Source organism: Aotus nancymaae, unplaced genomic scaffold (genome assembly GCF_030222135.1).
Source record: "Aotus nancymaae isolate 86718 unplaced genomic scaffold, 86718_ANA_hifiasm-v0.15.2.pri h1tg000062l, whole genome shotgun sequence".
Taxonomy (NCBI): Eukaryota; Metazoa; Chordata; class Mammalia; order Primates; family Aotidae; genus Aotus; species Aotus nancymaae.
Window position 1 is genome coordinate 41,208,885 of NW_026988476.1, and position 241,388 is coordinate 41,450,272.

The 241,388-nt window shown below is 43.9% G+C and overlaps 4 protein-coding genes across 7 annotated transcripts; 1 reads left to right on the forward strand and 3 right to left on the reverse strand.

Annotated features, from left to right (window-relative positions):
* Positions 1–2,666: 2,666 nt before the first annotated feature.
* LOC105710036 (RNA polymerase-associated protein LEO1) lies at positions 2,667–35,580 on the reverse strand. Its single transcript, XM_021673158.2, has 12 exons — positions 35,486–35,580; positions 30,812–31,567; positions 28,105–28,209; positions 26,394–26,488; positions 25,649–25,794; positions 24,524–24,608; positions 20,735–20,829; positions 19,402–19,536; positions 18,105–18,240; positions 15,775–15,961; positions 13,107–13,204; positions 2,667–2,910 (listed from the first exon to the last, which is right to left on the reverse strand). The coding sequence occupies exons 1-12, from the start codon at positions 35,541–35,543 to the stop codon at positions 2,806–2,808; spliced, it is 2,001 nt and encodes a 666-aa protein (XP_021528833.2). The 5' UTR covers positions 35,544–35,580; the 3' UTR covers positions 2,667–2,805.
* Positions 35,581–36,511: 931 nt separating this feature from the next.
* Positions 36,512–121,842, forward strand: MAPK6 (mitogen-activated protein kinase 6). 4 transcript variants are annotated; one of them, XM_064365685.1, is made up of 6 exons: positions 36,512–36,530; positions 102,861–104,046; positions 106,917–107,061; positions 115,344–115,508; positions 116,644–116,845; positions 119,598–121,842. In XM_064365685.1, the coding sequence occupies exons 2-6, from the start codon at positions 103,492–103,494 to the stop codon at positions 120,694–120,696; spliced, it is 2,166 nt and encodes a 721-aa protein (XP_064221755.1). In that variant the 5' UTR covers positions 36,512–36,530; positions 102,861–103,491; the 3' UTR covers positions 120,697–121,842. The 4 variants fall into 4 exon arrangements, with proteins under 4 accessions (XP_064221755.1, XP_064221756.1, XP_012297779.1 ...); XM_012442356.2 differs by lacking the exon at positions 36,512–36,530 and adding an exon at positions 79,640–79,761; XM_012442357.2 differs by lacking the exon at positions 36,512–36,530 and adding an exon at positions 80,386–80,404.
* Positions 121,843–164,680: 42,838 nt separating this feature from the next.
* On the reverse strand, positions 164,681–167,991 carry BCL2L10 (BCL2 like 10). Its single transcript, XM_012442410.2, has 2 exons — positions 167,533–167,991; positions 164,681–165,264 (listed from the first exon to the last, which is right to left on the reverse strand). The coding sequence occupies exons 1-2, from the start codon at positions 167,989–167,991 to the stop codon at positions 165,145–165,147; spliced, it is 579 nt and encodes a 192-aa protein (XP_012297833.2). The 3' UTR covers positions 164,681–165,144.
* A 9,316-nt stretch (positions 167,992–177,307) lies between these two features.
* On the reverse strand, positions 177,308–240,812 carry GNB5 (G protein subunit beta 5). Its single transcript, XM_012442197.3, has 13 exons — positions 240,732–240,812; positions 233,103–233,246; positions 227,381–227,492; positions 206,044–206,180; positions 201,673–201,714; positions 198,894–198,970; positions 192,769–192,901; positions 188,342–188,485; positions 186,125–186,216; positions 184,181–184,229; positions 181,095–181,191; positions 179,625–179,791; positions 177,308–177,965 (listed from the first exon to the last, which is right to left on the reverse strand). Exons 2-13 carry the CDS (start codon positions 233,226–233,228, stop codon positions 177,954–177,956), a joined length of 1,188 nt encoding a protein of 395 aa, XP_012297620.1. The 5' UTR covers positions 233,229–233,246; positions 240,732–240,812; the 3' UTR covers positions 177,308–177,953.
* Between the last annotated feature and the right edge of the window lie 576 nt (positions 240,813–241,388).

Here is a 241,388-nt window from a genome sequence, read left to right on the forward strand (position 1 = left end):
GGACTCCACAGCTGCAGAAAGGCTCTGCCTCTGCTGAGGTGAAGCAGTGTTGGTGGGTGCCCTCACAGAAGATGCAAGTCAACAGGAAGCCCCCAGAAAGTTCCATAAGCAAACAGGAAGGAGCAATCCCTTCTTAGTTCTCCAGGCTTCCAGTCTTCCTTTGGCGCCCCCTAACAGTGGGCAGTTGGCGAAGCTCAAATCTGGTTTGTGAACTCCTGGTCCCAGCACCACCGTGCCAGGTACAGAAGATTAGGTTGGAAAGGAGACAAGAGTTTAATTGACACAAGTGTCTTCTGGTAAAATGTTTAAAACAAACACACAAAACTATGTTTCCTTGGAGAGACTGGAGTCAGAATGAAGGCTCTTAAAAACCAGGCAGAAGAGTTTCCATTTGATAAGCCAGGAAATAGCTGGCACTGAAGATTTCTGAGTTAGGAAAGTGACATGATGATGACTTACACCCTCCTTCTCTTGATGTCACTTTTCTTTCTCTATAACCAGGCTTCAGGATACTCCCCACAACTACCACTCCCAGGTTGGACTAACAGCACCAGGAAGAAAGGAGAGTAGAAGTAGAGGCTGTCAGTAAGGACAAGATTAGTGTATGTAGAAGACCTCCACAGAGAAGGCAAGTATGTGTGTGGTGGATTTCAAACATACCTGCAAATTCTTTGCCTTTCTTCCCATCAAGAGGAATCAAATTCCCCTCCCTTTGTATTTTTTGTTTGTTTGTTTGTTTGTTTGTTTGAGACGGAGTCTTGCTCTGTTGCCAGGCTGGAGTGCAGTGGCGCAATCTCAGCTCACTGCAACCTCCACCTCCTGGAGGCGATTCTTCCGCCTCAGCCTCCCAAGTAGCTGGGACTACAGGCGCGTGCCACCACACCCAGCTAATTTTTGTATTTTTAGTAGAGACAGGGTTTCATCATGGCGAGGATGGTCTCAATCTGTCAACCTCGTGATCCGCCCGCCTCGGCCTCCCAAAGTGCTGGGATTACAGCTGTGAGCCACCGCGCCTGGCTGTTTGTTTGTTTTTTAAGACAGAGTCTCACTCCTGTTGCCCAGGCTGGAGTGCAGGGGCACGATCTCGGCTTACCACAACCTCTGACTCCGATATTCAAACAATTCTCCTGCCTCCAGCCTCCTGAGTAGCTGGGATTACAGGCATGCGCCACCATGCCCGGCTAATTTTGTATTTTTAGTAGAAATGGAGTTTCACCATGTTGGCCAGGCTGGTCTTGAACTCCTGATCTCAGGTGATGCCTGCCTCAGCCTCCTAAAGCACTGGGATTACAGGTATGAGCCACCACGCTGAGCCTCCTCCCTTTGAATATGGGCTCACATCAATGATTCACTTCTAACAAAATGTGGTAGAAGTGAGCCTGTATGGCTTTCAATGCTAGGTTATACAAGGTAATACAAAGACCAGGTAATACAAAGACCAGGTAATACATCTTTTGCCTGCCACTTTCTGATGCTCATCTTTGGAACCCAGCCACCACGCTCTGAGAAAGCAAGACCATGCCTGGGTTGAGACAATGAGACGCTCATTTTGCTTACACGCGAATACAAGGGGCACCAAAATCTCAGTAATCAAGATAAATAACATTGTAATGCAGTACTTTTAAAAAGTCCAAATTAATGCAGAAAATTCACAATAAACAAAATTTAAAATAAAGACAATCTGGCTGGGCATGGTGGTTCACACCTGTAATCCCAACACTTCAGGAGGTTGAGGCAGTGGATCGCTTGAGCCCAGGGGTTAGAAACCAGCCTAAGCAAAATGGCAAAACCTCATCTCTATAAAAAATACAAAAATTAGTAGGACATGGCAGTGCACACCAGTAGTCCCAGCTACTTGGGAGGCTGAGGTAAGACACAGCTAAGCCCAGCAGGGAGAGATTTCAGTGAGTTTTTATCATGCTACTGCAGTCCAGCCTGGATTTGCTTTGACAAGCCCTATCTCAAAAAATAAAAAACAAAAACAAACAAAAAAGACAGAATCCAATTCTGCCCTTGTATATCATCTCTTCTCATCCTAGTCCTAGACCTGTTAGATCCTGTAGTTATTTAAAATTTTAACATTTTGTTCATCATGGATTTTTTGACATTAATTTTGAATTAATACAATATTTAAAAAATTATGTTACAACAGTATTTATCATGTTTATCACAGTGAATAGTGCCCTCCCCCACCCCCCCACCAAATTAATGTCTACCCAGAATTCAGTACATGCCCTTATTTGGAAATAGAAAAATTTGCACATGTAATTAGTTAAGATAATGTCACACCGAATTAGAGTTGGCCCTAAATCCAATGAATGGTGTCCTTATGAAAAGAGGGAGCTCTGGAGATAGTGAGACCCAGAACAGAGACACAAGGAAGGTCATGTGAAGACAGAGGCAGACACTGAAGTCATATTATCACAAGCCACAGACTGCCAGGAATTCCCAACAGAAACTGAGAGGAGGCAAGGAAGGATCCCTGCTCAGAGTCTCTGGAGGGAGCATGGCCCTCTAACACCTTGATTTTAATCTCAGCCTGGCCAGAAGGCTTCTTTTTGAAGGATCAGAGGAAGTGGGGTTGAGAGAGCAGCAGGAATTCACTGAGACCTAAGCCTTTGTGTAACAAAATCAGTTTGCTTTGGGAAAAGTAGATTTCTTGAACATAGCCTTGCTTTTAGATTTTTTATTACAATTAAAATTACACAAAAGCAAATCAATTCATTTCAATCAAAATAACTCATGTTTACATATTTATAATAATCTGTACAATAAAATATATAAAACGTTTTCACATTTCATACATCAATCATCTTCTTCTTCCTCTTCATCACTGATCACGTACTTCTTATGTTTTTTATTTGCTTTATCATCATCTTCTGCTTTTCTCTTTCCAGAAGGTTCACCTTCCTAAACAGATAAAATTTTTACAAATCTACAAGTCAATAAAGAACATTTTTAGGATGGTTTATCAAAAGTAGCTCTGAGCTGAATGACCCTCTGACAACTCAAAGTAACTGTTGCTGAGGATTGTGAGGGAGATTGTGAGGTGTTAGCAACTGTGAGCTAATTTCTCATGGAGTAACCTTTGAACACAGACCAGTGTGTGCAGAAAACTGCAGACAGGATTTGCCACAGAAGCGGGGGCCCTCCCAAGGAAGTTCTGCTTGTCTAACCACTTGTCCTGTTGGTATATTTTTACCATGATCAGGTAATTTCTCAAACTTTTTTTCTCTGCCTCTTCCGCATTTCACTTTTTATTATCTAAAATTCAGTATTTTAAAGACTGTTGATCTGGGTTTTTTTTAGAACAATTTGTTTCAATGCATTAAAAACTCACATCAGGCTGGGCGCGGTGGCTTAAGCCTGTAATCCCAGCACTTTGGGAGGCCGAGGAGGGTGGATCACGAGGTCAAGAAATTGAGACCATCCTTGTCAACATGGTGAAACCCCGTCTCTACTAAAAATACAAAAAATTAGCTGGGCATGGTGGCGCGTGCCTGTAATCCCAGTTACTCAGGAGGCTGAGGCAGGAGAATTGCCTGAACCCAGGAGGCGGAGGTTGCAGTGAGCCGAGATCGCGCCATTGCACTCCAGCCTGGGTAACAAGAGCGAAACTCTGTCTCAAAAAAAAAAAAAACAAAAAAAAAACTCACATCATAAAGCTTTTTAAGAAAATATCTGAAGGCATTAAAGGGCATCCATACACAAGTGTCCTCTGTTTAAAATCATTCTGTACAGTGTTCTAATAGAAACAAATAAATTAGGTAGTTATCTAAAATATATATATATATATATATATATATATATTATATTTTTTTTTTTGAGACGGAGTTTCGCTCTTGTTACCCAGGCTGGAGTGCAATGGCGTGATCTCGGCTCACTGCAACCTCCGCCTCCTGAGTTCAGGCAATTCTCCTGCCTCAGCCTCCTGAGTAGCTGGGATTACAGGCACACGCCACCATGCCCAGCTAATTTTTTGTATTTTTAGTAGAGACGGGGTTTCACCATGTTGACCAGGATGGTCTCGATCTCTGACCTCGTGATCCACCCGCCTCGGCCTCCCAAAGTGCTGGGATTCCAGGCGTGAGCCACCGCGCCTGGCCAAAATATTTTTTATAGATAGAATTTAAACATGTCAATATCTAAATATCAAATACTTATTAAAATAGACTGACACTAAATGTGACACTCCAGAATACCATTAACTGGCTTCTCCACCAAAAATTAAATGAGATGGGCCAGGCGCAGTGGCTCATGCCTGTAATCCCAGGACTTTGGGAGGTCAAGGCGGGTGGATAACCTGAGGTCAGGAGTTTGAGACCAGCATGGCTAACATAGTTAAACTCTTTCTCTACTAAAAATACAAAAATTAGCCAGGCATGCTGGTGGGCGCCTGTAATCCCAGCTACTCAGGAGGCTGAGGCAGGAGAATTGCTTGAACCTGGGAGGCAGAGGTTGCAGTGAGCCGGACTGCACCATTGCACTCCAGCCTGGGTGACAGAGCAAGAAAGACTCCGTCTCAAACAAACAAAAAAAAATTAAATGGGATGAACAAACAGTTTGAAGGTTGAAGTTGGGGAAAGCCAGACATCTTGCTGCTGTGACCACAAGCTGCCAGATGTGGAATGCAAGGTGGTATGCCCACTTTTTTCTGATGGCTCCCATGGCTGGCCCTCTGAGAGACAATATAGCATCTGACACTTGTTGCCTCCCAAATACACTCCCACAGACCTGAAAGGCCAGAGGAGAATTCATAGGGGGAAAGTTATGAATCCACAGTAGGGGATTTAGAGAAGTCCTCCTCCTCCTTCATTTACTTCCCAGCTGGCAGCAGTGAAATTACCTAAACAGCAATACTGAAAGATGGATCCTGCCCCACAAGAAGTGACAAGAGCCCCTCCTTTCTATTCTGCAGGCTAGAGCAAACCCAAATACTTCTCTTCCGGCCCCACAGGCAAAGAGCACATTCAATCACACTACTTGTCTTTTAATTTTCAATAGAAAAATCTTATCTTAAATATTTTACATGCAATCACTATTTTTTGGTAACCTTCTAAAAGTGGGCCCTGGTGTGTCTTTTCAGCTCTAAAATCCTTTAATGAGATGAAATTTGAATCACTAAAAGAACTAGCATGGTACTTCTAAAAGATGGTACAGCCTGTCCTAAAGGCCCCTGGATAGCAGCAGCCAGGAAAGAGCCAGGGCTCTCCCAAAGAAGTCTCACTGGCACCAGTCCTAATCCATCCTCTGGAGTAAGAAGCTGTGAAATTCTGCTTTAGAAAGCTGCCAAGGACTGACCTCCCTGGCAGCTACACATAAGCACAGACAAACACAGCAAAAGGAATGGGTGCAGTGGCTCACGCCTCTAATCCCAGGGCTTTGGGAGGCCAAAGTGGGAGGATCACTTGAGGCCAGTTTAAGTGAGACCAATCTGGGCAACATGGTAAGACATCTGTCTCTACCAAAAATAATAATAATTAATTAACTGCTACAAAAAAATTTAAAAATAAATAGTAAGACTGCACATGGTGGCTCATGCTTATAATCCTAGCACTTTGAGAGGCTGAGGTGGGCAGATCACTTGAGGTCAAGAGTTAGAGACCAGCCTGGCTGGCAAGCAAGCAAGCAATAAATAAATATATAAATAAATAAGCCACACAGAGGAAAGGTGTATAGTTCCTCAGACTCCCAGGACTTAATAAGGTGACAGAATCCTTCAGGATGACTTCATTTTGTGAAATTACACATGTGGGATGCTGCTTTACTGAGCATAACTGTAATGGCTCCCTGTGTCATATATAAATGCAGTAAATGACAAAAATATTTTTATTAAGTCTAAAAGAAAGCTTGCTAACAGTCATGAATGCAGGTCCCTGTAGATACAGAAACAGACAGTCCACAGTTATGAAGATAAGGCTGTGTTGTCAAAGGTGAAATGGAGTCTCAAGAGGGTGAGCTGGAGAGGAAAGAGATACAGAGAGGAGGCTGCCCGGCACCACACTCTGACTAATCCTTCACAGCAGGGAGCTCTTTTGTCTAAGAAAGCCAAGGGTTGGTCTTGATACCTTTCCTTTCCATTTTCTCCATGTTTCTTTCAGCTTGGGTCTTTCCCTTTTTCCCAGACTCCTGGGGAACAGAAGAGCAGTACACAGTTTCTCCCCCTACCTATTTCCCTAAATCTTTGAGGTACTTTAGATTTTGTAAAGTTTTAACTACTTAAAAAAATGACGGCTAATAGAAGGCTCTCCTTTTCATTTTTCTTCTTTTTGGTAATTTAGACTGTTGGAGAAGGGAAAACGTTTTCTGTTCGGCTACTACATATCATTGCATTACTTTCAAATCTGTTATTTATTAATACTGTGTAATGCAGTAACTTTACAAGACAGCAAGTATAAACTCCAATGATCAGATGAAGAAACAGACTCAGAAATAGGAGATGACTGGCCCAAGGCCACACAAGTAGGAAATGGTAGCACCAAAATCAATGATGCAGTTCACTCTAATATAGACTGGCGCTTGTCCCCAATTATAGACTGGCGTGCTATGGTGATAATGGTGTTCTCTGGACTGGGAACCTGGGGTCTGAAAACTTCCCTTAATCTCAGAGGCGTACCCAGGCTGCTGGTGTTTGGGTGGGCTTTAGTGTACAAAGCACAGAGAGGGACTTAGAACAGGAATGCTCCTATTCTTTCTTGTTGTAACCCATAACCAGGACTCAAACTAGGGTAACATAAAGAGGCAGTGGCAGGGGTTGAGAGGTCCAGGTGGAAGTAAAATCTCTGTTGTCAGGGAAGGAAAGGGAAGAGTGCAGGAAGACCTGAGAGTATTTGGGTAAGGGAGGTAGAGGGCAGTTCCTGTAATAGCTAGGAGGCCATTCCCAAGAGGCACTTTTAAGTCAGGCAGTATAGGTTTGCAACTGCCCAGCCTAGAAGAAGGTTATCTGATAAATCACTTTAAAAAAATCTCATTTCTGAGAATACTAGGAATAAACAGAAGTCCCATGACACTTCTCAATTTTCATTCCGTTTCTACTTGCCAAGAATAAATAGCATCTGCTTAGATGAGGACTCATGCTTGCCAACAGTTCAGCACTGTAAATGCATCATTAAGATGTTGCCTCATCTAATTTAAAACAACTATGTTGCAGAACAATGAAACAAATTTTGGCCAGGCTCAGTGGCTCACACCTGTAATCCCAGCATTTTGGGAGGCCAAGGCGGGCCAATCACCTGATGTAAGGAGTTCAAAACCAGCCTGGCCAACGTGGCGAAACTCCGTCTCTACTAAAAATACAAAATTTAGCTGGGCATGATGGCAGGTGCCTGTAATCCCAGCTATTTGGAAGGCTGAGGCAGGAGAATCGCTTGAACCCAGGAGGTGGAGGTTGCAGTGAGCCAAGATGGTGCCACTCTACTCCAGCCTGGGTGACAGAATGAGACTCTGTCTCAAAAAAAAAAAAAAAAAAATTTTGTCTAGTGCCAGGTACACTGGCTCACGCCTATAATCGCAGCACTTTGGGTGGTTGAGATGGAAGGATCCCTTGAGCCCAGGAGTTTGAGACCAGCTTGAGCAACAAAATGAGACCCCTGTGTATAAAAAATAAAAAAAGAGCTGGGTGTGGTGGTGCACACCTGTAGTCCCAGCTACACAGGAGATGAGGCAGGAGGACTGCTTAAGTCCAGGGGGTCAAGGCTGCAGTGAGCTGTGGTCACGAGCACCACTGCATTCCAGGCTGGGTGACAGAGTGAGATCGTCTCAAAAAAAAGAAAAAATGTTTTTTGGTTTTTTTTTTTTTTTGGTCTGGTCATCTTCCACAGCATGTCACTTCCAAGAATGATTGGGAAATATTAAATGTTGTGACTAAAAATAGTCTAATAATAGAATTTTTCTTCACACGAGAAAAGAAAGGGCTCATGGAAGCTTAAAATGATCAAAATATTTTAAAATTATAGATAACAGGAACACAATATCCACTTCCTGCAATATGGATGTTTTGAACAAACATCCCACTGAAAATAACGATGGGTAAAATATAAACAAATCAATGTGAGAGCAAGAAAACAAGATACGATCCCAAGTGCAAATAGCAATTGAAGAAACATTTATTCAAGAAAACCTACTAAAAGCCGGGCGTGGTGGCTCATGCCTATAATCCAAGCACTTTGGAGGCCAAGATGGGCGGATCACCTGAGGTCGGGAGTTCAAGAGCAGCCTGACCAACATGGTGAAACCCCATCTTTAAAGAAGAAAAAAAAGTTAAAAAAAAAAAAAAAGAAAATCTACTAAAACCCCGTAAAAACAGTGAGAACCAGTGGCATTTAAGCCACCTCTCTCTGTGCCCCAGCTCAGCTTGAAGGAGGCTCCACTGTGAGTGGAAGTGGCCAAGGAGACAGGCCCCCCTGCTCCCCCAAGCTCCCAATCAAGGCATTGGTATCTTGCTGGGAGGGGCAGGTTGCCAGCATTTCTCATCCTAACTCCAAATCAAATGACTATGTTCCTAGACAATGAGACTGAGAGGGTGGGAACTCTCTTCTTGCTACCTCCTCCACTCACAGAATGGAGGCTCTCCCAGGCTCGACAGGCCAAGAATACTGGCGTCCTAGTCACTCTCATCCCAGCTCACCCAAGTAAGGCAAAGGTTCTATGCTGGGAGACCTACCTAGCACTCAAGAGTAAAGGCTCAGCGATTTTTTACCTAAAAGAGGCAGTCTATACAAAGAGACCTCCAGAAATCTCCCCAAAGTAACAGACTTTATTTGAAACAGAATGTGGGAAAGGTCAAGTTTAAAGGTGCTCTAAAAAATATATAGCTCCTCTTAATAAAGAAAACAAGCACAATCATAGACCAGCTAGTTCACCACAGAGAACCATGGAAAGAGCCTGAAGAAAAGCCTCCTGAGGTCAGAACAAACCTCAAAAACTGGCCTCAAAAACTACCCCAGCAAAAATTTAATTTGATAGACTATAGAGCAATTTATGCTCCAGGGCATTATTGAAAACAACAGAGTAATGAACTCGTAAGTAGTGAAGCCCAACAGCTAGATGTGATACCAGATTAAGCAGAGAGAGAGATCAGGGATAGTCAGTCAGTCAAGAGCCCTGCTAAAAACCACTGTCACCCATGGGTTACTGTGCACACCCAAGGCCGTACCATCTGAGGAACAAACACCACCAAAGGCTTCCCACCATGGGGAAAAAAGCATAGCTAAGTTACAAAACAAATCAACAAGCAAATCAGTATCTTCAAACAAACAAAACAGTAACAAAAAGGCCCAGAGAGGAGAGAGAGGAATCAATGTGCAGAGTTGCTACAACATATTAACTAAAATGTCCAGTTATCAAAAACACTACCAGACAGCAGTGCAACAGGAAAGTATGGCTCATACACAGGGAAAAGAGCCTGTTCCCAAAACTGCCTATGAGAGCAACCACATGTCAAATTTAACAGAGAAAAGCAATAAAGCAGCCATAACAAATAGGTTCTAAGAACTACAGAAAATTATGCTGAAAGAAATAAAGGATGGCATGATAACAATGTATTATCAAGAAAGAATATCAATAAAGTGATAGAAATGATCAAAAAGGATCAAATGGGAGTTCTTACACTGAAACGTTAACTGAAATGAAACGTGACCAGAGGGGCACAACAGTAGATTTGAACTAGAATCAGCGGACTTGATGACGGATTGACAGAGACTAGGCAATCTGAAGAACGGAGAAAACAGAATTAAGAAAAATGAATAGAGTCTCAGAGAAATGCAAGACACCACTAAACACACCAACATACACATAATGAGAATAACAGGAGAGGAGGGAAAACAGCAGAAAAAATATTCAATGAAACAATGACTGAAAACTTCCCAGATTTGTTGAAAAACATTAACCTATATACCCAAGAAGCTCAACAAATTGCAAGTAGAATAAATGCAAAGAGAAACACATGCAGACACATCACAGTAAAAACGATGACAGAAAAATTCCTGAAAGCAGCTACAGAAAAATGACTTGTCACATACAAAGGAATCTCAAGATGATAAAGAGCTGTCTTCTCATCAGAACAATGGAGGGCAGAAGGCAGAAGATGGCATATTCAAAGTACCAAAAGAAATGACCATTAGAAAGCTCATTTTTCTTTTCTTCTTCTTCTTTTTTTTTTTTTTTTTGGAGACAGAGTCTTCTCAGGCTGGAGTGCAGTTGTGCGTTCTCAGCTCACTGCAACCTCCACCTCTTGGGTTCAAGCAATTCTTCTGCCTCAGCCTCCCGAGCAGCTGGGACTACAGGCACCCCCCGCCACCACACCCAGCTACTTTTTGTATTTTTAGTAGAGACGAGGTTTCACCATTTTGGCTGGGCTGGTCTTGAACTCCTGACCTTGTGATCTGCCCGCCTCAGCCTCCCAAAGTCCTGGGATTACAGGTGTGAGCCACCACACCCAGCCAAAAGCTCATTTTTCAATAATAATGGAAGCCAGAAATCTTGTGAAAGAAAATTGCTCTAAAATTGCATAACCGTTGAAAACATGTTTCAAGAGGGTAAAATATATTTCAGGTAAAGATACTGAAGAAGAAAATAGGAATTTTAGCTACATAGCTTCACAAAGGTACCAGTTAGGGTGAAGGATAGAAATAAGAATTTTTTTAAAACTTAGTTATAATTTTTAATTGCTAATAATCATGCTGTTTGGTACATTACTGATTTACTCCTGAATGATAATTAAGGAAAGACCTTATCTTACAGAGTTTAGGCATGCTTGTCAGAGAACAAACACTGAAATGGTCAACAATCTGTTTCCATGTACCTTTTAAAAATTCCAATTTCATCACGCTTTGAAATATTGATGTCTTCATATCATCATAATATAAATATATATTCATATTATATACTTTCATATACACTATGTGTAATAAAACTCTATCAATTTATACACGATATAAAATTTTAATTTGATAGCAACATTAAGAGAGTTCAGAAAAGCCAGACATTTAAGAAAAGATTTCAGTGGCAGAAGCAGAATTCAAACCTAGGTAGTCTTTTAAGACAGCAAAGCTGCTCCTCTCTCAGCTCTGCTATGCTACCTTGATCTATATATACCTGGGAAACAGGTAAGACCATTATTTCACAGGCACAATCAACATCTCAACAAAGCAGTCAGTGATCCTACTGAGAGTTAAATTATATCATCTCTCCTCTGCTCAAAACCTCCAGTGGCTTCCTATACCACTCAGAATGAAAATCCAAAAAAAGAGGCCATCGAAGTGGCTTATGTAATCCCAACACTTTGGGAGGCTGAGGCAGGCACACTGCTTGAGCCCAGGAATTCAGGACCAGTGTGGGTAACATGCTGAAACCCTTTTCTCTACAAAAGATACAAAAAAAAAAAAAAAGCCTTACAATGGTGTGAGGCCCTAGGTGATCTGGCCTCATCACGTTTCTGACCTCTGACTCTCACTCACGAGGCTCCAGCTTCAGCCCCTGTGCTTTCTTTACACATGCCAGGCAGGTTTCCACCTCAAGCCTGTACACTTCCTAATTCTGCATGGAATACTCTTCAGAGAGCTGAACAGTTCACTGTCACTACCTTCAGAGTTTATTCACAGATCACCATTTCCAGTGAGAGCTTCCCTGAACAGCATCTCTAAAAGTACAACATCCTCCCAAGACCCCGCAGAGCATTCTCTATATCCCTTTCCTGCATAATTTGTCTCCTTATCACTTTTCACCATCTGCTATTCCATATAGTATTTTACTTTATACAGTATTTCACTGGTATGATTAAGACTTAAAATTTCTCAGTATCTCTACATCACTCAGTGGGGTGTTAAACACTCACTAGGGTGTTAAAAAAAAGAAAAAGAAAAAGTTCTCAGGACCTAGTCTTTTATAATATGGAAAGGATATTGTAAAAAATAATTTTTTTTTTGAGATGGAGTCTCACTCTGTTGCCCAGGCTGGAGTGCAGTGGCATGATCTCAGCTCACTGCAACCTCTGTCGCCTGGGTTCAAGCAATTCTCCTGCTTCACCCTCCCACGTAGCTGGGACTACTGGCACCTGCCTCCACGCCTGGCTAATTTTTGTAGTTTTAGTAGGGATGGGTTCACCATCTTGGCCAGGCTGGTCTTGAAACTCCTGACCTTGTGATCCACCCACCTCAGCCTCCCAAAGTGCCAGGATTACAGGGGTGAGCCACCACACCTGGCCTAGATAAAATATTTTAAAATTATCTTAATTTATTATGTCAATAATAAATGAAAAATTGTTTCAATTTATTAAATTATTCAATATGATTTCAAATAGTATTTCATCTAAATAAAAAGAAAATAGGTTTTCCCAACATAAGAATGAATTACTCTTTTTTTTTTTGAGACAGGGTCTCATTCTGTTGCCCAAGCTGGAGTGCAGTAGTGCAACTATGTCTCACTACAGCATCAGCCTCAACCTCCCAGGCTCAAGCAATCCTCCCACCTTCAAGACTCTGGAGTAGCTGGGACTACAGGCATGCACCACGATACCCAGCTAATTTTTGTATTTTTTTTTTTGTAGAGATGGGGTCTCCCTATGTTGCCCAGTCTAGTCTCAAACTCCTGAGCTCAAGCGATCTGCCTGCCTAGGCCTCCCAAAATACTGGGAGTACAGGCATGAGCGACCACACCCAGCCAAGAACAAATTATTTTCATAATTAAAAAAAAAATACTGAGAATTTTTACAAAAAGGACATACACCCTCCGGTCTACGACACGGAATGATCTGTCATTCTCTCTTAGATGAACCTTAATATGTCAGGAACCTGCACCTTTTCTTCCAGGCCTTTCCCTCTATCTGGAGTGACCTACCAGAGACAGGACTTTGCCCAGCAAGTTTCTGCTCACTCTTCAACACCTAGCAAGAAGTCTCATTCTCCATGCAGCCTTCTAGAACCTCTCTAAGCACAGGTAACAGACCCTCCTCTGGGTCACTGTGTCTTGTTACTGCGTTTATCTCACTAGATTTCAGTGAAATGTGTAGACAATTAATTTGTGCTTGCCTGATCTCTGAGCTCTTCATTCAAAGCAGTTGGCTCCTGAATACAGGACAAACCCCTAGAATTGAATAAATTTGGTCTTACCTCATCACTCGTAAGTTTCTTTGCTTTGAGTAATCTTTGAGCCTTATCTTCTTCTGATCCCTCATCACTGTCTGATGAATAGATTCTGGCTCGTTCCTCTGAAAGCAAAAGCATAGAAGCATAGATTGTGAGTGATCTTTTTTTTTTTTTTTTCTGAGACAGGGGCTTGCTCTGTGGCACAGGCTGGAGTACAGTGGTGCAACCATGGATCACTGCAGCCTTGACCTCCTGGGCTCAGGTGATCCTCCTGCCTCAGCTGCCCAAGTAGCTGGGACAACAGGTGTGGGCTACTGTGCCCAGCTAATTTTTTTTTCCTTTTAGTGGAGACAAAGTCTTGCTATGTTGCCCAGGCTGGCCTGAACTCCTGGAATCAAGCAATCCTCCTTCTTCAGCCCCCTAAAGTGCTGGGATTATAGGCATGAGCCACTGTCCCCAGCTGTGAGTGACTTTCAAAGACAGTGATCTATTCATTCTTAAATGTTTTCTTCTGATAAATATCTTTAGTTCCCTCTGTATATTTCCTCCCAGAGGAACCAAATAATTTTAAAGTTTTTGATTTAAAGGTAAATATAAATTTAAATTTATACTGAAATGAAGCAGGCTTACCCTCTCAAAATACAAAAACCTAACCACTTTTAAAGATCAAAAAGGCTTGTTTGCAAGGTGTCAAGAGGCAGATACCATACTCTTCCGAAGTCAACTATTTTTGTTTTTTTAGAGACAGGGTTTTACCATGTTCAGGCTGGTCTCAAACTCCTGACCTCTGGTGATCCACCTGCCTTGGCCTCCCAAAGTGTTGGGACTACAGGCATGAGCCATCACACCCAGCCCGAAGTCAACTGTTAAATAAGCCTGAGACATTCTTCCACCAGTTAACAGTTAATTCCAAAATCAGCTTGAAGATAAAGCAAGAAAGTGGTTTCCTGGTCCTGTAAAGATCATTTGTTGCCCAGCAGACCTTTCAAACAGAGACACAGAGGTGCGTCCATCTGCTCTGCTGCCCAAACCCAGGTGAACCTCCGGGTGGAATAAGAGCAGAGGACTTTAGACCAAGCCCCACCCCTCGAAACCCAAAGCCTTCCCTTTGTTCCCACTCCTTGCCTATCTGATTACTGTATGGAACTGAGCACTACTGGACTCATGTGCTAGACTTTTAATCTCTGGCGACCTGAATGTTACATAACTCTCTCCCTTAAAGCATCCTGATTTTTAAAATTTTAATTTAAATTTTGGGGGGCTTATTTCCACACAATTGAATCTTTTTCTATGGGAAATCGGCATTGACAAAAAAGAAAGGGTCTCTGTACTGTGGTCCCCAAATAAATAATAGGCAGGTAATATATAACAGGTCAGCAGACCAAATGCAGTCACTACAAGAAAAGGAGGAATGAGTTTCATGCAACAGTCAGAGAAAAAGAAATTTGGGTGTTTTAAAAAGTTACTTGTTATGTGCCAGGCTCTGGGCTAAGTACTTTAAATGTATTATATCATGTAATCTTCAAAACAACCTTATGTTCTAACTACCATTATTAATAGGTTGTTTTTGTCACGATGAGATAACAGAAGTTAAGGAAGCCCATGTAACTTTTCAAAACTTTTTTTCCCCCTCCCCACTGTCCCTCACTTTTCAAAACTTATACAACGAAAAAGTGACAGGGCAGAGATAGAGCAGGCAGGGTTGGGAGACCAGCCAGATCTTCTTAGTTTGCTTTTCAGCATGTTGTCTTGCTAGTGGCTTGGGGGAACCCCTAGGTGAGAACCAGATGGATAGAGTCATGGCTGAGACATGTCTCAGAAGTCAGATGACCTTGGTTTAAGAAATGGCCACTTAGCAATTACGTGCCTTTGGGAAAGTTATTCAACCTCTCAAAGTCTCAGTTTCTTCAATAAGAACAAGGATATAAGAGCAACTAGATCATAATGTTAGAGGATCAAATAGGATGCACATCAAGTGTTGAGCATTTGCCTCAAATTCAGTATGTGTGGAAAAACATCAACCATTAGAAATCATTGATACTTGTGAAAGGAGGAAATACGCAAAAGAATATTTAAGAGAACTGTAGAAGAATGAAAGAAAATATCACATAATTTCTAAATAGTTTAATTTCTTGATTCACAATTACATAATAAAAAAAGTTGACAGAAGTTCCAATATAATTTTTCAACTCAGAAAGCAAAAGCTCAAGAGATAAAATTCAAAGTGGTAACAACAGCAGTTCCTACTTTTCAAGCTCACCTGAATGACCTAGGCCTTGAAATGGATCACTCATTACAAATGGTTCTTCAAAAATAAAATGTCCTGGCCAGGCACAGTGGCTCACACCTGTAATCCCACTTTGGGAGGCCAAGGTGGACAGCTCATTTGAGGTTAGGAGTTCCAGACAAGCCTGGCCAACATGGCGAAACGCCATCTCTACTAAAAATACAAAAAAGATAGCAGGCATCATGGCAGGTACCTGTGATCCCAGCTACTTGGGAGGCTGAGGCAGGAGAATTGCTTTAACCCGGGAGGAGGCTGCCATGAGCCAAGATCATGCCACTGCACTCCAGCCTGGGCGACAGAGTGAGACACTGTCTCAAAAAAAAAAAAAAAAAAAAGCCATGTCCAATGCCAAGACGAAGTCCAGAACCCTGAAATGATGAAATGTAATTTCCACACCCGACTCACCTCGAATGCCCCCTTTATATCGGTTTTTAATGGCAGCCAAGCTGATGGACTCCTCGCCTTCCTCCTCCTCATCGTATCGATCAGGTTCCAGGTAACTGGCGCTCAGCCCCCTCTGGTGCTGTTTCTCTCTCATTCGGCGCTGCTGAGATTCCCTACGTATGGAAGCCCTCAAACGTTCTTCTTCTTTCTGTAAAGAAGCAAATCACCTCTTTAACCTAAAAAGAAACTACTTTTGTGCCCACTTGAACCCACTTTTATCACAAAGAGCATGTAATTTCTGGTCCAGGACAATAGCTGTCCCATCTGTGTTCCCATCACACCTCTGTGGCTCCATGTGGGCCCTGTGGTTTGGTTTGGAGGCGCGAAGGCAATGCAAGGGTAAAGCAGCAGAAGGGAGCTCTGACACTAACCAGCCCAACTGGCATTGGCACAGGTGTGTCCTTGGGAGCCGTCCTGGTGTTCTGTGCTGCCACTCAGCCCAAAGAAAAGCAACACACCTGAGAGACCCCATCCATGCCCAGCACCTAAACTGGCTCCCTGGAGCAGCAGAGGCTGTTCCTGTTCATCTCTGAACCACAGACACCTGATCTGCCCCAGCTCTACCAAACTCCCATAGTTCCCAGATATTCTGGTCCCAGCCCCTCAGCCCCTCAACCCAGAGAGCTCCTCAAGGATCCTTACGACAGACTGGGGAGTGTCCTAGAGCCACAAGGTAGAGCTTTCATTTCCTTTGCACTGCCTGGCATTTTGCACCTTGATGTTAAACCAGTTTAGGGGTGGGAGTGGTGTTGGGTAGGTTTCAGGGATATTCTGGCATTTCTTTGAAGGTCTTCCTCATCCAATTGCTCTGTATTATCATATAGAACTCCAATTCTATTGCTAGAAATTCTGTGAAACAGACTATTTTAAGTACTATGTGGCTGCACTGAGGTTAGAGTAAAAATCACTGTCAGTGGTACAGGAACTAAGAACGAACAAACTGACTCCCTGTCTACATTTCTATGGGAGCTGGGGATATGGAAAAGGTTGTAGGGTGATGCTAAAAGTGGTCAAGAGCTTCTCCAATAATGCTGAGACTGGAATCTGCAGGTTTCTCCAGCTCCCTTAGCCTGCACAGAAAAGGTGGGAAACGGAACAAGCCCAGCTCCAAAGCAAATGCCCCTATATACCACTGGGTTACGTACTGCTATTGGATCTGGTTTAATCTGTCTCCACAAACAAATACAGGATGAGAGAAAAAGCAAGGGCTCAGGGCCAAACCTTCAGGAGAGCCTGACTGTAGATTAGTAAGAAAGGCCCTGAGGCAACTGAACTGTCTTAGCCTCACCATGCCCTGCTGCACTGAACAACGTAATCACAAGAGGCAGGTTGGGCAAAGGTCAAAATCTAGTAGGGTTTAGGGAAGATGGAAAGGAGAAATGATAAGCCTGTACCTCTGCATATGGCTTCTCAAATCAAGTGCTGCATGAAAGGCCAATGGCCAGTACAAGTATATGCTCTATCGTTTAGGTGCAATGCCCCAAATAAACTTATGCCTAATTAACAGCTGGATCAAATCTGAAATATACCAGGTAGAATGTTACAAATTGACATTAAAAACCCACAAGCTTGTCTTATTCTTCCTTTTTTTTTTTTTTTGAGACAGAGGCTTTGTCACCCAGGCTGGAGTGCAACGGCATGATCTCAGCTCACTGCAACCTCTGGCTCCCAGGTTCGAGCGACTGTCCCTGACTCAGCCTCCCGAGTAGCTGGGATTACAGGCACCCACCACCACACCCGCCTAATTTTTGTATTTTTAGTAGAGACGGGGTTTCACCATGTTAGCCAGGCTGGTCTCAAACTCCTGAACTCAGGTAATCCGCCCACCTCAGCCTCCCAAAGTGCTGGACTTACAAACATGAGCCACTGCACCCGGCCACTTGTCTTATTCTTTACCAGAGTCTACTTTAGGCACTCTCTCATTCAAACTCCTGGTCTATTCTCTATTTTACACTACTCTCTAGTATCTCCACTGACTTCTGACATGGATTCTAAAGCATAGATGACTTAATGATCTTTGAACTTATACTTGCAAATTCAGATATTTCAATCACCAGTTTGCTGCTGAACTCTCAGGGCCTGGTGAAGAGAGAACCTGAGCGCTGTGTCTATTTTACTACCATTGCCACATCACCCATTGTTTGGCAAATGCTGAGGAAATGAAACCAGCTCCCTATTCATGTCAGCTGGAAAGAGGAAAAGGTGGGCCAATAAGAGATGATGAACAAGCATTTTGGGAAATGCTTTCCTAATATACCAAACAATCCCAGGGTAACACTTAGCAAACATACCTTAATCATTTCTGTGCGTTGGCATTCAGGATCACGACCAGCCATTGGCAAGATTCTAATCTTCTGTGTCTTTGAACATCTATCTGCAAGTGACAGAGTCATCTTTCTATGTGTGGCGCTGTCTGTAGAGTGGGGTCTGCCAGGAAAGAAATGCAGAGAGTCTCACTATTTACCAAATACATTTGTGAGCCACTGATACCCACATCACAGAAGAGCCCAGTGACTATTTCCTAGTCACCTGAAAAAATAGGCAGGGACACCTGACTGAATATACCAGGTGGAAGATTGTGAGTTTTCTTCATTCTGTGGCTCACTGAGATATTCTTATTCCACAAATGAAAAACAGAAGGTTGAAGTAAAAAAGACTGTATAGTATGATCACCTTCTAGAAGCAATAAATAGATATGTTCAAGCAGCATTCATTGGATACTATGGGTTGGTGCAAAAGTAACTGTGGTTCTTACCATTACTTTTAATTAATACTAATACATTAATTTTGTTAATATAACTATCCTATTTTATAGATTTAGGAAACTGAGGCAAAAAGAGGTTAAGAAAGTGGCACAAGGTCATACAAGTGGAAATGGAATTCATATATGAGTCTAACTGATTCCAAAGCCTGTATGTTGACCTTTACAATCTCAAAAAGCTAAATCATAACCAATATTATTGTGCCCCCTCTAAAGATAAGCATTACCCAAAGAGGATGGTCTGCTTATAACCAAGAAACAAGAAACATGAACATCTCAGTGTAGCACCTAACCTACTCAGTCTAGAGAAGGAAAGTGCCCTCACCGGCTGAGTATTCAGGTCTGCTTGGAGGACACAACTCTGTAGTGGTATTAGATGCCAAGGCCTAGGGCACTGGGATGGCCCATCTCACGCTGACCAGCTCAATGCCTTTCTTTCAGTTGCATGCACAACAACCACCTCTAGTTATCATTAGTTTCCCAGGTCAATTTCACTAAAAACAAAGGACACACTGGCTAACAGACCACATGTATTTGAGGCCTCTTGGCAGTTATGATAATCAATGGAATTAAATACATTGACATTCTGGTTTACCTAACAGTCTCTTGTTAAGTCTGGTTAGCATTACCTGGTTCCCTTAGAAATAGCAACTTTTAGTGTATTTGACAAAATAACCTTTGAACCTTCAGAACGATGCACCAGATCTTGGTTCTTCTTGAATTATACTGTGGGGTTACATCAATCAGGAGGCAAGCAAAATTATGGAATCATCTATGTTTCACTGCTTTTACCATAAGAAATAATACATAATAATAACAACAGTTACCTGAAGGTGAGTTTCGTTTTAAAGACGGCTTGTCCCTGTAGACCAGTACCTTGTCTTATAAAAAGATGATTGTGGTCGCCCTGCAGTGGGGCTTTGTACACATCAAACACTTCATTGCCTAAATGCAGGGACATGCTGGAAAGAAGAATCATTTCATATACTAAAGTCATAAAGCTTTCACTCTACCATCTTACTTCACTTAAAAGGTAATTCAGGCTGGCATGGTGGCTCACACTTGTAATCCCAGCACTTTGGAAGGCTGAGGCAGGTGGATCACGAGGTCAAGAGCTTGAGACCACCCTGGCAAACATAGTAAAACACCACCTCTACTAAAAATACAAAAATCAGCTGGCATGGTGGCAAGCGCCTATAGTCCCAGCTACTTGGGAGGCTGAGGCAGGAGAACTGCTTGAACCTAGGAGGCGGAGGTTGCAGTGAGCCAAGATCGTGCCACTGCACTTGAGCCTGGGTGACAGAGAAAGACTTCATCTCAAAAAAAAAAAGTAATTCAACTGCTGTCTTCTCTCTTTACATAGAATTCAGAAGGAAAGAAAATAAGAAAGAAGTCATGATGAGAAAAAGTGACTATTAAGAAGTCACACATGCTGGGACATTTACCAGGCTGTACTACATTTCCAGTGAAGGGAAATTTTTCTAAAATGTCAATTTGTGGCTGGGTGCAGTAGTTGACGCCTGTAATCCCAGCACTCTGGGAGGTGAGAGGACTGCCTGAACCCAGGAGTTCAGGACCAGCCTAAGCAACATATCTTGCGTCCATGGAATTTTTTTTTGAGACAGAGTCTCACTCTGTCACCCAGGCTGGCATTCAGTGGCACGATCTCAACTCACTGCAACCTCCACCTCTTGAGTTCAAGTAATTCTCTGCCTCAGCCTCCCAAGTAGATGGGATTACAGGTGCCCCCTACCATGTCTAACTGATTTTTTTGTATTTTTAGTAGAGACGGGGTTTCCCCATCTTGGCCAGGCTGGTCTTCAACTCCTGACCTTGTGATCCACCAGCCTCGGCCTCCCAAAGTGCTGGGATTACAGGTATGAACCATTGTACCTGGCCTTTTTTTTTTTTTAAATAAGCCACACAGGGTGGTGCATGCCAAATAGTCCCAGCCACTTGGGAGGTGGGAAGATCACTTGGGAGTAGGAATTTGAGGCTCCAATGAGCTATTATCGTGTCACTGCACTCCAACATGGGCAACAGAGTGAGACCCCATTTCCAAAAACAATAATAATAAATTTATAGTAAAAAGTATTTCAAAACTTGATCTCTCTTGCCCATTCTGGGTATGTCAATACCCTTCAGGCATTTTGTGCTCACCTTCCATCTGACCACTTGACTATCCGAGCATTGCTTTCTTTAATTTCATTTCCTTCTTCATCCCGGCGTATCCTCCATCTTATAGTATTTTCTACCTGTTTACAACACAAGTACTTTAGAAAATTATAGTTTAAATGACTCTATGCATCTTTTTTTCCTCAAGAGACACATAATCACAGAATAAGCATACAGAGATGACAGACGTATATGTGGCAGGATAATGAATAACACTGAAACCCTCTTAATCACCTAGATATGCTGGATAAATTAAAAGGAGGGGAAAAATATGCTTAAGTGAATTTCTGAGCTCCTAGTATCAGAAATAGAGAAAACTTAGAGCATTTGAGCAGATAGCAGATACTAAATGTACAGTAACCCCGAGATGTGTTAACATACAGTTAGAATTACAAGGGACAGACAATAAAACCTGAGCCCATTGGAGGCAGAAATTTTGAATTGAAACCCCTAATTAAAGCAGGTTCTCTCGCAGAGCTAAAAACTCTATAAAAATGAGACCCAAAACTCTGCCTACTGGCACAAAGAGATAAACTCCCATATATGGTTAAAGATAAATAAGTGCCCTCTGAAAATTAAAACCCTAGGTTTCAATAGGTTTAGAGCCTATCTTATCAGCATGATGGAAAAACACCAGAGTTGGCAAATGAAAACCACTGTTACTGAAATTAAAGTCAGTGGGACTTCCAGGAAAACATGGCATGCCAAACACATGCAATTTATCACTGCTGCCTCCTGGAAACCCACTAAAATAACAATGAAGAGTAAAAACAGGACATTCAAGGATAGAAAGAATGAGAATGAAGCTGGCTACAGACAAAGAGAAGCCAACAAGGTGAAAACTGCCAAGACCATGCTTCCCTCTGCCTATTCCCCCAGTGTCAGTCCTAAACACAGCTGTTCCCAGTCCCACAGAGACTGCCTGGATCTCCACTCGGTGAGACGCAAATGTCCGTGCAACTGGGTCCTAATGATTCCCCCTTCCAGTTTTTCCCCTTTCCTTATTTATTCCTCCAAATAAATATGAAGTCTGCTGACTGAACAACTCAGTAATATTCATGAATTAAATAGGATGTCATATCTGAAATTTGTTTCAAAACAGTCTGGGGAAGCTGGGGTGGGGAATATACAGATGATAAAAGATTGTTCAACTTGAGAACTGTTGAAGTGGGTCACAGGCACATGAGACAGTTCATTATACTATTCTTAATACATTAACATATGTTTGAAATTTTCCTTAGGAATTGAAACAAAACAATCTGTCACTATTCCTGCCTTCCCTCTCATACAATAGGTGGGCCACACATAAAAACACAAATAGGCCATTATTAATTGAAAAGCCATTCTGAAGAATGATTTCTATTATATAAAGTGATTCAAATAGTAACGATGCTATAATAAGACACACTGCTAGGTCTTACCCTATCGGGATGAAGGACACATAAAAGTACTTCTAAAGACAGGACCTCAGAGAGGTACGTAAGCTGGTTCCCTGGTTCCCTGTTCCTTAAAGAATTAACTACACCATACTTTAAGACTGGTCAGCCTAGTCTCAAACATCACTCAAGAAAATAAAGGCCCAGGGTTATTTCCTATCACACACCAAGGTTTTAAGGCAACAGTTTATGTTAAACACCAACATTTTGTAGTCTGATGCACTGAAATTTTAGGGTAAAATATTTATTGATAAACCTTTTTTTTTTTTTTTGAAACAGAGTCTCACTGTGCTGCACAAGCTGGAGTGCAATGGCACAGTCAGAGCTCCCTGCAGCCTCACCTGGGCTCAAGCAATCCTCCCGCCTCAGCCTCCCAGAGTAGCTGTGACTACAGGCATGCTCCATCTCTGCTGGCTAATTTTTTTTATTTTTAGTAGAGACAAGGTCTTGCTAGGTTGCTCAGGCTGGTCTCAAACTCCTGGCCTGTCTTCTCACCTCAGCCTCCCAAGATACTGGGATTACAGGTATGATGCACCATGACCAGCCTTATTTACAAACGTTAATACCCATGTTAGAATCTGGTATCACTTGGTCTAAAAATATAATAGATATATTGACACTAGCTGTGGCATCATGATAGAAGGTAAGAAAAAGGAAAAATTAAATAAATTGATAAAAAGTAAGTAAATAAGGAACTACTCTATTAGTTTATACATATATATGACAGAAAACGATGAAAAGCAGGAGAATTAAAGCCAAAGGCACTAAAACAACCATGAAAACTTCTGACTGCTAAGCCTAAATATCAATACCTCCACATGTCCCAAGGAAATAATATTAACAGATGGGCTAATAAACTGATGAGTAGATGGGTGGTGGAAGGAGGACAGGAAAAAAAAACAGTAAGCACTATATCTTTTGACTATATATGATCTTGAACTAATTATTGACATCTGTTTATCTTGATTTTCTCATTTGATTTGCATTTCCATTAAGAGGAATAGTGAAGTCTCACTGAAAAGCTTTTGGATAGAAACCATCTTATATCAAGGTTACTGAGGTAGTTGTGAATCCACCAAATTGAAGAGATGGTACTATTAGAAATATAAAAATTTAGTCCCTAAAAAATGCCAGACTATTCCTTTCTACCCTTCCTAACAATCTAATACTATTTAAGATACCCACTGGAGGCTGGGCACCGTGGTTCACGCCTGTAATCCCAGCACTTTGGGGGGCCGAGGTGGGTGGATCACCTGAGGTCAGGAGTTCGAGATCAACCTGGCCAACATTGTGAAACCCTGTCTCTAATAAAAATACAATAATTAGCTGGGCGTGGTGGCATGTGCCTGTAATTCCAACTACTTACAGGGGCAGAGACGAGAGAATTGCTTGAACCAAGAGGCAGAGGTTGCAGTGAGCTGACATCGCGCCACTATACTCCAGCCTAGGCAACAGAGCAAGACTCCATCTCAAAAAAAAAAGATACCCATTGGAAAATAAGAAATTTACAGAAAATCCTTCAGATTTAAGAATTGAAAATACAAGGCTGGGCACGGTGGCTCACGCCTGTAATCCCAGCACTTTGGGAGGCTGAGGCAGGTGGATCACGAGGTCAGGAGTTTGAGACCAGTCTGACCAACATGGTGAAACCTCGTCTCTATTAAAAAAAAAAAAAAAATTGAAAATACGTAACTCCAGTTTCAGTATCAGGCATTCAACCACCTCTTATTCCCTTGTACAACTCAACTCTAAAATGTCTACTTGGCCAAGTGCAGTAGCAATCACACCTGTAATCTCAACAATTTGGGAGGCCAAGGCAGGAGGATCACTTGAGCTCAGAAGTTCGAGATCAACCTGAGCAACACAGCAAGACCTCATCTCTACGGGAAAAAAAAAAAAAAAGCTGGGTGTGGTGGCATGTTTTCTGCAATCCCAGCTACTCAGGAGGCTGAGATGGGAAGATCACTTGAACCCAGGAGATCGAGGCTGCCATGAGCTGTTTGCGCCACTGTACTCCAGCCTGAATGACAGAGAAAGACCATGTTTCAAAATAAAAAGATGAAACTTCTATTTAACCTACATCCTCCTTACTTAAAAGATTAGAGGGCGTCCTTGGATAGTGGGACCAGATGGTATAAGGTATCAAAGAGAAGCATTAAGGGGAGTTTATTACAATAAAATTATCTCCTAATAGTCAACAAAAGCGATCAAAAGAACACAAGACAGCCATATGGTGAAGTGTTAGGCAAAAACATCACTTTCAAAAGCTCAAGTTTCAAATTAGTATCTCCAGGTTTTACTTTAAAAGGAAAAAAAAGGAAAAAGCATGGAATGGTACCTTTAATTTTAACCTGGTTCTACCTTCTTCATCCAGCATTTCTTCATCTTCAAATTCATCTTCATAATACTGAGGATCAAAAGGTCTACAAATTGTTTCCCAAATAAACTATTAATCATATTTTATAAAATATATTACTGCTATGTAATAACATCTCTATTAATAAACACCATTATATCAAAAAAATCATAATATAATTTTAAAAATAATAATGATCAAATATCTTCATGCTTAACTTCAAAGAAGTAGTAATTTTACTTAATTTTTTTTTTTTGAGATGGAGTTTTGCTGTTGGTTGTCCAGGCTGTAGTGCAATGGTGTGATATCAGCTCACCGCAACCTCCACCTCCCAGGTTCAAGCGATTCTCCTGCCTCAGCCTCCTGAGTACTGGGATTACAGGCATGCGTCACCATGCCCAGCTAATTTTGTATTTTTAGGAGAGATGGGGTTTCTCCATGATGGTCAGGCTGGTCTCAAACTTTCAACCTCATGTGATCTGCCTGCCTCAGCTTCCCAAAGTGCTGGGATTACAGATGTGAGCCACCTCGCCCGGCCAGAAATTATACTTCTTAAAATTTGCTGTTAATACATATTGCTTGAAATAAAGTATAAGCAAGGGTAAATATTCACTCTGCCAAAGAATAGGCTACATATGCTCTAGCTGCCCACATCATTGTGCCTGGGAAAAAAATTTTTTTAAAGCACAAGAGCTTGAGTAAACTTAGTAAATAATACCCATCAACACTGTTTAGTTGTCCAAAACCATTACCTTTTCTAGACCAGCAACAGCTGCTACAGTGGACATGAGCATTTCTCTAGCAAATTTCATCACTTTCAATTTCAGCCTTTTCAGGGTTGTACTGATTTTTAAAATATCTTGAAAACTTGCAGTGTCTGTTAATTCATAAGAAAGTATCAAACTGCTAAAAACAATCATAGCATTAAAAGCCTCCCTTGCCAATATATACTTTTTCTATCTTAGGATGTGCTTGACTAATTTTTTTCAGAGATACACGATCAACTTTCCATTATTGTGATGTGTCAACTCAGTGCGAAATAAGAAAAATAAACATTCTATGTATTTCTATTCAACATCCTGAAAAAATTTTAATTGATTTCCTTACCTGGGCTCTACACTGAGAAAGTTGGGCAGTTTAACAAAATATAAGTCATTTCCTAAATCAGTGTTTACTTTGGGTATTTCTACTTCTATTCTGGTCTCCGGAATTGGCTCCTCTTCCTGTTGATCCTGAGGCAATCCATTTTCATCCTAGTGAAAGAAACAGAAGTTTAGAGCTTCATGGGACCTTAGAAATGGCCTCCTTCAACTTTCACACTTTAATTACTCTGGGGTGCAAGAAACATAACTAGATATCACTTTAGGACTAAAGAAGCTCCCAATCCCCATCCCAACCCACCCACACGCAAAATGAGAAACAAGATCAATTTGGATACCTCAGTACAAGAAACTATCTCCTTTATGATAAATCTCTATTCCAAATGCTCATCAACAAAAGTGTGAAATTAATACTTCAATATGAAGTCACTCTATCAGTTAAAGCCAAAGAAGATTATCAACACAGCAGACACTTCTTGGCATGAGCAAGAAAAACATTCAAGTCAATGGTTCTCAAATCACAAGTCCTCACAGTTCAGTGCCCCAAGGCATGAGACCAACTTCATGTTTGGCAGTTATTTCCACTCCCCCTTATAATCAAAAGTTCCCTACATAATGAAGAAAGCCATCTGTCCATTGTATTTTCGGACTAGAATTCAGTTATCAACTTCCTTTCCTGGAATAGGGGAGACCCTTCACCTCTGAAACTTTGTACTTGGCCTTGAATAAGTTCACGTTAGTAATTTACTTACAACAGGCTGTCCTGGAGTAGGTGGCTTGTCTTCTCCATCACTCCCTGAAGAGATATCATCTGCACCTCCAAACAGATCCATGGTTTCACCATTATCTTCAATGCAGAAGGAAAAAGGCCTTAGTGTTACTATCTGTAACTAAGGTTCTTCACAGTTGATCACTTCAGCACATTCCCAAGGTTTCTGGACCAGCACCAGAAAACCACCCAAAACATAATGCTCAGCCTGGCTCAGCCTGGCTGAGTGTGGGGAGAGGGAAGGGAGCAAATCTAGTAAAAGGCAAGCTGCACAGGCGGCACTTCTTTCTCCTTTCATTTTCAGGATCCTTGTTCTTCCACTTTCCTTTATTCTCCAGGATTCCAAATGTTTCCTACAGTCTAGATGCTCAAAGTTGGGGCTCAAGCACTCCACAGACACCTATTTTCCATAAGTCTATCCAGATTCAAAATTACAGGCCAGGCACGGTGGTTCATGCCTGTAATCCCAGTGCTCTAGGAGGCCAAGGTGGGTGGACCACTTGAGGTCAGAAGTTTGAGACTAGCCTGACCGACATGGTGAAACCCCATCTTTACTAAAAATACAAAAATTACCTGGGTGTGGTAGCGGGTACCTGTAATCCCAGCTACTTGGGAGGCTGAGGCATGAGAAAGGGAGCTACCACACCCAGCTAGTAGAACTCCTTTCATCCTTCCAACTTATAATATCAGGTGGTTGTTGTTGTTGTATTGAGACAGTTTCACTCTGTTGCTCAGGCTTGAGTGCAGTGGTGTGATCTTGACTCACTGCAACCTCCACTCTGCCTCCCGAGTACAAGCAATTCTCATGCCTCAGCCTCCTAAGTAGCTGGGACTACAGACGCACAACACCATGCCTCGCTAATGTTTTGTATTTTTGGTACAGATGAGGTTTCACCATGTTGGCCAGGGTGGTCTCGAACTCCAGGCCTCAAGTGATCCACCACCTTGGCCTCCCAAAGTGCTGGGATTACAGGCATGAGCCACCATGCCTGGCCAACATTGAGTTTTTATGAGCTCTTCGTCTAACCCACAGTTCAAAGTATCAGTTTCTTTGTCTGTTAAGAACTTAGGAACAAAACACCGAGACTGTCATTATTCAAACTGAAGAATGGACATTGTGACCTCCATCCCAACCAGAAGGTCAGCCTCCTAATAATGAATTCACTCTAACTATAAACAGACTGGGGTCAGTGGCTCATGCCTGTAATCCCAGCATTTGGGAGGCTGAGTTCGGTGGATCACTTGATGTCAGGAGTTCAAGACCAGCCTGGCCAACATAGTGAAATCCCATCTCTACCAAAAAAGCAAAAAATTTGGCCAGGCATGTTGGTGCATTTCTGTAATTCCAGCTACTCGGGAGGCTGCGGAAGAACTGATTGAACCCAGGAGGCGGAGGTTGCAGTAAGGTGAGCTCACACCACTCACTCCAGCTTGGGTGACAGAGTGAGACTCCATCTCATAAAATAAACAACAAAAAAACTACAAACAAAGTGGCAGGTTCTTCTTCAACTAATTAAGCATAAGCAGCTTCTCATAACTGTATAACTTCTCCAAATACACTGAGTGTATCCACACTCTTTTCTGTGGGTCTTACAATCTGGGATAAACACATTCAAGGTTAGAAAGGCACTACATTAAATGCAGAAAGAGGTATGGAAATATACACAAATATATAAAAGAAATAATAGGGGTACCTTTTGGCACCTCAGTGTCGCTATCTGCTTCTGAATCAGATGCAATTGCATTCTTGCGTTTCATTCGTAAAACTTCATCTTCACTATCACTGCCTCTTGCAGATTCTATAAGGGTAAAATTACAAGTTTTGCCTAATCACTCACATTATTTGAATTTTATGTTTTAAAAGCAATACTGGAGATAAACAAATTGTGATACACCCATACAATGGACTACTACTCAGCAATAAACAGGAATGAACTACTGATACAGGTAACCAATTAGATGAATCAAAAATTCTCTATGCTAAGTTAAAGAAGGCAATCTGAAAAACCACATACTTACTGTACGACCCTATTTATATGACATTTTCAAAAAAGCCAAAAGCATAGTGACAGAAGAGACCAGTAGATGCCAGGGTTTAGGAGTGGCAGAAGGCTATGACGACAAACAGGATAGGGTAAGGGAATTTTAGCTGTTCTGTATCCTCACTGTGGTGGTGGTTATACAAATCTATAGATATGTTAACATGAATAGAGCTGTATACACAGAACCCCTCCCCCCAGAAAAAATCAACTCTAGTGTGTAATTTTAAAAATTGAATTTTAAACATAAATACTGGCGCCAGGCGTGGTGGCTCACCCTCGTAATCCCAGCACTTTGGAAGGCCAAAGTGGGCAGATCACTTGAGGTCAGGAATTGGAGACCAACTTGACCAATATCGTGAAACCCCATCTCTACTAAAAATAGGAAAATTAGCTGGATGTAGTGGTGTGTGCCTGTAGTTCCAGCTACTCGGGAGGCTGAGGAAGGAGAATCGCTTCAACCTGGGAAATGGACATTGCAGTGAGCCAAGATCACACCACTGCACTCCAGCCTGGGTGACAGAGTGAGACTCTGTCTTAAATACATACATACATACATACTGGCTTCTGCAAGTAGAAAAACTTGGTAGAAATGAGAAGAGTAGTATTGAAACTTACCACATTTACATAACACAAATTTCAGAAAAAAAGGTAAAAAATATTAGAAAGGAACTGACAAATATACCATTATCTCTAGATGGTACAATTGTTTATGTAAAAACTTCTTAAAAACCAATGGAACCACTGTTGAACTAGTAAGAGATAAACAGGATTACCAGCTATAAGGTTCCCTACTATGACCCTGTCCTTGACTTTGTCTGCTAGTATTTGGGAGGTAGTACATGAGCCTTAAAGATTCTTTCTGATAACAATAAAAACAACCCTACTCTCAGCTGGGCACAGTGGCTCTTGCCTGTAATCCCAGCACTTTGGGAGGCCAACCAGGGCAGGCGGGTCACCTGAGGTTAGGAGTTCAAGACCAGCCTGGTCAACATGGTGAAACCTCCCCTCTACTAAAAATACAAAAATTAGCTGAGTGTGGTGGTGTGTACCTGTAATCCCAGCTACTCAGGAGACTGAGGCAGAAGAATTGCTTGAACCTGGGAGGTGGAGATTGCAGTGAGCCAAAATCGTGCCACTGCATTCCAGCCTGGGTGACAGAGACTCTGTCTCAAAAAAAAACCAAAACCAAAAACAGAAACAAAAAAGAAAATAAATCCTACTCTAACAATAGTTCTTGAAAACTTACTGCAGTCGCATAGTCTACACAGATCTATATTCATTTCTGGAAATATGTTGCCCTCCTCTTCTAATAGCACCAAAATGTGGTTTTTCAATGCTATCCTGTGAGGTATGTGTTAGATTCCCTCATATTTAAGCTAAGAAGATAGGATCAAAATAGAATTAATACACGATGGAAGTGAAACAATCCAGGTATTAGTTCAGGAAGACTTCAACCCAATTAAGATAAATTTATATACAAAGAAATATGATCTCTAATTTTTTATACACAAGAATGTGTTAACTTGAGCAGAATAGTCTAAATGGTAAATACAAAAGCAGGGTCTAGAAACCAAAGTTCAGGCGTATGCCTCTTATAGTCCTTAGGGAATGAGTGCTCTAACCCAAGCTGTAGGGTGAGGATACACAGATCAATCTGTCCTGGCTCAGTAACACTGTCCATTGAGACCACTCAGCCATGTTTGCACTTTCTACATATTATACTCCCCAGGCAACTTCCTGATTATTATAATTTGGCATCCACTGTAGATTTGCCCCCGGGGAAACATATGATAAGAAATAACTGATCCTCTTGAAACAATTTTGCAATTCAATTTTATACATTAATATCGTGTAATTTTGACTAGTTTGAGTAAATTCCTTAGAGCTTGACCATCTCTGGATGATCAAATTTTGAATCTCAAAAAGCTGAGCTGTATCAATAGTGCCCACATCCCAGTACAGTGCTCTGTGGGGAGATTTCAATGGTACTGTTTTTTCCACAGGCAAATCTATTCTCTCACGAGGCATGCTCTTCAGTTATCCACAGAAACGGAACCAACTTAACTAGCTCTTCTTACACCATATCCCGCTCTCTAAGACTCAATTTTAAGTCTTCTTTAAATTGTTTTTCCCCCGGACCTATCAATTAACAAATGGAAGGGAAAGCAGTAAGAAAGAATAAGTAGATTAGAAAGATTTAACAGAAGCAAAATGTATTCTAGAGTTAGTAAAGTTTGAAAGGGAGGGACAGAAGAGAAAAAACAGCGTAATAAAGATGGAAATGAAAGAAGAATAAATGGATTCCTGCTGTATCTGAATGCTTCTTACTGAGCCATTTTGGTTCTCATAAATGTATTACCTGATTTATGGTCCTGTTCCTCTTCATCATCTGAATGCCTGTGTTCTTCATCTGAGACCTGTGGCCTTTCATCATCAGAATTTTGCATTTTCTCCTCATCAGACAGCTGTGGTTGCTCTTCATCATCGGAATTCTGTTTGTCATCATCATTATCAGAAGCTACCTGCTGTTCATCATCAGAATTAGCCTTTTCCTCCTCAGATAGCTGTTGTCTCTCATCATCGGAAAGCTGAGGCCTCTCCTCGTCATCTGTGTTCTGCATTTTCTCATCATCGTCAGAATTCTGCAGCTTATCTTCATCAGATCCTTGTGCTCTCTCCTCATCATCAGAATTTTGTATCTTTTCATCATCTGACTGGTCACTTTTATCTTCTCTGCCCCATTTTTCATCATCTGAATGTGCTTTTTCAGAACCTTCTGCTTCTGAGTGATGGCTCCCTCCATCAGATCTGTGACCTTCATCTTCATCATCATTAGGGGCTTCTGATCCACTGTGCTGATCTACATCTGAGGGGTCATTGTCCTCATGGTCAGATCGCTCAGAAGCTTCTGATCTATTGTCTGATCTTTCAGAATGATTATCACTGCCACTATGATGAGAAGCTCCCTCATCCTCACTGTCATCTCCAAACAGTTCCTTATTACTTGGTTGTCCTGAATCACCTCTTTCATCCTGATCACTTTCACTGCCAGAGGCATTACTGCCAGAGGCAGCATTCTCTTGATCAGAATCTGAGTCAGATCCAGAATCAGAATCTAAGGGATCACAAAAACAAAGGATAATATCAGCAAAAAATGGCAGAGTAAGGCAGTCCAAAAGTCCATCCCAACATAAAAGCAATGAAGAAACTGGAAAAATCTATTAGAATTAACATTGTAAACATTTAAGGAAATCTCTGATCGACCATTAGCTGACCACTAAGGTACAGAACTGAGCCTTCAATGGACACACTCAATGAAGTTTACAGACTTTACCAATTAATTCAGAAAAGTCACTAAACAAATAAACAGGCCAAGTGTGATGGCTCACACCTGTAATCCCAGCACTTTAGGAGGCCAAGACAAGAGGAAATCTTTTTTTTTTTTTTTTTTTTTTGAGACGGAGTTTCGCTCTTGTTACCCAGGCTGGAGTGCAATGGCGCGATCTCGGCTCACCGCAACCTCCGCCTCCTGGGTTCAGGCAATTCTCCTGCCTCAGCCTCCTGAGTAGCTGGGATTACAGGCACGCACCACCGTGCCCAGCTTATTTTTTGTATTTTTAGTAGAGAGGGGGTTTCACCATGTTGACCATGATGGTCTCGATCTCTTGACCTCGTGATCCACCCGCCTTGGCCTCCCAAAGTGCTGGGATTACAGGCTTGAGCCACCGCGCCTGGCCAAGGAAATCTTTTTTTTTGGAACAGAGTCTCGCCCTGTTGCCCAGGCTGGAATGCAATCTTGGCTCACTGCAACCACCGCCTCCCAGGTTCAAGTGATTCTCCTACCTCAGCCTCCAGAGTAGCTGGGATTACAGAGCGCACTACCATGCCCAGTGAATTTTGTGTATCTTTAGTAGAGACGGGGTTTCACCATGTTTGCCAGGCTGGTCTCGAACTCCTGACCACCACACCCAGCCGACAAGAGGAAATCTTGAGTCCAAGAGTTCAATACCAGCCTGGGCTGGTCCATCTCTACAAAAATAAAAAAAGCAAACTTAGCCAGGAATGGTGGCATGTGCCTGCAGTCCCAGCTATGCGAGAGGCCGAGGCAAGAGGATCTCTTGAGTCCGAGGAATTTGAGGTTACAATGAGCTATGATTCCATCACTGTACCCCGGCTTGGGCAACATAAGACCCTGACTCAAAACAAAACAAACAACTGCTGCTACAATAAACAGCAACAAAAATTCCTGGGGAGGAGAAAGAATGTGATATCCTCAGTTGCAACATTATAATATTCAGAATGCCCATTTATCAATGCTAAATTATTAGGTATGCAAAGAAACAACAAAGTGTGGCCCATACAGAAGGAAAATGGCTAGAAATTGTTCCCAAAGACCAGACATAAAAATGATCTATTACTAAATAAATGGTATCAATAAAAAGAACCACATTACTTAGAAAAAGAACCAAATAGAAACTATGGGCCGGACATGGTGGCTCCTGCCTATGATCCCGGAGGCCGAGGCAGGCAGATCACTTGAGGTCAGGAGTTCAAGACCAGCCTGGCCAACATGGTGAAACCCCATCTCTACTAAAAATACAAAAATCAGCTGGGTATGATGGTGCATGCCTGTAGTCCTAGCTACTCAGAAGGCTGAGGCAGGAGAATCGCTTGAACCCAGGAGGCAGAGATTGCACTGAGCCAAGATCAACCACTGCACTCCAGCCTGAGCAACAGAACAAGACTCCATTCCCCATGCCCCCCAAAAAAAAGAAAAGAAAGAAATTATGGAGTTGAGGCTGGGCATGGTGGTTCATGCCTGTGATCCTAGCACTTTGTGAGGCCGAGGTAGTTGGATCACTTGAGGCCTCTCAGAGTGCTGCACCCAGCCAACGTGATCTTATATGTAGAAAATCCTAAAGAATCCACCAAAAAAAATGATTACAGCTAATACAGTCAGCAAGGTTGCAGAATACAAGTGAAAATCAGTTGTATTTCTACTGATTTTCAATAAATAATTCAAAATGAAATTAAGAAAATAATTCCACTTGCAATCGTATCCAGTAGAATAAAATATTAATAATAAATTTAACCTAAGAAGTACAGGACTTATACAATGAAAACTACAAAACACTGTTGAAAGAAATTAAGAACTGGCATATTTATACATGAAAGCAGCATGCTAGTCCTAGGTAGAGGTTCTAGTCATTTTTATAATAAGAAAGTCATAGGATATAGTTATTTTCCACAACTCTCACAGACCAGGGAGATAATGAAATATGCTAGGCCTAACAGGAATCATATCCATACTATCTTCAGAACCAACAGAAATTTTCAAGGATAGCATACCAGATTTGGAAGTAAATCCTAGAAGAAAATTTCAGTAGACTTACAAGAAGGTAAAACATGAAGCCCAGAGAAGCAACCATCTCCACTCCTCACCACCCTATACACTGAGTTTGCAATGCAAAAGCACTGCAGGGTACACCTTATGAAACTATTGCTTCTACCTATCCAATTAATCAACTATGCATTAAGCAATGATATAAGCTGGGAGGTAAGGGGATCAGCTTTTCATCATTGTATCGTCAAAATCTAGCAAAACAGCTGAAACATAATAGGGGATCAATAAATACTTAACAAATTCATGAATAACTTCATAAATAAGCCAGGGAGGGTTCACAATGAACTGTGCCTTGAAGGGCGAATGGGATATACACAAGTAAAAATGAGGAAAAAATGAAAACATGAGCAAAGGTAGTGGAACAAGAGTTAGTATACAGAGGCCGGGCGTCGTGGCTGACGCCTGTAATACAAACACTTTGGAGGCCAAGGCGGGCAGATCACCTGAGGTCGGGAGTTCAAGACCAGCCTGACCAACATGGTGAAACCCTGTCTTAAAAAAAAAAAAAAAAAAGTTAGTATACAGAGCTCTATACTTCCACACTTATCCTGACTAGCACCTCCTGGATAGCCATCCCAGAATGGCATTCACAATAGAATTTAGTTCTTTGTACCTCCACCTACTGCTACCTTCACTACACTATAGAAATTATGAATAAATTGGAGCTGGTGAAAATAAAGGAGAAAAAAGAAAGAACCACCCAACAATGCATTTTACTAAGGGAAAAATATACACAGATACACTACTTGGAGCCTAGAGGGTTGCAAGAATTGTGAACTTGGTCTTGGGTTCTTTCTCACTTCAAATAACTCCTATTCATATTTCAACAGCCTGTAGTCTCAGCTACTTGGAGGCTGAGGCAGAAGGATGGCTTTAGCCTGGAAGTTCAAGGCCAACCTGAGCAATAAAGCAAGACCTTGTCTCTTTCAAAACAAAAACAAAAACAAAAAACAAACCACAATCCTATGCCAGAAATACTTCCATGTACCATGCATATACACTAATTCATTCATTTCATCAACAAATCCTTCATTCCTCCTCTTCGAACACAGACCACATGTACTCCCCATTCTAACATCACAGACTCCAGAAATTCTGGAGTTTCTGCACAAGCTCTTAGAGAACACAGTCTCTCCAATGTGAAACATCTATCTGTAACCCCATCCCATTATCCGTCCCATACTCCTCATCCAGACATCTCAAGCTCCCTATCACACCATGATCTGGCCTTCTGAGGCCCTCTGTAAATTGGCCCACCCCATCCCATATTGCTGCATTCATTTCCATTCATTCACAAACCACACAGGGCGGAACAGGACTCCAAGGTTCCTCTCCAGGCTGCGCAGGCTCGTCTGCATCTCCACCCCTGTCCCGCGCTCCCTTCATTCCACAAGCTCTCAGGCACCGTGTGTCCCACCGACACCCAGAGCCTCGAGGAGCAGACTCTGTGTCCGTCTCCCCATCCCGCCCGCCTGGAGAGGGTGGCACCTCCGGGAGTGCAGGGGACGCTGAGACAGGAATGGAGGAAACACCTCCTCCTGCCCGCGGCGCCGGAGCCTCCACGGTTGTCTGGCTCCCATAGCGGAAGGCCTGCCACGCATCCGTCTTCCGAAACCCGGCCAAGCCCACCTTTACGCTCAGGTTCGCTGTCGGCGTCGCTCCCGAAGAGATCTTCCATATCCGCCATTGTCGTTCACGTCTGCCAGGGCCTCGGCTAGGGCGCAGCTCCGGGCCTCTCTTTACGGCACGGAACCGACGGAACACGACAGTGTCGCAAAGATTCGTCGAAGACACTCCTTTCCTTCTGTGATCCAGTTTTCGCTTGCCCTGTGAACCTATCCTCTCCTGGGTCTGCATGGTTGACAAGCCCGGATATTTCATCAATATCTGTTCTTTGCCGGGATTCTTACTGGAGGCAGGCGTCCTGAGTTCGGGTGCGGGTGCGGATGGAGTGGGCGGTGACTAGAGCTCCCGGGAGAAGGGCCTCCGGCTGGATGAAATCTGTCGCGATTCAGGCCTGAAGCCCTTTTTCTTACTGAGCAACTGTTCTCCAGTTGTTTCATCCCAAACCCCTTTACACTCTTAAAAATTGTTGAGGACTCCAAAGCTTTTGTTTACGTGGGGTACAGCTGTTGATATTTACTGTATTCTTACTAATACAGTAATAAAGAAATTTTTTTTTTTTTTTTTTTTGAGACAGAGTTTCGCTCTTGTTACCCAGGCTGGAGTGCAATGGCGCGATCTCAGCTCACCGCGACCTCCGCCTCCTGGGTTCAGGCAATTGTCCTGCCTTAGCCTCCTGAGTAGCTGGGATTACAGGCACGCACCACCATGCCCAGCTAATTTTTTGTATTTTCAGTAGAGACGAGGTTTCACCATGTTGGCCAAGCTGGTCTCAAACTCCTGACTTCAGGTAATCCATCCGTCCCAGCCTTTCAAAGTGCTGGGATTATAGGCATGAGCCACTGCATCAGGCCTCAGTCTCATTTTCACTTAGAGTACTATACTATCCTTGAAAAGTATGTTGATTAAATTTATTTCATTTTGATACAGTGCCTCCTCACTTTGTTGCCCAGGCTGGAGTGCAGTGGTCCCATCATACCTCACTGCAGCCTCAAACTTCTGTCCTCAAGAGATCCTCCTGCCTCGGCCTCCTAACACGTTTGGATTACAGGTATGAGCTACAGTGCCTGGCTAAGTCTTAATAAATTGAATTACATCTTGGTCTGCTGAATCACCATGTCCACGTTCCTGGCTAGCAGAATGAATGTGTTTTTCCCACATTAATAGTATAGAACAAATAACTTCTGGCTCTTGGAGAGATTTTTTTTGTTTATGTTTTGGCTATACTTTTTTTTTTTTTTTTTTTTGAAACAGAGTTTCACTGTGGTTGCCCAGGCTGCAGTGCAATGGCGTGATCTTGGCTCACTGCAATCTCCGCCTCCTGGGTTCAAGTGATTCTCCTGCCTCAGCCTTCCCAGAGTAGCTGGGATTACAGGCATGCTCCACCCTGCCCGGCTAATTTTGTATTTTTAGTAGAGATAGGATTTCACTGTGTTAGTCAGGCTGGTCTCAAACTCCTAACCTCAGGTGATCCTTGAGCCTCAGCCTCCCACAATGGTGGAATTACAGGCATGAACCACTGTTCCCAGCCTTATTTACACTTTACACTTTACACTGACCATTTCACCTCCACTCATTGCCTTTCTTCATACAGGATATAATACATGAGATTGGACTTAAGCTAAATCAGTCACAATCATTTTGCAGTATTTCTTGCCTGAGGTTATCACTTTGATTGAAGTTTATTTTATTTTTAATACTTTTTTAAAAACTTTTTTAAAAAATTGAAACAATGTCTCACTTTGTTGCCTAGCTTGGTCTTGAATTCCTGGCCTCTAGTGATCCTTGTCTTGGCCTCCCAAAGTATTGCAATTACAGGTGTGAGCCATACACCCCACTTGATTGAAGTTTAGAGTGCTAAATAACTTCATTTACTCCTATAGATGGAGAATTTCATCCTATTTGGTTTGTGTTTAACTGATTTAACTTTGAAAGATGATCTTGCAATTTGTTTCCAGGAATGGAGAATTTTTTTTTTTTTCCCCAAGACAGAGTCTTGCTCTGTTACTCAGGCTGGAGTGCAGTGACATGACCATGGCTCACTGCCACCTCCACCTCCTGGGTTCAAGCGATTCTCCTGCCTCAGCCTCCTGAGTAGCTGGGATTACAGGTGTGCACCACCATGCTCAGCTAATTTTTGTATTTTTAGTAAAGACAGGTTTCACCATGTTGGCCAGGCTGGTCTCGAGCTCCTGACCTCAAGTGATCCACCTGCCACGGCCTCTCAAAGTGCTGGGATTACAGGCGTGAGCTACCGTGCCAGGGCCAAGAATTTCATCTATTCACTGTGTGATTAAATAAAACAACTCCAGAGTGGCTTTACCTTCTTTGTTTTTTCAGTTTTTGAAAGGTCGTCTCTTTTGCCTCAGGCTCTGCCTTTATAAGGTAGAGATGGATCCTCAGAATAATATTTTTTGAGACACCACAGAACCCAAAGAACAAAGATTCAATGAGGTTTAGTATATAACACAATACAATTAATGTATCATCCCAAAGATTTTTACAAGGTAATTAAAAAAAATAACAATGTAGCCGGGCATGGTGGCTCACCCCTGTAATCCCAGCACTTTGGGAGGCTGAGGCAGGCAGATCATGAGATCAGGAGATGGAGACCATCCTGGCCAAAATCGTGAAATCCCTTCTACTAAAAATACAATAATAAGCTGGGTATGGGGGTGCATGCCTATAATCCCAGCTACTCGGGAAGCTGAGGCAGAAGAATCAGATCAATCTGTTACCTTCTAAAGACCAACTAGGATTATGCAGGAATTGCAGGCATGAGCCTCTGCACCTGGCCGTGTTTAAATATTTTAAAATATTATGTTTCCGTAGTTGGATATATAAAAAATTTGTAATTGACACATTAAAACTAAGCAAACAGAAAACCAAGACATTAACTCCAAGAAAAACAAAATGATATACAATACATTATGTGGCTCAGCTGATAATAATGATAGATAACAAATAAAATAGCTTGTGCCAGGTACTATGTTGTGGTTTTGGTTTGAAGTTGTGTGTGTGTGTTTGAAACAGGGTCTCACTTTGTTGTCCAGGCTGGAGTGTGCAATCACAGCTCACTGCAACCTTGACATCTCGGGCTCAGGCAACCCTCCTGCCTCAGCCTCCCAAGTAGCTAGGGCCACAGATCCATGCCACCACACCTGGCCAATTTTTTTTATTTAGTGTTTTTGTTTTTTGAGATGGAGTCCTGCTCTGTTGCCAGGCTGGAGTGCAGTGGTGCAATCTCGGCTCACTGCAACCTCTGCCTCCTGGGTTCAAGTGATTCTCCTGCTTTCAGCCTCCCGAGTAGCTGGGACTACAGGCGTGTGCCACCATGCCCAGCTAATTTTTGTATTTTTAGTAGAGGCCGGGATGGTCTCAATCTCTTGACCCGCCCACCTTGGCCTTACAAAGTCCTTAGGTTACAGGTGTAAACCACTATACCTGGCCTTTTTAAAAAATTATTTGTAGAGAGGTTTCTCTATGTTGCTCAGGCTGGTCTCAAACTCCTGGGCTCAAGCTATCCTCCCACCTTGGCCTTACAAAGTTCTTGGGTTACAGGTGTAAACCACTATACCTGGCCTTTTTAAAAAATTATTTGTAGGTCGGGCACGGTGGCTCACGCCTGTAATCCCAGCACTTTGGGAGGCCGAGGCGGGTGGATCACAAGGTCAAGAGATCGAGGCCATCATGGTCAACATGGTGAAACCCCGTCTCTACTAAAAATACAAAAAATCAGCTGGGCACGGTGGCAGGTGCCTGTAATCCCAGCTACTCAGGAGGCTGAGGCAGGAGAATTGCCTGAACCCAGGAGGCGGAGGTTGCGGTGAGCCGAGATCGCGCCATTGCACTCCAGCCTGGGTAACAAGCGAAACTCCGTCTCAAAAAAAAAATTTATTTGTAGAGAGGAGGTTTCTCTATGTTGCTCAGGCTGGTCTCAAACTCCTGGGCTCAAGCTATCCTCCCACCTTGGCCTCCTTAGTGGCATGAGCCACTGCACCTGGCCCAAGCACTATTTTCTTTTTCTTTCTTTCTTTCTTTTTTTTTTTTTTTTTTTTGCGATGGAGTTTCGCTATTGTTGCCCAGGCTAGAGTGCAATGGTGCGATCTCAGCTCACTGCAACCTCCGCCTCCTGGGTTCAAGCGATTCTCCTGCCTCAGCCTCCCAAGTAACTGGGATTGCAGGCATGCTCCACCATGTCCAGCTAATTTTATATTTTTAGTAGAGACGAGGTTTCTGCATGTTGGTCAGGCTGCTCTCAGACTCCTGACCTTGTGATCTGCCTGCCTTGGCATCCCAAAGTGCTGGGATTACAGGCGTGAGCCACTGCACCCAGCCGCACTATTTTCATATAAAAGAGTTTGGGGGCCGGGCGCGGTGGCTCAAGCCTGTAATCCCAGCACTTTGGGAGGCCGAGGCGGGTGGATCACGAGGTCGAGAGATCGAGACCATCCTGGTCAACATTGTGAAACCCCGTCTCTACTAATACAAAAAAATTAGCTGGGCACGGTGGCGCGTACCTGTAATCCCAGCTACTCAGGAGGCTGAGGCAGGAGAATTGCCTGAACCCAGGAGGCGGAGGTTGCGGTGAGCCGAGATCGCGCCATTGCACTCCAGCCTGGGTAACAAGAGCGAGACTCCGTCTCAAAAAAAAAAAAAAAAAAAAGAGTTTGGGAAAAATGAAACAAATATTCTAAAACATCTAAAGAATTTTAATTTTAGAAGTTAATTATGGCGGGGAGTGGTGGCTCATGCCTGTAATCCCAGCACTTGGGAGGCTGAGGCGGGTGGATCACCTGAGGTCGGTGGATCACCTGAGGTCAGGAGTTCAAGAACAGCCTGGACAACATGGTGAAACCCCATCTCTACTAAAAATAAAAAATTTGCGAGGTGTAGTGGCATGTGCCTGTAGTCCCAGCTACCCAGGAGGCTGAGGCAGGAGAATTGCTTGAACCCAGGAGGCAGAGGTTGCAGGGAGCTGAGAGCATACCACTGCACTCCAGCCTGGGCGACAGAGAGGAAGACTCCATTTAAAAATAAAAATAAAAAAAGAAGTTAATTATAAACTATGTAGAGGTGCTAAAAACTGAAAGCCAAAAAATGATCAATGTAGATGGAGGCTAGTCAGCAAAAATTTCTTTCCTGAGTAGCTGGAAATGTAGGTGTGCACCGTCACTTCTGGCTAATTTACTTTTTAGTTTTTTGTAGAAACAGAGTCTCCCATCTTTGAGAGGCTGAGGCAAGCAGATTACTTGAGGTCAGGAGTTCAAGACCAGCTTGGCCAACATGGTGAAACCCCGTCTTTACTAAACAAATTAAAAAAAATAGGCAGGCATGGTGGCACACCCCTGTAGTGCCAGCTACTTGGGTGGGCGAGGCTAGAGAATGGTTTGAACCCATTTTTTTTTTTTTGAGACGGAGTCTCACTCTGTCACCCAGGCTGGAGTGCAGTGGTGTGATCTCACCTCACTGCAACCTCTCCCTACTGGGTTCAAGCAATTCTCTTCCTCAGCCTCCCAAGTAGCTAGGATTACAAGCGCCCACCACCACACCTGGCTAATTTTTTTGTATTTTTGGTAGAGACGGGGTTTTACCATCTTGGCCAGGTGGGTCTTGAACTCCTGACCTCGTGATCCACCTGCCTCGGCCTTCCAAAGTGCTGGGATTACAGGCATGAGCCACCACACCCGGCCCCAAGTGGCTTTTTATATACACGTCCATAGCCCTTTACCCAAAACCCCTGGAGCCATAAGTGTTTTAAAATTCAAATTTTTTTCCAGATTTCAGAAAGGTAATACAGTATCTAAACTCTATTACTTACCACACCCAGCAGAGTCTGACCAGCATCCTATAAGGAAAATAAAATTTCTATGGTAAAATGTATGAAAATTCAAACTAAGAGTGATAAACTTTAAATAGGTTTAGATCAGTTTGGATCAGCATTTGCCACCAAAATGAGTTATGAAAGAACTCTCAATTTCAGAGTTTTTTGGGGGGAGATACCTTTTAATCTCATTAAAAAAATAAAAAGAAAAACATTTTTTAAAAGAAAACAGTTTCAGAGATTTTTGGATTTCAGCATCTTGGAAAAGGAATTATGGACTAGAGCTAACTTATTCAATTTTCACAACAACCCTGTAACATAGATTCAATTACATTCCTCCCATTTTACTTGTCAAGAATTTGAAGGGGCCAGGCACAGTGGCTCATACCTGTAATCTCAACACTTTGGGAGGCCAAGGTGGGCAGATCATTTTAGTCCTGGAGTTTGAGACCAGCCTGAGCAACATAGTGAAACCTGGTCTCTGCAAAAAACAGAAAAATTAGCAGAGCATGGTGGCTCACCCCTGTAGTCCCAGCTAGTCCCAGCTACTTGGGAGGCTGAGGCATGAGGATCATTTGAGCCTGGGAAGTCAAGGCTGCAGTAAGCCATGATCATGCCACTGGACTCCAGCCTGGGTGATAGAGTGAGACCTTCTTAAGGAAAAAAAAAAAAAAAAAGGCCAGGCGCTGGTGGCTCTCGCCTGTAATCCCAGTACTTTGGGAGGCAGAGGCGGGCGGACCACGGATCACAAGGTCAAGAGGTTGAGATATCCTGGGCAACACGGCAAAACCTCGTCTCTACTAAAAATACAAAAATTAGCCGGGCATGGTGGAAGGCACCTGTAATCCCAGCTACTTGGGAGGCTGAGGCGGGAGAATCTCTTGAACCCGGGAGGCGGAGGTTTCAGTGAGCTGAGATCACACCACTGCACTCCAGCCTGGGCGACAGAGTGAGACTCCATCTCAGCATAAAAAAAGAAAGAGGAAAGAAGGAAGGAAGGGAAGAAGAGAGGGAGGGAGGAAGGGAAGGAAGGAGGGAAGGTAGGGAGGGAGGGAAAGAAGGGAAGGGAGGAAGGAAAAAAGGAAAGAAAGCAAAGAAGGGAGGATGGAAGAAAGGAGAGAAAGAAAGGAAAGGGAAAGGAGGAAAGAAAAAGAAGGAAAGAAAGAGAGGAAGGAAGGAATTTAAAAGAAGAACAGGGAAGCTAAGAGACTTTGCCCTAAGCTACACAGCTAAGAAGACTTACTCAGGCATAATAACATAAACATATTTTCAGTTTAGTAGTATTATTTGACTTTTAAAACATAACACCACACACTAATAATTTTAGTAAAGAATATTTTATTTCCAAGATACATGGGTAAGGAGGGGGAAAACCATTCTGAGTAATATGTATATAAAGCTACCATTAAAATTTAAATACAGGCCGGGTATGGTAGCTCATGCCTGTAATCCCAGCACTTTGGGAGGCCAAGTTGGGAAGATAACTTGAGCTCAGGAGTTTGAGACCAACTTGGGAAACGTGGTGAAACCCCCCGAAGCTACAAAAAATAAAAAAATTAGCTGGGTGTGGTGACGCCCGCCTGTAGTCCAGCTACGTGGGAGACTGAGGTGGGAGGATCGCTTGAGCCCGGGAGGTCAAGGCTGTAGTGAGGGAGGGATTGTACCACTGTACTCCAGCCTGGGTGACAAAGTGAGACCCTGTCTCCAAAAAAAATAAAAAGTAAAAAAATTCAAATGTGTGTGTGTCTGGCATGTAAACAAAGAGACTACCTCTGGAAGACTGCATCAGAAGCTAGACCCAGCACTTGCCTCCAAGAGGAGGAGCTAGGGAACTGGAGGAGAGATGAAGGAGAAAAACTCACTTTTCACGCAGTACCTTTTGAATTTTGTACCAAACAAGTATATTCAAAATTAAAATCAGAAGTAGAAATAGAAGGACCGGGCATGGTGGCTTATGCCTATAATCCCAAAACTTTGGGAGGCCGAGGCAGGTGGATCACCCGATGTCAGGAGTTCAAGACCAGCCTGGCCAACATAGTGAAACCCCATGTCTACTAAAAATACAAAAATTAGCTGGATGTGGTGGTGGGCACCTGTAATCCCAGTTACTTGGGAGGCTGAGGCAGGAGAATTACTTGAACCTGGGAAATGGAGTTTGCAGTGAGCTAAGACTGTGCCGTTGCACTCCAGCCTGGGCAGCAAGAACAAAACTCTGTCTTAAAAAAAAAAAAAGAAAGAAAATGGGGATACTAAAATGTCAGTAGTGTTTAGTTAACTCTGGATGCTGATATTTTATTTTTTTTGTTGTTCATTTTAATATTTTCTAGAATCTCCACAATGAACATGTATTCATTTTAGAATAAACAGAAAAAAACCTTTGTTTAGGTAGTATATCATTTGTTCAACTACATTTTTCTTACTAGTTTGGTATCTAGGATTGTATGACAATAGAGGTCTTCCGAGCCTGAAGAATGAGTAAGTCTGGGGTTCTTGGGCTAATAAACAATAGCTCATAATATTTTCATCATCCATGATGGGAAATGCATAATACATAATAAACTGGGAATCACATTACTTGCCTCAAGTATTTTGGAGCTGTTTACCCAGTTGGAATTACAAAAGCTGTTGTTTTTTTTTGGATGGAGTCTCACTCTGTTGCCCATGCTGGAGTGCAGTGTTGCGATCTTGGCTCACTGCAACCTCCACCTCCCGGGTTCAAGTGACTCTCCTGCCTCAGCCTCCCGAGTAGCTGGGACTACAGACACACACCACCATGTCCAGCTAATTTTTATGTTTTTAGTAGAGATGGGGTTTCACCATGTTGGCCAGGTTAGCCTTGAACTGACCTTGGTGATCTGCCCACCTCGGCCTCCCAGAGTGTTGAGATTTCAGGTGTGAGGCACCATGCCTGGCCACAAAAGCTGTTTGAATATAGAGCTGATTACCTCATGGGAGCATTTGCAGGGCATCCAGAAAAAGACAGAAAACATACTTCCCATAATTAAATTTAAGCTGTTTTCTGAAATGATAGCAAACCTCCTTCCTGAACCTCTTTCTTCCACCATCATTAATCTAACTTGCTTTTATAAGATTCAAGTGTCATCTCCAAAGCACTAGTATATAAATTACTCCCTATGCAAGTGAGAGTTTAGACATGTAAATATAATCTTCGAAAAGGTTCCAGTATACTTCCTATGAAAACTCAGACTGACATGAGGAAAAAAGAACAGAATAAAGGCAATGAGTCAGAAATTATTTCTTAGGACAGAAGCAAAGTTTGTCCTTTTGAAGCCTTTGCTCTTAAATATAGGGTTGGGTTTAGGAACCCGCTTCCTGGAATAGGTAGTCTTTAGGCTCCTTCCTGAAGCTTGAGGGTTACCAGAGAGCTATGTCCTGAAAAGACCTTTGCAGCAGGCAGGATGAGGTTAGTGTACTCAGCGCCAGAGCAGGAACAACTACTGGGGAGAAGAATCAGAAGGAACAAAGAAAGGAGGATGGGGTAGGGAGGGTGCTGGGGGTGTTAGTAGAGGAAGCTGAGTAAGAAAAATGATATGCAGCAAAGATACCAAAGAAACTGAAAATGAGAAGTATAAGGAAGGAGAGAAATGACAAAAAAAAAATAGATTAAGAAGACCAAGGGAAGGGAGGAAACATCCAGTGAGAGAAGGGGATGGAAAAATAATTTTTTAAAGCACATAATAAAATAGTACCGAGGTGGGGAAATACTGGAACAAAAATGTGAAAACATCCCAACAGCACAAAAAGACAGAGAGAAACATCAGGAAATGTAGACTTCCCTGCCAACCAAAATTTTGCAAATAGAAAGGAACCACTAAGACAGATCCGGCTCAAACACAAAGCAAAACTGAAAATTTCACTCTACAGCAAAACTGCTCTGATTAGATCTCTTCACTGGATTTCCTTATTCAACTGGATTTTTTAGAATCCTGTGAGAACACAGCGTGAGTACAGAGATATTGTCTCATCGGCGGGTGGGGACTGCTGGCATGCAGGCTGTATCTGGCCCTCAGTATATTTCTTCTCACCCACAGAGGACTACCAAGAGGAGGTAATGATGAATTTCATGCTTGCAATGGCAAAAAAGCATTGCAGTATGAAAATCCTTAACAGTAATATGGCAAAAGGCCACAAGATGGTGATGGTATACTCTGAAGAGATCTCAATCATACGTCCAATGAGGTTTACACACACACACACACACACACACTCTCACACACCCACACCATACACTTAACTAATTTTTCTTTAGCAAGACATTGTCATGTATGTGGTGGTGGTGAAGGAGGTCTTAAGGAAAGAAGAGAAGATTAGAAGAATACTATCTTTAGATAGTAATCAAAACACTTCTTATGATAAAATGAGGCAGTGTTTATTCATTTGTTTTCACATTTTTCCCAAGGGAAAAAAAAAAAAGCCAAAGCAGTATTTTTAAGACTAGAAAACACTAACGAAATATTTTCAACTATAGGCACTCTGATTTGTATGTGTCTGCTGATAAAGTAACTCATTTATGTAAAGCAACTGTTACCTTTTAAGGAAATTTTTTAAAGTTTCCTTGGGCTCCATAAGAAGAAATTTCCCTAAAGAGTCCAGTGAAGATTTTACTTCCTTGACTGTAATTTATTTCCTTGCTCACTGAGGGAATGACAGGCAGGATTAATTCCTTTATTTAAATGGGTGTGACATTTTAGGTTAATGATGATTCATAGTGATGTATGGATAAGTTTAACATTCAGATGTGCAAAAACACTTGGACACTTTATCTGCTACTTAACACAGAATCAAAACGTGGTTAGGGAAATAGGGTAGACTCCTGGGCCTAAGATGTCAAGAGGAAGTAACTAATAGGAAAAAAGCCTAAAAATATCCCAGGGTTATAAATCTCTATTGGCAAAAACAATTATTAACCTTTAGAAATTTTTTTTTGGTTAACATCAAGTAAATTCTTAAAAACAACTCTAACTTCTAAATATTGACCTGAAGTTGATAGTATCTATGAAAATATCATAAAAAAATCTTACCTTTGACTCTGTAATTGCATATGGAAGAATTTTTCTCAGGAAAACAAATCCACATGAAGATAACAAGGGTGTTTATTATAGTACTATTTATAGTAATAAAAAATACTGGAAACAACACAGGAGGGAATTGCTCAAATAAACTATCAGACATCTATAAACTGGAATCCTATATGATCATTTAAATCTTATTGTCAGGGCATTTTCATATACTAGTGATAAGAGTATAAAAATAGGACAACAGGCTGGGCGTGGTGGCTCATGCCTGTAATCTCAGCACTTTGGGAGGCCGAGGCAGGTAGATCATGAGGTCAGGAGTTTGAGACCAGCCTGGCCAACATGGTGAAACCCTGTCTCTACTAATAATACAAAAATTAGCCGGGTGCAGTGGCAGGCACCTGTAATCCCAGCTACTCGGGAGGCTGAGGCAGGAGAATTGCTTGAACCCTGGGAGGTGGAGGTTGCCTTAAGCCGAGATCATGCCACTGCACTCTAGCCTGGGTGATAGAGCAAGACTTCGTGTTGAAAAAAAATAATAATAATAAATTAGCTGGCATGGCCCGTTCCTGTAGTCTCAGCTACTCTGGAGGCTGAGGTGGGAGGATCACTTGAACCTGGGAGGTTGAGGATGCAGTGAGCTGTGATCATACTACTGCATTCCAGCCTGGGTGACAGAGCAAGATTTTAGATTTTAATAATTCTTTTTTTTTTTTGAGACGGAGTTTTGCTCTTGTTACCCAGGCTGGAGTGCAATGGTGCGATCTTGGCTCACCGCAACCTCCGCCTCCTGGGTTCAGGCAATTCTCATGCCTCAGCCTCCTGAGTAGCTGGGATTACAGGCTCGCGCCACCATGCCCAGCTAATTTTTTGTATTTTTAGTAGAGACGGGGTTTCACCATGTTGACCAGGATGGTCTCGATCTCTTGACCTCGTGATCCACCCGCCTCGGCCTCCCAAAGTGCTGGGATTACAGGCTTGAGCCACTGCGCCCGGCAATAATTCTTATTATTAATAATAATAAGACAGCCTTTTGAAAGGGCAATTTGGTATTATCTATCTAAACTATAAATAGCTTACTCTTTGAATAAATATTTCCATGTCTAAGTTTGAGACTGCAGTGAGCTGTGATTATGCTACCTCACTCCAGTGTGGGTGAAAGAGCAAGATACCATCTTTAAAAAAAATTCATGTCTAGAAATTTATCTTAAGAAAATAATTTGATGGATATGCAAATATATGAAAATAATTCACTAAAACTTTGTTTATAATAGTCAGAAATTGAAACCAATCAAAACACTCATCAACAGAGAATTGTCTACATAAATTATAATGATGCAGTTACACAGTGGAATACTAAGTAGCAATTAAAAAGAATTAGTTTGATGAACATGTATTGAAGAAAGGAGCATCATATATTGTTGAATTACCAAAGCCAGTTAGGAAACTGGATATTTTCTATGTTTTCAGAAACAAGTATTTAAATATGAAGAAAATGTCTAGGGAGATGTGTACAGTGATGTGCTGGTAAAAGCTAAACAACCAGTTTTCCAGGGAAAAAAAGAAAAGCCCTGATACATGGTGTTTCCCAATTTCATTGGTGTAAATATTCCTGCCATGGCTGATTTTAAGCTGTCAATGTATAGTTATTGTACACGCTTGGGAAGAGATGTACACAATCAGCTTAGATGCGCCAGTGCAGGCAGGCTGCAGCACAGCTCTGCGCCTCTGGGAGGTGAGATTATGGGAAGACTGCCATGTTCCATTTTATATACTTCTGTGAGTTTGTTTTCTTTTTTGTTTTGCATTTTGCAATGAAATTGTATCACTATTATAATCAATAAGAAGAATGAAATACCCACTGAAAAAAACAAAGATTTTTAAAAGACTAGGTAAAGTCATGGGAAGATGCTTATAACCTATTGCTAGGCAAAAGTTGTTAGCTGGGTGTGGTGGCTCACACTTTAGAAGGATGAAGTGGGAGGATCACTTGAGCCCAGAAGTTCTAGACCACACTGGGCAACATAGTGAGACCCCATATCTACGATTTTTTTTTTAATTAGCTGGGCATAGTGGCATGCACCTGTAGTTCCAACTACTCAGGAGGCTGAGGCAGCAGGAGTGCTTTAGCCCAGGAGTTCCAGGCTACCATGAGCCATGATCACACAAATGCACTCCAGCCTGGGTGACAGAGGCAGACCCCATCTCTAATAAATAAAATAAAATATTGTATGTCATGGCCAGGCATGGTGGCTCACCCCTGCAATCCCAACACTTTGGGAGGCCAAGGTGGGCAATTCACTCGAGGTCAGAAGTTTGAGACCAGCCTGGCCTAGATGGCAAAACCCCATCTCTACTAAAAATACAAAAATTGGCCGGGCGCGGTGGCTCAAGCCTGTAATCCCAGCACTTTGGGAGGCCAAGGCGGGTGGATCACGAAGTCAAGAGATCGAGACCATCCTGGTCAACATGGTGAAACCCCGTCTCTACTAATACAAAAAATTAGCTGGGCACGGTGGTGCGTGCCTGTAGTCCCAGCTACTCAGGAGGCTGAGGCAGGAGAATTGCCTGAACCCAGGAGGCGGAGGTTGCGGTGAGCCGAGATCGCGCCATTGCACTCCAGCCTGGGTAACAAGAGTGAAACTCCGCCTCAAAAAAAAAAAAAAAAAAAAAAAAAAAAAAAAAAAAAAAAAAAAATACAAAAATTAGTTGGGTATCGTTGGGTATGTTGGGGCATGCCTGTAATACCAGCTACTCAGGAGGCTGAGGCAGGAGAATTGCTTGAACCTGGGAGGTGGATGTTGCAGTGAGCCGAGATCACACCACTGTACTCCAGGCTGGGTGACAGAGCGAGACTCTGTCTCAAAAAAAAAAAGTATGTCACTGTTTTAGTCTGTTCTTACACTATTATAAAGAACTACCTGAGACTGGGTAATTTATGAAGAAAAGAGGTTTTATTGACTCACAGTTCTGCAGGGTGTACAGGAAGCATGGCTGGGAGGCCTCAGGAAACTCATGATCATGGTGGAAAAGGAGAAGAGTGAAGGGGGAAGTGTACATACTTTTAAACAACTAGATTTGGTGAGAACTTACTCATTGTCAAGAGCACAGCAAGAAGAAAATCCTCCCCCATGATCCAGTCACCTCCTATCAGGTCCCCACCAACACTGGGGATTACAATTCAACATGAGCTTTGGGTGGGACACAGAGAACCAAACCATGTTAGTCACAAAGCTGTATTTTGGATTTTCCCAATTTCTTTGTTTTTTTTTTTTTAATCCAATCCAGTATCAGAGTCATTTCTTTTTTTTTTTTTTTTTTTTTTTTTTGAGACGGGGTCTCGCTCTGTCTCCAGGCTGGAGTGCAGTGGTGCAGTCTTGGCTCACTGCAACCTCTGACTCCCTGGTTCAATTGATTCTCCTGCCTCAGCCTCCAGATTACAGACACGTGCCACCACACCCAGCTAACTTTTGTATTTTTAGTAGAGACGAGGTTTCACCATGATGGCCAAGATGTTCCCACTCTCCTAACCTCGTGATCCACCTGCCTTGGCCTCCCAAAGTGCTGGGATTACAGGGGTGAGCTGCTGCTCGCTGCCTCATTTTTTTTTTTTTTTTTTTGAGACTGAGTTTTGCTCTTGTTGCCCAGGCTGGAGTGCAATGGTGCGATCTCTGCTCATGGCAACCTCTACCTCCCGGGTTCAAGCGATTCTCTTGCCTCAGCCTCCAAGTAGCTGGGATTACAGGCATGGAACACCACGCCCGGCTAATTTTTTGTATTTTTAGTAGAGATGGGGTTTCACCATGTTGGTCAGACTGGTCTGGAACTCCTGACCTCGTGATCCTCCCACCTTGGCCTCCCAAAGTGCTGGGATTACAGGCGTGAACAACCCACCGCACCCAGCCCCCGCCTCATTTTTTAAAAGTATATGTACGTTCATACAGTTGCACAAGAAAATGTCTGAAAGGAAATAAGCCAAAATGTACCTGGTGTTCGCAGCTGAATGACAGAATTTTGGGTGATTAATTAATTAATTAATTTATTTATTTAGAGACGGAGTCTCACTCAGCCACCCAGGCTAGAGTACAATGGCTTGATCTTGGCTCACAGCAACGACTGTCTCCCAGGTTCAAGTGTTTCTTCTGTCTCAGGCTATTGAGTAGCTAGGATTACAGGTACCCACCATCATGCCTGGCTAAGTTTTGTATTTTAATAGAGACGGGGTTTCACCATGTTGGCCAGGCCAGTCTTGAACTCCTGACCTCAGGTGATCCGCCCCTCCTTGGCCTCCCAAAGTGCTAGGATTTCAGGCGTGAGCCACCAGGCCTGGCCTGTTTTCCATGTTTTCTACAAATCTTTTTATAATTATGTAATGCTTTTGTAATCAAAAAAGACATCATTCTATACAAAATACTGTCTTAGCCCTGCTGTCAGTGCTTAGGAAGCAATTTCTTCCGTTTTTGACTGCTAGTACCACAATTAGAGTATATGACTATCTTAAAATATGGATGAGTGGAATCTTTTACATTTTCCCCTCTCGAAAGTAAAAGAGGGAATTCTGTTTTTATTTATGTGGCCCAAGATCTTGGAATAATAGTAAAAATTTCTCAGTCCCCAACTCCATCAGCTGCTGTTATAGCCCCTACTCTTATTTTTGCCCAGACTATGTTTTTTGTTTTTTTTTATTTTTCAGCCCCCCGTCCCTGCCCAGACTATTAAGGCAGCCCTTACTCTCTCTGTTGCCATTTCTCTTCTCAATACAGCTCATAATGTAATTAGAAAGGATTAGGGACATCTATGTGCATGTTGCCAAAAGATAATCATCTTAAAATACGGCTTATCTTTTCATTTTGCTCAAAGTCTTTAATGGCAGGTTGCAAAAGAGTATTTACCAGCATGATTCCACTGCTGTAATATTTATAAAAATGTATTACCATATGCACAGAAAAATCTGGAATATTTCAAATTGTTAGCAAAGCTTTTCTCTGGGAGTAGTATTGGGGATTATGGGGGGATTTTGCATTCTAATTTTTATGTTTCTGAAATGTTTTAAGAAAAGTCTAGATGACTTTTATAATGGAAAAAGAAATCGGGCCAGGTGCCGTGGCTCTTGCCTGTAATCCCAGCACTCTGGGAGACCAGGCGGGTGGATCACCTGGAGTTCGGGAGTTCGAGACCAGCCTGACCAATATGGAGAAACCCCGTCTTTACTCAAAGTACAAAAATTAGCTGAGCATGGTGGCGCATGCCTGTAATCCCAGCTACTTGGGAGGCTGAAGCAGGATAATTGCTTGAACCCGGGAGGCAGAGGTTTTGGTGAGCCAAGGTTGTACCATTGCATGTCAGCCTGGGCAACAAGAGCAAAACGCTGTCTCAAAAAAAAAAAAAAGAAAGAACTGAAGAGGGAATTCTTAACCAAATTTCCACTGGCCCAAGAATAAAATCTAAACTCCTCTCCTTTGTTCAGATGCCTACCTTTAAAATCTACCTATTCAGGCCAGGCACCGTGGCTCATGCCTGTAATCCCAGTACTTTGGGAGGCCAAGGCAGGTGGATCACTTGAGGTCAGGAGTTCAAGACCAGCCTGACCAACATGGTGAAACCTTGTCTCTACTAAAAATACAAAAAATCAGTCCAGGCAAGGTGGCTCACGCCTGTAATCCCAGCACTTTGGGAGGCCAAGGGAGGTGGATCACCTGAGGTCGGGAGTTAGAGTCCAGCTGATCAACATGGAGAAACCCCGTCTTTACTAAAAATACAACAAAATTAGCTGGGTGTGCTGCCACATGCCTGTAATCTCAGCTATTTAGGAGGCTGAGGCAGAAGAATCCCTTGAACCCAGGAGGTGGAGGTTTCGGTGAGCTAAGATCGCACCATTGCACTCCAGCCTGGGCAACATTAGCGAAATTCCATCTCAAAACAAAACAAACAAACAAAAAGAAACCCAAAATCAAAAGTCCATTGTTTTGGCTACTAAATACAGCAAGATTAATAGGAACAACGTAAACAAGTGAAGCACTCTAAAACTAATTTGGTGAAATCATTCATTGTACATCTATGATGTGCTACAGACTTGTGAGAAAGATACAAAGAAGTTAGAAGATTCTTCCGAGTCATTGTTTACTGTCTAATGATTCCTTTTGCACTAAAGAGTTAATAGGGAAAAAAATACAGCAAAGTAGCCTAGATTTTTGATAATGCCCAACTTTGGAACGGATTATGCAAATCCATGCTAAAACCAACACAAAAGAAGAATGTTGGTCTCCTACTGTAGTTACATAATTGCTATGGGCAGTGAGAAATTAGGGCCATATCTCTGTAGATTAAAATATAATTGCATTGAATATGCAAAGTAATGCATATATTGTAGTGAAAATGTCAATATTTCATAACTTTAAAAGTTCGATTGGTGTATGATTTGGGCAGGATAAAAATATAGGCTTACATAGGCAAATAGGAATTTATGTTGAGAGTAGATTGTATCTCTTGGTACTAACATAACCCATGGCATCATGTTGGAAAAAAGACATCTTCACTTTCCTGTCCTTTAGATAAGAAAAGTAAACACCTTTCTCTTCTATGATGTAGAAAATTTAGGTCTCATGCCAGAAAGAACTACTGGGAAGCTGAATTGTTCTGGAAAGTGTATAACATAAAGAGAAATTAATACAAAATATATAAACCTTTATTACATAACTCCACAAATGTATTTAGAGCCTCTGCTATGTGCAAGGCCTCCGAGGAGTGAAGAGGTGAAAAAGAAATTGTACCAGTCTCCAGGGAATTAGTTTCTATTTTCCTAGGGATGGTAATTAGAATATAAATCAGAAAAGACTGTGTCATAGATACATACACTGTTCTCTGAGGGTCCAGGGTTGCTGACATCAGCAGAGGCTTTAGGGAGAACACAGTGTCTGAAATGTGACTTGAACAATATGTAGGTCAAAGGACCTTTGGAGAGGTAATGGGAGGATGGGCCAAGTAGGAGACTCTGGCACAGAGGTAGAACAGCTTGGAGCACATTTGAGGAAAAATGAATAATCTATTCTTACTGAGATCTGGGTTTACTGGCTTTAGGACATTTGAAGTATCTTTGTATAGGAAAAAGGCTGGGAGAAAATTAGAGGCAACTGTTTTTTTTTTTTTTTTTGAGACGGAGTTTCGCTCTTGTTACCCAGGCTGGAGTGCAATGGCGCGATCTCGGCTCACCGCAACCTCCGCCTCCTGGGTTCAGGCAATTCTCCTGCCTCAGCCTCCTGAGTAGCTGGGATTACAGGCACGCGCCACCATGCCCAGCTAATTTTTTTGTATTAGTAGAGACGGGGTTTCACCATGTTGACCAGGATGGTCTCGATCTTTTGACCTCGTGATCCACCCGCCTCGGCCTCCCAAAGTGCTGGGATTATAGGCTTGAGCCACCGCGCCCGGCCTGAGGCAACTGTTTTTATTGATTGATTGATTGAGACAGGGTCTTACTCTGTCACCTAGGCTAGAGTGCAGTGGTGCGATCATAGCTGACTGCAGCCTCAACATCCTGGGCTCAAGTGATCCTCCCACCTCAGACTCCTGAGTAGCTGGGACTATAGGTGCACACTACCGTGCTTGGCTAGTTTTTGGTATTTTTTGTAGAGATAGGGTTTTGCCATGTTGCCCAGGCTGGTCTTGAACTCCTGGGCTCAAGTGATCTACCTACCTCAACCTCCCAAAGTGGTGGGATTATAGGCGTGAGCCACCGCGCCTGGTTTTCTCCCATTTTAGATGCCAATAACAAGTCCCAGGTTCTGACCTGTACTTTTGACCCACCAGTGGGGTTCCCATGACACCCTCCTTGGGTTCAAATAGTTTGCTAGAGTGGCTCAAAGACACAGGGAAATGCTTTTTACTTATGTTTACCCATCTATCATAAAGAATATTACAAAGAATACAGATGAACAGTCAGATGGAGGAGGTGCATAGGGCGAGGTGTGGAAGAAGAGGTATAGGACGTCCATGCCACCTCTGGGAGCGCCTCCCTCCAGGAACCTCCACATGTTTAGTTATCTGGAGGCTCTCCAAACCCTGTCCCTTTGGGTTTTTATGGGGGCTCCATTATGTAGGCATGCATGACTGATTTGATCATTGGTCTTTGGTGGTCAGCTCAACCTTCAGCCTCTCTCCCCTCCCTGGAGGTCCATAGTTGGTGAGGGGAAAGGGGGTAAAATTTCTAAGCGTCCAATCACGTGGTTGGTTCCCCTGGCAACCAACCCCCATTCTGAGGCTATTCAGGAACGTGCCAAGAATTACCTCATTAGAAAAAAGATGTGCCAATCACAGGAAATTCCAAGGGATTGAGGAGCTCTATATCATATGCACCTATCACTCAGGAAATTACACAAATGTTGGGAGCGCTGAGTCAGGAACCAAGGTCAAAGACCAAATATTAGAATAAAAGATTATGCTAGCACCACTATTGTTCAGGAAATTAGAAGGGTTTTAGGAGCTCTACATCAGGAATTGCAAATGAAGATCAAAATATATACCTTACAATGTTACAGACACAGGAGATTGTTTACATGTGGAAGGACTGATTAAATAAGTCATCATAATAAGAGTAATAGGAATCAAGTTTCTCACTAGTAGAAATGGAGTTACATATATGGAAAGTGAAAAAACTAGAAGAACTATTTGGTGTTGGATTAGAAAGGTATTAGTATAAACTCATCATTTTAAATATGTATAGCTAGATGTAGAAATATAGATGTAAATGTGTGTATGTGTAAAAGTTTAGATATACAAATGCTTACACATAAGTGTACACATACATATATTTCATATATTCCCTAGCTCTGTCTATAAAAAGGGCCTGAGAACAATGACTCCTAATAGCAATGAGCACATGTAATGCCCAGATCTTGGTTTTTCTTCTCTTTTTCTTTTTTTGAGATGAGGTCTCACTATGTTGGCCAGGCTGGTCTCAAACTGCTGGCCCGAAGGAATCCTCTGCCTCTGTTTCCCAAGTAGCTGGGATTACAGGAACACGCCGCCATGCCCAGCTTAGCTCTTGATTTCTTTATTTTTATTTTTATTTTTTTCGAGACAGAGTTTTGCTCTTGTTGCCTAGGCCGGAGTACAATGGCGCAATCTTGGCTCACTGCAACCTCTGCCTTCTGGGTTCAAGCGATTCTCCTGCCTCAGCCTCCCGAGTAGCTGGGATTATAGGCATGTGACACCATATCCAGGTAATTTTGTATGTTTAGTAGAGATGGGGTTTCTCCATGTTGGTCAGGCTGGTCTCGAACTCCTGACCTCAGCCTCCCAAAGTGCTGGGATTACAGGCATGAGCCAACATACCCAGCCAGCACTTGGTTTCTAAATACCATTCTCTGCCAAAAGGAACCAGGGCCCCTTGGAGAATGGCTGATTCCAGGGCTAAGGCAGATGCCGGACATGGTGGCTCTCGTACCAGAGTCTGAGATAGAGGATTGCTTGAACCCAGGAGTTTGAGAGTAGATTACAGGTCATTTATTTTTATATAATGTCTTTCACTTTAGGTTTGTCTAAGGTTTCATCATGATTATCACTGCAGTGAGCAATGATCATGCTACTGTACTCCGGTCTGGGCAACAGATACCCTGTATCTAAAAAAGATTTTTTTTAACTGAGAAGTTTGGTGAGAAATAGAATATTTACATAACTTCAAGATATTCCTCACAAAATGCTTAATTATAAAGAGAAAAAGAGTAACTTTACGGTAGAAAAGTCTAGAAGATACCATCTTATTCAAGTGATCAAAATTAGCCACACCAGTGATGAGACAAATTGACATCATGCTATTGGAAGAACACAGCATCACTTCTCTGATTGTTCCACCACAGATGCATGAATCTAATCATAATGAAACCTCAGACAAGCCTACGTAGAAAGACATTCTATAGAAATAAATGGCCTGGGCCGGCGCGGTGGCTCACACCTGTAATCCCAGGACTTTGGGAGGCCGAGGTGGTGGATCATGAGGTCAGGAGTTCAAGACCAGCCTGGCCACCATAGTGAAACGCTGTCTCTACTAAAAATACAAAAAATTAGCTGGGTGTGATGGCACATGCCTGTAATCCCAGCTTCTTGGGAAGCTGAGGCAGGAGAATCACTTGGACCTGGGAGGCAGAGGTTGCGGTGAGCTGAGATCACACCACTGCACTCCAGCCTGGGCAACAGTGCGAGAATCTGTCTAAAAAAAATAAAAATAAATATAGAAAAGTATCAAAGTCCTGGAAGTAAAAGAGTCTAAGGAACCATTCAAGATTAAAGAAGACTGAAGAGCCATAAAAACTAAATATAACCATCATTTCTGAACATTGCTGCTTGTGATGATTGTGCTAGAAGAATATTCTTATTAGTAAGAAAAACTAAAGTATTGGGGCATGATGGGGCATTTTCAAAGTTTAAGCTTTGCAAGAAGTCTCTGAGTCAGAGTTTAGTGTCCAGGATGTTTGTTAGGGAGTGTCTTTGAGATTGACACTTGTGCCAGGGCAGAGGAGGAAGCAGGCTTAGACAGAAGGAAAAGTAAACTGTAGGTAAGGAAGGCCCAGCAGCCTCAACTGACCTCATGAGGAGCCCTGGAGCTACAGTGACCCTTGGGCACTGTCCCAAACCAGCCTGAAAGGGCTAGACTTGATCGGCCACTGGATATGGACTGTCTCTGAAAGGGCATGAGCTTGGGTGAGGTTGCTTTTTGCAGCTGTAGGAGTTGATGACTGATTGCTGTCTGCTGACAGTACTCCAAGTAGAGGGGACAAGAAGTCCTTCCATAAAGGGAAGCTCAGTGGCTTCATCTTCGTGTTCATTCTTGTGCTGCCTTCACATCCACTTCTTCACATATGTTTGAGTAGTAACTCCAGCAAGATTTCTGATAGGCCTCTCTGCCTGGGGAAACGTAGAAAAGGAAGATTTGTAGGACAAACTATAGCTGCCTCTGCTATAGCTGGTCCTGGGGCCACAATAAAAACTTGCAGGCTGTCTAGGCTGGGTGCAGTGGCTTATGCCTGTAATCCCAGCACTGCGGGAGGCCGAGGTGAGCAGATCGCTTGAGGTCAGGAATTCGAGACCAGCTTGGCCTACATAGGTGAAATCCCATCTATACTAAAAATATTAAAATTAGCCAGGCATGGTGGCGCATGCCTGTAGTCCCAGCTACTCAAAAGGCTGAGGCAAGAGGATCGCTGGAACCCAGGAGGCAGAGGTGGCAGTGAGCTGAGATCACACCACTACATTTCGGTCTGGGCAACAGAGTGAGACTCCGTCTCAATTAAAAAAAAAAAAATTACAGGCTTTCTAAATTCCTCTCATCCTCAGCTACCACCTCTCTCAACCTTGGTAATTTATCTGGGGAGATGATTTAGATTCCCATCTCAGAAAGGTCACCAGGCCTTTCTAAGACCAGAATTGCTGTGTTATTCGTTTACCTTCATAACAAGGCAAGGGCAGATTCTCAGAGTATTGAAACATTCTTCCTTATTGTATAACAGAAGAAGACCTAACTCCTTCTGATGACCAGGGTCAGTACCCCTATCAACATTGTTGGTCTACTTCTAGCCTGCTTGTGGCTGGATTGCTAGAGTTCTCAGTGCCCAGATGGCAGCTTTTGCTAGTAATTCAAGACTTTGGCTGTTTCCCCGGTAGAAATATTCCCCTTTTATTTTTTATTTTATTTTTAATTATTTTTTGAGACAGAGACTTATTCTGTTGCCCAGGCTGGAGTGCCTGTAGTGCTGGGACTACAGGCAGGAGCCACTGTGCCCAGCCTCCTTCTCCTTCTCCTTGACAAAGTGTCACTCTATTTCTCAGGCTGGAGTGCAGTGGCATGAGCATAGCTCACTGCAGCCTGGAACTCCTGGGCTCAAATGATCTTCCTGCCTCAGCCTCCCAAGTAGCTAGGAGTATAGAGGTATGTGTCAGTGCACCTGACTAAGTTGTTTAGTTTTTTATAGTGACACAGTCTCCCTGCGTTGCCCAGGCTGATCTGGAACTCCTAACCTCAAGTGATCCTCCTGCCTGAGCCTCCCAGAGTGCTGGGATTACAGGTGTGAGCAACCATGCCGGACAATTTGTTTTTTTTTTTTTTTGAGACAGAGTCTTGCTTTGTCACCCGGGATGGAGTGCAGTGGCATGATCTTGGCTAACTGTAACCTCTGCCTCCTGGGTTCAAGTGATTCTCTTGCCTCAGCTTCCCGAGTAGCTAGGATTACAGGCATGCCACACCACACCCAGCTAATTTTTATATTTTTAGTAGAGACAGGATTTCACCATGTTGACCAGGCTGGTCTCCAACTCCTGACCTCAAGTGATCTACCCGCCTTGGCCTCCCAGAGTGCTGGGATTACAGGTGTAAGCCACTGTGCCTAACCCAGGCAAACTTTTAAAGTTATTTCCTTTTTTTCCCTTTCCTCTTTCTTTCTTTCTTTTCTTTTCTTTTTTTGAGACGGATTCGGTCTTGTTGCACAGGCTGGAGTACAATGGCACGATCTCGGCTCATTGCAACCTCCACTTCCTGGGTTCAAGCCATTCTCCTGTCTCAGCCTTTGAAGTAGCTAGTATTAACGCACCTGCCACTGCACCAGGCCAATTTTTTATATTTCTAGTACAGATGTGGTTTCACCATGTTGCTGAGGCTGGTCTCAAACACCTACTTCGGCCTCCCAAAGTGCTGGGATTATAGGCATGAGCCTATAAGGCGTGTCCCCGGCCTTTAAAGTTATTTTCTTAGTGGTGGCTTGATCTCGGCTCACTGTAACCTCCACCTCCCGAGTTCACATGATTCTTGTGCCTCAGCCTCCCAAGTAGCTGGGATTGCAGACACTGGCCACCACACCTGCCACCAGCCTGGCCAACATGGTGAAAACCCGTCTCTACTAATAATACAAAGAAATACAATTTTTCACTGCTCCTGGCCAAATTTTTTTTGTATTTTTAGTAGAGACGGGGGTTTCACCATGTTGGCCAGGCTGGTCTCAAACTCCTCACCTCAGGCGATCCACCCACCTTAGCCTCCCAAAGTGCTGGGATTACAGGCATGAGCCACAGCACCTGGCCTACAATTAACATCTTAATTTATAACAATCTAGTTCAGATTAATACCAACTTAATTTCAATAGTATACAAAAATATTGCTTGCAAATAGTTTCATTCCCTCCATCCTTCTTTTCTTTTGTGAGTTCAGATTGAGTAGTACCCTTGATATCTGCCCATCTATTTTTCAGCAAGAGACACCAAGTTTTATTAACCATTTCCATCACCCTCTGCAGGTCAGGTGCCCCTGGGTGCCACTTTGACCTTGCTGCTAGGTTTACAGGCGTGCACCACCACACCCAGTTAATATTTTTTTTTTTGTAGTGACAGGGGTCTCTGTTGCCCAGGCCAGTCTCAAACTCCTGCCCTCAAAAGATTCTCCCACCTCAGTTTCTCAAAGTGTTGGGTTTACAGGCATGAGCCACCACACGTAGTTTGTTTTATTGTTTGATTGATTGATTGATTGAGACAGTTTCACTCTTGTTGTCCAGGCTGAAGTGCAATGGTGCGATCTTGGTTCACTGCAACTTCGCTTCCCAGGTTCAAGCAATTCTCCTGCCTCAGCCTCCCAAGTAGCTGGGATTACAGGCACCCACTACCATGCCAGGCTAATTTTTGTATTTTTAGTAGAGACAGGGTTTCACCTTGTTTGCCAGGCTAGTCTTGAACTCCTGATCTCAGGTGATCCACCCACCTTGGCCTTCAAAAGTGCTGGGATCACAAGGATCTTGCCTGGGATTATAGGCATGAGCCACCACACCTGGCCCAGACCTAGTTTTATTACAGTATCTCCTACCTCAGTCTGGCCTGAAAAGGGAACCTCTACCAACTTAGTAATTCTGGTGCTTTTTCACCAATATATTCTTTTGTTTTGTTTTTTGTTTGTTTGGGTATTTTTTGAGACGGAGTCTTGCTCTATCGCCCAGGCTAGAGTGCAGTGGCGCAGTCTCAGCTCACTGCAACCTCTCCCCCCAGGTTCAAGCCATTCTCCTACCTCAGCCTCCCGAGTAGCTGGGATTATAGGCATGCGCCACCACACCTGGCTAATTTTTGTGTGTTTGTGTGTGTGTGTGAATTTTCAGTAGAGACAGGGTTTCACCATGTTGGCCAGGCTGGTCTTGAATTCGTGACCTCAAGTGACACACCTGTCTTGTCCTCCCAGTCAGATGTTCACTGCAACCTCTGCCTCCCAGGTTCAAGCCGTTCTCTTACCTCAGCCTCCCAGCAAAAATTTTAAAAATGGAGGCTGGGTATGGTGGCTCACACCTATAATCCCTTCACTTTTGGAGGCCAAGGTGGGCAGATCACTTGAGATCAGGAGTTGGAGACCAGCCTGGCCAACAAATTGTGAAACCCCATGGCTACTAAAAATACAAAAATTAGGAGCTGGGCATGGTGGCTCACATCTGTAATCCCAGCACTTTGGGAGGCTGAGGCAAGTATATTATTTGAGGTCAGCTGTTCGAGACAAGCCTGGCCGACATGGTGAAACCCCATCTCTACCAAAAACAAAAAAAATTAGCCAGGCTAGTGGTGCGCACTTGTAGTCCCAGCTACACCAGAGGCTGAGGCAGGAGAATTGCTTGAACCTGGGAGATGGAGGCTGCAGTGAGCTCAGCTTGTGCCACTGAACTCCAGCCTGGGTGACAAAGTAAGACTCCGTCTTAAATAAAAAAATCAAGCAGGCTTGGTGGTGCACACCTGTAATCCCAGCTTCTTTGGAGGCCAACACAAGAGAATCTCTTGAACCAGGAGCCAGAGGTTGCAGTGAGCTGAGATCACGCCACTACATTCCAGCCTGGGCAATAGGGCGAGACTCTGTCTCAACGAAAAAACAAAACAAGTCAGGTGCGGGGGCTCGTGCCTGTAATCATGGCTGCAGTGAGCCGTGATTGCGCCACTGCACTCCAGCCTGGCAACAGAGTGAGACTCGTTTCAAAAAAATATATATATAAAGTGGTATCTCATTGTGGGTTTGATTTGCATTTCCTCAATGACCAGTTATGGTGATCATCTTTTCATGTGCTTGTTTTCCATTTGTATATCCTCTTTGGAGAAATGCCTATCAAATCCTTTGCCTATTATAAAAACGAGTTATTTATTTTATTATTATTGAGTGAAGAGTTTTTAAAAATATATTCTGGCTAGTAGACTCTTACCAGATACATTATTTACAAATATTTTCTCCCATGCTTTGGGTTGTCTTTTTTTTTGAGATGGAGTCTCTTTCTGTCGCCAGGCTGGAGTGCAGTGGCGCTTTCTCGAATCACTGTAACCTCCACCTCCTGGGTTCAAGCGATTCTCCTGCCTCAGCCTCTCGAGTAGCTGGGACTACAGGCATGCACCACTATGCCCAACTAATTTTTGTATTTTTAGTAGAGACAAGGTTTCACCATGTTGGCCAGGATGGTCTCTATCTCTTGACCTCATGATCCACCCATCTCGACCTCCCAAAGTGCTGGGATTACAGGCGTGAGCCACAGTGCCTGACCTATATTTATTTATTGAGATGGGGTTGGGGGGGGTAGGGGGGGCTTACCGTGTTGCACAGGTGGAGTGCAATGCTGCAATCATGACTCACTGCAGCCCTGACTTCCCAGCTCAAGTGATCCTCCTGCTTTCATCTTTCCTGTAAGTGGGACCACAGTGGTGTGCCCCCATGCTGGCTAATTTTTTTTTTTTTTTTGAGATGGAGTCTTGCTCTGTTGCCCAGGCTGGAGTGCAGTGGTGCAATCTCAGGTCACTGCAACCTCTGCCTCCCTGGTTTAAGCAATTCTTTGCCTCAGCCTTCCAAGTAGCTGTGATTACAGGCACATGCCACCACACCCGGCTAATTTTTGTTTTTTTAGCAGAGACGGGGTTTCACCATGTTGGCCAGTCTGGTCTTGAACTCTTGACCTTGTGAGCCACCCACTTTGGCCTCCCAAAATGCTGGGATTACAGGTGAACCACCACGCCCGGCCAGTATTTTTTTTTTTTTAGTATCCCTGTGTTGCCGAGGGATGTCTCAAACTCTGGGGCTCGAGCTATCCTCCTGCCTTGGCCTCCCAAATTATTGGGATTGCAGGCATGTGCCACTGTACCTGGCCTCATTTTCACTTTCTTGATGGGGTCTTTTGAAGCGCAAACGTTTTTCATTTATATGAAGTCCAGGTTACCTGTTTCTCTGTGGTTGCCTGTGCTGTTGGTGTCATATCTAAGAACCCATTGCTTAATCTAAGTTTTCTTCTAGGAGTTTTGCAGTATTAGCTCTTGCATTGACCTGTTTGGTGTCAAATTTTAGTGTACTATATGAGATACAGGTCCAATATCATTTTATTGCATGTAGCTATTCTTTTCTCACATAATTGTTTTGGCACTTTATCTTTTCTTATTTTCTTTTTCTTTTTTTTTAAATTTTTTGACTGTTTTGAGAAAATGTTTTGGCCCACTTTAAAAACTTTTCAATAGCTTTAGGGGTACAGCTGCTTTTTGGTTATATGGATGAAGAGCTTTAGGAGTACAGCTGCTTGTTGGTTATGTGGTTATATGGATATATTTTTGGTATAGTAGTGAAGTTTGGGCTTTTAGTGTACCCATGACATTAGTAGCATACATTGTCCACAGTGGGTGATGTTTTATCCCTCACCCCCCTCCCACCCTCCCTGTTTTAGCACTCTTGTTGAAAATCCATTGCCCATTGCTATGACTTGAATGTGTCTCCTCCAAAATTCAGGTGTTGCCAATGTGATAGCATTAAGAAGTGGGGACTGTAAGAGGTGATTGAGGCCATGCGGGCTCCTTTCTTGTGAATGGGATTAAGGCCCTTATAAAAGAGGTTTCACGCAGTGTTCAGTCTCTTGCCTTCCACCTTCTGCCATGTGAAGACACAGCATTTCTCCTCTCCAGAGGATGCAGCCCTCACCAAACACCCAAACCTACCAGCACCTTGATCTTGGACTTTTCAGCCTCCAGAACTGCAAGAAATAAGTTTCTTTTCTTTTTAAATGACCCAGTCTCAAGTGTTTTGTTATAGCACACAAGCAAATTAAGACACCCATAGATATACGTGTTTATTTCTAGACTCTCAATTCTATTCCATTGGTCTGTATGTCCATTGGTATATCCTTTTGCTAATACTTCACTTTTGATTATCATAGTTTGTAGTATAACTTTGTTCTATTTATTTATTTATTTATTTTGAGATGGAGTCTTGCTCTGTTACCTAGCCTGGAGTGCAGTGGCGCGACCTCAGCTCACTGTAACCTCTGTCTCCTGCATTCAAGCGATTCTCCCGCCTCAGCCTCCTGAGTAGCTGGGACTACAGGCACAAGCCACCACACCCGGCTAACTTTTGTATTTTTAGTAGAGACAGGTTTCACTATGTTGGCCAGGCTGGTCTTAAACTCCTGGCCTCAAATGATCCACCCACCTCAGCCTCCCAAAGTGTTGGGATTACATATGTGCGCCATTGCTCCCTGTCGCATGTAGCCCCTAATAGGAAAGAATGACTCACTTCTGTTGGTTCAGAGGGTCAAGAGGAATCTGGGAATTTAAGATTTTGGGGTCCCTCAACCCAGCTGTCCCCATCCCTTGGGTCAAAGTCTCACTCTTTCCCAACCAGAGCCCTGACCTAATTTGGTTGGTAGTTTAATCTTTGGAGTTTGGCTACACTGATGATTTAGTCCGGGCCTCGTCCTCTCTGCCTTCCCACCATAGGTCATGAAAGTTTCTTTACATGCTACCAGAGACCCTGTGACGAAAGCTTTCATTTGGCCTTCACTTGCCTGCTGGTTACGCTCTCCACCTTTTGGTTTCTTTTCCTAGAGCTTCAACAGAAATAAGCAATAACCATATAATCCCATTGTTTTTACAGTTACTAATTCTGCCATATATTGCTTGAGCTAATACATTCTCTTTCATTGGTATACCATCCCAGTTCACCACGGGTGAAAGTTTTAATATATGACCACCACCTTGGGCCAGGGGTTATCTGTATTCCATCTATCACCAGTGACGGGGTCCTCCCTCCCAGCTAGGTGGATGAGTGACCCAGTTCCAAAACGCCATCTGTGCTTTCTCAGACCTCTCCTGGCTCTGACTGTGGTAGTTTGAGTTTTCCAGGAAGCAGATCCTGAGATGGACTTCAGTGTTCAGGATATTTATTAGGGAGGGCCCTTGGGCTCAACATCTGTGAATGGGAGGGAAAGGAAATAAGATTGGGCGGAGGGTGAAGTCAATCTGAGATGCAGGCTGATAGCCTCAGTTAACCCCACACAGGGAACTCTCCAGTGGAAACGGCTCATCAGAGTTGTTCTGCACAGGACAAAATAGCCAGGCCTTTTATATTAGTCTGTTTTCACACTGCTATAAAAAAATACCTGAGGGCCGGGAATTGTGGCTCATGCCTGTAATCCTAGCACTTTGGGAGGCTGAGGCGTGAAGATCATGAGGTCAGGAGTTCGAGACCAGTCTGACCAACATGGTGAAACCCCACCTCTACTAAAAATACAAAAATTAGGCTTGGTGGCATGTGCCTGTAATCCCAGCTACTCAGGAGGCTGAGACAGGTGAGTTGCTTGAACCCCAGAGGCAGAGGTTGTAGTGAGCTGAGATCACACCATTGCACTCCAGCCTGGGCAATGGAGTGAGACTCCATCTCAGAAAAAAAAAAAAAGAAAGAAAGAAATACCTGAGACTGGGTAATTTATTAAAAAAAAAAAAAAGAGGTTTAATTGACTCATAGTTCCACATGGCAGGGGAGGCCTCAGGAGACTTACAATCATGGCGGAAGAGAAGCCGGCACATCTTAGATGGCAGCAGGTGAGACAAAGAGAGTGGGTGAAGGAGGAACTATCAAACATTTGTAAAACCATCAGATCTCGTGAGAACTCATTCACTGCCATGAGAACAGCACGGGGGAAACCCACCCCCATGATCCAGTCACCTCCCACCAGGTCCCTCCCTCGACACATGGGGATTATGGGGATTACAGTTTGAGACGAGATTTGGATGGGGACCATATGACCTTTCTATTTCTGCCTTGATCAGTCATCACATTTGGGCAACCCAGAAAAGGCACATCTTCTTGGGCAAGGTAGCTCTCTGCACATGAGGCAAACCCAGAAAGAAATGGTAGCTGACAGCTGTGTGCGGAGCACAGTCCCCACAGCAGGGCAGCAAGTCTTTCCTTGAAGGGAGATCTGGTCAAAGCATCTCAACATCCACCATAGGTGTCATGTCAGCAATTTACTCTCGGATCGTTCAAGTAAAAACTCATTATGCTATGTGAGCAACTTTTCTGTCAGTTTGAAATACTTTAAAAATAAAATGCTTTTAAAACAAATAAACAGACTTACACAAATTAAATGTGACTTAAAAACTTTCTGAAAAAGAGCCTCCTGTTGGTGACACAAAGAAAGAAACACGATGTTGAAAAGATGAAAATTCATTTGAATGAGTAAAATGTGGATGGGCAGAAGAATTATTCGTGAAAGATAAGAGTGAAACAGTAAATTGAAGCTTCATCTTTGCTGATGCAATGTAATTTACAAGCCTTCAGAATAGGGCAAGAATGCAAAATGCTATTGCCTCATACTTACACTGGTCTCTAATTTCACCTCGCCTCTTCTGAGTAGGCGAAGTCTCTTCTAGATTACCTTTAGTAGTTCCTCTTCCCTATTTGTTCCTTCCTCCCCAAGACCATCATGAAAATTGGTCTGTGGAGATGTAGTCTTTCCTAAGCTTCTCATACTGGGATGAAGATTATTTTTAGGATTAATCTGAGTCACAGAGGGAGGAGGGAAAGAACCATTTTAATCCTTTCCTTTTCACTCCTTCATAACCTGCTGTGCAGCTAAATCATTTTACAAATACGTCTTTCCCCCTTTTCCCCAAGAATGCTTTGCCTTTTATTTTTCCTTTGGAAACAGTATCCATAAGCTTTCATCAGAAGCTTCTAAAAGTGGAAGGAATTTTTCTTTGCTAGAATGGACCACAGGCTAAATTAAAGGAGATTGCTATAAGCTGCTTTCATGTAAGTAAATCCATTTATTATTATAGCAGTTGTTGGGATCCGAAGGGTTATATAGTTGTCCCTGTTTCCCTTTCTCACTGGCCCCCTCAGCTATACCGCATCTTAGTCTGTTTTGTGCTTTTTATAACAGAATACCTGAAATTAATAATTTATAAAAGAAAAAAAATTATTTGGCTCACAGTTGTGGAGGCTGGGAAGTCTGAGGGGACAGCATCTAATAAGGGCCTTCTTGCTGCATCATCTTGTGGCAGAAGGTGGAAGGGCAAGAGAGATCTCAAGAGGGCAAGACGTTCAACTCGAAGCTTCCAGCTTTACTATAATCAGCATTAATTAATTCATGAGAGTGGAGCCCCCATGTCCTAATCACCTCCCATTAGGCCCCACCTCCCAACACTGCTGCATTGGGGATTCAGTTTCCAACATACGCTTTTTGGGGAACATGTTCAAACCATAGCAGCCTCACTCTGGATTTTCCCTTCTGTCCCTCCGAGGCTGAGCATGGAAGGCACTCCTGCTTTCTGTGGAGAGATGCAGGCGGAGACTGTGTTTGACCTTCTTCCTTTGCAGCAACACGCTTGAGCATGCCTCATGTTTCACTGTTGGACCACATTTCTTTCCTTTTTTTTTGTTTTTGAGATGGAGTCTCTCTCTGTCTCCCAGGTTGGAGTGCAGTGGTGCGATCTCAGCTCACTGCAACCTCCGCCTCCCGGGTTCAAGCGATTCTCCTGCCTCAGCCTCCTTAGTAGCTGTGATTACAGGCGCGTGCTACCAGGCCCTGCTAATTTTTGTATTTTTAGTGGAGACAGGGTTTCACCCTGTTGGTCAGGCTGGTCTTGAACTCCTGATCTCGTGATCCGCCCGCCTCAACCTCTCAAATGGATGACATTTCTTTGATGGATTAATAAGCATATGAATGCTATACTTTAAAAAAGATCTCTACTAATTTACACATTAAACAGTGAGAAAAAAAGAAAAGAACAAACAAAACTCCCCAACTAAGTTAAACAAAAGGCGAGGAGAAAGTTCTATCTAGGATAAAATAGGCACTCGAAGACTATCTGTTGAATGAATTGAATGAATGAAGAGAGATCTGGCATAACTTAGATAAACAATAGTTTAAACAGGCAAGGTTCTGGCTGGAGTTACTAACAGCACCCTTTATTTAGACAGTAGGTTAGCATTTTCAGAGTGCTTCCACACGCTTTAGCTCATGTACTCCTTGGATAGACCCTGCTCTGCAAGGGAGGGCAGGCAGGTGCTATTTATACCATTTTAAAGTTGAGATTAAATGACTTGCCTGGAATCAAACAACTAAGTGGCAGAACTGGGCCAACACCTAGTTCTGCTGACTACCGCTGGTGCCCAGACACCAGAGAGACTCTTCTGGTTTCAGAGTGGAGCCCCCAAGGGTTACTGCTGGGAGACTTGTCTTACTTAAAACAGTCATAATCTATGGGGAAGCAGGCTCATGTAGGAAACATCACGTGGCCGAAATGGCCTTAAGCTCTCCAGAGTAGTAAACACCAAGTAGATGGCTCTATATTGAAAAGATAAACTTCACATAGCTTATGTGAATGGACAAAAATATGGCAAATGAGTTTCATTCCGTACTGAATTAGAATAATGCATTTAGGACTGTTAAAGTCACTTAAAAGAAGATGAGTTTGGAGCTATGTTTTATTCTAAGAAAGAGATCTATGAGCTTTTGTTGACTGTTTGTTAAAGTCATATAACAATAAGCTAGGCCTCTTTGCTAAGAACAAAGAGGGTGGAAAACAGAACTGAAAGCATTCTTACGTTTGATAAAATGATAATGAAGTTATACCTGAAATCATGCATTTAGTTCTCTGTGGAAACCATAAAAAAGAGTCTAGTATTTAATAGATGTACCAGGTCACAGAAAGAAGTAACTAAAATGACCAAATAGATTTCCTAAGAAGAAAGTGGCTTTAAAAGTAGAATTAAATAAGGGGAAATTTGAAGGAAACCCCTATTCACCTTTCGTTTTCAACAAACATTTTTTTGAGAAACAACTACATTCAGACACTGCTCAACACTAGAGTTCACGATGACTAAAACACAGAAGTTCACAATCATTGTGTGAGAATACCAGCCGGGATGAATCATGAGTCCAGGTCAGCACAGCTATTCTTACATGCTTAATGGGTTGGCAGCTGGTTTAGGGTGCAGTCTCTTGAACTTGGTTGGTACATGTTGGCTGCCAGGGGCCAATCAACCCTGGTAAACCTGCAGTCAGGTTCTTCAAGCAGCAAAAGGACTGCTGGTATGAAGGACTGGACCCTTCATACCAGTCAGAGCATAAAGTGAAGTTATGACTTATTAATAGCATCGTTAACATTTACTTGTTTACCTGGGTCTAATAGATACCATCCTTCGCTGTGGTCTCAGCACTTCTGAGCCAGGAAGGTACAGACAGTCCCTGCTTGTGACTGAGCTATGATCCCAAAAGTTGATTTCTAACTTGGTTGTTTGAAACTGAAAATGCATTTTCCGCAGAGGATCAATGTTATAAATACTGGTTCTGTTCTCAGGCCAGCTCTTAGAAGGCCATTTAGCCCATATGCAGCTTGACTGTAAGACTATAGAACTGTGACTTACAACATTGTTTCTACGGGAAAATGTGCCCCAGCAGGAACAAGGTCTTCCTTCCTCCCCCACTTCCTACCTCCCTGTGTAATGAAGCCTGTGTGTTTACTACAGGAAGTGCTGCTCCCGAGTGTGGGCAGCTGGGTTTTGAGGCAGCCTTGGACACTTATCCCCAAGGGCAGAGATATTCTCACTTTTCCGGCCCCAGCTGTGGCAGGGAGGGGATTGGGAGCAGGTGGGGAGTCTGTCCCTGACCCACCTTCTTCAGGGCTGTCCAGAAGATAGCTCCTGGGCGAGTGGATGGTTCTAGCAAGACTGGCTACATAATTTCTGGGCCCTTTGTTCAAAAGGCAGAAAAATAAAAATGCTGCTAAGGTAGTGAAGTATAAAACATTTTTCCTTTCTTGTGCTGTCTCTCTCTTGACTGGTTACGGTGTTTTAAGTTTGTGATCTAATGTTATTCTACATAAGAAAAAAAATTTAAATGATAGCATGAATGTTATAATTCATTTTTACACTGTGCAAGCCCAGTTTTAAATACAAATATAAGATAATTTAACTCCTGAAGAGGGAGGATTGCTTGAGCCCAGGAGGCCAAGGCTGTAGTGAGCTGTGTTTGCGCCAGTGTATTCCAGCCTGGGCAGCAGAGCTAGAGCTCTGTCTCAAAAAAGAAAAAAAGAACATTTAACTCCTTTGAGAACTCACCAAAATGACATAATTTCTATTTTTTAGCTCTCACCTTTTACATACATATATAGTTTGTTATTACCAGAATAGTAGAAAAACTACACAAAACTACCTCAATTGTTATTTCACTTGTTTTTTTGAGACTGAGTCTCACTCTGTCACCCAGGCTGGAGTGCAATGGCGTGATCTTGGCTCACTGCAACCTCCACCTCCTGGGGTCAAGTGATTCTCCTGCCTGAGCCTGCCGATTACAGTCGCCTGTCACACACCCAGCTAATTATTGTATTTTTATTACAGACAGGGTTTCACCATGTTGGGCAAGCTAGTCTTGAACTGCCGACTCAGGTGATCCACCTGCCTTGGCCTTCCAAAGTGCTGGGATTACAGGCATGAGCCACCATGCCCAGCCCTTATTTTACTTCTTGATGCACACACATTGTACTAACACTCCACCTTTGACTTACTGAGGAGTAAGAAAGTAGTATAAGGCAAAGGAAATGTCCTGAGCACAGGCAGTCAGCTAACACAGGGAAGTGACACAAGTAAGAAAAGATATGATAGGGTACCTTGGTCTTTTGTGTCTTAGAATGCCATTGCCTGGCTGGGTGCGGTGGTTCACGCTTCTAATCCCAGCACTTTGGGAGGCTGAGGTGGGTGGATCACTTGAGGTTGGGAGTTTGAGACCAGACTGACCAATATGGAGAAACCCCATCTCTACTGAAAATACAAAATTAGCCGGGCATGGTGGCGCATGCCTGTAATCCCAGCTACTCGTGAGGCTGAGGCAGGAGAATTCCTTGAACCCGGGAGGTGGAGTTTGCAGTGAGCCAAGATCGCGCCATTGCACTCCAGCCTGGGCGATGAGCGAAACTCTAGCTCAAAAAAAAAAAAAAAAAAAGAATGCCATTGCCTTCTTTCTGTTTAAAGTTCTGGTTCTAGTGGAAAACATGGCTTCTTAGAACTATCAGGACCTCCACTTACTCAGCTGTAGCCTAAACACGCTTACCTTGTATCAATAATACCTACTTGCTTTATCTTCTGAATTCTCACGCATGATGGGCCCAACAGAATCCTGTGCACATGAGTCCTGGAAAATGCTTGCTATATGTGAATGGGGTGGCAAGAAATAGTGAACATACTTATTGCATCTGTTTTCTTTGCTCACCTGCGTGCTCCACCACCACATCTGACTTCACTACACAACATGAGTTTAAAGGTAAAGTCATCAGGAATGTCAAAACGGTAATAGCAGAGCATTAAACCAAGCGTGGGGTCCTTTTGTATTCAGGGTCCTGTGTAATGCCCTGGGTGTGGGAGGGAAGGGAGAGAAGCACGGCAATCTGGGATGGGCATTCATAGGTTTAGAGTGAGGCCAGGATGGGCAAATGAATCTTAGGCCTCTTGAGCCCCTGGTCATTTTTCTTCCAGGACACCACACCTAGGGGTCTGCTAGAGGCAATGATGAGTGCAGACAAAGATACCAGAGGGGGTTATCAGTTTCTGAGGTTGATGATATCTTCTGGTAGTAATCATCAAGTGGCAAATGGAGGGTGAGAGGTGGGATTCTGGAAGGCAGACCTACTAAGCCTACCATACTATATACTAATCGATAAATGGAGCACTCAGAATGACCAGTGAAAACAAATGTTGGGTACAGGTTTAGTTAGAGGTAGTGATTACCTTCTTCCCCAAAGGACAGGATAGCTTGACTACTCAAGTGCAAAGGGAAGGGGCATGACCTTTTGTGGTGAAAGCTGCTTTGTCGCCACTGTTCAAGATATTTATCACTCCCTGCGCATGGGCTGAGGAACATATGTCTATTCTTTCCTTTTATTTCCTGGTTATGTGGCAGAGGCCCAGGTTGTTCTCAAAAACCGAGACTAGTTATAGAAGGCTTTGTGGTCCCGAGAGGTTCAAGCTGGACACTGTCTCCGGACATCAGGAGTCTCTGTGCTCCTCAAGCTATTGGGCCTCTCAAGATAGAAGGAAGGATAGAGTACAAATAAGAAAACCTTTGGACTAAATTTCCCTAAAGCAGAAATTGTTATTCTCTCTATGCTTCTCTTAAAATGTGTGTGTTGGAAGAGGCTGTAACTTTGCATTACTAGTTTAATTCTACCATTTCTACAAATTTGTCCTGCTGACAGAAAATACTGACTCCCAAAGCAGATAAATTAGAGATCTTTGGATCGTTTATTTGGTTTTATAAAATTATCCCAACAAGTATTTCCCAGTGCATTTAAATGTTTATATAACCATTATTCAAAGAGTAAATATATAGTTTTTGTCTCAGAAATTGATTTTATTACAAGGAAAGCTAGGTTTTGTCTAAAATATTTAAGTAATTTTTTACAGCTTTTCTATGAAATCCCATTTGTCATAGTCTGAGAAAATGATGTCACATTTGTAAAGTGTTTACCTGAAACAGGCTACTTGGTAGGAACTTGATAAATGATTGCTATTACCATGCTCCTGCTGAAGGATAGCTTTTTTTTCCTTTTTTGAGACAGAGTTTCTCTTTTGTTGCCCAGGCTGGAGTGCAATGGCAGGATCTCAGCTCACTGCAACCTCTGCCTTCCAGGTTTAAGTGATTCTCCTGCCTCAGTCTCCTGAGTAGCTGAAATTAGAGGCATGTGCCACCACACCCGGCTAATTTTTGTATTTTTAATAGAGACGGGGTTTCACCATGTTGGTCAGGCTGATCTTGAACTCCTGACCTCAGGTAATCCACACGTCTCAGCCACCCAAAATGCTGGGATTACTGTGTGAGCCACCGCACCCATCTCCTGGGTTGAAGTGATTCTCCTGCCTCAGCCTCTGGAGTAGCTGGGACTACAGGCACATGTCACCATGCCCGGCTAATTTTTGTATTTTTAGTAGAGATGGCATTTCCCCATGTTGGCCAGGCTGGTCTCGCACTCCTTACCTCAAGTGATCCACCCACCTTGGCCTCCCAAAATGCTGGGAGCATGAGCCACGGTGCCTGGCACAGAGGATAAACTCTGTTGCCCCATCCAGTTAAATACGGGATCCTAGTTTTGTTTGCAGGTAGTCTCCCATTTCCAAAAAGCATTCGTGTGATCTGCCTCTCATCAAACTTTGTGTACAATTTTGATGAGTTTTGACTGAAAATATTCTCTTCATAATCTTTTTTTGTTTTGTTTTGAGCTTGAGTCTTACTCTTGTCGACAGGCTGGAGTACAGTGGCGCAATCTCGGCTCACTGCAACCTCCGCCTCCTGGGTGCAAGCAATTCTCCTGCCTCAGCCTCCTAAGCAGCTGGGCTACAGGCTAATTTTTTTGTATTTTAGCAGAGACGCGTTTCACCACGTTGGCCAGGATAGTCTTGATCTCCTGACCTTGTGATCCACCCGCCTCAGCCTCCCAAAGTACTGGGATTACAGGTGTAAGCCACCGTGCCCAACCCATAATCTTTAACTATAGCCAGTCCTCATTATTCACAGATTCTGTTTGCAGATTTGCCTATTGCTAAAACTTATTTATTTATTTTTTAATGGTTTGGTTCCAATGCAGCTAAAACTTATTTATAACCCTGAAATAAAGAGTCAGAGCACCTTTGCAGTCACTTTTGAACATGCACAGTAACAAAATATTTGAGTCACCCTATGTGAACATTGCCAGCTAAGGTCGAACAAGACGAAGATTCTGCCTTCTTGTTTCAACTCTCATACTGTAAATAAGTGTCCTTTCCATGGTCTATTTGGTGCGATGATTTTTTTGTTTGTTTTTAGAGACAGGATCTCTCTATGTTGCCCAGGCTGGACTCAAAACTGCTGGGCTCCACTGACCCTCCTGTCTCAGCCTCCTGAGTAGCTGGAACTATAGGCACATGCCATTGTGTCCAGCTATCACATATTTTGCTTTTTGTTGGTGATTTAGCAGTTTAAAGTGGCCCCCAAATGTACTGCTGAAGTGCTGTATAGAGTTCCCATGCACAGAAGGCTGTGAAGTGCCCTACAGAGAAAATACGTGTTAGATTAGTTTTATTCTCATTATTCTCATGCCTGAATAAAGCTTATCTTTTTTGGGGGCGGGGGGCAACAGAAAAAAAAACAGTGCGTTTGGCAGTGAGTTCAGTGTTAATTAATCAACAATAAGTATTTTAAAAAGGTGTCTTTAAACAGTAATACACATGAAACAAGATTATATATTCACTGGCTGATGAGAATGTTGTGCCAGAGGTTTGCAGGAACCTAACCTTGTATTTCCCCTAGGAGCAAGGGTTCAGTTTTCACTAATTTACTGTTCATGTTGACTTTACAGAACGTAAGTACCACAAATAATGACATGAGAATCCACTGTGAGGATGAACTGTACTTGGCAATGAATTTCTTCAGTGGAAGGCTGTTTTGTTTATTTACCAATCAAATTATAGTGTGTTCTTCTGTAAACCATGTCTAAGAGAGCAGTCATTTTCAATTAAGAGTATAAACAGACACAGAGAAGCTTCAAGTTGGAGATCGTGGAAGTTATCAGCTGGCTATAGGCCCCTCGTCTCTTCTGCAGTTCCTTTTAGAGCCTCCTTGACAGGTGGCCATTGTTTTCTGATTGAATGCTTCCAGTGATGCAGCACTCACTTCAGCAGGGAAGTCCTGTCCACTGTGGCTCAGGTCCAATATCCAAAACAGTCCTTTCTTATGCTAAGCCAAAATCGTCCTTTTGGTAATAGCCCTCTCAGTGGTTTTAGATCTGAACTCCAGAGCAACCATTCCCTCCTCTGCACACAGCAACCCTTCAGCAAATCCCTGCTGCAGGTTAATCAGACCCAATTCTCACATCTTTTCTTCAGAGAACGTGGTTTCCACACCCTGCCTGAATGTCTCCTAATGAATTACTCTAATTTGCTATGTGTGGTAGCTTTTGTAAATGTGGAGTCTATATTTGAACACATAAGTTCAGAAATCTTGAGCTGAATAGCCTAAGTGTGGCACCCCCTGGGACTTGGACACTGTTTCCTATTAACACATTTTGTTCTATTTTGTTACTTTGGCATCTGCTCACACTGCATGAATATCCTTTATTGTCACATTACCAGGTTAAGCCAAGTCTCCCACATCCTGGCCCTTTTTAAATGATTTTTCTGAAGAAAGATATTGTACTTTATTACAGTCAAATGTCATCTTTTAAACAGATTCTTTGCAACCTATGTATATGATTTTGAGTAATTATACTGTCATCTATCATACTCTTTTATATCTCCCTTAAATTTCATAAGTATCTTACAACACTGATAAAAATATTACTCAAGACTGAATAAAGAGGGGAAAGGGGGGAAAATCTGTATTTTTTTCTAGAGAACTCTCAAGATTCTTTGTCATGACATGAATTATACTCTTTGAATAAACCTTTCTCCACTATAATCTAAACCCACATCACTCTATGTTATCCACAAAAGTGTCTTGCCTTCCTGAAATGATCAACCTCTTGGTTAAGTAATGTAACAATCCTATCAAGAAAGGAAGTGGTATTTCTTAGTAATGAATTACTTGAAGAGAAGTCATGATGACCTGTTATATTTTCCCTAACATACTGTCTTTAATGATTTATATCAGACATTTTCCAGATATTGCCATCAAACATAGTCTGTATTGCTAAACGCTATTTTCCCTCCATTTTGAAAATCAAGGTATTTGGCAGTTTATCTTCATAGGGTAACCTAACTGGAAGAAGATAAAACAAGAAGCCTAAAGAGGGAACTTAAAGAGGAAATGTGGGAGCAACTGGGTGACTTAAGACACATCTGTGACTCGCCTACACTTTCACCAAGTCCACTTTACCCAAGAATCTTTCTTGTATTATCATCTCCGTTGCCCGGTAAAGATACAATAACCATCTAAATACATTCTGTCTCTCTCCTGAGATACAGTTTGGTTTGGCTTCTCCGTCACTTGCAACAGAAACAACTTTTACTTACACAGGAAAGGGAGGCTCCTTAGAGGACATTGGAGTATTGTAACCAGAACATGGTACATTGGATACAGGGTAGAAAAAACAATGGATTCTTCTGCCTGCTCCAGGTCTCCAATCTTTGGCTCAAACAATCTACACTTCTTATTAATGCCAGTGTTATATTCTAAAATACTAGCTGTATCCTAGTTGTATCCTCTAAATTCCTCTCCTACTCTCTTTAGCATAAAATCCAAAAGTTTTGGCCTTATAATCAAGGCCTTCTCTTTCTTTCTTTCTTTCTTTTTTTTTTTTTTTTTTGAGACCAAGTTTGGCTCTGTTGCCAGGCTGGAATGTGCCATGGCACAATCTCAGCTCACTGCAACTTCCAACTCCCTGGTTCAAGCAATTCTCCTGCCTCAGCCTCCCAAGTAGCTGCGACTATAGGCGTGTGTCACCATGCCCAGCTAATTTTTGTATTTTTAGTAGAGATGGAATTTCACCATGTTGGCCAGAATGGTCTTGATCTCTTAACCTCATGATCTGCCTGCCTCAGCCTCTCAAAGTGCTGGAATTACAGGCGTGAGCCACCATGCCTGGCCAATCAAGGCCTTCTCAATCTGGTGCTAATTTGTCTTCATTCTCCCAGGCCTGTCAGACTTCTCCCATTTTCCAAAGTATGCCCTGCATACTCATGTCTTTGTACATTTCTGTTCTTTCATCCGGGATTTTTTTTATAGATACTACCGGATAGAATCAAGCCCAGTTCAAATACTCTATCTTCCTGATGTCCCTGGTTCTTATCAATTGTTTCTTCCATTATAGTCCAACAAGAGCAAGTAATTTGCATCTCTGCTCAGGAAGCACTCAACTGTCTCATGTTGTACTTATTTCTCTCCTGCATTCCTCCACTATGGCAGTGGCTTTCAAACTTTTAGCAATAGCGTAGCTCATAGCAACAATGTATTTATTATAGAAATACATTTTACATTATGACCCAATAGACACATTTATATAAACTATATATTTTATCAATTTTAAGAAGTACTTCCTCTTTTTCATGCCTGAAATCAGGATTTAGGCTAGGTGCAGTGGCTCATCCCTGTAATCCCAGCACTTTGGGAGGCCTGAGGCAGGAGGATCACTTGCGTTTAGGAGTTGGAGACCAGCCTGGGCAACTTAGTGAGACCTCATCTCTACAAAAAAAAAAAAAAAAAAAAAATAGCCAGGTGTAGTGGTGCATGCCTGTAGTCGCAAATACTCAGGAGCCTGAGGCAGGAGGATTGCTTGAGCCTGCGTGATTGAGGCTACAGTGAGCCACGGAGTGCACCACTGCACTCCAGCCTGGGCAACAAAGTGAGAGTCTCTCTCTCAAAAAAAAAAAGAAAGAAAGAAAAAAATCATGATGTAGCAATGAGATACCATATTTTGATAGAATTTTCACTTTCTTGTTTTTCTTTTTCTTTCTTTTTTTTTTTTTGAGACAGAATCTTGCTTTGTCACCCAGACTGGAGTGTAGTGGTGTGATCTTAGCTCACTGCAGCCTCCATCTCGTGGGTTCAAGTGAGTCTCCTGCTTCAAACTCCCGAGCAGCTGTGATTACAGGCACCCGCCAATACGCCTGGCTAATTTTTTTTGTATTTTTTAGTAGAGACGGGATTTTACCCTGTTGGCCAGGCTAGTCTCAAACTCCAGACCTCAGGTGGTCCGCCCGCCTCGGCCTCCCAACATGCTGGGTAAGCGGATTGAGACCCAATTATCTCAGTAAGTTACTGACAGAATTTGCCTTCATCAGAGTAAATAGTCCCCTCCTCTACTGGTTTAACAACTATTTATCCCTTTAGGCTGGTTTCAAAACTCTCCTGGTCCTCTGTCCACCCATCCTAAACTATTGTATCACAAATTTGTCCCAGTCCCAGTCAGGACCCCTCACTGAAAAAAATCAGTCTTAAATCAGATGCCCCAAATCTGATAATCATTCCATCCTTGATCTCCCCTTTTGAAATGCTACAAAGATTCTGTCAATTCAGTGGTCTCCCTGACTGTTGTAAACCATCAACTTGGCTTTGCATGATCCACAGGTTATTTACTGGAAGTCAGCAGTGACACTTACACTTTCCTTGAGGGAAGGCACAGTGCTTGGTATTTATTCTCCCACCTTCTCTGGGTGATCAAACATTGATGGAAGAGGAAGGTAAACGAGTTCTCAAACAGTGGGAGGAAAAACGTCCTGAGAATCAAAGGAGACCCTAGAGCAGGGGCAGTGGGGCTGAAGGTAAGAGCTCTCCTCGCAGAAGTTGGAAATTCTGCGGTTGGAACAAGTCTCCCCTTTCTCTTGGTTTTATCCACTCGTCACCGCTTCTTCTCTTCACACCTGGTACTCAGCTGATGTTGTTTTTTTTTTTTTTTTTTTTTTTTTTTTTTTTTTTTTTTTTGAGACGGAGTTTCGCTCTTGTTACCCAGGCTGGAGTGCAATGGCGCGATCTCGGCTCACCGCAACCTCCGCCTCCTGGGTTCAGGCAATTCTCCTGCCTCAGCCTCCTGAGTAGCTGGGATTACAGGCACGTGCCACCATGCCCAGCTAATTTTTTGTATTTTTAGTAGAGACGGGGTTTCACCATGTTGACCGGGATGGTCTCGATCTCATGACCTCGTGATCCACCCGCCTCGGCCTCCCAAAGTGATGTTGTTTTAAATATTAAAAAATATAAAGCATTCAAGCTCACCCCAAGCACTTCGTTACTCTGTACTTTTTTTTTTTTTTTTTTTTTCCTGAGATGGAGCCTCGCTCTGTCGCCAGGCTGGAGCGCAGTGGAGCAAGGTCTGGGCTCACTGCAGTCTCTGCCCCCCGCCCCCCCAGGGGTTCAAGCGATTCTCTCGCCTCAGCCTCCCGAGTAGCTGGGATTACAGGCGCCCGGCAACACGCCCGGCTAATTTTTGTATTTTTAGTAGAAACGGGGTTTCACCATGTTGGCCGGATTGGTCCCGAACTGTTTGGTTTTTTTATTTTTTTGGTCCCAAACTCTTGACCTCAGGTGATCCACCCGCCTCGGCCTCCCAAAGTGTTAGGATTAGCGGCGTGAGCCACCGCACCCGGCCCTCTGTGATCTTTTTGAAGTGGTCTTTGCCTCACTCTTGAAGATGCCCATAATAATGGCTAAGGGGCTGTTGTATGTCTGGTTCTCATCGAGATGGTGATGAAGTCATTCAAAAAATATGCTGACCTGCGTCTCTAATTTCATAAATACTTAAATTTCACATAAACACTGGAAAGGGTCCTTGCACTCAATACTCCATAAGTAATGTAAGTTTGCTTTTAGGCAAGAAATGGGACCAAGAAGGTACTCATCCACTTTTCTACGTTTCACAGTGCATCCCTTCCCAAATTCAAATTGGCCTATCCCAGTTCCTGCAACAAGCTAGGTATTCTGGACTCCCAGTCTTTGCTCACACTGTTCCTTTGGCAGAAACACCCTCCCCCTCACCTCCTGGATATACTGGCTCCTGCAGGATGCAGCCGAAAGGCCACCCGTGGTGACCTCTCCTAAAAGCCTTCCTCTGTACTCTCTGGCAGAATGAATGACCTTAGTATGTGGCCTCTAACGCGTCTGCCTTGTGCTCGAACTGTCGCCTTCCAGCCAATCATCTTGAGGTCCAGCCATCCTGGAGACTGAGGCCTATTCCTCTCGGATTGCCCAGTGCCTTGCACGTAGTAGGTGCTTAGTAAACGCTCGCACCGAGTTTGGTCACTTTGTTCTTTTAACGATGGGACAGGTAGTAGAGCTGAGATGGCCCGCTGTCCTCCTCCCTGCCCACCCGCAGGCAAAGTCCCCGGGAGACGCAGGACAAGCCGCGTGCCTCTCCCACCGCCCCCGCGGCGCGCGCAGCCCAGTCACGGGCGTTGGAAATTCCGGCGCGTGCGGGCGCGCTGGGCAGGGCGGGGGCGGGGGAACCCGTGGAGTGAGCCTGTGACGCGAGGGGGCGTGGCTCGGTGAGGTCCCGCCCCCTCTCCCTCGCCCTCTCTCGCGGGTCGGGGTTACATGGCGGCGACTGCGGCAAAGCGAGAGCCTCGGAGACGCCGCTGCCGCCAGCACAGCCGGAGACCTGAGCCGACACTGGGGGCTGTCCGCGGGCTCCGCACTCTCTCGATGAATCGGAGAAGTCCCGTGAGTGTGTGTGTGTACGTGTGCGGGGCGCGCCGGCTGGGCGGCTCGGGAGGGCGCCGCGGCGGGCCCGGCGGCGGTGGAGCCGGCTCCCTCCTCCATTGTGTGTGACCCTCCGGCGGCTGCCGCTCAACAAAGGCGCTTTTGTTCGGTCTCCTGCCCGCCCCCTGCTCGGCCGCCGGCCCGCCCGCTCGGGCCTGGCCGGCGCGTCCCCGCGCGGGCCGGCAGACGGCGGGCCCGGGTCCCCGCGTGGGGCCGGCGAGGTGGCCGGCGTGCCCCTCCCACCCGGCACGCCCCTCGCCCGTCGCCTGGCCCGGCATTGCCGCGCCGCGCCCGCTGCCGGGCCACGCATGCCGGCTGCCGCCCCGCCGCCCGCTCCCGGCTCCGCGGGTTCGAAACCCAGCCTGACTGGAGGGCGGGCGAGCGAGGGGCGGCGGCCCGGAGAGCATGAGGTGGCGCGGAGACTCGCCTTCCTGGCACGCTGCCTTTCGAAATGCTCCCACGTCTCCTCCCCCATCCCACCCGGTGACTCGGCCTCAGCTGACTCCGGCTGGGCAAAGTCTCCAGTGGCGTAGCGCGCAGCGCTCACCCGGCTTGTCTCAGAGCCCTGAAGTCCGCCCAAGTTTTGAGTCTAGCCATGAATGAGGTACTGAGAACTCCGAGACGAAATTCCTAATTTCCTCCCCCGGCCCTACAGTCTTTCCTTAGCTTATTTCGGGACCTTAAGTGGTGGTCTGTAAAAGTGCCCCCGTGAAATTTTGTTTTGTCGGTTCACCAACAAGGGCCTCGTTACTTTGCTGTGCATTTTAATCCGCCTTGTGAGTTGTGTTGAAAAGTAAAGGTGTTTTGGCAGCCTTTTGTTTCTTGGCGAGTGTAGGACCCAACCGGTTCAGGTGTTACGGGGAGCTCTGTGCAGGAGGAGCTTCTTGATTTCTTTACTGTTTTATTTTTTCTCTTGCTTATTCATTGGAAAAGATCCAGTGAAAGGGACTGGTGAGTTGGAATTAGAAGCCTACTGTATTAACAGCAGAATTCATGTTCATTGCTAAAGATGCAGTCTCGGTAATGCCTTTTTTTTTTTTTTTTAAACGCATACAGATGATTTGTCAAGGGGAAAAATTAACGCGCCGTACAATGAAGAGCAGGCAGCCTCGGAGTAATTTTCTGATACTGATTCTTCTAGCCTGTATCTTACAGTTCCGACTGGGCATGTTTTCTCTCTTTAACGCTGGGAAACCAAGATGGAAAGAATGATCTGACCAGAAGAATGTAGGGTCCAACCAGGGCCTGGCCCTGAAGTCAGGAATTTGTTCATAAAAATGTCAGATTTTAATGTTGGAAAAATAATTTTGAATTGGGTGGAAAGAAACTTTGTCTTTAGATGGTAGTAGTTCAAACATGTTTATGAAGTGTTTGCTATATGCCAAGGAGTGTAGTCTTTTCACATATATGTTACGTCATTTAATAAGAATTGCCTTGTTAAGCTTGTAAAATTATTTATTAATGTCCTGAATTCAGTAATTGCAGTTATCTAGAAAATATGCCAGATTTGAGCAGAACATATTAGATCATCTAGGTATTACTGTTCAGAAGAAAACACTGGAAAATGGATAATTGTTTTAGAAAAAGCTTCGTGTATAGGGATATTTTGGAGTTATTTGCAAGTGGTTTAGAAGTAGTCGTTGGCTACTTTCTGTGATTAAAAAATCCAGAGAAGAGTGATTTGAAGTCAGTTAATTTTGCAATAAAAAATGCACACATTCTAAAGGGAAATGTTAGCACTAAAAATGTTGCAGTGCTTTACATAAATTCATTTAAAGTATCGTGAGAATCATAACTGACAAAATAGTAAGGTTTGCTGACTCAGGGTACTTTGGTGAAGGGGATGGGGTCGGGTAGGAGGAAGCTTACAAGCGCTGCTTCAAGTTTTGAGTTGGGTGATGACTCATGCTGCCCACGGACTGCTACGTGGCTTTTTTTTTTTTTTTAAATACACTGTATTTTTTTTTTTTTTTAATGATAGGCTAAAATGTTCCTGTCCACATTGATATTCTCTCTTTTTTTCTGAAGAGGAACAGCAGTTTCTCTAAAAATGTAATGGCTTCTTAAATTGCATTTTAAAAGGATATCATATACCCTACAGGTGGAATTGTGTAACATTTGCTGAGAGGAAAGGTAAAACCAATTGCTGGTCAGGTGGTGAAATTAAATGTTTGATACTAGCAGGTTTTTGGCTACTGCTGAGAGAGATTTGTTACAGGTTATTTATAAAGGTCAGCTAGTACTTTTATGGTGTTGGTAGAAATTGACCTTATGTCTCTATTGGTTATGTAAGTTATCTTTATAAACTCTAAAAATTATTGGTTTCAATAGGTATTGTAAAGATACCATCAGTGATTAATATTTAATCAGATATGACTCTGAATAGGAAAGTTTCACTCGTAGAATTATTAAAACATGATTATATATTGTGCTTTCTTATGATTTATATGAATTTTCTGTTTTAATAAAGACAACTTGACATAGGCATTAGGCACTGTTTTTCATGTTTTTTTTTTAAGGTAAGCTGAATGTACAGTTCCAGATTAGAACTTTAAGTTGAAACTCGGTAATAAGATAAATCTTTTGCCTGGTTTTAAAACAGGCAACGTTTAGCAAGTTGGCTTAAAGTACGATTGACGGGGGGAAAAAGATTGAGAATGGTGGTTTGAGTGGGGCTGGGCGCAGTGGCTCATGCCTGTAATCCTGGCACTTTGGGAGCCTGAGGTGGAAGGATCGCTTGAGGCCAGGAGTTCAAGACTAGTCTGGGCAACATAACAAGACCATCTCAATTTTTTAAAATAAAAGAAAAAAAATTTCCTACCCCATCCTCTAGTTTTTCTGTGTATACTGTTTATTTTTCCAAAGGGATTTGAGGAGTTTGTGGCCAGTAAAGTGTTTGTTGTTTCTGTGAGACAAGGCTATGCTGTTACCCAGGCTGGAGTGCAGTGGTACGATCACTGTTCACTGCAACCTCTACTTCCTGGGCTTAGGCGATCCTCCTGCCTCAGCCTCTGAGTAGCTGGGACTACAGCTGTGTGCGACCATGCCTGACTAGTTTTTCATATTTTTTTGTAGAGATGGGTTTTCACCATGTTGCCCAGGTGGACTCAAGCAATCCTTCTGCCTCAGCCTTCCAGAGTGTTGGAATTACAGGCGTAAGCCCCTGATCTCAGTCCAGAAAATGTATTGTTAATATGAATTAAATTTTTGAAACTATTTTGGGAGAGTATTGCATGATTTATATATAAAGGATTTTTTATAATGTTTAATTCAAACTTAAAAAAAATTTCCTACTAAAGGAAACATAAAAATACAAATATAAAAGTATTGAATATTTTCAAAGCATCACATTACTTAAAGGTTTAACGTATTTCCAGCATTGTTCTCAAATATAGGTAATTAGCTGTGGTGCATCATTCAGAGTTTAAAAACAAATTGGGGCTGGATTTGGTGGCTCATGTCTATAATCCTAGCACTTTGGGAGGCCAAGGTAGGTGGATCATGAGGTCAGGAGATCGAGACCATCCTGGCCAAATACAAAACATACAAAAATTGCCTGGGTGTGGTGACGAGCACCTGTAATCCCAGCTACTCAGGAGGCTGAGGCAGGAGAATTGCTTGAATGGGGCAGGGGGAGAGGGGGAGGGAGGTTGCAGTGAGCCAAGATCGCACCACTGCACTCCAGCCTGGTGACTGAGTGAGACTGTCTCAAAAAAACACAACTGGATATCTTAGCCTGCTTCCTATCTCCAAGGTACTGCTTTAGGAAGTGCTGAGCCTTCTCACCACTGCTATCCAGTTCCTTGTTGCTTTTGAACCATTTGAACCTTGTCTTACTCTAGGGCCTCTGTTAAGATGGAAGGAAGATGCCTCAAGTCAATTCTGTGTGGCATTATGGTTGGCTGCCCTCATCAGTTGTTTCGGCCTGTTTTGTGGGCTGTTTACATTACACTACAACCTGGCTGTGGTATGGGAATTTTGCTCATTTTTATTGCTCAGAGCCTTGACTGAGACTTTACAAAAACAACTTCAATGTTACTGTAGTTAATTAGTTAATGGCATTTTCTAGGGATTGCTTTCATGTGAAGCTGATGCTTTTAAGATAGTGGTGTGGGCCGAGTCCAGCATTGGTTTTTCTCCTCCATGAACTGCCTATTTGGAAAATATTGTGTGCCTCTCTGATAGAGTTCTAAAAGATCTGTCTTTCATTCATGTCGGTCTTCTAAGTCCATTTCTAAGAAAATTGTTCAGAGATTGAATGTTTATATAGCAAATAAAATTTTCTGATTTTTGTTAAATTTGTTTTTTTACAGAAAAAACGGTGTCATAAAAGTTGTTTTTTAGAATTTTAGCATTTACCTCAGAAAAGTCTGCAGAGAGTGCAAATCTATATGCATTTAATTCTGTACAATCATAAAACTTCAAAATATTAGTGTCTTGGAGGGGTCATGGGCATTATTTTGCCTCATTCATGTACGTCATTTGACAGCTTAAGAAACTAAGGAGCTGGGCGCGGCAGCTCACACCTGTAATCCCAGCACTTTGGGAGGCTGAGGCGGGTGGATCATGAGATCAGGAGTTCGAGACCAGCCTGACCAACATGGTGAAACCCCGTACCTACTGAAAATATAAAAATCAGCTGGGCATGGTGGCATGTGCCTTTAATCCCAGCTACTCAGGAGGTGGAGGCAGGAGAATTGCTTGAACCTGGGAGGCGAAGGTTGCAGTGATCCCAGCTACTCAGCAGGCTGAGGCAGAATTGCTTGATCCTCCTGGGAGGTGGAGATTGCACCACTGCACTCCAGCTTGGGCAACAGAGCAAGACTCAAAAAAAAAAAAAAAGAAGAAGAAGAAGAAGAAAGAAACTAACGCCTGGAGAGATTGAAGACCTTGTTACTGAAAAGTGTAACTTCTGGAGCAACAGTATTGGTATCACCTGGGAATTTGTTAGAATTTAGAATCTTGACCTCATCTCAATCCTACTGAATTAGAATCTTAGGATCTACTGTGTTTTTGTTTTGTTTTAATAAGAGACAGTCTTGATTTGTTGCCCAGTTTGGATTGGAGTGCGGTAGTGTGGTCATAGCACACTGCTGCCTGGAACTTCTGAACTCAAGTAATCCTCCCGCCTCAGTATCTGGAACTAAGGCATGTGCCGTCATACACTGCTAATTTTGTTTTGTTTTTTAAGAAGTGGGGTATCTCTCTGTTGCCCATGCTAATCTCAAACTCTTGGCCTCCCAACATGTTGAGAAGAACTTACATTTTAACAAGATTTTCAAGTGATTCAGTGCACATTCAGTTCCAGAAGCACTGCTAAATGATGCATACAGCCTGGGCAACGTAGTGAGACCCTGTTTCTACAAAATAAAATAAAATTAGCCAGTTGTGGTGGTATACTCCTGTAGTCCCAGCTACTTAAGAGGCTGAAATAAGAGGATTACTTGAGTCCAGGAGGATGAGGCCGCAGTAGCCATGATGGCACCTCTGAGTTCCAGCCTGGGCAACAGCATAATACCCTGTCTCAAAAAATACATAAATAAATAAGGAGCTGGTTGCTCAGCTCGTTAGTGACTGATTTGGAAAACCTAAGTCTTCTGAGTTGCTCTTTCCACTGGTCCTTCTGAGAAAAGTCAAATGGAAAATTTAGGATCCAATCACTGTCCAGTTGAACTTTCTGTGATGATGGAAGTGTCCTCTGCTACCCAGTGAGGTAGCCATTGGCCATGTGTGACTGTTGAATACTTGAGGAGCAACTAGTGCACTTGAGGAATTGAATTTTTTATTTAGTTTAAATTACTTTACATAGTTGGATGTAGCTGGTGGTTACATGAACAGCACAAATCTAGATGATCTTTGCCCACACTAAAATCTAAGTTATAATTTAATAATTGGTTAGACTCAGTTTAATAATTGTTCTCTCTTAATGTACAAATCGGAGAGATGGTAGGTTGACTAACTTAGTTTTTCTAATATGCCCAGATATTATTTTAGTATGTATTATAAAACAGTGCTGATTTTCTAATTGGTACATCTGTGTTCAATAGAGTAGGTAATGTAAGTTGTAAGAAGGTCCATTTCTTCCCGTCTCAATAGATATTTTCACTTGGATTTTTAAAAAGTGGCTATTAAATAAGTTTTCCTTAATTATCCTGTAGAAAGCAGAGGATAGTTTTTGCCTCCAGCCTAGTATCTCTAGTGCACAAACAGAGTGGTTCTTAACCTCCCATCTTTTTTTTTTTTTTTTTTTGAGACTGGAGTGCAATGGTACAATCCTCACTCATTGCAACCTCTGCCTCTTGGGTTCAAGTGATTTTCCTGCCTCAGCCTCCCTAGTAGCTGGGATTACAGGCATGCGCCACCACGCCTGGCTAATTTGTAGTTTTAGTAGAGATGGGGTTTCAGTTTTTTTGATCAGACTAGTCTTGAGCTCCTGACCTCAGGTAATCTACCTACCTCGGCCTCCCAAAGTTCTGGGATTGCAGGCATGAGCCACCGTGCCTGGCCTTAACCTCCTACCTTATGCGGTGGGGAGATTCTAACCCTAGAGTCAGGCAGGCCTATGTCCAAATCCCAGCATTTACTGTGTGTGTAATTTCATGAAGTTGCTTTTCTTGGAGCAGCAGTGCTCTTTGTTTGTAAAATGTTATTTAGAAGATTGTGGTTAGGGATGACAGAAATAATTTGTTATTTAGAAAATGCCTGTCATGGCTGGGCACAGTGGCTCACGCCTGTAATCCCAGCTCTTTGGGAGGCTGAGGCAGGCAGATCACGAGGTCAGCAGTTCAAGACCAGCCTGGCCAGCAGGGTGAAACCCCATCTTTACTAAAAATACAAAAAGTTAGCTGGGCATGTTGGTGTGCACCTGTAATTCCAGCTACTTGGGAGGATGAGACAGGAGAATTGCTTGAATCCGCAGGCGGATGTTGCAGTGAACCGAGATGAGATCACCGCCAGTGCACTCCAGCCTGGGCAACTCAGCGAGACTCAGTCTCCAAAAGAAAACAAGAAAGAAAAAAATGCCTGTCACTTAATAGGTCCTTAGTATGTATGAGTTACCTACTCTCCCCTCCTGCTTGGATTTTACAGCTTTCTGTAACTGAGTTTTATATTTAAGATTCTAGTAAGGCTTAATACATATTGTGAGTCTTGGTCTCTACCAGTTACTGTAATCTCATGCCTTGCTTCATTCATGTTTTATCTCATGTATCTTTTGCCACTTGTGCTCTGGGTTTCTTCTCTTGACTTTTTTTGTTTGTTTATTTGTTTGTTTGTTTGGTAGCGACAGGGTCTCCCTATGTTGCCTGGGCTGGGCTCAAGCAGTCATCCTGCCTCGGCCTCACAAAGTGCTGGGATTACAGGCATGAGCCACTTTTCTCAGCCTGTTGATTTCTCTCTTTTTTTTTGGGATGGAGTCTCACTCTGTTGCCTAGGCTGGAGTGCCAGTGGTGCAATCATGGCTCACTGCAGCCTCAGCCTCCTGGGTTCAAGTGATTCTTCTGCCTCAGCCTCTCAGGTAGCTGGGACTACAGGTGTCCACCACCATGCCTGGCTAATTTTGTATTTTTAGTAGAGCGGGATTTGCCATGTAGGCTAGGCTGGTCTTGAACTCCTGACCTCAAGTGATCCATCCATCTTGGCCTCCCAAAGTGCTGGGCTTACAGGTGTGAGCCACCGTGCCCAGCCAGCATGTTGACTTCTTAAGGACTTAACTCTTGCCTGCATCATGAATTTTTCCCTTCCTGGGTCATCTTTATAAGTATACAGATGTGCTTTTGAAGTGTACTGTCCAATATGGTAGCTGCTTACCTATAGTGCTTTCTGCAATGGCTGTTTAATAATTTTTAGAAAGTTCCTCAGTGTTGCTAGCCATAGTTCAGTTGTTCAATAGCTGTATGTGGCTAATGGCTACTCTGTTGGACAGTGCAGATATAGAACATCTCTGTCATTGCAGACTGCACTGTTGGACGCACTAAGTGAGGCTTCCTTCTTTATAAGCCCTCTCCGCATCCCACCTTATTCTCTAGCTACAACCTGATTTCTCTGATTCTCTTCCAAGCTAGTTTTCAAAAGTTGTTTTTGTGTGTTCTTTCTACTTGCCTTTGCTTCTCAGCCTACTACAGATTGGTTTCCATTCTTACCTCTAAAACTACTTGTCAAGGTTGCCAGTGGCTTCTGTTTACCAAATTCATCTTATAGGCGCTCTCGTAGGAGCATTCAATGTAATTGACCGCTGTTTTCTGCCTGTTCATCTGCTTCTCTTATTTTATAAGACATATGTACTTGTTTTCCTTCTACTTCATACCTTGTTATATTGTATACTTTTGTTGTTGTTGTTTACCTTTTTTTTCCTTCTGAGATGGAGTCTCATTCTGTCGCCCATGCTGGAGTGCCGCGGCTTGATCACGGCTCACTGCAACCTCCACCTGCCTGGTTCAAGCAATTCTTCTGCCTCAGTCTCCCTAGTAGCGGGGACTACAGGTGCATGCCACCATGCCTGGCTAATTTTTGTATTTTTAGTAGAGACTGGGTTTCGCCATGTTGGCCAGGCTGGTCTTGAACTCCTGACCTCAGGTGATCTGTCCACCTCGGCCTCCCAAAGTGTTGGGATTACAGGCATGAGCTACTGCACATGGCCTGCCCCTAAGCCCAACAGGCTTCCCTACTCTACCTGTCTCTTAAGTATTGGCATACCTAAGAGGGGAAAAAGACCTAAGTTTTTTCTTCCCCTCTCTTTTTCTAAATTCTTTCCCTAGGTGGTCTCATTCAACTCATTGTTTTAAAAACCATCTATATGTGAAAATGCTCATATTGATGTTTCTGGTTTAGACTTCTTGCCTGAGCTGCAGACATAATATCTAGCTGCCTTGCTAGACATTACCACTTAGTAACCTAGTAGGCAGTTGTCTAAATATACCTCACATGTCCAAAATAGAACCCTCTTCTGTAGTATGCTTCCAGTCTTTCCCTCTTCAGTAAATGGCACCTAGGATTTATCCTTGAATCCTATCTTGCCGTTATCCCCTTAGCTAATTCATCATCAAGTTGTTTTGGTCTCCAAAAGATCACTTAAATCCTTTTATTCAATGATCTGTTTTGCATCTTCATTTCTACCACCCTAGTTTCAGCCACCATTTTGTCACCTGGCTTACCGAAAGAGCTCTTAACTGGTCTTTGCTTTCACTCAGCTACGTTCTTCAGACATGCTTCTCCCAGTGAGAAGAATTGTCTTTCAAAAATGTAAATGCAATCATGTAGATTGCCTGCTTAAAATGATTTCATAGTTTTCCTTTGGTCTTAGTTATGAGATTCCAAATCCTGCCTCATGTGTTCTCCCTATCTCATTCAAGGCCACCTCCTTTTCTGTGCCCTTTGCTCTAGATGCTGTGGCTACACTGGCATTTCTTTTCCTCTGAAATGCCATGTTCTGTCCTGCCTTAGGTTGTTCATTTTGTTGTTTTCTCTCTTAGGAATGCTCTTCTCCTGTCTCTTAGCAGTGCTAGAACCTTCTTATCGTTCAGGTTTCAGTTCCTCAGATGGCCATTTCCCAGCCACTAGGCCAAATCTGGATTTGTTAATTACCTAACTTGTTTGTTGGTCTTTCTTTACTTGAATGCAAGCTGTTTGGAAGCAGAAGAATGGTATCTGTCTTATTCTTTACTGTATTGTAAAAGAGTGCCTGGTGTGTGCTAAGTGCTTAGTAAATCTTTGCAGTCTGTATAAAATGTTTGATTCCTTTAACTCTCGGAATAGAAAAACTACATTAATAATTATATTGTACTCAATGTAACATTATTCTGGACTGGGTCCTTTACCTTTTAAGTACATGATTGAGATAATTGCAGAAACTTAAATAGGGTCTGATTATTAGATGGTAGTAGTACTATACAAGTGTTAATTTCCTGATTTTGATGATTGTATTTTAGTTATGCAGAAGATCTTTTGGTTTTTTTTTTTGAAACGGAGTCTCACTCTGTTGCCCAGGCTGGAGTGCAGTGGCGCTATCTCGGCTGACTGCAGTCTCCACCTCCTGGGTTCAAGTGATTCTTGTGCCTTAGCCTCTCAAGTGGCTTGTATTACAGGCATGCACCACCCTGCCTGGGTCATTTTTTTGTATTTTTAGTAGAGATACAGTTTCACCATGTTGGTCAGGCTCGTCTCAAACTCCTGACCTCAAGTGGTCTGCCCACCTTGGCCTCCCAGTGTGCCGGGATTACAGGTGTGAGCCACCACCCCCGGCCAGAAGAAGGTCTTTGTCTATAGGAAATATACTCTACTCAAAGAGTTGGGGAGTGGAGGGAGATATGTACTATATGTCAATAAAAAAAAATTACAATGAGAGATCATGGAATTTGGTTTACAAACCTGGTTCAAATCCTGGCTGTCTCATTCATGTGTGATCTTGAATGTATTATTTAAATTCTCTAAAATAAAGATTATAATATAATATTTATTTTGCCTGTTGGGGGGATTTAGTGTAAGGGTATATATCCGACTCAGTGTCATACACATAATATAGTCTCAATAAAACCTTGCTTATATTCTTTTAAAATTCAAATATTAAGAAGTATTGAAAAATAGGCCAGCCATGGTGGCTCACACCTGTAATCCCAGTATTTTGGGAGGCTCACTTGAGCCCAGCAGTTCAAGACTAGCTCAGCAACATTGTGAAACCTTTCCCTACCAAGATAATAAAATTGAGCAGGGCGTGGCAGCTCGAACTGTCCTCATAGCTACTCAGAAGTCTGAGGTGGGTGGATCCCTTGAGCCGTGGAGGCAGAGGTTTCAGTGAGTTGTGTTCGTGCCACTGCACTTCAGCCTGGGCGATTGAGACCCTGTCTCAAAATAAATAAAAATTTAAATGTTTTTATTTTGTTTATTTTTTGAGATGGAGTTTTGCTCTGTCACCAGGCTGGAGTGCAGTGGCACAATCTTGTTGGCTCACCGCAATCCCACACCGCACCCCTACCCGCCGTTCAAAGTAGAGACAGGTTTCTCCATGTTGGTCAGGCTGGTCTCGAACTCCCAACCTCAGGTGATCCTCCCACTTCAGCCTCCCAAAGTCCTGGAATTACAGGCGTGAGCCACCATGCCTGGCCATGGATAGATATTTTTAATAGGCTTTTTATATTTTTGAGAATTTACCATGTCTGAGTTTTTTATTCCTTTTTGTAGATTTGGGGTTAGTTACATTTGGTGTATTTTTCTTTCATCCTAAAAGTCTTCTTTTTAGCACTTCTTGTAGTTAAAGTCTGCTGGAGACAGATTCTATCCAGTTTTTTAAATATATTTGTTTTTCCTTTTTCAAATAGAGATAGGGTCTCACTATGTTGGTCAGGCTGGTGGTCTTGAATGCAAGCGATCATCCCACCTCAGTCTCCTGAGAAGTAGCTAGGATTACAGGCATAAGCCATGGTGCCTGGCATCTTTCTACTGTTGTCTCTTTGAAAAGGTCTTCATTTTTAAAGGTTATTTTCCTTAGATACAGAATTCTGGTGTGATGGTTAGCATTAGGTGTCAACTTGATTGGACTGAATGATGCCTAGATAGTTTCTAAAGTATTGTTTTTGGGTGTGTCTGTCAGGGTGTTGCCAGAGGAGATTGACCTTTGAGTCAGTGGACCGGGGGTTGTCCGGCCTTTGGCCACAGACTGAGGGATGCACTGAAGGCTTTCCTGCTTTTGAGATTTTGAGTGAGTCACTACTGGCTTATTTCTTCCCCAGCTTGGAGACGGCCTGACGTGGAACTTCTTTGCCTTCTGATTATGTGAGCCAATTCTCCCTAATAAGCTTCCTTTCATATATACATACAACCTATTAGTTCTGTTTCTGTGGAGAACTTTGACTAATACATCTGGTTTAATAAGTTTTGTTTTTTATTTTTTTCGTTATTTTCTTTTTGGGTTGATGGTTTTTTGCTTTTTTCATTTTGGTACTTGAAAAATATTCTATTGTCTTTGGATTTTCATTGTTTCTAGTGATAAATCAGCTATCATTCTTTTTATTCTTCTCCAGTGTACTCTGTCTCTCTTTGCCTTGGTTACTTTTTTCTTTCTTTCTGTTTTTTCCTTTTTTCCTGGTTCCTTTTTTTTTTTTGAGATGGAGTTTTGCCCCTGTTGCCCAGGTTGGAGTGCAGTGGTGAGATTTTGGCTCACTGCAACCGCCATCTCGTGGATTCAGGTGATTCTCCCACCTCAGCCTCCTGAGCAGCTGGGATTACAGGCATGTACCACTATGCCTGGTTAATTTTGTATTTGTAGTAGGGATGGGGTTTCACCATGTTGGCCAGGCTGGTCTCGAACTCCTGACCTCAGGTGATTCGCCTGCCTCAGCCTCCAAAAGTGCTGGATTACAGGTATGACCCACCGTGCCTGGACTCCTGCCTGGTTACTTTTAAGAGTCATTCTTTTTTGTCATTTGCTTTTTGAGACAGAGTCTTGCTCTGTCACCCAGGCTGGAGTGTGATGGCTGATCTCGGCTCACAGCAACCTCTGCCTCCAGATTCAAGTAGTCCTCCTACTCCAACCCCTCAAGTAGCTGGGACAGGCGCATGCCACCATGCCTGGCTCATTTTTGTAGTTTTTGTCAAGACGGGTTATCACTATGTTGCTCAGGCTGTTCTCAAACTCTTGAGCTCAGGCTATCCACCTGCCTTGGCCTCCCAGAGTTCTGGGATTATAGGTATGAGCCACTGTGCCCTGGCCAGGTGTTGTTCTTTCTCGTCCTTCCTTCTTTTTTCTTCACTTATCTTTTTGTTTTCAACAGTTTGACTGTGTACATAGGTATGTTGTTTTCTGTTTGTTTGTTTGTTTGTTTTTGAGACAGAGTCTCGCTGTGTCGCTCAGGCTGGCGTGCAGTGGTGCAGTCTCGGCTCACTGCAACCTCAGCCTCTTGGGATCAAACAATTCTGCCTCAGCCTCCTGAGTAGCTGGGATTACAGGCGTGTACCGCTCATACCATCATGCCCGGCTAATTTTTCTATTTTTAATTTTTGTTTTAGTAGAAACGGGGTTTCACCATGTTGTCCATACTGGTCTTGAACTCCTAACCTCATGATCTGCTGCCTCGGCCTCCCAAAATACTGGGATTGCAGATGTGTGCCACCGTGCCTGGTAGTTTTTTTGTATTTATCCTGCTCAGGGTTCATCAAACTTCTAGATCTGTGGGTTGATGTCTTAGTTTTTGTCCATTATCTTTTTTTTTTTTTTGAGACACGGTCCCACTCTTGCGCAGGCTGGGAGTACAATGACTCAGTCTCAGTTCACTACAACCTCTACCTCCCAGATTCAAGCAATTCTTCTGCTTCAGCCTCCAGAGTAGCTGGGATTACAGGCATGTACCACCATGCCTGGCTAATTTTGTATTTTTAGTAGAGACGGGGTTTCTCCATGTTGGTCAGGCTGTTTTCGAACTCCTGACCTCAGGTGATCTGCTTCCCTCAACCTCTCAAAGTGCCGGGATTACAGGCGTGAGCCACCTAGCCCTGTGAGAAATTTATTTCTTGGGCCAGGCACGGTGACTCACGCCTGTAATCCCAGCACTTTGGGAGGCTGAGGCGGGTGGATCACGAGGTCAAATATCGAGACCATCCTGGTCAACATGGTGAAACCCTGTCTGTACTAAAAATGCAAAAAATTAGCTGGGCATAGTGGCGCGTGCCTGTAATCCCAGCTACTCAGGAGGCTGAGGCAGGAGTATTGCCTGAACCCAGGAGGCAGAGGTTGTGGTGAGCCAAGATCGCGCCATTGCACTCCAGCCTGGGTGACAAGAGCGAAACTCCGTCTCAAAAAAAAAAAAAAAAAAGGCCGGGCGCGGTGGCTCACGCCTGTAATTCCTGCACTTTAGGAGGCCGAGGCGGGTGGATCACGAGGTCAAGAGATCGAGACCATCCTGGTCAACATGGTGAAACCCCGTCTCTACTAAAAATACAAAAAATTAGCTGGGCGTGGTGGCGTGTGCCTGTAATCCCAGCTACTCAGGAGGCTGAGGCAGGAGAATTGCCTGAACCCAGGAGGCGGAGGTTGCGGCGGTGAGCCGAGATCGCGCCATTGCACTCCCAGCCTGCGTAACAAGAGCGAAACTCCGTCTCAAAAAAAAAAAAAAAAAAAATTTATTTCTTTACAGTTCTAGGGGCTTGGAAGTCTGATACCATGGTGCTGGCATCTGGCGAGGGTCTCCTTTCTACATCATCCCATGGTAGAAGGGAAAGAGAGGGCCAAACTTACTTTTATAATAGGCCCACTCCCACAATAATGACATTAACCCATCTACTTCCTACTAGTGATTAATACTTGTCACTTATTAGGCCCCACCTCCCAATTCTTGCATTGAGGATTTTCTAACCTATGAACCTTGGGTCACAGTCAAAGCATAGCACAGGCCTAGTGAAATCAGACTGGACTCTTTCAGTAGTGCCAAATTCTTGTATGTGTCTGATAGGAAACAAAATTTTGTTTTTAAATCTTGCAAGCTTGCTTTCTTTTCTTTCTTTGTCCTTCCTTCCTTGTTTCCTTTTCTCTCTCTCTCTCTTTCTTTCTTTGATTCGTTAAGAAAGTAAAGGAATAAAAGAATGGCTACTCCATAGGCAGGGCAGCCAAATCTTGCAAGCTTTCTTCAGTTCTGAAGAAAGTGAGAAAGAGGAAGAATATTCCAGAAAAATTATATGCCATTCTGAATTGTTTTTAAAAATTAGGGAATTGACCAAATGCAGGGCTGATCTGTAATCCAGCACTTTGGAAGACAGGTGGGGGGATAACTTTAGGCCAGGAGTTGAAGACCAGCCTGGGTAACATAGTGAGACCCTGTCTCTACAAAAAAAAAAAAAAAAAAGTAGTTGGGCATGGTGTGTGCCTATAGTCCCAGCTACTCGGGAGGCTGAGGTAGTAGAATTGTTTGAGGCTACAGTGAGCTTTGATCATGCCACTGCACTACAGCCTAGACAGCAGAGCGAGACCCTGTCTTTTAGAAAGGGAATCTCCAACTAAACATCTGGTTCTCTCCATTTGATAAGAGTCTAGAGATGTTTTTTAGGGCCATATACAATGTGACCTTCCTTAGACCCTCATCAGAGTTAGCTCAAAAACAACAGCATCATGTTTGATCTATAGTCTGTAAAGAAGTGGTGCTAAGTGCTATCAACCCTGCTAGGATGGACTGAGGAATAGTGGCTAGGTCTTGCATATCTTCATTATACCTTCTTTGGTATTACATGGGCTGTTAGGACTTTTTAGAGTCCTGCTTGACTGCTTATATAGAATGCTATTTCAGTAGCATAATCCCTCCCCACCACCACAACAAAATAAGATGAGAGCTATAACAAAGCTGAAGTGTTTTATTTCTTCATTCTGAGTGGGTTGAAACCAGCTGCCTTCTTCATGTTGTTGGCAGACCTATGCATTCACATAGAGTGAGGGTCCTGGTGGAATGTCTGGAAAGGAAAGTACCATATCTAGGCACCTTCACTGATGTTCTCTAGTGGTAGATCAGAATGTGATGACATTCTGGAAAATTTGAGGATAGGACTTCCCTTCTCCAAAGCTTCCTGCTGCCACGTAGAATATGCTGTTTGCACTGATTCATTCCGTACATATTTTAGGGTACCTACTAATTACCTATTACTATGCTTAGGAAATGTCCCCAAAGCTACTTAGTCCCAAACCTTTCATAATGGACAAAGCCACAGAAAAAAGGAGGGGGATGGTACCCTGGAAGATGAAGAGTAGAGGTTCTGAAGAATCAGATTAGATTAGACTGGGTAAAGATGGCAAAAGAAAAGGGAGTGAAAATGTTATTAGAAAGAAGAAAAGTGAAATACTAGTGAGATAGGAATCCACTACAGTGTCCCTATGCTCCAAAAGTAATGATGTGTTCCTATGAGCTCAAGATTGAAAAAAAAAAAATTGATCTCTGCTATACCTTAATGCCTAAAACAATGCCTGGCACCTGGTAAGCATTCAGTAAAATTTTGTTAAATGAAAGGTAATGGATGAATGGGAGAGTTGAATCTATTTAGTCTGTTTAAAAGATGTTTTAAAAACATCTCGGTTCATTCTGCTTGTGGGCCTATGTTAGGATTTCATTTCCCCACTCCCTTGGGTATACATATGACCATGTGACCTACTTCAGTCAGTAAAATGTGAGAAGTGAATGGTGTCATTTTTGGATGGAAGCTTTGTTGCCAGTGAGATAGTCTCACTTGTTTTCTCTGCTACATGATGTGTTGGTAGCTGAGATGGTAGGTACTTTAACAGCTTGGCTGACAGCTACATTGGACTTGTGGCATGAGCAAGACTTAAACTTTTGGGGGCCATCTAATTTACCCTGACTGCTATGAAAATTTGTATTTTCATCTGGTTAGAATCCTCAGGTGTCCAAAGGTGCTTGAAGAAAGAGGCTGTGCACATGTCTCCTGTGCTGTATTTGCTCCAATGTTTCTTTAATGTTAGTTAGGTTGGGAATCTTAGAATGACTCCTCCCACCAGGAGGAAGATAAGAAATGGGATGAAGCGTTATTATAATTATTTTAAAATTTGCAGCCATACATTTGTGGAAGGGATTATATTTGTTTAGTGTACAGCAATTTCAGTAGCATCTCCCATTCTGAGCATACCCACCCACTTGTAAGTGGTTGGGAATAAAACTAAAGAAATAAAAGACTTGTTCTGCGCTTTTGTAAATCATAGACTTAGATAATTGGGAGGGTCTGTAGGGATGTTATTACTAGTTTATCTGGTCTATGATTTTTGAATTTCAAAATTACAAAGTTACAGTAAATCTGTAACTAAGAGACGGAGTCTTGCCTATCCCCTAGGCTAGAGTGCAGTGGCACGATCTTTGCTCTTTACAACCTCCACCTCCCAGGTTCAAGTGATTGTGCTGCCTCAGCTCGTGAGCAGCTGGGATTACAGCTGTGCACCACCACGCCCAGCTAATTTTTGTATTTTTAGTAGAGACGGGATTTGGCCATGTTGTCCACGCTTGTCTCAGGTGATCTGCCCGCCTTGGCCTCCCAAAGTCCTGGGATTACAGGTGTGAGCCACCCCGCCTGGCTGTAACTAGACTTACTAGTAGTAATCTAGTTGCACATTTACTGTAAGTCATCCATACTGGAAAATAACAACTAGAGGTAAGCAACAAAAAAAAAATAATGGCAAGTACTTCACAATAGCTTTTTAAATGGTCAAAGGCAAATGAAAGCACTAATGTTAAAATGCATTTAGGCAAGTGCTTAGACAATTTAAGAACACAAATTGGTAGCAGTAGGTGAGTGTTTTGTTTTGTTTTCTTAAGAGTTTCTTTATTGCCCAGGCTGAAGTGCAGTGGTGCAGTCTCAGCTCACTGCAGCCTCTGTCTCCTGGGTTCAAGCGATTCTCCAACCTCAGTCTCCCGAGTAGCTGGGATTACAGGTGTGAGCCACCACACCCGGCTAGTTTTTTAATTTTAATAGAGATGGAGGTTTGACCATGTTGTCCAGGGTGGTCTTGAACTCCTGGCCTCAGGTCTTCTGCCCGCCTTGGCCTCCCAGAGTGCTAGGATTACAGGGGTGAGCCCTCATGCCCAGCCTGTTTTGTCTTTAAATTGGATGCTCTGTTACTGTCCCTGACTTCAAAAGTTTGTCTCTGTAGATAAGCATAGTTACTGATACTCTGCAAAGCTTTTTAGACTTTGGCATTTTAGTTTTAAGGTCCTGTTTCTCTTCCCAGATTCCTAAGATTATTTGCTGATAATAGTTTATACTCCCAGCCTCCTTGAGGTCCACTGATAACTGAAAGGGGTCCCTGATAACTCTTAGGGCCACCCACCCTACATTAGGAGCAAGGGCTTTATCAAGAATGCACATGAGCGAATCGCTAAGCTGTAGCACTTGGCCTTCTCTGCCGGAAAAACTTAGTAGCTTTTATGAGAGCTTGAGACATGATCCCAGGGAGGGGTGAATTTTCTACAGCTACATTTCTCTTGTGTCAGGGTTAGGAGATAGCCCTAGGTGAATATAAGGAAAGCTCAGCCTTTTTCTTCTGTCCAAAAGCAACTGGGTTTTGGCTGAGGACATGTGAGGCTGGCTAGATTCCTGTTAACTCAAATTACTTGCTTGACTATGGAGAAGAGCAAAATAAGCAAGACCCTTTGTGGAGAGGGGATGGGGGAAGTGCCGTCAGTGACTGTGAACAGGCCAGATGACCCATGTCAGCATTTATCCTGAGAAGCAGCAGAGCAGAAGGTTGAGGAGAAAACCAGAAAAATAACCTTTATGTTTATGGCCCTTACTTCAGACTTTCTTTGCACACGTAGACTTCCTTTTTGACATAGGTAGGCCAGGTTTCTCCTTGATAAGAAAAAAAGAAAATTCAGTTTCTATAGAATGTTGAGATGGAACAGAGTAAAGTTATTTTATCTTACTTCAGACTTTCTTTGCACACGTAGACTTCCTTTTTGACATAGGTAGGCCAGGTTTCTCCTTGATAAGAAAAAAAGAAAATTCAGTTTCTATAGAATGTTGAGATGGAACAGAGTAAAGTTATTTTATGTCTTTGGTTTGCATTTCATTACTTTATACACTTAGGCTTGACTCCCAGTACCAGCATTGCTCTTGGTGTGGGGGTAGACCAGGTGACAGAGCAGGAGGTAATTTAGAGAAGAGAGCAGTGCTTGAGCAGACACCTGTGGCTAATGCAGTTTCAGGGAGCTGCCTTATAAACTTAGGAAGCTGGTATCCAACCTGGATTACAGAGAGCTTTTAATTCCATGGCATAGTAAATCACTGAAAGAAAGCCAAAGATAAAAAGCCAACTTGATTATAAATTGTTCTTTGTACTTCATTTTATTCACCCAAATTATTAAAAACAAAACAATATTGAACTAGCTAATCAAACTTAGTGATCCCTCTCCAAACAACCCAGAATCAGCCCTGCTTGGTAGGAATGGGTAGCATTTATTTGGAAGCAGAGAAATTGGAAAGACACTGGAAAGGGTCCCTTTATGTTATGTTTTTTACTCCCTTGGAGTGTGTGGAACGTGTAAAAAGAATACGGAGCCCCAGTTTTTTCCTGGGTCTAAGCTTTAAACTTTGCCTTTATGAAATTAAACATGAAAGATGGTGGATATAGTGGCAACACTGATGTGGATAGAGGATGCAGTGACCATCTGCTGGTCCAGTTGAGTTTTATGTATGTTCAGTCAGGTCCAGGAGCTCCATGATTGATGTAAAAGTTGGAGGTAGTTGAAGGGAGATCAGCATTTGGAATATAACTGCCCTAAGAGTCAAGGTGATAAGGAGGGAACAGTTTCTCTCTAGGGTCACTAGGAGAGCATGAGAGGCCTCTGCCTTTTTTCTGGCTACCAGACACATAACCTCCTGACTTTCTAGTTAGGCCAGACCCCAGTGTGTAGACTCTCAGTAGCATCTTGTAGCATTCCTTGGTACCACGTGTTCTTTCTTCATTTCCTTGTTTTCTTTTCTTTTTTAAAAAATTGTTTGTCTCTAGTCATACAATAAACTCCATGAGGGCAGAGCCCCAAGTCTCTCTTTACTCACCATTTTATCCCCAGGGCCAGGAGATTGACACAGATACTTATCAAATACTTACCGAATAATGGAACATGACTGAATTGTACACATTTTTTGGATTCACTCTGTGATACAGAGGTATATAACATTACTCCCAACTTACAGATTAAAGTGGGTCTATTTTCCAAGATCCTAGCTGATTTAAAAGGCGGTCCATCAGCATTTGGTCTAATGGATACTAAAGGATTCTGAAGACTACTGCTCACAGAGCAACGAGGCAGAATCGCTGAGCAAGCACTGATATTATAACTCTTAAACCCCCAGATGTTTAATTGGTATAATCCTCATTGTCTAGTGGAATTGCAGTTTGGTTTATAAATACTACCTTCTCTTGTTAGAAAGTATAGTTTTCATCATCTGAGTCCATAGTGGTGACTCTGCAGTTCTCAGTGTAGACAAAGCTCCTACCTTTCCTAGTATCAGTTTTTACTTCCTCTACCTCATGAAGTGCTGATCAGTCACTGAGAATTCTGAAGAGGCACTCTCATCCTTGAAGTTTCTAGTTTGTGACGCTTCTTGGTCTTGGTAAAATTTAAGGGAGGCAGATATGGATGGAGGTCTTGAGTAAGAATCTCTCATTTTTATGGCTTCCCTAATCTGGCTGCAACTCCTCCTATAGTGCTGTTCTGTCATATAGCAGTGGTGTAATGACAGAGCATTATTTGTGCTTGACTAGATTGCTATATTAGTGAACTAGAAGTTTGAGAGAGAACTTGGAGATCTTAATGTTCTTATTTCATTTGTCTATGGAACTGACTACAATGTACGTTTATCAGAAATGTAAAGCATGACTGAGCTTTAAGGAATTGTCTTCGTTAAAGCAAGAAGGTAGGCATGAACAAACATTCTTTTTCAGGTAGAGACTACAGATGTAAAATTTTGAAAATAGTGGAGACTTTGAAAAATACTGGTTTTCTTGACCAGCCTGGGAAACATGGTGAAACCCTATCTCTACAAAAAAATACAAAAATTAGCTGGGTGTGGTGACTCCTGCCTGTAGTCCAGCTACTTGGAGGGGGGCGCTGAGGTGGGAGGACCTCTTGAGCTCAGGAGGTAGAGGTTGCAGTGAGCGGTGATCATGCCACTACACTCCAGCCTGGGCGACAGAGCAATACCCTGTCTCAAAAACAAAACAAAACAAAACTGGTTTTCCTAGGGTATTTGGTGGGGAGCAGGAAGAATCAAGATGTGTACAGAAAGCAAAAAACTTGGTGGGAGGGACACATGCAGTATTAAAGCCCTTTGTAAAAATCTGAAAGTTTTTTAGCAATACAAAAACTTATTTTTATTACTTATTTCCAGTCACATGAGCCTAGATCATATAACAACATTGAAAATCCACTGGCTAAAGACCAAAGAGAGACTAATGGCTCAGTTAGATAATGGCAAACGATACGTTGAACTTAAGTTGTTTGAGAATTTTTTAATTCAAAAGTTTATTCACAGACTTCAACTTTTAAGTTTTTTATTACAAATAGACCGGTAAGCAACAGAATTTTTAGGGGACTTTTTTTGACGGACTAGGAGAGCTGATTGCTAAGAAGCAGAGAAAAACTTGCAGGCAGGAGAAGCCATCTCTGTTACAGTAAAAGAAATCTATTAAACTGTTAGTGTCCTTCATAATATTAAGCAGATATAAGACCTGTTCTTATTTATTAAAAGAACTGCAAGATAGTAAATTATCAGTTTTTATTTATTTATTTATTTTGGAGACAGAGTTTCACTTTGTAACTCAGGCTGGAGTGCAGTGGTGTGATCTTGGCTCACCGCAGCTTCCGCCTCCCAGGTTCAAGCGATTCTCCTGCCTCAGCCTCCTGAGTAGCTGGGACTACAGTCGCACACCGCCATGCCCGGCTGTTTTTTTGTATTTTAGTAGAGACAGGGTTTCACGGTGTTGCCCAGGCTAGTCTCGAACTCCTGAGCTCGGGTAATTCACCTTCCTCGGCCTCCCAAAGTGCTGGGATTACAGGCGCGAGCCACCATGCCTGGCCATTACCAGTTTTTATTAAAGCTGTCTTTCTCCTATTGAACAATGAGTTGAGTTTACTGAGGGCCAGAATCCTTTTGCTCATATCAGCTTTGCTCCTGCCTAGCATATAATAGTTGCTCAATGTATTTTTATATATTCAATTAAATGAATAAATTGGCTTTAGATTATTCTTTCTGCTTAAAATAGTGTCTGGTCTTATTTGTCAGGAATTCTGACCACCTTATTACCACCTTATTTTCCATAGTGCCTCATATCTGGTACTCTGGGTAGTCTGCAGATTCAAGGATTAAGCCATTAAGAAACTGAAAGAACCAAGTTGCATTTTTTTTTTTTCTTCTGGCGGGCTAGGGAACCGTCTGCTGAAGTTGAGACTATTTTTTCCTGCCATTTTATTGGATATTTTTTAAAGCATGAAATATTTTAAATGTACAGAGATCAATATAACAAACCTTCATATACATATGACCCAGCTCTATAAGGTTCTAGTAATCTGCCATGCTTGTTATTTTAAAATAACACATTAAAACGCAGAGAAATTATTCTCGTCTCTTTCCTTAATAACTTCAGGTAATCATTATGACCTTGGTATTTGTCAGCCTCATTTTTTTCATATTTGTTTTACTTTTGCGGTATACGTATATACTTAGCAAAAAAACTATTTTACATGCATAAAACTACTTATCTGTTCTCCTATTTTACGAATTTTAGGTTGTTACTAATTTTTTCTTTACCAAAAAAATGAGCATTTCTCTAGGGAGTTTACTGTGAAGAAAAATGGCCGGGTCATAGAGTATGCTATTTATTCATTTATATGTTTATGCCAGATTGCCCTGAAGTTTTTTTTACTAACTTAAACTCCAACCAATATTGTGTGAAAGTTTGTTTTTCCACACTCCTCAGATTTGACATTAACAGACTCTAAGCATATTTTTTCAATCTGAAATGTTCTCTTAAGGTTTCCTATCAATCCCATTAAGTGCTTTTTCATAGGTGTATTCATTGTTCAAGTTTACTTTTATAAATTGAAGAGCATTATTTGCATGTTTATCTTATTTGTGCTGTTAGATTTTTGTTCATTGGATATTGATAGGCATAGTTAATAAGTAAACATGCTGTTTAACAAACTCAGACATCACAGGCTTGTTATCAGTTCTTTTAGATAGATGTCACTAATGTTTTACCCCTCACAAAACTCGGGTTCTATAAAAATGCTATGTACCTTCCCATACTTGTTGGCATTTCAGAAATGGCACAACCTAATGAGTCTAAGTGTTATCAAGAATCTAGTGTAGTGAAATCTGGAGCCCCAGCCAATATGTGTGAATTGCTCACAACATTTTTGCAAGCTATTTTTGATTAAGGGTAATTTGTCACTTAATGATCATAATTAAGTTTAATGTTCCAGTAGCAGTTTATTGCTAAATGCCCAGTTTGTGTCATATTACAAATTTGAAGAAAAGTGTATTTCCTGCAGTGGTGACTTTTCCTTCTTTTTCTTATTCCCCAGGTTGTATCAGAGTAAGATGGACGGTAGCTTTGATTGTGATTGTGGTGAGCTGGAGCCACCTGATCACTAACAAAAGACATCTGTTAACCAACAGCTACCAGGGCTTCCTGTTGAAATATATAGCAACAAAAGAAGAAAAGAAGCAAAACGGAAATAGTGCTTACCAGCACCTTAGAATGATGCTGCTCAGGACCAGTCCAACACTGAATGTATCTGCACTGTGAGGAGAATGTTCATAGAAGCCTGTTGTGTGCATATTTATTCACATTTTTGTTAAATGTTAAATCGTTTAGCAGAGTAATCTGAGTGCATAGTATGTCATTTCATTCCGTTTGAGTTTCTTGAGTGTTTTCTTTAAATGTCTGCAGAGTTGCTGCCCCTTTCTTGAACTATGAGTACTGCAATCTTTTTAATTCTCAATATGAGTAGAGCTTTTTGAGCTTTAAATCTAAGGGGAACTCAACAGGCCTGTTTGGCATATGCAATGAACATCAAGAAACCATCTTGCTGTGGAAGCATAATTATTTTTCTTCTCCCTTTTTGAAAGATCTTTCCTTTTGATGCCAGTTTTCTTCCTTGTTTACACAAGTTCAACAATTCGAAAGGAAAAGGCAATAGTAAGGGTTTCAAAATGGCAGAGAAATTTGAAAGTCTCATGAACATTCATGGTTTTGATTTGGGTTCTAGGTATATGGACTTAAAACCATTGGGTTGTGGAGGCAATGGCTTGGTTTTTTCTGCTGTAGACAATGACTGTGACAAGAGAGTAGCCATCAAGAAAATTGTCCTTACCGATCCCCAGAGTGTCAAACATGCTCTACGTGAAATCAAAATTATTAGAAGACTTGATCATGATAACATTGTGAAAGTGTTTGAAATTCTTGGTCCCAGTGGAAGCCAATTAACAGACGATGTGGGCTCTCTTACGGAGCTGAACAGTGTTTACATTGTTCAGGAGTACATGGAGACAGACTTGGCTAATGTGCTGGAGCAGGGCCCTTTACTGGAAGAGCATGCCAGACTGTTCATGTATCAGCTGCTACGGGGGCTCAAGTATATTCACTCTGCAAATGTACTGCACAGAGATCTCAAACCAGCTAATCTTTTCATTAATACTGAAGACTTGGTGCTGAAGATAGGTGACTTTGGTCTTGCACGGATCATGGATCCTCATTATTCCCATAAGGTATGTAGAAAGCCAGCTGAGACAGATCTTTAAACTGATATACTTTTACTTGTATTTTCTTTGTAGATTGTGGCACAATGTTTAATCTTACTAAACTTTACATAGTGCCTTTTTTTCTAATGCAGATCTGCTTTCCTTCACAGTCTCTCTGTTTGAAATGAAGGTGGAGGGGGATAATTAAATACAAATTTCTAAAAATAGATGGTTATAATAAAGTTCTAAAGTATGTGCTTATTTATTATAAATGAAATTCTCCCTTAGTTATTTAAAAGTGGAATATACTCTTCTCTCTTTGGGACAGAATTGTAAGAGGCGATGCTACTTTGACTTTTAGGTCTTTTGTTTGTTTTGTTTTGTTTTCGAGACAGAGTCTCGCTCTGTCTCTAAGGCTGGACTGCAGTGGCGCCATCTCGGCTCACTGAACCTCCATCACCTGGGTTCAAGCAGTGATTCGGTACCTCAGCCTCCCAAGTAGCTGGGACTACTGGTATGTGCCATCATGCCCGGCTAATTTTCTTTGTGTTTTTAGTAGAGATGGGGCTTCACCATGTTGGCCAGGCTGGTCTTGAACTCCTAGCCTCCAACGATCTGCCTGTCTCAGCCTCCCAAAATGCTAGGATTACATGTGTGAGCAACCATGCACAGCCTTTTTTCTAATTTTTTTTTTTTTGAGACGGAGTCTCTCACTGTCACCAAGGCTGTGGTGCAGTGGCGATCTCAGCTCATTGCAATCTCCGCCTCCTGGGTTCAAGCAAATCTCCTGCCTTGGCCTCCCGAGAGCTGGGACTACAGGTGTGTGCCACCACGCCCAGCTAATTTTTTTGTAGTTTTAGTAGAGATGGGGTTTCACCATGTTGCCTAGGATGGTCTCCATCTCCTGACCTCATGATCCGCCTGCTTTGGCCTCCCAAAGTGCTGGGATTACAGGCATGAGCCACTGTGCCTGGCCCTTTTTTCTAAATTTTTTAGAGACAAGATCTTGCTGTGTTGCTCAGGTTGGCCTCAAATTCCTGGGCTCAAATGATCCTCTGGCCTCAGCCTCCTGAATAGCTGAGGCTAAAGGTACATGCCAGCACACCCAGCTTCTATCTTCTTTTGTCCCTTTGATTGAGCCTATACTATTCAGTTCTGCTTTGTTTAAACCACATTTAGTTTGAAATCTAAATTCACATGAACAATTGCAGTAAGTATAGCCAAAAAGATTCATAGCAACTTCCTCTTAAGAGAGCAAATTGCCTTCATACAAGAATTTGATAGTATTTTTCAAGCTGAACCTTGGTCTTTTAGTTTTGAAATGAAATCTTATGTGGAACCCCAATGTTTAAAATAGAAAAGTAGAGTTGCTTTGGTTGTAAAGAACCCCTGGGAGCCCTGCTTTGTTGGCTTTCCACAGTACATGCCTAAAGCAAATCTTCATACGTGTTATTTCACATTAAGTTCTTTTTTTTTTTTTTTTTGGGAGATAAGGAGCAGGTATGCTTCACTCCTTGTTGACAAGACTGGAGTGCAATAGTGTGATCTCGGCTCACTGCAACCTCTGCCTCCTGGGTTCAAGCAATTCTCCTGTGTCAGCCTCCTGAGTAGCTGGGATTACAGGTGCCCGCCACCACACCCAGTAATTATTGTTTGTTTAGTAGAGATGGGGTTTCACCATGTTGGTCAGGCTGGTCTCAAACTCCTGACCTCAGGTGATTCACCCACCTCTGCCCACTGAAGTACTGGGATTATAGACATGAGCGACCATGCCCCGCCCATATTAAGATATTTTTACTTAAAAAAGTTTTAATGTAGAAAATGAGTACTAGGCTGGGAGCGCAGTGGCTCATGCCTGTAATCAGCTCATGCCTGTAACCTCAGCGCTTTGGGAGGCTGGGGCAGGAGGGAGACCAACCTGGGCAACACAGACACGTTTTTTTTTCTAGAGAAAAAAAAGATGAGCATTAAAGTGACCATGTCTTTTTTATGTATTCACTGTATCCACAGTGAAGTCTGGTGGATAAAGCGGTCAACTAAGACTTACACTATCTAAAATTGACTCCATTTCTACATCTAACTAGCTATATGACCTGAAACAGATCCCTCAATCTCTGTGTCATCTCACCTATAAAATGGAGTTAATACCTACCATCACAATCTCTTAGGGTAGTTTTGAGGATGAAATAACACAATATATGTATAAGGTTTTATAAGATGCTTTGTAATTATAAAGTAGAATAAATTGATTATGAATAGGATTTATAGTAGAGCCAAGCCCCCTGGGTTGTCAGTAGGGAGGTTGACATCGGTTTATAAGTAGCTCCTCTGATGTTCTTCCCTATTGTTCTGACTTGAAGCATACCTGCTCCTTGATTATCTCAAGACTTTGAAAACCAGCTTATCTTCTGAAAAATGTGTGGCCTAAGGTTAACACTATAACTAGAGTTTTTTATATATATATAAATATATATATAAAAAAAATATAAATATATATAAATATATATATAAATATATATAAATATATATATATAAAATATATATATAAAAATATATATCTATATATTTTTTTAAGGCAGGGTCTTGCTCTGTCACTCATGCTGGCATGCAGTGGCATGATCTCGGCTCACTGCAGCCTCTGTGTCCTGTGCTTAAGTGATCCTCCCACCTCATCCTGCCAAGTAGCTGGGACGCCAGGCATGCACCACCATGCCAGGCTAATTTTTGTATTTTTAGTAGAGATGGGTTTCCTCATGTTGCCCAGGCTGGTCTCAAACTCCTGGCCTCAAGTGATCCACCCACCTTGGCTTCCCAAAATGCTGGGGTTAAAGTTTTAAGTGCTGCTCTTTAGGTAAAGTAAAAAAAAAAAAAGGTATGTATGTTTGTTTCTTTTGTAGGGTCATCTTTCTGAAGGATTGGTTACTAAATGGTACAGATCTCCACGTCTTTTACTTTCTCCTAATAATTATACGAAAGCCATTGACATGTGGGCAGCAGGCTGCATCTTTGCTGAAATGCTGACTGGTAAAACCCTTTTTGCAGGTTAGTATTTTGTGGGGAAAAAAATTATCCCAAAGAGAAATAATTTTGCATTTATCTCTGAAGCAAGATCCATATAAGATTTAAAATAACTTGTTGTGATCTAGAATACTAAAATGAACAGATAAATTGGTGTTTTTATTCAAAAAATTGAGAAAACTTATTCACATATTTGCTAAATTGGTCACTTGATAAATTATCAGAACTCTAGTGTTTAAATATAATTTCATATGTTGTGGACCCATAATACTTCTTGGTAATTTGTGTTGATATTTGAGTTGCATAACTCTGTCAGTGTGGTCACTTCCTGGTGAAAATTTTAAGCTATTGAAAATCCAACAAATTTTTCTTGGTGCCCTCCCTCTATAAACAAACAAGTAATTTTTTAAGTTTGGTGCTATTTAGAAGTGTAAAGAAGTGTGTGAGAGAGAACTTTGTCAAGATGAGATGAATCATCCATGAAAAATGTCTTGTGTCGTAAAGCAAAGCATGTGTCTGTATAAAATTATTTAATATAGACTAGAGCTATAAACTTAGAGAAGCTATGCATCAGTGATTGCTGGAATGGAAGGTATTAGGGAGTCCAAAAGATTTTTCACTATTTAGAAATAGCGAGGAATTTTAACTGGGGAAGAGAGAGAAAATGTGTTATTTAAGGGTACCCATATAAATAAAAGCGTAAGCCTAGGGCATTCATGAATCTGAGATTCATGCAAGTTGTCAAATAACAATAAACATATTTATTACTAGTTAAGATGGGGTCAGAAAACTAGAAAGTATTTTAGAAAGTAGGTAGAGGACTTTCCATTTGGAAGAGTAAAAAATAGGGGTACTGAAGATTTTTTTAGTTGGGGAAGTGATGTAGTGATTTAGGCCTTTTTCTGTCTTTTGACATTACTTTTTTTTGTTTGTTTTGTTTTGAGATGGAGTCTCACTCTGTCGCCCTGGCTGGAGTGCAGTGGCAAGATCTCAGCTCACTGCAACCTCCGTCTCCCAGGATCAAGCAATTCTTCTGCCCCAGCCTCCCGAGTAGCTGGGATTACAGGTGTGCACTGGCATGCCTGGCTAATTTTTTGTATTTTTAGTAGAAACGGGGTTTCACCATGATGGCCAAGTTGGTCTTGAACTCCTGACCTCATGATCTGCCTGCCTTGGCCTCCCAAGGTACTGGGATTACAGGGGTGAGCCACTGCGCCTGGCCTTGACACTACTTTTTTCCCCACTATAACAATTTTTAGAGTGGCCCTCCCCTGCCAACCCCTGGACTGTGGCAAGAGCAGAAGGAGAGGAATAGGCCAGGATCTATTTACATACGAAAGCTTAGTGTACATAGGAGAGCACTGGTGAAGAAAGGACAGCATGCATAAATGTCTTTTAAATATGTTAATGCCAGTACTTAGTTTATGTAACGTTATAATTTTTTTCTTATATTTATGTAAAATTTCTGGCTTGGGTGCGGTGGCTCATGCATCCCAGCACTTTTGGGAGGCTGAGGTGGGTGGATCACTGGAGGTCAGGAGTTCAAGACCAGCCTGGCCAACATAGTGAAACCTCATCTCTACTAAAAATAAAATTAGCTGGGCGTGGTGGCTCACGCTTATAATCCCAGCTACTGGGGAGGCTGAGGCTGCAGTGAACCAGGATCACACCACAGTCAGCCTGAGCAACAGAGAAAGACACTGTTTAAAAAAAAAAAATGCTCAGCGTGGTGGCTCATGCCTGTAATTCCAGCACTTTGGGAGGCCGAGGTGGGCGGATCACAAGGTCAGAAGTTCAAGACCAGCCTGGCCAACATAATGAATGCCCATCTCTACTAAAAATACAAAAATTAGCCAGGCTTGGTGGCATGTGCCTGTAATCCCAGCTACTTGGGAGGCTGAGGCAGGAAAATCTCTTGAATCCGGAAAGCTGAGTTTGCAGTGAGCCGAGATCACACCACTGCACTCCAGCCTGGGCAACAGAGCAAGACTCTGTCTCAAGAAAAAAATAAAGAAATTTTTTTTTTCTAAGATGTGTGATAGTTTTCTAAATTGAAATTCAATCACTATGAAAAAATATGAGGGATTCCTGGAAGCTAAATGATTAAATGGATTTTTTTTTTTTTTTTGCTTAAGAACAATACTGTGATTGGAGGTTATGTTGCTGATATCAAGTGCCTTCCAGCATATATAAATAATTCTGTATTATTTGTTGTGGTGTGACAAATTACTCCAAAACTTAGTAGCTTAAACAACAAAGATTTATTATTGTCTTAACAGTTTCTGTGTATCAAAATGTGGGAGTGGTTTAGTTCTAGCTCAGGTTTTCTCAGTCAAGTTGTTGTTAAGGGCAGCAGTTACCTGAAGGCTTGACCCAAGGCAGGAGGATCGACTTCTAGATAGCTTACTTACATGACAGTTACCAAGAGGCTTCGGTTTCTCACCATGTAGCTTCTCCATAGAATTGCTTGAGTGTCTTCATGATATGGCAGCTGACTTCCTCTAGAACTAATGATCCAAAAGAAAGCAAGGAGAAAGCCAGTAAATTTTTTTAAAGTATCCAGTTCTATATTTTTTAGTGTATTTACAGAGTTGTGTAACCATCACCACAGTCTAATTTTGGAACACTGTCTTTGCTCCTAAAAGATCCTGCAACCATTAGCAGACACTTCTCATTCCCCCTTTTCCCCAGCTCCTGACAACCACTAATCTACTTTGTATCTCTGCAGATTTGCCTACTCTGAATGTTTCATATAACATTTGGACTTTGTGACAGGCTTCTTTCATGTAACAGTATTTTGTAGGTTCACCTATGTTGTGGCATATGTTAGTAATTTTTTCCTTTTTATGGACAAATAGTATTCTGCTATATGGATATACCACATGTTGTTTATCCATTCATCAGTTGATGGACATGTGGGTTTCCACTTTTTCTTCATTATGAATAATGCTGCTGGGAATATTCGTGTACAAGTTTTTGTGTGAACATGTTTTCAGTTCTCTTGGATATTTATACCTAGGAGTGGAATTGCTGAGTCGTGTGGTAACTCTTTGAAGAACAGTTTTCCAGCGCAGCTGTACCATTTTACATTCCCACCAGCAATGTATGAGAGTTAAATTTTGTCTTTTTGAGTATAGCCATCCTACCGGGTATGAAGTAGTATCTCATTGTGGTTTTGTTTTGTTGAGACAAAGGCTTGCTTTGTTGCCCAGCCTGGAATGCAATGGCATGATCTCTGCTCACTGCAACTGCTGCCTTCTGGGTTCAAACAGTTCTCCTGCCTCAGCCTTCCTAATAGCTGGGATTACAAAGTCATGTGCCACCACGCCCAGCTGGTTTTTGTTTTTTCAGTAGAGACAGGGTTTCACCATATTGGCCAGGCTGGTCTAGAACTCCTAACCTCAAGTAATCTGCCTGCCTTGGCCTCCCAAAGTGCTGGGATTACAGGTGTGAGCCATTGCACCCAGCCTCATTGTGGTTTTGGTTTGCATACCTAATGATGCTGAATGTCTATCCAGATCCATTGCCCATTTTTTAATTAGGTTGTCTTTTTATTATTGAGTTGTAAGAGTTCTTTACATAATTCTGAATAGAAATCCTTTGTCATTTACGTGTATTTTCTCCTATTCTGCAGTTTTCTTTTCCTTTCTTGATAGTGTCTTTTGAAACAAGAATTTTATTTTATTTATTTATTTGAGCTGTAGTCTTGCTCTGTTGCCCAGGCTAGAGTGCAATGGCATAATCTTGGCTCCCTGCAGCCTTCATCTCTTGGGTTCAAGTGATTCTCCTGTCTCAGCCTCTTAGTAGCTGTGATTACAGGCATGCACCACCACTCCCAGCCAATTTTTGTATTTTTATAGAGACAGGGTTTCACCATGTTGGTCAGGCTGGTCTTGAACTCCTGATCTTGTGATCTGCCCGCCTTGGCCTTCCAAAGCGCTGAGATTACAGGCGTTAGCCACTGTGCCCAGCCAACTTTTACACATTCTTTTGCATGTGGACGTTCACTTGTCCTAGCACATTTGTTGGAAAGAGTCTTTCCCCATTGAATTATCTTGACACTTTTGTCAAAAATCAGTTGACCATATTTTGTGACCAAGTCTCAAGAGTTACATACTATTGAGTCATTAAGTACACTTCGTACTCAATGGGAGTGGAGTTTAGTTCCACCCTTTGAAGGGAGGAGTATCAACATAATTTTTGGACCTTTTTCATTTTTCACCTTCTCGAACGAACAAGGGTAAACTGTGTGTGTCTGTATAATTTTTTTTTAGAGATGGAGTCTCGCTCTTTTTGTTCAGGCTGGAGTACAATGGTGTGATCTCGGCTCACTGCAACCTCGGCCTCCCGGGTTCAAGCGATTCTCCTGCCTCAGCCTCTCGAGTAGCTAGGATTACAGGCGCCTGCCACCACACCCAGCTAACTTTTGTATTTTTAGTAGTTTCACCCTTTCGGCCAGGCTGCTCTCAAACTCTTGACCTCAGGTGATCTGCCTGCTTCAGCCTCTCACAGAGCTGGGATTACAGGCTTGAGCCACCGTGCCTAGCCAAGTGGACACATTTTAAAGCCACTATAGTAACAAGTCAGAAAAACAAGCCAGGTATGGTGGCTCATACATGTAATCCCAGCACTTTTGGAAGCTGAGACCAAAGGATTACTTGAGCCCAGGCATTCAAGACTAGCCTGGGCACCGTAGTGAGACCCTGTCTCTACAAGAAAAAAGACGAAAAACGAAAATGTAGCTGTGCGTGGTGGCACACACCTCTTGTCCCAGATATTCAAGGGAGGATTGCTTGAGCCTGGCAGGTCAAAGCTATAGTGAGTTGTGATCATGCCACTGTACTCCAGCCTGAGCAACAGAGCAAGACTATAATGAAAAATCAGGCTGGGCACAGTGGCTCATGCCTATAATCCCAGCACTTTGGGAGGCCAAGGCAGACGGATCACGAGGTTAAGAGATCAAGACCATCCTGGCCAACATGGTGAAACCCTGTCTCTACTGAAAATACGAAAATTAGCTGGGTGTGGTGGCACTCGCCTGTAGTCCTAGCGACTCGGGAGTCTGAGGTAGGAAAATCACTGGAACCCAAGAGGCAGAGGTTGCAGTGAGCTGAGATCATGCCACTGCACTCCAGCCTGTGACAGAGTGAGACTCCGTCTCAAAAAAAAAAAAAAATCATTTGGTCATGCTCCAAGTCATAGAAATGAGGTCAGTACCAACTGCTACATGGAGATTATACAAAAGTATTCATGTAGTTGGTTTTATTTTTTTTTTTTGAGATGGAGTCTTGCTGTCACCCCTGCTGGAGTGAGTGGCACACACACTGCTCACTGCAACCTCCGCCTCCGGGTTCGAGCAATTCTGCCTCAGCCTCCTGAGCTGGGACTACAGGTGCATGCCACCATGCCCAGCTAACTTTAGTAGAGATAGGGTTTCACCATATTGGTCAGGCTGGTCTCGAACTCTTGATGTCAGGTGATCCACCCGCCTTGGCCTCCCAAAGTGCTGGGATTGCAGGATTGAGCCATCGCTCCCATGTGTATTCATGTATTTTTAAATGTTCAGTGCATATTCAGACATTAAGTATAGAAAGAAAAATAATTGGATTTGTTGTAAAACAAAACTTCTAAGTAGCATAGTTTTACATTCAATAGGAATTGTTTGTGAAATGATTGGAAAGATGTAGGTTGTGGTTTGTTTCTAGATACTAGATGCTATACTGATTTTTGTCAGTGAACCATTGAATGAAAACATGAAGGGAGGTCTTGGTGGTTATTAGATATAAACTGCTAATGAACAGAGCAATAAAAGGTAAGGACCAAGCATTCATTGGAAAGCAGTGTATGTTTAGCCTGTAGAAAGTGTTATCTTATTTTTTGGTGCATTTCTGTTGTGTGTCCAGATTGCCTCTCTGTAGGTGTTCTGTCCCAGGTTAACACTTCCACTTGGGCAGTAGGTGTTTTCACTCTTTTCCTTCTCTATCGCTTCCCTCCCTTGCATCTTCGCTCTACCCCTTCTGTTACATCATTTTTGTTCATTCAAAACATCGATAGAATTTTTCCAGTCTTAGAAAATAAACCCTCTCCTGACCCCACAGTTCCTCAGCTATTGCCATATACTGCTGCACTGTTTGAATGTAAAACTTCTCAGAAGATGTGTGCATCCTTGCTGCTTACGTTCTGTCTTTCACTCTGTGCAGTCAGGCTCGGTCCTCCACCAGAAACCACTCTCCTCGGTGTCACCACTGATTTCCATAATGCTAAATCCCTTACCAATTCTAAGTCCTCATTTTCGGTCATCTCCAGCATTTGTCACAGTTGATTTTTCCCTCCTCAGGTGCTTTTTCACCAGCCTTTCAGCACAGCACTCAATTCTTCCCCGGCCTCTTTTCAGTTGCCCTTACCTGTTTTTCTCTTTTTCCTCATGTTGGAAGTGTCCCAGATTCAGTCCTTGGGCTCCTTGCTTCTCTAGCTTCACTTAGTCCCTGGGTAATCTCATTCTTTTTCATTCCTTAAGAATTATCTATTAATCTGATGATGGCTCCTGAGTTTGTATCTTCAGCCCTGATCTGTGATCTGAATTCCAGGTTTCTTAATTCAATATCTCCACTCAGATGTGTGATAACATCCCAAAGTTAACCTACCAGAACTGGGCCCCTGGTATGTCTTCCTCCTCCTTGGTTTTTACTATCTTCCTTCATGTTAGCAAACCAGTACCTACATTTTTCAGTTGCTTCAGCAAAAATCTTGTGGCTGTCCTTCACTTCTGTTAGCACAGATCCTGGGGTCTCTTTCTTGAAACCATATGCAGACTCTAACCACTTGTGACTGTCTCTCTTACTATTCCCTGCCCCAGTCCAGTCAGCCATTATGTCTCTCCTGTTAGAAGGATCTTCTGTTTCCTGCTTCAGTGTTTGCTGTCTTTAGTTACCGCATCACAGCCAGAGTGGTCCTGTTGAAAGATAAGGTAGATCATGTCATATCTTTGCTCAAACTGTGTGATGGCTTCCCATCAAAATGAGGGTAAAGCAAACCCTCTGTGTTCTAGTATAGTACCACTCCGACTTCATCTCCCACTGTCTGCCCCAAGCTACTCTACTTTTGCTACACTTGTCTAATGGTTGTTTCTTGAACATACCACCCCACGTCTCTCCTCTGGACTTTTCCATCTTCCTAGAACTCCTTTCTTTTTCCATATGAATATTTGGTGTATTCCCCACTTCCTTAATTTTCCACTTCTTAGTGAGGCCTTCCTTGATCTTTTTTTTTTTTTTTTTTTTTTTAAAGACAGTTTCTCTCTGTTACCCAGGCTGGAGTGCAGTGACATGATCTTGGCTCACTGCCACCTCCTCCTCTAGGGTTCAAGCAATTCTCATGCCTTAGCCTCCCGAGTAGTTAGCTAGTGTGTGCCAGGCCCAGCTAATTTTTGTATTTTTAGTAGACATGGGGTTTTGCCATGTTGGCCAAGTTGGTGTTGAAGTATTAACCCTATTCCTCCCAACAGTGCTATCACCCTTAGCCTGCTCTGTTTTTCTTTATAGCATATGTCACCATAAGACCCACTATTCTTTATAGAATTACCTTTGTCCACAAGATTATAAAATCCATGAAGGCAGAGACTGCTTCATAGTAGGAACTAAAAGTAAAAAAAATTTTTTCTTTAGCTGGCAGCATGGCTAGAGAAAATTAAAATGTTAAATGAATTTATAGACATTAAAGGCAAGTGGAATTTTTGTTTTTTGGTTTTGAGACAAGGTCTCTGTCATCCAGGCTGCAATATACAGCAAATGGAATTTTTAAAGGTCACCTATTTAGCCTAAAGTTTCCCCCTTTATTTAATTGCCTAACAGCCTAGAAATGCTAACTGAGCCCTAACATAGTACTATAAAACTTGTTGTTTTACAAATCTCATCCAACTCTCCATTTCATTGATAATGAAATTAAGTCTTAGAGATGTTAGCTATTGTCTCCAAAGTTATAGCAAGTTAATTAGTGGTACAGTTAAGACCAGAATCCAGATCTCTTCAATCTCAATTGCTTTTTTTTTTTTTTTCATTAGTTTGTGATAACCTTAATATGAGACCAAACTTAGAGTCAGTTCCCTATGGAAACAAAGCAGCCTAAAACTATGTATCTCAGTAAGCAGAAAGTTGGATAGATTGGTGATATTCAAAGCAACAAAACCTGCTGATGATTCAATTCAAACACCCCCCCCCCACTGGTCATTATAATATTTAAATTTATTTTAGTATGTTTGTTGCGAAATAAGTAAACATTGAGGAATGTGTGTGTGTTTTAACCCTCAGGTGCACATGAACTTGAACAGATGCAGCTGATTTTAGAATCTATTCCTGTTGTACATGAGGAAGATCGTCAGGAGCTTCTCAGCGTAATTCCAGTTTACATTAGAAATGACATGACTGAGCCACACAAACCTTTAACTCAGCTGCTTCCAGGAATTAGTAGAGAAGGTATTGTGACTTGAAAGTCACTCTCACGTTAATGCCTGTGTGTGAAGCAGAATCTGTGTACGGAAGCTTGAGTTTTTTATCCTTAGATATGGGCTTTCTCTCAAATAGTCTTTATACACTTAAGGTATACCTGAAACTAACTCTCATTTTCCCTTTTTTTGTCCTGGTACTTAGGCTATGATCTGTTTTTTTTTGTTTCTCTGAATCACTTTCCAGATTCCTGAAAGTTAAGCTGGGATAGAATTCTGTGAGGGTTATATGTTAAGTTATAATGGTATGGATATGACTTAAGATGTGAAAGATAATTGAGTCCAGGGGAAAGCAAAGCTCTTCAAGACAAGGAAGAGGTGGAGGAAAGAGCAAAACTCAAGCAAAAATAGTGTATGTGACTCTGGATTAATCCCTAGGAGCAAAACATAAAAGAGTTTGTGGATTCGTGTTAACAATGTTAGATACTAAATGTGAAGAATTATGCAAGCTTAGAAATACAGGAGGTTAGAATAAAAACTTTGTCAACCTTAAAGCAATAAATTTCATGTCTCAAAATGGGAGTAATAATGTATCTTTAGGATTTGTTGGTATAAATGAAAGTCTAACTTTTATAGTAGTTAAAATAGTATTTTTTTCTTTTTTTCTTTTTTTTTTGGAGACAGAGTCTTGCTCTGTCGCCAGGCTGAAGTGCAGTGTTGCATTCTTGCCTTACTGCAACCTCTGCTTCATGGGGTCAAACGATTCTCCTGCCTCAGCCTCCCAAGTAGCTGGGACTATAGGCGAGTGCCACCACGCTCAGCTAATTTTTGTATTTTTAATAGAGACGGGGTTTCACCATGTTGGCCAGGATGGTCTTGATCTCTTGACCTCGTGATCTGTCTGCCTTGGCCTCCCAAAGTGCTGGGATTATAGGCATGAACCACTGTGCCCAGCCAACAAATTAACTGTGTAATTGTGTAGTCCATTTTTCCCCTTTATAAGATGGGGACTTCTTAGTACAATTAAGATGCTCAGTTCCTGTTGGGTAGTATGAAGTGCTAAGGTAATCACTTAGCTAGTCATTTAAATAAATGAAATCAACATTTGCTGTTTTTCTAAAGAGAAGCAATTCTTTTCTGAGAAACTTTTACCTTTCCTTCTGCAGCACTGGATTTCCTGGAACAAATTTTGACATTTAGCCCCATGGATCGGTTAACAGCAGAAGAAGCGCTCTCCCATCCTTACATGAGCATATATTCCTTTCCAATGGATGAGCCAATTTCAAGCCATCCTTTTCATATTGAAGATGAAGTTGATGATATTTTGCTTATGGATGAAACTCACAGTCACATTTATAACTGGGAAAGGTAAAATAATCCTAAATTAGAAAAATAATATTTACTGAACTTTCAGTGAACCAGATGTAGTGAGTTTTTATTTTTAAATTCTATAAAAGACAAGGTAGAAGTCTTAAAAATTTAGTAATATAAAAATACAAAAGTTAGCCGGGTGTGGTGGCAGGTGCCTGTAGTCCTAGCTACTTGGGAGGCTAAGGCAGAAAAATCGCTCAAACCTGGGACGCAGAGGCTGCTGAGATCGTGACACTGCATTTCAGTCTGGGCAATAGAGCAAGACTCCATTCCAAAAAGAAAAATTTACTAATGGTCCCTAATATATCTATAAGTAGCTATTTTAAATGTTTAATAAAGTAATTACTGCTCAGATGATACATGATGGGAAAAGTTAAATGCTACTTTGAAACATTTTCAAAGTCATTAGGCATATTTAGTTAATAAAATTATAAAGTCCTTTAACTGAAGGTTAGAAATTAATCATTTATGAATGTCAGAACAATTTAAGACGTTAGATGACAAGACTCATATCCAATAAAATATCTCCAGTGTCTCAGTGGTATGTCTTAAGATAAAAAATATTTTCGACTCATGTTATATGCAATACTTTTGTTGTTTTAAGATGGAGTCTCGCTCTGTCACCCAGTCTGGAGTGCAGTGGTGCGATCTCGGCTCACTGCAACCTCTGCCTCCTGGGTTTAAGTGAGTCTCCTGCCTCAGCCTTCTGAGTAGCTGGCATTACAGGTGCCTCGCTAATTTTTTGTATTTTTAGTAGAGGTGGGGTTTCATCACGTTGACCAGGCTGGTCTCGAACTCCTGACCTCAGGTGATCTGCCTGCCTTGGCCTTCCAGTGTTGGAATTACAGGTGTGAGCCACGGTACTCCCCCAATATTTGAATCTGTTTTTATAATGACAGAATTAATGTGAAGACACTTAACATAGGTTTGGTAAAAGAGACTTTTATAGTCTAAACATTACAGTGTTATCCATATTTTGATGTTTCATAAAGTGAAAGAATTGGATTTCTAAATTTTGGGGGGAAGTTTGGCCGGTTGTGGTGGCTCATGCCTGTAATCCCAGCACTTTGGGAGGCCCAGGTGGGCCAATTACTTGAGGTCAGGAGTTTGAGACCAGCCTGGTCAAAGTGGTGAAACCCTGTCTGTACTAAAAATACGAAAATTAGCTGGGTGTGGTGGTGGGGGCCTGTAGTCCCAGCTACTTGGGAGGCTGAGGCAGGAGAATTGCTGGAACCTGGGGGGTGGCTATTGCAGGGAGCTGAGAATCATGACACTGCACTCCAGCCTGGGTGATAGAATGAGACTTCGTTTGAAAAAAATAATTTATGGAGAAGTTTAAACATAATTCTGCTTCAGAGTAGGATGGTAGCTTATAGAGTCATCAGGTGATTTTGGCAAGGTTTGGAAACCACTAATGCCAATCTTAAGATTTTAGGTCAGGCGCGGTGGCTCATGCCTGTATCCCAGCACTTTGGGAGGCCAAGGCAGGCAGATTATGAGGTCAAGAGATCAAGACCATCCTGGCTAAAACGGTGAAACCCCGTCTCTTCTAAAAATACACAAATTAGCTGGGCATGGCGGCGCATGCCTGTAGTCCCAGCTACTTGGGTGGCTGAGGCAGGAGAATTGCTTGAACCCAGGAGGTGGAAGTTGTAGTGAGCCGAGATCCTGCCACTGCACTCCAGCCTGGGCGACAGAGCAAGACTCTGTCTCAAAAAAAAAAAAAAAAAAAGATGATTGTAAAAAATTTTTTTTCCCCTCCTCAAATGGTGAGATACTGGTATGTTTACACAAATTTGCAGACTTTTTTTTCTCCATCTGTCCATTTCTATCCCCTAAATATGGTTCTTTTCTGAGACAGTCTCACTCTTTCACCCTGGCTGGAGTGTAGTGGCGCCATCCCCTCTGCCCACTGCACCCTCCCTGGTTCAAGCAGTTCTCCTGCCTGAGCCTCCTAGTAACGAACTACAGGCGCCCACCACTGCAAGTTAATTTTTTTTGAGATGGAGTCTCACTCTGTCACCCAGTCTGGAGTGCAGTGGTGCGATCTCAGTTTGCTGCAACCTCAGCCTCCCTAGTAGTTGGGATTACAGGCACCTGCCACTATGCCTAACTAATTTTGTATTGTTAGTAGAGATGGGGTTTCACCATGTTGGCCGGGCTGGTTTTAAACTCCTAACCTCAAGTGGTCCGCCCATGTTAGTCTTCCAAAGTGCTAGCATTGCAGGCGTGAGCCACTGCACCAGGACTGCATTTTCGATTCCCTCTTCCCTGTCCCCCAACCAATTTTTGTATATATCAGTGATTGTGCATGGTGGGGTCACTTTGCTGTCATGGGTCAGTAGTAGGATAGCATATTCAGTAACCTGTATACCCGGGGAGATTTTTGCTATTCATGATGATGAGTTTTCCAGTGAACCTCCTCTTCTGGTTGCTCTTACTGAGGAGTAAAAATTTGTAGGGTACCCGATTGAAATTCTGTATTTTGTGGCCATGAAAGTTTTTATCTAAGAATACAAGACTCAGTTCCTCATGAGGTTACATAATTCTTTGGCAGTTACCAAATAAATATAGTAACAAAGCTTACCCATCCAGACTAAATTCTAGTAGGGCAAGACAGGCATTTGGCTTTATTTTCCTATAATTATCCCCTCATAGACCTAGCACTGTGCTGTCACATAAAAGGTACTCGGTGAATTAGAAAATGAAATCAACCACATGGAGTAACACTAGTATTTTTTTTTTTCAGGTACCATGATTGTCAGTTTTCAGAGCATGATTGGCCTATACATAACAACTTTGATATTGATGAAGTTCAGCTTGATCCAAGAGCTCTGTCTGATGTCACTGATGAAGAGGAAGTACAAGTTGATCCCCGAAAATATTTGGATGGAGATCGGGAAAAGTATCTGGAAGATCCTGCGTTTGATACTAATTACTCTACTGAGCCTTGTTGGCAGTACCCAGATCATCATGAAAACAAATACTGTGATCTGGAGTGTAGCCATACTTGTAACTACAAAACGAGGTCATCATCATATTTAGATAACTTAGTTTGGAGAGAGAGTGAAGTTAACCATTACTATGAACCCAAGCTTATTATAGATCTTTCCAATTGGAAAGAACAAAGCAAAGAAAAATCTGATAAGAAAGGCAAATCAAAATGTGAAAGGAATGGATTGGTTAAAGCCCAGATAGCACTAGAGGAAGCATCACAGCAACTGGCTGGAAAAGAAAGGGAAAAGAATCAGGGATTTGATTTTGATTCCTTTATTGCAGGAACTATTCAACTTAGTTCCCAACATGAGCCTACTGATGTTGTTGATAAATTAAATGACTTGAATAGCTCAGTGTCCCAACTAGAGTTGAAAAGTTTGATATCAAAGTCAGTAAGCCAAGAAAAACAGGAAAAAGGAATGGCAAATTTGGCTCAATTGGAAGCCTTGTACCAGTCTTCTTGGGACAGTCAATTTGTGAGTGGTGGGGAGGACTGTTTTTTCATAAATCAGTTTTGTGAGGTAAGGAAGGATGAACAACTTGAGAAGGAAAACACTTACACTAGTTACCTGGACAAGTTCTTTAGCAGGAAAGAAGATACTGAAATGCTAGAAATGGAGCCCACAGAGGATGGGAAGCTTGGGGAGAGAGGAAATGAGGAAGGATTTCTGAACAACAGTGGGGAGTTCCTCTTTAACAAGCAGCTCGAGTCCATAGGCATCCCGCAGTTTCACAGTCCAGTTGGGTCACCACTCAAGTCAATACAGGCCACCTTAACACCTTCTGCTATGAAATCTTCCCCTCAGATTCCTCACAAAACATACAGCAGCATTCTGAAACATCTGAACTAAAACACTCAGCAGACATTTATCTTTGTATTCATGAAATGTGTGTTTTGTCTTTTTTTATTACTAGTGTTTAAGTCATTTTTTACTTGAATCAGATGGTGTCATTTAGTAAGGATTTTATTAGTTCTCGGTTTTTAAAATCCAGACTTTCTTTTTCTACATGTGAGATGATAGTTTTCATTTTAACTGGCATGTCATTTGCACACAAAAATAAAGACTAGAATAAAATAATGCAACGCAGGAGGAGACAAAAGCAATGCACTAAGACAAGTAAAGAACATTCTCTCATAGAACAGTGATCTGTTTTACAGGAAACAAACCTTGCCTTGAAAATTACACAGTGAGACTGTACATAATTGCATGAAAATATCTATTTTTTTCCTAAGACATTTTTCATTCATGAGTATTTTCAAGTTTTTCATACTGTACACATTTCTTAAAACACATGATACCAGCAGCAACTGAAAATGAATGCCGAATTTGGTACACATGTGTTATCTACCTCAAGGTAACAAAAGTATGTGGCAAAACATATACCACCCATAGTGCTTCACAATATGCACTTCTATTTAGCCAGCGTTTATTGTAGTAAACTATTCTTAATAAGACTCATTCACTGTTTATAAATGTTCTGGTATGCATTCTTTATAGTGAAGTGTTAATACATCACATCTTATTTATTTTAGCAAATCAGTATATTTTCTGTATTTAATTATAAAAATTAACTTAGTTTTTAAAATTTATTTGCAAATACACTTTCTCCATTTGGCACTATGGTTTGTTGCCTACCTAGCTGAATATATTATGTCAGCTTATCCCAAGGCTGTCCACGTACTTAATTTACTTAAGTGTTCATTTTAAGTAACGTGCTCACTGTGTATAGGAATTTGTATTTTGGAGGTGCTTGATCTATCTACAAAGAAAAATTAATTAGGAATTACTTTATTATAAAATGCTCCTAGAAGTCTTAATTGTGTTTATTTTTTAAAAAAAGAATGTTAGACTTGTGTGCATGGAAGTAATTAAGGTACATCATTGTAGTTTTAAAAGTTGTACATGATATAAGACATTTTGTTTTTACTGTATGTTTTTATTGAATGATCTATTCCCCATCCCAAGGCAAGCATGAATAAAATTAGGTTAAACGTAGCATGTGGCATCGCAGTCTCTTAGAATTTGTTTCATCTATTTTATTTTATTGAATACTGTCTGTATCTTCGGTGATCTTGTTTGAAGAAAAAGGACAAATAAAACATGGCCAGCAAATACGGCTCTGGTTTCACGCTTGGGTTAATGAAAATTGTCTGCTAGAATGAAAACTACTACCAGAATCACTTTGAATTATGGCCATAGTTAAATTGTTAGTCTGAAAGGCCGAGAAGATTTCAAGTCTTTTGACTTTAACCATCACACATTAGAATGGAATAAGGCTTTATACATTTCAAAACTGTTAGATGAAACGTGTCGAAGCTTTGAACTGTGCAGTCAGAAAACTTGAGAAGTGTTCGCTCCATGATACCTCTTTCGTTTGCTTAGGAACTTAACCTTTTACTTATCCAGCTATAAAACCATCCTCCTTTTCACCTCACTTTTCAGTTTGTCTTTCATCCTTGTTTTGTACAACACCAATTCTATTAGTATCTGCCCGCCTACCTTCCCAACAACTGACTTCATCTGGATTCACAAAGCTTTTAAGATACATATTTTTTTTCTGCTTGAATGCTATATCACATGTTAAGACTTTAAACACATGCACAAATTACCTTAAAAGGACAAGCTCTGAAGTGCAGTCATGAGAACTTGTAGAAAAAAATGGGACCCTTATAGTTGGAGCTGGGTGGGGTGACAAGTGCAGAGGCTTTTGAGTGTCATGACAGCATGAGATGGATAGGAGGCGGAGGCAATAGGCAGCAGACGTTTGTCCCTGTTCCATTAGGAGTTTTTTTTTGGGGGGGTGGGGTGGGAAATACATGTTTATTTTGAGAATAATTAGCTTTGAATCTAAAATGCTGTCTTCGCTGAAGGAGGCCTAGGATTTTTCTTACTGGGAAACTTGCTCCTGGACTTAATCTGTATTTGTTACTGTCATTTGGCAGTTTAGTGGCTATCTGCACAATGGTCTATTGTTGGCGTTAAAAAGTGAAAACAGGCTGGACTCTGTGGCTCACACCTGTAATCCCAGCACTTTGGGAGGCCGAGGCGGGTGGATCACAAGGTCAAGAGATCGAGACCATCCTGACCAACATGGTGAAACCCTGGATCTACTAAAACATACAGCTGGGAGTGGTGGCGCGTGCCTGTAGTCCCAGCTACTCGGGAGGCTGAGGCAGGAGAATTGCTTGAACCCAGGAGGTGGAGGTTGCAGTGAGCCGAGATCACACCACTGCATTCCAACCTGGTGACAGAGCGAGACTCTGTCTCAAAAAAAAAAAAAAAAAAAGTCAAGACATAGTCATCAAAGTAAGTAAAACTTTAAAATCCCTTATATAAAATATGCTTGCTTTAGGGTGACCCAGGCTGGGTATTAAGTTGTAAAGTCAATTTCCAATTAAAAACTATATGTGCCATTTACTTTTTCCCCACTTGTAATCAAAGTATCTTTATAGGGTAATGAAGATGAAACAGGTTTTGCTCTGCCACCAGGCTGAAGTGGAAAGGCATGATCACAACTCACTGCAGCCTTGAACCTAGGCTCAAGTGATCCTCCCACGTCAGCCTCTTGAGTAGCTAGGAGCAGCTGGCATCTTTGTCAAAGATCAATTGGCCATATACTCAAGGATTTCTTTCTGGGTTCTCTACTCTGTTATATAATGTCCCTCTTTGTCTCTTATGACAGTTTTTGACAGTGGTTTTCTTCCCGTGAGACAGGGTCTTACTCCGTGGCCCAGGCTGGAGTGCAGTGACATGATCACAGCTGTCACCTTGACCTCCTGGGCTCAGGCAATCTTGCCTCAGCTTCCTGCATAGCTGGAGCTACAGGCATGAGCCAACATGCCCAGCTAGTTTTTAAAATTTTTCATAGTACTTTAAACTTTTTTGAGAGACAGGGTCTCCTCACGTCACCCAGGCTGGTCTTGAACTCCTGGGCTCAAGCAATCATCCTTCCTTGGCCTCCCTGTGTGCTGGAATTAGATAAAGATGTGAGCCACTGCGTTGGACTGTAAAGCATTTTTTCTGACATGAGTATGGCCACCCCTGGTGTTTTTATCATTTGCCTGATAGCTTTAGTTTTAATTACTATGCCACAATGTATTTTTTTAAATGACATCTTCCAAAATTGTGCTTCTACCAATATCTTTGCAGTGAGAATTCTTGTGAACATGTGTAAGAGTGTCTTTAGGGCAGATAACTAGGAGTGGAGTTGCTACATATCTTCAAGTCTATGAAGATGCCATATCCCTGTCCAAAAGTGATTGTACTGACTCACATTTCCTGCCAGCAATGCACCAAGAGTTCCTATTCATCCACATGCTTCCAAACAAGAAACCAACTTTCTTCCATTGAATTACTCCTACCAGTTTTGCAATGTTCAGTTTAACTCCAGCAGGAATCAGGATTTCTAATTCCAAGCACCTGCATGGCAGGAAATCCTGACTACACCTTAGGGATCCTTATGTAGCCGCTTTAATATGAGATTGCCTTGTATCTCATTTCCTATTGCTCCAGCCACTGCAGCTTGGGAACAGAGAGTTTAAATTTTAAAGGCTGAGCCAATTATGTAACTTACACTAGGACGCATATCTAAGGAGTAGAAGCAGAGCATGAATCAAATAGGGTTTTCAAATAAAATCCGAGCAAGTATCACCTTTGCTTCTCAGTTAAAAAACCTGCATAATATTGCTTATCAAATTATCATTTTATTTGCAAGTACTGTTTTCCATTCAATGCTTTGGTTTGTTTTATTTTTTTAAATTTTACTTTTAATATTTGAGACAGAGTTTTGCTTTTGTCGCCCAGGCTGGAGCAACGGTGCTATACTGGCTCACTACAACCTCCGCCTCCCAGGTTCAAGCAATTCTCCTGCCTCAGCCTCCCAAGTAGCTGGGATTAAAGGCATCCACCACCACGCCCAGCTAATTTTGTATTTTCAGTAGAGACAGGGTTTCTCCATGTTGGTCAGGCTGATCTCGAACTCCTGACCTCAGGTGATCTGCCCACCTTGGCCTCCCAAAGTGCTGGGATTACAGGTGTGAGCCACCTTGCCTGGCCTGATGTGTTTTATATAGAGCACAGTCAGTGGTCTACTCAGCAAGTGGACAGTTGTCTGAACCACTGACCTGCTCCCAGCCTTTTCAGTACCTGCTTACTATTGAATTAAAAACCAATAGAGGCTCCACCCTAAGTAGGTCCATCATGTATGCCGTATTAGTCAATTGTAGTTTTACCTGATGCATGTCCATGTGAGCACTGTTTATCATTCAGATCCTAGCACCTTCTGAGTAGAGAAGAAAGAAGACTGAATTGACAATCAGGAGCTCTGAGTTCTGGACCCAGTTTTACCACTGACTCCATCACTTGGGTGTCACATCTTGGTGAGCCTACGTTCCTTATTAAACTAAAAGATGCGTATTACTCGAGCCTGACCTGGAACAACTTCGGTACCAGACCTTGTCTTATTGAATTCTAACCCATTATCATAGCACAGCGATTAGCTCTCGCCAGAATGTGCTTGCTTATAGATCGTCTATAATATCTTTAATGAACTGGGAGCATTAAATGTGCCTTTTCAGCAGATTGAGAATGAAATGTTGTGTTCAGTGCACCCTTACCAGTTGACAGGTAGCGAAAAAGGCACCAGTATTGCAACTCCAGGGTTGTTTGCCTTTGAAAGAGCAAAGCTCACTAAGTTCTTTCCTAGAGGATCTAGGGCAGTCTCCTTAATTAAGCCAGGTGAAGAGAAGGATCTTTGTGAGCTCTTCCAACATAGATTCCAACATCTGTGTGACAATATCTTACAGAAGGGAAGGGTGTTTGACCATCCACATTAGAGCACTGTTGCAGTTATAATGCAGAGGCCGAACAATGAAATTCTACCAGATTTGCATGTTTATCTTAGTATAATACAGAGGGAGTGTTACAAACCTAGCTAAGCAGAAGACTGACTTTCCATTACAATCGTCTGCCTCTGCAACACCTTGCCTCATTAAGTCTTAGTGCTGCTGTAGTTGGGTGAGTGGGAATGCTGGTGCCAGATCTGAGAGGCTGCTCCCGGGCTCCTGGTTCAAAGTCCAGTCCAAGCCTGTTTCTTCATGCCTAACGTAAACCACAAACTTGGATCCATGTCTGTACATTTAGACTCTGCTTCCACCTGGACTTACCAAACCCACACCCTCCTGACCTCAACCTCTGAGGCAACCTCAGCTGCCAGCTGGGACACTGACCCTTGCAGCACTGAATAGTGGTCAGGCATGCTTCAGAGTCAGATCCAAACAGAGCTTCAGAGTGTTCTTGTGCTTGCCAGCCTTGTGGCCTTGCAGAGGTCATTTGATCTTTTGATTTTCCTCATTTGTCAAGTAGAGCTAATGATACCTAATTCATAGAATTGTAAGAATTCAATGAGCTACTGTACACAAAGCCTTTTTAGCATGATGTCTGGTACTTAATAAATCACCATTGCCCTTGTCCTGTTTGAATTACTTCCCATGCCACCCAAATTGTACTGAACACTGGATTCTGACCTTGACCCTGCCTCCAGTATTGCATTCTCCTATCGATCTAAACTTTTGACTTTGACCTACAGCAGGATTCTTGCTCTAGCCATAGTGCCCATCAGCTCTATCCAACTTTTGGATCTAGCTTCTGGTCCTTTCTCACCAGCCAAACCCAGCTCTCAGATTCCTAAAGACAAGACTGAGCCTACCCATCTGCACTGCTTCCCCCACCCTACCCCCCAGAACAAGCATCTTCATTTAGAAGCCAAAAGCCTTGGGGACATTTTACACTCCTTTCTCTGAAAACCCACATCTACTCCATCAACAAATCCCATGGCCACGTCCAGAATCTGAGCAGTTTTTTACCATCTCCATCACTGCTTTGTGGTCCAGCCCACCCTCCCCGCCTGCTGGACCATGGCAGTAGCCTCCTAACTGGCCACTCTGCAGTTTCTAGTCAGTCCCACAGAGTGATCCTTGTAAATCCTAAGTCAGACCACATCAGTCCTCTAGTTTCTCAAAATTTGCATGACTCCCCTCCTGAGGGTAAATACCAAGGTCTTTACCGAGGCTCACAAGGCACCTCTCCGCTCCTCTCTCCTGAGCACGCATGGCTCCAACAGCACTGGGCCACAGTGGCTGCCGCCTCAGTTTCTCACATGCTCTTCTTGCTGCCTCGAAAGTTTTTGGCCCAGAGAGCGGCATCTCTCCCTCCCTCCCTCCCTCATTAGAAGTCTTTGCTCAAGTGTCACTTTATCACAGGGGCTGTGCCTGACCAGTGCATATAAAATAGCAGGCATCCCATCACTCATATGCCCCTGCCCGCTTGATTTTGCCTTCCAGCACATAACCACTGACATGGTATATCTTTCAGACTGTCTTTCCCCTTTAGAATATAAGCTCCTTGAAACAGGGACTTTGGTTCTATCCCCAGTCCGCCACAGGGCTTGGGACATGGTAAGCACACAGTATTTACTGCATGAAGGCAGAAGGAAACTAATGCTGACTGCCTCGTTTGTCAATTCCCTCTGGATTGACGGTGCTCTGGAACACAGTGAAGCTCTACTGACACTGCGGGGTTTGCTTATTAGTTTTTGGGTTATAGTATTCATAGTTCTCCAACTTTGTGTCATTTGCAAAGGGGTATCTAACTTTGGGATTCCTTAGACGTGACTCTTCTGAACTAGCAAGTTCCAAGTTGTGATCCCAAGAGCAGTTAGAAATTCTGGGAATACGCAAGGCTGGTTGGGCTGGTTTATGATCCTTAATTGCATTGTCAGGTGTGGGTGCAGCTTAGGTGAACGATTGTATTGCTCCTGAGTCAGCTGCTCAACTGCTTCCCTGTTCTCCTTGCTGGGATGACTGTACCTGTCAGGATTGCACAGTATGCTCGTGACCCAGTTAAGGCAGCACAGTTGCAGTTTGACCTTCAACTGCCTCTGCGCTGTTGCTGTTTGTAACCCTGTCAGTCGACCCAGGCCTAGATTATACATGTAACTCAGGATCTGTGGCAACAGAAACCACCTCACAGGAGCCTTTGCAAAAACAGTAAATTTATCAGGATTCAAGGGTGATTCATGGAGCCCAAGAACTGATTATCAGGAAGAACCAGGCCAGGGGAGGAGGAGCGCCAGCAGCCCGAGCAGAACTCTGCATCTCATCCCTGCTCTGTTCTTTCTCAGCCCGCTGGGCTTCTGATTCCAACAGCAGGTAGAACCAGCCTGAGAACCAGCCGGAGAACACCTTTTAAAAAACATTAGCTGGACATGGTGGCAACACACCTATAGTCCCAGCTACTTAGAATGAGCGAGGAAAGTCACTTGAGCCCAGGAGTTCAAGGTTGCAGTGAGCTATAATCGTGCCATCATATTCCAACCTGGGTGACAGAGTGAGACCCTAATTCTAAACAAAAAACAATTTTTAAAGAAATTCAGTAAATTATTTTTAAGAATTATTGTCTGCAGAATGACATGTAAGTAAGTACATATCACTGCAGCTCCAACTTCAAATGTAACCCTCCACCTATACAGAGTTCTTCTGTCTGTCCATCCCTCTGCCTATTTCTCTCTCCCAATTCAAGGTTTCTCTGAAAGCAAATCATATTGCCCTCCCCCTAGTCTAGTTAGATATGTCCAGGTGTTATGCTGAGGGTTTGCTGCTGCTGCTGGGAGTCAACCCTTGTTGATCAGGAGTGGAAGGCAGGCAGGAGACTTGTTTTCAGCCAGCTGTCCCCAAATGTACCTGCAACACATGGCAATAAGCTCTCTCTTCCTGTTTATTTTTTTATAGTCAGCTGTCAGACCTATCATTCTGCAGGGTACTGATTCTCCAACAAGACCCACTGGGGTCCTCCAGGCATTGATGTTACCAGTTTGTCTTTTTTTCTTTTTTCTCCAAGAGATGGAATCTGGCTCTGTCACCCTAGCTGGAGCGCAATGGCACCATCTTGGCTCACTGCAACCTCCGCCTCTTGGGTTCAAGCGATTCTCCTGCCTCAGCCTCCCAAGTAGCTGAGATTACAGGTATGTGCCACCACACCCAGCTAATTTTTGTATTTTTAGTAGAGACGTGGTTTCGCCATGTTGGCCCGGCTGGTCTCGAACTCCTGATCTCAAGTGATCTACCCACCTTGGCCTCCCAAAGTGCTGGGATTACAGGCGTGAGCCATCGCGCCTGTCCTCAGCTTGTCTCTTGTGGGGTTTATCAGGATAGTTTATAGCTTTATCAATTACAATCCCTTGACTTATGTATAGTGATGATCGGTTGATGATTTTTACAGCATACTTCTTCTATACTTTATGTGAGTTTCATAATAATCCTATGAGGTCAGGTAGATCAGATATTATCCCCATTTGTGAGTGAATAATACAGAAATAAATTGAGTAACTTGCCCAAGTTTGGGCAGTAGTGAAATCAGTACTAGAATTCAGGCTATTAATTCTTACACAGGTGTTTTTTTCAGCTTTTTTTTTTTTTTTTTTTTTTTGAGACGGAGTTTTCGCTCTTGTTACCCAGGCTGGAGCGCAATGGCGCGATCTCGGCTCACCGCAACCTCCGCCTCCTGGGTTCAGGCAATTCTCCTGCTTCAGCCTCCTGAGTAGCTGGGATTACAGGCACGCACCACTATGCCCAGCTAATTTTTTGTATATTTAGTAGAGACGGGGTTTCACCATGTTGACCAGGATGGTCTCGATCTCTTGACCTCGTGATCCACCCGCCTCAGCCTCCCAAAGTGCTGGGATTACAGGCTTGAGCCACCGCGCCCGGCCCTCAGCTTTCTTATATGATTAAAAAATGTACCCACCTGTCCGTTAGGTGTCATGCCAGTAACTTTTGTTGTTATTAAATTTTAGGTTACTGATTTAGCAAAATTTAACTTAATTAAAATTAATTTTAAAATTTATGTTGGTTCTATTACAATAATTCTTAAAAATAATTTCATTTACTGTATTTATTTTAAAATTATTAGGGTAGGCCGGGCGTGGTGGCTCATGCCTGTAATCCAAGCACTTTGGAGGTCAAGGCGGGCAGATCACCTGAGGTCGGGAGTTCAAGACCAGCCTGATCAACATGGTGAAACCCCGTCTTTATATTAAAAAAAAAAAAAAAAAGGACCAGGTGCAGTGGCTCACGCCTGTAATCCCAGCACTTTGGGAGGCCAAGGCGGGTGGATCACGAGGTCAAGAGATCGAGACCAACCTGGTCAACATGGTGAAACCCTGTCTCTATTAAAAATACAAAAAATTAGCTGGGCACGGTGGCGCGTGCCTGTAATCCCAGCTACTCAGGAGGCTGAGGCAGGAGAATTGCCTGAACCCAGGAGGCAGAGGTTGCGGTGAGCCGAGATCGTGACATTGCACTGCAGCCTGGGTAACAAGAGAGAAACTCCGTCTCAAAAAAAAAAAAAAAAAGGAAATAAAAATTATTAGGGTCTCACTCTGTCACCCAGGTTGGAATACAATGGCATGATTATAGCTCATTGCAACCTTGAACTCCTGGGCTCAAATGATTTTCCTCGCCCATTCCAAGTAGCTAGGACTATAGGTGTGTGCCACCACGCCCAGCTAATTTTTTTTAAAAGATGTTTAGTGGGTTTTTTATTGTAGAGTCAGGGTCTCTATGTTGCTCAGGCTGGTCTCAAACTCCTAGCCTTAAGCACTCCTCCTGCGTTGGCTTCCCAGGTTTTGGGATTACCGATGTGAGCCACTGTGCCTGGCACTACTTAATTTCTTTATGCATCACAGTTGTGTAACTTATGATTTACCAATTATATTCTGTTTTTGGTTTATTATCTTCTAGAATGTAAGCTCCGTGAGGGTAGGAATCTTTGTCAGAGTTGTTCACTGATGGACCTCGACACCTAGAACAAGGCCTACACATCGTAAACCCTTGAAGAGGTACTGAATCTGTTTTTTTTTTTCTGTGATGGAGTGTCACTTTGTTGTCCAGTCTAGAGTGCAGTGGCACATTCTTGGCTTATTCCAACCTCCACCTCCCAGGCTGAAGTGATCCTCCCACCTCAGCCTCCCAAGTAACTGGGACCACAGCTGCCCGCCACCACGCCTGGCTAATTTTTGTATTTTTAGTAGAGACAGAGTTTTGCCACGTTGGCCAGGCTGGTCTTGAACTCCTGACCTTAAGTGATCCACTGTAATCTCAGCCTTGGCCTCCCAAAGTACTGAGATTAGAGGCGGGAGCCAACATGCCTGGTCTACCTCCCTATCAGAAAACCCCACCATACACTCCAGGTAATCACATTCATCCTTAGGTAGTGTTCCTATTTTATACACACATGTGCATCAATATATACATGTGTGTGTATATACACTCATGTACACACCATACACACTTTGCAGAGTTTATAAAAGGATTGTTGGAATAAACATTCTTGTGCATATTACTTTAAGACAAAGAACCTGCCTGAGTCATTGATTTAGCTGCCTTCATGCTCAACAGGAGAAAAGACAAAGCAGTTCTAAGACTTCCAACAAACGTTAATTTATGTACCATCTGCATTCAGATGTCAGTAGAATTCTACTGTCCATAACGGTCAATTAGCATAAAAGAACTATAGAGGTTCAAGTCCATGTTTCACAAAATATACATTAAAGTTTGAAGTTACGACGTCTCAGAGAGGACTTACAAGGACACTTACATGATACTAAATACGTGACTCAGGATGTTTCACTTTTACAAATGTTTCCATCAGCAACTCCTTTAGCATTATTTTCTACATGGCTTCATTGTTTAGAATCTGTCTCCTGCACCCCTGCATCACCAGGCCTTTCCTTATCTGTCCAGCTGCTGAGCGGAAAAGCATGAGGACATTGATTTCTAAATTTTAAAAAATAGGGCTGGTGTGGTGGCTCACACCTGTAACCCCAGCACTTTGGGAGGCTGAGGCGAGCAGATCACCTGAGGTCAGGAGTTTGAGACCAGCCTGGACAACATGGCAAAACCATATCTCTACTAAAAATACAAAAATTAGCCAGAGGTGGTGGCAGGCACCTATAATCCCAGCTACTCAGGAGGCTGAAGCAGGAGAATCTCGTGAAACCAGGACGTGGAGTTTGCAGTGAGCCTAGATTGTGCCACTGCACTCCAGCCTGGCAAACAAGAGTGAAACTCCGTCATAAATGAATGAATCAATGAATGAATAAATGAATGCTCATTATTGAGAAACTAGAAAATGCAGGTAAGCAAGTGGGAAAAATTCCCCAGAATCCCATTACCTGGGTATGATCGCTGTTAATTACTATTAACATTTTGGGCCTTTCCTCTTCCCCCCACTCCCTCCAAGCTAATTGCTTTTTTTTAAATATATTTACAAAAGTGAAAATAATTCAAAGATGCATAAAATAATTTCCTCTTTTCCCTCTCTCTATATTCTCTCCCCTCCAAATATCCCTATCTCCACAGGTAACCAATATTCATAGTTTATTATACATTTATCCAGAATTTTTCAAATGTATATACAAACATATATGTACTTATAATTGGGTTATTCTGCATACAGTTCTGTAACTTTCTTTTCTCACAATACATTTCAAGCATCTTTCTATGTTGGTAGTAATTGACTTGGTTGTTTGTAATGCCCGCAGAGTATATAATTATGAGGATACATCATCATTTGTAGAACCAATTTCCTATGAATGGACATTGTTTACTATCACAAGCAACACTGTAATAAACATTCTTTGTGTGTCTTTGAGCCATTTCTGAGGATACGCTTTCAGAAGCAGAAACTCTGGAACAGAGTAGGCTTATGCTGAACGTTTCAGTGGATCTCCCACAGGCTTTTAGCCTGTCTGCCCCAGTGCACCACGTGGGTTATTTTCAGCAGGTGCTTCTGACCCAGGCTGCGTCGTACCCATCGGAGATGTTGTGCATCTCACTCTTAGATACCAAATTGCCCTACAATGGCTGCACCAATTTTTATTCACAGTCTCTCTACCCAGGCACCCACCTTTCCTCACTCTAGCCAGCGCTGCATATTATCAGGGAGTTCATCTTTTTCATAATGATGTTAAAGAACACTCTCGCCGGATGCAGTGCCTCATGCCTGTAATCCCAGCACTTTGGGAGGCTGAGGCAGGCGGATCACGAGTTCAGGAGTTCGAGATCAGCCTGGCCAACAGGGTTAAACCCCGTCTCTATTTAAAAAATACAAAAATTAGCCGGGTGTGGTGGTGCACACCTGTAGTCCCAGCTACTTGGAAGGCTGAGGCAGGAGAATCTCTGGAACCTGGGAGGTAGAGGTTGCAGTGATCCGAGATTGGGCCACTGTACTCCAGCCTGGGTGACAGTGCAAGACCCTGCCTCAAAAAAAAAAAAAAAAGAAAAAAAAAAAAGAAAAAGAAAAAAGAACACTCTCTAAATATGTCACACAGGTTGCAAAAGTCCATGATATATATTTCTTCTTGTGTCTTTTCACATAGATCTTTAGTAGCTCAATCTGCTAATATTGACTTTGACGTAGTCTAGGTTTGGTATCATACTCGGGATAGCCTTCCACATACCAAAATTATTGAACTAGTCTTCCACATTTAACGTTTCAGATTTATATCTGTAATCCACTTCAGATTTATTTATTTATTTTTGAGACAGAGTCTCGCTCTGTCATCCAGGCTGGAATGCAGCAGCACAATCTTGGCTCACAACCACCTCTGCCTCCAGGGTTCAAGCGATTCTTCTGCCTCAGCCTTCCAAATAGCTGGGATTATAGGCATGTGCCACCACACCCAGTTAAGTTTTATATTTTTAGTAGAGACGGGGTTTTACCATGTTGGCCTGGTCTCAAACTCCTGGCCTCAAGTGATTCACCCACTTTGGCCTCTCAAACTGCTGGGATTACAGGCGTGAGCCACTGTGCCTGGCCCACTTCAGATTTATTTAGTAGCTTAATTTTGGTATAATGCATATACCATACAATTTGCCCCTTAGAAAGTGCACAGTGACATGCTCTTTACTATATTAACAAGGTTGTACAACCATCACCACACTCTCTGATCTCAGAAAACTTTCATGTCCCCTAAAAGAAACCCTGTCCCCATAGGCAGCGAGATGACTACTCTTCAATCACTCCCCTGGATCCAGTGGTCCTGGGTCCCTGCCACTGGTGTCTCTCTGGACTTTGGAGTCTGATTGCCCTGCCACGTCTGCCCATCTTCCCTGCCCCTCCCTGCTCTCGTGTTCTTCTCAGACCTTGGACTTGGCTTTTTAATGCACATTACAGTGTCCACTCCTCCCCTCCACCCCCGGGAGCAGTGAGTCCCGGATGCTGCTTTTCTTTCAGATCCAGGGCACCGGCTACACTCATCAGCAACTCGTCAGCCTCTAAATGCGTGTTTCTGCTTATCCCTGAGCCACTCCTCCTGACTCATCGCACAACTGCTCACGATTCAGTCTGAACATGTCTCACTCAGCCGTGACACCCAGGAGACAAGGCCCTCTGCTTGATTCTGTATTCCCCTTCCCCGGATACGGCCGTATATAACAGATGCATGGGAAGAGAAGAGGTGGTTGAGAGCAAGAGTGAGTGGTGAGAAGGAACCAGGACTGACCCCTGTAGGTCACTAACAGTCAGAGGTCAGAGACAGGAGGCATAGCCAGCAAGGGAAGCCGAGACGAAGTGATGAGAGAGGTAGAAAATCAGGAGAACGGGGGAACTCAGAAATCAAGAGACAAAAGTGCTTCAGCCTGGAGGGGGAGGCCAGCAGGATCAAATGCTGCAGACAGAATTCACATACAAGGCAGACTGAAATGTACACAATGGACTTGGCAACAGAAAGGTCATTGGTGACTTTAGCAAACTTCTATATCCATGATCAGCTAACTCCACTATTTAATATCCTTTAGTGCCCTTCAAATAGAGCACCCCTCGTTCCAGCATCACCTCTTACCACTTGCACACAGCCACCCCAGGCTCCAGATATACTGAACCACTTGCATGGACAGACGGCCCCTTCTCTCTTGCTCCCACACTGTCCCCTCTGCATGGAACCCTTTCCTCTCTAACTCTCTAACGTCCTTCCTGACTAGCTCAAGTGCCATGTCCTCCAGGAAGCCCTCCCTGACCTCTCAGATTGGGTTGGGTGTTTCTCTTCTCTCTTCCCATAGCATCTTGTGTCGTACAAGGTACATTTTTCCCTGGGGGTATGTCTTATCCATCTTCATTTTGCAGTCCTCTGGCCAGGGCCTGCCCCCCGCCACCCCAGTTTTCCCAGGCATGCAGCAAAGCAAGCCTTGGTAGTAGAGATTGGGAGTGCATCCAGCTTCCTTCAGACAAGGAGAGACTTGTAAGTCAAACTGGCTGTGAGCCACAGACTTCTCTTTGGGTTCACGTAGGTCAGGTTTGCTAAGAGGTCTGGGCCAGGAGTACAATTTCTGGTACTTGGGGTCAATTGCTGGCACTAGTCCTTGGGGTCATTAGGTTGCGAAATCCCAGGTGCCATCAGGTTGGTTGCTCTTCGCAGCACTGTCTCTGCCTCCCCCACACACCCAGCCTCGCCATCTCCCCACCTCTACCTGCTCTCCTGCCCCAGGTCCCTTCCCTCCTCATGCACTCATCTTCCAAGCATCTGAGGACCTCTCACCGACTGGCATTTGCTTCTGCATGAATTGGTCTCCCCGGGATCTTCCCTGGCCCCACAGGTCTTTGCACTGTACACGGGTAACCCCGAGTCTGGCCTCTCAGTTTCTCTGGTTAGATGTGAACTCCCCGCATGGGGGAGGAGAGCATCTTTCTCCTTGCATTTGCAGAGTGCAAGCCTCCTACACGATACTGGCTGAGTTCAGGAACATTGATTTGTATGTTATCAGAGACCAAAGAGGCAGGCATTAGAGGACCCAAAGCTTTCAAACTACTTTGAGTGTGGCTCTTAGGCACACCCCTTCCCTAAAACCCCACTCCTAAACTCAGGGTTCAGCCCCCTCCTTGACCGAAAGCCAGGCGCCCCCTTGTGGAAGAACATCATCTGCTCAGAGAGGCCAGGCAGACACTCCTCGCCTGCAAACCTTACATGCTGCCCCTTGCAGAAAACCCTTCCGGGGATTAGAGAGTAGATTTGCTCTGCTTTTAGAAACATATAATAGGTAATAATGCATATGCTTTATTTCCAGATAAGAAAACTGTGCCTACTCGTGTCATAAAATTTAGCAAGTGAGGCAAATTATTAAAAAGATCCCCTTTTAAAAAGTCACCACAATCCTACCTTCTATAGACAGCCACTGCTGACATTTTGGTGTTTTTTTCTAGTCCTTTTCTATGAAAAGATATGAAATAGGTAAAGAATCTACGTATGAGTATGCATGACGTACAAGTTACAATATACATCTGGCGGCTGAGGCCATGTCTCCTCCAGACGGTGGCTGAGCCCTCTGGCCTTGAACACCCCCTTGCCCTACTCGGCCCGAAGCCTGCCCTCCCCTCACCCCTTGGTGCCCCAGCCTCCCTATCCTGTGCTAGTTTTGTTTTTTTCAACACTTAACACCTTTCCCCTCTACAATTTCCTTGTGTATCGTGTTTACTGTTCGTCTCTCCATCACCCCTCAATATAAGCACCAGGAAGGCAGGATCCTTGTCAGTTTCGTTCAGTGATGCATCCCAAACAGCTAGAACAGCTCGAAGCACACAGTAGGTACTAAATAAGCATTTGTGAGATGATGAGTTAGGATTATTTAAATCTTCTATTTTTCATCATTAAAAATTATTTGTAGGGCCGGACGTGGTGGCTCAAGCCTGTAATCCTAGCACTTTGGGAGACCAAGATGGGTGGATCACCTGAGGTCAGGAGTTCCAGACCAGCCTGGCCATCATGGTGAAACCCCATCTTTAAAAAAAAGATAAAAAATAATTAAAAAAAGAGTATGCTATTTAAAAAAAAATAAAAAATTATTTATAAACCTATGTCATCAATAAGAGTGTATAATATTCCATCCTTTGGTGGCATCATGATTTTATCATTCCTCGCTTCACTATAATTTTGCGTACTAATCTCAATATCCATCACGTATCTACCTACCTACCATCTACCTCTCTACACTCCTAGCTCTGACCAGTGAAAAGGCCTACATATGTAGAGGTCTAATAAATCCTCATTTCTCATTAAAAAATTGCCTTCTAATAATTGATCTTAAGACCTCATTTCTCATTCTCGATGGCATTTTCTTTCTAGCTGCGTTCTCCTGGAAACCTGATCAAGGTGGAACGTCGGTCGTGTTACCAGGCAACGATGCTCGCGGTAAAAATGGTCCACTGCCTCCGGACAGCGAGGGCCGTGAATGAATCCTAAGTACCTGGTGGGAAGCTGTGGCTCTGGAGTTGAGTATTGACTCTTGGAACTGGGCACGCCCCTTGAGGAGATGAAGAAGCTATACCCATGAGATCATTACTAGGAATATCAGTTTCTCATCGGAATAGAAGGCTTTAATTTGCTGTTTATGTGACATTTCAGTTTATCTAGGGATCCTGTTTTTTTTTGTTTTTGTTTTTGTTTTTTTTTTTTTTTGAGACAGAGTCTTGCTCCGTCACCAAGACTGAAGTGCAGTGGCTTTGGCTCACACAACCTCTGCCTCCTGGGTTCAAGCGATTCTCCCACCTCAGCCTCCCAAGTACCTGGGATTACAGGTGTGTGCCACCATGCCCAGCTAATTTTTGTATTTTTAGTAGAGACGAGGTTTCACCATGTTGGTCAGGCTGGTCTCAAACTCCTGACTTTGGGATCCGCCCTCCTCAGTCTCCCAAAGTGCTGGGATTACAGGCATGAGCTACTGTGCCTGGCCCGGGTATCCTGTATTTTATCTGGCAACCCTACTTGGGGGAAAGGAGCTAGAGAGACACCTGCCATTAAGCAGCTGACATGCTGTTTCATGCCTTTGCATCCTTATTCTAAATGAACTTAGGCTTGGGCATGGTGGCTCATGCCTGTAATCCCAGCACTTTGGGAGGCTGAGGCAGGTGGATCACCTGAGGTCAGTAGTTCCAGACCAGCTTGGCCACCATGGTGAAACCCTGTCTTTACTAAAAAAAATCAGCTGGGCATGGTGGTGGACGCCTGTAATCCCAGTACTCTGGAGGCTGAGGCAGGAGAATCACTGGAACCCGGGAGGTGGAGTTTGCAGTGAGCCGAGATTGTGCCATTGCACTCCAGCCTGGGCAACAAGAGCGAAACTCCATCTCAAAATAGAGTCAGTGCCAAGCATGTCCTGTTATAGTCATGAGAGTCTAAGTGTCTAACAGCCAATGAGAAGAACTCCAAAGCGGGCATCGTAACCTAGAAATAGTGACCATCCTAGGAACAGCAGCACCCCAAGAACCCAGATTACGCTCTGTAAGTACTATTTTCCATTGAAAGGAAACAGCTGATTCTAGTCTCGGGGAGCAAAGGTAAGGAATGAATCTGGACATCCTGTCATACCAAAAAGCAAGGAACATAATGAAGACGACTGTGCTCACATCAGAGGACTCAGGTGCTTGCTTGGGGGGTCTGAGCTTCGCTCACAGGAAGAGATGAGGAGGGACTGTGGGTAGAGATGTAACAAGACTGGCTGTAAATTGATGATGCTTTAAGCTGGCTAATGGGTATTTGAGGGATTCACTATGTTATTTTCTCTAAGTTTGCATTTTTGAAATGGTTCATAATAAAAGTCTAAAAATATTAAAAGAAAAAGTGGCTGTACCAATTTCCATTCTCTCCAGCAGAGGCATAAAATTGTAATGATAATTTTAGATGGCTATGTGAAGTATTGAGTCATTTATACAGCCTATAAATATTTAAACATATATACATATATATAAATTTAGACAGAGTCTTGCTCTGTCACTCAGGCTGGAGTGATGTGGTGTGATCTCAGCTCACTGCAAGCTCCACCTCCCAGGTTCAAGCAATTCTCCTGCCTCAGCCTCCCGAGTAGCTGGGATTACAGGCATCTGCCACCATGCCCGGCTACTTTTTGTATTTTTAGTAGAGATGGGGTTTCACCATGTTACTCAGGCTGGTCTTGAACTCCTGACCTCAAGTGATCCACCTGCCTTGGCCTCCCAAAGTGTTGGGATTACAGGCATGAGCCACTGCACCAGGCCTGTATTTTAAATATATTTTATAGATATGTTGTTATATAGGCTGGGAATTTGAAACGTTTGGGTATAAAGAAGACTGAGTTGTAAAAAAAAATTACAAGGACCCAATTGTACAAATGAATAAGTAATTGGAATCTCTGGCTTCATCAGAGGAAGAGTTCAAATTGAGAGATAATTTAAATTCTGCTCAAAGGAGGAAGCACACCATCAATCTCGAGATGCCCACGTGTCTCTGGGCTCCATCGTTCTCTCCTATGGGAGCAGAAAAGCAGCAAACCAAGCATGCTGGGTCCCCGGAAGACCAACGCTGAGTCTAGAGACAAAGGCAGCCTTTCTGCCACTGTATATCCAGGGCTCCGGGGGACTGCTCGGTGCTCTATCTCACTGCAGTCAACAGCCTAGGGTGCATTACCCATCTCACACAAAGAGAGAACCAGAGTTACTGGGAATTTCTGTGTGAGAGCTGCTTCTCATCTCTGCAGCTCCCAGCAGCAGGTTGCATTGAAAGAGCAGGGCTGTGTGTGAGTGCCCCTCATCACGCAGCATAGATGCCTGGCATGACCCAGGCTGTGCCAGGTAACCAGGCTGCATTTAGCCCATGGGATACTCCCTCCCTCCCTACATTGCCTCTATCTTTTGGCCGCTTTTGAAAATCCAGCCCACCACCCCTCCCACCTCCTGCTGGAGCCGGCTGTGAGCCTTGGCAGAAGGGTCTTGGTAACTGCAGGCCTCCCAGGGCAATTGCCGACCTTGAGGGTTTGCTGTTACTGAAAAGCAGCTTTAAAAACATAAATAGTTGTGGTAAAGACTGCACTTGTGAGAGATGTCAAACCACGCAATACCCAACTTCTCCCTCCTGACAAACATTTTTTTTTTTGAGATGGAATATCACTGTGTGAGACTCTTTTCTCAGTTTTTCCCCGTCAGAGGTGACATGATTGCACCCATGACATCCATGAACTCAAAGCTCTCATCCCCAGATAAACATTGAATTCAGCCAAACATTGGTCAACCACCTACTCCCAGCAGAAATGTATGTTAGGAAGATATTTGGCTGCAAGTAACAGAAAAAAAAAAAAAAAAAAAAAACAGCCTGCCTAGAGCCTTATTAAAAATGAATCTCACCCAAAGAAGAGATTCATTTTTCTTATGTAACGAAAATTTAGGAGACATGCAGCTTCTGGTGTTGGTTCAGTGGCTAAAAAATATACATATCAGGGATAATATCTGTGATTATTTTACCTTTCCCTTATGGGTTCAAGGTAACTAACACAGTTACATATTCATACTACGTATCTGTTACTATTACATTTATTACATACTATTGCACTCCAGCCCAGGACGGAGCGCAATGGTGCGATCTCGGCTTACTGCAACCTCCACCTCCCAGGTTCAAGTGATTCTCCCGCTTCAGCCTCCTAAGTAGCTGGGATTACAGGCATCCATTATCACGCCCTGCTACTTTTTGTGTTTTTGTAGAGATGGCCAGGCTGGTCTTGAAATCTTGACCTCAGGTGATCCACCCGCCTCAGCCTCCCAAAGTGCTGGGATTACAGGTGTGAGCCACTGCATCCAGACTTGACAACTGATTCTGAGAAATGCTCTTCTCCCCTTGAATAGATGGTCTGTCTCCACTGGAGGAAAGTCTAGTTTCTAAAGGTACACGAATGACACAATCCTGTGAGTGGGGGGTAACGGCCCTCATCTCTCTCTTTTTATTATTTATTTTTGAGACAGAGTCTTGCTCTGTTGCCAGGCTGGAGTGCAGTGGTGCAATATCGGCTCACTGTAACCTCTGCCTCCCGGGTTCAAGAGATTCCCCTGCCTCAGCCTTTCTAGTAGCTGGGACTGCAAGCCATGCACCACCATGCCTGGCTAATTTTTTTTTTTGTGTGTGTATATTTTAGTAGAGACAGGGTTTCACCATGTTGGCCAGGATGGTCTCGATCTCCCGACCTCGTAATCCACCCACCTCGGCCTCCCAAAGTGTTGGGATTACAGGCGTAAGCCACTGCACCCGGCCGGTCCTTGTCTCTTTTTATCTGACCTGATTTTTCAGTAGGAAACCAACTTCTTAGACAGATTGGGCCTTTTCTGAATGTGCAATTGGTGCTAAATACATATCTTTTAAATCAAATTTACTCTGGCTCTAGCTGCTGGATTTTTTGGGGCAATGAAAACATATAATTACAATCATGCTGAACTGCATTTGTTTCTAGAAAGCTTCAATGTTTGATCTTCAGAATAAAATAAGTTTTATTTTTTATGCATTCTTTTGCTCTGTGAAAACATTCATTCCAGGATGATCTACTTCAGGAGCACAGATGACAGGGTGATTATTACTTTGGTTCGACATATGTAACAGGGAAGCAGCACACATGGATACAACTGTGCCTGAGAGAAAGCCTCTTCCAGACCCCATAGGTCTTTTCTGTCTCTTTCTGCTTTAACAGATGCCGCTCCTTGTTGTCCAAATACAATAAAGCTCTGAGCTTCTCAAGGGAAAACAGGGCACTGAGTGAGGTGAGATTTCAGGTGCTCGTTCATTGCCACGATGCTGACATTTTCTCAGTCTCTCCAAGCTCCTCTGCTATCTTCATTTGCTTGCCTTAAAGAAAAGTTCTTGGTTTTCCTAATCCCTTTCTACAGACATTCTGAAGACACCGAGAGAGACCTGGGCACACTCTTTTCTCAGTTTCACCCCCTCAGAGATGACATGATTGCACACATGACATCCATGAGCTCAGAGCCCTCATCCCCAGATAAACATTGAATTCAGCCAAACATTGGTCAACCACCTACTCCCAGCAGAAATGTATGTTAGGAAGATATTTGGCTGCAAGTAACAGAAAAAAAAAAAAAAAAATCAGCCTGCTTAGAGCCTTATTAAAAATGAATCTCACCCAAAGAAGAGATTCATTTTTCTTACATAGCAAAAATTCAGGAGACACGCAGTTTCTTGTGTTGGTTCAGTGGCTAAAAAATATACATATCAGGGATAATATCTGTGATTATTTTACCTTTCCCTTATGGGTTCAAGGTAACTATCACAGTTACATATTCATACTACGTATCTGTTACTATCAGATTTTCATCCATATGAATCTACATTCAAGGCAAGGAGAAAGAACAAAGGATCATGCTGGTATCGTCCATCCGTTTATGTTAAGAAAGCAAAAGACTTCTCAGAACCTCCCGACAGACTTTTGCTAACATATAATTGGTCAGAATGTGTCACATGGCTATATCTAGTTGCAAAGGTAGCTGAGAATGCAACTATTTAGCTTTTCTAATTCCAAACGTAGAGTCAAAGAAAGAAGAAAGTTGGGAATGGGTATGGGGCAGCCAAACCATGGGGTCTGCAGAGTCAGATCCTTCCAACTGTGTTTCGAGTTTCTTACTGGAATTTAACATGTGCTTTACAGATGATCTGGTGAGGTCAGACTCAGATTTCCTTACCCTCCGCCTACGTCATCATCTCTTCCTAGCTTCCTACCACCTATTAGCTAGCCCTTTCCTGCCTCCTGTTAAAGAGTTAATAACTATAGACTCATCTTGACTAAGAGAGCAGGAAGATTTTTGGCTTAAAGCCAGAAAACAAGTCACTATGTCCAAACTCCAAAGATGGCTTGCTTTGCAATCTTGGGTGAATTACTTAAAATTTGAGCCTTGATTTTCTCACCTGTAAGCTACTTCTTAATATTTCTTACCGCACAGGGCTATTGAGAGAATTAGCTGAAATAGGCATACACAAAATTTTCTGGTAAAGCACCTGGTCCATATAGGCTCTCCATGGATGTTTGTTGTATAAATGAATGGGACTCTGTTAATGACGCTGTCCCTATAAACTTTATACAATTATTCAGGGAATAAGGGAGAGGAAGAAACAAAAATAAACCATGCTTGCAGCACATTCAGCATTAATTATTCACTCAGTTTGCTCCCTGACCTGCTTCCTCGTAGTTGTTTGGTACCTGTTGTACTGCAATCAATCACATAAACCCCAGATTATAGTTCCCTTTAACTGCTCTATAGATAACAACTTGAACATTATGAACTATTAAGTTTTCCCTTCGATTTATTCTTTCAGGTTCTGCATGCCAATTAAACTAGTGACATCAGCTGGTCTGAGGGACCCCACAAGGAGTTGACTCTAAGAACACAGTTTCCACATTCTGATGATTTTCATACCCCTTACCACCACCAAGCAACAACAATTTTCTAGCCCCTTGCCCTTCACAGTTCTTTGAAAACTCCAGCCCAGAACTCCTCAGGGAGATGGATATGAGGATCTCCTCCAATCTCCTTGCTCAGCCACCCTGCAATCAATAAAGTCTTTCTCTACTGCAAACCTTGCCACCTTGGTATGTTACTGCATAGGAGGCACACAAAACTGTTGGTCCTGTAACAGTATACATCTATTGGTTTGGGATGCCAGCATTCCTTACCCACTTCTGATAACATCACCTCTTTCTGAAGAGAGTCCTCTGACATCTTTTGGTCTTCAAATAGCCTCCCAATCACAGTACTCACCACCCCCAGGCCAAAGGGTGAACATATGATTTTATTGACCAATCACATTGCCCCATCTCCTTGGCTACAGATTCTAAATAAATAAAGGCTCACACAACAGCTTTGTGTGCCTGCCGTGCAGTAACAGACCAATACACCAAGACGGCAAGATTTGCAGCAGAGAAAGACTTTAATGATTGCAGGGTGGCTGGGCAAGGAGATGGGAGAAAACCCTCAAATCCATCTCTTTGAGGAATTCAGGGCTGAAGTTTTTAAGAGAATCATGAAGGGCAAGGGGCTAGAAAATTGTGACTGTTGATTGGTCGAAGTAAGGGGTATGAAAATCAGCAGAACGTGGAAACTGCATTCTTTGAGTCTACTCCTTGGGGGATCCTTCAGACTAGCTGATGTCACTAGTTTCACTGGTATGCAGAACCTGAGAGACTGTATCAAAGGAAAACTTACTGTTTCATAATGTTCAAGTTGTTATCTGTAATGGAGCAGTTAAGGGGAACTGTCTCCTTGTGACAAGTAAGGTCAATCAGAGACCCTCTCTAAAAATCTTTACTTGTATATACTGAGAGATGTTTTCTTTGGCCTTTGGTTTTTTGGAATGATGTGACTCTGAGGCTGTCTGTAGCTGTGATATTCCCTTTTTCAGTCACCTCTATCACCGATTTCTTAATGCATGTTTGTCTGTTGAATGGGGGCATAGACTTACAGACAATAGATGACAAATACAATGACAAAAAAAGAAGAACAGGGCCTTATGGGAGATTATCTGCTCAAGATAAGTGATGAACTAGAAGGACCAAACCCTTTTCGAGGGGCAATTAAGGGACTCAATGTATGTAAGGGGAAAAAAACTGCATTGAATAAGATGTGTATGTCTGGCATTTTAAGTCAAAATTTATTTCTAGTGAAGATTTAAAACAAATGCCTGGATGATTTCAGTGATGGATCCAATGTAAGTTCATCAACAGTGGTATACAGAGAATGCATCAGCCTAAGTATACATATAGTTCTCCCTCCCCACACACAGGGGATTGATTCTAGGACAGCTGCTAATCAAATCCTTCAGTTGGCCCTGCAGAACCCTGTATATGAAAAGTCAGGGCCTCTGTATATGTAGGTTTGGCATCTCTTGAATACTGTATTTTCTATCCCTTTTTTTTTTTTTTTTTGAGACAGGGTCTCACCCTGTTGTCCAGGCTGGAGTGCAGTGGTGCAATCTCAGCTCATGGCAACCTCTGTCTCCCAGGTTCAAACACTTCTCCTGCCTCAGGCTCCTGAGTAGCTGAGATTACATGCATGCACCACATTGCCCAGCTAATTTTTTGTGTTTTTAGTAGAGATGGGGTTTAACCATGTTGGCCAGGCTGGTTTCAAACTCTTGAGCTCAAGTGATCCGCCCAACTTGGCCTCCCCCACAGTGCTGGGATTATAGGCCCCTACGCCTGGCCTCTATTCCTATTTGGCTGAAAAAAATTGTGTACACAAGTGAACCCACAAAGTTCAAACCCACGTTGTTCAACAATCAACTGTACATATATATGTTCATTCGACAAAGTGCAATTGTAATTTACTGAACCTAAACAGTACAACTGACCATCATGGAACGAATGGCGTGGATGTACTTTTCTTTTTGGGCTTCCCAGGACACCACATTCTTGGTTTTCCTCTTACCTCACTGGTTGCTTCTTCCTGGTCTTCTTTGCTGGACTCTCTTCTTTTCTCTGATCTACTGAATTGCACAGCCTCCTAACAAGTCTCCCTGTTAGTATTCTTGCTCTCTTAGCCCAAGATGATTTTGTAAATCACAAATCTTATTTTTTTTTTTTGGAGATTTTGAGACAGAGTCTCACTCTGTTGCCCAAGCTGGAGTGCAATGGTGCGATCTTGGGTCCCTACAACCTCCACAGCCTGGGTTCAAGCGATTCTTCTGCCTCAGCCTCTGGAATAGTTGGGACTACAGGCCAGCTAATTTTTGTATTTTTAGTAGAGGCGGGGTATCACCATATTGGCCAGGCTGATCTCCAACTCCTGACCTCAAATGATCCACCCGCCTCAGTCTCCCAAAGTGCTGAGATTATAGATGTGAGCCACTGTGCTCAGCCTAAATCACAAATCTTTTATATCAATCCAAAACTGAACTTGATGTCCTCTCCCCACCCCAAACCTCTGCTTCCCTAGTGGTTTCCATCTCATAATGGTAACTATGTTCCTACAGCTGTCTTGGCCAAAATCCTTGTCATTTTGACTACAGTCTCATTCATCAGAAAATCCTATCACTTCTGACCTCAAAACATATCTAGATTTTGAACCTGTGTCACTGCTGTGATCATGGCCATGATCGTTCACTATCTGCCTTATTATAATAGCCCCTCCATACTAATCTGTTTCTGCCCTTGCCCATCATGCTCTATTCTCAAAGGACAATACTTAAAATTTAAGTCACATCAGGTCACCACTCTGCTCCAAACTCTGCATTAGTTCTCCCTTCCTCCTAGAGTGAGAGCCAAAGTCCTCCTCATAGTCCCGAGGGCTAAACGTGATCCGCACTCTCATAGCCCCTTGCCTCTCTCACCTCGGTGACTGCCTTGTACCTCTGGCTCATTCTGCTCCTGACCACACTGGCCATTATACCACTCCTCAACACGCCACGCATGCTTCTTTCTCCTGTCTTGCCTGGAATATACTTCCCAGGTATCTGCTTGGCTAAATCCATTCAAGTGTTTGTAAAGATCTCATCTTTTCAAGGAGGACAACCCCTCCCTACCTACTCTCGATCCCCTTTACTCCACTTTTCTTTCCCTCCCTCTCACAGTACACACTATTTTCTGACATACTGTATTTACTAATTCCATCCATTGACTGTCTTTTCCAGTTACAACATAGGTTTCATGAGGTCAAGGACATTTTTTTTATTTTTTAAAGAGATGGGATCTCATTATGTTGCCCAGGCTGGAGTGCAGCAGTATTCACCAGTGTAATCATAGTATACTATAGCCTCAAATTCCTGGGTTCAAGTGATCTTCCTGCCTCAGCCTGCTCAGTACAGGTATACCACCACACCTGGCTGTTCGTTTTGATCTCAGATTTTCATAGGAGATTGAAAATGTCTTCCTCAGGAACTCTGACCCTCCCAAGGACCTTGGGATAACAACTTTTGAGATCTCCCAACACACAGCCTAGCCAGAGCACCCTACAGGGAAGTATGCTCCTAAGTACCCTTAAAGCTTTCAATCAGCATTTCATTTCAGGCCCTGCTCTTAAGATACAGGCTAAGAATCTAAGGTAACAAAACATCCAAGAAAAACCTCCAACATTAAAGAAACAAAGCAAAAAAAAAAAAAAAAAAAAAAAAAATTAATTAATGATACCAAAGCGGGGGGCTGAAATATTTGGAATAAATGAAGACTATAAGGAGAAGTATATTTAATATCCACAGAAAGATAATATTATGCATCCATGAAACAAAAGAAAAGGAACATATTATAAAAAATATTCAGAGAACAACAACAACAAACAGAACTCTAGGAAGCTAAGAATGTAAAGAAATAAGAAATTAAAAAAAAAGAGTTGGAAGATAAAGAAATCTAGCTGAAACAAAACAAAACAAAAAAAGCCCAAACTAAGAAATAGAAAATAGTAAAAGGATAAGAAAATTAGACACCATCAAGGAAGCTCATCCAACTAGTAACAGCAGTAGGAAGAAAACAGCAAAGGGTATGAAGAAAGACAACGGAATGAACCAAGATAATCTCCCAGAATGGAAGAACATGGGTTTCCAGATTGAAAAGCTTTACCTAGTGCCCAGCACAATGGACAAAACTATACCCACATAGCGTCGTCAAATTTCAGAACTCTGGGGTCAAAGAGAGGAACCTACAGGCTTCTGAACAGGAGGAAACAGGCCATACACATGATCAGGAATCAACACTGGAAGCTAAAGAACATGGAAGAATATATTTAATATTGGAAGGTAAGATAAAATGGAGAAATGCCTCTGAAATTCTGAAGGGAAGGGAAATAAACTGAGATCTAGAATTTTATACCCAGATATGATGGGTGCACCAAAATGTCAGAAGACACCACTGAAGAACTTATTTATGTACCAAACACTACCCGTTCCCCTAAAACCTATGGACATAGAAAATAAATTTTTAAAAATTGAATTTTATACCCAAAGTAAACTGTGAAGGTGGAATAAAGACATTTCAGATATGCAAGGATTCAAATATTTACCTCCTACATGTTCTTTCTGAAAAAGATATTAGAGGATGTGTTCCATCAAAATGAGGGGGCAAACCAAGAAAGAGAAAGGCCAGGGATACTGAAACAAGAGATCCAACACAGGAGAAAGCAAAGGAAATCCCAGGATAATGATACTGAAGGGATGTTGCAGGATAGCGATTGTATAGCAGTCACAGGGGACAATCAGTCCAGATTCGAGAAGATCAGAAGGCTATGGGAGACAGTTCTTCAGGAAGATAAAATACACAAAATACCTGAGGTAGATAAATGTCTCGATAAGAGATATAAATAACTGTTAGATAATTTAAAGATGGTTTCCTGAAAGTTTACAAAAAGCAAGTCAAAAACAAGTAAAAAAAAAAATTAAGACAATTAAGAAAAAAAGGTGCATAAAAAGTAATCACAGTTAATTACATGGCTCAGCTCTGAATAGCATACAAAGTCAATGTAAATAATGATATTGATTTAACCAAAGTTACGATATAATTATATTGGGTGGGGTTGGGAAATAGAAATTTTGTGTGTGGCAGATGATACGGAGCAGGGAGAGATGAAAGAGTAAAATTCCTACTTAAAACAGTGCAAAGACAATTAATACTGTCCCAGACTGAAAATCAAGACACAGTCATCCAAGCATTCTATTTAAAGATACAGAAATAAATACTATAAAGATTAGTTAAAATAATGTGAAGTTAGTTGCCTCTGGGGCTGGGAAGTGGAGGGAGGGAGATTGGCACTGCTGCTTTTCCTAAGACACCTTATTAAATCGTTTGGTTTTTAAAATTATGACTGTGTATAATTTTGAAAAATAAAAAGTTGACACTCATCTACTCCAAGTGGGTGTCTTTATTTTAAGTAGCTTAAAATTTAACAGAAATCTTAACTGGGTCAATTAGCTTGACTGAGCTCAAATGGAACAGTATTATCATAAAAAGGTGAGTATTAGATATTCATTTGATACAGTGGTTCCCAACCCCAGATGCACAAGCTTGGTTGCACAATAGAACCACCCGGGGAATTTCTAGAACCTACTCATGCCATGCCCCATCCAACCCACTCAGACCGAATCTTTAGGGCTCACAGGGGCATCTGTAGTTTTATTTTTATTTTCTTTTTTTAAGACAGAGTCTTGCTCTGTCACCCAGGCTGGAGTGCAGTGGCATGATCTCTGCTCACTGCAACCTCCAATTCCTGGGTTCAAGCAATTCTCCTGCCTCAGTCTCCAGAGCGGCTGGGACAACAGGCATGGGCCTCCACGCCCAGCTTTTTATATTTTTAGTAGAGATGGGGTTTCACCATATTAGCCAGGATAGTCTCAATCTCCTAACTCAAGTCATCCACCCACCTTGACCTCCCAACGAGCTGGGATTACAGGCGTGAGCTACCACGCCCTGCCACCTGAAGGACTTTTAAAACTAGGGATGGGTTGGGCATGGTGAAGGAACAGAACAGAGTACCCAGCCTGGGGTCAAAGTCAGTGTTGCTACTAAATATAATCCTAAGGTCATGAGAGCAGTAGACTTCATGGCCTTCACACAGGGCAAAGAGTGGGGATACAGGGCATGGATTTATTTTCTTCCTCCAGAAGAAAACAAAATGCTAGAAGATTTCCTCTTTATCATGTGTTCAGAGCACAAGTTAGCCTGTGACTCTTAAAAACACAAACACATAAAACCAGACCTTCAAAACAATTATTTTTAGCAGATGATAAACACAAACCGATGGTCCCTTCACAATCCCTTACCTCTCCTTGGGCTGCTAGAACCACTTCTTACTAGTCTTGGAGGCAGAATGGCTTTATGATTCATCAAGTCTACACTTTATTTTTAAAAACACATTTTATGGACAAGCATTAGGTCAGCAGAAACTTCCTTCCCGCTTGGCATTTTTCATAAATCAAATGCAGGAAACACTTGGAGGCGAGCCCATGCCAGATATTCAGGGCTGTGTCAGGAAGTCAAGGTCACTATCATTACAACCCACATCAAGAGCAGCGGCCTCGTTGGTCTCAACTCTAAGGGGATGTCCTTACCTGAGGCACAGGATGGAAACTGGCTTTTAAGCAAAATGGAGGGTCCCACCTCCCCAAAGGAGTCCCCTACACCCTTCTGGCATTATGAGGCCTGATGGTAGCACCAGGATCAAGGATGGCTAACATTTCAGAGGTGCCACGTGCCAGGCGGTGTTCTAAGTGCTTCATGCATATCCTCACCCCTCAGGTATTTGGGTGAACCACACTTGCTAACCTCAAAGGCCACATCATGGTCAAATAAAAACCAGAATTCACAGTATAAGGCTTATGCTGGGGCAGCACTATGTTACGTATTCATGGAGAAAAAGGAAATCTAGAAAACAGGTCAGGAGGGTAGCTGGGAGGCACGGGAGGCGAAGGTGATGGTGGCGGTGGTGCCGGGTGGCTGGCTCCTGGCTGCTCTCCTCCCCACCGGCCCATCCCAGTTCATCTCAGCTGCTTGCCTCTCATTCTCTCCTTGGAAAAGCATCGGGGTTGTTGGGGCCTGGAGTGCTCCGGCATTAGCCACACCCCTCGTGCCTGATGCGTATGGCTGTGCCAAGTAGCAGGAGGCAAGTGGCTTCCGCCCCGGTGCTAAGGTCTATGGAGCCAGAAGACTGGCGGACAGAGATGGCAGAGGGGAGGACAGTCTGGCGGACAGAGGTGGCCTGCCTTGCAGCCGGAAGCACCTATATAAGGATCACAATGCAATGTGGCTACTTTGCACAGCCTTGCACCTCAGGGTGAGCTTCCAAAGGTTGCTAAAATACAGTTCTGTGAAGTGACTATTGCAGAGGAAGGTTGCACCCAGATCTAGGTGTTCTGACTCAGGGACGCCTTCCTCAACTGGCCAGACTTGGAGAGCTGTAGCCAGCACATGGTAAGCATAGTCTTTCCACCAGCCATGCTCAAGGGGGCTGATGGACGAATCCTGCCCGGAGGGAACGCTTGACCACATGGGGACTGTAGTGCTTTGGCTCTGGGTTTTTATGAACTACTGTCACCTACATTTTCAATTCCTTTGAGTTTCAAATATTAAAAGAGGCATGGTTTAGAAACATGACACTGTTAGCTACCTGAGCAGAACTTGTAACAGCAGCTGGATGGCAGACAATGCCGAATGAAGGCCTTAGAATGAGAAGCAGCTGAGTGATGTGGGTTAGAAACAGCACATTTGTCTGTGTAAGAGGCAGAGGGAGGATGGATCGGAGCTGACTTCTGGCCCGTCTAGGATGGGCGCCCTGCCCTTCAGCTGTAGTGTTGGCAAGACAGGGTGGGTGGCCGTGTGGTGTCAGGAAAGCCCAGGGGCCAGAAGTCACCGGTCCGCTCTATTTTAAAGGCACAGGTGTTTCTTCCCCAGGTCTTGCCTGGGCAGTGCTTTCCTTTTTCCCTCCAGAATCTTGAAGTTTCAACGTGGAAGGAGGTGAAACCCTCCTGTGTTGCAGGTGGGAACGTTTAATAACGCAGCAACCGTGAAAAACAGGTTAGTGGTTTCTCAAAACGTTAGAGTTACCATACGACTAAGCAATTCCACGCCTGGATGGAATTGGAAACACGTCCACACAAAAGCCCAAAGTTCACATCAGCATTATTCATAACAGCCAAATAGTGAAACAACGCAAATGTTCATCAGCCAATGAATGGATTAACACAGATTGGTATATTTAAATAGTGGAGTATTACGCAGCCATAAAAAAGGAATGAAGTACAGACATGTGCCACGACGTGGGCAAACCATGAAAACACTATGTTAAGAGAGAATAGTCGGACACAAAAAGCCATGTGTTGTCTGATTTTTCTTATATGAAACGTCCGGAATAGGCAAATCCACAGAGAGAAAAAGTAGGTTAATGGTTGCCAGGAGATGAAGGAAGAAATTGGGAGTGACTCCTAATGGGTATGAGGTTTCTTTCTGAGATGACAGAAATGTCTGGAATTAGATAAAGATGATGGATGCACAATACTGCTAATATATTAGAAATCACTGAGTTATATACTTTAAAATGGTTTTAGGTTACGTAAACTTTATCTAATTTTTTAAATTGCAAAGAACTATTGGAAGAAAAAACCACTTTAAAAGATACTTTATTTTTATCTTTTGAGATGGAGTCTTGCTCTATCACCCAGGCTACAGTGGAGTGGCATGATCTCGGCTCACTGTAACCTCCGCCTCCTGGATTTAAGCAATCCTCCTGCCTCAGCCTCCCAAGTAGCTGAGATCAGATGTGTGCCACCACGCCCAGCTAATTTTTGTATTTTTATTAGCGGTATGGTTTCACCATGTTGGCTAGGCTGGTCTCAAACTCCTGACTTCAGGTAACCCATTTGCCTTGGCCTTCCAAAGTGCTGGGATTACAAGGGTGAGCACAGAAGTAATGCCCAGGACAGACGCAGTGGCTCACGCCTGTAATCCCAGCATTTTGGGAGGCCAAGGTGGGCGGGTCACCTGAGGTCAGGAGTTTGAGACCAGCCCAGCCAACATGGTGAAACCATACCTCTAATAAAAATACAAAAATTAGCTGGGCATGATGGCACACATCTGATCTCAGCTACTTGGGAGGCTGAGGCAGGAGAATCACCTGAACCCAGGAGGTGGAGATTGTAGTGAGCCCAGATTGCATCACTGTACTCCTGCCTTGGGGACACAGTGAGACCCTGTTTAAAAAAAAAAAAAAATTGTAATGCCCAGCAAATTTATTTCAGCAATATTTTTGATTTCCAAGAACTTTAATCACAGAAATAGAAAAAAAGGCTGGAGATCCTTCCAAATCTGAGATATCCATGTTTCCTTTAGAGTTTTATTCTAGTTTCTTCTCTGATTATGCATCCTTGGGAGTATTCTTTCTGCTGAGTCTGTTACCTCTCCCATGCAATTAGACTTTTCTTTCAATATCTGGTGATCCTTGGGGTCAGCTAATAGCTAGGGCTAAGATGTGCGGGGTGGAAGATTGGCCCAGCCAACTGCCAGGGACGGCAGCTTCTCATCTTGGCATCGTTCCATCATTTTGTAAGAGAGAATTTTCACATTTTTGAGAAGTGCTTTCTATCGCCTGAGGTGGCCCGGAGATCCCTCTAGCTGGGTTCTACTGTCAGTTTACTCCCATTTACATTAAATCTGGAAATTCCACATTGCTGATGGCACCCCCCCAACCTCCACCGCGTTAATGCTACTACTGATTATTGAACTGTAATCGATCTTTTCAACAGAATTTGAGAAGGGGGGGGTAAGATATAATCCAACTGAAAAAAATGAGCACTTCTTATGCTTTAAAGCTTTAAAATACATATTCGATTATTTGCAAATATGTTAAGAAAAATGAATCGCTGATTTCCTATTATCAAATTTGATACAAGTAATTTTGTGATAAAAATAATGATATAAAGATAAAAAGCTAGCTAAGTTCCATCTCATTAAATGTAATCTTGCTAACAAAATAAAAATGTTAAGGTCAAATGAATACAGATACACAAAAGTAAAATGCAGCTCAGCCTGTTAATACCACCGGCCGATAAAAGGAAGCAGGTCTCCCTGGAGAAACAGCATTGGCTCATGGTTTTTTTTGTTTTTTTAACTTTATCTGTGGGTTCTAATCCTTTCCTATTATCTATTCGATGCTCACATTGTCCCAAATTTGACCAGTGGAGGCCTCCTACAGAAAAGTTGGTAAAGATAAAACAGAACCATGAAACTGGAATTTCATTCAACTAATTAGCTTTACAACTGGTTAGAAGAACAAGGCCTTTAAATGTATATCCTCCATGTTTAGAAATTGAAACAAAATACCCAAGAAATAATACATAAGGACTGAAAGGACAATTCACTTTTATAAACTGCTAATAACCATGTTGCCTAGTACATTATTAGATATGCTTAATGATACTTGAGTGAGGGAGAATTTTTTTTTTTTAGGGAATTTGGGTGTATTTGTTACAGCACAAATGTAGAAATGGTCAACATGTTTCCCAAAGTGTCTTAAAATAAAATTCAATTTCTTCTCATTTTGAAATACTAGTGACAGCTGGAAGCTTTCATATATGAGTGCATTTTAACTTTACCACCACCGTGAGGAAGCTGAAGTCCAGATAATTTAACCACTCAAGACCTAAGACCTGAGTAAGTGGTCGAGCAACTGCTGAACACAATCAGATCTCTGCACGTTTTCCCCAAGCAATCAGATACTTTTATGAAATTGATTTAAAGAGAAATGTAACTTTCAGCCATGTTGAAATGAAGTGGACTTACGTCTCAAAGTACAGAAATCTGAGCGTTTTTAAGGAGAAGGTGACCGAAGAGGCACATACCCTACTCGTCCCAAGTCAGCTATTAAAGCCTGAGTCATTCTTCACCGGTAACAGTTAATTCCAAAATGAGCTTTAAAGACAAAGCAAGAAAATGGCTTCCTGGTGCTGTAAACACCATTGCCAGGTGGACGTTTGAAGCGGAGACGCACAGGTGCGCCCATCTGCTCTGCTGCCTACGCCCAGGTGAACCTCCAACTGGAATAAAAGCTGAGGACTTTGGACCAAGACTCTCCCTTCAAAACCTCAGTCTTTCCTTTGTCCCTGGGCTCTCTGCCTGTACAGAACCGAGCACGACGGAGCTCGTGGGCTAGATTTTTCGTCTCTGGTGACCCGAGTATTATATTCCTCTCTCCCCAAAAGCATCTTTGATTTTTGTTTTTAACTTTTGCATGCGTTTTTTTTGGCTTCCCCACACCCTGCATGGTTTGTTTCTTAGAATTAATCTTTTTCTGTAGGAAAGCGGCACCGACAAGAAGTGAAAAGCCTCCGTACCGTGTCCACAAGTAAATAACAGTCAGAGAGGATACAACGGCTCACGAGTTTCCTAGGACCACCAGAGAAAGATAAATTTGGGTGTCCTTATAGTTTATCATTTGAACGGGCAAAGCCAGGGCGCACGATCACCCTGGTCATACCTTGCATTGTACAATGATTCCCAAAACTCGTATCAAGTGAATCAAGGGAGTATTAGAGCCTCATTCTACAAATAAGCACGCGACATTCAGAGATGGGAAGTCTCTCGCCCAAACTGATGAGCGGTAAGAACAACAATGGTCTTAGGTAACACTTAGCACTTGTAGGCCTGGCTCTGGATTTCAATACAAGCTCACGTTATAAATAATAGGCATTTTTTTTCCAAATGAGATAACAGAAGTTAAGGGAGGTTAAATAACATGGTGTTGTGATTCATATATTTATGTGTCTCTCTCATTTGGTCTTGAGGTCTCTCTTTGGAGGGGGCCAGAAGCCAGCCACTCTCTGAGAGCCCTGGCCAGGCAGAAAGGTAGGCTCTGGGGTGTCAGTCAGGTGAGGCACAAGGTGGACACGAAACCAAAACGCAGGAACAGAAGAAATCTCTTACTTACGTATCCCAGAGATGCCCAGCAAGCGGCAGGAGCCCGAGGGGAAGTCTGGAGGCCACGGGGAACCAGCGAGCAGCAGGAGGGTCTGAGGCCTGAAGCTTTATCCTTGGGCTTTCCTGCGGGGGTGTGGCTTCGCTGATTCAAAAGGAACAGGTGCTAAGTGGGGCTTATTTACAGGACTCTGGTGTTGACCATTAGGTTTTATCATGGTCAGCAGCTGTGTGATGTGTGGGTTCTCCGTCAGCGTCAGTGGGATGAAGAGCAAATGGGCCACGTCACAACCACTCAGAGAGGGGGAGCGTTACCCAGACCAGGGGTGATACAGTGAGACTGGGCTTCAGACAACTTAGGCCAGGCCTGAAAATGGATGCGGAGGTAGCAACTGTAGAAACACTTCAGATACACTTGGCCAATGTCATTCAGTTAGAAGTGGCAGGGCTGAGATGAGCGCAGGCGGGGTCAGGAGGTCAGCCAGCTCTTCTTGGTTTGCTTTCAGCATGTCGTTTCGCAACTGGAACACAGAGGGGAACCTCTGGGTAAGAACCAGGCAGATTCAGAGTCATGGCTGAGAGCCAGGCACAGTGACTCACGCCTGTAATCCCAGCACCTTGGGAAGCTGAGGCAGGAGGATTGCCTGAGTCCAGAAGTTCAAAACCAGCCTGGGCAACATAGCAAGACCTCGTCTCTAAAAAAGAAAAATTGAAATATTAGCTGAGCATGGTGGTGCCTATGGTCCCAACTACTCGGGAGACTAAAGCAGGAGGATTGCTTAAGCCCAGGAGGTCGAGGCTGCATTGAGCCATGATCCTACCATTGCACTCCAGCACAGGTGACAAAGCAAGACCCTGTCTCACAAACAAAAATGAAAGCAAAAAACAGTGTCATGGCTAAGACATTCGTCTTGGAAATCAGATGATCTTGCTTCAAGAACTGGCCTCTTGCCAACCACATGTCTTCGGGCAAGTTACTTAGCCTCTGAGTCTGTTTCCTCAAGTGAGTAGAACTCAGCATAGAGTACATGCTGAATAAATACTAATTAGCCATTTTAAGTTACTGATCCTCGTGAAAGGAGGCAGGAATATACAGAAGAGAGATAAAGGTAAAAGAGGGAAACAGGAAAAATCATGTGTACTTTGAATCATTTGTTTCCAATTAACTTTGAAACAGTTCAGAAAAATTCCAAGTTGATTTTGCAAATTTTCTTTTTCTTTTTCTTTTTTTGTATTTTTAGTAGAGGTGGGGTTTTGCCATGTTGGCCAGGCTGGTCTCGAACTCCTCCTGACCTCGTGATCCGCCCACTTCGGCCTCCCAAAGTGCTGGAATTACAGCCGTGAGCCACTGTGCTCAGCCTGATTTTGCGAATTTTCAAATCAGAAAACAGAACCTCAAGGAAGAAAATGCGAGCAAAGGCAGTTTCTCCCCTTTCAGGCTCACTGGAAAGAACGTTGTAATAACTAGATCACTAGGCCTTGAAATGGCTCATTAATTAATGCTGACTCTTTAAAAATAAAATTTCCAGTGACTCGGCATTCAGATTATGTCCAAAGCTAAGAGAAATTCCTGAGCCCTGAGGTGATATTTTACTTCCACGCAACAGGCCCCAGATGTTCCCTGTATACCGCATTTTAATGGCGGGCAAGCTGATGGACTTGCCTTCCTCTTCCTCATCTTAAGGATGGTGTCGTGGATAATTAGCACTCAGCCCCTGCTCTCTCAGTTCCTCTTTTCTCCTCTAACCTCTAACACCTGTCTCATCCTGGCTCTCAGAAGAATTCTTGCTTCCTATTTCACGGAGAAAATGAAAACCGTCTGAATAGAACGTCCACACCCTGTCTGTCCTGCATGTCCCAATACTGTGCATCTGTGTCCATACGCAATTATCCCTCTATATTTGCAAGGGATGGGTTCCACAGCCCCAAGAATACCCTACGGAACCCAGTGTAGACGAAAGATCAGCCTTTTGGGTTTTGTATCCCTTGAATATTGTATTTTCTATCAGCAATTGCTTTAAAAATCTGTCTATAAGTAGACTCATGTTGTTCAAGCCTGTGTTGTTCAAGGGTCAACTGTACTTGGCCTCTGTCCTCTTATTGTGGATGAGGCTTCAGGCTCCTCCTCCTCACAGCACTAGATCTCCTCTCCTGCCTGCATCATCAAATGCTCCATCTCTTACATCACTACCATCAGCATTCATGCATGCTATTAATTCTTTAAAAAAAAAAAAAAAACCCTTGGCTGGGCGTGGTGTCTCACGTCTATAATCCCAGCACTTTGGGAGGCCAACGCAGGTGGATTGCTTGAGCCCAGGAGTTTGAGGTCAGCCTGGGCAACAAAATGAGACCCTCGTCTCTATAAAAAAATATAAAACTTAGCTGGTGGCGGGCGCCTGTAATCCCAGCTACTCCGGATGCTGAAGCATGAGAATCTTTTGAGCCTGGGAGGTGGAGGTTGCAGTGAGCTGAGATCGCGCCACTGCACTCCAGCCTGGGTGACAGAGTGAGACCCCGTCTCCACAAACAAACAAACAAAACTGCATCATGAGTACACGTAGGTTCATTTTATCTTCCGCTTTATTCTTTTGTATGCTGGAAAATGTACACGAAGAAAGGTTTTTAAAAATCATCTCAATTTTACTTCCTCTCCGGCGATTCCATTCTTTCTTTCCTTTTATAACAATGATCCTTGAAACAGTTTCTCTACATGCTTACTCTGATTTTTCTCCTCCCATACTCTCCTGAACCAACTTCATTCGGGCTTTCCCCCGCTGCCATTCCAGTAAAACTGCCTTTCTTCAGATCATTACTGTCCTCCACACTGTTACATCCAGCGGTTATTTCTCAGCCCTCATCTTACGTGACCCCTCAACAAAAATGCACAGTTGTCACTCCTTCCACCTAAACACGTCTTCACATCACTTCCAGCTCCGCAGCCTGGCAGGGAACTTGCAGCTGTCAACAGCATTAACGTGATTCTTACCTCCTTAACTCCATCAAAGCAGTCTTACTTCTGAAACCCAGACTGTAGATTCGATTCCCATCCTGGGGTTAGTTTTGTACAAAGAAAGGTGTGCTCCCAGGCAGAACACAAATGTTGGCAGTGGGTCACAGGAGCGAGGCTGAGTCACCACCATTAGTAAGACAGCTCAGAAGTCAGGGCCAGCTCATGACAGGTCTGCATGATCGGTAGGAAAGGATATTCCTGTGACCATCTGAACAGGGGCCCGCGGCAGCCCGAAGAGAGCTACTTGCTTAGAAGCTGAAACAGGAATATATGATTTTTTTTTTTTTGAGACAGGGTCTCACTCTGTTGCCCAGGCTGGAGTGCAGTGGTGTGCTCATGGCTCACCGCTGCCTCAACCTCCTTAGGCACGAGCGATCCTTCTGCCTCAGCCCCCTGAGAAGCTGGGACTACAAGTATGTGCCACCACACTCAGCTAATTTTTTTTTTTTTTTTGAGAGAGGGTCTCCTCTGTCACCCAGGCTGGAGTGCAATGGTGCGATCTCAGCTCACTGCAACCTCAGCTTCCTAAGCTCAAGCAATCCTCCCACCTCAGCCTCCCAAGTAGCTGGGACCACAGGTGTTCACCACCATGCCCAGCTAATTTTTGTATTTTTGTAAAGATAGGGTTTACCATGTTGCCCATGCTGGTCTCAAATTCCTAAGCTCAGGTGATCTACCTGCCTTGGCCTCCCAAAGTGCTAGGGTTATAGGCATGAGCCGCCATGCCCAGCCACCCAGTTAATTTTTCTTTTTCTCTTCTTTTGGTAGAGATGGGGTTTCACTGTGTTGCTCAGGATGGTCTCAATCAAACTCCTGGGGGCTCAAACGATCCTCCTGCCTGGGCCTCCCAAAGTGCTAGGATTACAGGCATAAGCCACCTCACCCAGCCTGGGAGTATATAATTAGCACTGGTGCTCAGATTCCTTCCATAGGTCCCTTCCTCCACCCCATACCAGACACTACTGGGCACTGGGTATACAAATGGAATAAGTAGGACACAGTCCCACCCCCAAGAAGGTTATGGTTCAGATGGGGTGAGACAAGTCAAGAGCCACAGTCTGAGCCACGAATGAGCACACAGCACAGGATGTTGTACAGGAGAGGATCCTCCCAAGGGGGCTTCTAGAAGAGAAGACTGGAATAGCAAGCAGGATTCAGCTGCAAAATGAATGCAGTCGGTAGGAGAGCAGATGGAAGCAGGGAAGGGGTGGGAGAAGGCATCGCGTGTGGTGGGGTGGTTTGTGCATAGCAGGACATAAGACCAGAAAGTTGAATAAGGGTGGGGGTCGAGGGGAAGGAACTTAGAGGATGGGTCAGTAGGTGCAGCAAACCACCACAGCACACGTACACCTATGTAACAAGCCTGCACGTTCTGCATATGTATCCTGTTTTTCTTTTTTTCAGAAAAAAAAGTTGAATAAAATGCTGATCACATAGGCCCTTGTGAGTTAATTTCAGCAATTTGAACTACATCTGAAAGTTGGGGGTAGGGTGGCATTACAGGACTTAAAATTGGGAAGCTTGGGCCGGGCACGATGGCTCACACCTGTAACCCCAGCACTTTGAGAGGTCAAGGATGGCAGATCAGGAGATCAGGAGTTCGAGACCAGCCTAACCAACATGGTGAAACCATGTCTCTAATAAAAATTAGTCAGGCCTGGTGGCATGTGCCAGTAATCCTAGCTATTCAGGAGGCTGAGACAGGAGAATAGCTTGAACTGAAAGGTGGAGGTTGCAGTGAGCTGAGATTGTACCACTGCACTCCAGCCTGGGTGACAGAGCGAGAATCCATCTCAAAAAAAAAAAAAAAAAAAATTGGGAAGCTTGACACCAATAGGCTGGCTTTTAAAGAAAGCTTTTTGGCTGCAGTGTGGAGGATGCAGGGAAGGCAGAGCTGCTTGGGTCCTATTCTGGAGGGGGTGAGGGGGTATAGTGTCCCCATCTCACCCCAAATTCCTATGTTGCAGCCTTAACACCCAGTGTGGCAATATTTCAAAACAGGGCCTTTAATGAGGTAATTAACATTACATGAGGGGCTGGGAGAAATGGCTTATGCCTATAATCCCCACACTTTAGGAGGTGGAGGCAGGTAGATCACCTAAGGTCAGAAGTTTGAGACCAGCCTGGCCAACGTGGTAAAACCCCATCTCTACTTAAAATGTAAAAAATGAGCCAGGCGTGGTGGTGGGTGCTTGTGATCCCAGCTCCTCGGGAGACTGAGGCACAGAACTGCTTGAACCTGGGAGGTGGAGGTTGCAGTGAGCTGAGATCAGGCCCCTACACTCCAACCTGGAAGACAGAGTGAAAAAAAAAAAAAAAAAAGGACAACCATGCATGTATAAAGCAATCCGGAAAATGTTATGAACTAATGATTAATGTGATTTTGTGCACCTGTGAGCCATTAAAAAGATAATGAAGGTCATTACCAAGATTATTAGTAAGGATTTGAACACCGAGGGAGGATAGAGAACACTTTGATTAATATGTCCTGGGAATGATCATGGTGCCGGTGGGGAAAAACAGGGAGATGAGGGAAGCAGGTCCAGAAGGACTCCAAAGTTACAGGGAAAGTACAACTGGAAAAAAACAATCCATGAGTGAAGCAAACATTTGCCTGGAAGTGCTAGAAGCTAGAAATGCAGGAAAAACTTGAGAGAAGATAACATTAGTTTTCAAAGTAGACAAAGGGTTGCATATCAGGCCAAAAGTCCCTGATCTCCAAGACTTCAGGACTGCCACACCTTAAGAACTGCTATTGGAGTGGACAGACCTGTGATTGACAGGCTGATGGGTGATGGTATCTCAGGGTCGAAGAATCTGCCTCTTGAGAGAATTGGAACTGTCCTAGCAATCAGTGCTGCGTCGTGCTAATCATCCTTCCTCTTATGAGCCCAGAATATTTAGCTGTGGAAGAAGCATCCATGTGCCTGAAAACAATGACGTGATTATCATGTGAAAAAACTAACTCCTTCTTGCAGCCATTCCAGATGAAACCATTCCCTGACCCTGGCAGACCTCACCACTGTGCTATCAGCTCAGCGCACTGATGGGAGATGGGGTCTTGCGACGGGATGAACCCATGTGTGTCTAATCCGTAACTGACTCAGACAACCTGAGAGAATCTAGGTTGAATTGTGATCTAAGCCAGGCCTCCACATCTTCCTCTTCAAATGCTAAAGTGAAAAAGAATGCCAGAAGAAAAGGTGGCCATCAATAGACCAGCAACGGAGACAGAGAACAGTTATCACTACCCTTCACGAACCTATGCAGTTATCTAAGAAAAAGAAAGTTTAAGTGTTGAAAAAGAATCAGAACTACTGGAAGTTCAAAGTAGCCAGTTTAGAATCTACATTAAGTTTCTTTTTATGGCAGCCATAACCGAATAATAAATGTAATAGGAAAAATTGATTATCGAATTTGGGACTGAATTTTCACTTGAAACAATAAAGCAGAAAAGGAAATCTGAGTCCCAAGTAGCTTTAGGCACAGCCAAATTGTGAGATTTAAGTCATGTCACCAGAACGGTTTCTCCACACCCCATCCTGCCTCCGAATTTTAGACTCTCTCCTTCTGTGCGGTGTTCTCCACCAGGCAGGTTCCCTCCTTATTCCGGTGGAAACGAAGTGTCACCTGATAGCGTGTACAAGAACTCTAATGTCGACCCCTGCCAGCTTTGCTTAGGACTCGGCTCTCTAGGACAGATCTGGGTCATATTCCTGATCTAAGGGTGGAATGAAGTGAGGAGTCAACCCCACCAGAGCCGCATGGTCTAAGAACAGAGGATGGGTAGGTTCCTATAGGAAAACTGAGCTGTCATCACAAGAGCACATGGCTTTGGGGAAGGCAGACATCCTCTACAGATTCCATTCCCGATAGCGACAGAAGCCAAAGAGCTGGAAAACATCTAAATAGAGCCTATATAAAGAAAACCACAGGCCGGGAGCAGTGGCTCATGCCTGTAATCCCAGCACTTTGGGAGGCCAAGGCAAGCAGATCACGAGGTCAGGAGTTCAAGACAAGCCTGGCCAACATGGTGAAACCCTGTCTCTATTAAAAATACAAAAATTAGCTGGTGGTGTGTGCCTGTAATCCCAGGTAATCAGGAGGCTGAGGCATGAGAACTGCTTGAACCGGGACCCAGGAGGTGAATTTTGCAGTGAACCGAGATCGCAGCACTGCACTCCAGCCTGGGCAACGGAGTGAGACTCCTCTGGGGGAGGAGGGGAGAAGAAAGAAAACCATAAGAGACCTGAGTAAATGGAGAAGGAGTCTATGTTCTTAGGAAGGCAATATTAGGCTGGGCGTGGTGGCTTATGCCTGTAATTCCAGCACTGTGGGAGGCCAAGGCAGGTGGATTGCTTGAGCTTAGGAGTTCGAAACCAGCCTGGGCAACATGGTGAAACCCTGTCTCAAAAAACAAACAAAAACCAAGGAAGACAATATTGTAAAGAGGTACTATATATTTCCAAATTGATCCACTTTCATTCTGTCACCCAGTCTGGAGTGCCATGGCTCACTGCAACCTCAACCTCCTGGACTCAAATAATTCCCCCACCTCGGCCTCCTTAGTAGCTGGGACGACAGGCATGTGCCACCATGCCTGGGTAATTTTTGGGTTTTTGTTCCTCCTTTATTCTATTTTTTCTTCAGACCAGACTGGCTAATTAAAAAAAAAATTTTTTTTTTTTTTTTTTTTTTTTTTTGTGAAGACACTCTCACTATGTTGCCCAGTCTGGTCTCAAACTCCTGGGTTTAAGTGGTCACACTGCCTTGGTCTCATAAAGCGCTAGGATTATAGGCATGAACCACCACACTTGGCCTAAATGGATTCTTTTGAGATGCAGTCTTGCTCTGTCACCCAGGCTGGAGGGCAGTGGTACAACCTTGGCTCACTGCAACCACCCCCTCCCAGGTTCAAGCAATTCTCCTGCCTCAGCCTCTGGAGTAGCTGGGAGTACAGGCATGTGCCACCACAGCCAGCTAATTTTTGTATTTTTAGTAGAGATGGGGTTTTGCCATGTTGGCCAGGCTGGTCTTGAATTCCAGACCTCAAGAGGTTCATCCCACCCCCCTGCCCCCACCGCCAAAGTGCTGGGATTACAGGTGTGAGCCACTGTGCCAGGCCTCTGAATGGATTTTATAAGCTGCTTTTTAAAAAATTCATCTTACACTACTCACTAAAATAGCCAAGGATTTTTCTGAAAAATAGGGAAAGGGATAAGATTTAGCCCATCAGGTATTCAAATATACTGGGAACACACAGCAGTTGAGACAGTGCTATTAGATGGAAAGATGTCAGAACAGAAAGGAAAATATATTCAAATCAGCAGGGGGAAAAAGGATGGTCAATGAATAATGCTGAAATATCTACCCCTGCTCTTCAAGAAATGAGCCCTACTTCATACTTCACCAAAAAAAATTTAGAATGGATTAGTGACCAAGGACATAGAATACTTTTTATACGCTTGGGACATGGATCTTCCTCAAGAAGGCCACAATAACCGGGAGGCCATAAAGTCAAACATTTAGAATGATCTGGCCAGGCACTGTGGCTCACACCTCTAGTAATCCCAGCACTTTGGGAAGCCAAAGCAGGCGGATCACTTGAGGTCAGGAGTTTGAGACCAGCCTGGGCAACATGGTGAAACGCTGTCTCTCCTAAAAATACAAAAATTAGTTGGACATGGTGGCGGGCGACTGTGATCCTAACTACTTGGGAGGCTGAGGCACAAGAATCTCTTGAACCCAGGAGGCGGAGGTTTCAGTGAGCCAAGATCTTGCCACTGCACTCCAGCCTGGGTGACAGACCAAGTCAAAAAAAAAAAAAAATCCAATACTGCCAAGTGTGAAGAACTAAGCACTCTCATGCCCTGATCTGAGTTTGGACTGCTCTAGCCTATTCTGAGTAATAACTTGATAGTAGCCAAATTTTAATACATGTCAATTGGGACTAGATTCTCTATATTCTCATTCTAGGATGCTTTTACCAATGTAATCATGCATGTGTACAAAGCTACCGACAAAAAAGCTCCATGCAATGTTTCCAGTAGCCCCCAAAAGAAGAAACACCCTGAAATACACAGCAGGGGCAAGGTAGTTAAATCAGCGTATCCTGTGATAATGAAGAATGCGCTGCAACAGTCCAAACAGTGAAGCAGAGCTGCATGTTCTGGAGGGAAAGAGCTCCTAAGATTAAGTCAAAAGAGCAGGTCCAGTTAAGTTTTATAAAATGCAAGTATAATAACAGGTGGGAAGGCCTGCAGGGAATCACGAATGAACCACCCTGCAGGTGGGTGATAGTCTGACTGCAGAATGGGAGGAGGGGAGAAATGAGGGACTTTTTATGAGCTTGTGTGTTGCTGGAAAAAAAAAATCAAGCATCGTTACATGTATATTTAAGGAGGCAATAGAACAAATTGTCATCAATTCAACTTACTCCTAAGAATGAGGGCTTACTGAATCAGGAAAGCTAACTATTTTTAAGATATAAATTTATTAAAACTTTGACGTTAACAATTTGTTAATTAATATGTTAACTATAAAAACCTAGAAGTCCCAGGAATTAGATTTCAAAGGATTTGGTCTCAAAGAATTCCTTATAAATGATTTTAAGGTGACACGCCTTGTTAAACTGGGACTTTTTCTGCTTTGGGGCTTGTGTTGCCCCAGCTGTGGCCAAAATTAAAATGAGTCAGCAGCACATGAAGTTGTGGAGGTGAGAGGTTCACATTCACTCTTATCCAAGTTTCAGCAAATAGCACCCTATTTCCCATTTAATGGAATGCAGTTTCTTCTGCGATTCTTTGGCATAATGAGGCGCTAGACTCCTCAATTCTCAAGGAAGAGCCATCTGCATTCTTGTTCTCACACGTGAGTACTTGTCACAAGTTAAAACACTGGCCAAATCATCACCTTAGGACTCCTTGTATGCATTCAGGTAAAAACATCTGGGGTGGGAGGATGGTGCTTTCTCTCAGTTCTCACGCTCACCCCTCAGTCACTTAGTTGGTCACAGTCGGGCAGGTAGAAGTGGGCTAAAAATTTAAAAACTCCTAATTATCGTGTCCAGAAGTAGATGAATGCTGTTGTTAACAACCATGACAGGAAAACCTGGACCAGCAGTTTTCTCCATAATGCCAGCGAGGAGGAGGTCCTGAAGAAGTAACAAAAGCCATCCTACAGTGGGGCGAGAGAAAAGTTAGGTTGCCTCATGATGCTGAGAGCCTCACTCAAAACACGTGGGAACCTGCAGATTAAACAGCAAAGGAACCTTCGGATTTAAAGAGTAAAAGGAAGGAAATTCTGATCAATACACACGCAGTAATGAGCAGCCCCTGAGGAGTGAGGACTGCTAAGTCTAACAGAGTGACAGAAGCAACCATTTGACTTTGTCACTTGGTGTAGAAATGCTCGTATCTTGACTCAAAACCAAGAGGAAGGTAGATTATTACGCTCTTTTCTGAGCAAAGAGATGCCCTTTGGGAAACTGTCAAGTCACTAGATTGAAAAGTTATCACCTGATACTACAGCAAGCACCAACTCCATTTAGGAAGGGAACTGAACTCGAGGCTGTGGCATTTTAACTGCAATGGGCAGAGATGAGGGTCAACTATGTTTACCCAATTTGAGAATTTCAGCTTCTTTTTTTTCTTTTTGAGGCGCAGTTTCGCTCTTGGTGCCCAGGCTTGAGTGCAATGGTGAGATCTTGACTCACTGCAATCTCCACCTCCCAGGTTCAAGCGATTCTCCTGGCTCCGCCTCCCAAGTAGCTGGGATTACAGGTGTCCACCACCATGCCCAACTCATTTTTTATTTTTAGTAGAGATGGGGGCGGTTTCACCATGTTGGTTGTCTTGAATTCCTGGCCTCAGGTGATCCACCCACCTTGGCCTCCCAAAGTGCTGGAATTACAGGCGTGAGCCACGGCACCCGACCGAGAATTTCAGCTTCTTGATGTTAAGAGATTATTCTTTAGTCAACAGTGATTAGCCAAAACATGAACAGAACAAAACAAAACAAAAACTTTCACTGGGTTTGGTGGCTCACGCCTGTAATCCCAGCATTTTGGGAGGCCGAGGCAGGTGAATCACCTGAGGCCGGGAGTTTGAGACCAGCCTGACCAACATGGAGAAACCCTGTCTCTACTAAAAATACAAAATTTAGCCGGGCGTGGTGATGGCTGCCTATATTCCCAGCTACTCGGGAGGCTGAAGCAGAAGAATCACTTGAACCCAGGAGGCAGAGGTTGTGGTGAGCCAAGATTGTTCCACTACACTCTAGCCTGGGTAATAAGAGCAAAACAAGAGTTTTGAAAAAAACTCTTTTTAAGAAAAAAACTTAAAAGAAAAAAAACCTTCAAGGGCCCCTTTCCAATTCTCATCTCTTCAGGTACTAAGCCCAGAGGGGCCAGAGGCTGTGTTGAGAGCTCAGGTGAGGCTCTTAGGCAGGCAGCTGAAAGGAGTTCCCCGGCCCAGAGGGCTGAACACCAACAGGAACATTAACAAGGCAGGAGGTCAAGCTACACCTCCCACTCCCTGTCCCTTCTCAGAACTCAACTTGTCACTATACAAGGTCTAAATGGGAACGACCCACAGGAGGCTAAATTTCAGATCAAAAAACTTGCCGGTTTTAATAGTTTGGCCATAGACATCCAACAACATGGGTCACCTCAGTCATTGAATCAACGCCAATAAGGTGGTGAGGAAATAAATGGGGTCTAGCTCAGAACCCTGGAGGCATGCGGGGGGTGGGGTGGGGGGGGTCTCACCACCAGGTGGCTTTCCTTGATTAACAGCTGCAGACCAAAGGCCTATCCCTCTAACCTTGACCACAGAGATTAAGGCCTGCAGCTGAAATCAGGGGCCTAGAAACGTCCTCACTGAGGGCTGGATGCAGCGGATTGGAAGTTAAGGAACCTTGGGTAAACGCCACCACCAGGCGACCAGCACACTCCACAACCCCTCTTGCCAGGCTGAGAGGTGTTGGGGGTTATGATTAATGGGTCTGAGTCTCTCCAAAGGCACATTTAATAGGCACAGGAGAAAGACACCCCACCTGGCCTGGCCCCCCAATTGCTGGCTTCATTGGTTGGTGATTTCTATAGGAGCAAAGCGTTCAGACCTAACGTGGGTGCTCCTAAAGGCCCCCGATGGCGAGCTAAGGCCAGGGCAAGGTCCAAGGGAGCAGACCCAAGCTGTGAGCGCCTACTTCGGAAAAGTTCATGGACAGCCATCTAACAAGGCCTATTCCTAACGGCCTGTCTGCCAGGGGAGGAGAAACCCTAGACCTCACACCGAGCATTCCAGTCCCGCTGAAATGAGCCTTTTTGCTTTCAAGAAACCTCGTTCCAGGGGCCTGACGCGGTGGGTCCCTCCTCGTGCTGGACACGTGGGCAGGTGGTTCCCGGGTGCCCATCCCGCCCCGTGTCCCCCTCCGCATGCTCACCCAGCCGCCCTGAGCCTCCAGCCAGGCACGGTGCTGCCCCACGAGCCGCGAGCTCAGCAAGGCCACCAGGCGCTGGCAGTCCCGGGCGACGTCGCCCTCCGGCTCCTTCAGCCGCGACTGGAAGCCCCACTTCTTCCACCGGGCGGTCACCAGCGGCCCCCTCTCTAGCAGCGTCCCCGCGAAGGCCAGGAGCATCACCACGTTGCCCCAGGTGGGGCCGGGACTGTCGGAGAGCAGGGCCTCCGCCATCCTCGCCACCAGCTCCACGCGGTTCCCCGGGTAGCCGAGGTAGGCGGAGAAGAAGGACCGGTAGAGTTTCCGTACACCGGCGGCCATGGCGCGCAGCACAGCGGCCTCGGCCGTGGACGGCGGCGACTCGGGGGTGCCGGGCTCCCGGGAGCAGTACTCCAGGTAGTCCGCCACCAGCCGCTCGGTGCGCTGCCGCAGCGGGTCAGCCATGGCCCGGCCTCTGCTGGGGCTCCGGGCCTTCGCCGGCTTTCTTGGCCCGGCCGCACCTCCCCCAGGGAGGGGCTGCCATGCCCCGCCCCAGCCCCCAGGCCCCGATGTTTGTTTTCAGGATTGGAAGAGGAGCCTTTGATTGGAATCTCAACTGCACCTGTTCCAGTCCCCAAGGCCCGGCGGTGCGCACGTGTTCGCGTAGCGATCAGGTGCACTGTGACACTCTTTGGGGGTTATTTAGCTCCAGGCCTGGGAACTGAGAACCTGAGGGGACAAAGAACCTGAGGGGACAGTCTGGGAAGCTGGGCTGGGCTTCAGCCTCCTAAGGAGAGCTGGAGAAAGGCTACACATGGCCCCGCACAGACCACTCCCTTGAGCGTTATCTGCATCTCTAGATTGGAAAGCACCCAGGTCTGTATTGGAGAGTCCTTTCTTTTGGGTCTGGTGCATGTGGCAGGAAAAGAGCGAATTCTCTTGGGGGCTGCTAGAGGGCCAATATTGGCTGTATTCATTCATATTTAGTGAGAGCCTTTGGGGTGCTAGGCCTTCCCCTCTTAGCACTGAAGATACAACGGAGAACAAGACGTGGTCCCTGACCTCAAGAACTCTACAGTTTAGTGATGGCAAATGAATGAGCCATCACTGTATAGTTAAATTCTGACTATAATCGAAGTTGAAGGAGTATTCAATACGAGGGCAGTGGCTGCTTCTTATTCCATCATTCTGATACTGCTTAAAGTTCTCTTTACTTTTTATTGGCCAATCCCTAATTACTCCAGTCCCCTGATATAGCCAATATTTATATTAAACTTTCTCAGTTCATATTACTCCGTGGCTTCTTTCTCCTGATACCCAGACTGATGCAGAATGGATACTAGCAGTGATATTTCTGGGGGTTCAGGGGTCTGGAGCATGTTGAAATAGCCCTCCCAAGGTGAAAGATGAGTTGTTGCATCTAGCATCACCACAAAAGAAAACAGGCACAGCGCTTGGTAGCTGCCTTAGTCTGTCCAGGCTGCTACAGCAGAATGCCATAGACTGGGTGGCTTATACAGAAGGGCATTTATTTCTCACAGTTCTGTTGGCTAAAAAGCCCAAGACTGAGGCACTGGCAGCTTCTGTGTCTTCTAAGGACCTGCTTCCTGGTTCATAGATAGCAGGCTTCTTGTTGTATCTTCACATTTCAGTAGGGTTGAAGGAGCTTTCTGGGGTCTCTTTTATAAGGATAATAATGTCATTCATGAGGGCTCCACCTTTGTGATATAATACCCCACAAAGGCCCCATCTCCGAATACCATCACACTGGTGGTTAGGATTTCAACCTAGGAATTTTTGGGGTACATAGTCTAGAACAGTAGGCCATTTTGGACTTTGTAGGCAATGTGTACCGTGTTTGACTGTGCTGTTTCAACCCAATTGACAGGCTGGTGGATTGAGTGGGATCCAGCAGATCCAGTGGGACTTTAATTGTCCAATAGGGATGCTGCATGGGGCCTCCGGCAAGCACTAATAGGAGAGAGTGCAGATCTTTAGAATTCTGAAGCAAATCTAGACCCTCTTCTGAAGATAACTACTCTTCTTTTAAGAAGCAGGTTCTGCCTTGCTACTAGGCCTTGGTAGAGGCTGAATGCCTGACCATGAAGCTTGAGCTCCCATCATGAGCTGGATGTCATCTGACCTATGTAGCCATAAAGTTGAATGTACACAGCAGCAATCTATCGTCAAATGGAAGTGGCGTATTAGAAAACTTAGCCCAGGCAGGTTCAGAATTGAACTGTAAATTGTATGAGCAGGTAGCTCAGACTCTTCCAACATCAACTCCTGTTGCTTTGCCTCCTCTCCCTCATGTCATGCCTATGGCCACCAGGGATGCTACTTACGGCCAGTTGACTGAGAAAAACCTCCAGCCTAGATTATAGATGGTCTATATGATGTGCTGGTACCACATGAAAGAGAACAGCTGCACTCACACTCACTCAGGGGTGTCTGTGAAGGACAGTGGTGAAGGAGAATCCTTCCAGTGGGCAGAAATTCAAGGTTGTCTATGTCTGGAGTGAGAGATGGCCAGAGTACACACCTACACTGATTCATGAACAGTCGCTGATAGTCAGGCTGGATGGTCAGGGGCTTAAAAAGAACAGAACTGGAAGACTAGTGACAAGAAAATCCTGGAAAGAGATATGTGGCTGAACCCCTCTGAATGGGCATGGACTGAAGATACTTGCGTCTCACGTGAATGCCCACTGAAGGGCATCCACTGCAGAGGAGACTGAGAATCCGATGGACAGAATTACACGCTCTGTGACCGTCAGCCAGCCTCTCTATGTAGCCGCTGTGGTGTCTGCTCAATGTGCCGATGAACTGAGAGCTCCTGGCAGCAGGGACAGAGGATATGTGTGGGTGCAATAACATGAATTCTCCCTCCAAAGGCTAAGCTGGCTGGCGTGCTTAATCTGCCAAAGCAGATGTTTCCTTACAGTGAACCACACAAATTTTGTTACAATATAAATTTCTGTACATCGAATTCCCATTGGAACTGGTTTTGACATCTTACTGGTTCCCTCAATCAGTGAGTTAAATAAAAGCTTGGATACATGTTCATGTTTTATTTGCAAGACAGTCATGGTTTTACCTTTTTGTACATTAGCAGCAAGAACAGTGTTTTTTCTTAGATTTAGAGTAGCTTTGGGGTAAATGGTAAATCCTCTGGCACTGACATTGGCAACTCAATAATTATGAATAGAACTAAACAACAAATGAATAAATTGACCTTAATACAGAATTTCCAATCCACGCGAGGAGTCTGCAAGACGACTTGGTGAAAATTCTGTCTCTGCAACTTGGAAGCTGTGCAGTTACGGGCAAGTTATTTAACCCTCCTAACCTCAATTTCCCCATCTAAACAATGGAGATAATGAAATGTCTGCATCATGGGGCTGTCACAAGGGCTGCATGAATTGGTGTATGCCAACTGCACAGTATAGTACCTGGCACATGGTGAAAGGTTGTCATTCCAGAGAAACTTTTATTTTTATGAACCAACAAGGGTGACTATGCTCACTTGCCCCATTCTCAGCCAAAACCAAAATGTGACAGTATTGGTCTTACCTATGTGGTCTGTTTTATTGAGAATAGCAAGTGACTGCCTATTATTTTCCACATATATGTTTTAAGTAACAGCTATGAGGTGTAATTCATATATCATAAAATTCACCCTCTTACAATCCACTGGTGTTTAGTATAGTCACAGAATTGTGCAATCACCACCACTATCTAATTCCATTACCCCCAAAGAAACTCAGTGCCCGCTAATGACCACTCCTCACCCTAGCCCTAAGTGACCGCTGATCTGCTTTTTGTCTTTATGAGTTTGCTTATTAGGACATTTCATACACATGGAATCCTACAACACGTGGCCCTTTGTCTCTGGTCTCTTTCCCCATCACAGTATTTTCACGGTTCATCCGTGTTGTAGCATGCATCAGCACTTTCTTTTTATTCCATTGTGTGGATACATATTTTGTTCATCAATTCATCCACTGTTGAACATTTGGGTTGTTTCCACTTTGGGCTATTATGAATAATGCTATGAACATTGTATTCAAATTTCTGCGTGGACATATGTTTTCATTTCTCTTGGGTATAAACTCAGTGGGAGGCTGCCGATTACAGTGGAAAACACACAGGTTGGAAACAGTGACCTCTGCTTCATGGTTCCTGGTTTCCAACAAAGTTAATCTTTCACCATTGGCGTGCTGGTTAGATAACCCTGTGTTCAAACACAGGCATTTCCTGTTGCCACAGTCTTTACATAAACGCTCATACCATAATTCGATTAGTTGTTTATGTGGGTTAAATTAACCACGGAATCATTCCTGATCCCATCTCCTTATTAGAGGGTCTGCATCTTTTTTCTGGTTCTATTATTAAAAATAATTATTTTTAATTGACACATAATTGTACATAGTTATGGTATACAGTGTGATATTTTCAAACATGTATACAGTGTGTAATGATCAAGGTAATTAGCATATTAATCCCTTAAGCATTTATCATTTCTTTGTGTTGAGAATGTGAGTCATTAGAATTCAAATAGAGTCACTAGTGCTTAAAAAAAAAAAAAAAGCAAATCGAGCTGGGGAGGCCATGAAGAGGGGATTCTCATGCCTGTATGCCTAGTTCCAAAAACGATCACAGAAGATCCTACAAAAATTACAACGTTGCCCACAGGCTGCCGCAACCTCACACAAAAATTACTTCTGCAAGGACATCTGCCTAGCAACTGCCTGTCCAACCTCGGACTGCTGTGACCTTCGTTACTGATATTCGTAGCCAAGGATAATTATTTCAAAACCTCCTTTTTTCCTTTCAAAACCTTTGTCTTTCTTTACCTCCTCGAATATGCACACAGTTTACTATGGCGCACATAGTGCCGTTGGAATGCCCTACTTTTGATTAAGTATCTTTTTCTTTTGGAGAGCCTGTCTTTGTTATTTAGGTTGACAGGAACATTCAAAATTCTCTCTTCTAGCTACTTGAAAATACACAATAAATTATTGTTAGCGACAGTCACCCTACAGTGCCGCCGAACACTAGACAACTGTTACTGCAAATATGATTCCATTAACCAACTCCTCCCACCCCCTGCTGCATCCTTTTTCTAATGACATGAACATATCCAATCATTTTATTTCTTTCACTGGGATTGGCCCCGTGGCAGCCCACGGGAGGCCAGAGTCCCCTGTGGAGACTGAACAATCCTGAAAGCCAGTCTGGCTCCAGCCAAGCCCTGTCTAGAAGCAGGAGTCTGTGGCATGCCCTGAAGAGTGACCCAGTTCTCGCTGGTCACAGAGGAGAGGGCGTGTGGTTTTGCATGGCATCCTCACAAAGGATCCACAGAGACCAGATTCACCTGCGGCCTCCCCTACCTGGTCCACATCTCAGGGTGAGGCCCTGAGAAGCAGGGCTTGAACCTGCTGTGCTGGGATGCTTCTTCTCAGCAGGCAACTTTGGGAAATGAAGATCTACAAATCCCCAGTGAGCTTTCCCAGGCTTGGGAGTGGCCCCGGCCCCAGTCAGTCTTCTACCCCACCCACTGTGCTTTCCCCAGGCTCCCAGGCATCCTCTTTTGAAAGGATTTTTGGAGGGTCATGGGCCTCAGCTGGTCTCTAGCCCTCGCGACTGCCTCTCTGGGACTTCCTCCACCGACCCGGGCTGCCCCAAAGCCTCTTCCACAGGCCTTCCCTAGGGTGGCTCTACTCAATCATCCTGTCACCTCTTTCTTTCCCAAGCTCCTCCAAGACCCTTAATGGGAGGTCTCACACAGTGGGGCTGGAAAAGGGATCATAAGCCCAGATCAACTGTTCTCAAAGCATGATCCAGAGTCCCAAGGGTCCCTGAGACCCTTTCAGGGGGTCCTCAAGGCCAAAACTATTTTCATAATAATTATGACTTTTTTTTTTTTTTGTATAGGTGGCTTTTTAATTTTCGTTCTCTCAAGAGTTTTCCAGAGACTACTGGCATGGGTGAAAGCATCACCTTGATGGCTAATGGAACGTGTGCATCTGTATTCTTGTGTTTTACAACTTTTCTCAGTCTTAATTTCTAATACGAGAAATATGGACAGATACAATCCACAATGAACAAAAGTTATTTGGGGTCCTCAATAACTTTAAAGAGTATAGGCCAGGTGCAGTAGCCCATGCCTGTAATCCCAGCACTTTGGGAGGCTGAGATGGGTGGATCACCTGAGGTTGGGAGTTCGAGACCTGCCTGACCAACACAGAAAAACCCCATCTCTACTAAAAATACAAAATTAGCCTGGCATGGTGGTGCATGCCTGTAATCCCAGCTACATGGGAGGCTGAGGCAGGAGAATCACATGAACCTGGGAGGCAGAGATTGCAGTGAGCTGAGATTGTGCCATTGCACTCCAGCCTGGGCAACAAGAGCAAAACACCATCTCAAAAAAAAAAATAATAATAATAATAAAAAGGAAGTGTAGAGGGATCGTAAGACCAAAAAGTTTGACAACAATTAGACGAAGCTCTAATTGATGAGAATTACTAACTTGCTATATGAGTGGGGGCTGGTTATGGAGGGGGAGGAGATGGGGAGAAAAGAAAGCATTGGGGGAAGGGGAATGGGGAGGGAGGAGGAGGGAGGGAGAAAGGGCAGAAGGGGAGGAAAGGAGACCAGGAAAGAGGCGAAACATGGAAAGAGAGGAAGAGGAGATGAGGAAGGGAAAAAGATGGAGAGGGGTTAGAAAAAGGAGTCCAGATTGATGAGACTCATTCTTCTGGGAGGAGGAGCAGCAGAGAGGAAAGAGGAGATGGGAGGGAGGGAGGAGGAGATGGGAGGGAAGGAGGAGGAGATGGGAGGGAGGGAGGAGGAGATGGGAGGGAGGGAGGAGGAGATGGGAGGGAGGGAGGAGGAGATGGGAGGGAGGGAGGAGGAGATGGGAGGGAAGGAGGAGGAGATGGGAGGGAGGAGGGGAAGGGAAGAGAAAGAGGGAGGACAGGTGGAGGGAGAAGGGAGGGGGGCAAACAGGAAGGGGACTGAGGAGGACACAGGGAGGAAGCCAGGAACTAACCCTTCCTGAAGATGTGCCAAGGGCTGAGGTAGGCACTTTACATATTTTAGTGCCCTCCCATGTTACAGATGGGGAAAATGAGGCTGAGAGAAACTCAGATATTATATATTCTATGAACGTGACAGAGCTGGGTGTGAACCAAGGTCAGACCTCCTCCTCTGTCACCATGGCGCCCCGCTAACTCACACAGGAGTCCCAGTATCAGTGGTGCCACCTTTCAGCGGCAACTACGAGAGCCCGGGACACAAAGGCCCTTACAAGGGCAGTGGCTACAGGGTGCCCACCTCTGGCTCACCCGGGGGGGAGGGACAGGGATGGCTGCCAGGGCCCCATCGGTGAGAGGCTGCGCATTCTAAAGCACCGGACTTGGCTTCCCGTCACAGGTATTTCCCATAAATACCCATCACCCACACCTCTTTTCTGCCAGAACCTTCTTTTTTCTGGCCAGGGAGGGGGCTGCCCAAGGCTCTACACCTCTAGGGCCCATCTGTTTGGCCCCTTCACCACAACTGGTTTGGTAGGTTTATCCCCAAGACCTCTGGAAAAAAGAAAAGCTGATTATAAAAATGCACTCAGCATTATATTCAGTCTAAGAATACAATCTATTCCACGGAGCATACCCCGAGTCTCCACATGCTGCCACAGAGTCCAAATCAAGCATCTCATCAGCAAATCCCGTGCCCACTGCGAGAGCGCACACTCACAGCCGAGGGGGCTTCCTGCCCATGGGAGAAGTGGAAGCATTCTCTGGAATACTTTCCCTGGGCCCTTAAAGTGGCTTTTTGGATTGAAAAGTCACAGTCTACTTTGCGCATATCCTGAAGGTGCTCTCCACCCCTGCAAACACAGAATCTGGAACGTGCTTCCCTTGGGCCACTTTTCCTTCCTTTCTCGTGCCTTCCTTCACTCCTAGGAGCTGGAAGGCACAGTGTAGAGACACAGAAGAAAAAAAGGCTGTGGGACAGAGGGCTGGGGATGCCACCACAAGGAGGCCAGCTGCACCAGGGACCACTCTGGGACATTCCGGAGCTGAGCTCGGGAATCCCATAGTGTCCCTGACCCCTTCAGCGGCCGGCAGGAGCTGGCAAGACACTGGGCCCATTTCCTGAGCCCCCGCCCAGACTGGAATCTACTGGGGATAAAAATTGGTCTCTCTGGGCTCACTGGAGGCAGGCAGAGGCCTTTTATTTTTCTCTCTCTACCCTAGACCCTGTTATACAGTAAAACTACCAGTAAGTGCTCTGCAAATCATCAAACATAATTATCATGTTTATTTGAAGTGAGGTGATGGTAAAGCTGGCCTGGCTGATTTTGGACCAAGTGGCCCATCACAATACCTGAACAAGCAGTTGTGAGGGTGGGCCCGACACACCCCTGGATGTTTACAGGAGCCCAGCCTGGAGCTGGGCCTGCAAAGCCAGAACTACCACGAGGAGAAAGCCTAGGCTGGAGCAGGACCAGGATAGGAGACCTGACAATCCAGGGTACAGGGAACACACAGTCTTTAGGCGCAGCCAGAACCTGCCAGCAGACCCCAGGCCACCCATGAGGCAGGCCTCACCCGGGAATGACATCTGATGTCTGAGCTGACCTTTTATTTCCCTAAGTAACAATGCATGCCATTTTTTTTAAATGAGAAGTTTTCTAAAGCAAAGAATAAGCATCTACATTTTACAAAAAAAAGGAAAAGAAGGGATCCTATAACAAAAAGCAGTTCCTTCTTCCAGAAGGAATTCTGAATCTCAAATAAAGAGAAGATCTTGGGGCCGGGTGTGGTGGCTCACACCTGTAATCCCAACATTTTGGGAGGCTCAGGCGGGCAGATCACAAGGTCAGAAGATCGAGACCATCCTGGCTAATACCATGAAACTCTGCTTCTACTAAAAATACAAAAATTAGCTGGGCATGGTGGCGCTGCCTGTGGTCTGAGCTACTCAGGAGGCTGAGGCAGGAGAATCGCTTGGACCCAGGAGGCGGAGGTTGAGGTGAGCTGAGATTGTACTACTGCACTCCAGCCTGGGCAACAGAGTGAGACTTTATCTCAAAAAAAAAAAAAAAAAAAGGAAGAAGATCTTTTTTTTTTTTTTTTTTTTTTTTTTTTTTGAGACTGAGTTTCGCTCTTGTTACCCAGGCTGGAGCGCAATGGCGCGATCTCGGCTCACCGCAATCTCCGCCTCCTGGGTTCAGGCAATTCTCCTGCCTCAGCCTCCTGAGTAGCTGGGATTACAGGCACGCGCCACCGTGCCCAGCTAATTTTTTGTATTAGTAGAGACGGGGTTTCACCATGTTGACCAAGATGGTCTCGATCTCTTGACCTCGTGATCCACCCGCCTCGGCCTCCCAAAGTGCTGGGATCACAGGCTTGAGCCACCGCGCCCGGCCGGCAAGAAGATCTTTTAATATTGTTTTTCTTTCTATATAAGAGGAACAGACATTATTATTCAAGACTATCAGTCAATCTGCATATGTTCTTATAAATGCAATGCAATACATATGAATATAACTTATATGGACAAACTCCACTTTAACTGAAATGTTTCCGCTAATTCTACTGATAGGTTTTTAAATAAGTTTCCTATCTTGTGTACCCATTCAGAAAAGTTTGCTTGCTCTCAGAAGCATTTGTTTACAGACAGCATTGGCTTTTTCTCTGATTCAGAGAAAATGCCCTGTCCAAGTGACACAGTGACATATCATCACATCATCCATGAGTCAAACAACCTGTCCATTTTAGGCATTTCTCTGCATCCTTTATAGCAGTTCACCATAGACAAAAATGTTTTATCTGAAAAAAAGACAATAGAACAGGAGGCTGAAAAAGATACTTTTACAACAAAAACACATTCTAAAAAAAGTGATCTTTGTCTAATTAATTATATTTGGAATTGGAATTTGCTTCTATCGCAGACCAGTTACCAGTCCTCAGTCCATAAAACCAGCACTTCCAGAGGAAGGTTCCAGGCATCACAGTGCACATCAAGAAATATCAGACTTTAAAGTGCTCTGAAAATGAATTGATTCAAATAAATAATATTGAATATATTAACTGCTGAATTCTACTGGTGACAGAATGAGTTGAGGCTAGTATAATTTAGAATAACCTTAAAAACAGATAAAAACAGATACATTTTAAAAAGTGTTCCAAAAGAAAAATACTGTACTTGAAGGTATTCTCGAAGTGCTGAAGGCTCACACTAGTGTATTTCCAGAAGCGACAGTTTTAATAGTCATATTGGAGATGCTTGGTGACCTCTGAGTCATGGGTTGCTCCCCTAAGCTAAACTGCAATAAACCCTAAGCCCCTCTAGAAGTAATATCTATTTACATGTGAAGATTTCAAATTCTCAGGTATACATGAGTGCATTTATGATTAGGCCCAGACCTGTGAAGACACAAACAGATAGTTTTAGACCTTTAGTTAATAACATATATATAAAACTTGAGCTTAAAGAGATAAAGTTAGTCTATTTGTAACATGCATGGGCATACGTATATGTGTGTCTACACACACACACAAACATACACACTCCTTCAAAAATAGTTTGCTCATGTGCCTTAGAAGGATAACACTGTACTCCTAGCAATTGAAAAGTGCTTCTTTGGACCTGCTTCCCTCCTCCCTTGGTTAATCGCCTCTGCAGCCTCCTTACTAAGGCCTGGCTACTCTTCCAGATGCCATTTGAACCCATACAGCTCACTGTGTATATTAACATGACTTTACTCATTTAGGACACTCTTACCCAGGAAGATGAACTCACAGGTAACTTTTTTATCTGTTTCAGGAATTTTGCAAAAATCCTTTTCTCTATTTATCCTAACACTAGACTACTCAACTTACCTTCTTTAGAAAATACACCCACATCTCAGGACAATACAGAGCATCAAATGACTATGTACTTTTGAAGAGTCTGTTTGAAACTCTCCCCCAACCCTGTGTCCAGCAATCCTAAAACTATTATGCCATGAATTTGTCCAATCCTAATTAAGTGCCCTCCAACAAAGACCTGCCTTAAACCAGACCAAAAAAACCTCCTGCATGCCTTTGCCCTCCCCTTCTGAGATGCCATTACACCTCTACCAGTTCTTGATTTTCCACACTGAGGCAAGCAATAAACTTAGCTTTGCTCTATAAATGGGCTTTTTTTTTTTAAAAAAAAAAAAAGACACAGTCTTGCTCTGCTGCCCGGGCTGGAGTGCAGTGGGATGATCTTGGCTCACTGCAACCTCTGCCTCCTGGGTTCAAGTGATTCTCCTGCCTCAGCCTCCCAAGTAGCTGGGACTACAGGTGTGAGCCACCACGCCTGGCTAATTTTTGTATTTTTAGTAGAGACAGGGTTTCACCATGTTGCCCAGGCTGGTCTTGAACTCCTGAGCTCAAGTGATCCACCCAACTTGGCATCCCTAAGTGCTACAATTATAAGCATGAGCCACCATGCCTGGCCTAAACAGGCGATTTTGGTAGTATTTTGGGGGAGCCAACACTCATCTAGGTTATGAAACTCTCTTCAAGAATTTAACAAAAGCCATGAGGGCAAATTCATATGCTCCAAATTTGGCATGTAATTTCAGGGGCTTCACTTCCAAGATTAAGCTATAGAAAAATTAAAAAGAAAAAAGTAGCAATTTCAAGGGCTTCACAGCCTCCTGGATCTGTGACCCTTGTCATCACAAGGTCAGTAATCGTAATCAGAACCCTAACTATAGAAGAGACTTGTTATCTGTGATTTGCTAAAGACTAGAATCACAACAGTCAGACTTTTAGGGTCAAAAGGAAGATTCTGGATTATCCAGCCTAACTATTCCTTCAACTAAAGGGGGATACACAGTTGTTGAGTCTGTGCTTGAATACCTGCATTGATGGAGCACTCACTACCTCTCCACACAACTCATTCCTTCTATGACTGTGGGCAGAGTGGAAATGGCAGCTCGGCATGGCTGACCAGGCCCATCTGAGCTTACTCTGATAGCCTTTCCTCTGCTTCAGAAGGCCCATCACCCCCCTCTCCTCTCACACACAGGAAAACAGAAAACCATCTCTTACTCTGAGGGTATGATCCCATGATCCTGAGCAGAAAGCAGTCCCATCGGGGGAAACTCGTAGAGTGCTAACACGGTTTTCATGTCCAAACAGGATGGAGACCCGGGACCCCTTGAGAACGTCCCAGACGTTGATAGTGTAATCATTGTATCCAGCAAACAGCAGGCGACCTTGAAGCGGGGTCAGATGATAGCTGTTAAGACAGTTCCTTGCCTCCTGTTTCTCATTTGATGACTCACTCCCTCACTCATTCAGTAAGCAGTGATTTAGACCCACTGAGTCCCAAGCACTGTGCTTTGCCTTGAGGATCGAAAGGGGAGAAAGCACAGTCACTACCCGCAGTGGAGGATGCGGAGCTGAGAGGAACAGATCACTGTAGCATCCCATGGTAACAGCCATAATGCAAGTGCTTTACACACGTCAAGTGCTACGGGACCAGAGAGGAAGGGGGATCAAGGAGGGCACTGCAGACACGAGTAAATTATTTGTAGTCATCTGGTAGTTAATAACTTGTAAAACTTACTTAAAGAGAGAAAATTAAAGCGACATTTGAGTTGGCTCTTGAGGGTTGCACAGGAGTCTGTCATGCAGAGAAGGCAGGGAAGCGCAGTTCCAGGCAGGAGAAGGAACATCACGTGTAGTATAGGATGTGTCTGGGAAAATGTGTGGTCCAGGCAGCCAGCCTGTTAGCTCTGCCTTAACTTTCTATTTTTTATTTCTTTCTTTTTTTGACATGATACTTCCAGAGCTACACTTTAACTTTCACTGGTAATGTCCCACAAAGGAGCCATGAGCTTCAGGGCACTGAGAAGGGACTCTTTTTTTTTTCTTTGAGTCAGAGTCTCGTTCTGTCACCCAGGTTGGAGTACAGGTGGCATGATCGCAGCTCACTGCAACCTCCATTTCCCAGGTTCAAGTGATTCTCCTGCCTCAGCCTCCTGAGTAGCTGGGATTACAGGTGTGTACCACCACACCCAGCTAATTTTTGTATTTTTAGTAAAGACAAGGTTTCACCATGTTGGCCAGGCTGGTTTCAAACTCCTGACCTCAAGTGATCGCCTGCCTTGGCCTCCCAAAGTGCAGGGATTACAGGCACGAGCCACCCGTGTCTGGCCCCAGAAGGGACTCTTGCTTCACCTCCACCTTAGAGAAACATTCCCTTTGGGGCCTGAAGAGAAGCAAAGGCTGGGGACAAAATGCCTGAGCATTGCAGATTCGAATTTCTGACACTTCATTGTCTTGAAGGACAGCATTAGGTAGGTATACAGCCGTCATTTCCCCTGGAGGGAATGGAGCTAGAGGAAGCTGCCTGGGGCAGGGCAAAGTGGGAGGTCAGAAGCTCAGAGAAGAAAAACTGATGCAAATGTGGAGGAGGTTCACAGGAAGCCAGTTGACGAAAAGCCTGATGGAGCGCTAGTTTCATTCTGGTCCTGTCTTATGGTCCTGGGAAACGTTTGTGAAATAAAATCTTACCACTGAGGGAGAAGTCCACGCTGGATGCTCCAAATATGATACTCTCTTTGGAATAGATGGCAACCTCCCTGTCTGCCCGCAGGTCATAGAGGCGACACTGGGGTGAAAATAAAGAAAGAAGCACTTACTTCTGGCTCCAGTTTGGTGACACGATGACCACAGAGCTACAGGTAGGTGCCAGTGACTTGTGTCATTTAAAGGATGAAGGAAAAACTTCTTAGTTTTCCCTATGGTTATTTCCTCCTTTGGTCCCCGGTTCCTATTAATTTCTGAGTCAGTAAAGAGTCCCGATTCCTAGTAACCTCTATGAGTCAGTAAAGAGTCAGTAGAGAAACAGCAAATACAGCAAATTTCTTCAGGTATAAAAACAAAATTAGATCCCACTTTTTTTTTCTGATAAAGGACCCATGTTCATTATAGAAGATTTGAAAATATTCAGAAATGTATACAGAAGGAAATGAAGGCCACCCTAAATCCTAGAGGTATTTACTAATTCTGAACTGTTTCCTTCAGTCTTCTTTTTATTTTATGTGTGTATGTGAATGAGTTGGATGTTTCATTTTTGCTTCTATTAACATTAGGTTATACGTACTTTCTTATAACATTAAAAGGAAACTTCAAAAAAGATGATTGACATGGTTACTGAATATATCAGAATCTATTCAGCCTAACCCTGTTTCTGTTGTGTCTAATTTTTCTCTTTCATAAACAATATTATAATAACTATTCTTCTCTAAAAATCTTTACATGTGTTTCTGGTATTTTCTGTTAGACACAGTGAACCCCAAGTTCTTCTTCAAAGAATCAGCATGTCAGTATGTTCAGCTCTCTTATTCTTTAATTCTCCATTTTAAAGTTTATTTTCCTTGTAGTTTCAATAAACAACTTTTTCCACCAGTTCTAATCAGTAGTTCACATCTGTTCCCCCAGTCCCCTGCCCCATCCAGACTCATCCCAGTCACCTGCTCTGGCCACCTGCTCTGGTCACCTGCTTTGATTCCTAGTTACCTGTCCTGACCTGCCCCTAACTGTCCTTCCTGCCAAACCACCCAGCCCGCCACTCTGGCTCATACCCCTGGGTCCCTTTAAAACAGCCAATCGGAATTAGACTAGACTATGTGGTCTAACCCTAGCCAATAGGGGAACGACACAGCAGTAAGGGTGACCACTGTCAGGCATAAGTACCCCTTCCCCTCCCTTGTCCAGGTGTGTGTTCGCCATTGTTCCATCTGTGAGCTGTACCCTTCTATAGAAGTAAATTGTCTTGCTGAGAAAATTTATATTCAAGTGCTACTTCCTTTGCGGCACCAAAAATTTATACATAACATTTTCCTTAGACTAGGTGAGAAACAGAATCCTTATCAGGAAATAGCATGACCAGATCAGAAGTAGAGATGTTTTGTTGTTTTCTTTTGAGATGGAATTTCCCTCTTGTTACCCAGGCTAGAGTGCAATGGCGCAATCTCGTCTCACTGCAACCTCCGCCTCCCAGGTTCAAACAATTCTCCTGTATCAGCCTCCCGAGTAGCTGGGATTACAGGTGCCCACCACCATGCTCAGCTAATTTTTGAATTTTTAGTGGAGACAAGGTTTTACCACATTGACCAGGCTGTTCTTGAACTCCTGACCTCAGGTGATCCACCTGCCTCGGCCTCCCAAAGTGTTGTGATTACAGGCATCAGCTATCTATAACACCTGACCTATTTAATTTTTTAATTTTTCACCTTTTTTTTTGTTTGTTTTTGTTTCTGAGATGGAGTCTCGCTCTGTTGCCCAGGCTGGAGTGCAGTGGTGCCACCTCCGCTCACTGAAACCTCCGCCTCCTGGGTTCAAGCAATTCTCCCACCTCAGCCTCCCAATTAGCTGGGATTACAGGAGCCTGCCACCATGCCTGGCTAATTTTTGTATTTTTGGTGAGACAGGGTTTCACCATGTTGGCCAGTCTGGTCTAGAACTCCTAATCTCAAGTGATCTACCTGCCTTGGCTTCCCACAGTGCTGGGATTACAGGTGTGAGCCACTGTGCCCAACCACAGAGATGTTTTCAAGCTCGTTTCCTATGGCAAATCTGCCCTCCAGGAGGGTGGTGCCAACTATCCTGACGCCAGGCTTGTTCCAGGCTCCTCACCAACCCAACCTCTGGGCATTTCTTTGCTAATCCAAGTGACAAAGTGGCAAAATGGGCATCCGATCACTTAAAACGTGCATTTCTTTGATTATGGGTGACTTCAAAAACATTTTCAGGTATTTACTTGCCATTTTGGATTTACTGCTTTGTAAATGACCTGCATTTTACTCTCTTCTTTAATTGGAGTGTTCATTTTATGGCTTATGCAACCCCATTCATAACTACAGGACTTTAACTTGGCCTGTACTATATATGGCAACAATTTTTCCAAGATATAGTCCCTTATATTTTGTTACATATTTTTGACATACAGAAGTTTTAAATTTTCATTATTTCAAAACTCTTGATCTATTCCTCTGTAATTCTTCTATAGCAGCAAATCAGAATGAAAACCATTATTTCATAAGATATTTGATATTTTGAGGACAATAAGAAAATATTTTTTCTCTTGAAAATAATTTGGCAATCAGTATCAAAGGCCTTAAAACTGGGTTTACTTATGGCTTAGCAAGTTACATCTGAGAATTCTAAGGAAATGATAGGAGAGGTACAAAAAACACTTATGGCAGTGTTTTTAACAGAAAAAAAAAACCCTTGAGAAAAGCCAAATGTCCAAAAATTGAAGACCAATGTCATGTCCATAACATGGAATACTACCCAATCATTAAGAAAATATAATGGAGAGAAATATTTATCAGTCTGGGAAAATGTTCACATTCTGTTGTAAGTGAAAAGACCAAATTATAAAGCATTTTGTTTGTTAAAAAGAAAAAAAAGACAGAAAGGAATTCATCCAAGTGTGATTTTTCTTGGGTAAGGAGATCAGGGTAATTTAATATTCCCCCAAATTTTCTTCGATGAATACTCATTACTTCTATAACCAGAAAAATAGTTATTTTCTAAAAATAAGTTAGCAGATCTCTCAAATAGGAAAATCACTCAATAACTTAGAAACATACCGTAGCATCATCTGACCCTGAAGCAAAAGCATCTCCACTGGGGTAGTACCTGCAGAGAGAAAGTATGGGTAGAAAGTACTTTATCTAGGGTGGTGATTTCTGACCCTCAATGACCATCAGAACCTTGCTAGGCCCTTGGAATCAGAATCTTTACATGTAGGGACTCAAAGAACATTTGCAGCAGAAGATGGAAGAGGAAGCTCATATGTCAGGTCCACTGGCTTCTAGTTGCCTTCCCTGTAAGTGGGGAACAGTGACACTGGCCTTGCAGAGTGAGATAATATGTGTTTATACCAGGCACAGAACACAGAGCTGTAAATACCTGTAAATACAGTTTCCCTCAATCACATACCTAATTCCTAAGCCTTGGCTCAGAGCTCAGGGATAAGAAAGTGGTTATGAGCACAGACACTGAAACTCAGATGCACAAAGCCACATTTGGATGTCTGTACTGACCCTTTACTACATGTGATACTTTTGGCAAATGACTTCCTCTTGCCCAGCCTCAGTTTCCTCATCCGAAAAGTGAGAATAATGCATATTTTCTGCTGTGAAGATTAAATAAGACAGTTCATGCAAAGAATCTGGCACGGTGCCAAATAAAACACATTCAATAAATGATGATTATTACTGTTTCTGTCATTCTCTTCTCAATGATTAGTGGGAACTATGGGTCCTAAATTATAAGCCAGAGGCAGAATGAGAGCAAATGTCTTTAAACCGCTCCACTCTGCCTCACCCAGCTGTGTTCCCCACACCTTCTAATGTTTCTCCTTTCTTCATCTCTAACCCAGGAGTGTTGTGTCTTCTACCAGCATCCCTGAGCTGTGGCAGCCTAACTCGTTAACTTGTAGGTAGATAAAATCTCAGACATTTCACAATTCTTGACATTTCTCTGTCTCTACCATGTCTTCCTTAGTTCCAGTCACCATCATTTCTTTCTTGAACTCAGACAACCACCTCTAACTGGTTGCCATATTTCCATTCTTGTTCCCTACAATGTATTCTCCATACAGCCAGGGATCCTTTTTGTTTGTTTAGTTTCTTTGTTTTTGAGACAGGGTCTCGCTCTGATGCCTGGGCTAGAGTGCAGTGGCACCATCTCAGCTCACTGCAGCCTCTATCTCCTGGGTTCAATCAATCCTCCCACCTCAGCCTCCTCAGTAGCTTGGGACTACAGGTGCATGCCACCATGCCCGGATAATTTTTGGCATTTTTTTGGTAGAGATGGTTTCGCCACGTTGCCCCGGCTGGTTTTGAACTCCTGGGCTCAAGCAATCTACCTACCTCAGCTTCCCAATAGAGCAAACTTTTAAAGGCAAAACATGATCAGGTTAGCCATCCCTGCCCCTCCCAACTCAAAACTCTCCAGTGACCACCTGGCCTTTTGTTAGGTCCCCTAACCTTTCATCTCTGTGCTCTTCCACCAGCTCTTCGTATGCCTGGCTCTTTCATCATCCTGGCCTCAATGTAAATGTCACTTCTCAGTGAGCCTGTCTTTGACCTCTAAGAAATGACCCATCCCATCTCCCTGTTTTATTTTTTTCATAGTAGTTATCAGTATTTGAAGTTGTATACTTGTTTGTGTCTGGTCTAGTTTGTCTCCTGTAAGAGAGCAGAGACCTTGTTCATCTTGTTCACCAGTATATTCCCAGTTTCTAGCATAGAATCTAGCATATAAATACTCAATATTAATATTGAATGGATGGATGAAAAATGCTGATTCAACTTAGGGAGGATATTAATTACTTCTAATGCAATTAAATTAAAATTCTCCATGAATTCTGGAGCACTGTTCAGTTCCACCACAATCAGCCTTTCTTGCTGGGGAGGCCTCTCTCAGCCAAGTAAACTCAGTCTGGAGGTGGTTCCTGGGCTAAGGATTACCCAAGCCAGGTAATGCCGATAGAACAGAGAGGTGGCATGAACACTCTACTCACTGACCGGACACTGTTGATGTCAGATTCATGTGTTTCAAAGGCCTGCACACACTGGCCGGAGCGCATGTCCCACACCATGGCTTTCTTGTCACATCCCTACAAATGCAAAATTACCCAGAGTTATGGCCACTTCCAGGAATGTCTATAGACAAGGCAGAGTCCCAGGTATATAACAGAGACCATTTATTTCCCATTAGCAAATGGTTGACAACATACTTTTCTGAGACTATTTTTTACCTGTGGGCACTTTCCTCAGTCAGCAAACCCTTAGAAGTCTAGAATCATGTCTTGGGATGGGAGGCAGGAGGGGAGGCACTCAGCTTTCTCTTTTAGCTTGTTTTCTTCTTTTGCACATTTCTGAGTGGAGGCAGGCAAACCCTTCTTACCCTCCCCGGGCATCTCCTTTCCCTTCATTTTTCCTTCTTTTCTCTCTCCTCTTTATACTTGCTTCCCTGAGCCCAGAGGGCAAGGCAGGCAGGCAGTGGTACATGGTGGGCCCGCCTTTCTAGTTGTGACATTAATAAATGGGTTGGCAGTGCCCAAATGAAGCAGCCAAGAGTCCCAGCTTTGTCTTGGTGTATGGGGTAGCCCTCAGCAAAGCTGGAGAGCCAGGTGCCCTGGGCCATCTGCACCCTCAGCAGCACGCCAGGGGCCCATCAGGGTGCTGCCAGCGATGCACTGGGTGGCTTAGGAGAGTCACCTCCCTGGGCATCTGCCTCAACACCTGTAAGGTCAATGTTCTCTTCAGGTTGCTAACAAGACTCACAGGGTCACAGACATGAGCGTTTTCACATTACCCTATCAAGGCTCTGGGAGCAGTTTGACAAGTTCCTGCAGAGTGGTCATGTTATCAGCTCAAGTAGTAGAATGCGGATTCTCAATAGTCAAATAGCTTAAATGGTCAAACAGCTTAAACAGTCAAAGAGTAATGGCTTAAAATTGGTGTCCAAGTCGTTAGTTTCAACTTGGAGCAGAGGGAGGTGTGTAATGAAGCGCCATCACACATCTGAGAAAGGCCTGCTGTGGGAGTGGGAGTTCAGCACCCTGAATGTCTTTACCGAACATGTGGGCAAAGAAACCAGAAAGGCTTTCGCATCTTTAGAGGACACAAAATTGGATACACTTTTGTGCTCTGAAAGAGACAATATGATCTACAGTAATGGCAGTAATTTTTTAAAAAAACGGTGTAGTTGAGGAGACATAAATACAGTGATACCAGGCACAGGGATGAAACATCTCCACATGGCCAAATATCCAGGAAGAAAATCAGAGTCCCTGCTAACTACAGCTCACAAAGTCCTGGCCTGGATCCCGGGATCAATGTGTGGGCAGCCTGGAGCAAAGGTCCCTTATGTGTCCCAGCTACAAAAGTCACCTGACAGTGTGTGCGTCACTGTCCTGTCTCACCACTCCCTTTGACGGAGGTGAGACAGGACCCGCGGTAAGGTCAGCTGGCCCAGCTCTCTCTCCTTATTCTCAGGCTGTCCACAGAAATACCCGCCCCTCCCATGTGCACACACACACACAGCAAACTCTTCCATTGACTGCTTGTACCATCCTGGGGAGGGGAGGTGCAAATATGACTGTGCATTATGCCCAACTTATAGAGGATGCCACTTACAGTCAGGCAGCAAAGCTCCAACCCAGTCACCCTGACTCCTAGTCTAGTGCTTCTCTGAGTCTCTGTGGCCCTGTGTGCCAACTCTGAGCTTTCCAAGCCTCTGTTTCTTGCACCCTGTGAGGGGAGGGAGGATGGTGGTTGGCATGGGCAGGGTGAGACTGTGCCTCACAGGCCCAAAGCCCTGGAGGCGTCACAGCATTGCCTCAGCTCAGCAGCCATCTGACCTGCCGTGCCCTTGTGTACATCTCTGACGCTCTCAGATGCTCACTCTCTGCTATTTGAGGAATGACATTTTAAAATGTGGCTGATATGCACCTTGAGTTGCAGCACTCATACAAGAGAACATTCCAGATTACTCTGTAGACTGCTAACATCAGTGGCAGAATGGAAGGAGACTCTCACAGCCCAGCGCTGAAGCTGCCCACCAAGACCCCAATGTGGTCACTCTGCAGGAGCTGGGGGTTTAGTGGGGAGTTGAGTACAATTCCTGCAGCCCCTTCTAGGGAATGCCTAGGCCAATACATGAATGGACTAGAACTGCCACCATAAGCCTCCCCAGTGGACAGGGGAGCCCGAGGGAGTTTCCATTGGGTCTTTTACCCCAGACACGAAGGTGTTTCCAGTTTCTGAGGGGGCCAGGTCCAAGCAGAGGACATCAGCCCCATGTCCATGGAAGCTCTGCAGCAACTGCCCACTCTCCACGTCCCACAGGGCACACGTGCCATCACCGCTTGCTGTCAGGATCTGCCCACAGAAAAGGACACGAAGTGTGTGGCTGTGATTATTGCTTCTGCTGGGGGCAGTCAATCAGAGGCTTAATGTTCCGCAGGGAAAGGGCAGACTCTACACACACACACACACACACACACACACACACACACACACACACTCCACTCCCCCCCACACCGGCTGCATCAGAAATCTCTCTCCTGTACCAAGGCAAAAGTGCATTTCCGACACCCTCACAGTCCTTGAGTTATGTGTTTATGTGTCTGTCTCCCAGCAGAGCTGAAATCCTGGCGGCCTCGTGGTGGTACCTACAGGGCTCTACACATGCCTGGCTTGTAGAAAGAGTTCCATGAATCTCTGCTGAACAAAACCTTTGATGTCTCCCACTGCTGTGCAGGCCAGACACTTAAAGTGCTTCTTGGATATTGATGCACACACATCACTGGGCTGCTTGCTAATACAGAGTCTGGGGTGGGGCTTGAGAGTCTACATTTCTCACAGGTTTCCAGGGGATGTGAAGCCTGGTCACTGGGCCACACTGGGAGCAGCAGGGGTCTCTCTGGCATCTTGTTGGATACATTTTCTGTTGCTGCTTTTCCCGAGCACAGTGCTGCCCAAGGCTCCCCAGGGCCATGGGTGGGAGCCAGAGGATACTCATGCATGTATAGGTTCAAGAAACATTTGCTGTGTGCTGACAGTGTCTGCCAGGCACTCTGCTAATGCATGATGGTTTGCAGAAAGGCTGTGTCTCAGTTTCTGTTCTCCCAGTACTGTTTAATAGGATTGCCAATAAGAATGAAACCAACATAATTCCCCATCCCTATGTTAAACAATTCTGGCACCTGGCCAACTTTCCTGTTACTATGTTAAAACATACTGAGACCAAGTAAAAATAACCTAACTGCTTGCTGCAGGAAATACCTGATCCTGGGAGAAAACACCATGAATTGGCTGGGCGCAGTGGCTCACGCCTGTAATCCCAGCACTTTGGGAGGCTGAGGTGGGCGGATCACCTGAGGTCAGGAGTTTGAGACTAGCCTGGCCAACCTGGTGAAACCCCATATCTCTACTAAAATTACAAAAATTAGCTGGGTGTGGTAGTGTGTGCCTGTAATCCCAGATACTCAGGAGGCTGAGGCAGGAGAATCAGTTGAACCCGGGAGGCAGAGGTTGCAGTGAGCCAAGATTGCGCCATTGCACTCTAGCCTGGTGACAGAGCAAGATTCAATCTCAAAAAAAAAAAAAAAAAAAACACCAAAAAGGACCATGAATTGACTATTGACTAGACAACTTACCAAGATTAACAGCTTCCTAATGCAGACTCACTTCAAGACTGCTTCCTTGCTGGGCTCACCAATCCAAAGCTAAAACGGCCTTGCAAGATCCACCTTAAAATCACCAAGCCTGGGCCCTGAAATCCTGTAAGTATGCTTCCCTAACTCCTCCATTTTCAGACACTACTAAGATTCTGCCAAGTTGAGCTTCTCCCTTACTGCGGCAGGTCAGATAATCTTAGCTTTGCTCGGTTGCAAGTGTTTCTGATGTTCGCTTGGGGAGCTGACATCACCAGTGGACAAGGATCAATTACAATAGCATGAGAAGTGCTGGGATCCAGGTGAGCACACAGGAGGGTCCCAAACCCAGTGTGGTGACTTTTGAGTTGGTCTTCAAGGAAGAGGGAGAGCTGGCCAGGTAAAGGAAGGGAAGGAGAGGGAGGCACTCCAGGGAGCCTGTCAGCATTAAATGAAAGGTGAGCCCGTTCACAGGTGGGGACTCAACCTGAAGCCAAGAGGGCACTCTGGAAGCTTCTGGGCAGGAGAATGAGAAGAGCAAACGTATATTTTAGGAAACTCTGGCAGAGGCCCAAAGAGCCTCTGGATAGCTTACAAGTACAAAGGCTGGCCACAGAGTACAGGCACACAGGGGTGCCTGGGGAAAGACATGGGGGCAGGGCTGGAGTTTTGCTTTTTGTCACTGCCAGGGTGTGTGAGCACCGGGCTCTGGCTGATCATACCTTTCTGGGGTTGGGAGAAAGGCAGTGAGGGTTCAGGGTTTGGGGCCCTCATAGGCCCAGGGAACACCATCACAGAGTCCCGGAGCCAGCTGGGTACTGACGGTGATGGAGTGGACCTGCAAGGGAGAAGCTCTGAGAGCAGAGCCTCCCTACTCCCCGCCTTCTGGCTGCTCCACAGGGCCTGGGTGAGGTGATAAGACTGTGGAGGAAGTGGCTCTTGCAGTGTAAGTGTCTGCAAGAGAGCCCTTTGCAGGTGATTACTGACAGGTGAGAAAAGAAAAGAGGAATCAGGACTTACGCTGCTAGCATGCAATGCACCCACTGACCATACCACATCTTCAATTTCCAGCTGCTGATGGGCTCTGGCCCCTCTCCCTTTGCCCCCTTTCTCTTTCTCTTCCCTCTTTCTTATATGTTAGGCCTTGCACTAAAGAATCTCATTTTTTCCCCAGGACTTTGGGAGGCCAAGGGGGGTGGATCACCTGAAGTGAGGAGTTCAAGATGATCCTGGCCAACATGGTGAAACTCCATCTCTACCAAAAATACAAAAATTAGCCGGGCCTGGTGGCACACGCCTGTAGTCCTAGCTACTTGTGAGGCTGAGGCATGAGAATCGCTTGAACCCAGGAGGCAGAGCTTGCAGTGAGCTGAGATCACACCACTACACTCCGGCCTGGGCAACAGAGTGAGACTCGGTCTCAAAAAAAACACTTATTATTTTTTTCTTTTTCTGCAGTGAAGGAACAAATTACGAGGAGGGGACTCTGTTCCTGCGCTGGCGTTGCACCCACTGGCTGTCCACAGGACCTACTCCAGCCTTGACTTCCCTCAGGAGGCCTGCAGACATCTAACCAATATCCAATCCTGCTGTCTGCCTCCGGAGCCACCCTTTATCCCCTCTGCCTCCCAGGCCACGTCCCCGCCGAGGTAGCCAGCTTCGACCTCCCTCTATCTCCCGCTAAGCTGCTTGTTGAAAAAGAAAGCAATTTCTAACCTACAGGTTACCCCTTTCATCCCCAACCCTGCCCCGTGGCAACACAGAGCGAGGCTGATAGGTCTCCACAGAGGGGCTTCAGATGCCTGCCTGAGCCTGCCTTCATCCAGCCTAAATGTCTTCTGTTGCTTTGGTTCGCCTCAGGCCGAAAGACATCTGGTTTTGGCCACTGTAGCCAGCCAGTGGCCACAGCGCCCCCTGCTGAACAGGTCTGCAAGATTCCTGGTTAGGCTCAAATAATAGGTGTAAACAACAGGTGTATAATGGCGATGCTGCAAGTCCCAACATCCCTCCTGTCAGCAACTGAACAATTATTCAGCCATCTGACTTCCCTGCCTCTAACCTCCCCATCCCTCCTGACATCAATCCACTAAAGCCAGAGTAAACCACGGAAGGCTTTAATCTGACTCAGACATTCTCCTCCTGCAAAGAAACTCAAATTGAACTCACCCCTGCAAGGGCTCCCACCACCTACAGGGTCCGGCTCAGGCAGTAAGGGAGCCCTGAGACCCGGCCCCAGCCACCTCTAGGGCTGCCTGCCTCCCACTGTACTCCCTCACACTCTGTGGCCGCCTGGAGTGGCAGGGGTCCCTCTTCACTGAGAGGAGCAAGTCTGTGACCAACCCCTCCTGTTCTGAGCTCCCCAGTTCCCCCACTGTCCAACCATTATTGGTTTCCATGAAGGTCCCTGAGGGCCAAGCCTGAGCTTTCAGCAATGTGGTATCTGGCAATGTGGGTGGTGGGTACTGAGAAGGTTTGCTGAGTAAGTGTGAATAAATAAACGATGCGGTGCTTTCACCACTTGCTAAAGAAATCTGTGTTGTTTTCACTGTAGTGTATTCAAAGTAGAGCAAAGATTTAACATGGTGAAGCACTTTCTTTTTGCCTTTGTTAAAACAAGACTGTAAAGTGAGATGCATGCAGTGCACAGCTCTGAAGCCCAACAGCTCAGTGAAGCTTTACACAGGTCAGCACTCAGACCAGGACACAGTAACTGCCTCCACCCCAGGGGGTTCCCTGCTCCACTCCCACCCTTGCCAAGTCAATCAGAGGAGGATTTTCAATATGGCATGCAGTTTATCTCAACTCTTTCAACAATCACTAGCCCCCCAACTTTCTCATGTTATTAAAAATAATAATAGCTAATGAGAAACAACAGGAGCTTCCTCTTGGAGCAAACTACTGGAGCACACCCATCTTGTTCAGAGAGATGCCGAAACCTTCCTCTCCTCTCAGCTCCTCTTTAGTGCTCCTCGGCAGGTTGGCCTACAGCGGGGACCACCTGTTTACCTGCATGTCAGAGTTGGTGAAGCTGCAGGCCGACAGGTAGTTGGTGTGCATAGCAACAGACTTCTTTTTGGCAGCCATGTTTTCATTTTTGTCAAACGTCAAGGGGTACACAGAACACTTATTATCCAAACCACTAGGATGGAAAGAGAGAAGTACCAAAGATTAATGCAGAGTAACCGAACGTGTCTGCTTTCCCAATCACATAAACTTTTCAACATATTTTCTTTAGCAGTATCATATATTGTAACCTTTCCTCCAACTTTTAGTTTGAAGATTTTCTTTCCTTCTTTTTTTTTTTAAAATAGAGACAGGGTCTTGCTATGTTGGCCAGGTTGGTTTTGAACTCTTAGCCTCAAGAAATCCTCCCCTGGCTTCCCAAAGTGCTGGCATTACAGGTGTGAGCCACTACGCCAGACCAGTTTGAAGATTTTCAAACCTACTGTAAAACTGAAAGAAAAATAGTATACTGAAGACCCAGATCCCTTCCCTTACATTCACAGACTTAACATTTTGTTATATCTGCAGGAGCAAATTCTGAATCATTTAACTGCAAACTGCAGATATGACGTTTTCCTTCTAAACATTTCCATTTGCAAATTTACATCTCCTAAAAATAAGAACATTCTCCTATCTATCTACCACATCCTTATCACATTTGAGAAAAAGAACAAAATCTCCATAACATCATCTAATAAGCCAGTCATATTCAATCTTCCCCGACTGTCCCCAGGATCCAGGGACCCACCAAGGCTGACACATTGCATTCAGCTGTTATGTCCTTTTACGATCTTTTAATCTCAAACAGACTCTACCTACTGTTTGTTGTTCATGACAGGAAATCTTAGGTGTGCAGTTTATAGAATGTCGCATATGCTGGATTTGTCAGATGGTTTCTTAATTGTTAGATTCAAGTACTGTAGAACATTGTGGCAGTAAGAATATCAAGGTGCTACTGTGTACTTCTTTCTTACTGCTTCCTGTCAGAAAGCTTGTCATGTCTCTTTCAAGATTGGTGAAACCTTTAGGGGTGCAAAAGGGTAATTTATTTTGATAACTTTGGATGGTGTCTTCCATATTTATTAGTTGGTCTTTTTCTATAATGAAGAGTCCTCCTCCCCAGCATCACTGTACACCCATCAATTTGTTTTTCTTCTTAACTGTATCATGATCCATTATTATCATTACTACATTTGATGTTCAAATTACCCCAAATTTGGGGCATCTTCAAGCCAGCTCCTGTTTTTTATACATATATATACATATAGATATATATTTATACGTTTATTGTGTGTGTGTATATATATGTATATATATTTTTCCTTATTGGTCTTTGACATTCCTTTATACTTTCTGGAACAAGAAAATATCCTAGGCTTACTTTATTCTTTTCCTGCCAAAGACCTAACTTCAGCCTTGCCCTAAGGTGCCCTGATTTTTTTTTGTAGGCAACAATATTTAAGATGGGGTCACTTTTTTGTGGGGCAATGGGAAAGCCAAGGGTTCCTTTTGCTTTTCCAGCTGCTTGGGAGGTACATAGGTGTGTTCTTGGGTAGTTTCTTATTGGAATTCAGCTTTGTCAAACTTGTTTATAGAATGTGTGGAGGAGGCCGGGCATGGTAGCTCACGCCTGTAATCCCAGCACTTTGGGAGGCCAAGGTGGGCAGATCACCTGAGGTCAGGAGTTCAAGACCAGCCTGGCCAACATGGCGAAACCCCATCTCTATTAAAAATACAAAAATTAGCCATGTGTGGTGTCATGCACCTGAAATCCCAGCTACTTGGGGGGATGAGGCAGGAGAATCGCTTGAACCTGGGAGGCAGAGGTTGCAGTGAGTCGAGATGGCACCACCGCACTCCAGGGTGACACGAGTAAGACTCTTTATCTCAAAACAAAACAAACAAAAGAATGTGTGGAGGAGAATGATTTGCACTTAGGCTCTGGTAAGGGACAAGCATGCCATGGACTATGATCCTCCCTGACCCCTGAGCTGGGATATGTCCTCCCCATTCTGAGTAATTTCTCTGTTGAGATACTTATTACTTAGGGCTATCTGCATTGCTATGAGAAGCAGGAAGGTTTTGCAGGGTGATGCATCCAGTGTTGAATCTCTGCTTTAGCACCTAACTAATGTTGTGATCTTGGTTACGTATTCATCTCTGAATTCTGTTATGACACCTGGCCCAGTGCCTTGCACACAGGAGCTTGTAGTAAGTGTGCAATACCTGAATTAAAGCTTCTTAGGGATATGGTTCTTAAATAAGAAATACTTGTATATATAATCAATTGATACGTTTTTGAGGGTAAGGTGATTGTGCCAATACCATTTGGGTTAGCTTTCAAGTTTGGAAATACTGAGAGAGAGACCCAGGAGCCAGGGACACTGAGATAAAAAATATCCCCATTATTACCTACGATGACATTTAGAGAATGTGGCATTGGTGTGGGTCTGTGTGATAAGAGAGTTGCAGGGATGTCACACAGTCAAGGTTGGGAAACATTATGTCACACTTACCACTAGATACTCAGATTATTCACAGTTGCTCTTAGTAGTTTTGAGAAAGGTCTGTGAAGGGGAGATGGTGCTTTAACCTGTGATGAGGAGTCAGTACCAGTTCAGTTTTTGATGCTGTCTCATCCACTGGACCCCCATATTTTGAAAAATGCCTTCACAGGTCAGGTGCGGTGGCTCACGCCTGTAATCTTAACACTTTGGGAGGCTGAGGCGGGCAGCTCACGAGGGCAGGAGATTGAGACCACCCTGGCTAACATGGTGAAACCCCGTCTCTATTAAAAAACAAAAAATTAGCTGGGCATGGTGGTGTGCACCTGTGGTCCCAGCTACTCGGGAGGCTGAGGCAGGAGAATTGCTTGAACCCAGCGGGTGGAGGTTGCAGTGAGCTGAGGTCACGCCACTGCACTCCAGCCTGAGTGACAGAGCATGACTCCATCTTAAAAAAAAAATGCCTTGACAATGTTCATACCTTGAACTTCCTTTACTTTGGCTCTCGTAACAGCCAGTGAGGCAGACGGGGAAGGTACTACCACCTCCCGCATGCCAGGGTGGGAAACAGAGATGACAAGATCAGGGCTCCAGCCATCCCTCCACTCTGAACTCCGTTTCTGCACCAAGATAAGTCACCAGGAAGCTATCTACCTGGGCCTGGTAAGAATGCTGTCTTCCTTCCATCCCCCTGCCCTCATGGGAATTCTGCTGCTGCATTCCATTTAGTGAGGGTAAAAATAAGATGCCACAGCATCATTTCCTAAACTACTGCTGAAGACACTGTTCACTGTCATCATATTCACTATGTACTACAGAAGTGAATATGTACCCAACATATTCCCTCTGTAATTTAGAACTAGATATCTAATATTTCAATATTGGACACTGAGGGATTATGTAACACATCCAGCTCCATGCATCTGCTAAAATTAGTGCCCAATTAGAAACATATTACCTTAGGATTTAAACAAATGTGGAGAACTTACGATTCCTACTGAGTAGTGAAGAAGTGACGGCAACAGAGGTCTGGCTTTGCCCTCAGCTACTTGGAAGTGATCTCTGGGCCCCTGGAATGTCCTGCCTGGTAAGAGTGGCTTGGTTTGCTTGGGGGCTTTGGCTACCAGTTTAATAATGTGATTTATGATGGGGGCTTTGGGATGCATCATAACAGGTCTGATCTCCAGAGGAACTTGAGACTAAAAGTATTCGCTGAACTTCTAGCGAGACCTGAGAATAAAGGTGAACCATGCAGGCAGAGTGTGGTCAAGCCCCCAGTAAAACCTCTGGACACCTAAGGCTCAGGGGAGCTTCCCCAGCTGGCAGTACTCTGCATGTATTGTCACACACTATGGCGGGGGGGAGCAATGCCGTCAGTCACTGCTCCAGGGAGGCGATGACTGGCAGCTCTGTGTCTAGATGCCTCCTGGTTTCTGCCCCATGGGGCTCTTCCTTTGGCTGTTTCTAATTTGTATCTTTCCACTGTAATAAAACTATGGTAGTAAGTACTTTCATGAGTTTGGCGAGTTCTAGTGAATTCCTGAGGTTGTGGGGACCCACAAATTTGTAGCCAGAAAGGGGCAATGCTGGAACTGTGCCTTCTAACTGTAGTTGGCTAAACTCCTTTGCACCAACCTTATAATTGTGGCCTATTTCTCCCTTGCTTGCTTTCTCTAAATAAATAGATATACACACACACACACACACACACACACACATAAATATGTATGTTTATATACATATATATCTGTCTTTTATTATAGCACCTCTTATCCTTTTAGGAAGTATACGGTAATAAATTTTATATGAATACTGGCATCTATCTGTAAAGTGGAGACACAATCCACTTTTGAGCTGTTCTACAAATTAAAAAATATGGGCCAGGTGTAATGGCTCACACATGCAATCCCAGCACTTTGGGAGGCCAAGGTGGGTGGATCACTTGAGGTGAGGAGTTTGAGATTACCCTGACCAACATGGCAAAACCCCCTCTCTACTAAAAAAAAATCAGCCAGTCATATGGTGCATGCCTGTAGTCTCAGCTACTCAGGAGGCTGAGGCAGGAGAACTGCTTGAACCAACAGGGCAGAGATTGCAGTGAGCCAAGATTGTGTCACTGCACTCCAGCCTAGGCAACATAATGATACTCCATCTCAAAAAAGAAAAAAGTAAAATATACATATGTGAACATGGGCTCCAAAGGGACATGTGATCTTGGTCACTGGAAGGAGAGTGAGAATATGCCCTCAAGGCAGCCATCCAAAGGGAGGGGACACGGGAGAAGATGGTTGGTGTGACTAGCTAGAGAGGGCTCCAAAATGTTTGCTTGGAGACTCTGGCTTTTCCTCTTTAAAATAAAATTCTTTCTTGCTGATTATAAAGAGAAAAATTCCCATAGTCCTATCATCCAGAAAGAACTACTATTTTATTTGGTATAGTTCCTCGCAGCCTTTATAATATGCCTTTTTAAAACATGGCTGAGATGCTGTGGCAGAAATATTTTGAATGGTCTCAGAATTGTTCAACACAGACAGGGAATTATGTTGATTTCAGTTCTCATTGCCAACCCTGCTAAACTGAGCTCCAGGAGAATAGAGAATAAGGCGCACTCTTCCTAGTAATCTTAATGACTTTTTCACATAGCGTAATTGGGGATTTTCCTTTTTAATCGCTGTATGATATTCTATTCATTTCAAATACCACAATTCACTTAAGTTTTCTTTGATGGGAATGTTGTTTTTGTTTCTTTTTTTTTTGCTTTTATTTTTGAGACAGCGTCTCACTCTGTCACTCAGGCTGGAGTGCAGTAGCATGATCACAGCTCACTGCAGCCTCAACCTCTCAGGCTCAAGCAGTTCTCCCACCTCAGCTTCCAGAACAGCTGGGACTACAGGTGCATACCACCACATGCAGCTAATTAGAAACTTCTTTTTTTTGTATAGACAAGGTATTACTACATCGCCCAGGCTGGTCTCAAACTCCTGGGCTCAAGTGATCCTCCTGCCTCTGCCTCCCAAAGTGCTGGGATTACAAACGAGAGCACCATGCCTGGTGTTTTTTGCTTTATTTTTAAAAATACTACAATTAATGTCTTTGTCCATATGGCTTTTCTATGTTTTGGATCAGTCTCTTCAAATGAGTTGCTGGATGTGGAGTCACCAGATGAAAGGCTATCAGCTTTTCAAGGCTTCTAAGAGACATTATCAACTTGCTTTCCAAAACTGTTTTTAAAGTTTATAGCTCTGCCAAAAGCATCTGAGAGAGCAGGAGATAGGCCTGAAATGTAACTACTGTCAACTTGTGATGAAAATAATTATGAAAGAGAGTTTATGGTTCTTTTTTTTTTTAAGAGATGGGGTCTTGCTACATTGCCAGGCTGGACTTGAACTCCCAGGCTCAAGGGAGCCTTCCACCTCAGCCTCCCAAGTGGCTGGGATTACAAGTGGGCACCACTGTGCTGGCTTATGGTTTCTTCTTTGACCAAGTTCAGGGAAGGATTTAGCATACTGCTTAACAAGTAAAAAACAAAAACTGTGAATTCCTGTTTGTTTACTTGTTTTTGCCAAGGCAACAGTATTTTATGGTTAACACAAAATCTGAAAAGCTGCTGTGGCTCCAACTTACCCACAAGCAATGGCACATCCCGATGGGGCATAAGCACATGCCATCACCCACGTGCAGGGCATAGTGACCGCGTGCTCCTGAAACACAGCACAGAATGAACAACCAGCACTTCCACACAAAAACCTTTTTCTTTTTTTGAGACAGAGTCTTGCTCCGTTGCCTATTCTGGAGTACAGTGGCGCCATCTCAACTCACTCCAACATTCGCCTCCTGGGTTCAAGCAATTCTCCTGCCTCAGCCTCCTGAGTAGCTGGGGTTATAGACGTGTACCATCATGCCCAGTTAATTTTTGTATTTTTTCAGTAGAGACAGGGTTTCACCATGTTGGCCAGGCTGCTCTCAAACTCCTGACCTCAAGTGATCCACTAGCCTAGGCCTCCCAAAGTACTGGGATTACAGGAATGAGCCCATGTGCCCGACCACAAAAATCTTAATGTTTAAATTTTACAAAATAAAATCATCCAATTCCCACTGAATTACATTATAGTTTCAAAGGGAAGTGGTGTAGGGTAAAGATAGTCTCAAGACTTCTGAGGGGACTCTCATAATCAACTTTATGTCACATATTCTAAAAGTTAAAAAGCTCAACTAGCAAAAGCAAAACAAAACCAAAAAAACCATTCATGTTTTACTTCCTTCTTAATGTTATACTCCCTTTGTTCATCTGCTTACCAGGGCCCCTTTTCTTTGAAAGGTATGCCCAAATCTCCTTTCAGATATAGACTTTTCCTTGTTTACTCTGATGTCCATTTTCAAAATATACTCTGGAATGACTTTTTATATATGTACTGTCAGTTCGTTTACTTGTGAGTCTGCAAGAGCCTGTGTCCACTATGGGTCCTAAACTATCCCAGGGAAGGTATGAACAGGTGGGGGGAGGGGAGGGTAATCTTGGGTTGTGCTCATGTTTAAATGAGAACTGGTAAACTGGAAACATTAAGAACTAAGCATGACGGTCCCTGGCTCCTGGCTTCACAGAGGAAGCATGAGAACCACCGTGGCACAAGCGGCTGGCCTGCATGCAGCCGCACATCTTGCTAGTGGTGGAACCAGGACCAGGGTCCATGTCTCCTGTGGGAATAAGACCTCAGGCTCAGAAGTGTGGGAAATATGCCTTTGTTGTTCGCATATCTGCAGTCAGGAGGATGGGGTGACTCAGCCAGCCAGCAGCCAGGGATGGACGTGCTTAGTGTTTAATGCTTCCAATGTACATCCAAGTGCTGGTCTTCTTTTCAGATATAATTATACGTGTTTTTGTGGGGAAACACAGGCCCCAATACTGTTTGCCCAAATCCTATTGTCAGTAACAGTTTTGTAGGCTTTCAGAGGCCAAGAATAATCCACTACTCTCCAGAGAACGAGCTGAGGTAGCCACTTTCGGCGAAGAGTATCCCAGGCCCGTTTCCTCACAAGTAATTCCCTGCCACAGGCCACAAGTGGCACCCCAGCTCTCCAGAAATCAGTCTGTGCTCTATGCCATGATGAGGTGTAAAAAGAAGCAACTACACCCCCGCATAGTCCAGAAGATGCTGGGAAGTACTGGGAGAGATGGAGGCTTCCAAGGAGCTAGGCACTGATAGCAAAGCCCTGTGCAAATGGTTAACTTGTCACTTTTATTATTCCCCAGGGGACTGACCATTGGGGACTTGACTCTACAAAATGGTTCTGGCCCCTCACTTGACCAGGTCATGTACCAGTTGCTTCCCAGGACACTGACTAAACACATTCAACAATGCAGAATATGGTTGCAGTTCACTTTGTGACAGAGACAGGTCTCATGATTTTACATAGCATAAAGGAAGACTTACTTTCTAAATAAATATAGGAATTCATATTTATTTACTTATTTTTATTTTTATTTTTAATTAATTATTTATTTATTTGGGCAGAGTCTCCTTCTGTCATCCAGGCTGGAGTGCAGTGGTGGGATCTCGGCTCACTGCAACCTCCATCTCCTGGGTTCAAGCAACTCTCCTGCCTCAGCCTCCTGAGTAGCTGGTACTACAGGTGCACGCCACCATGCCCAGCTAATTTGTTTGCATATTTTTTAGTAGAGACAGGGTTTCACCACCTTGGCCAGGCTGGTCTCGAATGCCTGACCTTGTGATCCACCCGTCTCGGCCTCCTAAAGTGCTGGGATTACAAGCATGAGCCCCCGTGCCCAGCCAGGAATTCATATTTAATACACAACTCTTTATTGTAAATGCCAATGCAATGCAGGTGTGCCAGCATACCTACACATAGGTTTTGGTCTTCATCTTTCGTTAAGAGCCAAAATTTAAATCTAAGTTGAGCTGTGCATGCTCAGCCCAGATTTGCAAAGGATCAGCCTGCATCACTGGGCAGCTCTGCTCAGTCCCATTGCAGCCTCATCTTTCCCACCCTCCATGTGTTCATTCCACAGGACTCCGGAGTCTGGTCAAACAGAGTGGAGAAAGAATAGAGAAATTTGGTGCCTCTTATCACTCAGAAGACAAATAATACATGCAGTTGCACATGTGGATGCAAGTTTTCCATGCTCTGCCCATTCCCATGTTAGTACTGGCAGCCCCTATGATGGTTCTAAGGCTCCGCTTGGGGCGAGAGGGGAATAAATGCTGCAATGGGCTGGCTGAGCTGTTCAAACATGGATGGGCCTTCTTGGAGTGTCCATCCCTGGAGGCAACTGCTTGCAGTGATACATGGAGAGAAATCAGGACAGGGCCAGGCAGCTGGACCAGATTCTGGAATTCTGGCTGGGATTCTGAAGCACCTAATGTGGCTGGGAACAATGCCTCACCTTGTTCGTGGTGAAGGAATCCCACACGATCACCTTCCCATCCTGGAGGGAGAAGAGCAAACAGTTCAGATCACTGCTGAGAATTCCTCATAAAAGCTGTGTCCAGCAGGGCAGCGTGAAATGGAAAGCCAGAATGAGGATCTGGATAATCAAGGCCCCCAACCTATCCATGAAATAAAGTGGAGTGAGCGTGAGAGGGGCTGGGCATTCCAGCGGAGCCAAAGGATCAGTTCTCAACCTTACATTCCTTGGAAAGACACAAATACAGACAACAGCACACAGACACTTCTTTCATACCATTTATAAACTACACACAAATTGTTAGTACAGTATCATCACCCACCATACCCTAAATGTCAACAAATTATACAGGGGAAAGATAAAGCTGACACTACCTTCAGGTATCTGACAGGTAAATAATAAATCTTCTTCTCCCACACACCTCCACCACTTTGTCCTCTCTCCCATTTGCTTTGCAGTCCATGGTCCCTGCGGCACCATCTAGGAAGCCCCCTCCGCATTCTCTGTCCATTTCTCCACCAGGGACAGCTGCAGAGGGGGCTGTGTGGGGCTGAGATCAGTCTAATTCCTCAGGTGCTCACAGATGTCACAGCTCCAGCTCTGACATTTCACAGCTACGCTAAGAACAACGTGAGATATGCACCTATCATGGTGGGAACCCCTGTGGGCAGCTGTTCAGTAAGCAGACAGCACTCACTGCCAGGGTGAATGCAGGGCCAGCCCTGCCAGAGAGAATGCTGTCCCTTTCACTGTAACTCGGTTTCGGCCTCCCATGGGTGTGGGTTGTGACTACAGCATCATCTATTCATAATGAAAACCCATAAGAGGTAAATCTATGTGAACCCTGGTCCCTGCAAAGCAGCCCTCTGACCAGACTGTGGCATGCAGGTTGCTGGGCAGACAGTGGAAAACGACAGGATCTTCAGGGATGGGAAATCTACAGCCTCTATGGCAGGCTTGATCTTTTAATCACTCAAGCCATTTGGGGCCAAATTTTGGTCAATGAAGTGGCAGAGATAAGGATGGAAAACACCACTTAAGAGCAGAAGCAAGGTTGGATCTGAAGTGACACAGCCGCTTGCTTTGCATGATCTGATGGAAGATTTCTGTGTTAACACCGTGCGAGGCAGACGGACCCTGAAGCAAGGTCAAAGTTGGTGGTTCGGGGGGCTTTTGAGATTCCAAGACACATTGATTCTTCTGGTCTAATTTCTGCCTAAACAGCTGCATAAAATGTGTAGGGTGGATTTGGTAAGCCTTTAGCACAGAAACTGGAGCGGGGCCACACGCCTGTACCATGGGGTCCTCCACACCTGGAGCCCCTGATGGCTGGGGACTGGTTCCATGCATTGCCCACATCAGCAACCATGTTAGGGGCTTCTTCCACCTCACTACCTGCCTATCCCCCTGTGTGTGCTCTGGACTCCCTGTGTGGTGCCACCCACTGTGTGCTCTGGGGTCTCATTAAACTAAGTGTGATCTCCTCGGTGAGCACAGACTTATGTGCAGGGGCCTATATACCCAAAGAGAATGTGTCTCTACCCCCCAAGCCCTAATCCAACATGGCTGGGTGATTACTCTCCTGCATCTAAGCGGGAAGGCCACTGATGAGCCCAAGTCTGTTCCAGAGACTTCCTGCTTTTCAGCTTCTTCCCCACATGCACATTCACCTCTTCCTGCTCTGGCGCAGAACAGGATGGACAGGGCATCTCCAGACCTGCTGAAGGTCCTCCCTCCCAACAGCAGTATGTAAGTGACAGAAAACCCAACACAGCCTTACCTTGTCAGGATTTAAGAAGTCAAATGGCTAGAGAGCAACATGGATATCCTGATAAGCACCTTGTAAGAATAAGCTCTTGAAAAGAAAAAGACTAGAAAGAAGTGCTCTAAAATAATAATAATGGGCAGGGCAAGGTGGCTCACATCTATAATCCCAGTACTTTGAGAGGCTGAGGCAGGAAGATCACTCGAGCCTGGGAGGTCAAAGCTGAAGTGAGTGCACTCCAGCCTGGGTGACAGAGTGAGATCTCATCTTGAGAAAACAAAAAAGAAAAGAGAAAGAAAAAAAATGGTTGTGACAGGATGGTGGGAGTAAAAGCTTTTTATCTGTTTTATTGTCCAGTGTTTCTGTAACGTGGTAGAGTATGTAAGTGATAAATTAATTTTTATCTTAATAAAAAAAGCAAGTGCAATGTGACATACTAGATCTGTAGGTAATTCAGAAGAGTAATAACATTTGTCCTATCAAACACAAAACTGACACAGACGTTTCAGCTTGTGGATTATCTAGAGTATATCCAGTTTTACAAGGGTTATAAAAAAAACCAAACCAACCTACTTTTGGAAAAACTGAGGGGTTGGGAGAAACCTATGCTGATCATAAAAATATGATTTATAGAATCTCTCTCTCTTTTTTTTTTTTGAGATGGAGTCTCACTCTGTTGCCCAGGCTGGAGTGCAGTGGCTCGATTTCAGCTCACTGTAACCTCTGCCTCCCAGGTTCAAGCAATTCTCCTGCCTCAGCCTCATGAGTAGCTGGGATTATAGGCGCTTGCCACCACGCCTGGCTGATTTTTGTATTTTTAGTAGAGATGGGGTTCACCATGTTGGCCAGGCTGATCTTGAACTCCTAACCTCAGGTGATCCACCTGCCTCAGCCTCCCGAAGTGCTGGTATTACAGGCATGAGCCACCATGCCCAGCCAAATCTCTATTTTTGAGACACGGTCTCTTTGTCACCCAGACTGGAGGGCAGTGGCATAATCTCAGGTCACTGCAGCCTTGACCTCCTACACCCAAATGATGCTCCTCCCACCTCAGCCTCCCAAGTAGCTGGCACTACAGGCACACACCACCATGCCCAGGTAATTTTTTATTTCTATTTTTGTAAAGATGAGGTCTCACCATATTTCCCAGGATGGTCTCGAACTCCTGGACTCAAGTGATCCTCCCACCTTGGCCTCCCAAAGTTCTGGGGTTATAGGCATGAACCACCATAATCAACCTACAGAGTATCTCATGTGACTTCAGCTTATAGCTTTATGTTCAATACACGTTACATAAAGAGACATCAAAAGTACTAAGCTGTGAGATCCAGATTCCAAGTGAGTCCCAAATCATTCCAGCCTCTTGACAGTCACACTTTTCTATGTAGTCTCTTTCCTCTTTATATCAGGGTTGTTCTATGTGACCAACAGAATATAACAAAAGCAATGGATTGTCACCTCCGAGGCCAGCTCATGAAATATGGCATGGCTCTGCTTCTGCCCCCTTGTGGATCACTTGCTCTGGAAGAGGCCAGGTACCATGTTGTGAGCAAGTCCAGTGGTGAGGAACTGAGGCCTCCAGCCAAGAGCCATGTGAACAAGGCACCCTGGAAGTCAGTCTCCACCTTAGTCCAGCCGTCGGACAACCGTGGCCCCAACCAGCACCTTCACACAACCTCATAAACCACCTGAGCCTGAACAAGCCAGTGGAGGCACTCCCAGATGCCTGACTCTCAGAAACCATGCAAGACAATTCAACTGCTAAATTTTGATTTTTTTGGAGTAATAGAGAACTAATATATAAAATAAACTGTGTAAATGATATGATTTTAAAAACTGTATTTTACAAGATATGTATCGTGGGGTTTTTTTGGTTTTTTTTTTTTGAGACAGAGTTTCACTCTTGTCGCTCAGGCTAGAATGCAACAGGGCGATCTCGGCTCACCGCAACCTCTGCCTCCGGGTTCAAGCAATTCTTCTGCCTCAGTTTCTCAAGTAGCTGGAATTACAGGCATGTGTCACCATGCCTGGCTAATTTTGTATTATTACTAGAGATGGAGTTTCTTCATGTTGCTCAGGCTGGTTTTGAATTCCCGACCTCAGGTGATCCGCCCACCTCAGCCTTCCAAAGTGCTGGGATTAGAGGCGTGAGTCACTGTGCCAGGCCCAAGATGTGTATCTTAACATTGTTCTTTAAGACATAAGAATTGCTAAACTCCTTAAAGTGACAGAAAGTCATTGATGGAATCTTATGCCCTCAATTTGGGGGAAAAAAAACAACAACTATTTTAAAATGGTTTTATTTACAAATAAGAGAGAAATTATTTTCAAAGGAAGAAATTATTTTCAATGGTTCATCATATTAAATATAGTCTACACTGTTTCAACCAGTACGAACTTCAAATCTACCCAAATTAGTGAAGTTCTACAGTATGCAAGAGAGTTCTTTATGCTAAGTCACATCCTTTGGAGAATGAGCAAAGTCACAAAGATCAGAAAAGGGCTTTTGGAAAGGGACAGCTCTCCTCCCCCTTAGCTATAAAATCCAAAACCGGCTCACCCGTTATGCAGCAGGTGCGACATACCTGTGACGAGCTCACAATCCTCCTCTTATCCTTGCACCAGTCCATGCACAGGACTTTGTTCCCATGGCCTTTGAGGGTCCTTCTGGTCTTCATGACAAACTGTCCCAGGGCCTCCACCCGCTCTGCCACCTGGTGCACTGGAAGGACAAGGCCATAGTCAGTCCCCTTGCTAAGGACCAGGTTTTGGGCTTTCGGCTGGCACAGCACAGACACGGGCTCCGCAGAGGGAGGCAGCCCCATGGGTTTCCTCCACAACAAGACCCAGCGTGATTCTCTGATTCATCACAATTACATCCTAGTAGTACTCCTTCTTTTAAGATCAGTAGAGGATAGAGACAACACTGCCATTCTCTCTTTGTGTTTAAGACTATATTTTTCAAAGCACTTTTATCTATGCATGTTGAGGGATTAACAACAAGACCGAATATTGGTAAAGCACTACATAAAATTCTTCCATTTAAGGCCCCAGCTCTGAGAGGAAGGCAGGACAGGCAACAGAGTGAGACTGCTATGCCCGTCTAGCAGCTGAGGAAACTGAGACTCACAGAGGTTATTTGGCTAAGACAAGTTCATACAACCGACAGTGAACCAGGCTGGGGCTTCTGGTTCTCCTGCCTACCACTCTCTCATCACAAGGAAAACTGACTTTACAAAACTGTCCCATCAAGACTATAAGGTATACCCCAAGGCTTCAGAGCTGACTGTGTCTAGCTGCCTCTCTGTGCCTAGCACTGACCTGGCCATGGCAGGTGCCTCACACACCTGCCGCAGGAAAGAACGAACCAGCAAACTGCCAAGCATGCTGTCTCCAAACTGCACACCTGTGAGTTTACTGAAAAACTTAGTGTCCACGGAGATCAATGCAACATCCTAAAAGTCTGAACACACGACCCATTCATAGCACCACCTATACCAGAAAGGAGATCCAAAAGTTAGTCTCTCAGGGCTGGGACTACAGCTTCTTTCCTGAGGCCAAGGGAGAGCTTTCTAGGGGCTTGTAGAGAGGCTGAGCCTGATGAGTCTGAGAGAGACAAGTTTGTAGGAAGTGGCTGGAAAGCTACAAAGACCAGCTGGTCCAGGCCCTTCATCATGCTGGGGAGGACGCTGAGGTCTGCAGGGATCCCATGGCCAGCCCTACTTTTCTCTCTTGTTGATGGTTGTGGAGTTGAGAAAGAGAAGCCAGAGCTCTGAACTCTCCATCTACATCTCCTTCCTTACCTCAGCTGGCCTTTCTCCAGGCAGGTGGGGAGGAGGGAAAAGGGCACTGTGTTACCCCTCAAACCTCAGAGGGAACAGCCTAGGCAAACAGACAGAGGAACAGGGTGGGAAGAGGCAAGGCAGCTGCCCCTCATGTCTTCCCAGGGAGCTGCCGAGGCTTGATGGGGCCGTGGCCCATTTCCCTTCAACAGGAAGCCTGCGCTGAGAGGGGCTGACTCTGTGGTCTGGGTCCTATGACAGCAGCGTCCCTTCCTGGGAAATCTTTCCTCTCATCCTTCCCTCCCCAAAACGCCTCAGTGTATATGTCCTAAAAACAAAGAACTCTTAAATAACCAGAGCGTAATGATCAAAATTAGAATGTTAATGCTAAAACAACACTAATCTACAGACTTATTGAGATACTGCCTACTGTCCAAATAATAACCTTCACAGCAAAAGAAAATCGTGGTCATAGGTTGCATTCAGTTGCCATGTTTTTTAGCCTCCAGTTATTTGGTTCCTTCTTGGACACAGAGATGTGGTGCTGAGCTAATGTCACTGCATCCCACCTGAGCACACGAGTCCCACTGCTGGTGTGGTCACCGGGGACCATCTGGTTAAGGTGGCACCTGCCAGGTCTCTCCACTGGGGAGTTACCATTTTATCTTTTGCAATGAGAAGTGTCTTGCTGGGGAGGTACTCTGAGACTACGTAAACACTGTGTTACCCCTCAAACCTCAACAGCCTTATTTTAATACCACTAATAATTCTGGCCTGGATGAGTTATTGTGATGATGGCCGGCAAGTGGTGATGTTTCTCAGTCCATCCTTCCCTCTGCATTCATTAGTTGACTTTCTAAGGAGTTTTGCCTCCTCTCCCAGTTATTTATTTATTCCTTCATTTACATTAGCAGGGACTCATGGGTTCTTACTTTATTCAAGAGGTTGTCATGCATTACTAATACTATTGACTTTGATCTTCGGAGAGCTCCATCCATCAAGCAGGCTCCTGTGACCTTCTGACACATCCCCTCACAGCGTGAGCACTTCTCAATCCAAGCTTCCAGTGTTCTTTCCCTGTCCTTACCCTAAAATCAGCCACTTCTCCAAGAAGGTTTAGTTCCTTTTAGTTGCCTCAGTTCTTTGTGATAAAAGAGCAAAGTTGAGCATAGGCTAAAAATCTTTGTGAAATCCCAAACTGTAAAAATACTTGCTAAACTAAGCCAGGTGCAGTGGTTCACGCATGTAATCCCAGCACTTCGGGAGGCCACGGTGGGTGAATTGCTGGAGCTCAGAAGTCTGAGACCAGCCTAGGCAACATGGTAAAAACCTGTCTCTACCCAAAATACAAAAACTTGGCTGGGTGTGGTGGCATGCGTCTATGATCCCAGCTACTTGGGTGGCCAAGGTGGGAGAACTGCTTAAGCCTGGGGACAGAGGTTGCAGTGAGCTGAGATCGCACCACTGCACTCCAGCCTGGGTGACAGAGCCAGACCCTGTCTCAAAACAACAACAACAACAACAACAACAACAAACTCAAAAAAAACCTTGCTAAACTATAAAGTGCTACATGAATGTTCAATTATTATGCTATTGCTTCTGCTAAAACACTGCATTATTTAATACCACAAACAGCACATTCGTCTTTTACAGATACATTCTTTACAAAATACATCAAATGAGGTTTAAAAAAAGATTGAATTTTTCAAATTCTTACAGGCCTTTTATATAACGTCCTATCCACTCAGAGTTGTGAGCATATTTAATTTAATATTTTACTTCAAAATTTTACATCAATATTATTGCTGCTTCCCCTAATTCAGCACTAGGATAGCCATAGCTTTTTGATAATTTCCCTTTTAATAAAAAAGATGAGCCACGTATGCACCTATGCAACAACCTTGCATGTTTTTCACATGTACCCCAAAACCTAAAATGCAATTAAAAAAAAAAAAAAAAAAAAAAGATGATTCACCCAACCAAAATAGGGCCCTCCTTACATAATGAGAATATAAATAGATCCCAACTATTAATTATTTTTTCTCACCACATTTTTTCTTCCCACATGTAGATCACTGCCAACCCACTCCATCCTGTTTTTATCTGCCAAATTTTGCATCCATTGAACTAAAAAAATTTTTTAAATTAAATATTAGGAAATTAAAAAAAAGACCTGGAAATGAGCTGAATACGTGGTAGGTATTACTTGTGAGAGCCTGGTTCAGGGCAGCTGTGGTTTTTCCTTTGCCTTCTGGAGGACCGTTCCTCCAGGATTTAACTTTTTTTTTTTTTTAAATGTTGAATATAACCAGCTGGTTTCTATAATAAGAATTTGCTAGAATATAAAGGCAACCTGTTAAGAAATTCCAGTAGCTTCAGGAAGACAGGAGTGCTGTCTTGTCTGATCTTCTTTAGAGGCAAAACTGGAGCAAAGCAGTTAAGAATTCAGGCCCTGGGCTGGGCGCAGTGGCTTACGCCTGTAATCCCAGCACTTTGGGAGGCTGAGGTGGGCAGATCATGAGGTCAAGAGATCAAGACCATCCTGGCCAACATAGTGAAACCCTGTCTCTACTAAAAATACAAAAATTAGCCAGGCATGGTGGCATGCGCCTATGGTCCCAGCTACCTGGGAGGCTGAGACGGAAGAATCGCTTGAACCCAGGAGGCAGAGGTTGCAGTGAGCCGAGATTGTGCCACTGTACTCCAGCCTGGCGACAGAGCAACACTCCGTCTCAAAAAAAAAAAAAAAAATTCAGGCCCTGGCCTTGGGGCCTTGGGTCAAAGCCTGACTCCACCACACACCAGCTACACAACCACGGCCACATCATGTACTTTCTCGCCACTTCTCTTCCCTTATGGGGTTGTGGGGACAACTATTCAAGCCTGGCACGAAGAGAACACTTGATAAGGGTTGGCTATGACATTCTCCAGCCTGGTATACAGTGAGCACCCAGTAATATTTACCAAAGGAATAAATGGAATGCTTAGTTATTAAATTTCAATCAACTGTAGCAATCCTAAGCAGCAGTTTTTGGTGGGCCAACAAAATGATCAAGCCTCTTTCCCTTCTTTTTCTGTACCTCTCCCTATCCCTAATCCATCATCCCTACTTCAGCGTCAAGCAACTCACCAATTTCACAGGGCATGCTCACTAGCACTGGGAGTGGAGACACACAAATGGTTTCAGACCTATTTTCTGACCCAAGGAGCTCACCAGCCTTTTTATTAAAAAGTTCCGTTTTTTCCCGCCTCCTGGCCTTATCCTGTTCCCTGAGCAACTTGGATTTGGTCTTTGGCATGCACAAACCCTTACACCATTTAGATACAGCTCAAACTCTTTCCTAGTTCATTCCAGTTCAGTCTGTGCCAGCCTCTGGGGCCACCCAGGTATCTGAGAGTCAGTCCCTGCCCTCACTACAGTTCAGAGTCAGGGAAAGAGATGGAGCCGTAAGGATGATTTCAATACAACATGGGACTTGCTAAGCTAGATGCGTGGACATAGGAAGCTTCTGTCCCAGAGGATGAGGCACTGCACTGGGCTTGCTGGGGTGGGATCTGAGCTCAGTCTAAAGGATAAGAAGAGGAGTTAGATGAGATGGGGTCCTAGGTGGGTACTTTAAGCTGAGGAAATGGCAAAAGCAAAGGCCCAACAATAATACTGATGTAAATTTTTTTACATCAATATTTTTTAGTGGTGGAATAAATAACTTGATTGTAGAGTGAGGGGTAGGTGCAGGCAAGTAATGACACCGTACACCCACGACAGAACTCATTTATTCCACTGTGACAGCAGCCTGCTGATCAGAGGCGTGGCATGGTCGGATCTGCCTTCTCATGACTATCTGTGGCTGCAGCGTTGGAGAGCAGTGTTGACGGAGACAACACCAGAGGAGGGAAACCAGGGAAGAGACTCCTCTTCTTTGGCAGGCCCCTCTCCAGCAGACACACCACCATCTGCTGCACCACCCTTCTCTGTGGTCCCTCCAAGGTCACACTGGAACAGCCTAGAAACTGCTCCCTGTCCCTGGATGCTCTGCTTCTCGTGTCTGGGCAGAGGGTGCCTGGCTCTGTGGCCTCCCTGCTCGGCTCGGTTCCTTGGAGTTAGGGATGCTGAATATTCTGGACGCCAGTCCAGACCAAGGAATCAGAACCAAAGTCATGGCTGGAACTCAAGAGGCAGTGTAGGCCAGTGAATGTTTGCGGCTTGAATGATGGTTCCAGTGTGCCAAGAACTGTGCCAGGTACTTGGGTACAGAAAAGAGTAAGATAGTTTCTGCTCTTTCTGAGCTCACAGTCTGGAGGGGACAGACAGGTCAGTACCCAGGTAACAACTACAGTGCAGTGCGATGGTGGCTGACAGGCTGTCACCCATGGTCAGAGAGCCAGAGGGGAACCGGGCTGACTCTGCTGGCAGGCATGAGGCGATGTCACAGAAGTCTGGTTTTGAAGGATGAATAGGAGTTGGGATGGAAAAGTGTAGGTGGGAAATTAGCTGCTGCTGCTTCTTTTTTTTTTTTTTTTTTTTTTTTTTGTAAACAGAGTCTAGCTCTGTTGCCCAGGCTAGAGTGCAGTGGCACAGTCTTGGCTCACTGCAACCTCTGCCTCGTGGATTCAAGAAATTCTCCTATCTCAGCCTCTTGAGTAGCTGGGATTCCAGGCCCATGCTACCACACCTGGATAATTTCTGTATTTTTAGTAGAGGTGGGGTTTCACCATGTTACCCAGGCTGGTCTTGAGCTCCTGACCGCGGGAGATCCACTCACCTCGGCTTCCCAGTGTTGGGATTACAGTGAGCCACCGCCCCCTGCTGGGAAATTAGCTTCTTAATGTCTACTTTTGTTGCTGTTTTTTAGGAAAATAGAAGACAATGACCTAATCCATGGAAGCATTCTGAGGTTCAACTGGGAAGGCAAATTAAAGTGCCTAACAAGCAAGCTGGCAGGCCAGGAGTGGCAAATCTAGAGTTGGTGTACCAGGAGCTGAGAACTAGAAGACTGGAGATGACGTGATCTGGAGAGAAAGGGGGCTTTTGAAATGGAAGAGCCATTAAACTAGAGATCATGTTTAGGATAGCAGAGAATGGGAGAGTGAAAAGAGGGGCTGTGAACAGGGAGAGGGTTTTGTCTTAATTGCCTTTTATATAACTATAGAAGTAATGTATATTCCAGGCTACGGTGCACTCAGGCTGCTACAGCGACTAGGGGCTGAAGTAAATGTATATTCATTGAAAGTAATCAGAAAATAAAAATATATGGTCACTTATAATTCTGCTTAGCCCGACCATTCTTATTATTTGGTGTGTACCCTTCCAGCCTTTCCTTCAAGTATGTGCAGACACATATATGTGTGTAAGCAGACAACATGCCACATAAAATCTTGGGGATTACAGACGTGGGATTATAGGCATGAGCTGCCGCACCTAGCCTATCTATCATTTTTAATGACTGCATAACATTCCACTGTATACACATGCTATAATGTCTGAATCCCCTACTGGTGGACACTTACTTTGTCCAAGGGCTGCCATGATACCCTTGTACTGTATTATCTCCTTAGATAAATTCCAATTCATGGAATTGCAGAGTCAAAGGAAAGGCATATTTTGTAAGGCTTTTGATATATGTTACCAGTATCCACCATTGATTGTGTGTCTCCTGGGTGCTGGGCGCTGGGCTGAGCGCTTTACACAATCGCATGAGGACACAGGCTTTATCTCCATTTCTACAGATGAGGAGCCTGGAGCTTAGAGAGGCTAAGGACCTCACGCACACATACTTGGATCCCTAAGAACATTTATATACCTTCAATAATGGGAGAACCTGTGGGTAGGTGGCTGTCATTATTTAGAAAATCGAGGAGTAGGTGAGGCATTGACAATGGCTTCTTAGTCCAGGAGACATCCTAACCTTGGATTCCCCATACCTTTTTTTTTTTTTTGGAGACAGAGTCTTGCTCTGTTGCCCAGGCTGGAGTGCACTGGCGTGATCTCAAGTTCAAGCAGTTCGCATGCCTCAAGCCTCGCAAGCAGCTGGGATTATAGGCATGCACCACAACACCTGGCTAATTTTTGTATTTTCAGTAGAGATGGGGTTTCACCATGTTGCCCAGGTTGGTCTTGAACTCCTGGCCTCAAGTGATCCACCTGCCTCAGTCTCCTCAAAGTGCTGGGATTACAGGCATGAGTCACTGCACCCAGCCTCCCCATACCTCTTTGATGCAGCCAGATCAACGGGTTACAGAGTTAGAGAGCCAAGATCAGGAGTGAAGAAACCTGCCTGGATCTTGGCTTGGCTGCCACGTGGCTGGAATCATCATGGAAAGTTAGAGCCAGAAGACTCAATGAATGAAGACTAAATGACTCAACAAGCAAGAACTGAACACCTTCTACAGGCTGATCCTATGCTGGGCACCAGGCTGAACATGATGGACAGGTCCCAACTGGATGGAACTTGGAGTTGGGTAACTACGTGTAGTAGTAGTCTTCAAGCTCCCATTTTACTTGTAGAAGTCTCCCCCAACCATCTCTGCTTTGGCTCATGGACGAAATCTTACTAGAAGTCCAATACAGAAAACAGATGAAGGCAGAGCTGAGCAGGTGAACAGTGGAGGAAGGAACCCCTAAGTTCCAAATATCCCCTCTACCTCCAGAGTCCAAACAGCAAGTGTGAAGGCCAGTGATGTACACCAGCCCCCCTGCTTCTCAGAAAAAGAAAATGGGGCTTGAGGGAACAGCACAGTAAACAAATTAAAGGTGAACACATGTCTCCTCTGAACCTGCACCCTGCTCTGTAAAATGAGGGTATTAGAGTGTATCTCAACAGGGCCTTGGAAATATGATATAATTCTGGCAAAAACTTAACTTTTCATCAAGATGTGGCTTACTCTCAACTTTCAGGGAAAATTTTTTTATTTACTTTATAATCTGTGCATACATGAACCAAAAGCAAAAGATATGGTGTGTGGCTCAATACAGAAGATTTCAAACCATGTAAATTTATAAAGTGAAAATTCATAGCAGGGTCCTTCTCATTATATCATAAGGCAATGGAAAAAAAAAAAAAAAGAACCAAAGCATGAACAAGCTCTAAAATGTTCCGGAAAATGAATACTCCGAAACTGATTGTAAAGAAGACAAGTGAGATGTCTTAAGTAGGAAAACAAAACTATTTAAAAAACAATCTGGAATCACTTTCAAATTTGCACTAATATATACACTGTTTTCATGGCCACCTTTTGGTAGACTGAAGGAATCAAGGAGAAAAAAAAAATCTAATGCTAACTTAAAAAAATTGATGAAGTCTGATTTTGTGCCAAAGTAGAATGGGATAGGATAGATAAAAAAATCCTCAAACAGGCTGATCCGAGTGCAGTGGTGTTTATTACTAATTGATCACAACCAGTTACAGATTTCTTTGTTCTTCTCCACTCCCACTGCTTCACTTGACTAGCCTTAAAAAACAAACAAACAAATAAACCCACAAGGCGGGCCAAGATGGCTGATTAGAAGCAGCTGTCGATCGCAACACTCATGGAGAACGAAAATGGCAAGTGAACTCTGCACCTTCAACTGAGATACCCAGATTCTCGCACTGGGACTGACTAGCTAGTCGTGGTGACTCACAGAGAGCGAGCAGAAGCACGGTGGGGCAATGGCCCACCTGGGAACAGCACTGAGCCACGGGAGCCCCGACCATCAGCCAAAGGAGGCACTGAGTGATTGTGCAACTACACTCAGGAAACCACGCTTCTCCCACAGATCTTTGCAACCAGTGGATCAAGAGATCACCTCGTGATCCCAAGCTACCAGGACCTTGGGTCCAAAGCATAATGCTGTGCGGACTCTCAGTGGCTGCTTGGGAACTGAGAGTGCCCAACACAGAGACCCAGGAGTTTGTGCAGACTCCAGCCCCAGGAATTCCTGTGAGGAAGGAGATCCATCTATTCCCCAAGGAAGGGGGCTGACGCCAGGGAGCCAAGCAGCATCATTCAGTGGGCCCACCCCCACAGCATCTCACAAATTACGACCCGCTGTCTTGAAATTCCAGACAGTGAGTGGCAGCAGGCTGGAGACTGCCTGAGATGACCAAGTTGGGGGAATAGGAAAGAGGGACAGATGCCATCTGTGCAGCTCAAGTCAGCCATTCTGGCCTGCCAGCTCCTGAAAGTCAGGGTGGCCCAAACTGGGAGGAATTCCCCATAGTGCAACACAGCTGCTATGGTAGATTATGGCCAGACTGCTACTTTAAGTGGGACCCAGATGCTCTGGAGAGTTTGGGCAGTCTGGATGAGGGAGGTTTCCCCCAGCACAGTCCACCTGCCCCACCAAGAGGCAGCCAGACTGCTTCTTTAAGTGGGCCCCTGATCCCATTCCTCCTGACTGGGTGCAACCCCCCAAGAGGATTCTCCAGATGCCTCCTCCAGGAGTGTTTCAGCTGGCATCAGGTTGGTGACCTTCTGGGATGGAGTGCCCAGAAGAAGGAGCTAGCTGCCATCTTTGCTGCTTCGTATCCTTCACTGGTGATACCTCCAGGTGCAGGAGGGACCCAGGCAATTAGGGCCTGGAGTGGACCTCCAGCAAACCACAGTGGCCCTATGGAGGAGAGGCCTGACTATTAAAAGAAAAACAAACAGAAACCAACATCAACAAAAAGACTCCACAAAAATCCCATTCAAAGGTCAGCAAAGACTGCAGGTAAATAAGCCTACAAAGATGAGAAAGAATCAATGCAAAAACGCTGAGAATTCGAAAAGCCAGAGTGCCTCTTGTTCAAATGATCACCAGCATCTCTATAGCAAAGGCACAGAACTGGGTTAAGGCTGAGATAGATGAATTGACAGAATTAGGCTTCAGAAGGAGGGCAATAACGAACTTCACTGAGCTAAGGAGCATGTTCCAACCCAATGCAAAGAAGCTAAGAATCGTGATAAAACATTACAGGAGCTGATAACCAAAATAGCCAGTGTAGAGAGGAACATAAATGACCTGATGAAGCTGAAAGATGTAATAGGAGGACGTCATGATGCAATCACAAGTATCAACAGCTGAACAGACCAAGCAGAGAAAAGAATCTCAGAGCTTGAAGACTATCTTTCTGAAATAAGACAAGGAGACAAGAATAGAAAAAAAAAAAAGAATGAAAAGGAATGAACAAAACCTCTAATAAATATGGGATTATGTAAAACGACTGAACCTAAAACTGACTGGGGTACCTGAAAGAGATGGGGAGAACGGAACCAAGTTGAAAAATACACTTCAGGGTACCATCCAGGAGAAAGTCCCCAACCTAGGAAGACAGGCCAATGTTCAAATTCAGGAAATCCAGAGAGCCCGAGTAAGATACTCCATGAAAAAAGATCAACCCCAAGACACATAATTATCAGATTTTTCAAGACTGAAATGAAAGAAAAAATGTTAAGGGCAGCCAGAGAGAAAGGCAAGGTCACCTACAAAGGGAAGCCCATCAGACTAACAGCAGACCTCTCAGTGGAAACCCTACAAGCCAGAAGAGAGTGGGGCTAATTCAATATTCTTAAAGAAAAGAATTTCCAACCCAGAATTTTATATTTGGCCAAGCTAAGCTTCACAAGCAAAGGAGAAATAAGATCTTTTTCAAACAAGCAAATGCTGAGGGAATTTGTCACCACCAGGCCTGCCTTGCAAGAGCTCCTGAAGGACGTACTAAATATGGAAAAGAAAAACTGTTACCAGCTACTACAAAAAACACTGAAGTACACAGACCAGTGACACTGTGAAGCACCTACATAAATAAGTCTGCAAAGTAACTAGCTGGCATCATGATGACAGGATCAAATTCACACATAACAATATTAACCTTAAATATAAATGGGCTAAATGCCCCAATTAAAAGACACAGAATGGCAAACCAGATCAAGAGTTAAGACCCATTGGTATGCTATAGTTAAAAGCCCCATATCACATGCAAAGACACACCTAGGCTAAAAATAAAGGAATGGAGGAAAATTTACCAAGCAAATGGAAAACAGAAAAAAGCAGGCATTGCAATTCCAGTTTCTGACAAAACAGACTTTAAAGCAACAAAGATAAAAAAAGACAAAGAAGGACACTGCATAATGGTAAAGCGTTCATTCAACAAGAATAGCTAACTATTCTAAATATATATGCACACAATAAAGGAGCACCTGGATTCACAAGACAAGTTCTCAGAGACCTACAAAGAGACTTACACTCCCACACAATAATAGTGGGAGACTTTAACATCCCACTGGCAATATTAGATAGATCATTGAGACAGAAAACTAACAAAGATATTCTGAACCTGAACTCAGCTCTGGATAAAGTGGACCTGACAGATATCTACAGAACTCTCTACCCAGAACAACAGAATATACATTCTTCTCATCACCACATAGCTCGTACTCTAAAATTGATCACATAATTGGAAGTAAAACTCTCCTCAGCGAATGCAAAAGAACAGAAATCACAACAGTCTCTCAGACCACAGTGCCATAAAATTAGAACTCAGGATTAAGAAACAAACTCAAAACCACACAACTACATGGAAATTGAACACCCTGTTCCTGAAACTCCTGGGAAAATAATAATGAAATTATTTTATCAAGAAGTTCTTTGAAACTAATGAGAATTTCTAATTTTATCAAGAAATTCTTTGAAACTAATGAGAACTAAGAGATAATGTACCAGAATCTCTAGGACACAGCTAAAGCAGTGTTAAGAGGGAAATTTATAGCACAAAATGTCCATATCAGAAAGCTAGAAAGATGTCAAATCAGCAACCTAACATCACAGCTAACAGAACTAAAGAACCAAGAGCAAACAAACCCCAAAGCTAGCGAAAGACAAGAAATAACCAAGATGAGAGGGTAACTAAAGGAGACAGAGACATGGGAAACCCTTCAAAAAAATCAGTGAATCCAGGAGCTGGTGTTTTGAAAAAATTAATAAAATAGACTATTAGACAGACAAAGAAAAAAGAATAAGATAGACACAATCAGAAATGATAAAGGGGATATCACCACTGACCCCACAGAAATACAAACAACCATTAGAGAATACTATAAATACCTCTATGCACATAAGCTAGAAAATCTAGAATAAATGTATAAATTCCTGGATACATACACCCTCCCAAGACTGAACTAGGAAGAAATGGAATCCCTGAATAGACCAATAATGAGGTCTGAAATTGAGGCAGTAATAAATAGCCTACCAACCAAAAAAAGCCCAGGATCAGACAGATTGACAGCTGAATTTTACCAGAGGTACAAAGAGGGGCTGGTACCATTTCTTCTGAAACTATTCCAAACCAATGAAAAGAAGGGACTCGTCTCTAACTAATTTTATGAGATCAGCATCACCCTGATACCAAAACCTGGCAGAGATACAACAACAACAAAAACTTCGGCCAAGTGCCATGGCTCACGCCTGTAATCCCAGCACTTTGGGAGGCCAAGGTGGGTGGATCATCTGAGGTCAGGACTTCGAGACCAGTCTGGCCAACTTGGTGAAACCCTCTCTCTGCTAAAAATACAAAAAATTAGCTGGGCTTGGTGGTGGGCACCTGTAATCCCAGCTACTCAGAAGGCTGACGCAGGAGAATCGCCTAAACCCAGGCGGCGGAGGTTGCAGTGAGCCGAGATCACACCATTGCACTCCAGCCTGGGCAACAAGAGCAAGACTCCATTCCCTGCCCCCCACAAAAAAAAGAAAGAAAACTTCAGGCCAATATCCCTGATGAACATAGGTGCAAAAATCCTCAATAAAATACTGGGAAACCAAATCCAGTAGCACATTAAAAAACTTATCCAACACTATCAAGTTGGATTCATCCCCAGGATGCAAGGTTGGTTCAACATACGCAAATCAGAAAATGTAATTCATTGTATAAAGAAAACTAAAGAAAAAATCCATATGATTACCTCAATAGACGCAGAAAAGGCCTTTGATAAAATTCAACATCCCTTCATGTTAAAAACTCTCAATAAACAAGTTATTGAAGGAACATACCTCAAAATAGTAAGAACCACATAGGACAAACCTACAGCAAATATCATACTGAATGGACAAAAGCTGGAAGCATTCCCCTTGAAAACTGGTGCAAGACAAAGATGCCCTCTCTCTCCACTCCTATTAAACATAGTATTGGAAGTACTGGCCAGGGCAATCAGTCAAGAAAAAGAAATGAACGGTATTCAAATAGGAAGAGAGGAAGTCAAATTATCTTTGTTTGCAGATGACAAGATCCTATATATAGAAAACCCAAAAGCTTCTTAAGCCAATAAGCAACTTCAGCAAAGTCTCAGGATACAAAATCAACATGCAAAAGTCGCTAGAGAGCCAAATCATGAACGAACTCCCATTCGCAATTGCTATGAAGAGAATAAAATACTTAGGAAAACAGCTAACAAGGGGAAGTGAAGAACCTCTTCAAGAAAAACTACAAACTACTGCTCAAGGAAACCAGAGAGGGCACTAACAAATGGGAAAACATTCCATGCTTATGGATAGGAAGAATCAATATAGTGAAAATTGCCATACTGCCCAAAGTAATTTATAGATGCAATGCAATTCACATTAAACTGCCATTGACATTCTTCAAAGAATTTAAAAAAAATGTAATTCATATGGGAGCAAAAAAGAGCCCATATAGTCAAAACAATCCTCAGCAAAAAGAACAAAGCTGGAGGCATTCGTGTTACCCAACTTCAAACTATTCTACAAGACTGCAGTAACTAAAACAGCATGGTACTGGTACAAAAACAGACACATAGACAAATGCAACTGAATGGAGAGCTGGGAATCGGGGTGAAGCTCACACAGCCCTTGAGGCTGCTGTGCGTATTGGCTGAAATGAACACCATGTCCTTCCTGCTCTGTCTGCTTTCAGCCTGTCTTTCAAATTACTCCTCAGTTTACTTTCAAGTTAAAGACTCTTCAGAGTTGAATTGTTTTCCCTTTTCTCTTTTTTATTTTTAAAGATAGGATTGTGCTCTGTTGCCTAGGCTTGAGTGCAGCGGTGCAATCATAGCTCACTGCAGTCCCAACTTCCTGGGCTCAAGTGATCCTCCCACCTCAGTCTCCTGAGTAGCCGGGACCACAGGTGCACACCATCATGCCTGGCTAATCTTTAAATTTTTTTTTTTTTTCCAGAGTTGAGGTCTTGCTATGTTGCCCAGGCTGGTCTTGAACTTCTCGGCTCAAGTGATTCCTCCGTCTCAGCCTTCCAAAGTGAGTCACCATGTCTGGCCTCCTTTTATTCTTGATCAAGACTCCCATTCTAGTACTCATTTTTCCCTTATTATAAAAAAAAGTCAATGTGCTGGGCGCGGTGGCTCATGCCTGTACTCCCAGCACTTTGGGAGGCAGAGGCAGGTGGATTGCTTAAGCCCAGGAGATCAAGACCAGCCTAGGCAACATGGAAAAACCCCATATCTATTTAAAAATGTAAAAATTAGCCAGGTATGGTGGCACACACCTGTAGTTCCAGCTATTTAAAAGGCTGAGGTGACCAGGAGTTTGAGGCAGCAGTGAGCCACGATTGGGCCACTGTACTCCAGTCTGGGTGACAGAGTGAGAACCTAGCCAAAAAAAAAGAAAAAAAAAAAGCCAGTAAATGTATAGATGTATGACCATATAAAATGAAAAGCACTTCCCTTTCCATACCCCTCTCTAGAGATAACAAGCTCCTTGTGTATCCTTCCAGACACTTACTGCATATACGAGCACCTCTTGTTTATTGAGATCATGTTATATACACTGTTCAGCACTTTGCTTTTTATTTTCTTTTACTTAATAAAGAAAATTGACGCCTTGTCTTATATGGATTTACTTTTTTTTCTTTTCAATGCAAATCTCAACTAACTTCCTTTTTTTTTCATTTGATAATTACTTAGTCTAGTAAATTTGATATTTACTCAGCCTAGCTCACTGTTGTAGGAGGGTCATCCACAGTAAATAATACAAATAAAGTACCTGCTGCCAAGGGGCTTACATTCTAGTAAGGGGGACATAAAATCAACCAATCATCCATCAATCAACAAAGAATAAATGAATGAAAGTAATTTCAAAGAGTGATAAGTGAACAATGAAAGGGAGCTGAACAATGAAAGGAAGTTGGGACAGGCATGGCCATTTTAGATTCAGGAGTCAGGAAAGGTGCCTCTGAGGAGGTGGAATATGAACCAAGACAGAATATATGAAGAAAGTTATGCAAAGAAGTGGGAGAATATTCCAGAAGAGAATACACAACCTGTCTGAAGGCTGAAGGCAAGAACAAGCTTGACGGTCTGAAGCTCACCACGATGGCCAGTTTGACCGGCAACAGTGAGCAAAGCACTGACTGATCCAAGGTGAAGTAGAAGAGGTAGATGGAGCCAGGTCAGTTGGGGACACTATTGGCAAATCTCAACTTTCTAAGAGAAGGTCTAGTATGGTGAGGAGGACAGCTGTCCTGGGAGCCTGAACCTCCTATTAGGGTAGCTGCAAAATCTTAGGGAAATCCCTTCACCCCTCCCTGGATCTCAGCTGTTTTTTCATCTATAAGGGACAGGGCTGGTGGGAAGAGAAGGAAATATATTGTGCTGGAGACTGAAGCTGAAGCACGGGACCCCTCCTGATCTAAGAGCTGTGTGATGGGCTAAATAATGGCCCCAAACGTGTCCACATCCTAATCCCCAGAATCAGTGGAGATGCAATCTTATGGCAAAAGGGACTTTGTAGATGTGATTAAGTGAAGGCTCTGGAGATGGGGAGATTATCCTGGATTATCCAGGTGGGCCCAACATAATGACACGGATCTTAATAAGAGGGAGTAGGTGGGTCAGAGTCAGAGAGAGAGGTGACCACAGAAGCAGTGCTCAGAACAATGGGAGCCTTGGGCCAAGAACATGGGCAGCCCCTAGAAGCTAGAAAAAGCAAGAAATGGATTCTCCCCTAAAGCCTCCAGAAGGACCAGCCCACCCATTTTAGCCACCGATGACAGACCTCTAGCACTAAGAAAACAAATGTACGTTACTGTAAGCCACTAAGTTTGTGGACATTTGTACAGCAGCAATCAAAAACAAATGCACGCTGCAACCACATGATTCTAAAATGCCTTGGAATCAAGTCAGTGAGTACTCGCCTGTGGTAGAAGTTAAGCAGAAAATGACAAGGAGAAAGCTCTGGGAGAAGCAGGAAGCTCTGTGGAAGGAAGGGGAAAATGGGACCTGGGGCTGCAGAGTTTGATGTGAGCTGGCTTCTCATCAGAGAGCCCATATAAACTATTAACATCTTCTATATTTAATGTTGGTCAAGCATCTGGCTTGGGGATGAGGGCCAAAGGGATGGAGGTGAAAAGCTCAGGGTCTGAAGACAGGAAACCTTCATTTTTCCCTCAAAATTTATGCTCTATAATTTTATTGTGTTCACCTTAAGGCAAGAATTTAGGCAAGTCCAAGCTAATAGGAGGCAACAGCTATCCCGGTTTGCCTAGGACTGGAGGGTCTCCTGGGATGCAGGACTTTCTATTTTAAAACCTAGGGTCTGGCGGGGCACCGTGGCTCACGCATGTAATCCCAGCACTTTGGGAGGCTGAGGCTGGTGGATCACCTGAGGTCAGGAGTTTGAGACCAGCCTGGCCAACATGGCAAAACCCCATCTCTCCTAAAAATACACAAATTAGCCAGGGGTATATAATCCTGGTGCATGCCTATAATCCCAGCTACTAGGGGCTGAGGCAGGAGAACTGCTTGAACTCATTTGTCCTCTGACTCCTGCACTAGAATGGAAGCTCTGCCAGGGAGGGATGCTGGTGTGACTTGTTCACTGCAGTGTCCCCCAGGGCTGAGAATAGTGCCTGACATACAATGGGCCAGCAGACTCTGTTGAATGAGAGACAGGCTTGGGTGTGTGCACATGTCAACAGAGGGGTGGAGACAGGAATGACTGCTAGGCCAAGGTGACTGAAGGCTAGAGATGATGGGATCCCATGCCCGGTGGTGAGAGGGAACTGACAAAGCCAGGAAGGGGACAGGTGTGAGGTCAGTGCATGTGGAGGTGGGTTTGGAAGTGTGACACTGAGGGATCAGTTTAGAGCTTCCATTTTCTGTGGAGAAGGAGTCCAGGTGGAAGGGGGAGTCAGAGACCCATGCAGCATGGAGAAAGTCTGAAATTTTCACCGTGAAGAGCTGACCAGAGAAACTCCAGCCTGCTCTGAGAGCCTTGGTAAACTCGTGACTGTGGAACTGACAGCGGTCTCAGCGAGCCTCCTGTGTGCCACTTCTCCAGCTGCAGGCACAAGAGAGAGAGGAGACATCAGTTTCATCCAGGGCTAAGGTCCTGCCAGGCAGCTCCCAGGAAGAGGTAGAAGGAGAAGGAAATTTGGATTGCTTGGCAAGATTGTTGCTGAAATGGTGGCCCAGTCTCAATGCTCGATACTGAGGGAAAAGAAAGGAAGGGGCTGAGAAACTGGAAGAGAGGAGAGCTGGGATCCTGGAGGAAGGAGATCTCCCCAGGGAGGGACTATGCTTGAAGCTGGAGGCAGCAATTCGAGGTGAGGGAAGAGGGGCAGTCCTGAGTGCTGACAAGAACCCGGGGTGTGTGCAGCAGGGCTGCGATGGTGAGGGGCCAGCATGTCATCTCACAGGATACAGCAGGGCTTAGGGACAAGAGGAAGACTCAAGCCACAGTCCTAAGAAATGCCAAAGTCCTTAAGAAGTGAGAGAACCTGGCTGGGCACACAGTGGCTCATGCCTGTAATCCTAGCACTTCAGGAGGCCAAGGCAGGAGGATCGCTTGAGGCCTGGAGTTCAAGACCCCCCTGGGCAACATAGTGAGACCCTGTCTCTACAAAGAATTTTGAAACAAAAGTAGCCAGGTGTGGTTGTGCATGCCTGTAGTCCCAGTTACATGGGAGGCTGAGACAGGAGGACTGCTTGAGCTCAGGAGGTTGACACTGCAATGAGCTATGATAACGCCACTTCACTCCAGCCTGGATGACAGAGTGAAATCCTATCTCTTAAAAAAAAAAAAAAAAAGATGGGCCGGGCACCATGGCTCATGCCTGTAATCTCAGCACTTTGGGAGGCTGAGAAGGGCAGATTGCCTGAGGTTGGGAGTTTGAGACTGGCCTGACTAACATGGAGAAACCCCATCTCCATAAAAAATAAATAAAAAAGCAAAAAAAAGATGAATAAAGAAAAGAATAGCTGAGCGTGGTGGCTCATGCCTATAATCCCAGTATTTTTGGAGTCTAAGGCGGGCCAATCACTTGAGGTCAGGAGTTCGAGACCAGCCTGGCCAACATGGTAAAGTTCCATGTACTAAAAGTACAAAAATTAGCTGGGCATGGTGGCATATGCCTATAGTCAGTCCCAGTTACTTGGGAGGCTAAGGCAGGAGAATCGCTTGAACCCGGGAGGTGGAGCCTGCAGTGAGCCAAGATTGCACCATTGTACTCCAGCCTGGGCAACAGAGCAAGACTCCATCTCAAAAGAAAAAAAAAAGAAGGAAAAAGAAAAATGAGAGAACGGAGAACGTGGCTGGGAAGTTAGGCAACATGTCAATGGGGAAGAGGTCAACAGAGTGATAAGAACCTTCAAGGAGCAAAGGTTTTATGGCGGGTGGAAGAGAAGTGGTCTGGAAGCTGCAGCGGAATCAAGAGAGACACAACCACATGACTTCTAGTCTTTCCAGCTCAAAAATTCTGACATATGCAAGTAGGGACAGACCCTTCCACTGTGGATCTAAAATCTGGCCCTAGCTTTTGAGGGCACTACTTTTGGCAGAACAAAAAAGCTTCCTCTTTTGGATTGACAAAATCTGCCTCCTGAGCTTCCCTATTGAAAAATGTCATCTCTGCTATCTCTTTGCCTTAAGGCAACTTACAAATTCACAGAAAAGCTGAAAAATATCCAGGTGTGCAGTCCGTACTGGTGAATAAGTGAGTTTCTGGAGAACACCCTCTGCATGAAGCTCAAAGGGGTTTGGCAAAAAAAATCCGAAGTGAGCCTGAGGTGGCACTGACTGCCTAGGGGGAATCCTGGTCCCATCACTTATTAGTAGGGGAACTTCCGTAAGTCCCGTAACTTCTTTGTGCTTCAGTTTCCTCAACTGTCAAATGGAGAAGTTAGACGACCTATTAACACTTTAGAGGCACTAACAGCATGATCGTTATTATTTGGAGTATGGGAATTTGCAAAGGGAGATTAGGCAGACCCTGTCTCATGCCTCCCAACATCCATTCCCCACTTCCTTCCTGATGACAGAAACCAAGCTTTGGCTGGGAATGGCTCAGCTAACCCTTTCCCAGCCTCCCTTAGCGTAGCCTCGTGGTCTAGTTCTGACCAATGAAGTCTCAATGCTGGATACTGAGGGAGAAGAAACAAAGGGGCTGAGAAACTGGAAGAGAGGAGAGCTGGGATCCTGGAGGAAGGAGATCTCCCCAGGGGAGAAATCTTCGGGGGAAGGAGGTGGGTTTCTTTTCTTTCTTTTTTTTTTTTGAAACAGTTTCGCTGTTATTGCCCAGGCTGGAGTGCAATGGCACGATTTCAACTCACTGCAACCTCCGCCTCCTGAGTTCAAGCGATTCTCCTGCCTCAGTCTCCCTAGTAGCTGGCATTACAGGCACCCACCACCACACCCAGCTAATTTTTGTATTTTTAGTAGAAACGGGGTTTCACTGTGTTGGCCAGGCTGGTCTCGAACGGCAAGGAGGGTTTCTGGGAAAACTTTTGCTTTGCTTTCTTGATAGGGAGCAAAGAGAGATTGGTGTGCTTATTCCCTCTTCTTCCTGCCTTGGATACAGAAGTGATGTTTGGAGCTGTGGCAATCATATCATAATCATGGGGCAAATGCCACTGCTCTAAGGTGTGGGGAAGAAAGGCAGAAGGAGCCTGGGTCCCCGACAGGGTAGACAGCGTAGGCGTGGGTGGCAGGGGATTGAGGGGGTGCGGTGCAGCTAAACGAAAGCAGGTGATCATCCACCTTTGCTGTTGTTATGTAAGAAAAGTAACTCTGAATTTGCATAACTACATTATTTGGGGTTTATGGTTAGTGATTGCTGGACACGGTTTCTAAGCTTAGAGTGCCTCCTATTTAAAGGTGACCCCTAGGAAAGCACAGCACATGCTAAATTCAGGTCATCCACTTCTCTTAGGTGATCTTAAGATATCAAAGGCTGAAGGCCCTAGCACGAACCCCATTTTTCCATTCCAAATAGAATGTAAAGGGTGGCACCCATTAGGAATAGCAGAACAACGTCAAGGTGTGCGGGAGGGCACCGTGGGACGCCTTGCCCAGCAAAGAGGAGATGCCACCCTCAGGGCTGAAAAGTGAGCAGATACTACCGCTTCCCCAAGCCTGGCCCTCAGCCCACGTTCTGCTGAGGAGGAGTCTCTGACAAAGTCAAGGAACGCTGTTCTGGCCGACAGCCACTGAACCTGGCTGTTTAATCTAATCGCTCACTCATAAAAATCACAGAGCCAGTTCTGAATTACGGTGGTGATGGTGAAGTTTAAGGTTGCTATGGCTCTTTTATGCCGATCACACCGCTTTGATCCAAAAGCTTTTTAAACAGCCTTAAACGAACTGAACGGTTGAATTTGGTGAGCTCCTCCGCTTCCCTTCCCTCCTGTCATCCAGCTGCCCGCCCCCAAGCATAGGGGAGAGGTTGGAAAAACGAGCTCTGAAATTGGAGTCTCATAAAAGCAAAACTGAGAACCGAAACAACAGTGATGGAGAAAGCCAGAAGATGATGAAAAAACAAAACAGGAGTCTCTCCTAGGCCGCGCCCACACGGGCTGGCCCGCTCGCTCGTCACTACCAACACCCCACCCCCTGCCCTCCGCCTGGGAGGGGCAGGAACGCGATTAGCCCGCTGCTTCCAGGCAGGTGATGAGGGCAGCTGGTCCCGCGGCCCTCCGCTAGCGGGCGGCGGGGGTCTGTCAGGCGCTCGGACCCTCCGAGGGTCCCACGCCCGCGCGCCCCGGGGCTCCGGGCCGCTACCCGCGCCTCACCTGCGCGCCCGGGCACCGGGGCCCTGCTGCCGGGCGGTGGCGCGGGCCTGGCTCCCGTCGCAGCCCCGGCCGCCCCCGCCGCCCCCCGCCCGGGAAGTCGCGAGCCGGTCCGGCCTTCCCCGCCCGCCTCCCGGCCCGCACTTACGCTCCACGTCGTGCAGCTTGGCCCGCTCCTCCTCCAGCTTGCCCTTGAGGCTCTCGGCCTCGCTCTTCAGCGACGCCAGCGTCTCGTTCTCGCGCAGCCCCTCGGTTGCCATCTTCGCGCGGGGACGCGGCGGGAAGGGAAGCAGAGAGCGGGGATGCGCTGAGCCGCGGCGGGCGCCGCTCCAGCCCCCTTTCCCGGCCCCGAGCGCCGCCCCGCGGCCCCGCCCTCTGCGATGACGCCAGCAGCTGCGGGCGCTGCAGCGGCGCCTGAGCCCCCCGACCTCGACACCTGGGCGCGCGCTCTGGCGCGGTGCCCGGGGCGACGTCCGCGTCAGCGCTGCCGCGCACGCTGTCCAGGAGAGGCGGGGAGTGCCACGCCCATTTTACCGGCGGGCAAACTGAGGCTCAGGGATACTGGGTGATTTGCCCGAGGACGCACACAGAGGGAAGGGCCAAGCCGGGATTCTAACTCAGAACTCCCCGCTTCTGGGGAGACCGGTGAGGTCCCCGCGACACGGCCCTCACATCCCCACGCCTCGGGTGCAGATCTCCGCTCTGTGGGACTTGATTGCGGGCCCGCGGCTCCCGCAGGCACAGAGAGGACGGGAGAGGAGTCGGCCATGAGGCTTGGCCGCAGGTAGCTGTAGTGCCACCCACTCAAGGAACCGGAGACCCTCTTCGTTTGTTAGCTAAATATGCAAAAATAAAACTAGTTCTGCCTCTGAGAAGGGGTCTCTGCGGCATTAGGAGGCCCACACTTAGTTTTTCTTTTCTTCACTCAGGAAGAAAGAAAAGAAGAAAGATTCCTGATTCTTCACTCCGGAATCAGGCCCTGGCCTGCGGGCGGTAAAAGGAGGTGGGCGGTGGGTCGGTGGCCGAGCAGGCTCAGACCTGGGGCTTCTGAGCCACGCCCAGGCACCTCCGACCCCTCACTTCTGAGGCCACCTCCTGCCCTTTAGAATGAAGGGCTGGTACAGTTCTCCCAGCATGCACGTGTACTCACTTCTGTCAGACTGAAGCATCCCCTCGCCCCAAGTGCCTGAGATGTGAGAGGCACTGTTCTAAGTGCTTTAATTCGCACTTGTTTCATCCTCACAGGAGTCACCTTGAATGGGCGCTCTTATCCCCACTTTACAGAAGAGCATACTGAGGCACAGAAAGGCTGAGTAATTACTCATGGGGCATTCTCCAAGAAAGAGGGAGAGACAGGATTTGAACCCAGACAGGCTGGCGCCATAGTCCTCTGGACTTTGGTGTGGATAATTCAACCCAAGCCTTCTCTTCTTTCCCTCCTCTGTGATCTTGCATGCGTTTGTGCGGAGAATGGGGAGACAGATCAAAATCACAAATTCTGGCGGGAACATCGCCAAGTAGAATCTTGGGTGCTGTCCCCACCTGTCTGTACCTGATCCCTCCCAGAGGAACCGTACTCCAGTTGCTGTCCCCGGCCCTCTTTGTCTGAGAAAAGTTCAACGTACTCGATATTAATCTGTACATAGTTGTTTTCAGGTTAAAGTCCGAGATCCTCAGTTTCCATATCTGTAAAAACTTCTTCACAGGATCTGCTTCATAGGATTGTGAGGAGAATTAAGTAAGATAGTGTGGGCCGGGCACAATGGCTCACACCTGTAATTCCAACACTTTGGGAGGCCGAGGCGGGTGGGTCATTTGAGGTCAGGAGTTCGGAACCAGCCTGACCAACATGGTGAAACCCTGTCTCTACTAAAAATACAAAAATTAGCCTGGCGTTGTGACACGTGCCTGTAATCCCAGCTACTCAGGAGGCTGAGACACAAGAATTGCTTGAACCCAGGAGTCAGAGACTGCAGTGAGCCAAGATCTCGCCACTGTGCTCCAGCCTGGGCGACAGAGCGAGACTCAAAAATAAAACAAAAAACAGAACAAAACAAAAGGTAAGATAGTATGGGTGAAGACTTCAGCAGATTTCTCCATACATAGCAGATGCTTATTTGCTGCTAGTTCTCTTTTCCGTTACCATTCGTGTGTGTGTGTGTGTGTGTGTGTGTGTGTGTGTATATATATTTTTGAGATGGAGTTTTGCTCTTGTTGCCCAGGCTAGAGTGCAATGGCGCCATCTTGGCTCACTGCAACCTCTACCTCCCGGGTTCAAGCAATTCTCCTGCCTCAGCCTCCTGAGTAGCTGGGATTACAGGCATGCGCCACCATCTCCGGCTAATTTTGTATTTTTAGTAGAGCCAGGGTTTCTCCATGTTGGTCAGGGTGGTTTCAAACTCCCGACCTCAGGTGATCCGCCCACCTCAGCTTCCCAAAGTGCTGGGATTACAGGCGTGAGTGACCGCACCTAGCCCCTATCCATATATTTGTTTGTCATTGTTTCTCAGTATTTAGCATAGTATTTGCATATAGTAGGTGCTCAGTTAATGCTAGTTTATTAAATGGATGTATAAAACAATGTATAAAATATATAAATCTTTATAAACTATGTTAAAAATGTATAACAAATGTTTATAAATGAATAAATATATAAATGATTTACATAAATACAATTATTTAAGTATAAGATAAAAATAAAGGATGGGCGTGGTGGCTCACACCTGTAATCCTAGCACTTTGGGAGGCTGAGGCAGGCAGATTGCCTGAGGTTGGGCATTCAAGACCACCCTGACCAACATGGAGAAACCTCATCTCTACTAAAAATACAAAAATTAGCTGGGTGTGGTGGTGCATGCCTGTGATCCCAGCTATTCAGGAGGCTGAGGCAGGAGAATCGCTTAAACCCGGGAGGCGGAGGTTGCGGTGAGCTGAGGTCACACCATTGCACTCCACTGTGGGCAACAAGAGCAAAACTTCGTCTCAAAAAATAAATAAATAAATAATTAAAAATAAAATATTACACCTGTCTGAGGGTTTGTAGAGCAAAAGGTTAAGAGCACAGGCTCTATCTAGAGCTGACTACCTGGGGGCAAATCCTGGCTCTGCCGTGTGGCCTGAGGGATTTACTTGTCTGTGCCTCAGGCTCCTCATCTGTAAATGGGGATAACACTTCCTTCAGACTCTGTACAGCATTCGGAGACAGCAGTGCATGGCACACAGTATGCATCTGTTACTATTACTAAGACTGCCTGATACACTTGAGTAGTTTACATGAGGTAATTTAAATGAGACACTGAGTCATGGGGGACACTGCTCACAAGGGCTATCTCAAGGGCCCCAGGCAAGGCAGCCTCTTCGCATCAGCCCCTTAGGCTGGCTCTGTTTTTTGCACCATTGCAGGATGTGTGTGTATAGTTCAGGGTCCTCCTGTCTGTGAAGACCTGAGGCACATGGTACTTCTCACTGGTGTGTTCCGGGGTTCTTTGTGTTAAGTAAACCTTGAACAGCCTCCAACCTATCTAAATTCTCTAGAGATGAGGCCATGGAACTTTTTTTTTTTGGCGATGGTGTCTTGCTCTGTCACCCAGGCTGGAGTGCAGTGGCACAATCTCAGCTCACTGCAACCTCTGCTTCCAGGTTCATGTGATTCTCGTGCCTCAGACTCCCAAGTAGCTGGGATTATAGACGTATGCCGCCAAGCCCGGCTAATTTTTTGTATATTAGTAGAGACAGGGTTTCACTGTGTTGTCCAGGCTGGTCTCGAACTCCTGAACTCAGGCAATCCGCAGGCCTCAGCCTCCCAAAGTGCTGGGATTACAGGTGTGAGCCACCACACCCAGCCAAGGCCATGGAACTTTTAATGGTTGGGCAGTCTGCCAAGTGCCTTCTTGTACTTTGGTGTTAACTCCAGCTAAGGAAGCCAGAGATCGGAAAAGTTGAAGTCAGCTACATTTCCACTGTGATTGAGGTATAGGGTCATTCCTATTCACGAAAAGGGCCCAGTGAGGGCTGTGTCTACATAATCCCAAACACTTGGATGAAAGGCCAGCTGTCAGTCATTGGATGTCTGCTCAGCTGAATGATGCTGTCTGAATATTTGGGAACCCCCAAGTAAAGAGTAGAAATTGTTATCAAAGTATTTCGATGCCATTGAAAGCAATGGCAAAAACCGCAATTACTGTTGCACCAACCTAATAATAAAGCTAGCCAGCAACTGTTCCCTGGAAGAGTACCGCCAGGCAGGGCCGCCATGTGAGGGAGAAACTATGTGCCACACAGGACTCAAAATGTGGGATTTTTTGGGTTTATTCTGCCTTCAGAGGAAGTTGTTTAAAAAGCAGAAGAGTTAGATTAATAAATAATGTGGAATGAGGGGGCGGATAAGGCCCCCAGAAAGCAGGATGGTTTTTTTGTTTTGGTTTTGGTTTTTTGAGATGGAGTCTCTGCTCTGCCACCAGGCTGGAGTGCAGTGGCAACGATCTTGGCTCACTGCAACCTCCGCCTCCTGGGTTCATGCGATGCTCCTGCTTCAGCCTCCCGAGTAGGTGTGACTACAGGTGCATGCCACCACGCCCAGCTAATTTTTGTAGTTTTAGTAGAGACGGGGTTTCACTATGTTGGCCAGGATGGTCTCGATCTCTTGACCTCGTGATCCACCCACTTCCACCTCCCAAAGTACTGGGATTCCAGGCGTGAGCCACCACGCCCGGACGCAGGTTTGTTTTTAAGAACTAAATGTCATCAGTTCTACAATTTGCAGAGCCAGGTTAGAACGTAGAATGTAGAAATATACTACAGGTGGAAGCCCATTACCCCTAGGCTGAAGACACATCAAAACTGCTATGCTGTGTCAAAGCTTTTTATGCCGCCCTGGGCTGTTTACTTGCTATCTGCTTTATGGGAATAATTTTTAATGTAATCACTCAGGGGTTACAAAGGAATCAGGAGGATAAAAAGTGCCTTTTCTTTTTCAGCTGGATAAAATGTAAAAGTCATCTTTCCTTTCTTTGATGTGTTATGGATTTTGTTGTTATTTAAGTATGTGGGGATTTCCTTCTGGGCTTTTCAGGAGGAGTGCTTTACCACTTTTCACCATGTGGGGGCTCTGCTCAGCTGCACTATTGAGCGCAGTTTTGCACGTTCGGAGGTAGGACTAATTCCTAGGCATTCAGTGATGCTGTGGGCATTTTTGCTGCAAGATGGTAAGAACTTAATTTCGTATACTTTGAAAAATTCAAAGATTTGTATTCCATCCCTAGTTTTTGTTGAAGGCTTAGGCCCAAGGAGTATTTTTGAGCTGAATTTTGCTCACTACTGAGGCCCTGTAAGATTCCATCTTCATTAGAGCTGGACCTACACACGACTGGGACCTGTCCTTGGAAAGATGCTCCCATACTGTTTATTTGCCAGGTTCTCTTTTAGCTTGATTGCCTGCCAAGCAGACTTGGAGAAGTCAGAAGAAAAAAAGTATTAGCCCTAAGAAATAATAAAAGCTAAAACATTTCTTGAGCACTTTCTTTGCTGGGTACCATTTAAAATAAGTTATCAAATGAAATAATTTGATCTTCATAAAACTCCTATGATGTAGGTGCTATTAGTATGTCTATTTGCAGATGGGAAAACAGACTTCAGGAGAGAGGTGAGAACCTCCTTCCTTGCACACCACTAACTAGGAACATAAATAGGATTTGGACCCAGGCAGTCAGACACCATAGTCCACACCCCGGACCTCTGTGCTACACTGCCTCACCAAGCCCAGGCATACTGAAAAGTGTGTGTCATATACACTGATTCTATGGCAACTCATCTGTCACAGGACTCTCGTTTGACTAAGACAGGTAACTAAAATTTTTTTAAGTGGCACTTACGATTTCTGCACATGTTGAACAGTAGCTGAGTTGCTGAGATTTCTTGAAAACTGGTCTCAGAGCTCTTTGTTTGAAACATTTGTCACATGAGCCAAATACATTAACTAGGAAGGTCTGATCACACATCTTTCACCCAAGATGAAGCTGAAAAAAAATGAAAAGAAGGGAGGGTGTGTGAGAAAAGCAATGGTTTTAGCTTTCTAAAACCTCTTCTTGCTTGAACCATGGTAGCTATTCAAATGTCTACATGTGGGATGCAGTTAATTTATCACCTTTCAACTATTACAACACGCTGGGTCAATACAACTCATTTATTTAATCAGTTAGAAAGCATCAGACAATAGGTTTTCTGAACTTAACATGTCTAACCGGTTTTTTGGCAGCTGGTAGACAGAGTCAGGATTGATCCTTGTAGCGCAATATCAATTCTGTGGGGTTTCACAGTGGAAAACGTCGTTGTAATGGATGCTATAATTTAAAACTTTTAAAAACATTCCTCCCCTCAGGGTGAACTTTTAGAGTAAAGATAAGGGTCAGCAAATGGTGGAGCCTGACCCCAACCAAAGCCAGGAGGCCAAGTGTGGTGTGGGTTCCCTGCAAGACAAGCACCCACTTATTAAACATTTGACAGCCACAGACCCAAGGTCCCTGCCTGTTCACAGGGAAGTCAACAGACGGGCCCAGGCCGCTGCAGGGAGGCAGCCTTGAGGCAGCACAAGCATCTAGTGGTTAAAGGGACAGGCTCTGGCTGCCTGGTCCCGGCCTGCCACTGAGTCTAGTCACCTGACCTCTCTGAAGTTTGGTTTTGCTAATCTATCTTTTTTTTTTTTTTTTTTTTTTTTTATTAAATGAGATGGAGTTTCGCTCTTGTTACCCAGGCTGGAGTGCAATGGCGCGATCTCGGCTCACCGCAGCCTCCGCCTCCTGGGTTCAGGCAATTCTCCTGCCTCAGCCTCCTGAGCAGCTGGGATTACAGGCACGCGCCACCATGCCCAGCTAATTTTTTGTATTTTTAAATAGAGACGGGGTTTCACCATGTTGACCAGGATGGTCTCGATCTCTTGACCTCGTGATCCACCCGCCTCGGCCTCCCAAAGTGCTGGGATTACAGGCGTGAGCCACTGCGCCCAGCCTGGTTTTGCTAATCTATCAAGTGGAGATCTTAAAACCTACCCTTCTGGGGTTGTCAGGAGAATAAGAGTCAGTGCGTAAAGCACGTAGCTCAAGGCCAGTAATACAGGGAGTGCGCCAGCAAGGTCGTGCTGCTTCGAGTGGCAGCAGTGGTACGAACAATGGCTGCCTTGGAAAAGAGGGACAGGGGCAGGGGCAGGGTGAGGGGGGATGCCAAGGAAAGAATGAGAGGAGCCTATGGCAGTGGTTCAGGCAAGATGCGAGGAAGTCCTGGACTAAGGGTGAGAAAGTAACTTAATGCAAGTCCTTTCAAATTGTCAGGCCCAGGGAGACATGAAAATGAGACAGCAATCACATTCTAGTGCCCACTTTGAGCGATGTATTCATCTCTTTTTTTTTTCTTTTAGACAGAGTATCTCTCTGTCACCCAGGCTGGAGTGCAGTGGCCTAGCAAACATGGCAAAACCCTTGGCTCACTGCAACCTCCGTCTCCCGGGTTTAAGCGATTTTCCTGCCTCAGCCTCCCAAGTAGTTGGGATTACAGGCATGCACCACTATGCCAGACTAATTTTTGTATTTTCAGTACAGACAAGGTTTTGCCATGTTTGCTAGGCTGGTCTTGAACTCCTGACCTCAAGTGATCCGCCCACCTCAGCCCTCCCAAAGTGCTGGGATTATAGCCGTGAACTACCACACCTGGCCTCATCTCTTCAAACTGCTTGCTATTGGCACAAGTAGCTAAGAATAACCTAATAATGCCACACTGAACACTATAACCCACACCCTGTAGTGTAACAATGTATAGCCAATCACTCATCTATGTTATTTCTGTAAACCAATGAGAATTCCTGACAACCTCATATCAGCCCACTCCCTGTCCCCCTTTTTGCCTTTAAAAAATGGCTTGTCACTTTGGGAGGCCGAGGCGGGTGAATCATGAGGTCAAGAGATCGAGACCATACTGGTCAACATGGTGAAACCCCGTCTCTACTAAAAGTACAAAAAAATTAACTGGGCATGGTGGCACATGCCTGTAATCCCAGCTACTCAGGAGGCTGAGGCAGAAGAATTGCCTGAACCCAGGAGGCGGAGGTTGTGGTGAGCTGAGATCATGCCATTGCACTGCAGCCTGGGTAACAAGAGAGAAACTCCATCTCAAAAAAAAAAAAAAAAAAAAAAATGGCTTGTAACAAAGGCCAAACAGAGATCATGTCCAAGGGTACTTGGGTCTGAGCCATTCAGGCATCTGTCCTCACTTTGGCTCAAGTAAACTCCTTAAATCTTGTTTTGTGCTACAACTTCTTCCTTTTAGGTCCACAAAGCAATGTAGTGGATGGACTTGGACCATGCTTAGGAAAAAGAAGGACAAGGAACTGGACTTGGTGTGTGGGGTCCAGGAGAGGGAGGTGTCAGTGCTGTGGCCTAGATTTCTTTGGGAGACCAAGGGGTTCTGGTTGCCATTGTTGGTGATGAGAACAAAGCAGTTAATGGGGAAGGGAGCAGCCGGTGAGTCCCTGTCAATTTGGCAGGTGTTCCAAAGAGTGAGCTTCGTCAAGATTCAAAGAAATGACCCCCTGAACATAAAGATATTTGGGGGCACTGGTCTGAATATTCCTTTTTTTTTTTTGGAGATGGAGTCTCACTCTGTCACCAGGCTGGAGCGCAGTGGTGTGGTTTCGGCTCACTACAACCTCTTCCTCCTGGGTTCAAGTGATTCTCCCACCTCAGTCTCCTGAGTAGCTGGGACTACAGGTATGCACCACCACATTCAGCTAATTTTTGTATTTTTAGTAGAGACGGGTTTTCACCATGTTGGCCAGGCTGGTCTCGAACTCCTGACCTCATGATTTGCCCACTTCAGCCTCCCAAAGTGCTGAGATTACAGGTATGAGCCACTGCGCCCAGCTAAGGCCTTATGGGGAAGCCCCCCACCTTTTTTGTTTTTTCTGAGATGGAGTCTCACTCTGTCCCCCAGGCTGGAGTGCAGTGGCGCAATCTCGGCTCATTACAACCTCCACCTCCCAAGTTCAAGCAGTTCTGTGCCTCAGCCTCCCGAGTAGCTGGGATTACAGATGCCCACCACCACGCCCGGCTAATTTTTTTGCATTTTTAGTAGAGATGGGGTTTCACCATGTTGGTCAGGCTAGTCTTGAATTCCTGACCTCATGATCCAACCGCCTTGACCTCCCAAAGTGCTGGGATTACAGGCGTGAGCCACCGCACCCAGCCTGGTCTGAATATTTCAAGAGTCAAATCCGAGAGGGATACATTTATGGGGAGGTGACAGTGGGGACATTTCTGATAAGGAACATCTGCCATGTGGAGCCCACCCTGGGGCTGGAGAGAGAATGGGGAGCTCATGAGTTGGGCTGAGCTCCTACAGCGAAGGGGCGGCCAGCACAGTTCCAGAGACTTCTAGGCAACAAAGGCATAAAGGGCACCCCTTTGGGTCAACAGCTCACAAGGAAACCAGCTACCAACTGCCTCAGAGTGTCCAGCCCTCGCCTCTCAAAACTACCCTGGGAGGGAGGCAGGACATCTGTGTTGCACCTGAGGGAAAGCAGGAAGATTAAGCAAGTTCAAGGTCAGTGGCAGAGCTGAGTCTGTAAGTAGTGTGAATACACACTTTGGAACACTCCTTCCAAGCCAGCATGGTCAAGCTGCATGGTTTTGTCACAAAAGGTGAGTTAACAAGAAAGGGCCTGCCCTGAAGAGCCTGGCCCACCGTGGGGCTTGGTGACTGTTGCACCCCCCTCCCCCGCCCTGTAAAGGCGGCCAGTAGCAAGGTCGGGCTGAGCACTCCCAGTAATTGCATTAGGACGGTGAGCCACGAGCTGTTAAGGGAGCCGCGTCATCCATGTGGATTATTCCAGCATTTGTGCTTCCAGAAGTAGGTCAGAGAGAGAGAAGGGACGGCAGGAAAACAAACCAGGTTAAGAGATTGCTGTGTTCTGGAGAAGAGGAAGTGAGCTCCAGACAGAAGAGCAGCTACAGGAACAGAGGGCGAGAGGAAGCCACGGCACCAAGTGGAGGAGGAATGAAGGATGGCTGGGAGGCACGGGAGAGAAAGACAGGTAGAAAAGAGGGCCGATGCTCCGTATCTAGAGAGAGGCAAGGTTTTTCTTTTCAAATTACATTTTGAATTTTTTCAAATTATAAAAGATGCTTATAAGGTTCATTATAAATAACTGGAAACAGAGGGCTGAGCGTGGTGGCTCACACCTATAATCCCATCACTTTGGGAGGCCGAGGTGGGTGGACCACTTGAGGCCAGGAGTTTGAGACCAGTCTGACCAACATGGTAAAACCCTCTCTCTACTGAAAATATAAAAATTAGCCCCGCGTTGTGGCACACACCTGTAATCCCAGCTACTCGGGAGGCTGAGGCAGAAGAATTACTTGAACCTGGGAGGCAGAGGTTGCAGTGAGCCGAGATCACGCAACTGTACTGCAGACTGGGTGACACAGTGAGACTCTGTCTCAAAAATAAATAAATAAATAAACAACTGGAAACAGAAGGACAAGAAGAGGTGAAAGTGATCGTCCACATGCCCTACACCAACAAATAACTGGCCTGCTGGCATGTTATGTTTTCTTCTAGTGTCTTTAGAAGGTTATATGTGTGCATCTTTTTAAAAATTGGAATTGTATGCCATATACTATTTTAACTTACGTAATAGCATTTTCATCTTCATGTCATTGCATATTCCTGGAAAACACCATTTTTTAACGGAGACTCCGATTTTTGAGTCATAAGTCATATCACATAGCTAGCATTTTAGACCTGACTGGTTAAACATGGGCAAGCTACAAACTAAATTTGAAGCATTTTTAAACGTAGATGTCATACATATGCATTGTAGAAAGTTTGCGGCGGGGGAAGGTGTAAGGAAGAAGATAATCACCTATAATCCCACCACTCAGAGAAACTTCTTTTTACATTTGGGTGTATGCAAGAATAGATTTGAGATCACTGAGGTCATACTGTTCATTATACTGATTACGTTTCCATATCTTGATGCTTTTCACTTAGTATTTATATCACGAGCTAAATTTAATTTTAGTACATTCTGTCGTATTGTCAATAATCCTTTTTATGATAAGGAAATTTTTCACAGCTAGAGCCAGTGTTTCGATGAGCATTTTGATAAGAAAGACCAAAATGCCCCGTTTAACAAGTTTTGACATGAAGTTGCTCTGCAGTAGGAGTTCATAGACCTTCTCGAACCTTCCCCTAATAACCTTATGCCAAGCAGACTTTCTTTGATATCTATTTTACCTAAATGTATGGCTTAAAAATTCCCACAGAAATACATGTTTATTTTAAAAAGAACCAATACCAGATGAGAAAGTGAAACCTGAACCCCCACCACACGCACTGCATTCTCACTGCCCTTATGTAGTTTGTTGTTTCTTCTTCCAGACTTTTCTGGCACAAACACGAAGATACAGCTTTGGTAGTCACGCAAATCGGGTTGCTTGCTTTCTTCATCTAGCTTATTCTGTTGATACTTAGAGATCTACCTTTTTTGGTAATAGGTGCAGCATTATTCTATACTATGGAGTGTCATAATTTATTAAACCAACTTCCTGTGTTTGGATACATAGGGCATATCCAGTTTTTACTTTGAAAATAATGCTTCATTAACTCAATTAAAAATGGACAAAAGGACCTTCATACATTGCTGGTGGGAAGGTAAAATGGGGTAGTTTTCCAATGGTACAGCTGTGGGAAACGGTTTGGCAGTTATTCAAAACATTTAATATATAGCTGTTACCATATGACCCCACAATCCTACTTCTAGATATATACCCAGGATAACATTACAGGTGTGGTGGCTCACACCTGTAATCCCAGTACTTTGAGAGGCCAAGGTGGACGGATCACCTGAGATCAGGAGTTTAGACCAGCCTGGGCAACATGGTGAAACCCCATCTCTACTACACAAAAATTAGCTGAGTGTGGTAGCAGGCACCTGTAACCCCAGCTGCTTGGGAGGCTGAGACATGAGAATCGCTTGAACTTGCGGGGGCGGAGGTTGCAGTGAGCCGAGATTGTGCCACTGCACTCCAGCCTGGGCAACACAGTGAGACTCCGTCTCAAAAAAAAAAAAAGGAATGAAAAAAGAAAATTTATGTTCACATAAAAAATGTAGCTACAAATGTTCATGGCAGCATTATTAGCCAAAAGTGAAAGCAACTCAAGTGTCCACCAACTGACAAATGAATAAACGAAATGTCTATCCTCCAGTAGACTGCTATTCAGCAATATAAAGAATGAAGTTCTGACACATGCTACAACATGATCAAACTTGAAAAACACTATCCCATGAAAGAAGCCAGACACAAAAGGCCACATATTATATAATTTCACTGATGTGAAGTGTATAGGATCAGCAAATCCAGAGAGACAGGAAGCAGATGAATAGTTGCAAGGTGGAGGGAAGAGGGAACAAGGGGGAAGGAGGGAATTGGGATGGGAGTGACTGCTTAATGGGTATGAGATTTCTTTTTTGGGGTGATGAAAATACTCTGGAATTAGTGGCAATGGTTGCAAACCCTTGTAAATAAACTAAAAAACCACTGAAATATATGTTTTTAAGTGATGGGTTTTAAAATGTGAAACTAAATGTGTGGACATCATATCTCAATAAAGATTTTTTTTTTAACCGGACAAAAGGCTTGCACAGTCACTTCACAAATGAGGACACTTACATGGTCAATAAACCTATAAAAGCTGTTCATTATCATTAGTCATCAGAGAAATACAAAGTCAGACTATGACGTGATACAACTACTTATCCATCAGAAAACTTACAAAGCCTGACAACACAAAGCGTGGGCAAGGATGCAGAGCCTGGAACTGCCTTTCTCTGCTGGTGGGAGTAGAAGTCGGTATAACCACTGCAGAAAACTGGTCAATAGGACCCACTGAAGTGAAATGCATATATTCTGTGACCAAGCAATTCTACTCCTGCATACATACACCACAGAAAATAATGCTTATTTCCTAAAAGCAAAACAAAACAACCCATAAAGCTCATAGCAGCTTTATTCACAGAAGGCCTAAACTAGAAAGACCCAAATGTTCACTAGTTGTTGACTCAACTGTGAAATGGGCATAGAATAATAAAGAACAAACCGATACACACAACAACGTGGACGTATCTCAGACTTAAAACTACAAAAACCTCTTTCTAACTCCATACACTGTATTCAGAGGCTTTCATTGTCATGTGTCACCTGTATCAAATTTTAAAACTGATTTGGTAATTTTAAGCATGTTTAATTTCTTTCCTGATGCCAACATTAATGTAAAAACACTTTACTATTTCAAAATAAATTCATGTGCATTGTAGAAGAGTTAGATTCAACAGATTAACAACAAAACCCCCTCACCTGTGCTCCCGCCGCACAGAAAGACCTGCTAACACTGTGGCCTGGACTCATCTGGATGCTTTTCTAAGCATTTCAAAAGGTAGGTCAGCATGCACATACCTTCTGGAGTCAGCACTGGGAGCCGCAGGGCAGACGGTGAGAGGTGAGGACTAGCAGCCTGAGGTGCTTGGGTGTCAAGCACCTTGCCCACCGGCTAATCTCCTTATCTTCTCAGCCTGCTTCCTTCCTCCACTGCACTTCCATGCTCCCTCCTGGGCGCGTGCTGCCATCTGCATCCCTCACTCACCCCTGGAACCTTCTGCTCAGCCCCGCTGCGGAGGGACACCTTGGCAGGTTTGACCTCTGTGTCTGCGCCCTCACTGAGCAACCCTCACAGTGACCTGGGCTGTTGTTCTTAACATTTCTCTATTTTGGTCTCCTTGTCACTGACAGCTTTGTAGAACTGATCAGGACTGTGAGGTGAGTGCCTGCCTCTTCCCATTCTTCCATGTATAAACTCCTCAGCCTCCACGGGTCTCCCTGTCCCCACCACGACCTACTTTTTCCCATGGTCGACTCCCCACCACACACACAGCGTCCTCCAACAGGACTTTGCTTCTTCAGTTCTCTTCCACCTCATCAGCAGCAGGATGAAGGCAGGGATGTGGATGTGTTACCTGCCCTCTGGGGCTCACAGGCCAACAGAGGAAATGGGCGACATTTCTGGCTTCCAGCCCAGGGTTAAGTGCTGTGAAACAGGCATGAACCCTGAGTTAT

What these genes read in the sequence shown, in the direction of transcription:
- LOC105710036 (XM_021673158.2), bottom strand. Translation starts at nt 35,543, where the DNA reads ATGGCGGATATGGAAGATCTCTTCGGGAGCGACGCCGACAGCGAACCT. An exon ending in GAACCAGGTTAAAATTAAAG is followed by an intron (nt 20,830 to 24,523) that starts GTACCATTCCAT and finishes TGTTGTAAACAG; the next exon opens with GTAGAAAATACTATAAGATG. An exon ending in AAAACGAAACTCACCTTCAG is followed by an intron (nt 18,241 to 19,401) that starts GTAACTGTTGTT and finishes CTTTCCTGGCAG; the next exon opens with ACCCCACTCTACAGACAGCG.
- MAPK6 (XM_064365685.1), top strand. Translation starts at nt 103,492, where the DNA reads ATGGCAGAGAAATTTGAAAGTCTCATGAACATTCATGGTTTTGATTTG. An exon ending in TCCAGGAATTAGTAGAGAAG is followed by an intron (nt 115,509 to 116,643) that starts GTATTGTGACTT and finishes TTCCTTCTGCAG; the next exon opens with CACTGGATTTCCTGGAACAA. An exon ending in CACATTTATAACTGGGAAAG is followed by an intron (nt 116,846 to 119,597) that starts GTAAAATAATCC and finishes TTTTTTTTTCAG; the next exon opens with GTACCATGATTGTCAGTTTT.
- BCL2L10 (XM_012442410.2), bottom strand. Translation starts at nt 167,991, where the DNA reads ATGGCTGACCCGCTGCGGCAGCGCACCGAGCGGCTGGTGGCGGACTAC. An exon ending in TGGAGGCTCAGGGCGGCTGG is followed by an intron (nt 165,265 to 167,532) that starts GTGAGCATGCGG and finishes GCCCCACTGTAG; the next exon opens with GATGGCTTTTGTTACTTCTT.
- GNB5 (XM_012442197.3), bottom strand. Translation starts at nt 233,228, where the DNA reads ATGTGTGATCAGACCTTCCTAGTTAATGTATTTGGCTCATGTGACAAA. An exon ending in CAAGCTGCACGACGTGGAGC is followed by an intron (nt 206,181 to 227,380) that starts GTAAGTGCGGGC and finishes TTGTCCTTCCAG; the next exon opens with TGCACCAGGTGGCAGAGCGG. An exon ending in GGATTGTGAGCTCGTCACAG is followed by an intron (nt 201,715 to 206,043) that starts GTATGTCGCACC and finishes TTCTCCCTCCAG; the next exon opens with GATGGGAAGGTGATCGTGTG.